At 48.5% G+C, this 288,358-nt stretch overlaps 3 protein-coding genes and 1 long non-coding RNA gene across 13 annotated transcripts; 1 reads left to right on the top strand and 3 right to left on the bottom strand.

Moving 5' to 3' along the window:
• Positions 1–38,000: 38,000 nt before the first annotated feature.
• On the bottom strand, positions 38,001–40,886 carry LOC120380245. Its single transcript, XR_005587665.1, has 2 exons — positions 40,724–40,886; positions 38,001–38,215 (listed from the first exon to the last, which is right to left on the bottom strand). It is a non-coding gene; the product is annotated as an uncharacterized LOC120380245 (long non-coding RNA).
• A 15,319-nt stretch (positions 40,887–56,205) lies between these two features.
• TLDC2 (TBC/LysM-associated domain containing 2) lies at positions 56,206–86,847 on the top strand. 4 transcript variants are annotated; one of them, XM_039497990.1, is made up of 7 exons: positions 56,206–56,275; positions 57,655–57,819; positions 60,000–60,152; positions 66,848–66,943; positions 73,296–73,369; positions 85,372–85,491; positions 86,219–86,847. In XM_039497990.1, exons 1-7 carry the CDS (start codon positions 56,243–56,245, stop codon positions 86,292–86,294), a joined length of 717 nt encoding a protein of 238 aa, XP_039353924.1. In that variant the 5' UTR covers positions 56,206–56,242; the 3' UTR covers positions 86,295–86,847. The 4 variants fall into 4 exon arrangements, with proteins under 4 accessions (XP_039353924.1, XP_039353922.1, XP_039353925.1 ...); XM_039497988.1 differs by lacking the exon at positions 56,206–56,275 and having other exon boundaries at positions 57,386–57,819; XM_039497991.1 differs by lacking the exons at positions 56,206–56,275; positions 85,372–85,491; positions 86,219–86,847 and adding an exon at positions 77,489–77,666 and having other exon boundaries at positions 57,386–57,819.
• Positions 78,485–152,725, bottom strand: SAMHD1 (SAM and HD domain containing deoxynucleoside triphosphate triphosphohydrolase 1). Of its 3 annotated transcripts, none has more exons than XM_039497985.1 (16): positions 152,458–152,725; positions 145,673–145,739; positions 137,965–138,037; positions 136,160–136,320; positions 134,804–134,919; positions 125,564–125,634; positions 124,488–124,643; positions 116,839–116,939; positions 116,600–116,708; positions 110,899–110,990; positions 109,788–109,903; positions 96,701–96,840; positions 92,977–93,072; positions 82,954–83,058; positions 82,451–82,588; positions 78,485–79,537 (listed from the first exon to the last, which is right to left on the bottom strand). In XM_039497985.1, the coding sequence occupies exons 1-16, from the start codon at positions 152,672–152,674 to the stop codon at positions 79,409–79,411; spliced, it is 1,887 nt and encodes a 628-aa protein (XP_039353919.1). In that variant the 5' UTR covers positions 152,675–152,725; the 3' UTR covers positions 78,485–79,408. The 3 variants fall into 3 exon arrangements, with proteins under 3 accessions (XP_039353919.1, XP_039353920.1, XP_039353921.1); XM_039497986.1 differs by lacking the exon at positions 152,458–152,725 and adding an exon at positions 151,152–151,355; XM_039497987.1 differs by lacking the exon at positions 152,458–152,725 and adding an exon at positions 146,514–146,625.
• Positions 152,726–185,497: 32,772 nt separating this feature from the next.
• RBL1 (RB transcriptional corepressor like 1) lies at positions 185,498–286,106 on the bottom strand. Of its 5 annotated transcripts, none has more exons than XM_039497960.1 (23): positions 285,671–286,106; positions 273,057–273,190; positions 271,747–271,947; positions 267,443–267,504; positions 267,224–267,352; positions 266,972–267,132; positions 264,920–264,969; positions 264,189–264,375; positions 252,967–253,133; positions 250,246–250,358; positions 248,315–248,418; positions 244,698–244,835; positions 242,732–242,965; positions 232,102–232,266; positions 231,746–231,881; positions 230,088–230,354; positions 215,570–215,787; positions 212,514–212,690; positions 209,628–209,699; positions 209,359–209,449; positions 188,564–188,730; positions 187,793–187,957; positions 185,498–187,497 (listed from the first exon to the last, which is right to left on the bottom strand). In XM_039497960.1, exons 1-23 carry the CDS (start codon positions 285,818–285,820, stop codon positions 187,327–187,329), a joined length of 3,459 nt encoding a protein of 1,152 aa, XP_039353894.1. In that variant the 5' UTR covers positions 285,821–286,106; the 3' UTR covers positions 185,498–187,326. The 5 variants fall into 5 exon arrangements, with proteins under 5 accessions (XP_039353894.1, XP_039353895.1, XP_039353898.1 ...); XM_039497961.1 differs by having other exon boundaries at positions 267,224–267,256; XM_039497964.1 differs by lacking the exon at positions 285,671–286,106 and adding an exon at positions 285,482–285,500.
• Positions 286,107–288,358: the final 2,252 nt, after the last annotated feature.

The raw sequence follows: 288,358 nt of genomic DNA, 5'->3' as shown, positions 1-288,358 counted from the left end.
GGGGTGTGGGAGGAGGGAAGCAACGGGTGGGGTTGTTGCAGGGGCATCCCCTAGAATGGCATGCAGCTCATCATTTCTGCGGGATATCTGGGGCTCTGACCCGGAGAGGCTGTGCTCTCTGGTTCTCTAGTAGACTTGCCCCATACTCTAGGCAGGACTGACTCTATTTTTAGACAAAACATAAAGAAGGGAATGACCTGGGAAGTCATTCCCATTTTTGTTCATGCGCCCCCCGCCAACCTCAGAGAGGCCAGCCAGGAGCACCCATGACAGCAGCAGACGGTACAATATGACTGGTAACCATCATCGCCAATTTCCAAAGCAGCAGACGGTGCAACAAGGCTAGTAACTGTCTCTGCTACCTTGCAAAGGCAAATGAATGCTGTTGTGTAGCACTGCAGTACCGCGTCTGTCAGCAGCATCCAGTATACATACGGTGACAGTGAAAAAAGGCTAAACGGGCTCCATGGTTACCATGCTATGGCGTCTGCCAGGGCAATCCAGAGAAAAAGGGCGCGAAATGATTGTCTGCCGTTGCTTTCACAGAGGAAGGATTGAGTGACGACATTTACCCAGAATCACCCATGACACTGTTTTTGCTCCATCATGCATTGTGATCTCAACCCAGAATTCCAATGGGCGGGGGAGACTGCGGGAACTATGGGATAGCTACAGGATAGCTACCCACAGTGCAACGCTCCGGAAATCGACGCTAGCCTCGGTACATGGACGCACACCGCCGAATTAATGTGCTTAGTGTGGCCGCATGCACTCGACTTTATACAATCTGTTTTACAAAACCGGTTTATGTAAAATCAGAATAATCCAGTAGTGTAGACATACCCTTACTCACTTTTACCACCATCTGGAGAATAGGGTGCATCATGTGAAGGGCAAAGATGAACTTGAATGAATTTAGTTCTTGGATAAGGACCCTGGCTTTTATTTTAGTGTCAGCAAGGCAAGTTGTTTCAATAATCTCTTGTAAAGCTTATAAAATGATGGAGTAGTTTTGTTTTACAGCAGCCACTGCTTCTGCTCTGCATGCCCATCTTGTGTTTGATAGTGACTTCAAAGTCTTCAACTGGAATCCTACTTCTTGTGAAATCTTCTCCATTACTGCATGTCACACAGGACTCCCCTCCATGAAGGCATAAAGAGTCTGAATAACACCAAAAAAATCAAAGACAGTTCTTTTTTGTTTACTTGAAGTGCATGCATCTACTAGGATGAGATTCAAACAATGCGCATAGCAGTGTACATAGAGTATTTCACTGTTTCTTTCTTTACATTTCATTTGAATTCCCGCAGAACATCTAAACATAGTAGATGTGTGCCATCAAAACAGACAGACATCACTGATGACCAGTCAATTTTAAGAATGCCAAGGATGTCATTTAACTAGTCAAAAATAGACCGAGCATGAACTGTTAATAGTCTCTGAACATACACAAAATGTTCAGCTGGACTGTATTGTGTGTATGGTATAGACAATCAGACTCCCGCACCATGCAGAGTCATGTCCCTGTAGCAAAGAGCAGCCCAGCAGTTCTTGCAGCTGGGGGAATGGCAGTGATGGAGGCACTTGGGGATGGAGTACCCACTATTTTCCCCTGTGTCACACACATAGCCAGCTGCTGGCCCCAGAGCTTCGCTCCCCCATGTGTGGAGCTGCTGGCCTGCGACATGCTAGGGCACTGCACCCTGGCAGGAGCCAAGTGGCAGGGCACTGCTGGATGAGGGGCATGGTGTGTGGGCCTAGGCCCTAGAGATCAGAGTGCCCTGTGACCTAGGATTCCTTTTGAACAGAAGGTGGTAGGATCAACATGTCACAGTTTTTAGTTTTTCACTAAGAAACAGGCCCATTTTCAGGGGAAACACCAACATTTTGCTGCACCTGTTTTCTGAGATTTCACCAATTTAGAGAAATCAAACCAAAACATTAACCTCTCCCAACTGCATAGGGACTGGCTCACACAGCCCTGAGACATTGACTGCCTTATTATCAGTTGCCTGGAAGGAACAGACATTGGGGGAGATCTGACATTACAGCAGCACAAGAGCATCGCAGCAGTTACACCACTGTTGCGCTTCAGTGTAGACACTACCTATGCTGGCAGCTCTCCCGTCATTGTCATTAATCCACCTCCCTGAGAGGTGGTAGCTAGGTTGCCAGAAGAATTCTTCCATTGGCCAAGTGCTGGCCACACCAGGAAGTAGGTTGGCTTAACTACGTCTCTCAGGGGCCTGGATTTACACCCCTCAGAGACACAGCTATGCTGATGTATGTTGCCAGCATAGACCAGCCCTGAGCGGCAGTAGCTAGGTGGATGGAAGAATTCTTCCATCAACCTTGTGGTGACTACACCAGGGCTTAGGTCAGCTTAACTACAACTCTCAGGGGAGTGAATTTTTCACACCCTCTGAGCAATGTCGTTAAATCGACCTAACTTTTGAGTTTAGATCCGCCCCAAGTTCCTCCCTGCAGATCCAGGTGGATAGATAAAAACATCAGCAGGCCCTTAACTCTACTGTCACAGCAATAACCCAAGGATAGCAAATAATGCAGACGTGGATTTAGTGCTGGGGACAACAATTCACCTTCCAGCTTGAGATATTGGCGGAGACAGGGGCTTCTGTAGCATATGCTGATAGCATAGAATCATAGAATCATAGAAGATCAGGGTTGGAAGGGACCTCAGGAGGTCATCTAGTCCAACCCCCTGCTCAAAGCAGAGCCAACACCAACTAAATCATCCCAGCCAGGGCTTTGTCAAGCCAGGCCTTAAAAACCTCTAAGGATGGAGATTCTACCACCTCCCTAGTTAACCTTTGGGGTTCAGCGGATCTGCAGGCTCTAGTGTCCATGGTCAGGGCTTCCCTCTAGGCCCCCTCTTTTTGGTAGCCCCAGCTTTATACCTGGTCCATACAGCCTCTGGGGTGGCAGGGTCTGCAACTGTCTCCTGTTTGCTGCTCTGTCCCTGCAGCCAGCTGTCTCCAAGGCATAGCGGCCCTTAGCCTGCTCCACTTTAGAGTGAGGTGTCCCGCTCCCCGGGCCATAGGAACCCCTTCCATAGGAGTTCAAATTCCTTGTAGCCAAGTGCAGGAAAGTTACTGTGCAGATACCCCGCCAGGTTTTGTTTGGGCTGCAGTTCACCCGTTAGTCACTGAATGCGCTAGGGCCCTTTGCAGGGGTTAGCGTTCAGGTCAGCAGCACACGAACAGAGACGAGTTTGGCATGACCCCAGCCTGCCTGGCAGAGACAAGGAGCCTTCCCTTTTGTTCACCTAGAGCTGCTGTCTCAGTCAGGTGCTGGCTGCAGGCTGCACACGCGCGCCAAGCCCAGCTGCTATCCTACTAAGTGGTTCAGTCCAGTCGAGACCCTAGTCACCAGTTGGCAAACCCAAGAGCTGCTCCTGGTTGCTGCTCCCCAGCAGGAAGCTGTTGGCAGCTTTTCAGCAGCCAGTCCATCATGCACAGGAACTTTCAGAAAATCAATTCTTCATGAAGGGGAGTGCTGATGAATTGCCATGGCCTGAGGACATTGTTAATAGAATTTCACAATCTTTTTCCACCCAGAGGATTTGCACCAGGCACTCCCCTGTGCTGCTCCAATATTTAGCACTTGTGGGATTTCAAATGATGGTGGGTTAAAACCCCTAGACCCTCACACACAAACCAGATTAGTGCTTTGGCATTTGGACATTAATTATCCTTGATCTGTTTTGTTCCTAGTGAAGACATCCCCCAGTGGTTTCCCTGGGATCCTGCAGGAAGGCACGAGGCGGGTTTTGATTAGCAAGGATTATCCCTGGTCTGAGCATCAGCCGTGGTGAGCACTTAAGAGACATTGCTGCTTCAGCTCACAATTGCCACATTCTGTATTTAAATTTTTAAGCACATTTCACGCCAGGCAGAGAGCCCTGGAAAATGAAAATCCGGTGCTCGTCCCCAGAGCAGGCACAGCACAGGCAGGGGATGGGCAGGCCAAAGGAGGAGGTTGGGAGGAAGCTGTACCAACAGGGATACCAGCCCCTTTGGAAGACAGACGGAGACTGCCAGCTCATTTCCCTGGACAGCCAGAGTGTAACAATTTTCAGTCACAACTGATGACTGATCTAGGTTGGATTTGACTAGGGGAAAACTCCATATCCCATTCCCAGTCCCCAGCATAAGTGATAAGTCCTATTTATCGTCCTCTGTTACAGAGTGTGGGGGAGCCGGGGCCATGCAACCCACACTTCCTGCGATTCACCATGACTCTCAGCCAGCCAGTAAAACAGAAGGTTTATTAGATGACAGGAACACAGTCCCAAACAGAGCTCGTAGGTACAGAGAACAGGACCCCTCAGGCAGGGGCATCTTGGGGAGTAGGGAGCCCAGACCACGGTTCTGGGCCTCCCTCCATTTCCCCAACCAGCTCCAAACTGAAACCCCCTAAAGCAGTCTCACCCAGCCACACACCCCGGCTCCTCCTTCAGCCTTTGTCCAGTTCCCAGGCAGAAGGTGTCACCTGGCCTCAACCCTCTCTTGGGCTCAGGTTCCATGCTCAAGTATCATCACTCAAGTGAAGTCACACCCTATTATCCCACCACAATCTAATATTGATTCAGACAATAAGCTAGTAAAACTCCCATGCAACATTACCAGGTTAATATTCCCAGTCCCTACTCTGTCACATCCTCTAATGCAGTGGTTCTCAACCAGGGGTTCGGGGCCCCCTGGTGGGCCAGAAGCAGGTTTCAGGGGGTCCACCAAACAGGGCCAGGGTTAGACTCCTCAGGGCCCAGGGCAGAAAGCCGAAGCCTCTCTGCATGGGCCTAGGGCTCGGGGCCATGAGCCCCTCCACCTGGGGCTGAAGATGAAGCCTGAGCAATGTAGCTTCCCCCAGCAATTGCCCTGCTTGCTATGTCCTGACTTTTATATGCAGAAAACCAATTGTTGTGGCACACAGAGTTTTTATAGTATCAGCAGGGGTGGGGTGGGGGGGAGCTCAGAAAGAAAAAGGTTGAGAACCCCTGCTCTAATGCACACATGGTCCTGGACAGATGATTGAATGAGCCTGATTTCCAGGCCGAATTTGCACACCTACCATGCATACATACTACCTCAAGTGCACACACACATTTGGGATTGCTACATGCACAGGGCTAGAAAGGAATCTGTCCAGCCAGGCATAACTGCTCGTGTGCGCGTGTTGAGGTGTGCATACAAAGCAGGTGCAGGTCTGAAAACGCTGCAAAGGCATGCACAGTTTGGGTCAAAAATCCCCCCTGACAGGTATCAGAGAGGTAGCCGTGTTAGTCTGGTTCTGTAAAAGCAGCAAAGAATCCTGTGTCACTTTATAGACTAACAGACGTTTTGCAGCATGAGCTTTCGTGGGTGAATACCCACTTCGTCGGATGCCACAGGATTCTTTCCCCCTGACAGGTCATTCCCCTCCCTGGTGTCCATCACTCTGTGATGAACGTGGCCATCTTCTGAAGCATGGGGCATTGGCCACTGCCAGAGGCAGAGCGCCAGGCTCGACGGGCCATTGCTTTGCTCTGTAGGGCAGTCGCTATGCTTCTTTTTGTTTGTGGAGCGTTCACCCTGCTCTCCTGGCTTAGCCCCCATCTAAAGTCTGACTGCTCTATGATACCCAGCTGGGCTCTGCTGCCAGGTGAGGGACCCAGGAGCTGAACGCCAGCAACAAAGTCCTAGTTTCCACATAAAGACTCACAGAGAAAAACTGAGGGAGCTGTCGCACCTGGGAAGCGGGCAAGACTCTAGCTGGCATGTTGCGGAACCCTGGGGGGACGCTCTCTTCACCAGCTAGTGTCACAGCTCTCTGCAGAGATGTTCAGCTAGCCTCATCTCTAGAACGGCTCCACTATAGCCATGGCAACCAGGCTGCTTCCCATTTCTCTACAGGTGAGCACGTTCACTTCTGCCCCATTTCCTGCCATGCAAGAGGCTCTTGGGAAGAGATGCTCCCCCACTGCCCAGGCTGCTCCCTGCCAGCCAGTCAGTTCCCGGTTCAGACCAGGAGGCTTTAGAAAGGAAAGGCAGAGATGACGGGCTTTGCATTTGGGCCGACGGCACATCAGAGCAGCCAGGACGGCTGGAGCCGCGGCATGCTGGCAGCTCTCCACAAACAGCCTGTTAGGATGGGGAGGAGGCCTCAAAGCAACACAGCGTCCTGTCGAGCTCCTGAGAGGCCAGATCTGTCCTTGGGGTGTAAGCCTCCTGCAAGGAGGGGAATGACAAACGCTTTCCCTGTGCTGGCCGTGGAATTGCTCTTCTGGCCAGAATGTAAAAACCAGACTAGGAGTCGGCAGTCGGGGCAGGGGAGCAGGGACCGTGGTGGGAGATAGAGTGGGGTTGTGTTGAGTGGTTTGAGCACAGGACAGGGGATTGAGCCAGGGAATTGCTGAGGGTGAGCTCTTACTCTTGAACCCTGTTTCCACTGCCCCAGCTGAGAATGTGATGATAACACAGGGAACATCCCATCATCTGAAAGTCTCTGATCGATGGATTTCAGCTCCCATCCAAATGCTGGATGGAGGGGAAAGAAATGAACCTGCACATCCCGTCCATGGGCAGGTCAGTTTGTTACCAGCAGAGCAGCACTGTGCAGGTCAGTTGTGCTCAGCGAGTGCTGAGTGCGGGTGTTCTCAGATGCTGGCGGGACAATGACAGTGACATCTGGGGTCAGAACTTGTTCCTTGAGCATTTGAAAGATACCGTCACAGGAAGACACTGGCTCTTTAAGAGAGACAAGGCCAGTGCCCCTGTGACTGGTCAGACGACCCCCGTCACTGGGTTTAAGGGAGGGCACCTGGGCTCTACAGAGTAGGAGATTGGAAGAATTGGGTATAGGAGGTATAGGTAAGGGCTGCAAGGAAGAACTGGCTGGAGTTGCTTGGGTGAAAGCTTCAGGAGACCTAGCAGGAAGAGCTGAGCTTGGAAGAGAGCTGGGACAGGTGTGGTGGTGAGCACTGACCAAAGCTGGGGACCCCAAGGAGTGGACGGGCCTAGGAAAAGCAGCAAGTCTAGCTTGGTCAGGGGAAGCTGAGCTAGAAACAAGAGGCTTGCGGTGGGAGGGATAGGACTCACTGGCAGGGCAGCCTGGGGGGGGGGCAGCATTGCAGGACGGGGAGTGCGTGGGGCGAAGGACTGCATGAAGGGCAGCAGGAGGACTAGTCAATGGGGCCCTGGACCAGGGGCCAAAGGAACCGAGAACAGAGTGTTGCTGTTGACTCTTGGCTGGGTGACTTTCTGGTGATGTCCTGTAAGAGGGGAGTGGAAAACTGCTGTACTTTTGGGGGAAGGGATAGCTCAGTGGTTTGAGCATTGGCCTGCTAAACCCAGGGTTGTGAGTTCAATTCTTGAGGGGGCCACTTAGGGATCTGGGGCAAAAATTGGTCCTGCTAGTGAAGGCAGGGGGCTGGACTCAATGACCTTTCAAGGTCCCTTCCAGTTCTAGGAGATTGGTATATCTCCAATTATTACCTTTAGATGTTTACAGTGGGAACCAGATAATAGTTTTACTGCAAACCTTCAGGGAACTACTACACTGGTGTACGTGAATAAATTATGCCCACAGGCAGGTTTTGTATTGATCCCAAGAGACCATGACCCTTTCATGTGTGGGAAAAAAGGGAAAGTGAGGCTGGGTGCACCTGTTGTGCCCTGGCCTGACACTGGAGGGTGCTGAAGGCCAGGTTGCCCTGCCACATACCTTGACATGAAGATGCATAAGAAGGAAGCCATGGCAGCCCGGATTGCTGAGACAATCTGTGCCATGTAGCAGTAGCATTCTGTGGCCTTGGAAATAATGCCTTAACAAGTGTCTAGATGAGTAAACCCAATATACCTGAGCTGAACTTCTCTTACCCGCTTCCTAAACTATTTTACACCACCAAGGCCACTGGGCTATCTTCCTATGGATAGCAGGTTACCACGGCTACACTCACTCCTCTCTCCCCTTGGCAACATCTGTGCATAGCAACAAGGATGCGCACTCCCTCGTGTGCAGGGACGAACTGCACCAAACCTCTAAGCCAATCCAGTGGTTCCCAATCACAGACTTCCGAAATAGAGACCACCAGTCTGATTATTTAGCTCCTCCAACTTCCAAGGCAGGATTTCCATGCATCGCAGTGTGTGATGTATTTGCGAAGCTCATTTGAAATATCCCAAGCGATGGGGCTCCTAGATCTCAGTGCTGGCATGCTGCGTATACCTTATGGATGGCCCCTTCCACATGACAGTGTTCAGACAGAAGCCAACACAAATTCCTTTTTCAAGTGAGATTTCATGGAACAGGGGAGCAAATCCAGGTGTACAGCATCCATTTTGCATCCCTTCATTTTAAAATTCTGTCGAAAAGAGCAATCGCTGTGTCTGGCTGCAAGATCTAATCTTTGCAAAGCCAGCGACACTTATTGCTTCAAGTTCCGTTACTCTCTTGGCATTTAGGGCCAATTCTGGTACCTGTACTCACAGCCTACTTCATAACTAGGATCACCGACTGGTGTGAGTATGGGGGATCAGACCCTGGCCCTTAGGATGTGCTCCATTATGTTACTTGGGTGAGCAGATGAAGGCACAATGTCTACCAGGACCAATCTTCTTTCCTGGTCTGAAAATTGGCACTGATTTGCTTTTCCCCAGCCCTTTGGTCCCTCCCAGCTGTTTTCTGCATATATGTAGAAATCCAGATGATCATAGCGCCCCGTGGCTGCTCCCCTTTCTCTGGACTCCAGGCAAGAAAACTGAATTAGTGTGAGGTTCTGTTTACACTCTGCAGTTATTTGCCGACTGCTGTCACTTCCCCACCCCCACTTAGCCCTGCTGCACACCAGTAGTCCTTCTGCTCTTAGCAGCATGGCTGGGTTGGATTCCCCCACAATCTGTCCCCCATCGCACTCCCCAGTTCAGCAGTGCTAGAAGTGAGGGCAGGGCAGCCCCGGCTCTCGCAGGTGCTGCTGGCATTTAAATGCCCTTGTTTAGCCCTGCTCAGAGCAGATGTTGCATGGTGGTTAAAACACTGGTGGCACCTAGCATCTTATCCACACTAGGGCGCCCCCTGAGGCAGCTGGTGAGGAATGTTCTCTACAAATCCCAGTGCCGCTAAGGCCTCCTGGAGTGGGTGAGGGGTGAGTGCCAGGGAGGGGGACGCCAGCCTTTCTGTAGCCAGAGCCTGGAATCATCTGCAGAGTCATCAAGTTACTGCAAACAGCTCAGAGACCATGAAAGCACAGACTGAGATACTGAGCAAAGCAGCTCTTCTCTGAAAGTCTGCCGTTCCTTTCTCTGCCCAAGCCTGGCTCGCTGGCTGCACCTCTCCTCACTCTGCTCCCTTCTGCCCTTTTCCCTCTGGCTCCCCACCCACATTTCTGCCCCTACCGTCCTCTCTCTTTCTCCTCAGGGTCCATTCCCTTGTCTCTGCCCCCTCCCCATGTGGCAGTACATTTTGGGGCCGCTCCGGTCACTTTCCCATTGAGAGCAGAGTCAGTGATGTGGTGTCAGGTATTTGCTTGGTGTCATAAAATATTCCTGTGTCGTGTGTCCTCGCACCTGCTGGTAACAAATAACCACAAGGCAACCCCCCCTTGCAGAGCCCCAGCCCAGGCACTGCTGCTCAGTGTGTGGCACCTCTGTCCCTCTCCAGGGCCTCAGCCCTGTCTTGCTTCTTCATAAACTCTGCACCCCCTTTCCTCCCTCAGCCCCTGCATTCGCTTGGCAAATGCTCAGTTCAAGGCTGCTCATGCAGTTGCCTGGCTTGGAAAGATGGCCTGGGTATCCGACTCCTTTTGTGCAGCTGCACTGATGGACAAAGCAACCTCAGAGCTTCACCTGCTAGAGAAAGAGGAGCATTTTAACTCACCCAGCCCCCTTTCCTGGCCGTGGCTACTCACTGGGGTCAGTAGCTGTGCCTGTTTGGTGTTTCACCCTGAGTGTTGGCCATCAATGACTCTGTGTTGCCAACTCTCAAAAGTCTCATGGTGTCTGGTGTTTTTCTTCAGGCCCTAGCTCCTGAAGTCCTGTGATTATGTGAGTCTTTCAGCTTCTGTTTAGAACAAACAGTAAATCTCTAGACTTCATGGGTGTGGAATAAACCTTGAAAACGTGACCCGAGGACAGAACTAACGGCTCAGAAAACAAAATGAACGCCACATTTATTATTTTTAACAAACCTTCATCATTTTCAAGGCCAGCTCATGATGGTCAGGGTCTGACTCATGATTTTTGATTGCCAGGTGTTGGCGATTTACTGATGACCCCTAATGTGCAAGCTACAAGCAAAGGTTGCAGTAGCATCCCTGTGTCCCCTGGATGGTTCTACCCATAGCACATTCTCGTTTCTGTCTCATTTGGCTACCCACACACACCTCTTCAATCCTCACCTCCAGGATCCAGCACCCTATGTTGTCTCCTCTTCCCTGCCCCAAGCACCAGCCCTTGCTCTTCTCTGCATTCCTCTGCCTCTGTTCTCCCCGGCCCACAGGCCCTGGTGCCTTTGTTCAGCCAGTAGTGTCACCTTGCCTGTTTCCCACAGCTGTGCTACGATCTCTCACTCCTCTTGCCCCACAGGCCCTTGCCCCTTACACCAGGGGTCACACAGCCCCTGACCACTTGTGCGCCTTCTCACCTGCCAGGCCTCCCCCACTGCCCTGGTCCAGGGACACCAGCCCCCCATACTCCTCCCACTGCAGAGGCCCTCTGTCCTTCCCTCAGTCCCTGTATCGCCTCCTCCCTGAGCCCTTTGCCCCCTTCCCCCCAGCTCTCATATCTAGGTCCCCCCCCCATGCCTCCTCTGCCTGGCTCTCTGTTCTCATGCTCCTCAGTACTGGGAATGAGGAGGATGGGGGTGGGGAGGAGGATGTGCTGTCTTGGCTTCCTCTTCCCTTGGATCTCTTCCATTGGTGCTGCCAGGACAAGTGATGATGGACCCTACAGGTGACAGGGGGGTGTTACACCTGGAGCAGGCAGACCTGCCTAAGTCGCTCCTCCCAGGCCCCATTATTATGGTTGCTGTTCTCCGAGCTCTCTCCAGTTTCTCAGTGGCTCTGGCACTGGGGCAAGTCTTTGAATGATTTTTCCATTTTGCACCACTTCAGACTCTCACCAGGTGCCTTGCCCAGAGCACTGATGAAGGAATGCGGGCACTAGATAACTGCTGCACGTTAGGGGTACTGGGAATAGGACCTTACGCCCAGCGGCATATTATCGCCTAGGCCAACAAGGCCTACGGCGGCAAATTTGCAGGGGCGGCAAATTTGCTCGCGACCCCTCCCCAACTCCACCCCTTCCCCAAATCCCCGCCCCACCTCCTCCCCCAGGCGTGCCGTGCTTCCCTCCTTCCACCTCCCTCTCAGGCTTGCCGAGGAAAAGCGCTGGGAGGGAGAAGCAAGTAGTGGCACGCTTGGAGGAGGCAGAGCAGAGGTGAGCTGGGGCCCGCGGGCGCAGGGAGTAACCCAGGGGGGCCGGGAACTGCTCCCCACCCCAGCTCACCTTCACTCCACCGCTGCCATCCCCCGAGCGCGCCACAACTCCCCTTTTCCCCCCTCCCTCCCAGGCTTGCCACACGAAAGCGCTGGGAGGGAGGGAGAAGCGAGTAGCGGCGCAATCAGAGGAGAAGGAGCAAAGGTGAGCTGGAGCTGGCGGGAGCAGGGAATGACTCTTGAGGGGGGCAGGGAACCACTCCCTGCCCCAGCTCACCTCCACTCCACCGCTGCCATCCCCCGAGCGTGCCACAACTCCCCTTCTCCCCCCTCCCTTCCAGGCTTACCGCGGGGGAGCAGAGGTGAGCTGGAGGGGGAGGGGGGCAGCAATTTTTTGAGGGCCTAGGAGCACCAAATTTGTTAATCTGCCACTGCTTACGCCTCTAAAAGCACAGCTTCTCCTTCCACTAAAGGGATGCTCCCACGGCTGGTAATCCTAGCAGGTCTCTCCCCACAGGCTCGCCTGCACAAAGCCAATGTACGGCACGTGCTGCAGAGCGCACAGGCCTGTCTGCCTTGCCTATGGAAGAGGCAGACAGCAGAGCAAACCAGCCTGCATGTGATTGCACTCCTACAACAGAAGGGAAAATGGTACTTAGATCAATGAGCAACCAGATCTGAGGCTCTGTCCATGAGTGAGGCATGCAGATTTAGCTTTCTGGAGACTCCATATCAAAACCAGGTGTGCCTCTTGCCTTAAATAAAGAAGTTGGGTTGAAAGTATTCTGCCCATGTCCAAAATCATGAGAGGTAAATTTACACAGGCATGGAAATGGAATAGGATGAAAGCAGCTGTCACTATACCTCACTAAACATCTGCACGCAGAACATTTTGGGGTGGGGGGCAGAAGTTACTGCTTTCTTGGGAGTGGTTTTCACCAACACAGACTGGCCTGCAGCCGTTCCTCCTCCAGCCACCCTATCAGCTCTCGCTTGCTAAGCAAGTTTGGGCTGGGTGACAATATGGATGAGAGATATCTGTCACAAACGTAGGATGGTCCAAGAAGTGGTGTCGGTGAGTGAGCAGGTGCCACTCTTCCTCTGAGTCAGTACTAAATTGATGGTGTTGAGAGGCATGATGCTGCCTTCCAATTAGATTTAAGTTCCCATGTGTTCTTCACAATGATAGAGGTGTTAGCTCCAGGGTCCTGGATAAACTGAACAGCAAGTCACCTGGCTCAGGTGGGGTGTATCCAAACATCTTATGAATGAAATGGCTGCAGTGCTCACAAAACTATCAGTCTTGCATGAAAATCTGCAGTTGCCCCACTCCAGTGGGTAGGCTGGAGGGTAGCAAATGTTCTGTCTATTTTTAGAAAAGGCTTCCTGGGGATCTGTAGAACCACAGACTGTGAGACTTATTCCTGTACCTGGTAAACTGGTGACCAATTAAAAAGAGAAACCTCTAGAAGGCCATGATATGACAGAGACTAGAGAGCCTGGCTTCTACAAAGGCAAGTCACAGCTCACTAATAGATTCCTAGCTGTTAGGATTGGAAGGGAGTACTATAATCCTGCAGCTTGATCTCCCATGTCACACAGGTGAGAGAAGCTCACCCAGTAAATTCCTGCATCAAGCCCAGGACTTCTGTTGAGCTAAAGCAGTGTGACATACCCAGGGTACAAGCTAGACTAGTGAGGAGCTGGATCACACCTGCACTCTAACCTAGGGTGCTCTTTACATCGCTTTGCTGTTGTTGCCCCCACTCCTGGACTGCTCACAAACAGCCTCCAGCATGGAATCACTCTCAGCTATGTCTGTGTGCACTTGCAGCCTGCCAGTCACATCCAAGCTTTTACTAGCCTAGATTATACTACAGGATGATCCCAGCACACTCCCAGTCCCAGACTTTCCCCGGAAATATATGTTTTGTACTGCCCTGCCCCCTCCTGGACCATACAAGCTCATATAAAGTCCATCATTTTATTAATAGAAATGATATGCACAAATCTTGTTGCCCCAAATGGAGTTTCCCAGACATTTCAATTCAAATACTCTGGATTAGATAAAACAATACAACAAGTTTATTAACTATAAGGAGACAGATTTGAAGTGAGTACAAGTAATGAGGCATAAATGCCAGAAGTGGTTACAAGAGCAATAAAGATAAAATGAAACTAGTGTGTTCAATTCAAAGCAAAGTTTTTCTCACCATGAGCTCTCAACAGGCTTACTGGCCAAACTTCTTAGGACCCTGTCTTCTGTGTGATGGCTACTTCCTTTGTTCCTTCTGGTGCAGTAAATCAATGGAGAGAGAGAGAGAGGAGGAGGAAGAGGTGGTATGACCCATTGGAGTGTCTGTCTCTTATTTTTATAGTCCTGTCCTCCCTTAGAGAAGCATTTCCAGCTTGGAGCCTGGTACCAGGCAGACTGTGTGGATGAGAACCACATGCCGCTTCTTTGCTAAGATGTAGATTTTCTGCCCATGCTCCTTTTCCTGCCAATGAATAGCCATTTAGCAGGTGATGGCCCATTGACCTTAACAACACCTGGTTGTGGCATCATCTTACACTTTGTCTCTGAGGAACTGGTTTGGCCACTCCCCAGACTTGGAACATGTATTAGTAACTCCACACAGTGGAATCTTATAACGCTACATAGAGTGTCGCCACATATATTTTACCAGGACAATAATGATCAGCACATTATGAGTTTTCTAATGATACCTCACAAGGTATACTTTGTACAAACACTCCAGAGTAACGGTCTGCAGTGGAACTGAATCAGCCCATTCAGCTGCATTGCCAGGTCAGGGAATATTCCACAGCAGGTGAGCGTGTCATCCAATCCCCTCACCTGGGCTGATCTGGGAGCCAGGAGTTCCAGCCTCACCTCTCCTGACTGCCATCTATTGATTTATTTCTATTTCAGTAGTAACCAAGGTGGCACCAATTTCAGCAGCAATAAAGTATCAGTTGAGCTGGAACTTGGCCACGCATGCGCCTACAGAGACTCATTTCTGCCCCTTATCATTACAGGAAGCACATCTCCATTCCCGCTGCCGACTGTGTGCTTGCAAATGTCACCACATGCTGGCTATTTCAGACTGGGGTGGGAGCAAGGTCCAGAGCCCGGGAGCCCCACAGAGAACACCCAGACAGCCACCTCTTTTTTCATTTATGTTAATATTGCTGTACACTTCACTAAGTCCTCAAACCCCACTCTAAAAGGCCACCAAGCATTAGCCCCCCACCTCCATTAGTTAGAGAGGTTAGGAAAGGACACTTCAGGCAGAGTTGAGAACAGAATCCAAGTTTCTAATCTAACAGTGGGGGTGGGGATGTGACATTATGGCTGTATGTACCAGAATTTGTCCAGGTTTTTAAATTATTATTACTAAATAGGTTTATTTCATTCACCCAGGGAGAGAACAGCCTTCAAATGAGGTTTAACAGTTAAAATCTGTTCTAATTTGCCAGTTATGGTGTGACACGCAGCAACGTTGAAGTGTGTCACATGGCAGCCATTTGTCACACATTTTGATTTCTGGTGTCACGTCGCACCAGGTCTGAGTGTTGAAGTCTGGTGGAAGAGATACAGTAAGGGAGGGGGGGCTCTCATTCAGAAAGGGCAGGGGAGAGCAGGGCAGAGGAAAGCTAGAGGAGACCAATTGCTTTGGCTCCTATCCCTCCCCTTTGAGTTCTTGGGGGCCGTGCCAATCCTTGTCCTCCAGGCTGTTGGGAAATCCTGTACCAGGTCAGCTTGTATTCAGCAGAGGGTAAATTCAGAGCTCTCATTCCCAACATTGATGATTAAAGATTGTTCCAGAATCCAGCCTCATAGTCCCCTAAGATATTAGCTCCATGAAACACTCCAAAGAGCAGGCCTCTCCCAGAGGATGATTGTGCTCAATAATTAAGCAGGGCAGTGCACATATCCTTCCCCTGGCCCAGAGCCTGCTGCTTGCACAGAGGACCCAGGCCAGAGATGCTAATCAGTCTCTAGGTACAAAGCTGCCTGCTTTCCCAACAGGCATGTGACAGTGCCTGAATGCAAGGGCTGAAGCGCCAATCCAGAAGGGCTGCGACATCCTTTTCCTTTTCCCTTTTAAAATCCGCCCATGATTGCAGATTCTGTGTTTGCTCATGGGGCCTCTCCTAACGGAGCAGCTGCTTCCCAGCTTGTCTGGGATGTTGAGCTTTCTCACTGCAGTGAAGGAGCCCCAGTAGAAATGTCCTAGGGTGGCTCAGCCATTGTCATGCTCCCCTGCACCCACCCCCAGTGGTGACAGCCCAGTGGGGCTGCTGGCTCTGGGATGGAGTTTGGGGATGTGGGGGTGCAGAGGGCAGGGGTGCAGGCTCTGGGAGGGAGTTTGGGGATGGAAGGGAGCGCAGAGGGAAGGGGTGCAGGCTCTGAGAGGGAGTTTGGGGGCTGAAGGGAGGGTACAGACTCGGGGGCGGGGTGTGGCACTTACCTGGGGCTCCTAGGCAGGGCAGGCCGGGAGTCTCCATGTGCTGCTACCCCCAGGCACTGCCCCCACAGCTTCCCATTGGCCGCAGGGGTGCTTGGGACGGGACACAGACCCACCCTGCCCAGGGGCTGCAGGGAGGGGCTGGCAGCCATGTGGAGTGAGTAGGCAGGAAGCCGCTCAGTGGGCGGGGCAGAAGGCGGGGCTGAGGGAGAGACCCAGCCTCAGACAGGGCTTGACCAAGGTGGGCCCAGGCACCACGGGCCCATAGAACTCACAGCCCATGGCTTCCACTAGCTGTATCAGTGGGAGAAGAGACTCCCTTGGTTATTGACTGGCCTTCAATATAGCTGAACAACCAGAACCAAGAAGAAGTACAAAAAGTGTCCACTCCCCTTGGTGATGCATCATAGGAGTCGTATTTGCAGCATGGGTTGGTCACATTCAGTCCAAGGATGTCTCCATCTGTTTGCTAGAAAGTCCAAGTCTAATTAGGACATTACTCTGAGGATATTAGTCTCTGTTTAGGGCTAGGGTTGCCAGGTGTCTGGTTTTTGACCGTTAAAAGTCTGGTTGGTGGTGCAGCAGGGGCCCCGGGCTAAGCCAGGTTCCCTGCCTACCCTAGCTCCATGCGGCTCCTGAAAGCAGCCACCAGGTCCCTGCAGCTCCTAGATGTATGGGCGGCCAGGGAGGCTCCGTGCGCTGCTCCAGCCCTGAGCGCCAGTGCGGCAGCTCCCATTGACCAGGAACCGCGACCAATTGGAGCTGCAGGGGTGGAGCCTGCAGACATGAGGGCAGTGCATGGAGCCTCCCTGGCCACCCATGTGCCTAGGAGCTGCAGCCTGAAGGGACCTACTGGCTGCTTCCTGGGAGCTGCAGTAAGTGCTGCTGGGACCCTCCCTCCCCCAACACCCTGCCCCAGCCAAGAGTCCCCTCCTTCACCCAAACTCCCTTGTGAAGCCCACACTCCCCCAACATTGCAACACCCTGTCCCAGCCCTGAGCCCCCTCCTGATCCCCAAACCCCTCATCCCTGGCCCCACCCCAGAGCCCACACCCCCAGCCTGAATCTGCACCCGCTCCTGCACTCTGAACCACTAGCCCAGAGCTTCCTCCTGCATCCCAAACCCCTCATTCGTGGCCTCACCCCAGAGCCTGCACCCCCTGCCAGAGTCCTCACCCCCCCTCCCGTACCCCAGCCCATTGCCGCAGCCTGGAACTCTCTCCCATACCCTGAGCCCCTCATTTCTGGCCCCACAAGGAGCCAGCATGTGGGAGGCGTTGCCTCCCCTAGCACAGCTGTCCCTGCCACCCCACACCTGGGCTGTGGTGCCCCCGCACCCCGCCTCTTCCCCTCCCTGCTGACCCTTTCCCAAGGCTCCCACAGCCTGCTGCTGCTGCCTGGAGAGTCTTCCTCCTCTCCTCTCCTCCATCCCACCCTCTTTGCCCCTCGGAAGTCCCCGTGGGGCATGGGGTATCCCGGGTATGTGTGTATGAGAATGCGAGCGAGCGGGGTGGGGGGAGTGAGGAGGCAAACTGAGCGGATCTCTGTAACTTTACACAGTGAAAAAACCTAGTAGCAGAGATCACTGAACCTGTTAAAGAGCCATTGAAGTGGTAATGAAGCGACTTAACAGACACTTGCCAATGCCTAGGAAGCCTTTGACCACATTCGCTGGCTTTTCTACTGTAGGAAAATGTGTTATTGGGGTTAAAAACAGTTTCCAATGATGACTCTTCAGTTAGTCTCTGTACCCGGAAGAAGTAACTGCTGACCTGGCTCAGGGAGGAGCTGACCAAGCCAGTGAGTTTATTTCTTGATCTAGTCTTTTATTCAAACCCACAGGGGTGAAAGTAACTTACAGGACTTACAGGTACTGCTGGAGTCCTGAGGGGGCGTGGCCTCAACCAGAAGAGGCGGTGCCTCTCAAGATTTAAAGGCCCTGGGGCACCGGCTGTGGCTGGGAGCCCCAGGGCCTTTAAATCAACCCGGGGCACCCAGCTGCAGAGGTGGCTGGGAGCCCCCGGGGCTCCTGCCACCGCAGGCGGGATTCAAAGGGCTCTGGGCTTCCCGCAGCCGGGGGAGCTCTGAACCCTTTAAATCCAGCCCCAGCCTGGCCGCCGGAGCCGCGGGCAGGATTTAAAGGACTCTGAGTTGACCGCAGCCGCGGCAGCCCAGAGCCCTTTAAATCGGCCCCAGCCAGGCTGCCGGAGCTGCAGGTGGGATTTAAGGGGCTCTGGGCTGCCTGCTGTGGCGGGGAGCCCAGAGCTCTTTAAATCCCCGCCATGGAAGCTGGTGCGGTCTGGCACGGCGTACTGGCTCTTGCCAGTATGCCGGACTGGACCGGCTTACTTTCACCTCTGCAAACCCAGTTTAAGCAAACGAGTCTGGCAAGGAACTCTGTAAGAACGGTGATTAAACTACTGGCTTAATGCAGGCTGCCAATGACAAGCACTTTTGTAAAAGGAGAGATCAGGCTTCAGGTACCCTGGCTTTCCGTCTCTCTCTATACAGCATACACAGAACTCCCTGCCACACAGAGGAAAATCTATCTAGCAATTCATCTACACCTGTTGCCTGTTCAGTTCCCTTGGAGAATGTTATTAGTGCTTTAAGGTGAAAAGGAGAGAGGGTGTCACCGGGGGTGGGGGCAGCAGCAGGGTGAGTGACTATAACAGGGTTCAAAAAAGAACTAGAGAAGTTCATGGAGGATAGGTCCATCAATGGCTATTAGCAGGATGGGCAGGGATGGTGTCCCTGGCCTGTTTGCCAGAAGCTGGGAATGGGCGACGGGGTGAATCACTTGATGATTACCTGTTCTGTTCATTCCCTCTGGGGCACCTGGCATTGGCCACTGTCGGAAGACACGATACTGGACTGGATGGACCTTCGATCTGACCCAGTATGAGGAGGCTAGGGGCGAGCCAAAAAAGCAAACAGGATGTTAGGAATCATTAAAAAGGGGATAGAGAATAAGTCTGAGAATATAGTATTGCCCTTATATAAATCCATGGTACGCCCACATCTCAAATACTGTGTACAGATGTGGTCTCCTCACCTCAAAAAAGATATACTAGCACTAGAAAATGTTCAGAAAAGGGCAACTAAAATGATTAGGGGTTTGGAGAGGGTCCCATACGAGGAAAGATTAAAGAGGCTAGGACTCTTCAGCTTGGAAAAGAGAAGACTAAGGGGGGATATGATAGAGGTATATAAAATCATGAGTGATGTTGAGAAAGTGGATAAGGAAAAGTTATTTACTTATTCCCATAATACAAGAACTAGGGGTCACCAAATGAAATTAATAGGCAGCAGGTTTAAAACAAATAAAAGGAAGTTCTTCTTCATGCAGCGCACAGTCAACTTGTGGAACTCCTTACCTGAGGATGTTGTGAAGGCTAGGACTATAACAATGTTTAAAAGGGGACTGGATAAATTCATGGTGGCTAAGTCGATAAATGGCTATTAGCTAGGATGGGTAAGAATGGTGTCCCTAGCCTCTGTTCGTCAGAGGATGGAGATGGATGGCAGGAGAGAGATCACTTGATCATTGCCTGTTAGGTTCACTCCCTCTGGGGCACCTGGCATTGGCCACTGTCGGTAGACAGATACTGGGCTAGATGGACCTTTGGTCTGACCCGGTACGGCCGTTCTTATGTTCACAGCAGGTGGGGGGGGGTAAGGGAACCAAAAACGTGCCACCGTGGCTAAACAACAAAGTAAAAGAAACAGTGAGAGACAAAAAGGCATCTTTAAAAAGTGGAAGTTAAATCCTAGTGAGGAAAATAGAAAGGAGCATAAACTCTGACAAATAAAGTGTAAAAATATAATTAGGAAGGCCAAAAAAGAATTTGAAAAACAGCTAGCCAAAGACTCAAAAAGTAATAGCAATTTTTTTTTAAAATACATCAGAAGCAGTAAGCCTGCTAAACAACCAGTGGGACCGCTGGACCATCAAGATGCTAAAGGACCACTCAAGGACGATAAGGCTATTGAGGAGAAACTAAATGAATTCTTTGCATCAGTCTTCACGGTTGAGGATGTGAGGGAGATTCCCAAACCTGAGCCATTCTTTTTGGATGACAAATCTGAGGAACTGTCCCAGATTGAGGTGTCATTAGAGGAGGATTTGGAACAAATTGATAAACTAAACAGTAATATGTCACCAGGACCAGATGGTATTCACCCAAGAGTTCTAAAGAAACTCAAATTTGAAATTGAAGAACTACTAACTACAGTTTGTAACCTATCACTTAAATCAGCTTCTGTACCAGATGACTGGAGGATAGCTAATGTGATGCCAATTTTTAAAAAGGTCTCCAAAGGTGATCCCGGAAGTTACAGGCCGATAAGCCTGACTTCAGTATCAGGCAAATTGGTTGAAACTATAGTAAAGAACAAAATTTTCAGACATATAGATGAACATAATTTGTTGGGGAAGAGTCAACATAGTTTTTGTAAAGGGAAATCATGCCTCACCAATCTACTAGGTTTTTTTGAGTGGGTCAACAAGCATAGGGACAAGGGGATCCAGTGGATATAGTATACTTAGATTTTCAACAAACCCTTTGACAAGGTGTCATAACAGATAGTTAAGGGTTAACAAGCTCAGTAACCTGATGAACACCTGACCAGAGGACCAATCAGGGGACAAGATAATTTCAAATCTCTGTGTTCCTTGTTGAGTCTTTGTTCTCTTTTTGGATCTGAGAGGCCAGACATATTCTTCAAGTACTCCAAGTTTCCTGAAGTATTTTCTTCTATTCAGTCTAGTGAGTATTAGAAAGGCAGACTAGTCTTATAATTTGATTTCTACATTTGCAATTGTGTGTTTGCTGAAGAAATATCTTTATTTCTGTTTGCTGTTACTTTGATTATTCTGAGAAAGGAGGGGGAGGGAGAGCCTCTCCAGGTTTATAAGTTAGACCCTGTATTTTTCCATCCTGGTATTACAGAGATGGTGTTCTTTCTTTCTTTCTTTCTTTCTTTCTTTCTTTCTTTCTTTCTTTTTAATAAAATCTTTTCTTTTTAGAACTTGATTGATTTCTTCCTTGTTTGGATTTTCAGGGGAAAGGGAGGGGGGAAAAGTGAATCCCTCTTTGTTTTGATTCAAGGAATTTGAATCCAGGTATCTCTCCTAAGCACTAGGAGAGGGGAGGTCGGAAATGGGTTGTTTCCCTTTGTGTTGAGATTCAAGTTTGAATCTGTGTTCCCCAGGGAGAGTTTTGGGGGAACAGGGAGTGTGTCAGACACTTAAAACTTGACTGGTGGCAGCAAGAACCAGATCTAAACTAGGATTTTAGTTTAGAGGAGTCCATGCAGGTCCCCATCTTGTGAACGCTAAAGTTCAAAGTGGGGAATAAACCTATGACACAAGGTCCCTCACCAAAGGCTCTTAAGCAAAGTAAGCTGTCATGGGATAAGAGGGAAGGTCCTCTCATGGATTAGTGACTAGTTAAAAGATAGGAAACAAAGGGTAGGAATAAATGGTCAGTTTTCAGAATGGAGAGAGGTAAATAGTAGTGTCCCCCAGGGGTCTCTATTGGGACTAGTCCTATTCAACATATTCATCAATGATCTGGGAAAAATGGGTAAACAGTGAGGTGGCAAAATTTGAAGATGATACAAAACTTTTCAAGATAGTTAAGTCCTAGGCAGACTGCAAAGAGCTACAAATGGATCTCTCAAAGCAGGTGACTGGGCAATAAAATGGCAGATGAAATACAATGTTGATAAATGCAAAGTAGTGCACATTGGAAAACATAATCTCTCCTGTACATATAAAATGATGAGATCTAAATTAGCTGTTACCACTCAAGAAAGAGATCTTGGAGTCTTTGCGGATAGTTCTCTGAAAACATCCACTCAATGTGTAGTGGCACTCAAAAAAGCGAACAGAATGTTGGGAATCATTAAGAAAGGGATAGATAATAAGACAGAAAAGATCATATTGCCCCTATATTAATCCATGGTATGCCCACATCTTGAATACTGCATGCAGATGTGGTCGCCCCATCTCAAAAAAGATATACTGAAATTGGAAAAGGTTCAGAAAAGAGCAACAAAAATTATTAGGGGTATGTAACGGCTTCCGTATGAGGGATATGGAGCGGCTTCCATATCAGGAGAGATTAATAAGACTGTGACGTTTCAGCTTGGAAAAGAGATGAATAAGGGGGATATGATTGAGGTCTATAAAATCATGAATAGTGTGGAAAAAGTAAATAAGGAAGTGTGATTTACTCCTCATAACACAAGAACTAGGGGTCACCAAATGAAATTAATATGCAGCAGGTTTAAAACAAGCAAAAAGAAACATTTTTTCACACAATGCACAGTCAGGGTATGGAATTCTCTGCCAGAGGATGTTGTGAAGGCCAAGACTATAACAGGGTTCAAAAAAGAACTAGATAACTTCATGGAGGATAGGTCCATCAATGGCTATTAGCCAGGATGGGCAGGGATGGTGTCCTTGGCCTCTGTTTGCCAGAAGCTGGGGATGGGTGACAGAGGATGGATCACTTGATGATTACCGGTTCTGTTCATTCCCTCTGGGGCACCTGGCATTGGCCACTGTCGGAAGACAGGATACAGGGCTGGATGGACCTTCAATCTGACCTAGTATGGCCATTCTTAGGTTCTTATGTGAGGAGGCTAGGGGTGAGCCAAAAAAGCAAACAGGATGTTAGGAATCATTAAAAAGAGGATAGAGAATAAGACTGAGAATATAGTATTGCCCTTATATAAATCCATGGTACGCCCACATCTTGAATACTGTGTACAGATGTGGATACTGGGCTAGATGGACCTTTGGGCTCACCCAGTATGGTCACTCTTATGTTCTTATGTTATGTTCTTATGTGAGGAGGCGAGCAGCAAGCCAGCTGCACAGCAGGTGGGGGGAAGCGGTCTCGTGGTGGGTGGGGAAAGGGTCTGGCGGGGGGGGATATTTGCCGTCACCCCCTCTTGTTCACTTCATATTAGGTGAGTCAGGTTTTCCACTATTCCCCAAGTAGGGAGAAGTATTTTCCCCTGGTTGTTTGTTTTCAGCATTCTGGCTGCACCAAGGGTTCTGTTGCAGCTGTGCAACACCAGAAGCCGAGTGGCATGCATTCTGTTATCTGCTGTCAAAGTTAGAATCAAGACTCACAATTTGTCAGACCACTCTGTTTTTATTAGCGCAGCGCTCCGCCAATAACATTCAGATAATGTGAGTGGCCATGCAAGACCCAAACAGTCTTATTTATACAGATAAAAGAGCGGGAATTAAACAAAGGGACAAAGAGAGAAAAACAGCAAAATTCACCTGGGGCATAGCATGCATATCCTACTTCCTTACTAACTCCTATCGATCTAAGGCTAATGCTTCACCAATTGCCCTTAAACGGTGCAATTGTTCTATGTTAATGTCTGTATTCCTGACACCTGGACTCCAACATTCCAGCGATTTTCCTTAAAGGTACAGACAGCATTTCTTTAATCCTATCTATTTTTGTAATATAATTCATTCTACTTTCACACTGCTGAATCTCTTCCCTAGTGCTAAGCTAATATCACTAAAGCAAATACAAAGCAAGCTGCCTCTCTGCCACCCCTCTGCAGAATAGAGCAGTGAATTACATAGATCTTCTGTAAAAGCAGCAAAGAATCCTGTGGCACCTTATAGACTAACAGAAGTTTTGCAGCATGAGCTTTTTTGGGTGAATACCCACTTCGTCGGATGCAAGCATGGAAATTTCCAGGGGCAGGTAAATATAAGCAAGCAAGAAGCAAGCTAGAGATAACGAGGTTAGTTCAATCAGGGAGGATGAGGCCCTGTTCTAGCAGTTGAGGTGTGAAAACCAAGGGAGGAGAAACTGGTTCTGTAGTTGGCAAGCCATTCACAGTCTTTGTTTAATCCTGAGCTGATGGTGTCAAATTTGCAGATGAACTGAAGCTCAGCAGTTTCTCTTTGAAGTCTGGTCCTAAAGTTTTTTTGCTGGAGGATGGCCACCTTAAGATCTGCTATTGTGTGGCCAGGGAGGTTGAAGCGTTCTCCTACAGGTTTTTGTATATTGCCATTCCTAATATCTGATTTGTGTCCATTTATCCTTTTCCTTAGAGACTGTCCAGTTTGGCCAATGTACATAGCAGAAGGGCATTGCTGGCATATGATGGCATATATTACATTGGTGGATGTGCAGGTGAATGAACCGGTGATGGTGTGGCTGATCTGGTTAGGTCCTGTGATGGTGTTGCTGGTGTAGATATGTGGGCAGAGTTGGCATCGAGGTTTGTTGCATGGATTGGTTCCTGAGCTAGAGTTACTATGGTGCGGTGTGCAGTTACTGGTGAGAATATGCTTCAGGTTGGCAGGTTGTCTGTGGGCGAGGACTGGCCTGCCACCCAAGGCCTGTGAAAGTGTGGGATCATTGTCCAGGATGGGTTGTAGATCCCTGATGATGCGTTGGAGGGGCTTTAGCTGAGGACTGTATGTGATGGTCAGTGGAGTCCTGTTGGTTTCTTTCTTGGGTTTGTCTTGCAGTAGGAGGCTTCTGGGTACACGTCTGGCTCTGTTGATCTGTTTCCTTATTTCCTTGTGCGGGTACTGTAGTTTTGAGAATGCTTGGTGGAGATTTTCTAGGTGTTGGTCTCTGTCTGCAGGGTTAGAGCAGATACGGTTGTACCTCAGTGCTTGGCTGTAGACAATGGATCTTGTGGTGTGTCCGGGATGGAAGCTGGAGGCATGAAGGAAGGCATAGCGGTCGGTAGGTTTTCGGTATAGGGTGGTGTTAATGTGACCATCACTTATAGATCTTCTGGTGCAAGAGGCCCCGCCCCCGATTCCCATGTAATTTTCTTGTACAAGACAAATGGAAGTGTCATGGCTTGTAACTGTATTGTCTGCCAGTCCTCCTGTGTTCTCTCACTTTGTGCATCAGTTGCCCATTTTTTCATAAAAGAGCATCTGTATGCAGGGCCTATTTCATACTAACCTGGAGATATATTTGAAATCAGCTTTCTGTTTCCTGTCATTGCCGCGTCTTAGAGCTCAGCTTTTGTGTGCTCCTTGGGAGTTAGGTTATGTCTAATCTGCAAATACTGGGGAAAGGCTGGCAGAGGATTGTTCAGTTTATTTTTAATCCCCATGTAACTCATTACCGCATGTTTTTTTGTCAAGAAGTTGGTAGAGTCTCTTAAGATCTATCTTCTCCCGTCGCTCAAAGCTATAGCTGAGTTTTGCATTTAAGTTAAAGTCTCAATTTCTCGCCCTGGGAGTCATAGGGAGCAGGAAAGAGCTAAACTGTCTGGGTGCCTAATCCTGTTATAATAAATAATAATTTATTGCAGATCAGTTATGGAAAACACACACACACACACACACGGTCCTAGCTCAGTTCTGAGGTGATGCCCCTGGAAATGGCAGCCCATAAGATCAGTGCCCTGGATTCATCCTGCAAATTAAAAATAAATAAAATCATTAATGCCAGCAGTGTGCATTAGATGTTCTCTGCACGCAGCAGTGTAAGCTGCTCAGCACACTCCCCTAGTGGTGATGCATTTGCACAAACAATCCCTGCAACAGGCAGATCACACAGCCAATGTCTTGTAAGACATGACATGATAATAGATAGTTGGTATCTGACAGATCAAAACACTGGATTTGTCCTGCCCTGTTGAGGATTCTGGGGAACTCTGTGAAAGATCTAGAGTAGAACAAGCCCCTGAGGTTGGAGTTTGGGCAAGCCTCGTAATTCAAAACCTCTGATTTTTGATGCCCAACTTGTCATACCATGAGCCTGATTTTTCAGAGGTGCCGAGAACCTGCAGATCCCAATGATTTCAGCTGGAGTTGTGGGTACATAACAGCTCTGAAAACCAGGCCTTGTATGCCCTAAATTGGGAACCCAAAAGCAGAGATCACTTGCCTTGCCCAAGGTCACATAGGAAGTCTATGGCAGAGGTGGGAAACAAGCCCAGATACTCTTGAGTTGCTGTCCAGTGTCTGCACCACAAACAGTATGATTTACCGTCCTATTGTTATTATTTATACTACCATAGTGCCTAGACATAGAATGAACCAGCTAGAGACCCAACAACCAGAATCCCTCCGAATATGACACTGTGGTGGAGCCTCTCAAAGCACTTTGAGGGGTTTAAACATATATCTGCCTTTGATGTTAAGGTGTATGAATCCCCTAGATTGCTTTGCAAACCTCAGCCTGTTTTTACCCTTCATGCACAGCCCTTGTCTGACCCTGTTCTTACTTTTCCCTTTGGCAAGATGGGTACTGCCTATGCTGTGCGCCAGCTGGAGTCTGCCACCATGAGTCACCAGCTGTGGCTGCCCTCTGGCTGTGAGCAGCCTATGCTGGGTAACTGAGGGTATGTCTACACTATGGGATTATACCGATTTTACAGAAACCAGTTTTTTTAAACAGATTGTATAAAGTCAAGTGCACGCGGCCACACTAAGCACATTAATTCGGTGGTGTGCGTCCATGTACCGAGGCTAGTGTCGATTTCCGGAGCATTGCACTGTGGGTAGCTATCCCATAGCTATCCCATAGTTCCCGCAGTCTCCCCCACCCCTTGGAATTCTGGGTTGAGATCCCAGTGCCTGATGGGGCAAAAAACATTGTCGCGGGTGGTTCTGGGTACAGCCTCACCCCTCCATCCGTGAAAGCAGCAGACAACCGTTTTGCGCCTTTTTTCCTGGGTGAACTGTGCAAACGCCATAGCACAGCAAGCATGGACCCTGCTCAGCTCAAGACAGCAATCATGGACGTTGTAAACACCTCGCGCAGTCTCATGCAGTCTATGCTGAACCTGGACCTGCAAAACCAGGCGAGGAGGAGGTGGCTACAGCAGCGCGGTGACGAGGGTGATGAGGACATGGACACAGAATTCTCTCAAACCGCGGGCCCCTGTGCTTTGGAGATCCTGATGGTAATGGGGCAGGTTCTAGCCATTGAACGCCGATTTTGGGCCCGGGAAACAAGCACAGACTGATGGGACCGCAGAGTTTTGCAGGTTTGGGATGATTCCCAGAGGCTGTGAAACTTTTGCATGCGTAAGGGCACTTTCATGGAACTTTGTGACTTGCTTTCCCCTGCCCTGAAATGCCAGAATACCAAGATGAGAGCAGCACTCACAGTTGAGAAGCGAGTGGCAATAGCCCTCTGGAAGCTTTCAACGCCAGACAGCTACCGGTCAGTTGGGAAAATCATTAAGCTGCTGCTACAAAAGGTAGTGACTCTGGGAAATGTGCAGGTCATAGTGGATGGCTTTGCTGCAATGGGATTCCCTAACTGTGGTGGGGCAATAGATGGAACCCATATCCCTATCTTGGCACCGGAGCACCAGGGCACCCAGTACATAAACCGCAAGGGGTAGTTTTCAATGGTGCTGCAAGCACTGGTGGATTACAAGGGACGTTTCACCAACATCCACGTGGGATGGCCAGGAAGGGTTCATGACGCTCGCGTCTTCAGGAACACTACTCTGTTTAAACGACTGCAGCAAGGGAATTACTTCCCAGACCAGAAAATAACAGTTGGGGATGTTGAAATGCCTGTCATTATCCTGGGGGACCCAGCCTACCCCTTGATGCCATGGCTCATGAAGCCATACACAGGCAGCCTGGACAGTAGTCAGGAGCTGTTCAACTACAGGCTGAGCAAGTGCAGAATGGTGGTAGAATGTGCATTTGGCCATTCAAAGGCGCGCTGGCGCACATTACTGACTCACTCAGACCTCAGCCAAACCAATGTCCCCTTTGTTATTGCTGCTTGCTGTGTGCTCCACAATCTCTGTGAGAGTAAGGAGGAGACCTTTATGGCGGGGTGGGAAGCTGAGGCAAATCACCTGGCCGCTGATTACGCGCAGCCAGACACCAGGGCAATTAGAAGAGCACACTATGAAGCGGTGCACATCAGAGAAGCTTTGAAAACGAGTTTCATCACGGGCCAGGGTATGGTGTGACTGCTGTGTTTGTTTCCCCTTGATGAACCCCCCCCCACATTGATTGACTCATTCCCTGTAAGCAACCCACCCTCCCCCTTCGATTACAGCTTGCTTAAGGAAATAAAGTCACTGTCGTTTAAAAATCATGTATTCTTTATTAATTCATTATAAAAAGAGGGAGAGAACTGACAAGGTGGCCTGGGTGTGGTTTGGGAGGAGGATAGGAGGGAAGGAAAAGGCCACTAAAAATAATTCAAAATAATGACAGCCTTTTGGTTGGGCTGTCCACGGGGGTGGAGTGGGCGGTTGCACAGAGCCTCCCCCACGTGTTCTTACACGTCTGGGTGAGGAGGATATGGAACATGGTGAGGGGTGAGGGTGGTTACACAGGGGCTGCAGCGGCACTCTGTGATCCTGCTGCTATTCCTGAAGCTCCACCGGATGCCAGAGCATGTCAGTTTGATCACGCAGCAGCCCCAGTGTTGCATCATGCCTCCTCTGATCTTCCTGCCGCCACCTCTCATCTCGAGCGTCCCTCCTGTCCTCACGTTCACTGGCATCTTTCCTGTAATTTGATACCACGTCCTTCCACTCATTCAGATGAGCTTGTTCATTGCGGGTCACTTCCATGATTTCCGAGAACATTTCATCTCGCGTCTTTTTTTTCCACCGCCTTATCTGAGATAGCCTTTGGGATGGAGTAGGGAGGCTTGAAAAATTTGCAGCTGCATGAGGGAGGGAAAAAAGAGAGAAGTATTTTAAAAGATACATTTTACAGAACAATGCTTATACTCTTTCACGGTGAACCACACTATTCACCTTACATAGCACATGTGATTTCACTACAAGGTTGTATTTTGCATCTTAATATTGAGTGCCTGCGGCTCTGGTGTTAGAGATCTCACAGATGCAGGTCCGGGCAGCAGATTTCAGCTTGCATGCGGCCATGGTAAGCCATTGTCTTTTGGCTTCTGCAGCCTTCATATACACAGTGCCCTCCTTTCCCAAATACCAAGCAAACCCGTTCGGTGCTGCTTCTTTCCTGTTAACATGCAGCAGCAGAAACCACGCCCCCATCCAATTCTCTGGGATGATTGCTTTACCCCTCCCCCCACCGCGTGGCTGGTATCATGGAAGATCACTGGTAAACACCCCCCTTCCGCCCCTCCCACTGCATGGCTGGTAGCAGGGAAGATCCCTGCTAGCAAAACGTGAAAAAGCTCAGTGCCAATCACCCCCCCACACACACTTCCCTCTGCTTGGCTACCTGCAAGGAAGGATTTCTTTTAAGCAACAGGCAAACAGCCCAGTAGGAATGGCCATCTCTGTCCCCTTAATTAAATTCCTGAATTTCAACCAGGTTACCATGAACGATATCACTCTCCTGAGGATAACACAGCGAGATTAAAGAATGGATGTTGCTTGAATGCCAGCAAACACCGGGACCATACGCAGCTAGGCTTTGTCATGCAATGATACCAGATTACTTGCTACATGCATGGCGTGGTCAAGTGTCCTACCATGGAGGACGGAATAAGGCTGCCCTGCCCAGAAACCTTCTGCAAAGGCTTTTGCAGTACCTCCAGGAGAGCTTCATGGAGATGTCCCTGGAGGATTTCCACTCCATCCCCAGACATGTTAACAGACTTTTCCAATAACTGTACTGGCCGCTAATGCATCCCAAGTCCTCAGGGCAAATTAATCATTAAAAAACGCTTGCTTTTAAACCATGTTTTATATTTACAAAGGTACACTCACCAGAGGTCACTTCCATGGCTTCATTGTGTGGGATGAGGGCTGGGAGGGTAATTCCGTCAGGGTGAGAAAAAGCTCCTGGCTGTTGGGGAGAACAGAGTGCTGTGTGCTCTCTGCAAGCTTGCCCTCCTCTTCCTCCTCCTCCTCATCTTCCCCGTCCGCAGAATCCTCAGCCATGGCTGAGATTACCACCCCCACCTCAGAATCCACGGACAGGGGTGGGGTACTGGTGGCGGACCCCCCTAGAATTGCATGCAGCTCAGCGTAGAAGCGGCATGTTTTCAGCCCTGCCCCGGACCTTCCATTTGCTTCTTTGGTTTTCTGGTAGGCTTGTCTGAGCTCCTTAACTTTCACACGGCACTGTACTGAGTCCCTGGTGTGGCCTCTCTGCATCATGGCCTTGGAAATTTTTTCAAATGTTTTTTCATTTCATTTTGGAACGGAGTTCTGTTAGCACGGAATCCTCTCCCCATACAGCGATCAGATCCAGTACCTCCCGTACGGTCCATGCTGGAGCTCTTTTTCGATTCTCAGGCGACTGCATTGTTACCTGTGCTGATGAGCTCTGCGTGGTCACCTGTGCTGGTGAGCTCTCCACGCTGGCCAAACAGGAAATGAAATTCAAAAGTTCGCGGGGCTTTTCCTGTCTACCTGGCCAGTGCATCCGAGTTCAGATGGCTTTCGAGAGCGGTCACAATGGTGCACTGTGGGATACCGCCCAGAGGCCAATACCGTCGAATTGCGGCCACACTAACCCTAATCCAACATGGCAATACCAATTTCAGCGCTACTCCCCTCGTTGGGGAGGAGTATAGAAATCGGTTTATAAAGGGCTTCGTTGTGTGGACGGGTGCCGGGTTAAATCGGTTTAACTCTGCTAAATTCTGTATAAACGCGTAGTGTAGAACAGGCTTGAGTGATTCCTCACACCTACTCCATTTGTGTGCTTTTGGATCAAAGCTTGATTTCTACTGTCTCTCTAATTTCCCTGCCTACCAACCATCCTCCCCTCTTTGTAGTTCTGCCATGATGAACAATTAGGAATCCGGTCACTTTTTACTGTCATTTATTTATATGAAAAACATTATTTTCAAAGTCGGGGCTTTTAGCCAAGAGCAGTAGCACACTTTCATTTTTTAAATCCAGCTGTGTATTTCAGCCAACACAGTACTTCAGTGACTCTCATTTCCATGTTGCTGTGCTACCTTAGCAGCCCTGCGCCCATCGCTGTGGAGAAGAGTCTGTCAGGGCTCCCCATGGGAACCGCAATTTTCAAGGACTACACATCATCAGCAATAAATATCCTCCCCTGAGTGAGGGCTGCACATTCAAGGCTGCCTCCTGACACAAGTGTCTTTGCTCACTAGTTTGATAAACTGATTTTTTGAGTTGCAAGCAGACAAAGAACATTGGAAGAATAGTTTTAAGCACCAGTAATCATGATAAATCCCAGGGCACTTTGTGCAAGAATTTGTTGAGATGTTAACCCTGCAGTCCTAGCCAAATTCCTATTCAAATAATTCAATTCTGATTGTCTGTGTTCCCTCCTCATTTCAGTGGTGGAGAAATGATTATACATTTCACACATATAGAGAAATTGCATGTGAGTTATGTAGCTTGAAGCTATTATACTTTGATTTCCTGTATCCTGAAACTCTTTATACACATCTAAGAATTCTGTCTCTGCACTGACAGCAGCCATTTTGTTCTCAGAATGGCTGCAGCCTCTTGCAGAGGAGACTTATACACTGTGTTCTCTCCTGCAGACTGGGTTCTTGTTTATTCTTTTTGCTGGTTTCCTGAATCTAAAACAAAAGTAGCTTTTGAATGATTAACAATTATTGTTCTTTGTGTATAGAAAACATAACACCTGGAGACTCCATGTGTATTTGCATCTAGATGCTCTTGAATGCCAGGGATTATTACTGAATTATTGAAACCTACATTTTAAATGTCAAAAATGAGCCAAAAAAAACCCCAAACCCCTTTTTAACAAACAAATAAATAAAAAACTGGTCCCTTCATTGGGCATTAGAAAGAAGCCACAAGAGCATAGACTCATTCTGAGGCTCAATGTCTCTTTCCCCTTGCAGATCACCATTAGGTCCCTCAGCACAGTCAGTGTGAATGCGATGCACTCCAAAAGTCTCAGTCTGAGCTGGCTGTTCATGCAGTTCATAAAAATGCCATTGTGCATTCCCTCCTGACCATCCTGGCTCCTGAAGGCTGTTAAACATCACAGAGAGGATGCACATTTATATGTTCTGGCCATGGCTCATGCTGTTAGGCTTCAGTTATTGAACAACAGTGTCCGGTGAAAGAGTTGGCCTGGATTTAAGCCTTAACTGAAGTTGTTTCATTTACGCCAAATCCATAACACATCTGTCTCTCTAGCCAGATATTTATATTGGGATCTCATCACTGCAGCACTGAGAGCACATATACATCTCTACCTCAATATAATGCTGTCCTTGGGAGCCAAAAAAATCTTACCGTGTTATAGGTGAAACCGTGTTATATTGAACTTGCTTTGATCCACCGGAGTGTGCAGCCCCGCTCCCCTGGAGCACTGCTTTACCACGTTATATCCAAATTTGTGTTATATTGGGTGGCATTATATCAAGGTAGTGGTGTATATGGTGATTGTGGTATAGAGGTTTTAGCATACCCCCATTACTGATCCACCATTCTAGGCCATCTCACCTGAATGCAGAAAGAATGGATCCATAGGGCACATGGCCACTATCACGTACTCTGCGGGCACTGCTTGTGTTACAGAGAAATGGTTTACAAAAGTTTTAGAAAAATGCCTTGGAACTATTCCTCACATCCCACTGCCTGTAAACAGCCAGGGAGCCCTGCACAACTTCTGAAACAATCCTAAAATTTTCTGCACATCAGATTTTCCAGTCTTGTTATCTCTGTCACTTCTGGGGCTGGGAGGGAGTGGTGGGAATTTGGGAAGCTACCCATTCCAATGAGATAAAATGCCTGTTTCTAGCTCTGTAGGTCCATGAGAGATCAGGACATGTTTCTGTACAGAAGAGCAAATCCTGCTCCAGGACTGACTCTTGACAGGCAGGAGAGATTTGGAGGCAGGAGAGTATTTTCCTAGATAGTTGTTTTGTTTTTTGTTTTTAGGCAGCTGTTGGAAGCTGCTTAGCGGGTCTGGTTAGATTAAGTCCCAAGTGGACAGTTAGTGGGTAGATGGCAGAAGAAATGGTCAAAGGTGAAGGATACAATTACTGATCACGCTGCTCTGCAATTTAACACACAAATAGCATCTCTGTGTATGTGCTGTTTCCCTTTTTGAGAGTAACCTTTTGGCTGGAGACATTCCTATGCTGTAAGAATGCAATGGTATAAAAGGACTAGCTACACCACCATCTAGTGACAGTTTAAGGTATTAGAGAGAGAAGATGGGTGAGGTAATGTATTTTACTGGAGCAACTTGTGCTGAGGAGAGAAACAAGCTTCCAAGCTTACACAGAGCTCTTTTTTCAGGTCTGGGAAAGGTGGCACAGCTAAATATAAGGTGGAACAGATGGTTTAGCATCAGTAGTTAACACATATTGTGATAGACCATTCAAGGTGAAGTGGCCAGTTAACACCCCTGCAGCAGTCATAGGACAAAAAAGGGAGGTTAGTGGGTTAAAGATTGTTGTAATGAGCCATAAATCCAGTGTCTTTATTAAGTCCATGATTTTTAGTGTCTAGCAGAGTTATGAATTTAAGCTCCCAGGCTTGTCTTCTGAAGGTGTTGTGCTGTTATCCTTTGAGGATGAGGATGGAGAGGTCAGATATGGAGTGATCATTTTGTGAAAAGTGTTCACCGATGTGTGATTTTGTCTTTTGTCACTTCTCTGTGTGAGTTCATTCAAGAGCATAGTGATTGTTGGGTTTAACCTACACAGTTGTTATTGGGCATTTACTGCACTGGATGAGATACACCACGTGTTGTAATAGGCATGTGTCGGACCATGGAACTTGAAAGATGTGTTGTGGGGGTGTTGATGATCATAGCAGTGGAGACATGTCTGCAGGTTTTGCATCTGATGTTATGATTGGGTCTGGTCTATGATAGTTGCTTTGAGTTGTGTCCTGTTCTGTGGGGATTTTGCTTCTGATGATGAGCTTGGAGAGGTTGAGGGGTTGTTCGAAGCCCAGAAGAGGGGGTTCAGGAAAGATTTCCTTCAGGATGTGGTCCCTATCAAATACAGGTTGTAATTGTTTGATACCCTGTATGGGTTCCAGTGTGGGGTGGTAGGTGACAACTAGGAGTTTGTGATACAGGGGTTTTTTTTTGGTGCATGTCCCTATTGAAGCAGATTCTCCACATGACATTCTCCACTGCTCTGATGATCGATACCCCCACAATTCACCTTTCAAGATCCATGGCCCTACACATGCCTACCACAACTTGAGGTGTACCCATCCAGTGCACTAAATGCCCCAGCAACAACTGTGTGGGTGAAACCAGACAATCGCAACACTCTCAAATGATCTCATGCAGGAAAATGATGAAAGACAAAAACACCCTATCACCCAGGGGCGAACACTTTTCACAAAACAATCACTCCATAGCAGATCTCTCAGTCCTCATCCTACCTGGCACCACCCCAGAGTTTCATGGATTTGCAGGATTGAGCCAGATCTGGGAACTTCACTGTACGATGCCTGGTGTGACACCATCAACGTGGTCACTCTGGTTGGTGCAACAGTCCTCAGTAGACAGCGTGTGTTTGATGCTGATTTCTTTGGGATTGATATGGGAGTGAGGAGTGATATCTGGCTCATGGGACACTGTCACCTGCTCAGGCCCCAAGATGTACCTACCTAAAAGGCAGGGAACTCCTATGTAGTGTCCCTGAAGAAGGTCTTACAGATTTCGATGTTAATAGTGGCTGTTTTTGTGCCTGGGCCCTCATGAACCTAGATCCAGTAGAGTTCACTTCCCCTACAGGCCCAGTATGTCCTGGGAAAATGATAATGTTAGAAAATGGGTTAATTCACATGTTCACATAACATGTTGAACATGACTTTGCATTTTATGTAGATAGGGCAGATTGTATTTAAAAAACATGGTAGCTCATGGGGACTAACTCTGGAGAGACTCATTTACCCACCTTTTTAAACATGACCAGTCCTTGTCTGCACTAAGTGCTAATCTGTGTTAATTAGACACATTAGTGAATTTATTTCCTAACATGATGCGTTTTCCCAGTGCAGACAGCCCCAGGTGTCAAGTCCGCAGGGACGGATACTGGCCGTGTCTCCCTTGTTCTGTTTTGCCAGCCACTCTGTGGGAAGCTGAGAAATCAATGCAGGTTTGTTTGCAAACACCTGCTTCAGAAGCAGCCTTCTCCATTTCGGAGCCAAAGGCCTGCCTGCTTGTGTGCCTGCGGTGCAACCAGCCGGCTTTGCTTGGCCTCATATCACAGCACACATGATGGCTCTGTCTAAATTCATCTCTCTCCCCACTTATCTGAGCCCGTGTACTGCAGGGACTGCCTGGTCCTGTTTCTTTGCTTTCAGCTTTTATCTCACCGGTGTGGGGAGCAATGTGGGGCCTTAAGCCCATCAGGGGTCCACGCTGTTCTGGGGCCCCTCGGATTGGACTTGAATCAAGTGGCTGAGAATATTTCTGTGAGTGGGGCCATGTTTGAGTCAAAGCTGTTTCCTAAAGCTCTTTCCAGTTCTGTGGCAGCCTCATTATTTCTGATGGTGATGGATTTCCAACTGCCCTGGGAGCCGCTGAATATTGCTGTAGAGCTGGGCTGTCAAGCAAACAGCCCCGCAGGCCAGAGCCAGACCAGCCCACAAGGTGTGTTCGTGTGGCCCACATGACATATCCTGGCTGTGCACAATCTCAGCTTACTATTTATTTATTTATGTATTTATTTATTTAAATAAAAATTTCTGACCCTCGTGACTGCAGACATCCTTCCAAAAGTGGAGTGAGTGTAACCCTAGAATTATAGACCCGTAGGGTTATACTGCAAAGGTCACCTCGTCTAACCCCTGCCACGGTGCAGGATTTGTTGTGTCTAAACCATCTGAGACAGATGGGTATCCAGCATAGGCACCGACTCTGTGGGTGCTCCTGGGCTGGAGCACCCATGGGAAAAAAATAGTGGGTGCTCAGCACCCACTAGCCACAGCTTTTGGGCCAGCCCCGCCGATCAGCTGTGCAGCTGGCCCTGCCAATGAGCTGTTCGGCGGGTGGAGAGAGGGGGAAGAGGGGTTGGAGCGAGGGCGGGAAGAGGTGGAATGAGGGCGGGGCCCTCGGGGAAGGGGCAGAGCGCGGTGGGAAGAGGCGGAGCAATGATGAGGCCGAGGGGGAAGGAGCAGAGTGGAGGTGGGGTCTCAGGGCGGAGTGCGGGGTGAAGCACCAACCTGGAAAAATGAGTCTGTGTTCTCCAGCCAGAGGCGGCTCTAGACATTTCGCCATCCCAAGCATGGCGGCATGCCACGGGGGTGCTCTGCCAGTCGCCTGTCCCGCGGCTCCGGTGGACCTCCCGCAGGCATGCCTGCGGACGGTCTGCTGGTCCCACGGCTCCACTGAAGCCACGGGACCAGCAGACCCTCCACAGGCATGCTGCCAAAGGCTGGCTGCCTGCCGCCCTCCCGGCGACCGGCAGAGCGCCCCCCACGGCATGCCGCCCCAAGCACATGCTTGGCGTACTGGGGCCTGGAGCCGCCCCTGTCTCCAGCCTCCTTTTTGAAAACCTCCAGTGAACGAGCTTCCACAACGTCCCTAGACAGTCTATTCCATTGTCCTACTGGTCTTACAGTTAGGAAGTTTTCCCTGAGATTTAATCTAAATCTGCTCTGCTGTAGTTTGAGCTCATTGTCTCTTGTTCTGCCCTCTGTGGCAAGAGAGAACAACTTTTCTCCCTCTTTTTTTTAAGGCAGCCTTTCAAGTACACCTCTATCCCGATATAACGCGACCCAATATAACACAAATTCAGATATAACACAGTAAAGTAGTGCTCCAGGGAGGTGGGGCTGCGCACTCTGGTGGATCAAAGCAAGTTTGATATAACGCGGTTTCACCTATAATGCGGTAAGATTTTATGGCTCCCGAGGACAGCATTATATTGGGGTAGAGGTGTATCTGAAGACTGCCGTCATGTCCCCCCTTAATCTCCTCTTTTCCAAACTAAACAGAACCAGTTCCATCAGCCTATGTTCACATGGCTGTATTACATCCCCTTGACCATCTTTGTCACTCGCCTCTGGATCCTTTCCAGTTTCGCTACATCCTTTCTGTACATTGGTGACCAAAAATGGACCCAGGACTCCAGCTGAAGCCTAACCAGCATCGAGTAAAGTGGTACTATCACCTCCCATAACTTGCATGCTATGCCTCTGTTACTGCAACATAACATTGCATTGTTTTGTTTTTTGCAACAGCATCACATTGCTGACTCATGTTGAGGTTGTGATCCACCACAACTCCCAGACCCTTCTCAGCAGTGCTGCTGCCAAGCCAGTTAGCCCCATTCTGTATTTGTATGTTTTGTTTTTGTTCCCTAAGTGTAGCACCTTACATTTGTCTTTGTTTAATTTCATTTTGTTTTCAGTAGCCCAGTTCTCCGATTTATCAAGATCCCTCTGAATTTTAGCTCTATCCTCCAAAGTGTTGGCAACCCCCCAGCTTTGTATCATCTGCAAACTTGATCAGTTTGCTCTCTATTCCTACACCCAGATAATAAACATGTTAAACCAGTGCAGGGTGGGCTGCCTCAGTCTGCAGCCAGCTTGGAACAGTGACTTGGGAGTCAGGGAAGTTCACCCCTCTGTTAGTCTGATTGGAATGTCAGCTCTGAAGCCCAGTGATGACATGTCAATGTCATCATTAACTGTTTCATTGCGGATCATCTTTAGCTGATGAAGGGGCAGGGGTTTGGGAAGATGAGAACTGGGAGTTGCTACAGCAAAGGAAATGCAGAGGGAAGACTAGAGAAGACTCACACAGACAGAGCAGTGGGAGGGAAACAGAGGAAGTGAGAGGGGAAGGCTTAGCGGTGGCCCACAGAGAGTGGCCCTCTGAGTGATGAATGTAACAGTGAGGCATTGAACAAACAATAAATGCCCAAGTGTTTACGTACTCCATAAATGCTGGATCCCCTTGATCTCTGAGCAAACTGCCATTGACATCCACTGGCAGAGCTGGTTGAGAAATGGAAAAAGCAAATTTCACAAAAAATGTACAAGTTTTCCAGTTCTTGTATTCAGTGCACACAAGGAGAATCCACACCTAAAACAAGACAACCCACTGACTTCAGTGGCACTTCCCACATGAATAAAAGGGACATGACTGACCCTTCAAGCAGTGGCGGTCGAGCACTGATATGCTCAGTCTGCATCATTATTAAGGACTTCAACATCTGTGTTTGCTCCTCCGTTACTTTAATCATCCACTTAACAAACGCCTGATTCTCTTTTCTGTCCTGCCATTTGGCTTCCCAGCACTCCTTTTGTTCCCTTTTTTCTGCATAAGAGCACTGCAGGACCTCCCGGAACACATCTTCTTTGCTGCCTCTTGGGTGGTTCTTATCTGGCGGAGATGATCAGCCGGGGTGTGTGGGGCATTCCTGAAGGCCACATCTGGTGAAGCACAGGGGACAATGCACAAAAGCGGGATTGTTAAATTCACACACAGCATTGAAACATTTCTGTTAAATACACCTTTTGCAACATTGCCATCACTTTCTCACTGACCCTAGCCAGGCATACATCTTTGCGAACACCCAAAGCTTTGTGAGTGTTGGCGGGGTGTATGTGCTCCACATGGGGAAAAGAGCACACACTCTTTGCAAGGGTCATGGTACAGCATTCTAGGGAACAAATTCTAAAATTCTTCTACACTTGTGGAAACAGACCAGGGTCATTCTTGCAGACATCTCACTGCTAAGGATAAGCAAAGAAATGAGGGTACATCTACCCCATGCTTGTGGCTTCCGCCCTGCTCTCTATGCTGCTTGCCTATGTGCCGCCTTGGTCCCTGCACAAGTAATTGCTGAATAGCATGGGAAAGTTTCCTACAATGGAACCTGCGGCAGAGGATTACCGAATACATCCAGGAAACTTTCCTGGAGATCTCTCTGCAGGATTCCCATGAGATCTCAGTGTGCATTAGCAGCCTGTTCTGCCATACTGATTAGCTACACAGGGAAATGTCCAGCTCACAGAAATACATTCAGCGTCCCACATTTCTATGCCCTGAACCCACCTCGGCACTACACAAGCCACAATTAACAGGAGTCTTATCTCCTGCTTCTTGCTCACCGGAGAGCAACTGCTGAGACTGGCTAGACACCTCTGGAGTGGAGAACAGTTCCTGGCTGCCTGCCCCACTGGGCAACCCCACCAGGAGCTGCACATCTTCATCTAACTCCACCTCTTCCTCAATAACTTCGTCGTCCGGGGTAGGTCCTTTTTCCGTGGGGGCTCTTGGCGATGGAGATGAGGTTGCCACCGAGGATAGCATCCAGCTCCTTATAGAACTGGCAGGTCTTAGGTGAAGCACCTGAGCAACGGTTTGCCTCCCTCGCCTTTTGGTACGCCTGGCTCAGCTCCTTTATCTTTGCTCGCACTGCAGTATATCCCAATCATAGCCCTTTTCGCATAAGCCTTGAGAAATCTGCCCATAGATATTCCAATTCCTACGGCTCAAGTGCAGCTGGGACTTGCACATCCTCCTCTCCCCATATACTGAGAAGATCCAACAGCTCTGCAGTGATCCAAGCTGGAGAGCGTTTGCTGTGATAACCCGCTATGGTCACCTGGGAAAATGCGATGAGACCTCTCCATGTGGAGCAAACAGGAAATGGAATTTCAAAAATTCCCAGGGCTTCTAAGGGGGAGGGGTGGCTGGTTGTTTACCTGGCTGCATGGCAGTGGAATTCAAACTGCTGACCAGAGCAGTCAGGATGGGCATTGTGGGACACCTCCTGGAGGCCAATTAAAGCAATGAAATGAAGTGTGGTGTCTACACTTGCACTTTGTCAACAACAATGTAGAGGAAAAAGACATAAATCTCTTGTGAGGGTGGATGTATTTTGTTGCCAAAAGTGGACATTTTCCCCGACAAAAGTCACCTCACAGCATGTATGCTCTCATGGTTTGGGTCGACAAATGGCAGTTTTGGCGACAAAACTTGGTAGTGTAGAGAAGGCCGAAGTGCTTGTGCTACTTTATGCTCTTTGAGCATCTTAGCAAAGGCCTCTAGCCCTTCCCTTTCTTCTCTTCTCCTTTTCTCAAAGCAGGGAAATTAAATGCAAAATCCCATGTTCATGCAGAAATAAGCATCTCTAAGAGGGGCCTAATCAGAGTTGGGGATCCTAGCAGGGCTCTCTGGTAGGCCTGCCTGACTAGCAGGTATGTACTGGGGCATGTTTAGACTAATATGAAAGCAAAAATGTCCTTAAAAGCTCCTGTCTCTCTTATGCAGCATGCCCTGTTGGGAGGGGATTTACATAGGGTTGCCAACTTGGTACTCACACAAAACCAAAAACCCTTGCCCTGACCCCTGACCTGCCCCTCCTCCAAGGCCCCACCCCTTCTCTGAGGCCCCATTTCCCACTCACTACATCCCTCGCTTCCTCTGTTGCTTGCTCTCCCCACATTCACTCACTCACTCATTTTCACTGGGCTGGCTCAGGGGGTTGGGGTGTGGTAGGGGGTGAGGGCTCTGGCTGGGGGTGTAGACTCCAGGGTAGGGCCAGAAATGAGGAGTTCAGGGTGCAGGACTGGGCTCTGGGCTGAGGCAGTGGGTTGGGGTGAAGGAGGGGGTGTGGGCTCTGGCTGGGGGTTCAGGCTCTGGGGTGGGGCCAGGGATGAGGGGTTTGGGGTGCAGGAGGGGGCTCCAGGCTGGAGCTGAGGAGTTCAGAGTATGGGATGGGGCTCCAGGCTGGAGCAGGAGGTTGGGGTGAAGGAGGGGGTGTGGGCTCTGGCTGGGGGTTCAGGCTCTGGGGTGGGGCCAGGGATGAGGGGTTTGGGGTGCAGGAGGGGGCTCCAGGCTGGAGCTGAGGAGTTCAGGGTATGGGATGGGGCTCCAGGCTGGAGCAGGAGGTTGGGGTGAAGGAGGGGGTGTGGGCTCTGGGCGGCGCTTACCTCAGGTGGCTCCCGGGAAGTGGCAACATGTACCTCGGCTCGTAGGCACAGGCACAGGCAGACAGCTCTGTGCATTGCCCCTGCCTGCTGGCACCTCCCCCCACAACTCATTGGCTGTAGTTCCTGGCCAATGGGAGCAGCAGAGCCAGTACAGAGCAGCAGAGTCAAGAACAGTCAGCATGGATTCACCAAGGGCAAGTCATGTCTGACTAACCTAATTGCCTTCTATGATGAAATAACTGACTCTGTGGATGAGGGGATGTGATGGAGTAGGGGCTGTCAGGTGAGAGACATGTATTCAGCCTGTAACATGAGCTAGGCCTGGGGGAGGGGAGGTCGACACCCCTGCCCGGGAAGCTAGACAAAGGAAAGGAGCTGAGTGGAGAGGTTTGGGTCAGTTTTCGGTTTGGGAGCTGGGTGGTGGGTTTACAGGGGAACCTATGCTGGAATCCAGACAGCCTGAACCCCCAGAAAGGCCAGATTGAGAGGTCCTAGCTCTGAACACGAGCTCTGCTGTATCCTGTGCTCCTGTTGTCCAATAAACCTTCTGTTTTACTGGCTGGCTGAGAGTCACTGTGAGTCTCAGGAACAGGGGTGCAGGGCCGGACTCCCCCACACTCCATGACAACTGGTGGCAATGGTGGGATCTACTGTACCCCGTGGACGGCGCTTCCTGCAGTAAGTGACTGGGGGGCAGTAAAACGAAGGGGCGATTGCAGGGGTGATTAACCCCTGGGAGAGTGTGACGAGAGAAGGACTTTGCAGTAACAGGGTCCCCCGGGGGATCGCAGCGAGCGGTCCCAGGGGCGGAGGAGTCTGCAGCTCGACCCTGGCAGAGAGGTGGTGACCTGAAGGACTGGCACACTAGGGGTCCCCCTGGAACCTTTGGGGAGCGGCGAGCACCCTGGCCTGCGAGTGGCCAGCAGGAAGATGTATGCCAAGCAGCGTAAGTGCGACCTGGTGGAGCTGTGCAAGCAGAGGGGGCTGCGCAGTGGGAAGCTCACCAAGGACCAGCTGATTGCCCAGCTGGAGGACGAAGATCGCGTGAATGAACCGATCCCTGTCTCTGAGGGAAGCAGCCTGGCAGATGCAGCACAGGCACCAGTGTCTGTCCCCACTGGGAGTGGTCAGCCGGCCGCTGAGGGCTTCCCGAGACATCCCATCCCTAGGCCTAGGGGGAGGGGGAGGAGGAGCCCAGCGACTACCGAGGGCACCGTGATCCCCCGGCCAGCAGGGGATCCTCCCGGCGAAGCTCACCCCCGAGCAGGGGATCGTCCCGGCGACGCTCGGCATCCATGGAGCGCATGTGGCTGGAATGGGAGAAGGAGCTAAAACTGAGAGAGCTGGAGGATCGTGAGAAACAGAGGGAACAAAAACAGAGAGAGCTGGAGGATCATGAGAAACAGAGGGAACATGAGGAGAGACAAAGCCAGCGTGAGCAGGAGGAGAAGGAGAAGCAGCGTAAACACGAGATGGACCTGGCCCAGCTGAAAAACAGTGAGGCCCCAGCTGCGGTGAGTGAGGGGGGACCCAAGCCTACAAAGAGCTTTGATAAGAGCTTCCTGGCCCGGCGTAAGGAGGGGGAGGACATAGATACCTTCCTGACGGCCTTTGAGAATGCCTGCGAGCTGCACAGGGTTGACCCTGCAGACAGGATCCCGTTTCTCACCCCCTTACTGGACTCCACCGCCGTGGAGGTGTACAGCCGAATGAAAGGGGCGGAGGCAGGGGACTACAACCTGTTCAAACAGGCCTTGCTCCGCGAGTTTGGGCTGACCCCTGAGATGTACCGGAAGAGGTTCCGGAGTCAACATAAAACCCGGGGGGTCACATACCTACAACTGGTCAATTGGGCACAGGGGTACACCCGCAAGTGGACAGCTGGAGCCCAAACTAGAGAGGACCTGCTTGACCTATTCATACTGGAGCACCTGTATGCGCAGTGCCCATCTGACCTGAGGCTGTGGTTAATGGACGAGAAGCCGGAGAACCCGCAGCATGCAGGCCAGCTGGCCGACCAATTTGTGGACAGTCAGGCAGGGTATGGCAGGGAGGAGTCTCTAAGGAGCAGGTCTGCCTCAACGCAGAGAGAAAGTCACCATGGGACCTCCCAGCGGGGGCCTATGGAGAACCCCCACCAAAGGGGAACATCCAGCATCAGGTCCATCCGACCCACTCAAGGGGACCCACGAGACATGGGCTGCTATCTCTGTGGCCAACGAGGCCACATACGGGCCCAGTGCCCCAAGCTCAGGGACAGACAGAGCAGACCCAACCCGCAGAGGGTTGACTGGGTAAAGACCCAATCGGATGAGGGGCAACATTCCCAGGAAAGGGGGGCTGGCAGTGTTCCACCTGGGAAGGAGGGAGGAGGGCCCCAGATCAGCTCCTCTGGGGGGCTGGATGCTCCGGACACAGGGTTTTTGGTCTACAGGGTGGGCACGGGGCTGCCCCTCCGGAAACAGTGCCTTGTTTCCCTGGAGGTGGATGGGAGGAAGGTCACTGGGTACTGGGACACAGGCGCAGAGGTGACGCTGGCCCGGCCCGAGGTGGTGGCCCCAGATCGGATGGTGCCTGATACCTACCTGACCCTGATGGGCGTGAGTGGGACCCCATTCAAGGTGCCTGTGGCGAGGGTGCACCTGAAGTGGGGGGTCAAGGAGGGCCCCAAGGATGTGGGGGTACACCCCCATTTGCCCACAGAGGTGTTAATGGGGGGGACCTCAAGGCCTGGCCAGGCAATGCCCGGGATGCCCTGGTCGTGACCCGTAGTCAGAGTCAGCGCAGGGCACTGCGCCCTGACAACGGGGAAGGTACTCTGCCTGAGGCGCAGGACCCTAACCTGGTGGGGAGGCAACGCCCAGAGACACGGCCCAGAGAGGCTGCGGCCTCAGACCTAGCTGGTGAGAGAGAGCAGGTCCCCATCCCTGTCCCAGCTGCTGAGTTCCAGGCCGAGTTGCAGAAAGACCCCTCCTTGCGGAAGCTCAGGGACTGGGCTAACCTCAGTGCACTACAGACCATGAGGAGAGGTTGCAAGGAGAGGTTCCTGTGGGAGAAGGGGTTCCTGTACCGAGAATGGGCTCCTCCTGGGGAAGTGGAGTCATGGGGGATCAGGAGGCAGCTGGTGGTTCCCCAAAAGTTTCGCCACAAGCTCCTGTACCTGGCCCATGACATCCCCCTCGCAGGGCACCAGGGAATCCGGCGCACCAGGCAGAGGCTGCTACAGAACTTTTACTGGCCTGGGGTCTTTACCCATGTTCGACAGTACTGCTGATCCTGTGACCCCTGCCAGAGGGTGGGGAAGGCCCGGGACAAGGGGAAAGCAGCTTTGAGGCCTTTGCCCATCATAGAAAAACCTTTCCAGAAAGTGGCCATGGACATAGTGGGACCTCTCAGCAAGGCGACCCGGTCAGGGAAGAAACACATCCTGGTGGTGGTAGATTTCGCCACTCAAGTACTTACCTCACCTGCTGTTTGCATACAGGGAGGTACCCCAGGAATCTACTGGGTTTTCGCCTTTCGAACTGTTATATGGAAGGCGGGTAAGGGGGCCCCTGGACCTGCTGAGAGACGAATGGGAGGGGAAGGCCGCTCCCGATGGAGAGTCGGTGGTGGTGTATGTCCTGACCTTCCGGGAAAGACTGGCCGAGCTCATGGACCTGGCCAGGGAGAATCTGGCCCGAGCCCAGAGGAAGCAGAAGGTCTGGTACGACCGCACGGCGCGGGCCCGCGCCTTCGCCACCGGGGATTAAGTGATGGTTCTCATCCCCGTGAGGAAAAACAAACTCCAGGCCGCCTGGGAAGGGCCCTTCAAGGTTATCAAGCAACTAAATGAGGTAAACTATGTGGTGGAGCTGTCGAACCGGGCGCACCACCGCCGGGTGTACCATGTGAATATGATGAAGCCATATTATGACCGGGGGAATATGGTGTTGGCCATGTGTGGACATTGGGAGGAGCCGGGGGATGACCCTTTAGTGGATCTATTCCCAAGGACAAAAGCTGGTTCCCCCCTGGAGGCGATTCCCCTCTCTGATCAGCTAACCCCGGCCCAGCACGCTGAGATCAGAGGGGTGCTGCATCTGTACCGACAGCTGTTTTCCAACCAGCCTGGGCGCACTAATTTGACTGTCCACCAAGTGTAGACCGGGTCACACCCCCCTATAAGATGCTCCCCTTTTTGGGTCACCGGGAAAACTGCCCAGGACCTAGAAAGAGAGGTCAGGGACATGCTGGCCTTGGGGGTGATCCAGCCATCCGCCAGCCCCTGGGCCTCCCCAGTGATGCTGGTCCCCAAGAAGGACAGGTCGATCCAGTTCTGTGTGGACTATCAAAAGCTCAATGCCATCACTGTATCAGATGCCTACCCCATGCCAAGGCCTGATGAGCTCCTGGACAAGCTGGGAGGCGCTCGGTACCTCACCACCATGGATCTTACCAAGGGCTACCGGCAAGTGCCGCTGGACGCAGATGCCAGGCTGAAATCAGCCTTTATCACCCCTTTGGGCTATATGAGTTTCTGACCCTGACCTTTGGCCTCAAGGGAGCGCCGGCCACCTTCCAGCACCTGGTGGATCAGCTACTGAGGGGGATGGAGAGTTTTGCCGTGGCATATATTGACGACATCTGCGTCTTCAGCCAGACCTGGGAGGACCACGTGTCCCAGGTTAGACAAGTGCTGGACCGACTCCGAGAGGCTGGGTTAACCATAAAGGCTGAGAAGTGCAAGGTGGGGATGGCGGAAGTATCTTACCTGGGCCATCGGCTGGGGAGCGGCTGCCTAAAGCCGGAACTAGCCAAGGTGGAGGTGATCAGAGACTGGCCCGCTCCCCAGACCAAAAAACAGGTCCAGGCCTTTATCAGGATGGCGGGGTACTATCGAAGGTTCGTGCCCCACTTTAGCACCATAGCCGCCCCCATCACTGAGCTGTGCAAGAAGGGGAAGCCAGACAAGATGGTCTGGACCGAGCAGTGCCAGCAGGCTCTCCAGGTGCTGAAGGAGGCTCTGCTCAGAGGCCCAGTTCTGGCAAACCCAGATTTTGACAAGCCCTTTATGGTGTTCACCGATGCCTCAGACATGGGACTGGGGGCGGTGTTGATGCAGGAGGATGAAAAGGGGGAGAGACACCCCATCGTGTACCTGAGCAAGAAGTTGCTACCCGAGGAGCAGAACTACGCGGCCATCGAGAAGGAATGTCTGGCCATGGTGTGGGCCCTTAAGAAACTGGAGCCATATCTCTTTGGGCGCCACTTCACCGTGTACACCGACCACTCTCCCCTGACCTGGCTGCACCAGATGAAAGGAGCCAATGCCAAGCTCCTGAGGTGGAGCCTGCTCCTGCAGGACTATGACATGGATGTGGTCCACGTGAAGGGAAGTGCCAACCTGATAGCAGACGCACTGTCCCGGAGAGGGGGCCCTGAACTTCCCTGGGTCACTGGGCAGAGTGACCCCACTCAGTTCAGTCTTGGAGGGGGGAGAGGTGTGGTGGAGTAGGGGCTGTCAGGTGAGAGACATGTATTCAGCCTGTAACATGAGCTAGGCCTGGGGGAGGGAAGGTCAACACCCCTGCCCGGGAAGCTAGACAAAGGAAAGGAGCTGAGTGGAGAGGGTTGGGTCAGTTTTCGGTTTGGGAGCTGGGTGGTGGGTTTACAGGGGAACCTATGCTGAATCCAGACACCCTGAACCCCCAGAAAGGCCAGATTGAGAGGTCCTGGCTCTGAACACGAGCTCTGCTGTATCCTGTGCTCCTGTTGTCCAACAAACCTTCTGTTTTACTGGCTGGCTGAGAGTCACTGTGAGTCCCAGGAAGAGGGGTGCAGGGCCGGACTCCCCCACACTCCGTGACAGGGGAAAGCAGTGGATGTGCTATTTCTGGACTTTAGCATAGCTTTTGATACAGTCTCCCACAGTATTCTTGCCAGCAAGTTAAAGAAGTCTGGGCTGGATGAATGGACGGTAAGGTGGATAGAAAACTGGCTAGATGGTCGGGCTCAACGGGTAGTGATCAATGGTTCCATGTCTAGTTGGCAGCCGATATCAAGTGGAGTGCCCCAAGGGTCGGTGCTGGGGCCGGTTTTGTTCAATATCTTCATTAACGATCTGGAGGATGGTGTGGACTGCACCCTTAGCAAGTTTGCAGATGACACTAAACTGGGAGGAGTGGTTGATACGCTGGAGGGTAGGGATAGGATACAGAGGGACCTAGACAAATTAGAGGATTGGGCCAAAAGAAATATGATGAGGTTCAACAAGGACAAGTGCAGAGTCCTGCACTTAAGACGGAAGAATCCCATGCACTGCTACAGACTAGGGACAGAATGGCTGGGCAGCAGTTCTGCAGAAAAGGACCTAGGGGTTACGGTGGACGAAAAGCTGAATATGAGTCAACAGTGTGCCCTTGTTGCCAAGAAGGCTAATGGCATTTTGGGTTGTATAAGTAGAGGCATTTCCAGCAGATCAAGGGATGTGATCATTCCCCTCTATTCAGCACTGGTGAGGCCTCATTTGGAGTCCTGTGTCCAGTTTTGGGCCCCACACTACAAGAAAGATGTGGATAAATTGGAGAGAGTCCAGTGGAGGGCAACAAAAATGATTAGGGGGCCAGCACATGACTTATGAGGAGAGGCTGAGGGAACTGGGATTGTTTAGCCTGCAGAAGAGAAGAATGAGGTGGGATTTGATAGCTGCTTTCAACTACCTGAAAGGGGGTTCCAAAGAGGATGGATCTAGACTGTTCTCAGTGGTGGTAGATGACAGAACAAGGCGTAATGGTCTCAAGTTGCAGAGGGGGAGGTTTAGGTTGGACATTAGGAAAAACTTTTTCACTAGGAGGGTGGTGAAGAACTGGAATGGGTTACCTAGGGAGGTAGTGGAATCTCCTTCCTTAGAGGTTTTTAAGGTCAGGCTTGACAAAGCCCTGGCTGGGATGATTTAGTTGGGTTTGGTCCTGCTTTGAGCAGGGGGTTGGACTAGATGACCTCCTGAGGTCCCTTCCAACCCTGAGATTCTATGATTCTATGAACAGCTTCCAGGTCCTGAGGTGGTCCTGGTAAAAGACTGGCAGTTCACAGAGGTCTCAGGGGCAGTCTTTCAGGTGGATATAAAAGAGCTGCCTGTCATATTGGACCCCTTGGAGATTACGGAGGAAGACCTGCGCCAGCATACTCCATGCCAGATTACCTGCACCTTAAAGGAGCCTCTGCAGGGCCTGAAGTTGGAGGTATGGACCTGGCTGTGGATACAAACCAAGCCCTATTTGTCCTCCCCAGTGGGGAGGCTAAGGACACCCACAGAGACCCAGTGCAGCCCTGACCAGAAAAACTCCAGATCTTCTTCTGGGGGCAGAACAGGGTTCCCGGGGGTAGGCTCAGGATGTTGAAGCAGTGCCAGAGTATGAACAGGACTAGTTGGTTGATCACCAGCACCCTGCCCCAAAGGGAAAGACACCAGAGCAGCCCCAGCCACCTCCACAGCCGATCAGACATCCTGGCCCTAGATTGATCCAGTTCTCCAGTGGGGAGGGATTAGTGGCAGAAAGGTACATGCCCAGCATTACATTGCAGTCCATATGCTTTATGAAAACATGCTTATAAATGTGAATATGATATAACTGGAATATGCTTTATGCAAAAAGTCTCTTGTAAGGTATCATTACAAAGCTTATGATCTATCGAGTGTGATCTATTTGTTTGCATGTATTATTTCTGTCTGGAGTTAGGAGAATACAATATAAACTTGTATTACTAATGTAAACATATTAAGTGGAAGCCATTAAGGGTGCTTCAGAATCAATGAACTGTAAATGGCTCTGTTTACTTACAAACCTTCCTGTGTACGTGTGGGCCAGTCCAGGAAGAATGGAGGCTGGGGTCTCACAGGACATGTGACCATGTCACATGATGCTGGAATCCATCTTAAATCTGGGACTTTTCCATTTCTGGTACTTTTCCATCCAGAGAGACAAAAGATTCCTGCCTTATGCCAAAGCTGTAAAAGGGGGTGGAGCAGGACAAAGGGGCTGCCAGTCATGAGAAAACCCCTGCTTACCAACTGAGATGTCTGTTGGAACTAACAAGGACTGTACCAGGGAAAGGATTGGGCCCAGACTAGGAAGGAGTCTAGTCTGTAAAGAAGCTTATTGGAACATCTCTGAAGGTGAGATATTACCTGTAATCAGTTTCTTAGTATATTAGGCTTAGACTTGCGTGCTTTTGCTTTATTTTGCTTGATGACCTACTTTGTTCTGTCTGTTATTACTTGAAACCATTTAAATCCTACTTTTTATACTTAATAAAATCACTTTTGTTTATTAATGAACCCAGAGTAAGTGATTAATACCTGGGGGAGTAAACAGCTGTGCATATCTCTGTCAGTGTAATAGAGGGCAGACAATTTATGAGTTTACCCTGTATGAGCTTTATACAGAGTAAAATGGATCTATTTGGGGTTTGGATCCTATTGGGATCTGGGTGCTGGAGAGGTAACCTGCTGAGCTGTTTTTGATTAAATTCTGCAGCTTTGGGAGCATGGACCTGGCCCTGGGTCTGTGTTGCAACAGGCTAGTGTGTCTGGCTCAACAAGACAGGGTTCTGGAGTCCCAAGCTAACAGGGAAAACAGGCTCAGAGGTAATTTCAGCACATCTGGTGACAGTCCCAAGGTGGTCTCTGTGACTGAACCCATCACACCCTGATAGAGTAGTGGACCCATGCCCTGCCAGATGAGAGGGTGTGGGTGGGAGGGAGCCCACCTGCCATTCATCCCTCACTACCAGACCTGAGATCTTGACCCAGATGACCCAGGTGGAGAAGGCTGCTGAATAGATGGCTTGGGAAGTCTCCACCCATGTCAGGTCTCCCGGGTCCTGGGCCAGGAGGAACTCCTCATCAGCAAATGCCAACAGGACCACCCGCCAGTCCAGCTCCCACAGCACAAACCCATCCTCCTCCTGACAAAGAGACAGATGGAGGGCTCAATAGCAACGGTATCGAGCTGGCTGGACAGTGGGCAGCCCTGAAGTACCCCTCAACTGCAGGGGACAGGTTTAGTGGAAGCCCAGTAGAGCAGACCACACACATTGAACAATAAGCATAAAACAAAATATTGACTAGCTATGCATTTGGTGAGCACTGTCCAACCTGTGCACTGAATGAGGCAGGGTCCTCTGTTGAAACGGAATATGTTAATATGATTAAAAACTGTATCATAATACATATGGACAAGGGGTGGGAATTAAAATTTCACAGGGAACCTTAATTCTGGCATTTCCTAACTATTGAGGGCTTGCCTTTACAACCTGGACAATAGTCCTCTAATTTCATTTGGGGTGTAACATATATTTATATAACTCTGGCTGCAAGGAGATGGGGAATGTTGCTGCAGGCTCCTTGACTAATCAGAAATGCCTCTTGGTATGTCACCATGTGTCACCCTAGGAATGTCTCACCGCTGGTTCTATGTGCGTGTGAGAGAATCATAGACCCATCGGGTCAGAAGGGACTGCAAGGGTCATCTAGTCTGATGCCCTGCCAAGATGCAGGATCTGTTGTGTCTAAACCATCCAAGGCAGATGGCTATCCAGCCTCCTTTTGAAAACCTCCAGCGAAGGAGCCGACAGGCCCCTGGGAAAGGAGTGACCCTCTGAGAGCAGCATATTGTTATGCATCTGGAGACAGGCACGCTGGCCCTGGGCTGAATAGGGAACAACGTAGACTAATAGCTCCACTAGGATGCAAAGGCAGAGGAGAGGGGATGGTGCAGCTCAGGGTCAGCTGAAAAGGGGCTGGGGCTTTTAATCTGTAATTTTAATATTTCTGTGCCATCGTTCCCCCCTCTCTGCAAAGGTACAGTTGGTCTGGCAGGTTTTAATCTTTACAGCTGCCTGCCCTGGCCCGGGGGTGCTTGTTGCTGTGATTCCATTGTAGGGAGGCTGCAGAGCTCTGCAGGAGACACAGCAAACAGGAGACACAGCAACTGGCTGCAGCCAACTCCTCACAGGCACCAGTGTTGGCTGGGGCTGCGGGAAAGTTTACAGCTAATACAAGCATTGCTACAGCAATGTTACAAACAGCAACACTTACACAGACCTTCCTGTTGATCCCAAAACAACAGCCTGCAGCAAGGCTGCACTACTGCACCCCTGGGCCACCCCACCCCAGCCAGCCTCCTCCAGCCCATCGCCCAAGGGGTACTCAGCATGGGCAGGCTGGGGCTGGATCCTCAGATGACGCTACACATGAATATCGGAGGGGTAGCCATGTTAGTCTGGATCTGTAAAAGCAGCAAAGAATCCTGTGGCACCTTATAGACTAACAGACGTTTTGGAGCATGAGCTTTCGTGGGTGAATACCCACTTCGTCGGATGCAAGCTACACATGAGCTCATCCTGTCTGGGCTCTGGAACCACCTAATGACCTTCCCCTCCTCAAGCCTAGGGACACTAGCTAATGGTGCTCTCCCAGTTCTGCTGCTCTGTATGGACCCACACTGGCCAGCTCTGAAGAAGAGGCCCCGGGGAAGCCTGGGTGAAGAAACGCTTCCCTGAGAAGGGGGCAGCTCAATTGATTCACCCCCAAGCTGCCAATAACAGGCAGAGTTTGGGCTCACACAGATCCCATAAACTCCTCCTGTTCCCCTCCCTGCACACACCCCAGAACCCCCTTCCGTTCTCCCCTCACACAGACCCAGTGGCCCCTTCCCGTTCCGTCCTCACACAGACCCAGCAGCCCCTTCCCATTCCCCTCTCGCACAGACCCCACGGCCCCTCCTGTTCTCCTCTCGCAGAGCCCCCACAGCCCCCTCCCATTCTCCCCCCCTGCACAGGCCCCACAGCCCCCTCCTGTTCCCTCCCCTGCACAGGCCCCACAGCCCCCTCTCATTCCCTCCTCACACAGATCCAGTGGCCCCTTCCTGTTCCCCCTCACACAGACCCTATGGCCCCTCTGGTTCCCCCTTCACACAGACCCCACGGCCCCTCCCATTCCCCCTCCCATAGACCTCATGGCTCCCGCCTGTTCCCCCCTCGCACAGGTTCCACGGTTCCCTCCCTTCCCCCCTCACACAGACCCCACGCCCCGTTCTCCCCTCACACAGATACTACGGCCTCCTGCTGTTCCCCACTCACACAGACCCCACCATAGACAACCCGCTGCAGTCACCTAGGACAGCCCTTGGTATCAGGGACACAGGGAGGACAGACAAGAGGGAAATGGCAGCTGGATCCTGATGTTTGAGACCCCATGGCGGGGAGGGTTAATGTGCTGTTGGGGTTGCTGTTTGCTGCTGAAGAGCTGATCCCTCCTGTCAGATCCTGCAGGGAGTCCTACCTATCCCCATGGAGCTGTGCACTTCCAGCTGCTCCGCCAGACCCGGCCTCCCCTTGCAGGACTTCGACTTTACTCTCTGGAGGGCAGGTCCTGCCAGCTGCATGCTCTCTGGTAAGTGCACTCCTGTGGACGCTATCACATTGTAATAACAACAACGCTCCCTCCCACACAGATCAGAGATGGCAGCAAATACTGGATTTGTGGAATTGGAATGTTGGATATTGAATATTGGCAGAAAATACTGGAATTGTGATCAGCGATGAGCTTACTCCTGCTAGAACCGAGCATCACATGAACATACCTTTAGCTCTGGCAGCCAAGTCCCCTAGACCCTAAAGGGCCTTGGTGAACTAGCATGAGCCCCACTCTGATGAGACGAGCTGGCTCCATGAACAGATTTAGTTGGCTCCCAAATCAGCAGCTCAGAGGCCTGAATAGCTCAGGGCACTAGTGACGGACTATAGAGCTCTCTGTTGCTGCAGAGCCCATAGCACTCCAGTCTAACGCAATGTAGTCAGAGGTTTGGAGGTGCTAAGCTCCCACTGACTCAGGGAGAGCTGGGGATGCTCAGCATCTCTAAAAATCAGACCCATAGTGACCAAAGCCAAAGGCATCTGATAGAGGTTCATCAGTCCCTATGTGAAATGAGTTGGGGGGTCTCCATCCAGTGACCAAACAACTGTCTGTATCACAGAACTAGCAGTTCAATAATTTGTCCCTTTGCTGGCTGCCTCATGAGGGCAGCTGGGCAGCTGCTGGGCAGTGGAGCTGGGGGCCCCTCCAGGTGATGTGTGAAGCACATTGGCAGGGTGGTGTCTGGGGAGCTGGCAGTGCTGCTGCCTGCGTTGTACCTGAGCTGAGGGCTCCAGGGAGCTCAGACAGACCAGCACGGAATTCACTCAGATGAAGCAGCAAATCCTGGAAGCTGAAGAACTGCAGGTTCCAAGAACTGCTTTCTGGGACGGGAGAGAGGAGCTGTCCCTTCAGGATCTCCCTTGTACACATGGGCAGGAGCAGTGCTCTAAGCTGAGCTCCCCACACCATAGCCTGCGGAGGTCCTGTTGGTGTTCGGAAGCAGGGCCGGCTCTAAGTTTTTTGCCGCCCGAAGCAAAAACATTTTCCCGCGGCCCCGCCCTTACCCGCCCCAACTCTGCCCCTTACCAATCCCTTCCCCAAATCCCCGGTCCCACCTCCTCCCCCAGGCACACCACATTTCCCATCCTACCCCTCCCTCCTAGGCTTGCCTGGGAGGGAGGAGAGAGAAGTGGAGCGGCGGCGCACTTGGGGGAGGCGGCAGAGGTGAGCTGGGGGGGAGCGGTTCCTCTGCCCCCCACCAGGGTTACTTCCTGTGGCCCTCCCTGCGCCCCCCCCACCGCCGCAGCTCTCCTCCGCTCTGCCTGCTCCCCTGAGCGCACCGCCATCGCCACGCCACTTCTTCTCCCTCCCTCCCTCCCTCCCAGGCTTGCCACAAAACAGCTGATTCGTGCGGCAAGCCTGGGAGGGATGGGGGAGAAGCGAAATGGCAGCGTGCTCGGGGGAGCAGGCGGCAGTGGAGCGGAGGTGAGCTGGGGGGAGCAGTTCCTCTGTTTCCCCCCCCACAGAGTTACTTCCTGCGGCCCTCCCTGCTCCCTCCATCGCCACAGCTCACCTCCGCTCAGGGCCAGCTCCCAGCTTTTTGCACCTCAAGCACAAAAAAAAAAAAAAAAAAGGAGCCGGAGTGCCACCCCTTGGAAAGTGCCCCCCAAGCACATGCTTGGAGTGCTGGTGCCTAGAGCCAGCCCTGGTCGGAAGAGCTGGAAGGTCTATGGTGCTGCCTCGCTTTCTTTCCAGCTCAAGCCACAAAAGAGACAGGGACTGTCAAAGCTAATTCTACACTCAGGCACTCCAAGTGCAGAAGGTGGGAGCCCGCAAGGATTCTAAAAATTAATACTGGACACCCTGGACTTGTATTAAACTCCCAAAGTTACAGCTTCTCTCTGACCTTGGATAGGTAGACGCTGCCACCACCCAAGTGCAGAACCCCTTTGAGAGCCCAGGAAGGTGCACTTGGGAATTCCTTCCTGTGGGATACCCTCAAGCCCTTTCACCCGTGCTCCAGGGAAGAGCTGAGAAAGGAAATCTGCTGTTGCCACCAGCTAATTAAACAACATGCACAAACCTCTTAAGACACACAAATCCAATTTTGTTCTTAAAAAAGGTAAATTTTATTAATAAAAAAATACATCTGGAAACTCAGGCTATCACTAGATTTTAAAGGAGCAACTACAAGGATTAAGCACCAAAAATAGCTTTCTTGAGGTCCAGCTTGAAGGTTACAAGCAAAACAAAAGCACCTGGGGTTAGCACGGAGGAATCCAGAAGCCATAACTAAATAAAAGGGATAAATCTAATTGCGTCTTCCTAGACATTATCCTGATCTACTTACATATCTGGGGTTTTAAATGAGTAGTTTCTAGGTATGATACTGATGATTTTTTCATACCTGGCCCAAGCTTCTTACAGCATAGCTGCTGCTCTGTCTGCCTCTCCCTGGGAGAACAACAGACCAACAAAAGGGGAGTCTTGTTTCAATTTTAAAAAGTTCTAGTCTTCCCATTGGCTCTTTTGGCCAGGTGCCCACTCACTTCCTTTTACCTATGCATAGCAGTGAGACTTTTTAACCCTTTACAAGTAGAGCAATTAGAGAACAGCTACTAAGAGCAGGGGCGGCTCTAGACATTTTGCCGCCCCAAGCACGGGAGGGTCCGCTGGCCCGAAGCCGCAGGACCAGAGGACCCTCCACAGGCATGCCGCCAAAGAGCAGGCGCGTGGAGCGCTGGTGCCTGGAGCTGCCCCTGACTAAGAGGGATTTTATAGCTACTGGCTGGGTGGGTGTCCATAAAAGGGAGCTACCTCCCACCCCCTCATTTATCACAGGGATGGGGAGGAGAAAGGAAGAGGAACAGGAGATAGAGGGCTTCTTCTAGTTTGCACTCACACAGCTCTAGTATTACTGTCCTGGAGGCTCCAGTGAGGCTGTTGCTATAGGGATGTTGTGTGATTAAGAATAGGAGGGGGGATGGGATGGGCAATGGGGAATAGGATGAGAAGTGGGGGCCAGGCAGGGGGAATGGGGCCATAGGGAAGTGTGCCAGTTGGTGGAGAATGTGAAATGAGGGGTGGGCTGGGCCATGCGGAAAGGGCGGGGGTCTGGTTGAGAGGGAATAGGAATGAAAGTGGGGGCCAGCTGCTGGGGAATGGCAGGGAGGACCAGGCCAGTGAGTGTGGAGTGGAAGAGAAGCCGTATGTGAGATCATCTCTCTACAAAGCAGCGGGGCACTATACAGACAAATCTGGGAAGCGCTGCAGTTTCCTGGGTCTCTTTGTGGGACTGACTGTATTCCAGGAGCACTGGTGTGTGTTTCTGTTGTCTCACATAGTCTCCGGGTTGAAGCTTTCTCGGAAGTTGTCAGCAGCTCTTGCTGATGCTTACAATATTTATACTGCTGTCAGAACAGCCCTCCAGGGGTGGGGACTTTGCTCCTAATCACCTTAGTCTGTTTGCCCAGGTTCACTTTCTAATTTCCATTTGCAGACTTGCTGTATTTCTTATGCCTTTAAAAAACAGAACTAAACCAAACCCCAGTGTTTCAGCCACTTCTTTCTCCTTAAAAAAATAAACCCACCTTCAGCATTCATAAGCAACCTGAGTAAGAAAGTACATGTAACCAGTCCTCCAGTACCAAAGCAGGGTGCTCAGCTCAGTACGCACATAAGACCCTACAATAACAAAGCCAGCTGTATGCAATAGAGGGAACAAGCATTGTGGTTAGGAACTCAATTTCGCTGCAGTCTTGTGAAGAGCTCTTTGAGACTGGCATCAGGAAGACATTCATGTACAGTTACAAAGAGTTCAAAGTCCTTTAAACTCCTTTTTCCAATTGGAGAGGAGGGGTTTGATCTGTCTGGTAAACCCTCTGCAGGCACATGCTATCCAATGGGGCCCTGAGCAGTGGAGGCTGCCCATGGTTGATGACCTGACTGCTGTACCAGGAGGTGGGAGAGCCCAGGTAGACGGAAGCAGTAAAATCTGTGTTGTTTAGATGGGAGTGTTCTCAAGAGGCCATTGGCAGGCACATGCTTTCCCCTCCCCTGGGCAGCTCTCAGCAGTGAGCACAGCTCCATACACCTGCTGCCGGACTCACCCACACACCATGAAAGCTCTCCGGGGCCGCTACACTCTCCTGGTACGTACCGCACCGCGTGTGCCCAGGGGAGACAGATGGGGGCTGAAACTCAGAACAAACCACAGGCAGCTGTGCTCCGTAACTTGCTTCTTTCCTTTCCGAAACAGGCTGATCAGGTCCAGCTGTAAGATGGTGCAATGACGCTAGCTCAGATTTACTGCTGCTGGGGCATCAGTTACTAGCTAGATCACATTGATTTTAACAAGGGGACCTTGTCCAGTGTGTATAGACTGTTACCCTTCAGATTGGTGTTACTCCTAGGTTAGTCCTGACCCAAAACCCTGGATCCAAGTGTCCCTAGATTTGGGGGAACCAGATCCAGTCATCTCAATCTAGCTCCAAGCACCCCTGGGCTACAGGAGCTGAGATCCAGAGCTTGAATTAGAGGGTTGGGACCATCTCTAAATCCAGGTGCTGGCTTTGAACTGTGCACCTGCAAACCTCCGTTACTGATATGACAGCAGCACTGGCAGCAGGCTCGGTGCTGCACAAACACGAGAGACACTCTCACTGTCTCGCAGAGAGTGCAGATGGAAAAGAACAGACAAAGGAAAGAAAGCAATACAACATACAGGCAGAGTGCCCTGGCTGACAGCCAACACATGGTGTAAATGTTTGGGTTGTTCTTCCTCTCCTTTAATATGGAAAGTGAAGGGTGCTTGTTAATTACAGAGATCTGTCCTGCTCTCACTGCATCTGGTGCAAGCCTCTGTGTAGATGCAGCTTCAATGAAAAGGGGGATGATAGTGCGAGAGACCCTGATAATTTACCAGCTTCACCCGCACTGGGCTGAACCCCACTTCACATCCATGTCATGTGTCTGTATTAGGGGTTTGCACTATCAGTATCACTTCAGCTGTGCAGTGTCTCTAATGCAGACATGGCCCAGCTCCCCTGGCCATGGGCCCAGCCTGCGGCAGCCACCTGCTCTTTTAGTCACAGCCGGCTGCCCAGTGTAATCTGATCCATTTTCTTTTTAAATTGTGATTCTTCGTGCCAGGCAAGGCCAATCAAAACAAACAGGGACAATGTGGCTCTGATAAGCTCCAGCTCTGTTTACCAAACATCAGCACTGGTTCTGACCTGCATGTGAATCAACAGGGTCCCAGAGCCAGGGGTGCTGGCACAGGGCCTGACTGCTCCAAGGCTCTGGACCCTTGAGAGGCACAGGCTGGATGCTGCCCAGTGGGCTTAAAATGCCCTCTTCTCCTGAAGGGCTCACCAGGCAGGGCATGGGTGGTGCCAGCCCATTCTCTGTGCACCAATGCTCTCTGGACGGGATGGCCAGGAGTGCCATGGCTGAGCCCAAGGGGGAAGTGCTGCTCTTTGTGCTGGGGTCCCTTATCTCTTCCCCAAACGGCGTGGGCATCTCCCCCCAGACTGGCTGCCCGGAGGAAGCCCAGCCCCTGCAGTGTGTCGAGACTGCTGAGCAGGAGGACCCAGGCCGGGCAGGTGCGGAAGTGACAGCATCACCCCCGGAGGAGCCCTACCAGCTGGTGCTGAATGGAGAGAGCAACGTCCTGCGTGCAGAGCAGGTCCAGCAGGTGAGCTCAGCACAGGCTGTGGGCTCACCCCACTGCAGGGCTAGGTAACCTCACTGGGTCAGGCTGTGGCCAGGTGCTTGGCAGTTCTACAGCCTCCTCTGGCCTGGAGCTGGCCCCTCCACCCTGTCCTCTGGACAGCTCCTCAGTGGGATTGAGCCAATCGAGTGGGCACCCCAGGGCATGGAACTCATTCCCCTGGCCAGCCCGGCCCTCCCAGTTTGGAAACAGGCTGGGCAGTGCTGCCGTGGGCTCTGGCTGTTGTTTCCCTGGTTTGTAGCCTTGGATCAGCTCACTGTACAGGGCCCGCGGGGGCACTTTGTGCACCAGCACTGGGCCAGCTCAGACCTTGGGGATCCCAGTGCGACGCTTCTAACGCCACTGGCTCCAGAACTCTGCCCTGTGGGACTCAGGGGACCATTCGCCCCAGAGACAGTGTGTCACTGGTGAGGGTGGGTGAGCAGGGACCAGTCCCGTCTGGCTCAGGGCCCAGGGGTTTGCTGGCCTGGCAGCTGGAGAGAACATCCTGGTACTTGTGAAAGGAGGCAAAGATCTGATACGGACACACTGAGAGACAGCAAATGTGGAGTCCACAGAGCCACGTATCCAGTCACCCCGCAGAGCTGAGCCCCATTGCCAAACAATAATAATAATGAGCAATAAACACATCTAATAAATCATTTGCTCGACCTGACCATTACCCCTCATTCCTCCCTTCAATGAATAGCCTTCCACCAGCTCCAGGGCAGGCCTGGACCACAGGGCGTGTTCACCGAGAGGGGTGACGTCCTGGGCAAACCTCGTTCTGGGGGTTCCCCCTTCTGGGATTGGGTCAGTGGGATTGTTCCACCCACACACACTGCGAACGCTCTGGTAAACGTTACTCCAAACATCTCTGCCGCCCTGGAGCTGTGTGGGTTCTTCACTCAAAAGCTAATGGGCATGGGGCCTTTTGGGCTGGGCTGTCTGTGCAGATCATCCTCCTCTGGAGAAGCCCTAGCTGGGGCAGGTGAGGGGGAGACGACCCCTGCAGATCCCTTTCACTGAGGCCCCTGGAAGTTGTCCCCTCGGGGGAGGGTCTGGTCTTCCTGGAGTGTGTGTGTGTGGGAAAGGCCTGGCTGGCAGGGCCGGCTCCAGACCCCAGCGCGCCAAGCGCGCGCTTGGGGTAGCGTCCCGCGGGAGGGCGGAAGGGCGAGCGCCTCCCGCAGCGTGCCGCCCTGCTTGGGGCGGCGGAAATCCTAGAGCCGCCCCTGCTGGCTGGGCCACCCCTAATCAGGGCCGGCTTCAGGCCCATTCCACCAATTCCCCCGAATTGGCCCCGCGCCTAAGACGGCCCCGTGCCCAGTGAAAATCCCTTCCCTGGCTAGAGGCGCCTTTTTAATTTTTACTCCCTTGGCGGCACTTCGAGTCTTCGGTGGCACTTCGGCGGCAGGTCCTTCGCTTGCTCTGGGTCTTAGGCGGCACTTTGGCAGCGGGTCCTTCAGTGCCGCCGAAGTCCTGGAGCTAGTGAAGGACCCGCCGCCGAAGTGCCGCTGAAGACTCGGAGCACCGCCCGGTGAGTACAAGCCCCACATGTTGTTTTACATGTGTGTGGGGTTTTTTGTTTGTTTTGTTTTTTAAGTCATCCCTGCTGGGGCCCTGTCGAAACTGTTCGAATTGGGCCCCGCACTTCCTAAAGCTGGCCCTGCCCCTAATGAGCCACAACGGGGGGAGCCCGCTCCTCTGCCCCCATGCTGCTCTGCCTGCAGGGCCGTGCTACCACTGGTGGGGCCCTCCAGGCTGGGAGGGGACCCAGCTGGGCTGGAAAGCTCTCAGGGGTACTAACAAGTCCTGGGATGGGAAGGTGGAAGTGTTCTGTAGGAGATGATGCCATGAGCCAGCCTGTGCCCTGCTTCTCCCCTCCTACCCCTCCAGCCCTAGCAGAGGCCCTTCCATGCAGAGCCCCCAAGGAACACAAGCGGGGGAGACAGAGCCCTGGAGCTGACACATGGGCACGGTGAGGTCTGTGAGGAGGGCTCTGTGCCTGCAGCCATCCAGCCCAAAGCCAGACACCCGGGAGAGGACAGCGTGGAGCGGTTGGGTGAGGGAGGGTGTGGAAGTAACCAATGGGAAATGCTCCTGCCAGAGGTCGGGGAGCAGAGAGGGACCTTGGTGGGAACTGACTCCTGTGGCTCTGTTCCCAGCTGGTGCCCCACCTCCCGCCAAGAGTGACCGGGTACCCTTGGAACCTGCTCTACTGCACCGCCAGGGATGGGTTTAGCCTGAAGAGCATGTACAGGAGTATGAACAAGCTGAGTTCTCCTGTGCTGCTGGTCATCCAAGATACCGACGGGCAGGTGAGGCCAGGGAAATGGAATTGTACATTGCGCTGGGCTGGGGTTCCCCTGCAAGAGAAACATCCAGCTGCTAAAGGCCAGCACAAATCTGGACCCTGCACACTAGGGCCATCCCGCAGGGTGTGGTCCAGGAGCCTGGCTCCTCTTCCTGGCTATAACGCCCCTTCTGGGCCCAGGCATACCCCCTGGCCCCACACACTCTGTGCTGGCTCCCATTCCATCCAGGGCATGTAAGAAACACAAGGCAGGGAAGCTACAGCCTGGTCCCTAGGTTGGGTGGAAAACCTGCAGCCTGGTTCTGCTCTGTGACCTGACAAGTTGGCTGGGTAGAGGGTTTGTGGCCTGGAGTTGGGGTCTGTGTGGTTTATCCTGAACAAGCTGCACTAAAGGGGATGGTGCAGAGAGAGCAGAAGCCAGGGGACAGGAGTCAGAGAAGGTGGGGTGGTCAGGAGCAGAGGGGGTGTCTGGCTCACTAGGCCCCAGAATGGACCTGGCTGAGGGGTCTGGTTCTCTGTACCTACAAGCTCTGTTTTAGACCGTGTTCCTGTCATCTAATAAACCTCTGTTTTATTGGCTGACTGCGAAGTGGGGGGTGCGTGCAGGACCCTCTGGCTTCCCCAGGACCCCGCCTGGGCAGATTCACTTTGGGAAGCGTACGTAGGGGCATATGTTGAATGCTCCAAGGTCAGACCCAGGAAGGTCAAGCCGTGTGAGCTTCTTGCCCTGAAGACAGTCTGCTCCAAGGGAGAGGAGGCTCCCCAAAGTCCTGACTGGCTTTGTGGGGAGCAGTTCCAAAGCATCACCCAGGGGACTCTGTGACAGTGGGTTGTGAAGATTTTTGACTTTGAATAAGGGGTCGCCAATCTGAAAAGCCTGAGAGACGCTGCTGTAGCCCACGGAGCCCCTCTGGATCTGAAACGGAAAGGAATGACTGTTAGGGTACGTCTACACTACGGGATTATTCCGAATTTGCATAAACCGGTTTTGTAAAACAGAATTTATAAAATCGGGTGGAGCGCGACCATACTAAGCACATTAAATCGGTGGTGTGCGTCCATGGTCCGTGGCTAGCGTCGATTTCTGGAGCGTTGCACTGTGGGTAGCTATTCCCTAGCTATCCCATAGTTCCCGCAGCCTCCCCCGCCCCTTGGAACTTCCGGGTTGAGATCCCAGTGCCTGATGGGGCAAAAATCATTGTCGCGGGTGGTTCTGGGTAAATGTCGTCAGTCACTCCTTCGTCTGGGAAAGCAACGGCAGACAAGCATTTCGCGCCTTTTTCCCCTGGATTGCCCTGGCAGATGCCATAGCATGGCAATCATGGAGCTTGTTTTGCCGTTTGTGACTCTCACCGTATGTGTACTAGATGCCGCTCACAGAGGCGATTCAGCAGCGCTACACAGAAGCATGCTTTTGCTTTTGCATGACAGCAGAGATGGTTACTAGCCATATTGCACCATCCAAACCCTTCCATAAATTGGAACTGAGGATGATCATGGCTACCAGTCCTTTTGTACCATTTGCTGCTAGTGCCCCTGGCCAATCAGCCAGGGGTGCAAAAGCCAAGATTGGTTACTAGCTATATTGCACTTTCAATCATTTTGTACCATTAGCTGCTGTCATAAGTGCCCCTGGCCGATCAGTCAGGGGTGCAAAAGCAAAAATTGGGAATGACTCCCTGAGTCAATCCCTCCTTTTTGGTATCTAAAAATAGAATCAGTGCTGCCTAATATAGGCAAGTGTGCTAGAGAACCACCGTATCATAGAACCAGAGAGCACAGCTGCTCTGTGTCAGAGCCTGCAGAAATTATTATCTGTATGCTATTCACAGGGGGTGCTCCTGTAACAACCCCACCTGTTGATTCCGTTCTTCCCCCAGCCTTTCTTGGCTACCGTAGCATTGTCCCCCCACTTGTGTGATGAATTAATAAAGAATGCAGGAATAAGACACACTGACTTGTTAGTGAGAAATGAGTGGAAGGCAGCCTCCAGCTGCTATGATAGTCCAGACAGGACATTAAGCAGTGTGTAGGAGAGAAGCCCAGCATCCCACTGCTAGTCCAGGGGCAACTGAATCTTTTCTTTACACATGAAGGGTGGGGGCTGATGGAGCTCAGCCCCCTGTTGCTATGATGAGGATGGTTACCAGCCATATTGCACCATCCATCCACCAGAAAAAATTAGGGCCAATAGGCTGATGACGAGGACGGTTACCAGTCCTTTTGTACCATCAGCTGAGGCTGATGATGAGGATGGATTTCCATCTTTTTGCACAATCAGCTGATGCTGAGGATGGATTTCCATCATATTGTACCATCAGCCGCCAATGGCGGTGGGGGGAGCAAGGATGTTGGTGTTGAGTGCTGCACTATCGCGTCTATCTGCAGCATTCAGTAAAGATAGGGTGACATGTAAAAGAGTGAGAGGATTGTTTTACCTTTCGCTTCTGGGGGTGGGTGGGGGGTGGGTGAGTAGATTGCCAAGCTATGCCCTGACCCGCGGACACTGTGTTTGACCCTAGAAGCATTTGGAGCTCAGCCAAGAATGCAAATAATTTTCGGAGGCTGCAGGAACTGTGGGATAGCTTCAGTCCTCCAATCCATGAGCATCCATTTGATTCTTTGGCTTTCCGTTACGCTTGTCACGCTGCAGTGCGCTGAGTCCCTGCTATGGCGTCTGTCTGGAGATTTTTAAAAAAGGATTCTGAATTTCATCTTCTGTAACGGAGCGCTGATAGAACGGATTTGCCTGCCCTTACAGCGATCACATCCGCATGGTCCATGCGGGAGCTCTTTTTTTATTTTGATTTCGGACTGCATCGCCACCCGTGCTGATCGGAGCTCCACGCTGGGCAAACAGGAAATATTCAAAAGTTCGCGGGGCTTTTCCTGTTTACCTGACCACTGCATCCGAGTTCAGATTCCGGTCCAGAGCGGTCACTGGTGCACTGTGGGATAGCTCCCGGAGGCCAATACCGTCGATCAGCGTCCACACTAACCCTAATCCGATATGTTAATACCGATACTAGCGTTACTCCTCTCGTTAGGGAGGAGTACAGAAACCGGTTTAAAGAGCCATTAAAATCGATATAAGGTGCCTCCTAGTGTGGACGGTTTTGGCGTTAAATCGGTTTTACGCTCCTAAAACCGATTTAAACGCCTAGTGTAGACCAGGCTTCTGTTACAGTTCCAGGCTGTCCCTTCTAAGCAGAGCAGCGGCAGGTCTGGAATGAGAAGGATTTGTTAAGGAATTCCAGTACCCAGACTAGAAATCTGAAATGCAGAGTATGCTCCGTGCAGCCTGGCACACAACCCCCAACCTTACAGTGGCGCTTGTCATTGTTTTGAACTGGCTGTGTGCTCTGTGCTGGCCTTGAAGAGTAACCCGGCATCTGCAGAATCACATGGGATTTGAATATGTCAGCCTGCTGCTGAGTAAACACCAGTGGGAGTACAGATGCTGCTGACTGTGGCAGGTAGAACTGTCCTGTTCACTGGGCCATCTGGAGAGCTTTTTGGTGTGTCTGCCACAACGAAGCACTGGCAACCCATCTGTACAACCCAGTACTGCACAGGAAGGATCCATGGGCCATGGCAAAGGCTGCAATGAAAGGCATGGTGCTGAGTCAGTGAGGGAGAGAGTTGGTACGAAACTCTCCATAAACAGGTAAAAGCTGAGAGCACTCCCTCAGGAGCAGAGATGAAAGCAGGAGGGGCTGGTTGGCAGGGCACCCTGGGTGGCACTCTCCTTGGTCTGGGGGAAGAAACCCAGCCACGCCAATACATTGGTAGGAACAGAGGGGCCTTGCAGTAGTGGGGTGGGGGGTGCTGGGATGCTGGAGGCAGGCCAGGGGCAGGCAGGACACTGCTGAGGAGAGGAGTGGTATAGCTGAGCTCTGCCAGGGTTTGTTGTGGCCTTTGCTCTCTGTAAGCTCCAGCCTTGGCCCGGGGTGCGAGGGAAACCACCTGAACTTCTGGGCCACTAACTTCATGCTCAAACCCCAGGCTCTCCCCACTCTGTATGGTCCGTGGCAGCCCCAGGGCTCCAGCCTGCCAGACTGAGGGGCTTGTGGGATGCATTCGGAGTCCTGGGGAGTGCTGGCCAACTGTGGGGAGCACATGGGCTGTTTGCAATCGGGCATTCCCAGCAGGGGTCTCCTGCCAGGCACTAGTGAGCACCCAGCAGCCCCCATCCTCTGGTCCATCTCGGATGGCACCACCTCATCTGGATTTTTATTAGAAGAAAAAGGACAAAGAAACCGACCAGCGAATGAGCAGCAATGTCCTGCTCTGGGCCTAGGCTAGCTGCCAGGCTGCACAGCAATGGGCACCAGTCCCACTCGGAGAGACGCTGCAGCAGGATCCTGCAGCCAGCTCCAGGCACTGGAGAGCTAGTGCCAGACTGGGAAGAGGCAGGAGGCAAGCAGTTCCCATAGTCACAGGGATCGCAGAGTGGGCCTCTTAGCTACCAACGATAGCATCCTGGTGCCTGTGCACCTCCTGCCGCCCCCACCCCCATCCCCAGAGCCATCCAGCACCCCATGTTCCACCTGCTAGTTCCCCCAGCATCTCTTCCCACATCCACTGTGACCTTAGAGTGCTTCCTTGCTAGTTTGGCCCAGCTCCACCCTCCTTGGTCTCCCCTCACCACCTGACCCTTCCTACGCCCCTCCCAGGCCCCCTAGGCACCAGGAAGCTATCGCTGGTAGCTAAGAGGCCCACCTCTCCTCCTGATCTTCTCCTAGGCTAGTCCCACACCTTGCTGCAGGAGCCCTGCCCTGTCCTGCCCCCAGGCATGTCCCCTGCCCCTGGATGCTCATTTCCCCCGGTCTGCCCAGTGCACAGTGAACTTAGCCAATCAGTGAAGGGGAAACATGCCCCCAGCTGGCTCAGGGCTCAGCCAGGCCTTCCAGCACTTCCTTGACTGGGCCAGACTAAAGAGAACCCCCAGATGTCAGCCTTTTCCGCACCTCCACTTCCTGTCCCAGCTGAACCAGGGAGGGCAGAGGTGACCGAAGAGTTAAACAAGTGGAGGAATTAACCCAGCATCTCCGGCGCACACAGGTGGCTGTTCTGGGGTGACCACACCCGGTACTCATCTAGCCCTGGATAGCCAAACCTGGCAGAAATCTTCCCTACGTCTCGGCACCTGCAAGCAGGGAGTGAGGGGGCCATGCAGTCCGGCCATGCAGAGCTGGAGCACATGCTGGTTAACATACCAACCCTCCACCGTGCTGTGCCATGGGCAGCTCTGTTCTCTGAACACCTAGCTCAGCGCCAACCTAGCAAGAAAACAGAGTTAACCCCCAAGAGCTCATCCCCTGTGCACCCCCACTCACCGTATCGCACCCACAGCTACAGCACACACGCACCTGCAGCTGTCCCCCCCTCCCTCCGCAGCATACCCCTTCTCCAGACTTCCCCCATGCCGGTAGTGGTGGGTTAGCACACCGCTGTGCTGGAGGCATGGGGGGTAGGAGGCCAGCAGGCCTAGGGGAAGTGCTGAGGCTGCAGGCCTGTGGGGTACAGGAGTGGGGAAGTGCTAAGGTAACGTCTGCTCTCAGTAGTTCACCTACAGCTAGTAACTCCTGCAGTGCAACTGGGCCAGGCTGCGCTGTTGGAGGGGATCAGATAATCCACTCGCAATTCCCGCGGCTTTTGCATCCTGTGTCTGGCCCCCAAAACGCTCCTTGGAAGGGGCTGGGTCTGTTCTGGACCCATCCCCAGGTCACCTGCCCACGGCGGGTATTGGGGTGTGATTGTGTCTCCCTGCAGTGCTGTCTCTGGTAACCCTACACCTGCTGCGCACAGCCGACGGAGTGACTCCGTCGCACACAGTCAGGGCCTGTGCTGCTGGTGATCAAGGTCCCACATGTCAGCTCTGCCAACAGCAATGGTCTGTGGGCGGAGCATGCATGTACATGTAGCCACAGCCCCACCTGACCCTAGCTGAGTAGCACGCAGACACCTGTCCTCAGGGAGCACCTGCCAGTGTCAGGGATTAGCCCAGCACTGGCTGGAGGGCGACTCCAAGGGGCGAGGCACCTTTCAGACTTGATAGTGATGGCTTTGTCCTGTCTGATCAGCCCCTTTCCATCTTGGCTGGAGCCCCGGTTACAGGCCACAGAACCTCCTCATTGAGTGATACAACCTGGAGCCACTGGTTTGCCCCATAGGGCCTCCAGCATGGGATGTGGCGCCCGTGGAGGGGGCAGCAGTGCCATGGATTGGCCTGGGTAGTAACTGTTCATAATGGTGCCTAAAAGCCTGGGTGCAGATTCCAGCAGCCTCGGGGTCCTAGATACCCTGCATTTGGGAGGGGAGCTGGGGCACACACAGCCTGCCATGAGAGCTTCAATGGCTGGGAGGGGTAAAGACAGTGAACAGGCCTGCCCCGGTCACTTGCTGCTGGTGGTAGCTGCAGAATTGACAGCCCCAGCAGTCACAGATCATGAGTGAGGCCTCCAGAAATCACTCACGCGATTGGTTTACAAATCAGGAGATTTTTTTTTAAAATAATAAATTTTGGGTTCTTTGCCTTCTGGCTTTGTTTTGTATCTAATGCAAGCTGAGATTCTCCTGGAATCCCAGGACTCTGGGAGCTGGGACTTGGAGGAAATCCCAATTACAGCAAAACTTGTGCTAAAACCCACAAGATCTGGCAGTGCTGTGACCTTCTCTCCTCTGCTTCCTTTCCAGACGTTTGGGGCCTTCTCCTCCACTGCCATCCGACTCAGCAGCTGCTTTTATGGCACAGGGGAGACTTTTCTCTTCTCCTTCTCCCCGGAGCTAAAGGTAACAGTAACGCTCACATTCTCGGTGCAGGGGCTTTGGAATTAGCCTGTGACTCTCTCTCCCAGGAGCAGAGACAGGGGCTTCTGCTGGCCAAGGCCCAAATGCAGCACAGGCCCAGGGACATGTGGGGGTGCAATCATGTGGGGGTGGGGGAGGACAAGTCCACAGCATTTTTGCTTCCCCTTCCCTGCCAGCAGTGTCCTTGTGGCTCTGCCCCCCCCCCCGCCCCCCAGCAGGCGCTCTGGGTCACTCAGCCGCTCTGTGTGCATGGGCGGGGAGGGTTTTGGACTTCCCCTCCACTTCCACCCTAAAGGCCCCATAGTGCTGGTCAGCCATGCTGGGAGCTGAGCCAGCGCTGGGGAGAGCATTCTGCACTCCTGGGAGCCCTGGGCCTGTGCTGGGCCCCGTGCCTCCTGGAGCGCCCGCCTGGCATCCAAATGAGTCCTTAGTACGTCTCTTGCTCAGTGCTGAGCAGTACGGGAGCATGGGGGCATCGCGAGGCTGCTGCTGTGAGGAAGGGAGCACGTCACTAAGCCCCCCTATAGCATGATGGGTATTACCCACCGTTAGCTGCATGTCTCCTCTGACATCCATACTCCACCCACCCCCTTCACACCCTGCACTCTTGCCTCATGCAGGGGCTTTGGCCGAGCCCCCTGCAAGGCACACAGCCACTTTGTGCAACCTGCTGCACACCACACAAACCTGCAGGCCCTAGACCGCCCTGCTATGCCCGTCAGTGCCCACCATTGCAACCAAGCAGGCTGCTCAACCAGGCTGCTCCTGGGAGCCTAGGTGAGAGGAGGCCTGGCAGGCCCAAAGTCCATGGTATGTGGCTGATCGAAGCAGCATGAGTCACACCTTGCACAGCATCTCGGAGGCAGCTTCCTTCCCAACCTGCAGGCACCACCTGAGCTCAGCAGGGCACAGCCATTCCTTCCTCACTGCCTCTAGACACGGCTGAGTAACCCCGTTCCCAAGCCAGTCCCAGCCTCAGGGCTCCTTCACCTAGTAGGAGCATGTAATTAGTAGGAATAATTACCAGGAAGTAATTGCTCTCCTTAGTCATTAAATAGTGAATTAATTGTAACGACAGAATTAAGTAACTGAATAATTCAGCGTCTGATTATGGAAAATCACTTGACTTTCCTGCCAGTGACTAACCCACGCTCTTGAGGGTGTTGCTTGCAAGGCACAACTCCTCTGGAAGCTGACTCTCCGAAGAACTGGGCGGAAACCTCCTCCTTGGGCCCCTACAAAGCCCTAGGGCTTGTGGCCTGGCTGGCTTCAGAGGTGTTTCCGCCTGACTTCTCGGAGGGCAGGGCCAGGACCTAGGAAATCCCAATAGTCCATAATGCTTTTCTCGGGGCCTGACAAATCCACCCGGGTAGCTGTCACCCAGACAGGCATGCGCCGCTCCCCCCACAACACTCGCTGCCCGGGCCCTCGGAGATACTGTAGCAGAGCCTCAACCTGGGATGCCAGTTTGGTGAAGCATTAAAACTCCTCTGTGCAGCCAGCTCCAGCCCTGGTGTAAGCTGCACCCACCAACATCAGAGCTGAGGTTTGCTCCTTGCTTGCCCGTAACCTGGGGTTTGGTGAATATTTCGCCTTTCCAGTCTTGGGATGGCTGGACACAGCAATAGCCAGCACGTGCTAAGGGGCAGGGGCAATGGGAATACTTGTTGTTATGTACATACTAAGAACTGGGAAAGCCACTCCCACAAATAAAACACCTTTGGTGCTTTAGAGCGAAGGTTGTCCAGGTGCATATCCTACTGCAGTACCGGCTAAAATACTAGGAACCCCTCAAGTACGTTCCTCCTCACCCTTTCCCACTGTACATGCGCCCTTCCCTGTCCCTAGCACCTCACCATCCAGCATACACACACTTAGCCTGCGCCATGCTGAGCATGCTGCTGGCATTGCCTGGCATGGGTGGTAGTGCTGGGGCAGGCAGACAGTAGTTTGGGCTGGATTGTTGTTGTCATACTGTGTTGGACCCTGGCTTTGTGGCGGACGATTAGGAGCAGGTTAAGTACCGACATGACACTGTGAAACCACTAGAAAGATTTTAGGAACTGTTTGGTGCATGAAAGTGATAGTTAGAGCTGCTTAGAAAATAGCCTTTTTCCCCCCACTGAAAATTTCAACTTTCTGGTGAAAAATGTTGGCTGAAAACTGAAAATTTCTACTCTGTCTGGAGCTGCAGTGCCTCATGGGCATTGCTGTTCAGTTGCCTAATGCTCCATTCTAGTCTATGGGCAGGGTTTTCTGGCTGGCCTACATCTCCCATGATGCACTACTTTCTCCCTGCTTGGTGATGGGAGGAGGTGCATAGAAGTCCCTGGCAGTGATGCATCATGGGTGATGCAGTCTAGCCAGAGAGCGCTATCCATGGAAGAGGGTGGCAGCGTAAGGCACCCAAACTATTACTCCCATGAGTCACAGTGGTGGTATTTTGAACCAGAATATTTTGGATTTTCGCCTCTTTTTGCTAACAAAATATTGAGATTTTCCAGAGGCAGACACTTCATTTGCTTGAAAATCCAATTGTCTATCAAAAACAGTTTTGATGGGACATTTTTGAGCAGCCCTAGTAAAAATATCTGTGACACAGGTTTTGTGTTGTGTTAGGCAATCGCGTTCCAGGGGGCTGCCATGTTGGATTGCTGGGCTTGGCCTCCAGGCTGCACATTTGTTAGTGTGGGGCATGGCGGCTGTATGCTACAGGGGCTGGAGAAATGGGTGAAGGAGGAGCAGTGTGTCCCAGGCAGGAGCAGAAAGAACATACCTGGGTATTTCCTAGTGTTCTAGTGAGTGTGTTGCAGGGATCTGTACTGGAGCAACCCTCATTCTCAAGTATCAGAGGGGTAGCCGTGTTAGTCTGGTTCTGTAGAAGCAGCAAAGAATCCCGTGGCACCTTATAGACTAACAGACGTTTTGCAGCATGAGCTTTCGTGGGTGAATACCCACTTTCCGAAGAAGTGGGTATTCACCCACGAAAGCTCATGCTGCAAAACGTCTGTTAGTCTATAAGGTGCCACAGGATTCTTTGCTGCCTCATTCTCAGCAAACCAAGTGTTTTGTTTGGGGGAATGTGCCCAAATACCTGGCTAAGTCAGATGTTGCTGGGGCAGGGGGAAACAGCGACTGGGAAGTCCTTGGTTTTCATAATGATCTGACAAGGCAGCGTAGGCAAAACGCAGTAGGATGGTGGGGAGTTGATCCAGAATTCAGGTATCTCCTGCTCCCCAACCTACTCAGGCCCTTGGCCCTCAGCCTGTCTCACTCGGAGACTTGCTGGGCTTGTGGGGGTAATAACACATGGGAACAACCAAGCCCAGTTGCTGCCTCACCCAGAAGCAGCTGGGAACAGGGCTGTCAAATCGAGTCTCGTCTCAACTGCAGCACAGACTGTTCTGTTGGTGAGCTTCCTGTTGCGTTACGGCAGCATTATGCCAGCAGAGCCAGTGTGAAGGTGCCATAAGCCACAGCAAGGCCCCTGTGGGAACACTCCAGCACGCAGCTCTGGCACAGGGGTGAATTCCCCTTGGAGTCCAGTCTTGCCTGCATGTGGGGGCCGGATCTTCCTCTGACTTCAAAATCAGCTCCTTTTGCTAAGGCCACACACTGGGAAACCCAAACACAGACGCAAAGAGAGTTTTCGTTTGTGATCCTGTACGGCAGCTACAGCTGTGTTGGGTCAGGGGTGGGGCTGCTGTATTGTGGGTTGAGTGCTGGGTGGTATGGCCATTGCAGGCCAAGTTTCAGGAGAAGACTCTCCTTGCACTAGGGCCTCTTTCCTCCTCCCAGTTCACTCTGGCTTTCTCCTTTTCTGGGGCTGGGGAACTCCATGCACATCACCTCCCAGAAGCCAGTTTGACCAGCAGCACTGAACTGAATTATCAGCCCCCAACACAGCTAATTCAAACCCTGCACCTTATCAGCCTCATGTCCTGCCCCCATTCCCTCCCTATGGAGTTCAGATCCACCCCAACATTTAGGGGAATTGTCCACACTAGGAAGAGCCCTGGGCAGTTACTCATTTAACCCCTTATAGGCCTGGCGCACCCTCTGCTAAGCAAGGCACAGGAAATGCTGGCTTCTGGCACGAAGTGCCACCAGGACTGGAACACGAGGTGGTTGTGTGAGAACCTGCTCTCTGGCCAGCACTGCTGACACCTGTGACTGGCCCAAGGCACAGTCCAATGGGGCTCGCCCCCTTCCTCACCAGCGGTAGCATTCATCATCCTGACACATCGCCAGCCCCAGGGACTGGTCTGAGTCAGACCCCCGGGAATCATGAGAGGCTGAAAAATAACAATGTCAGTTCTTATTCTGTTCCCCCTGGTTTCTGAGCCTGGGGGTGCATTCGGATCACAGTCACCAGCTTGCCCCAAGGGCCATAAGCTGACATGTTTTTAAGGAGAGCCGAGAGGCTGATGTGCTGCTGAAGTGACTCCAGGAGCTGGGGCTTGAAGAAATCAAACATCACAAGTGTCACTATAAAATTGTGCACACTGGCAGCATGGCTAATGCTGACTCACAGGCGGTGGGACTCATAGGGAACAAGGATATCAGCTGGCACAGCTTCCCCCAAAGCGCTGCCTGTATTTGCTGCTGTGGGTAGTGGCTTTGCACAGCCCCAGCGGTGACTGCAATGCCCCGGAGAGCACCCCTGCAGGCAGAATAAAGTAGCTTGAACAAGGGGGAGAAACTCTCACCACTCCAGCCAGGGAGGAGGGGCGCTGTGGGGTGCTGCTTGCCCCAGCCACACAGAGCGGAGGGGGAGCCACACTCCACTTACTATAGCCCGTGCCTACATTTTGCTAACCAGGACGCTGGAAGAGCTAGAAAAGATTCTGCCCCAAGTGTGACGTACTGCCCTGGGGTGCAACCTGGAACTGGGGTACCGCTGAGCCTTCTGTCTCACCAGCCTGGGCGCCCTCTCTCACTGTGATGCTGTGAGAAGCTGCAGACCGGTCCCGGGCCTGCCCTTACACAAACAGTCACAATCAGGGACACACCCATCTGAGTTACATGAATGCTTTCACCAACCACCCATGGACCAACAATAGAGAGGCTTCAGCCAGTTCTTCCCAGCTGCCCAGCCAAGGACCCCAGAGCTGTACCATCTTGCCCTCGTCAGAAGCCTGACCAGTGTATGTTATTAGCCAGTCCGCCCCTCACTCAATGTGGAGAGGACAATGCACCAGCCTCTGTTCCTGAGCAGATTTCCCTTTGCACTTCAAACAGCTCACAGTTTTTAGGTTGAAATATAAAAAAAGATATAACTACAGAAAGATTATAAGTAATAAGTCTACAGATCAATGCAGATTAGCTAAGAAATAAAACAAAATTGCAATCTAAGTGCTATAAACTAGACGGGATTTGAATCAAGCAGTGGTTCATCCTGATGGTACAAACAGGTCACCAATCTTTCATACACAGGCTGGGACTCCTCCTTTCCCACCTGGGGCCACCTCCCCAGTCTCTGTCCCTGAGGTGTTTCCTGGTGTTGAGTTTGGGGGTGGGGGGAAGGGGGTGTGAGGCTAAGTGATGATGCCACTTCCCCCTTTCATAGCTTCTCCCATGTGGCGGGAAATTCATTTTCCCAAACAAAGCCCCCAGCAGTTAGTGGCAAAGTACAGGCACAAGATGGAGTCCAGTGGCACATGTCCTTGCATGCTTTGATGAGTCAGCAGCAGCCATTTCCCTTATTCTGGCTAGAACTTCACAGGACAGTCCATCAGGTGGGGATAAGCTTCTTCCATGGCCCATTGTGTTCATTGATGAGCCATCAACTTGAATAGTTCAGTCACAATCTGCTGGCTAGACTGGATGTAAACTACCTTGTGGGAGTTACCCAGGAGCAAACACATTTGAAATACAGATACATGGTTAATATTCATAATTTCAGATACAAAAATGAAACATGCATGCAAATGGGATAATCATACTCAGCAAACCATAACTTTTCCATAGACCCCCCCCCTCATATGATATAGTTTGTACACAATACATCATAATTAAATCACCATGGTAAATGTGGGGGGTGCCAGGATGTTGCTTTGTGGTACAGAGCATCACACCAGGTTTTACAGTGAGCTGGTCAGAGTTGGGGAGTTAGTGACGATCTAGGCTGAGTCTGGGTCAGTACTTTGCACCAAGTAGCTCCTGGTGAGCAGGGTTGCACCAGTGACCCTAGCAGTCATGGCAAGCCACTGCTGACCAGCTTCCTCCACACTGCAACAGGCTTCCCTGTTCCTGTGCCAGGTACTGCCCAAGGGGTGTAATTAGCTGTCCCTACACCCCTGCTCTGATTGCTAATGGTTGCTTCTCCTTGCAGGTGTTTAAGTGGACAGGCACCAACACTTTCTTCATGAAAGGCGATGCAGATTTGCTAGTGATTGGCGGAGGCAGGTATGTAGCTGACTGGGCGGAGCTGCCTTGAGTTCTGGGGCCTGTTCTGCCTCGCTGCTCCTAGAGACCCTTCTGCCCTCACAGCGTCGAGGAAGGCAGGGGCTGCAGTACTTCAAGCCAAGCACCAGCACAGCCCATCCTGACGCAGCAGCCAGAGCAGGTGAGCGGAGTCCTGCATCCAGTCACAGGGGTCTACGTGGATGTATCTGCTCACACACATTGCCCTCCTGGAGGCTGGAGCCAGACCTGGCTGCTGTTCTGAGATCTGCTGTGCTGGGGAGCCTTGGGAAGTGTAAATGACTTTGCTCATCTAGCGCTCCTTCAGTCCAGCCCAGTATAAGGAAGGAGGCTCCAGGGGAGTCGAGTGCATGATTCCTATCAGTGAATGGATCTGGCTGATTTCCCTTCTGCAATGTCCATGCTCAGATGTGAGTGAAGGGTTGCAGAAGTGTTTGCACTGGTTGCTCTGTTCTCAGGGTACATCGATGCTTGGAGCAGGAGGTGTAATTTCCAGCTTGAGGAGACATCCCTGGGCTAGCTGTGATGGAGCTGATGCACTAACACTAGAAGTGTAGGGGAGACAAGGCCATTCCAGCAGCAGCAGAGACACTCAGTACTAACAGGAAGAGGGTCTTGAGGAGTCTGGACAGCCCCTCCCCCCTACTTAGGGTGACCAGATGTCCAGATTTTATAGGGACAGTCCTGATTTTTGGGTCTTTTTCTTATATAGGCTCCTATTACACCCCCCCTCCCCCCGTCCCGATTTTTCACATTTGCTGTCTGGTCACCCTACTCCCAGTCCAAGATGAGGAGACAGGTAGCACAGACCATGAAGCTGTGCGTCCCCTGACAGACTGACTGCAAACCACTCTGCCAGCACTGAACCCCTGTGTGGGGCACACGTGCCCAGCCTGGTCATGGCCACAGCACTTTGGGAAGCGCTGGGCCCTTCCCTTCTGCCACAACCCAGCGCGTTGTGAGTGACGCGTCCCCTACCTGCCGCCATCATCCAGCCACTAACAACACAGCGATGTACCTGACAGAACCAGTTTGCACCAGGGCTCCCCTGGAATTGACCTTGACCAGCTAAATCAAGGTAAAACCTGCATGTGCACCAGGAAGAGGACTGGGGCTAGCCAGCATGTGTTAGCTCATGCTGACACCCCACCCCACCCACCTTCCCTAGCCTAGAAAAGCCCAAAGAAGTGAACTCAAAGCAAAACTGCTGAGCAGCCCCATGCCCTGCTGACTCCAGTGTTCCCTGTGTGCATGGCACTGCCCCTCCTGCTCTGTGCCGTTAGCCCTGGTGTTCATCTTTCCTGGTCATGCCCAAGGAGCATAGCGATGGCTGCACGAAGCCTTGGCTAGAGCGTGGCTCTGGCTCCAGCTCCCTGCGGGTTACGCAGCCTTGCTGTGCTAGTCACCCAGCTGTGAAACAAGCTCATTAAAATGACACTGTGCCCTGAGAAGTGGCTGTAACAAGGGGTGTTGTGAGGCTCTGAATGATTCTGTATGTGAAGGAAGAAGCTATTTCTTCCACCAGCCCTGCATCCTGCCCCAGAGTCTGAGAGCCAGGCAGGGCTCTTCCCCCTTCTGCAGCCCCATGAGTGAGGAGTGCAGGGCCCCTGTGCAGCTCACTAGCCTCCCGCAGCTCCCTCAGTGCGTCTCCTTATGCTGCACGGGGCTGCACAATCGGGAGCACCTGGGCTGGGTGCTCAGAGCCTAGTGCAAAGCATGGTAGAAGGGAGCCCAATCCTGGGAGGTGCTGAGCACCCTGAAGTCACTCAGAGCAGGGGTGCCTTGTGCTTGGCAGGATCAGGCCCACTAGCTGTCCTTCCACATGGGGACAGACACAGGGAACCCTCGTTAGCTGATGGTCAGAGAGGCCCCTGCCCTGCCTGTCTTGGCCCCGGACTGGAGCCCGTCTGATACTCAGCTTGGTCTTCCCTTTATTTTTAGTGGCAAATTCGGCCTGTGGCTGGATGGGGACCTGTACCATGGGGGCAGCCACCGATGCGAGACATTTGACAACGAAATCCTGTCGCCCCAGGAGCAGTTCTTTATTCGGGACCTGGAGGTTTGGGCCTTGACCTGAGCCCACCACACCAGGGGCCGTGGGAACTGACTGCTTTCACATGGACCCTAGCTGGGCCTGGCAGCTGTTCCCAGCAGTGTCTGGAACCCTTCCAGAAGGTGGTGCTCAGCCCCTCTTCCCCTTACGCACAAGGCTTTGCCAGGCTGTGCTCCTTTCTCCTCCCCGGCCAGCACTCACGCTCCAGAGAGGGCAGCGGGGGCGTTCCCACCCATTTTCCTGTCAGGGTGCTCACCCTGCGGGGCATCAGAGCAGCCCCAGTGGGTGGCTCCACAAGCACTGGATTTCAATGCAAACGGAATCTCACAGGCAACTGGGCAATTTAAAAATTAAATTCCCACGTGAAGCGACTGAGTGTTAGCAGCAGGGGAGCTGCCTGCTGGGACATGCCCTGCCAGTCAGTGCTGTGAACTTGGGAAGTGAGCTCAGCTGTTGTTCACAGTGAGTGAGGACAACCTCCCCTCCCCCCTGGCAGAGACAGCAGGGGCAGCATGAGGGTATTGACATGGGCTTGCTCGGCCCTGCCAGCGTTTAGCGCTCCATGAGATGTGAGGGCCAGGGCACCTCCCCCATCCCTGCTCTCAGAGAAGCTTATTGAAGTTAGGCCAAGATCAGCTACATGAAAGGGGCACAAGGACCACACGTTTTTCTGTTGCTTGTAACGAGATGGGCCTGAATCAAAGCCCTGATCCCAGCACCCCAAGTTGCAGGACAGCTCAGGTCCAAACTCTGCCACTGTCTCCTGTCCCTGTAACAGGCCAAAACAAATCCCACAGCAAAATCCCTCCTGACTCCTCCTCCCATGAAGTCAGGGCCTGAGCAGAGCATGGCAGCTGGCACCAATGCCCAGAGACTACCACTGTGGACCCAGAGAGCCTGCAGCACTGATGAGCTGTTGGCTTGATATGGCATCAGACTTCTCACCACAGCCAGATGACTAGGAGCTAGCTGGAAACGGCAGCACTGCTTCCAGGCAGCTGTGAACTCTGTTCAGACTCCGGAGGCTTAAAGCACATGGGAGTCAGCATTTGGATCCCCTCACAGCAAGCTGAGCCCCAAGAGGTGAGGAGTTGGTGGCTGTCATGGATGTAGTCTATCAAGGACTGTATGGCTCCACCTATTCAGACACCAGAGTTGCTTCTAAAACTTGAATAGGCAGAAGAATCCAAATCAGATGCTCTGGGATCAGCAAGGGTAGCACAGAGGTTTACTGGCCAATGAAATGCAACACCTGGGGCAGGGGTAGGCAACCTATGGCATGTGTGCCAAAGGCAGCACGCGAGCTGATTTTCAGTGGCACTCACATTGCCCGGGTCCTGGCCACTGGTCTGGGGGCTCTGCATTTTAATTTAATTTTAAATGAAGCTTCTTAAACATTTTAAAAACCTTATTTACTTTACATACAACAATAGTTATATATTATAGACAGAGAAAGAGACCTTCTAAAAACGTTAAAATGTATTACTGGCACGCGAAACCTTAAATTAGAGTGACTAAATGAAGACTCGACACAGTACTTCTGAAAGGCTGCCGACCCCTGACCTAGGGACTGTGATGAGGCCCCATTACTAGATACATTCAGCACTCTCAAAAGGAGCTTTGGTACTTATGTAAAACCCCTTGGCACATTCCCAGTCCCTTTCTTATCTGCCTATTAGCATCCCTTCCCCTCCAGTCTTCAAATACAATCTTCATGTCTATAGGCCAAACATCACATTCTCTACCAGTAGCATATGATGGGAAAGTGTAGTGGTTATCTCCCCTGCATTTATATCTTTACTTATTTTTACTGCCTTACAATAGCTGAGAATTTGATGTCATTTTGAGCCATCATGACCATTGTGGCAGCATTTCAGTTACATCATGCTAGGCACGGGTCTGCCATCTGGCTTCTCTGGGAACCTGCCACATGTCTCAGCACATGACACTGCTTCCTTGGCCTTTCTGCTTAGCTTCAATCCTTATTACCCTTCATGGTGCCTTAAACCTGAATTTGACTCCAATCCAAAATTCCTGCTCCATTACAGGGACTGGGAATAGAACCAGTTGCCTCTCGTCCAGCATGAAGATCTTCCAAAGCTCAAGGGGGCCTCATAGAAAATTGATGGAAAAAGTCATTCAAAATTGGGCTCCCTTATCTAACAGACTTGCTTTAACTATGAACGTCTGTCCTTTTAAGAATGCATTTGGCAATTTTCATTTTAACTGTGCATTAATTGTAGTATTGATTTTAAAACAAACAATCCATGCTGCAATTCCATTAAAAAAGTTGTATTAAAATATTTGTATACATTCTTTTTCAGACAACTCAGGCTCAGTCAGTTAGAACTCTCTTAAAAAAAAAAAGAAAAAAAAAAGATCCAGTTCACAGATAAAGTTTCACCTTTCAAAAGCAAAGAGCACAGTACTCTCAAGCAAAAGTTTTTCTACAGAACACCTTTTAGAATAGTTTCAAATAAGCGAATACATTCAAGTGACAGCTGTGAAATGAATACATTATTCTGTATGTAATGTTTCAACTCGCCTTGAATCACAGGGTTTTAACACAATTGCGTCACTCTTTCTGTTTGATGAAGTCAAGTACAAAAGGCTCATTCCAGAACGGTTAGAGATATGCTTCCCAAGTCAGTGGAGATTTCTGACAACAGCCATTTCATACACCTGTAGATCTGAATCACTGGTAGTGCACTGAAAATGGGGTTTGTACAACACCCCCTCTGGTGAACACATGGGCTTGTGCATATTAAGAGAGCAGCAGACCAGAAGAATTATGGCATGATCAATTCCCTTGCCTTCATCTGGTGATTATCAGATGCCATCTCTAGAAGGGACAGTTTAATTAATCTCATGTAACAAACCTGGACTCTACATGAAGACTTCTTATGGCACTGATTTTGTATTCAGACCCACTAGTGACTAACATCTGACTTCTAAAGGCAAAGATTCAGAAAAAGAGGTCAAGTTTGTTTTCTTCAGGTGTCAGGTCTACTTTAAAAAAAGGACACAAGAAACTTAAAAATCCCCTTTCTGTACGAAGATTTTTTTTTTTTTTTTTTACTTAATTTGTTTGGAAGGGATCTCCAAGTGAAAGATTGGAAGAAAAATCTGCCTAGTTTGTTTGCTCTTTGTATTGGACAGCCATTTGTCAGTAGTCAAATCTGGTCCCCACCCCATTTGTGCTGTATGAAAAGAACCAGGGGAAAGAACATTTAAATGGCAGGAAAAAGTGATTGTTAAGCCACAAAAACACAATCTAAAAAACAGCATTTAAAAAAAAAAAAGGCCACACCTCACTGATGCCCTTTTCACTTCAGTAAGGCTTAAGAAACCTGAGCTATAGGCTTTGCTCTGTCAGAACATGTGACATCACGATTATCTTAAAAGAAAGGGATCTGAAATAGGGGACACAGTACAGATCTTTCCAATTTTTTTCTCTCTTTTATCTATGTCATTTGCCCCAGTAAAGGGAGCTGGGCACTTGCTGCTCACATTTCTCTGATTTTAGGGAAGTCAAAATTGTGCTGAAGTGCAATGCTAGCTACACTACAACAACGGTAAAATACTAATTTCCTTTTGGAATTTTATGGGAGTTTGGGGTATTTCAAAAGCCTTCATTTTTAAAGGAACTCTTGCTACACAGCACCCATACATTCAAGTCAAAAACTAGAACAGTGTTTGCTCTGCTGCAAGTAATCACTGATCACATATAAAATTCCCCTTTGAATGTCAATGCTCACAGGGCTTTTAAATCACTATGTTACATACAGGAAACATATAGGAACCTAAAAAAATGCACTTTTGTAAACTTGTTCTGTAAAGCTTTTCAAGCAGATTTTATACAATGTGCTGTTCTCTTTCAAGTATCTTTTAATGGGATAGAAGGGACAGCACAAAACTGTTACTGGAAAGGCTTTAAATATAGCAAATAAACTCCATTTACAAATCAGTTATTGAAAGAGTCTGGTTCTGGATTTTGAAGCTTCCCTGCGGTCATTTGGACTTTGCAGTTCATCCTCGTCAGGGTCATTCCAGCTTGCTTTCATTGGAGTTAGTTCAGGGGCGACCACATCACCGTCCTAGAAAGTCATTGAAAGGAAGTTAAGAAAAAGTTGCCGAGTTTTACAAGCACATTCTTACTTTATTTGTCTTACTGTAGGAACCAGGACCTCATTGTGCTAGGTGCTGTACAAACAGAACAAAACAAGCAGCTCAATTTTAGGCTTATGGAATAGAAAGGATGAGAACTGAGCCACAAAAGGGTCATGGTCAATGACTGAAAACTTTGTAGGTGAGAACTCTGTACAAATGTACCCAAGTCGTTCAGCTGGTTCCCAAAGCTCAGTCACCAATAAATCCAGGAAGTAGGTGAGCCAGAAAATACTTAGTGTATTATCACACAAAGTGAGCCCAAAGAGGCCAACACTTATAGCACCTTAGAGACTAACAAATTTATGCATGCATAAGCTTTCGTGGGCTAACACCCAAATAAATTTGTTAGTCTCTAAGGTGCCACAAGTTCTCCTTGTTCTTTTTGCTGATACAGACTAACATGGCTACCACTCTGAAGAGTGAGCCCAGTAACCATCCCACTGTCCATCTGAAATTCACCTGTCCAACACTGCCACGACAAAGTGCTGAGCACCCGTGGCAAACCTGTGCCATGGATTACCCACATTCAGTTTTGCAGACTTGGCCATGTTTCACCTGTTAAGACACATTACTATGGTGCAATGAACTGAGTGGTGGTTGTAAAGCTGGTTGCATGATGAAATTGATATTACAAATTGATATTAGAAACAGGGAAAGCTTTTTAACCAATCTCACGTGCAAAGCACACTGGAGAAATTAACTCTGTTTTGTTCTCAGAAACCAGAACTGTTACAAAAGGATGAAGTGATTCACATGCTCATGGCTACAGATCATGCCTGTGGAAACCATAGTCCAGTGGTGGAATTTCCGGAGGTACTGAGCGACCGCCGAGATTGGCTGTGGGTGCTCAGCACCCCCTGGAAAATAAGCCCTGGGGCCTAGCACACTAGTTTTAAAAATGCTCAATACAAGGTATTATGCTTTGTCACACTGAAGGGATTTAAAGCTCTACATTTTTTATTAAAAGACATTAAACTGATTTGTGATGTGAGCACGTTTCTCTCAGAGCTCCTCCAGACTACATTTCATGTAGGGAAAGGTATGTGAGAAAACATCTAGACCTGAAAGGGCAGATACAGAAAGAGGGGCAGCTTAATACTAAATACAGATGAATTATCAGCATTCAAAACCAACTGCTAAGAGAAAACCTTTAATTGCTGGGAAAAGACACCTTATCACACTGTCCGTACCCAACTTGATGGACAAGTCACACCTAATAAGGCTTACTGTCCTGAAAACTAGAGGTTCAATGCAACGATTTGCATATTTAATAAATGTGAAATACCTAATTTACATTCTAATTTTATTTATAATGGCAAAAATGTCATTTGTTTCCATCATATTAACTGCTCTGCTACAGTGATGGACATAAATAATTTTATCAACTGAAAGAAACAAGTTTAGTGGGAGAAATGATAGAGGAGGGGTAGGCCAGGGGCAGCACAGGGGAGCGGATGCTGTCTCAGCCATACCACAGAAATGCCAAGTTAGCTTTATTGATATTACAGGTGCCGCCCCTGGCAGGAGCCTGAGGTTCCTATTTCCTTTAGGATCAGGTTCCATCTCTCTCAGGCAGGGGCGGCTCTAGGCACCAGCGGGCCAAGCGCCTGCTTGGGGCGGCATCCTGGGGAGGGCGTCATTTGGCTCCGGTGGAGCTCCCGCCGGCATGCCTGCGGCAGGTCCACCGGAGCCCGGGACGAGCGGACCTGCCGCAGTCATGCCTGCGGCGGGTCCCGTCTTCCCGCGGCTCCGGTTGAGCTCCCGCAGGCATGACTGCGGCAGGTCCGCTCGTCCGGGCTCCGTGGACCTGCCGCAGGCATGCCGGGCGGAGCTCCACCGAGCCAAATGACGCCTCCCAGGATGCCGGAGCCGCGGGAAGAGGGGACCCGCCGCGGGACTGGGGAAGGGCGGCGCAGCGCTCCGCGCTGCTTGGGGCAGCCTACTTTGTAGAGCCGCCCCTGCTCTCAGGTAAAGTTTTTGATCAACTGGCTCAACACCACCAAGAGCTGGGACCACAGAGGTGGCTCTGACCCTGCCCCCATTGCAAAAGCCAAAACTGCATAAAGGGGCTACAGTGAGCTCCATCCCCATCATGCCCTGTGGTATCTATGCTCTGGTGTTTGACAGGCAGCAGGGGCAACAGGCTCTACCCGGACACAGCAGCAGGGACCTTCGAAATCAGGAATGTTTAGGGGGTCTCTACCCTCTTCCTGTTCAAGTCACCTTGTTTCCCCAGGAGATTAGGGCTCCCGACCAGGAGTCCATAAAAGATCATTTAAAAAAAAAACAAATTAAATTCTCCTGGGGAAACAGGAAGCTTTACAGGCCTGGGACAAGCAGGGGCAACTGGTCTGAGTGATTCCTTAAAGAGATGCCATTGAGCCCCACCATGGTGGTTTAGGGCTGGTCTACAAACAAAACTTGCCCCAGTTACCGAATCCGAGGCAAACCCTTGGGTGGATGCTCTTATTTCAGGATCAAAGTGTCTCACTTCAGTTCAATTTAAACCTGTTCCCAATCAGCTTATGAGAAAAGCTACTCTTAAACAGAAATAAGAGTGGCCACATGGGTTTGCATTGGTTTAAGTTCACTGCTTTGGTTAGAACATGCAGCATTCCTGTGTAGACAAGGCCTTACAGATAAAAATCCCTAACAATGCACAGATTTTGAAGGTCCCAAATCCATGTGCCAAGGTGAGAAGTTCCAGGAGTAGGAATTATTTTGGGAAAGTTCTCTGGCCTGCGTTGTACAGGAGGTCAGACTAGATTATCACAGTGGTCCCTTTTGGCCTGGGAATGGATGAATCTGCGTGTAGGGGTATTTATGAGGTAGTACGTTACCTGAGGTTTTGTAAAATCCATGTTCATACACCACTGAATAAAACACTTTGTTGCAGCATCTAAACTCTTCTCATCCTTTTTCTTGCAATAAACCCGGATCAGCTGCTCTGCAAATGTCTCTGGCAGAAGCCTGGAAACCTTTTGAATAGAGGAAAATAAATTGTACAGTGTTTCTTGGAATCTAGAGCCAACCGATCAATGAACTTCAAAATATTTCCATATATAGGTAGAAAAATGTAAGTTCTCATTATAAAGCATAATGTGTACCACAAAGTTAGGGAGTTTGACTGGAAAAATTAGTCAAACTGAAGATAGTGAGTAATGGATTTTGGATGGACTGTGTTAAATACTAAGATTCCAAATAGTGGTAAAACTGTATCCCCCACCCCCCCCACACACACACACCCCACCACATTGTTGCACAGAAGTGCTTCCACAACCTGTTACATGAATATTTCCTTGAGAAGCATGTTTGGTAAGGCCTTTGGCACAGCCTTAGCTACCTGTTCTTTCGAAATCTTGACTGCCTGGCTCGGGTCAGACTTGCAATAGAAGCGAACTTTATCGATAGGGTTCTGTTCTTTCATTCCATAGTCCATATTGATAACCTTGATGGAAACAATTCAGAAATGGATACAGATGAACAAACAAAAAAAAATGGTTACCCACCTTTTTTGTAACTTTTGTTCTTTGAGATGTTGCTCCATTCCATTCTAGGTGTGCGTGCACTCACATGCGCGGACAGAGATTTTTGCCATAGCAGTATCCGTAGCGCCAGCTGTGGTGCCCCCTTGAGTGCTGCGCTCAGGCGTCGGTATATCAGGAGCTGCCAGCCTTACGTCCTCTCAGTTCCTTCTTGCCGGCAACTCTGACAGAGGGGCAGGAGGGTGGGGAATGGAATGGACATGAGCAACACATCTCGAAAAACAACAGCTGAAGAAAAAATGGTTGCCCATCTCTTTTGTTTCGAGTGCTTGCTCATGTCGATTCCACTGTAGGCGACTCACAAGCAGTATCAATGGAAGTGGGCTCAGAGTTCACGGTCTTGCAGGTTACAGCACTTCTCTGCCAAAGCTAGCATTGTCTCAAGCTTGCTGGTAAGTGTATGAGACGCGAGTGTGTGGACAGACGACCAGGTAGCAGCTCTACACATCTCTTGGATTGGTACCTGCTTCAGGAAGGCCACTGATGACACTTGTGCCCTAGTCGAGTGTGGTGCCACAATCGCAGGCACTTGCGCCAGCTCATAACAGTAGCAGATAAAGGCCGTGATCCAGGACGAAATCCTCTAAGCAGACACTGAGCGACCCTTCATCCTGTCCACCACCGCAACGAACAACTGTGTAGACTTACGGAACAGCTTTGTTCTATCTCTGTAGAAGGCCAGCGCCCTCCTGATGTCCAGGGTGTGTAGCCTGCATTCCTCATCAGACATATAAGGCTTTGGAAAGAATACAGGTAAATATATGTCCTGGCCAGTATGAAACTAGGAAACGACCCTGGGCAGAAACACTGGGTGCAGTCACAGCTGGACCTTATCCTTGTAGAAGGCCGTATAGGGCGGCTCCAAAGTAAGTGCCCTGATTTCGCACACCCTGCGGGCTGACATTATCACGACCAGGAACAAGGAACTTGTGTGCGGCATGCCATTCATCTGGTAGCTGCACACCTGCCTGGAACCAGGAACGTCCTGGTGGATCACCTCATGGAGAAGCAGGAGAGAGCAGGAAGCCAGAGCCTGAAACAGAGACCCCGTGAGCCTCTACAGCATGAGATTTAGGTCTTAGGTGGGGGACCATGCTGTCATGTTGTGATCCTTGGAACAGAGGATGGAAAGCCAAGATAGCACCAGGTGGACCTTGATCAATGACAGCGACAAGCCTTGGAGTTTGAGGTGCAGCAGATAATCCAGTATCTCCTACAGCAGGGCCTGCTTGGCTCATATATGCCATTCCAAAGCCCAGCACATGAGTCTTTTCCATTTGGCCCAGATAAGTCGCTCTGGTGGAGGGTTTCCTGCTACCCAGCAAAACCTCTTGGACACAGCTCAAGCATGGCCATTCGTTCATGCTTAGCCATGCAGCAGCCAAGCAGTCAAGTGCAGTGCCGCCAGGTTCGTATGCAAAAGGCTGCTGTGGTTCTGTGACAGCAGATCCAGCCAGAGGGGCGGCTACCGAAAGGTTCAACAGTGTGCTGAACCAGTGCTGGAGAGGCCACGTGGGGGTTATTAGGATAATTCTCGCCCTTGCTTGATCTTCATAAGGACCCTGTGACTCAATGGCACTGGCAGGAAGGCATACATCAGCGCCCCCAACCATGGGATGAGAAAGGCATCCGACAGGGAGTCCCCAGATCAAACAGAACATGTGGCATTTTCTGTTCTGCCTGGACGTGAAAAGGTGCGCCTGGGGAGTCCTCCACCTCTGGAAGATTATGCTGACCACCTCCGGATAGAGCAACCACTTGTGGTGAGATGAGAAAGTCCTGCTGAGGTGATCCACCAGGACGTTCTTGGTTCCAGGCAGGTGTGCAGCTACCAGATGAAGGGCATGCCGCACACAAAAGTCCCAAGAGCAGAGAGCTTCTTGACAAAAGGGCCGAAGACCTGGCACTGCCCTGCCTGTTGATGTAATACATCGTGGCAGTATTGTCCATCAGGACCTGCATGCACCACCTTGCTCCTCAGGTGAGGCAAGAAAGCCTGGCAGGCCAGGCAAACCGCTCTGAGCTCCCTAATGTTGATATGGAGGGCCAGATTGTCCTGCAAATGGTTCTTTACATGGGAGATCAAGTCCGTCCGACATGGCGTGAAAACGCGCTCCTGGAAGGAAGGCTCTGGCTCGCATGGAGTTGAGAACCACCCAATGAACTCTACTCACTGGAGGCGCATTAAGATGGATTTTTTTCTCGTTTATTAACAGGCCCAGGTCACGGCAGGTGGAACGCACCAGATTAAGGCTCCTCTGCACTTGCTCACAAGATGGGCCCTTGATGAACCAGTGGTTGAGAGACAGGAAGACCTGGACCCCTCGACATCTCAGGTAAGCAGCCACTGGTGCCATACATTTTGTGAACACCCTTGGGGTTGATCAGAGGCCTAAGGAGAGTGCTGTGAATTGAAAATGGCGTCTGCCTACTATGAAACTGAGGAAGCGTCTGTGACCTGGGAATATGGAAATAAGCGTCCTTTAAATCGAGGGTAGCATACCAGTCTCCCAGATCTGGGAAGGGGATGATGGAGGCCAGGGAGACCATATGAAAAACTTCAGCTTTTTGAGAGACTTGTTGAGGCAACGCAGGTCCAAGATGGGTCTGAGGCCCCCTTTTGCCTTCGGGATTAATAAGTAGTGGGAGTAGACCCCTTTTTCTTTCATGTCCCGAGGGACTTCCTCCACTGCAACCAGGCACAGGAGGTTCTCAACCTCTTGAACGAGGAATTGTTCATGACAAGGGCCCCTGAAGAGGGATGGGGGAGGAGTGGGGGGTGGGATGGAGGGGCAGCCGAAAATTGCAGGGTATAGCCCTGAGATACTATGTCCAGCACCCAGCGATCCGAGGTGACTCACGACCAGGCCAAAACAGTAGGGACAAAGACGGCTGAGGAAAGAACAAGGTGGATCTGGAAAACTGACCAGGGCATCACTCTCAAGAGCACCTTCAAAACGAGTGCTTTTGGCCCCTTGGCTGCTTTGCCGGGCCGGGCTGTGCAGTAGAAGGAGGAAGGGCAGTGAGGACTAAAACTTCTGTCTCTATCCCTTCTCCTTGCAGACCCATCGAGGCTGCCAAAGCCTTGGTGGCAGGGGCAGCCGGAACTGCTTCTGTGAAGACTGCAGCATATGCATGACCAGCAAGCGAAGGATGGTCCGAGTGTCGTTTAACCCATGCAGCCTCACATCTGTCTGTTTGAAGAAGAGACCGTTCCCAGCAAACGGGAGGACCTACATCGTGGTCTGCATATTTAGAGAAAGACTGGCAGTTTGAAGCCAGGAGCTGCACCTCATAACCACCGCCGCTGCAACCACCCTAGCTGCTGAGTCTGCTGCATCCCACACCATTTGGAAGGAGCACGTAGCTGCTGCCATGCCCTCCTGTACCAGGGTGCTGATTCTTGAGCAAAACCCTGCAGGAGGGATTCCTTGAAGTTACAGAGGGAGTCCCATAAGTTAAAATTGTATTTGCCCAAGACGGCCTGATGGTTCACCACCCGGAATTGCAGTCTGGCAGTGGAATAAATTTTTCTCCCCAAAAGGTCCAGTCTTTTGGTCTCTATTTTTGGTAGTTGAACTGGTATGCCCCTGCTTATCTTTTTCGTTGGTCGCAGAGACAGTACAGTCAAACCTTGCAATAACGCACCCCGCGATAACGTTAATTCGATATAATGCGATCATAAAGTTGGCTCCCCTTTAAGTCCGTAATACTGTTCACGTTTTGCCAGAATACTTTTTTTACGACATTTATAAATAAATCGCATTCTTCCGGTCTTATAGGATAAAAGTGACTCCTGGCCATTGCAGGCCCATTGCATTTACTTCTCGGGTTGTACATGTGTATGGTGTTTGCCTATAAACTTGTTATTAATTTCCTATATATTAAAAAATATTTTACCGTTATGGACACGCCAGTTCGCAAACGCAAGTAGTTTTCTGCCCAAGAGAAATTGTACGTCCTGGATCAACTAAAGAAGGGCAAACAACAAACTCAGCTTGCTAGAGATCTAGGAATTAGTGTATAGCCCTGAGATACTATGTCTTTTTCCACTCTGCGAAGGTGGAAAAAAGAAGAAAAGCTCCGTAGCCTACCCTGCATTCTTGAAGCGGAAACTGGTTTACAGCATAAAAAGGTCAAGTTTGCTAATGATGAAAGCCTAAGATTCCAACTTGTACCAATGGTTTGTCCAGGCTCGCTCAGAAGGAGTTCCCATTTCTGGCCCTATTCTGAAAGCTCAAGCAGAGAAATTTGATCACCTTATCAATGGAAATGAATCCAAATTTAAGGCGAGTAATGGCTAGCTGGACAGACTCAAGAATAGGCACACTGTAAGCCAAGTTCTTGTGTCTGGGGAAATCCGCTTAGCTGATAAAGAGACTGCCGATTCCTACCCAATTGACCTTAAAAAGTTGCAGGAGGATGGTTGCTACACAGCTGACCAAGTTTACAGCTGCAACAAGACTGGTTTATGCTTTAAAATGTTACCCGATGGCACCCTCACAACCAGGACTGATAGTCACAAACGAAAAGGCTTTAAGCAGAGGAAGGACCGAGTCATTCTCTTGTTTTGCGCCAACAAGTCTGGCAGCCACAAAGTCAGACTTATGATGATTGGAAATGCGAGGTCTCCCAGGTGTTTTCATCATGTTAATATGAAGGCCCTTCCCTTTGAATACACCAACAGCAAGAATGCATGGATGAATAGCTCCATATTTAAAGACTGGTTCCATAAAAAACTTTCATGCCAGCCGTTCGGGCTCATTTGCGAAAACTCAAGCAGCAGGAAAAAGCTCTCCTCCTGCTGGATAATTGCCCTGCTCACCCCCCAGCGGAAAATCTTGTCAGTCATGATGGCAAGATTGAAGTCTGTTATCTCCCAAAGAACACTATGTCAGAAATCCAGCCACTAGACCAAGGCATCATATCAGTATTTAAGCAAAACTATTGTCATGAAATGATCAAGCAGATGGTAGCGCATAACAACTCCTCTGTTGACACATCACTGGCGTCACTCAACTTGAAAGAAGTCTGTCACCTCGGCAGAAAAGCCTGGGATGCTCTCTCTGCACGTTGCATTCAACAATGCTAGATAAAGGGTCTTGGTCCAGCTTTTCCATCATCTACACACGACGATGGTAACGACGACGAGCCTGAATTTACAAGATTCACTGAAGACAACGTACGTTTTGCCAAAGAAGCACTCAGAGAATATGAGCACAGTCATCAGGATAGCCTCAACTGGTTTTCAGCAGATGACATCTGCCCCATATACGAACACATCTCAGATGACAAAATTGTTGCAAATGTCAGTGGGAAGAATGAAGCTGCACCACCAGAGCCTGAAACTAATGACGATGACAACGATGATGACATCTCAACTCCCCCACCAAAAGTGTCCGAGGCAGTAAAGGACCTAGAAGCCAGTTTGAGGTGGCTGGAAACTCAAGACGTGGACAGTGTCAAAATCCTCCAACTCAGAAGCATTCTTGACTTTGCTAGAAGCCAACAGTCTGCGGCAAATAAGCAGACCACACTAAATAGCTTTTTTAAGAAGTGAGGAAATGTAAAATTATGGAGTCATGCAACCAGATTGCGCAGAGTGCAAAGTCAATGATTAGTATAGTTGATTTCACGTTTCTTTCATGTACATGTAATTAAATTACTACTTTTGTGTTTAACACATGCTGGGATAACAGGTTTTTTTTTTTTTTTTTTTTTAAACAAGACTTAAACTGACCAGCTTGAAATGGTAAATTTTCGTAACTCTGCTATAAAGCGACCCCGCATTTATCGCGATCGAATTTTTTGGACCGCAATTATCATTATAGCGGGATTTCACTGTACTCAAACCCTTTGGCTGGGACAAAGTACTTCTTTTTAACCCTTTTGGAGGTGGGAGAGATGGAGGACGGGGTTTGCCAGAGGCCTTGGCAATCTTGAGGACCCTGTCACATACTGGTCGGTGCTGCAAACTGTTGCTCCGAGGCAGCAGCAGATGAGCAGTGCGAAAGGGGCATCATCGTGACTGGCACGCCCCTGTTGTCAGATTCTACCGGTGTGGTGCTCTGCTCTGTTCAATGTTGATATCAATCGGCTGTGTGCGTGTGTTCCCTCTATGTGCTGCCCTAGCTCTGCGCAGATAGCTGACACAGCAGACCCCGAGAGAACCCCCAATGACCACAGACTCTAGTAAGGTACGAAGGCACGTCGGCCAGGTTTATCGTCAAAGAGAAACACAGTCTCCAGCTCCCTAGCAAACAAAGTCCAAGGTGCTGCTAAGGTGCAGCTAGCCAGTACATATGTGCTCCCTGGCAATGGACTCAGCTCAGTCAGTGGTGGGACTTTCCACTGCCCCCTAGGCTGCCCCAGGATGCATTTTAATACACAGGTACAAACAAGTTACACATCACTCCTGACGTATTGAGGTGCAACCCCTCTACGTAGCTAGCCTCTCACCTTGTACATGTTGGTTCGAACAAAACAACTCTATCCATCATATTACCCTTTTGGCCCTGTCATTGGGATGGGTCAGCTTGTTCCTTGTTATCTGTGTGGAGTGTACAAGTCTGCGAATGTTCTGATATCTGGTGTCCAGTACCTTTTAGGTATGTCTCTTTTTGCAGCATCAGCCCTTTCCTTGCCAGCTTCTGTGATCAGGGCCTGCCTCTGGCTCACAGCTTAACTTTGCTTTATGTCAACAAGTCTTGACCATTACTTTAGTTCAGGCCTTAGGCCTCATACCGGGCCTCTGATACTAAGGTTTATATCTCAGGGCCTCCTCTTACTACAGCCCCATTCACTCCAATAAGGCCACTGTGCTGGCCACTGGCTATGCTCCCAATGTGGTGCCGATGTCGACATGGCCTCTCGTGCCCAATCGCACTGGTGGAGTCTGGGCGAGGGGCTGAACTGCCCTTCTGTGCCAGAGGAATCCTCTTCCGGTGACCATGGTGGAGCCATTGACGCCTGCGTCTGCCTGCTGACCGTTGCTGCCGAAGACCGGTGCCTGGAGTGAGGGGATTGGTGCCAATATCGAGGGGACTGCAGTTGTGATAGGGAGCGCTCCCATGGGACAGGCGACTGAGATCGGCAGCAAGATGACAACTGGGGGAGGGCGAACGGTGCTGGTAGTAAGGGGACTTGAGCCTCCTCCCCTTAGGCAATCTGCATTGAGACGGTGGAGACCGCAATTGCAGTGACCGAGGGTGAGCCTCAGAGGAGCTTATCTGCAACTCCAGAGATCTGGGGCGAGAGGAGAGCACTGTCTTGTCTCGGGGGATTGGTGGTGCTCCACTTCCCCCTGAGGGGTCTTTGCGGCTGGCTTGCCTTCATAGGGAGCCTTCACTGTTTCCTGCGGCAAATGCGGTATCAGCGGCATGGGCAGAGGTCTCTGTTCTCTTGGCACCAGGGGAGCTTAGGAATGTATCGATGCTGTCAGGAGTTTGGATCCCCTATCGCTCCTGAGAGTTGGAGGTGGATCTTTTAAAGGGGCTAAGGGCCCCAACCAGGGAGGCACATACATGTGGCTCCAGAGTTGCCAGGTGGCCAGAAGTGGGTCATTTGCCCGATGTCGCATGGCCCTTCTTGCCCAGTGCCAGGGAGCCATTTTTCTTTTTTTCTTTTTGGGCACCAGTGCTGGGGGTGCGCTGCACAATGAGGCTGAGGTATTAGGTGAGTCTTGGCAGGAAGGCTCAGAAGCCAGGTGGAGAGCAGCCTCTATGAGAAGAGCCCGCAAATGAATATCCCACGCTGAGTCTTGGGTAGAAAATTTTTACAAATACGACACTTCACATGTGATTTGCCCAAGCACTTGAGGCAGCTGCTGTGGGGGTCACTTATAGGCATCGGCCTGTTACAGTCCACGCAGGGCTTAAGCTCCAGAGACTGGGGCACGCCCCGCCTGGGGTGAAGTCCCCGCTGGGACTCTAAATTCTAACTACACTTAACAACTACTTAACACTAACTACTATAAACAAACTATTTACAAGGCCCTACAGCTCGAAGTCAGAAGAGACGACACTGCTAGCCCTTGCTATGCAAGGAAAGGCACTCCAACTAACCATCATGGGCGGTCAGAAGGAACTGAGAGGGCGTAGGGCTGGCCGCTGACATACGGTCGCATGAACATGGCACTCAAGGGGGTGCCACAGCCGACCATACCGATACTGCTAAGGCAAAAATCTCCAACGACTATGCAGATGGGCACGTGCACACCTAGAATGGAATCGACACGACCAAGCACTCAAAGAAGAACACACATTTTTGGGTAGTTTTCTAGACTTGAGATTACCAAGATTCTAACAAAAGAGACACTATAATTATTAGTAGTTAGAAAATAGAAGGGATTGTTCTAAAATATTTGGAGTTAACTACAATAGTTAATCTTTATGAAAAAACTAAAATTTGTCTCAATTGTTTCATGAAATTAGTTTCACTGATGTGATGAGCTTCAAGAAATTTGTCAAGTATCACCTTAAAAGTAACCTGCAATCAGAGAGGCATCCAGCAAACAGAGTTGAGAGAAATCTAAAGTGATTTACAAATTACCTTTCAGACATCTATATGTAGTGGTAGCCCTTAAATTTTAATTTTGCCTTGATAACCTGACAGTGCTGCCACTAGAAAATTTTTGGCAGTTGAACCAAGACAATTTTAACACACCAGTGCTTCCTCCATCCAGTACATATAATTTTCCTATTTGCTTTCCAGAATATCTGAATTAAGAAAACAGAATTTTTAGGGTGGAGAGGAATAGGCACAGAAGGTGAGAGGAGAGACCAAATCAATTTCAGCAGTGAAATATTTGCAGAGAAGCATTTCCCTTTTTCCAATGACTCAGATGTAAATTAAGACAATTTGAGGACAATGGGATTACATCAGTGTGCCTGAGGGCAGCAACTGCCTTGCAGAACCTTTAGCACTGGTGGGAATGCATAGAGCAGGAAAACCTCTGGTTGCAGGACTGGCCGTTACATGACACATTTTACATGCAGATGCATTAAATAGGATATGGAAAAACAAATGTTAAACCCTAATGATTTTCTTTTTAAGCAAAGTTAACTTTTCCAAGTAGAGCTGTTCTGAAAGGGTCTTGGCCAAGGTCACATTGCCTGTCTGCAGGAATAATGACTTATAGGAAGACATATTCAAGTCACAAAGATGTGGCTGGACATTGCACAACTCAAGGGATAAGGAATGCTTCAGTCTCTTTCTACTTGCAGATGTAATACTTCAGTTACATTGTCTTTGTTCTAGTCTTCGGTAGCTATCCATTTTCAAGGTCTAAATATTCCAGGAGGAAACTACCGCCCTCCCCCCAAAAAGTGCAAGTCTACCACCATGGGAGCAGAGCCAGCAATGGAACAGCTAAAAAGGTAACTAAATGTTTTCCTAACATTACTTTTCCATTGCCACAGGGATGTTACATGACGACAAATTGGAGAGTGAAATAGTCCATGCAATCCCTGGGAAGAGAGGTGTCCACAAAATATTTTAACACATGATCCACATTATGAAAAAGTTTGAGAACCCTTGATCTATAGGCTTCAGCAGTAACACATACAGGGAGACTACTAGGCACCAGATACCAACTGCATACTCCACACACGAAAGGGAATGCATTGAGGGTTGCCTTATGCCTTATAATGTCCCTGAATTTTGCAATTAGAGCGTGAATGGGACAAATTGCCTTCTTATTTTGAATATAAAGTGTACTCAGCTTTACGTGTAAACTTTTACATGGTACATTTGGCCCTTTGTGATACAGAAATGAAGACAGTATGTTTTACACTAAGTTTGCTATGAAAGGACACACTTACGTCAACTATAAAGTCTTCAGCATTCAATTCAACATCCTGAGGTGCATTCTTTGGTCTGGAAGCAACAATGTCAGCTGGCAGCCTGTCATACTGATCCTGAGAAAGAGCGAACACTTTTAATTCTATTCAAGCACTGCCAGTTCCAGACCTGTGCAACTGAACCCATATATCTGGAGAGAATGCTGCCATACAACCAGGCTGGTTGAGATAAGGCTAGAATTACTTAAAATACCAGCATTTTTAAAGTAAACAACTCACCTTTCAAAAGAAAAGTTCAAGTGAAGATTTTCACCTGCATTAATCGGCCATGGCTACAGCTGAAGATTGGTTACATGACCAGGTGAAACTATACAGAAAGTGCCTGCACGAAAGACTATAACTTTGAGGTATGTATGTTTTCCATGATAATTGTGTGACTTTTAGCCAGAGATACAATCTACTATGTTGGTGGTTTTAGATGGGCCCTTAGAGTGTCACAAAAATCTTTAGTGCCTAGGGCATCTACTAGCCCTCAAATAGAAAGAAGTTGACCATGAAGGGGCTACAGTGCCCTGAACATGTGCCTTTAACCACATTATCCATGTTCCTATTAAACAGGTCAACTTCCTCAACTCCTCATTCTACACAGGAAAACAGACACATTCAATATTTCTTAACAAGTTTGTTTGCAATACTGACAACGGATACAAGTATGTATTCCATAATTGCTGGGAATCTGCCTGTTTCTGCTGCTATCAGGGCGTCATCACACAATGAAGGAAAGAGCTGTTGAAGAGAGAGCTCTTACTCCCCAAACAAACTTAATTTAATACAAGAACTGTTAGATGTAGTTACCTATAACACTTTTTAAACAAGCGTCTCTAGGATGAAAGCCATCCTTTAAAAGTAAAAGGCAATGGTTTGCAATTTGAATTTTTTTCCAACCAGATAAATTCTGACTTACGAACTATTATAGGTGGAGTTGATTGGAATGTATATGATTAAGATTGCCCAACTCATCCCATTATAAAACACTGTTTTCAGGAGTTTATAAAACTTTGCCAAACTAACCATTTGGGCTGAAATTCTCCCTGCAAGTGTCTCCCTCAGACTGAATTTGTTTGGAAGGTTTCAGCAAAAAGGGTTCAGCTGTTACTAAGAACGAGACTAGGGGAAAATGTCATTCCCTCTACACCCTCCCCTTGCCCAGTTAAAAACTGTATAGCCATTTTGTTGAGAAGATCTTGCACCTCCAGCATTTGAAGGAAGAGCATGAAATTGGGGAGGGTGTGTGGAGAGGGGACGGGATGGGGGTGGGGGAGGACTCTGGTGTCAAGGATAGGCCTTTTGCTGTTCCAGTGAAAAATTCACCACAATGTGACCAAGTTATAAACCTCTGAAAAATCTCTTTGCCTGTGCTTAGTAGAGACTGGTTAGAGTTTGGCACCTAAATTATATGAAGATTCTGTCTGTACTGAGCATGCTCCAGATCAGGGTTGCAGATGTGAAGCAAGACTTGTTTGCAGTTGCTACTGCCAGTTGCTGGGGACTGTTGTGGGGCCAGGCATCAGAACTAAGAGATGAGACGCTCTCCTGTGCTCTCAATACTTCCACTGCTGGCACCCAGGCAGTGAGGAGGTAGAAACTGCCTGACTGGAACGCAGAAAAGACAAAAGCACTGACCCTGGCCATGGCAATGGAAGGGGTATACTGGTACTGGGAGCTGGCAAAGTTGTAGGGGCAGACAAGGAGACTGGGACTGGCTAAGCAAGAAAATTGGGACAAGCAGCTGAGGGGTGGAAATTAGTAATTCTGTCTTCATGGCAAGGTTTGAATTGTGTGCAATAAATAAGGCCTGGAAACCACACACTGATGGTTGAGAAAACAAAATGTTAAATAATGTCTCATTTAGTGAGCATCGTCCATTCTATGCACTGAATGAGGGAGGGATCCCATGAAAAAAAAATAGTATTTGACCATGTAATAAAAGACTGTATCATAACACATACACACAAAGAGTAATTTCTAACATGACTTATAGCCACACATTTCATCAGCTTTGAACTTTTAGATCCACCACACAGACCTCTGCCACTTGAGCTAATGGAGTAACTGACAGCAGTAGTAGGTTGTCATTCTCTATGTTGACAAGCACTAGGGGGATGAGATATTTTGCCAGTGAGTTTCACAGATTTTGCTGACAGCAGACAAATGAAGAATCTCTGGAATTTTGGGTCCAAGTCCAGGTTCTGTAGACGTGTGCTTTAATGGTCACAAACTATTGTCCAATCTCTCCGGCTCTAAGCATGACCTCTTCTACTCTGTCCCCTCCAACCTATCCTTGTCCCCACCCTGTCTCCTAACCTCAGGCTCCTTTTCATTCTTCTGCCCAACACACTGTCTCCCTGTATTCCCCTCCTCTTCCCCCCCACCCCCAATATTTCAGTCAGTCTCTCCCCTCATCCTCACAGGCTCCTTATTCCAAACTACTTTCTTCTCTGTTCCCCAGGACTGGCTCTTGTCCCCCATCTGAATTTTGGTCAGACTGTTTCCTTCCCCATGCTGCTTGGGAGACAGAAAGAGGAGTACTTGGAGCACAGGACAGTCTCCCTGCTTTCAGTTCTGGTGCTCAGAGGCCCCTGGCAGCAGCCATTGCAGGCAAAGTCCTGCTCAGCCCCTGCAGTCATGGGCTGGAGTATGCTCAGAAGAGGCAGAACCTTTGGACAAATTTGTGCTCAAAGTAAGCATGTCTCTACTGAGCACGTGAGAATCGAGATTTTTTCAAAGGTTTTTAAATTGGCCAAATTTGGGCAGTTTTTCTCCAGGGAATCTCTCTTGCTAATTTTCAAATCCCTGCACCAAAGAATGCATGCAATAGAGCTTATCAATAAAGTAGCTAAAGGGTTTTTTGTTTTGTTTTTTAAATGGGCAAAACATTTTCATCTACTCTTATTCTCTGAAATAACCAAATCATTTTTGCCTAAATTTTCTAAACTAGTTCAGACAGTGGCAGACGCCCAGCATGCAAAATTTCAGCCCAAACACTTTAAGTCTGGCAAAGTTATAAACAAATGAAAATATTGTTTTATAATGGGACATACAGGGCAACTTTAAATAGCGGCAGCACTAGCAGCTCAGTCTAGAATATTTCAGTGTACTATATTAAATTGATACTGACTGTTTTTGAAATAACAGCTATGCTGAGCTTGAGAAGTAGATAGTGACTAAGGTTGAGAATTTACACCCCCAAAAGTCAAGAAATTCAGAAGTTCTCTCTCACATAAATATAAACTCATACATACCACTAAAGCCACTCTGACAACAACTTGGAGCCAAAATTGCACCACAGTCTCATTACTCTGCTGAACAGTTTTACTGTGTCCTTGTGTTCAAATGTTCTCATGTTTTTTTAGGCTGAAGTGATGCTTTTTGACATGCAATTCCCTATATTTTTGCAGAACACGTTATTTCAAATAAAAATATCCTGAAATAGTCCTCAGCTCAGCAGTTATCTTTTTTATCCAAATCTCTTATCCTTCCCCCGGCTTCCTCCATGTAATAGCCCTTCACACACTTACTTGCTGAGTTTTGAAGAAGACAGGCAATTTACCATTGGCCCAGGCAGTTTTAGGAATGATAGTAGAATAGAGACAAATCAGCAGAATAGTCAGAAGTGCATATTTAAAAGAGGCAGCAGAATTTGGAGCCCTCTATCAATAGAGATTGGATTGAGACCGCTGTTTACCTCTGTAATTTCTTTTCCTGGTTCAGTCCGAGTCTCTCCTAAATACTTATATAGATCACGAAGCTCTATTTTACGCAAAATTTCTCGTGCCTCAGCCAGCTCTTTATTACTAGAGTACAGAATCTCCAGAAAGATGTTATCTGTCAAAGTTAAATACATTTCATTTACATAGCCATATATCCAATTGTTACAGCAGAGAGAAGCTGTGCATCTATGCACATATATCTATATAGAAAGCCTAACACGTGCCAAGAAATGAAAACACCATTTTCAAAAGAGTTACCCAACACACTAACCTAACAATTTCAGTTACTTCCAGAATAGTGTGGGCTGCCACAGGCTTTTCACAATACTATTAGCATCAGATTGAAAAGAGGTTTCCTGACCTCCCAACCGCAGGACGGAAAGTTTAACAGCTCCAGCATTAACAACCCTCTTTCATTCCAGGTCATAGCACATCCCAATTCACCCATTCAGCATGCACCAGAAAATGCCAATCCCCAGCATTATGGAACTAACACAAGCCTATTTCCTAAAGTAAGGTACGAAAAGTGCTGCATGTGAGGGGGAACTGAAGTATGCCAACTAACTTAGATTAAGTACCGTACATACTCGTTCATAAGCCAAAAATTTTTAGTAAAAAAGGGAAGCACCAGAGAAGGGGATCGACTTATGAATGGGTATAGAGAGGGAAAGGTGGGACACAGCCCCTCCCCCCAACAGAGGGAGCAAGGAGAGACAGCACAGCCAGAAGGGAAGAGGCAGGGCCAGAGTCTCTCGTTGCCTCCGAAGCAGCTATAGCTCCAGGGCTGGCAGGCTGCAGCCGTGCCGCTCAGCCCCACTCCCCACAACAGGCTGTGGCTGCGCCACCCGGGCACCAGAGCATGCTGCGGCCGTGCCGCCCGGCCCAGCCCGCTGGAACATGCTGCAGCCGTGCCGTCTGGTCTGCAGAGTAGTTCCAGCCAGGCCAGACATCCTCCCCTGGCCCTCCGCAGATAAGGTGGGATGGGATGGGGAGAGTGTGGGAGTCCTGGGCTAGGGGTGGGGTCATGTGGGGGGTGGTCATAGGGGTTACTCCCCTGATCCCCAGCTTCTCTCCCCCCCAAAATTTCCCCACCAGTTGCTGTCCTGGCCCATCAGGGTAAGCAGCTGGCAGGACGGGATGGGACACTTTGTTTACTTAGATTTACTTCTGTACCTACGGATGCTCGAGGTAAACAAACCATCTCGGCCCACCAGCGGCTTATCCTCATGGCCCAGGAACCAAAGTTTGCTGACCCCTGAATTATAGGGTCGGCTTATGAATGGGTCATAAAAAAATTCCATTTTTACTTATCCATTTTGGGGAGGTTGGCTTATAAACTGAGGAGGGTAGGTTGTGGAATATATGGACAATACATCTCAGAAAACCACAACTGCTGTAAGGTAAGTAACCATTTCTTCTTCAAGTGCTTGTCCATACAGATACACTGTTTGATTCACAAGCAGTGACCCAGATCACAGGATGTGGATGCTAGGAGTCTATTTGTAATACAGCTGTAGCAAAGTGAGCATCAGATCTTGATGATTTTACTATGGAGTAACATTGCATAAGTGTATGTACAGAATTCCACTACCGGAACACTTCGCAAAGAAGCTGCAGAAGCTGCTTGAGCCCTGGTGGAGTGGACTGTAGTCCTCAATGGTGGGTCTAAATAAGCTATTTCATAGCATAATTTAATGCAAGTAAAAATCCAATTCAGTCATCTCTGGGTTATATAGCCTTATGTGCAAAAGCTACAATTAACCAAGGTGAAGCCACGAATGGCTTAGTCCTATCGAGATGTATTGTGGGTGGTATCCTACTTAAGGTATGAAGTTTAGCTTTTCCCTTGTTGGAATGTGGCTTGAGGAAAAAAACCACAGGCAGGTGTATTAGTTGATTCAGATGGCAGAGACAACCTTTGATAAAAATGTTGGGTGAGCCCTGAAGGTCCCCCTGTCCTTAAGAAATATTGTGTGTGGGGGGGGGCCCCCACGAGTGCTTGTAATCTCCCACGATTCTAGCTGATGTTACTACCACTAGGAAGACTAGTGACAAGTGGAAGAGGAAACACAGCCACGGGCTCAAAGGATGCATTAAACCCATCAGTCGGTTGAGATCCCAAGGAGGGGGAGACTCCCTGAATAGTGGAATATATGCACATAAGTGCCTAGCTACTGCAGGGTGTGAGAATGTTGAGTGACCTTGTATGGGAGGACGGAAAGCTAAAATGGCTGCTATGTGGATCTTAAGGGAACTTCTAAAGTAGGGGTGGGCAACCTTTCAGAAGCAGTGTGCCAAGTCTTCATTTATTCACTCTAATTTAAGGTTTCACATGCCAGTAATACATTTTAACATTTTTAGAAGGTCTCTTTCTCTAAGCCTATAATATATAACTAAACTATTGTTGTATGGAAAGTAAATAAGGTTTTTAAAATGTTTAAGAAGCTTCATTTAAAATTAAATTAAAATGCATAGCCCCCTGGACCCACGCAGTGTGAGTGCCACTGAAAATCAGCTCGCGTGCCGTGCCATAGGTTGCCTACCCCCGTTTTAGACAATCTTGAATTCCTCAAGGACAGGAGGTATTCCAGTATATCAGGTATCTGAGCTTGAGATGAAGGTAACTGATGTTGATGAGTCCAACGGTGAAGCCTGGCTTCTGTTGTCAGTTGGCCTGCGTGTGTGCGCTCTCCATATGCTTTACCAACCCTGCAGATAGCTGGCCCAGCAGACCTCGGCAGCATTTCTAAGACCACAGACTCAGTTCGGTGATCAAGGAGCTCAGGCAGGTTTATTGCCCTGAAGACAATACTTGCACCCAGCAGAGTCTACGGGGACACTAACACATGAATGGCAAGGACTCAGCTCCACTTGTCACTAGCAACGGGAGTTTCCGCTACCCCCAGGCCAGACAAAGACACCCCTCCTATGATTTCTCTTTTATACACTGATACAAATAAGTTACATATTACTCTTCTGATGTAGTTAGTTACCACCCTACACTTTGTACCTGTTGGTTCAAACAAAACATCTCCATTCATTATTCATGTTAAGTATTCTCACACCTCTTGTCAAATTGTCTGTAATGGACTACCTTGATTATCACTACGAAAGTTTTTTCTCTTAATTAGCCTCTTAGAGTTAGTAGGACAACTCTCACCTTTTCAGGTTCTCTCTGTGTGTCTCTGTCTCTGTCTGTGTGTCTCCTTACTATATGTTCTATTCTATGCATCCGATGAAGTGGGCTGTAGCCCACGAAAGCTTATGCTCAAATAAATTTGTTAGTCTCTACGGTGCCACAAGTACTCCTATTCATTACCCTGTCATCCTGACCTTATCTTTAGGAGGGGTCAGTGTGTACCATCTTCGGGGAGTGTGTTTATACCATAACTTTATATCGGAATGTGCTTGTATTATCCTTCTGGGATGTATTTACGTGAATACCTAGTGCCTAGTACTTCTTAGGAATGCCTGTGTTTTAGCCATGCCAGCCATATTCTTGCAAAGTTCACGTACTGGACAGCAAACTTTTAAGCAGGTATTTGCTTTGTAATAGGGCCTGACTCTTGCTGATTTTGGTTCAGGCCTCAGGTCTTGCACCAGGCCCCGTGTTCCAGGCTCTCTTTCTACTACAGCTTCCATTTGGCCGAGTAAGCATGCCTCGTTGAGTCTCTCTCTACTGTTATACTTCTGTTATAGGTTGTACTTCTGATGAGCAGCTACTCTCTACTGCTATTAGCCAACCAGCATCCATTCTGTGAGGTACAGGGAAGTTTGATCCAGATGGAGGATCTGTCCCTCCCTTTGCAATATCACTTATGGCTGAAGAGGTAACTGGACTGGAGGTCGAATGGAGAGATTCACCAAGTCTGAGAAACAGAACTGCTTCAGCCAGATGCCAGCATGGTCATCTTGGTGGAACCCTGTCTCAGCTTCCCAATGACTCTTGGGATTAGTGGAATTGAAGGGTATACGTACATTAGATCCAGAGCATCCTACAGAGATCCCTGATCCTGGCCTCCGCTGGAGCGGAACTTGTGACATGTTTTTGTTCTGTTGCATATAGATCTATAGCAAGTTGACTTCACCTGGTGAATGTGTCCTGAATGATTACATACTACAATGACCATTCATGGTTGCTTGAAAACTGTCTGCTGAGGTGATCTGGCAGAACATGCTGCCAGCCTGCTAAAAGCACTATGGGAGTGATTTCATGTCACAGGCATCAATTGCAAAGGTGATTTGCTTCTTGACAAAGGGGAGTGAATCCTGCTCCTCCTTGCCTACTGATATAAAACACTGCTGTAGTGTTGTCAGTCATGACCAGAAAGGTTAAACCTCTCAGAGCTGGTAGGAATGCTGTAAAAGCTCGATGGACAGCCCTTAGCACTAGGATGTTTATATGTAACTAGGATTCCTGAGACCATAAATCTGGTGTCAGAAGATTGCATAGGTGGCTCCCCATCCAGCATGGAGGCATCTGTTACACTCCCTTGCATACTTTTAGAGGATCCTTCCACCAGTTCAATGACAGAACTTCTGGAAGGACCTGTACCCTTCATCTTTAGGTGTCTGTCAATCACCCTTATATGCATCAAAGGTGAAGTTTGGCATGCTAAGTTATGTAGATGAAGGAAACCATGTGCCCCAGAAGTCTGAGACGTTCTTACAGACATCTGAGGTACTTGTAGGTGGTTGACCAGATTTATTATGGGTTAGAGTCTTCCCTAGGGCAGACAGACCATTGCTGTAATAGAGTTCAGAACTACACCTATAAATTCTATCTTTTGAGCAGAAATTAACACTGACTTCTTGCTGACACTGTGTCCTCACGAGGCAAAAAGACCAAGAGTCAGCTGTATGGAGTTGGTCACCTCTTGCATACACCTTCTCCAAGTAAGCCAGTTGTCTAGACAGGGGCAAACCTGGACTTCTCAATTCATCAGGTAAGCTAGCACTGTCACAAGGCGTTTGATAAATACCCTGGGCACTATGGGTAGACCACATAGCAGGGTTCTGTACTAGTAGCACGAATTGCCCACCTGGAACCTCAGGTATTTCCTGTGGTCAGGTGGATTGCTATATGAAAGTCAGTATTCAGGAGCTCCAGAGCTGTGTACAAGCCCTGTGGATCAAGAGGGAATTACAGAGGCCAGAGTAACCATCCTGAGTTTGAATCTGAATGAAGGTGTTCAGCATTCTCAAGTCCAGAATAGGGCACCATCCCCCTTTTTTTCTTAGATAAAGTAATGGGAATAAAAATTCTTCTTGGTGTACTCCTTCAGCTACTACTTCTACTGCTCGGAGATTTAGAAGCAATTGCACTTCTTGATGCAGCATATTCTCAGAGGTATCCCTGAAAAGAGATAAGGAAGGTGGGTGAGTGATGGGGAGAGTCTGGAATTAGATGGCAGATCTCATCTCTGTGATTTCTAGGACACAGCAGTCCATAATGATGGTGTTCCAGACCCCATGAAAACAAAGCGAATAGTTCCTTAACTGTAAGGACATAAAAGAAAGATCCAGAAGGGGTTCTATGCCACTCTTGACCAAGGAGACAAATTTGCTGCCTCGATAAAGTTGCTGCAGGATGGGAAGATGATGCAATCGAAACAGACGATTTCCTCCTTTGAAACAGCGGATGCAGATGGTTTGAGCTGTGCAAAGTAGGGCTGCCCGGAGTTTGGCTGAGGCCTGATTTGCTTCCTTTTTGAAGCAAGTATTCCAGAGACCTGAGGGTTACTCTAGAGTCTTTTAGAGGATGATCAGTCCTTGGGTTAAGAAGGTGCATCCACCACACAGCAGATTTTCTACTGTTTACACCTCTTTTGGGATGCCAGATTGGAACCAAGAGGACCCTTCTCATGGCAACTGAGGTGGCCATAGATCAGGTACTGTGTGAGATGCTTGAAGATCAGTGCACATCAGAAGCTGTGCCACCAAGATTTTAATTCCTCTGAGGGCAAGAGGGATCATGTCAGAAAATTGGGAGATGAGTCCCAATTTAATTAGCCATTTCATCAGTAAAGACTGATAACTGGCAATCTTCATCTGCAGGCTGGTTGAGGAGTAATTTTTGCAGCTGAATAAATCTAATGTTTTGGGATCCTTGTCTCAGGTCGTTGATTTCGGCAGACCTTGATGCTTGGTCCTCTTATGGACTTGCTGCTCCAATTAGTGAGCCAGACACCGAGTACAGAATTGCTCAAAGGCTGTTAGGAGCACCCAGTAACACCGATTTGTCTGTTTGGTGTCTGCACCAAGGAAGCAGGCATTTGCCAAAGCAGCTTGGCTGGCTCCAAAAAGCCCTCACTGATGGGTACTACAAGACGCCCTGGCATGGATGTATGTAAAATATCCAGGAGCTTGCAAGACTTGTCCTGGACAACTTCCACTAGAATCTCTACTATGTCCACCATCCTGAAAGGTCTTATTGATGAATACTGGATGTTGAAGGCAGCACAGCCTCATCAGGAGATGGAAATGATTGGTCCAATCATCAGTTTGGAAGTCCTCCCCAGAGCCCTGCTCCTACTATTAAGCAGGTGGAACTGGTGCTTGAAATGTTCCCCAGTGAATGGTGGAGAGGGAAACCTAGCCGTACACTGGGCTGTAGAAGCTAGCTTCCTGGCGTCCAGTATGGACAAAGTTGTTGGGTAAGGATACAGTCCAGGGGACCATGGCCGTTAATAACAAGTAGTAGTACCATCTAGAATTCTTAAGCCTTGGATAATGGCAGTGTGCTCAAGAACCCCTTTTTGATGGTTTCAGGGTCAAAGAACCTAAACCCCAGGGAATGAGATGACACCATCTCCCAGGAAGGAGATGGAAACACCTCCCTGCTGTTGTCTGAACTAAAGAGCAGCAATTCTAGTACGGGTTTTAAGCAAATCCTCAGCATGCTGTCTACTTAGTACCACAGGTGTGCTCAGTACCCAAGTAGCACCAATTGGTAACACAGATGAAAGTTTAACCACTGACAAAAGCAGTAATTCTGGTTCTACAGAAAGTGTTATCACTGTAAAGAATTCAATACCAAGACTGTCAGCACTTGCAGGAGTCTGTACCACAGTGGTCCTTCTGAAAATATTGGTACTGGGGCCTCCATGCTATCAATACGAGGCGATATATGGTGTTCTAAGCGAGCCAGTACTGGGGCATGGTAACCAGTGCCTGAGGAACCCCTTCCTGGGCCTTGAACTACCTACGTCAATGAAAGATTCTTCTGTCAACCTAACGCTAACTACACCAGGGGCTAGGTGATCTTATCCAAGTCTCTCTGGGGTGTGGATTTTTCATACCCAAGAGATGTAGCTATGCCCATGTAACTTTTCAGTACAGACCAGCCAATAAGCTTGTTACAAATGGACTAGCAAACAAATTGTAAAACAGGTGTGAATTATTGATTTAAGGATAGTTAATTGGTATATTTTGACATATGATGTTGATAATTTGTGTTTTAACAGTTTATAAAGCCTTAACTTTTTGAATCTCAATGTTAGTTTCAGTTGGTTTTCAGTTTGCATAGTCTGGTTGGGGCAGTGTCTTGTGAGAGAATCAGAGCTATTGATCACAGATGAATCTTGATGAGGGGCTTCCCTAATCAGCAGGCCTATAAAAGCTGCTAACCAACTAGCCAGAGGCACAGGAGTCAGCAAATCAGAACTGAAAACAGGGCAGTTTGGGAGAGGATGCCCATGTGTTTCTTTCCTCACCGATATTTCTTGATGGGAGCTTAGGAGGGGAGGCTAGGACATCTACAGAAGCAGCAGAGATAGTGACCTGAATAATGGGAGAGGCAACGAAGATAACTGAATGAGGAAGCTGCAGCATGTACATTATTCTGGAGCGGGTATCTGAAAGGTGCTCCATTTGTATGAAGTGCTGCCTGACAGATCTGAAGGAAGAGAAGATCCAAGGTTTGGAGCTGCAGCTAGAAACGATGACTGAATTTTGAAAGGGATTTGAACGAATGATGGAGGGAAGGAGAGAGGAGGCTGAAGGGAAACCTCAAGACTTGCAGATGCAAGCTGGACCAGAGAACTGTGAGGATAGACTGCTAGATGAGGAAAGTGGCCAGTGGAAGCATGTGACAACAAGAATAAGTCACAGGCAAAGATCGGCTAGCAAAAGAGAAATAGAACTGAGGAACAGGTTCATTAAGTTGGAAAGTGAATGGGAGAGGCAGGCAGTAACAGAAAATGGGACAGCAAGGAAGAAGAGTGGCTAGTCCTACAAGAAAAGGGGATGAGACAATGGACATAGCCAGAGTTTGGAGCCCCGGGAGGACATAGAGAATGACTCACAGAAGACTGCAAGTGAGAACAGAAGACAAGATCACCTGCAGCTAGAAAGAACAGAAGGGGGAAGGCCAGAGAATTGCACCAAAACCAGGAACAGGCAGATGACTGGGGATTCCCTGTTAAGAAAAACAGACAGGTCTGTCACCAGTGCTGAACTGGAGAACAGAAGGGCGTGCTGTCTGCCGAGAGCAAACACACAGGATGTGGACCTGAGGGTGTAATACAATCCTAATAGGAACAGGAAAGAATGCACTGATTGTCCTTCACATGGGAATAAATTATACTGCTGGATTCTCACTGGGGTGCATCAAGGAACACTGCCAGGCTGGTGAAGACACTTAAAGAAATGGAGGCTCCAGTGATCTTGAGTGGGATTATATCTGTCCCTAGAGGATAAGAGTGAAAGTGAGACAAGACTACGATAAACAGATGGCTCAGGCAATGGTGCTATAAGAAGGGCTTTGGGATGTTTGACCACTGGGAGGCATTTACGGACAGAGGACTGTTCTCATGGGATGGACTCCACATGAGAAGGAAGGGAAATAGCCTTCTGGATGGAGATTGGAACAACTGATTTTAAAAAAAGCTTTAAACCAGGAATTCAGGGGAGAAGGTTGGGAGAGACCCACGTAATCTCCATGCCTGATTCTGAGGAGGAGGAAATCCAGTAAAAAAACGATACTGCAATGGAGAAAGAAACAATAGAGGGTAGGAAAGCAGACAAGATGATGAAAGATAGTGTCAATATCAATTACATTAACAGTCAGATAGGTGATACTGGCAGTAGAATGACTGTATCTAATTGGGTGAGGAATCTGGGCGAAGCCAAGCAGAAACAACGAAGTCAGGATGCATGTATGCCAATGCAAGAAGCCTGCATAACAAAATGGAGGAACTAGAACTACTCATGTGAGAAGTAAAACTAGATATTATAGGGATAACAGAAACACAGTGGAATAGTAGTCATGACAGGAGTACAGGTATTGAAGGGTATGTGCTGTTCAGGAAAGGCAGAAATAAAGGTAAATGTGGTGGAGTGGCATTGTATATTAAAGATGAGGTAGACCATAAAGAAATTAGAAGTGATGGAATGGATAAAACTGAATCTGTTTGGGGTAAAAGTCACTTGGAGGGAAAAAAAGCTAACAGAGGCTCCTATGGGATAGTGCTTGGGCTTTGTTACAGGCCTTCAGGATCTGGTTTGGATAAAGATAGAGACCTCAAACATTTTTAATTAAATAAATACTATTGGAAACTATGTGATTATGGAAGACTAATTTCCCAGTTATCGATTGGAGGACAAGAGGTACTAATAACGGTTTAGAGTCCAAATATTCCTGGATGTGATAGCCAACAGATTTCTTCGCCAAATAGTCACTGAACCAATAAGAGGTGAGCCATTTTAGATTTAGCATTAGTAAGTAGTGAGGAATCACTTCAAGTCAAAGTTGCAGAAGCTATCTGGAGCCTACATCCCAAAGGGGAAAAAAATCATAGGGAAGGGCTGTAGACCAAACTGGATGAACAAGCATCTCAAACAGGTTAATAAGAGAAAGCAAAAACCCTACAAGGAATGGAAGAAGATAGATCAGCAAGGAGGCATGGGAGAGGCCCTGCTCAAGCAAAGACAGGACTGTGATGCTCTCCAAGCAAAGAGGCCTGAGAGAAAACCCTTAGAAATCAGGGCAGAGACTAAGGGTATGTCCAGACTACTCGCCATATCGGCAGGTAACGACTGATTTATCAGGGATCGATATATTGCGTCTCATCTAGACGCAATATATCGATTCCCGAATGTGCTCCCATCGACTCCAGAACTCCACCAGAGTGAGCGGTGGTAGCGGAGTCAATGGGGGAACCGTGGCTGTTGATCCCGCACCGTGAGGACGGGAGGTAAGTAAGTCGACTTCAGCTATGGTATTCCTGTAGCTGAAGTTGCGTATCTTACGTCGACACCCCTCCACCCACCCCTCCCCCAGTGTAGACCAGGCCTGAGAAACTGTCCAGGCAAGGAGAATTGGGAGAGACCCTGCTCAAACAGGGAACAGGCAGAGATCCCAGAAGGTGATGGGATCAAGTGGGATGCAACAAAGGGAATACAGCAGCAGCAACCATTAAAGGGAAGCAGTACTTAGCTGCAGTACAAAGTTGGGACCCGGAGTAGTGTCAGGCCAGGGACCACCCCCAAGGGCTGCTGAGGAAGTGGCCTAAGCCCCAAGAAGGGGATAAGACTCTGTACTAAAAATCCAAAAAAGGGCCTAGAATTTAAACAGTCCCTGAGACGGGGCTGAAGACCCCAGGGAAGGCCAACCATTTGTTGGACTTTGTTACCATAGAAGGGGTTCCTTCATGCATTTTGACTCTGTGTGACTTGGCCGGAGAGCTGAGCCACCAAAGACCTGCCTGACGAGATTAACAGCCAACAGGGGCAGCTGGGAGAAGAGAAAGGAAAGAGTGCAGGATAGCACCCAGCTGACACTCACAAGAAGCGAGTGCACTATGTCACAAGAGGGAAGTGTTATTACCTTTATACAAGGCACTGGTGAGATCTCATCTGGAATACTGTGTGCAACCATGTTTAAGAAAGATTAATTCAAACTGGGACAGGTGCAGAGAAGGGCTACTAGGATGAGAGGACTGGAGTACCTACCTTATGAGAACAGACTTTAAGGAGTTTGGCTTGTTTAGCCTAACAAAATGAAGGCTCAGAGGAGATACAATTGCACTCTATAAATTAGGGCTGTCAGACGATTAAAAATAAACACAATTAATTGCAAGATTACAAAAATAGTCACAGTCAATCACAATTTTAATCGCACTGTTAAACAATAATAGAATACCAATTTAAATTCAGCATGGAAGCATGTCCTCGGGAATTGTAGTCAAAGCATGAAGGGGCATATGAATGTTTAATACATCTGGCACCATAGCCAAGTCGACTTCCCCTCTGCCTAGTGGGTGCTCGACCCCTCCCCTGCCCCTGGCCCCGCCTCTTCCGACCCCTGCACCGCCCTCGCCCCACCCCCATTCCAACCCTTCCCCAAAGTCCCCGCCCCACTCTGCCTTTTCCCAGCCCCGCCCCCTTCCCCCAAGTCCCCGCCCCCTTCCCTGCCACTTCTCCGCTGCCTCCCCTGAGTGCACTGTGTCTCCACTCCTCCCCCTTCATCCTGGAAAGTCCTGAGTGCCGCCAAACAGCTAGCGGGGGTTGGAAGGAGTGGGGACATTGTGCCGGGGGGGGGGGAGGAGACGAGGAGGGGGGGAAGCTTGGCTGCTGGTGGGTGCAGAGCACCTGCTAATTTTTCCCCATGGGCGCTCCAGCCCCAGAGCGCCCATGGAGTCGGTGCCTATGTCAAGTGTAAATACCTTGCAACGCTGGCTTCAACAGTGCCATAAGAATGCCTGTTCTCACTTTCAGGTGACTTTGTAATTAAGAGGCGGATAGCATTATCTCTCATAAATGTAAACAAACTTGTCTGTCTTAGTGATTGGCTGAACAAGAAGTAGGACTTAATGGCCTTGCAGGCTCTAAAGTTTTACCTTTTTTATTATTATTAAACATAGCTCTCAGAAACAACACAAATTCTACATTTGTAAGTTACACTTTCATGATAGAGACTGCACTGCACTACTTAAATGAGGTGAAGTGAAAAATACTCTTGTTTATCTTTTTACAGTGCAAATAATTTATAATAAAAAAATAAAGTGAGCACTGTACAATTTGTATTCTGTGTTGTAACTGAAATAAATATATTTTAAAAAATGAACATCCAAAAATATTTACAATAAATTAAAATTGGTATTCTATTATTAACAGTGCAATTAAAACTGTGATTAGTTGTGACTTCTTTTTTAATCTAGTTACTTTGTTTTGTGTTAATCGCTTATGTTAACTGCAATTAATCGACAGCCCTACTATAAATAGGGAAGGAGAGGAGAGGAGCTATGGCCAATGCTGGCGTAAGAACAAATGGATATAAACTGACCATCAAACGTAAGCTTGGATTTAGATGAAGGTTTCTAACAACCAGAGGAGTGAAGTTCTAGAACAGCTTTCCAAGGGGAGAATTGGGGGCAAAAACCTAATTGGCTTCAAGGCTGAGCTTGATAAATTTATGGAGGGGGTGGGTATGATGAGGCTGCCTACAATGGCATATGCCCATCTGTGACTACTATCAAGTATCTCCAAAGACCAGAAATGGGACACTAGATGGAGAGGCCTCTGAGTTACTACAAAGAATTCTCCTTCAGGTGTCCAGTGGGTGGGTCTTGCCCACATGCTCCAGGCCTAAATGATCACCATATTTGGGGTCAGGAAGGAATTTTTCTTCAGGCCAGGCTGGAAGAAACCCTGCAGGTTTTTCACCTTCCTTTGCAACACGGGGCACAGGTCACTTGCTGGCCTGAATTAGAGTAAATGGGGGATTCTCTGTAACTTGAAGTATTTAAATCAAGATCTGAGGACTTCAGTAACTCACCCACAGGTTATAGGCCTATTTCACGAGTGGGCGGGTGAGGTTCTGCAGCCTACAATGTGCAGGAGATCAGACAGCTGATCATCACGATGGTCCCTACTGGACCTAAAGTCTACAAGTCTGTCATTAAATGTCTGATACACTCCACCCCCCCATAGTTGTGAACTGTGAAAATTTAAATAGATTTAAAAAAATCTGTCCAAATTAAAAAAAAATTCTGCCTACCCTATTTAAACAGATACCCCATGTAAGCTGGCATGAACATGTCACTATCAGTGAAAGCTTACCTGTTAGCTTAGTGTAAGCTTCCATATCCTCCATTGCTGTAGAAATCTTGTAGTGTTTTCCACCAGTGCCCTCTATTTTAATATAGGGATCTGCTTTTAGGAAGGCATCTGTAATCCTATTTTGAGACACAGGATATGGATTTAGTGTTTTTTAAAAGAGAAAATGAAAAGCCACAACGTTTACAAATAAAGGACCATTAGCTAATAAGCATTCCAAGCATGAAGCCAGAAGAAATCAGTTATACTGTAACATTTCATGGCTCCCATTGACTAAACCGGGCTCCTAACTGGGTGTGTCAATGCAGAAGCTGAAGCAACCAAACAGTACATAACTGACCTTTCGACTAGTTAATAGAGGGCTTTCACTTAAACTCCCATAATTCTGATGAACTAGAAAACTGCCGCTATGCAGTGCTTCCGACTGCATGATTGACATTACTGTTTGGTTGATTGTTGGAGTATGGAAGTCAGTGGCCGACGCTCAGACTGTTATAATGTAGAAGTACTGCACAGCAGAACACACTAGAATCAATCTAGAACCAAATAGGCAGAAGGCTATATAGCCAAATTGCCTTAGTGTGATGAATGACCAAGGGATGCTCACAGATTAGGGTACAGATAGGGTCCTGTAAAACTGCATATAGAAAACTTAATTTGTGCCTTTTACAGAGGCACAAACACGTGCTTGGTTTCACAGCAATCCTAACTCTGCAGGTTTTCATTCATCTCAGCAACTCACCATGAATAGCGCTAGGATTTTGTCTCAGACATTTTTAGTAAAAAAGTTATGGACTGGTCACGGGCAATAAAAAAAGTTCATGGAAGCCCTTGACCTGTCCCTGACTTTTACTAAAGATATCCATGACAAAAAGGGGAGCTGCGGGGGCCCCAGCTCAGAGCTCCACAGTCCCCCTGCCACCATCGGCGGCTCAGAGCTCATGAGCACCGCCCATGGTACCCCCAGCACCTGCAGTGGCTCAGAACTCCAAGGGGCCCCCTGGGGGTACCCAACAGCTCCCGGCCACTGCAAGGACCCTGCAGCTCCCAGCTGCCACAGGCTGAAAATTGTAGCCTTAACCATGAACAATCAAAATACACAATGGACACTCACATTGTTTCAATGATGTTGCCAACCTTGTGCTGGTAAGCTCTGCGGTGCAAACAATTCCGTGTATGGAACATGTCATACAGATTTCCAACCTCCTGCAACAAAAGATGAAGTTACCTTTTATTTGTATATTGACTCAAGTCAACTGGATACTGCACTGAGGATTCAAAGAAAGTAACTGTCACAGTTCAGTTTCCACAGCACAACGGAATGGGTGATTTCACCATTCTGAAGTCAGGAGCAGCTTCTACACCTGGATTTGTAATAATGTGGGTACAGTCCCATTTTTACTGTGCTTTTTCCCACTTTAGCTTCTATAGTTATGATGAAAGAGATTGTAAAGTGACTGATCAACAAAGAGGTTGCATAATGAAAATAATTTTGAAGGTATCAAACAATGCAACAGAAAAGACCATTGAAAGTTGTATTTGACAGATTTATGCCTGATGCTTTACAAAGTGATCAGCACCATAATCAATGGACAGTATGAACATGCAATAAGTGTGAAATCTCCCTGCTGGAAGTAGTTCATTGTGAGCAATGATGTCTAAGCCCTACAGTAACTCCTCGCTTAACGTTGTAGTTCTGTTCTTAAAAAATGCAGCTTTAAGTGAAACAATGTTAAACAAATCCAATTTTCCCATAAGATTTAATGTAAATGCGGGTGATTAGGTTCCAAGGAAAAAATTTTGGGGGCAGACAAAAGGTATATACTGTACTTTACTGTGGTGGGGAGGTGCCCCTGGCTTACCCCTGGGGCTCAGGGCTGGGGGTGCAGGGTTTGGGAGAGAGTTAGGGTGCGGGAGGGCGCTCAGGGTGGGAATGCGGGAGGAGGCTCAGGGCTGGGGCAGGCAGGAGGTGCAGAGCACTTACTTGTTTGGTGCAGGGGGTGTGCAGGTGGATCTGCGCAGTGTGGCACCGCCCCCATGGCTGCGATTCTGGGACCCGCGATTCTGGGAGCTCCCCCCTCCCCCAAGTAGGGCCACCTGGAATGCAGCGCCCTGGGCTAAGGGGGCCCCGGGGCCCTGGCCTGCAGCTCTAAAGCCCCTTTTGGAATGCGGCCCTGCAAGCATGGGCCGGAGGACTCAGGAGCAGCAGGGGCAGCCGCACAGCCAGGGGCCAGAGAGAAGCAGTGCTTTCCCCTTCAAAGCGCTGCTTCTCTCCATCCAGCTTTGAAGGGGAAAGCGCCGGAGAGCATCTGCCATGCTGTTTTGGCAGCCGGGTAAGTACGATGCTATCATGTGGATGTTGTGTTTGATGCACCATTGCCAGAGGCGCATGGCTTCCATGCATAGGGAATGTGATCATGCTCCCCCTTGTCTGTTTATGTAGAATATACTGGTGACATTGTCCGTGAGGATCTGTATCATTTTGTGTCAGATCAATGGCAGGAAGTATGAGCAGGCATTGCGACCCGCGCAAAGTTCCAGCAGATTGATATGAAGTTGAGACTCCGCTGTAGACCAACAGGCCTGTACAGAATGCGTCTGTAGGTGTGACCCCCCCCCCCCCCAAGCCTAGGAGGGACATGTCTGTAGTAATGGTAATGGCAGGCGGATTCTGTATGAAGGGCACTCCAGCGCAGATGTTGTCTGAGTTGGTCCACCATAACAGGGAATCCTTGACAGCACTGGGCATGGTGAGGAGTTTGTGCATGCTGTGCCTGTGAGGGACATACTGTGTCCGTAGCCAGGCTTGAAGATAGCGCACGTATAACCTTGCATGACGGACGACACAGGTCGTAGTGGCCATGTGGCCTAGAAGCTGTAGGCATGTCCTGGCAGAACCCTGCGGTCTGTTCTGTGCTGTTGAGACTAAGATGACTAGAGTCTGAAAGCATTTTATTGGAAGGGAAGAAGTTTCTTTGAGGGAGTGGAGGTCTGCCCCAATGAATTTGAGGTGCTGAAATGGTGTTAGGGTGGACTTTTGAAAGTTTATTTGAAGACCTAAGGAGGTAAAGAGATGGATCGTAAGTTGGGTGTGGTGTGTATGGCTGTCTGCAGTGTTAGTGCTTTCAGCAGGCAGTTGTCCAAGTACAGGAATATCATTATGCCCTCTCTGCATAGGTGGACTGCTGCTACGATGAGTGCTTTGGAAAATACCCTCGGCGCAGTGGAAAGGCCAAAGGGTAGGACTTTGTACTGAAAATAGTCCTGTGCTATTGTAAATCGCAGAAAATTCTGATGTGATGGGTGGATGGATGGATGGATGGATGGATATGTGAAAATACATGTCCTAGAGAAGCAGCCCCCCTTTCAAAATGGTCATGCTAAGCACCATAATCCCAGCATTAGAATGTTTGTATTTTTACAAATTTGTTGAGTCGCCGTAAGTCTAGAATAGGTGTCCAACCTCCTGTCTTTTTCTGCATGAGGCAGTAGTGGGAATAGAATCCTTTCCCTCTGTACTCGGCTGGTATGGGTTCTACAGCTCCCAGCGATATAAGATGGTTCACCTCTTCGCGCAGTAGGTGTTCACGAGAGGGGTCCCTGAAGAGGGATGGGGAAGGGGGTGGGTAGGGTGCTTGGAGGTAAGGGGGATGGAGTAACCAGTTTTGATGGATTTCCAATACCCGTCTGTCCTTGGTGATGGAATTCCAGATGGGGTAAAATGGGATTAAGCGATCTCCAAAGATTTTGCCATTGGGAGATGGTGCCAGCATTGAGAGCTATAGGGTTCTCAAGCCCTCAACTTCAAATATGCTGTATGGAGGTTAATAGCTGGGAAGCAGTAGTTGAGAAGGCAGATTGCCTTCTCCTGGGCGTTTTCTGTCTGCGGCTCTGCTGGTCATAGAACCTGTTGCGCTGAGTGTATGAAAGGGTTCAGAATCACTGCTGAGTTTGGTAATTGGTTGGTCATCTCTTCTTCCTAGGTGTGTGGATACCTAGGGATCGTAACGTGGCCCTGGAGTCTTACAGTGTGCATAATGACTCGACGGTCTTGTCTGCAAAGAGCTTGGCACCTTCAAACAGTAAGTCCTCTACAATGGACTGTACTAGCTTTGGAAAGCCAGACAAGTGAAGCCAGGAAGCTCTCCTCATAATGACCGCTATGGCTATGGCTCTTGCTGTGGAATCAGCAGAGTCAAGGGCAGCATGAAGCACTGTTCTAGTGATGAGGTGACCCTCCATAATGGCTTTGTACTATTCTCTTTTGTCTTCAGGAATAAAGTTTGTAAATTCAGAAAGGCTGGCGTAATTATTGTGATCTTATTTTGCCAATAGGGCCTCATAATTCTCAATTGTAATGTCGCAGCCAAGTATGCTTTGCAACCGAACAGATCAAGTCGTTTCCAGTCTTTAACGTATGGGGTATTCCTACAGTGTTGTTGCTTGCCCCTTTCATTTACTGCATCTATAACCAGTGAATTTGGTATTGGATGTGAGAAGAGAAATTCAGTGCCTTTGGCTAGTACATAATATTTCTTATCAGATCTTTTACAGGTAGGTGGAATCACTGCTGGGGGTTGCCAGAGTAATTTGACAGGATCCATAATCATCTCACTCACAGGGAAGGTGATTTTGGATGAAGTGGACGTATGTAGTATGTCCACTAACTTGTGGCGCGATTCCTGGACCTCTTCCAGAGAAATGTCAAGGGAACCCGCCACTCTCTTGTAGAGATCCTGAAACTGCCTGAAATCCTCCATTGTGGTAGGAGGCATAATTGTGTCACCCGGGGAAAAAAGAGGAAAAATGAGTGTCAGCTATGACATCTGGGTCCGAAAATTCCTCCTATTCTTTGGCCCCCCGTTTGGGGACACTAGGAAGTGCATGTGAAGGCAGCACAGGTGGTTGGTGTGCACCAGTTGCGGGCAGAGTGTTGGGTATTCACTGCTGCTGTTGGTGGTATGGTGCCCATGGTTGCCAGAATGGCCATTGTGGTTGGAATGGCATAAGGAGGCATCCAAGACTGGCTGAACCAGGGTTGGTTTGCAAAGTCTGCAGAGAAGCCAGTGGCTGGTGGTGCCTGTGTGGCAGGACTAAATTACAGGACATGAATGTTGAGGCGAGACTATCATATCCTCTTCTCCCTCGTCCTCCCCACTATAGCAGTGTGCTGACAACTGTGGAGAGCTGGGCTGGGAAAGAGCCCTGTGTATCAAGATGCCATCAGTACTGAGGGAGGAAGGACTGAGGTACCGATGAGACAGATAAGTCTCTGTGGTGCAGGAGTTGCTGTGATGAGGCCGGGTCGGTACCGGTGTGATGGGGAACACAGTACTGTATGCTGCATTGTACTCATGGTGTCTGGCTGAAAATGCATAATGCTGACAGTAGGTGGCAGCATGAGCTCTGAAATGCTCAGTACCAAGGGTTTACTGGCTGTTGTAGGTGCCGAGACATGGGGTTTAACTTTCCCCTTAGCACCTGCAGCAGAGCTTGAGTGTTTAGGAGCGCTATGCTTTTTGGCATCGTCGGTACCAGTGCCGGTGCTGTCGGTACTGGGAGTGCTTTGGGCACCCAGGAATGTGGGTGCTTGGTTTTGGCACTAGGGAACTGGCTGAGGCTTTTGACATTGGTAAGGAATTCATCATGTGGGCAAAGGTGGAGATGACTAAATTTGGAGAGGGAAGGGCTTGAACTACTAGTTCTCTTCTCAGCCATGAACAATCAAAAACTTGTTGAATCTAAGATTTCACTTTTAGCACAAGTAGATTTTACAAGTTACACAGCTCGAGCATGGTAGAATACATATGGTCCTGAGAATAACTAGTTGAAAGGAATTGCTGAGAGTGGTTGGAATCCTTGCTGGATACCTGAACCTAGAAAGTCAAGGAGAAATACCACCCCCTCGGACAAGGCATAATTTGGCAGGAAAGGGGATGTCTGTTTCCCAGCTACTCTTGTTCACAAAGCTGTGCTACTTCTAGCAATGCTGGGAAAGAGACAAGAAAAGTAGCAACTGGTGGGTGGCTTCCAACCTACCCTCTATCTTCAAGACTGGCTGGCTATGATTTTAATCCCATCCAAAAGCCAACTCACCAACTGCTTTCCCTGGTACTAGATATAAGGGTGACTGGCTGGCTGGCAGTGTGAGATGGGAAGACCACCCCAAGGGCTTCAGCTTCTCAGTCAGACCTCTTTAAAGTACTGCTACTTATCCAGCCCTTCCCCCCCATGAGAAGAGTTGCAGCAGGAGCAGTTCCCACCCCTCCCACCTTGTGTTACTTTTGACAGCATCTCCTGGGGCAGCGACTACTTCCTCCCAGTTCCCATTCCTCCTAAGCACCCTAAGACAGCAGTTTATCTATTTTTGGTCCATGACTCAATGCAGCCAAAAAATTCACACTGTGGCATCACTTTGTGTGTGTCTCCGGGGCTGGGGTGTGGGGGTGGAGGCACCTCCCCCGTCCCTGCATTGGGCTCAGCTCCAGGTCTGTGCACTCACTTTACTACAAAAAGTTCTGAAGGAAATGTTGGAAACAACAAGAGAAAGGGGAGGGAATGAGCTGCTTCTTCAATTCCTTGTCCAGCTTCCTCAGGCTCCAATCAACCCAGGGATTTTTGCTGCTCTTTTCTCCACAAGTATGCTAGCAAACCCATCAGGCTCCCACATGCAACCCACTTCAGGGTTGCATTCCATTAGCTGAGCAGCACTGACCTCATATTCATTTGATTACAGGTTATGCTTTTCAATCTGCTGCTACAAGAGTATAATACTTCACAAGTTAACATCCTCCATTCTCCCCCATGCAGTTTACCTTGTCACGGGTACAGATATGCTTCTTGTTTTTCACTTCACAGACCCGAGCGAATTTAAGGAAGCGCTTATAATCAAAGTTATTCTGGATTCCTAAGTGATGGCAATCCCTAAAAGTATTCCAGAGAGAATGAGTTAAAATCATTCAATAATGAAATTTTACTTACAGTAAAAGCAGCAGCATTGGGCAATTTTTTTTTGTTAGGATTATAATAAAACTGAAGTCCAGAAAATTTGTACCTGGCAAAGTAATCCCATTTGTCCACATCGATGCCATTTCTTTTGTTAGCCACTATCTCATAAAGGAAGCTTTTCTCTTCTGGTCGACCACGGTATGGCCACTAGAAAAGCAGAACAGCTTATTCAGAATAGGTTAACTCATGGTCAGCAGCAATTTCAGAATGCGTTTATAGATGTCAGAAATACATTTTGATTTTGCACATGACAGTATGGATAAATACATCAAAACTACTGATTTAATTAATAAAATCTGACAAAAAGAAATAAAACTAACTTTCAGAAACCAAGCTTGTGACATCAGTATCTAGAGCTGGTGTTTAAGCAGCAAACTCCCCTAACATGATTAAATGGGTACAAGAGTGCTTAATTTGCAAGTTATACCGGAATTAAGGAAAATCTGCAGCTTTAAGCCACTTGATAGAAGTTTACAGTGATGACAGTTTGTGTCCCCGCTGGCTCCTCCAAGCTCTGACACAAGCTGCCAATCATAAGAAGAAGAGGAGAGAGATTCTCTCTGTCCTGTTCGAATGCCAGGGATGACTATTTTGGAAAATTTGCACCCTTCAGTCTAGGGCCAGATGCACTTAAGAAGTCAGCCATTACCAAGCACTGGGGGGGGGGGGGGGGGGGGGGGAAAAACGGTTACCCACCTTTTAGTAACTGTTTTTCTTCGAGATGTGTTGTTCATGTCCATTCCAAGCAGGTGTGTGCGTGCCGCGTGCATGCCAGCCGGAAGATTTTCCCCTAGCAGCGTCCGTAGGGTTGAATTTGGCGCCCTATATAGGGGCCCGCCGACCCTCCACCCCCTCAGTTCCTTCTTGCCAGCATTCCGACAGAGGGGCAGGAGGATGGGTATTGGAATGGACATGAACAACATCTCGAAGAACAGTTACTAAAAGGTGGGTAACCGTTTTTTCTTCGAGTGGTTGTTCATGTCTATTCCAAGCAGGTGACTTACAAGCCTGAACCTAGGCGGTGGGGTCGGAGTTCACTGCTGATTGGAGTACTGCACGACCGAAAGCTGCGTCATCTCTAGCCTGGTGCGTAATGGCATAGTGCAATGTAAACGTGTGGATGGAGGACCACGTGGCGGCTCTACAAATTTACTGAGTCAGGATCTGGGCCAAGAACGCCGCGGAAGAGGCATGCGCCCTTGTGGAGTGGGCAGTGATCAGAGGAGTAGGGACCTTAGCTTGATGATAACATTCCCGGATGCAGGCCGCGATCCACGAAGAGATCCGCTGAGATGAAACCGGGAGCCCTTTCATCCTATCCGCCACCGCAATGAACAGCTGGGTCGATTTTCTAAACGGCTTGGTCCATTCAATATAAAAGGCTAGGGCCCTGCGGACATCCAGGGAATGCACGAGAGGTATAGCAGAGAGCATGATGCCAGGGGCTCGAAGGGAGGTCCTGTGAGGGCAGAGAGGACCAAATTGAGGTCCCAGGTCGGGGCTGGTTGACGAATGTGCAGAAACAGCTTGTCCATGCCCTTGAGGAAGCGACCAACCAGCGGGTTCGCGAAGACCAAGGTACCCTGCTCCCGCAGATGGAACGCCGAGATGGCCGCTAAGTGAACTCGAACTGACGAGAAGGAAAGGCCCAGCTGTCTCAGGTGGAGCAAATAGTCCAGGATAATGGGAATCGGGGCCCGCAATGGCTCCTGTCCCCGCTGAGCAGCCCAGATGGAGAAGCGTTTCCATTTGGCCAGGTAGGTGGCCCTGGTCGATGGTTTCCTGCTACCGAGCAGCACTTGCCTGACCTGTTAAGAGCACTGCATCTCCACCGGGTTCAGCCATGGAGCATCTAGGCTGTGAGGTGGAGTGATTCCAGGTTTGGGTGGCAGAGGCGGCCCTGGTCCTGCGTGATCAGGTCTGGGAGCAGGGGCAGCATTAGGGGCGCTTGAGTGGACATGTGCAGGAGCAACGTGTACCAGTGTTGGCGCGGCCCCGCCGGCGCTATCAGGATTACGCAGGCGCGTTCCCTGCGGATCTTGAGGATCACTCTGAATCATGGGGATCGGGGGAAGCGTACAGCAGGCTGTCCCCCCAGGATAGGAGGAAGGCGTCCGACAGACCCCGGACTGCAGCCCAGGAGGGAGCAGAAACGTTGACACTTCCTGTTCTCCCTTGAAGCGAACAGATCTATCTGGGGATAACCCCAGAGGCAGAAGATTGAGCGCACTACATCCCGGCGAAGGGACCACTCGTGACCCTGGAAAGAGAGGCTGAGGGCATCCGCCAGGCCGTTTTGTTCCCCCGGGAGGTAGGATGCTGTCAGGTGACTAGCGTTCTGCATGCAAAAATCCCACAACGCGAGGGCTTCCCTGCACAGGGGAGAGGAGCGTGCACCCCCGTTTGTTGATATAGAACATCGCTGATGTGTTGTCCGTGAGGACTGAGATACATCTGCCTGCCAGGTGGGGTTGGAAGGTAAGGCAAGCCAGGCGCACCGCTCTCAGCTCCCTGACGTTGATGTGCAACTCAAGGTCTTCCGATGACCACAAGCCTTGGGTCCTGAGGTCCCCCAGGTGCACCCCCCACCCCCGATCCGAGGCGTCCGTTACCAGGGAGAGGGAGGGCTGAGGGCTAACGAAGGGAACTCCCATGCACACGTCTTGCGGGTCGAGCCACCACCGAAGACAGCTCAGCACCAAACGGGGAAGTGTCACCATTGAATCCAGGGCGTCCAGGTATACGGTCGCCAACCAAGACTGGAGGGGACGCAGCCTGAGCCTGGCATGGCTTACCACATAGGTGCATGCCACCATGTGGCTCAACAGCTTGAGGCAGTTTCTTGCTGTGGTGGTCGGGGCACATTGAAGACCGAGAATGATTTTGGACATGGACCGGAACTTGGACTCCAGAAGGTACGCTCTGGCGTGGGTCGAGTCCAGGACCACCCCGATAAATTCTATCCTTTAAGTGGGGGACAGGGTGGACTTGGCCTCGTTCAAGAGGAGGCCGAGCTCGAGGAAGGTCTGCCTGATGAACAGCACCTGAGCCTCCACCTGTGCCCTGGTATGGCCCTTTATGAGCCAATCATCCAGGTAGGGAAATACCTGAATGCCCTGCTTGCACAGGAAGGCTGCCACATCTGCCATGCACTTCGTGAAAACCTTTGGAGCTGCTGACAGGCTGAACGGCAGCACTGTGAACTGCAGATGGGCATCGGCCACGACGAACCTGAGGTAACGCCAGTGCCAGGAGATTATGGCAATATGGAAATACGCGTCCTTTAAGTCGAGGGCGGCATACCAATCTCCTGGATCCAAAGAGGGAATGATCGAGGACAGGGAGACCATGCGGAACTTAAGCTTCTTTACAAACTTGTTCAGACGCCGCAAGTCCAGGATGGGTCTGAGGCCCCCTTTCGCTTTCGGTATTAGGAAATACCGGGAGTAGAAGCCCCTGCCCCTGAGGAACTTCCTCCACTGCCCCTGCTGCGAGGAGGGACTGCACTTCCTGAATTAGAAGTTGCTCGTGAGAGGGGTCCCTGAAGAGGGATGGGGAGGGGGCTGGTGGGGTGGGAGGGAGGAGAACTGGATAGAATATCCCCTCTCTACCGTGCGAAGCACCCAACTGTCCGATGTGATTCGGGACCAGGCATGATAGAAGGGGGACAGACGTGACCCAAAGATAGGGATAGAAGGATCCAGAGTCCTGATTGGTAGGTTGTCCTTGACCGTACCATCAAATAGGAGGCCTGGGCCCTGATGGCGGTCTCAGCCCTCTGGCCGGTCATCTGGCCAGGCGGCTGACATTGGTGCCGCCTCCTTCCGTTCCTGCCGCGCCTGCGCCCAACATCCGGGTGATTCGGAGGTTGGTAGGGGCGTGGGGCCGTCTGCAGCCTAAACTGCCTGTGCTGGGTTACTAGAGTATGCAGGCCCAGCAAGCGAAGAGTAGCCGTCGAGTCCTTTAGGCTATGCAGACGCTTGTCAGTTTTGTCCGAAAACAACATCTGCCCTTCAATGGGGAGGTCCTGGATGGTCTGTTGGACCTCATGGGGAAGGCCCGAGACCTGAAGCCAGGCTCCCCGTCTTATGACCAGGTCCGTTGCCAGCGCGCGCGAGGCCGAGTCTGCCGCATCCAGGGCTGCTTGGAGGGAAGCTCGGGATATCAATTTTCCCTCTTCCACCAGGGCCAAAAATTCCGTCCGCAAATCCTGGGGAAGGAGTTCAGCGAACTTGGACAGGGCCAAGCACGTATTCTGTCCGTACCGGCTTACAATGGCCTGTTGATTGGCTACATGTAATTGTAGGCCCCCTGTGGAATACACTTTTCTGCCAAAACAGGTCCAACTTTTTGGCCTCCCTGTTCTTTGGTGTCGACCCTTGAAACCCTTGACGCTCCCTCTGGTTGGCCGCATCCACCACCAGGGAGTCCGGGGAAGGGTGGGCATACAGGTGTTCATGGCCCTTGGAGGGTACAAAGTAACAACTCTCCATCTTTTTGGCGGTGGGGGCCAATGAAGCTGGCATCTGCCATAAAGTGCGGGACGTGTCCGCTATTGTCTTGATCAACAGTAGGACTACCCTGGATGGGCCCGCGGGGGCCAGGATAGCCACTACCAGATCCACGTCCACCTCAATTTCCTCCGCCTGGATCGCCAAGCTCTGAGCTGCTTGCCGGAGCAGCTGCTGGAGTATCCGATTGTCCTCCAGGGCCGGTGCCGTAGCCGTGCCCGAGACCGCCTCGTCTGGGGAGGAGAAGGAGGAGGAGATCACTTGTAGTGGACCCTCCTCCGGCCCACCCACCCCTTCAGGGACCTGCAGCACACAGTACTGTGGTTGCGGGGCCGGGGCCGGTTCCAGATGCGGCACCGTGGCCGGTACCGGGGTCGACAGAGCAGCTTGGCGTGTCGGGCGGTACCTGCGGAGCCCGGACCATGGTCACCGCCAGTGCCGATGCCTGGCTAGGGGGTGCTGAACTTCGATGCGGCACAACCCCTGCCAGGCGACGGTGCCGGTAGGAGGCGGCAACTGCGCTGGGGCACCGACGCCAAGGAGACCGAAGCAGACCTGGAGCAAGGGCCAATCGCCTGACCCACCGACTGGTGGTGGGTCCAGAACGGCCACTGAGAGGGCGGTTGCCACTGCAGTGGGTGTGGTTGGTGGCTCGCCTGCGAAGCTGACCTCCTGCTCCGTGATCTGCTGGAGCAGTAGGAGTCCGCCTCTGAGTAGGAAGACCTGGGGGGGAGCGGTACTCTGTCGCCGGGGAGTGGTGCCACAGGTACGGGGAAACTGTCCCTCTGCCCCAGTGCTGCCCGGGTGGCACGGGGCGGGGAGTGAGGTGACATCATGGCCGGCTTGCCCCGTGATTGTACTGGGGGACAGGCCACGGTCGGCGGCTCTCTGCCACGGTGCGGGGATGCCGGTACCGGGAGTCTCAGCAGGTCAGAGGCTGCCTCGAAGGCCTCCGGCATCGAAGGAAGATGCACGTCTCCGCTGAGGTCCGGGGATCTTGGCCGGTCCGGACTCGACCGCCCTCTCTCCGGTGCTGGAGTCAACAGAGCAGCAGGAGGCTGTGGCCCAGCCTGTCCACTTGTACTGGTGTACGATGGCGGCCTCTTGAGGTCCTGGCGGGGTGATCATTCCCTCACAGGGCTCTTCTTTTTTGCGGGCACCGGAGAGAGTGAGCGGTGACACACGGAGACTGACTTCCTATGACCCAACTCCCTCCGGTGCTGGGGTTTAGAGGCTTTGGGCTGGGCACCAAGTCCTGATGCCGGTGCCAGGGCGCTACGCACCGAAGATGATGTGCTGGGTGCTGGATCAGCTAGCTCTGAGTTGGAGGGGGACTGCAAGGCCGCCTCCATCAGGAGAACTCTAAGTCTCTGCTCTCTGTCCTTAAGAGTCCTGGGATGGAAGCCCCTGCAGATACTGCACCAGTCTCTTTGGTGGCTCTCTCCGAGACACCTCAAGCAAGCAGAGTGCGGGTCACTCTTTGGCATAAACTTCCCGCAGTCTTTGCGGAGTTTAAACCCCGGGGACCCGGGCATGCCCCAGCGGGGCGATGACTATGTTGGGGGGAGCCCCCCCCAACAACTAACAACTATGTACAACTGATCCAAACTAAGACTAAACTATACACACTGCTAAAATTGCTATCAGCGAGCAAGGTTCCAGCTAGCCGTCACCGGCAGTAAGAAGGAACTGAGGGGGTGGAGGGTCGGCGGGCCCCTATTTAGGGCGCTGCAGCAGCACCACTCCAGGGGGCGCCAAGGCCGACCCTACTGGCGCTGCTAGGGGAAAATCTTCCGGCTGGCGTGCACGTGGCATGCACACACCTGCTTGAAATGGACATGAACAACCACTCGAAGAAGAATGTCAGTTATTGTAAGATGCACTAATGTGTATTAGTATTTCTTGTGCGTTTAACCACATACTATCCTTCATGGCAACTTTAAAATTCCATAAAAAAGATACTGGAAAAAGGAAATGCAACCAACAAATGTTTTGCTTTTATGTTGTCTATTTTATCAGTCTGTTTTTTCTATTTAGAACATAAGCTCTGTGGGGCAGGCACCAGTGTCTGTATACTGCCTAGTACCAAGGGGATCCTGATCTTGATGGTGGCCGCTAAGAATTACTGTAATACAAATAATTATCTGTAAACGTCAATGTTTGTCACAACAAAGCTGAATCTTTGAATTCTATTTTGTATCAAGCTGTCAAGATAGAGGCTTTCCATTTATCCTATGTGTTTTTTCTGTAAGCCTTTGTAATTTGCTGCAGTGACTGGAATCTCCCCTACCAGAACAGTTTCCCTTTAGAGGAACAGTCTGGTCATCAGAGAAGCATGCTGGCAGGATGTCTACATTCTAGTTTCAGCTCTGCCAATGACTGAATGTATAACTTTCGGCAAGTCACCCAACATCTGTACTTCTGTTTCTTCATCTGCATAACAGGATAAGACGTGGCTGTTTCGCTGGGTTATGAAGATTAATAATTGTAAACTCTCCTTCCCAGCCTAATTTGATCACATCACTCCCCCTTCTTTGAATCCCTCCACTGGCTCCCCAATCACCATTTCATCAAGTTTCCTTTTGGTCATCACCTTCAAGGCTGTACATAATTCTGCCGCTTGCTCTGGTCAAGTATCATCTGCTTCAGTACTTCCAGCCTTGTTCACCTGTTTGTCAGCCTCTTGTTAAATCACCTCCTTGTGGCTCCCTATGCATGATAGAACTCATCAAGGTCCTTACCTTGTCCACATGTAAGTTCCCATTAAAGACCCAATTCAACAAAGTTGTTTACCATAAACAAGTTGACTTGTATACAAAAACTGCCTCATTTCCTTTCCCTGTAGCTGTCTACTTATCAATCTGGCCTTAGGTTTAGAGCTTCTTGGAGGAGGGACTGTACTTCTGGAAGGTTTGAGTGACTAGCATATCAGTGAATCCACCAACTGCTAACAATCCACAAACAGCAACGCACTCTACACTTTGAGATGCTTGGCTGGAACATGTTGAAAGTAAAGTTATGACAAACTTTTCACACTGACCTCCTAACTTCAGTGCCTGAAAGTGTCCCAGAAACTACACAGATAGAGCTTAAAACGAGAATAGCAGCAAAAATGATATTTTTATTTCACTTAAATTGAAGAGCATTTAAAAATAACTTCCACAGAAGCAGAGAACTGACTTACCAAACCCCGACATGGGGTTGTATCTAGGGGTCCTCCTATTTGTTCTTTGATGAAGTCCATATCTTCTTTCAGAACAAAACCATAATCTTCCATGACTTTTTCTAGCCCATTGGAAGTAATCAGGTGTTCAAACATCTGAACAGAAGCAGTTTCATGCTGCAGAAAGTACGTATAAATGTTACTTTATCAAAAACACACAAGCTGCTATCAGACTTAGCCAAAGTCAAATGTCTGAGCTAGGAATAGACTAACTTCAAGTACCTGTTCTAGCCACTGGACCAAGCTGTCTTTGGGAAATGCAAAAAGTTAGGGTTCTCATACTAATGTCAACTTGTCCACAGTGCATGTATGTCAAATTTTGACTATTGGGCTGTTAAGCGTGTATTTTCATATCCAGGAGGTTCAATCCTGGGAAAGTTACTATACTAAGAAAGGTAACTTTGATATTGACCATCTTCATTTTCTGTTAGGTTAATTTTCCATTTCTCATGGATTAGCACAATGAGGGTTGCAGAGAATATAGGGAAACATTTTTGTTACATTTAAAAAAAATTCCAAACAGTACTAGAAAACCTTTCAATTTTTTAAAATTGAAATCTAAATTTTGAACATACTTTTACCTTTTTATATTAGATTTCTGTTTTAATTACTCTGTCTACAGTTAATATTTTATGCCTATAAAATCTGAGTTGTGGGCAAAGCTACCCCGTATACATTAAGGGACTATGCCAACTTGGAACTACCCCCAATGTTCTTCTTGCCCCAGGCTCACATGAAGAACGAACGGCCAGGAATATGTGCAAAGAAAAGGAAAATTCCTTCTGCTCCTCCCCAGCTTGGCTATAATGAGACAGAATAAAAAGAACAAAGGGTATCACCATGATTGGAAGAGAGAAAGCTTTTTTGAAATTTAATCGTGGTAAATATGCTTGTCTCTCAGATTAGAACACCACTGTCTGCTCACAAAAGCAGGCACTATTGATTGCTCATATTTAAAGGTGAATTACCTTTTCCTTTCAAAAAATATTTAAGACCCATATTTCACTTGCATATTGTTCTCGGTGTAAAATACTTGCCTTCCATTTCAGACCTGGGCGAGCAAGTGGAATAAATCTTCCATCAAACATGTGCGAAAATGGTCCATGACCTGAAAAATAAGAGTGTACAGGCTTAATCTGAAATGTTTGTCAGCAAAAACATAAGTAGGAACTGTGTGAATTTGTATTCTCTCATTTCATTTTACTGCTTTTTCACAGAATGGGAGAATAAGATTCAAATGCAGTAAGTACACTAGACAAATGCAGACATTGGAGTAAGAATGGATACAGCAACTTTACAGGGACTGTTCTTCAGATAGGAGATTAAACTAAAGGTCCTTCTGTCCATCTTCATCCTCTCTCCCTTCTGTCCAAGTGGAAATCAAAGATCTTAGCACACTTTCTAAGAAGCGTCAGGAAAACTGCAGTGTTCTGGCTAATCACTGCTTCAACTCAGTAAACCCAGCTCTAACATCCAGTGTTGCATATGAGCTCCAGTACTGCTGAGCACACAGGAGGTGCTCTGTGTCAGCAGTGCAGTGGATGAGCAGCATAAAATTTAACGATGTATTAAACATCTGGAAAGCAATTAATAGTCTATTACTTTAACACTTCCACTTTGAAATGTTACTAGATAAGGCAGAAGAGATATAGAATGTTGTAGCTATGTTGATCCCAGAATATTAAGACAGACAAGGTGGGTGAGGTAATATCTTTTATTTGATCAACTTCTGTTTGATAAGTGAGACAAGCTTTTGAGCTTACACATAGCTCTTCTTCAGGTCACTTCAGAGCTATGTGTAAGCTCAAAAGCTTGTCTCACTTATCAAACAGAAGTTGATCAAATAAAAGATATTACCTAACCCACCATGTCTCTTGGAAGGGACAGACATTCACACCATCCAGGGAAGAATCACACATACCTGCCAGCCTCCTCTCCCTGGTCGCGTGGATGGCCTTTTTAGCCAGGGCGAGGAGGAGGTTGACCAGGAGGTCCCGCGACTTTGTGGGGCCACGGATAGGGAGTGCATGGATAAGGAGGTGAGGGGAAAAGTGCAGCCAGAAACTAACAGAATGTCGGTGAGGAGCCGGTATAGGGGCTGCAACCTGGCGCACTCTAGGTAAACATGCGCCAGGGTCTCCCTCACGCCGCAGAAGGGGCAGGTGTCCGGGACAGGGGTGAACCGCGCCAAGTACACGCCCGTGCTCACGGCCCCGTGAAGGAGCCGCCAGCTGATATCCCCGGCGGGCCTCGGGACCAGGGTGGAGTACAGGCTGGCCCACCGGGGCTCCTCACCCTCCACAGGTGGCAAGAGGTCCCGCCACTTGGTGTCGGGGCGGGACATGAGGGTGAGGAAGTGAACGGTATGGAGCATGAGCGCGTAGAGTTGTTTCCTTGGCGCGGTTTGGAAACGGACCGGCTGCAGATCGTGCAGCCGGCTGGCGGAGAAGGGGCGGGGGGGCCGGTCGGGTCCACGGGGCAGGGGCCCGATGAAGAGGTCCGGAGGGCTCGGGGTGGGGGGTGGGCGGGGCGTGCCCTCACGCAGGACCCGGTCGAGGTAAGCCCGAGCAGCGGGCGGCAAAGCGGCCTTCACCTCCTGTAGTACGCGCCGGGGAGTGCAAGGTCTGGAGAGCCCCATCCGCGGAGCGAGCGTCAGGGGATCCAGCCAGTCTCCCCGGTCGTAGTCCAGGAGGTCTCCGACCCTGGTGGCATCTGCCAGGACCAACCTCTGGCGCACCGCGGGGGACTCCGCCACCTGCACACGGAGCTGAGGGTTGTGTAGCAGGGGCTCCGCGAGGAGGTCTGCCCCCTCGGTGGCCGCCACGGACCTGGTCGCAGAGAACAGCTTCCAGGTCCGGAGGAGGTCCTGGTAGAAGACCGGCAGCCCGGAGAGGTCTCGCGGAAGGCCCCTCGGATCGAGATAAAGGAGCTGCCGGTCATATCGGAGCCCTCGGAAGCGGCGCAGGAAGGCGTGCGCCAGGGCTCTCCATGCCGGACTACCCGCACCATAAAGGAGCCTCTGCAGTGCCTGGAGGCGGAAGACGTGGACCTGAGTGCGGAGGCACTTCAGGCCCTGCCCTCCCTCCTCCAGGGGCAGGTGGAGTACCCCTGCAGGGACCCAGTGCAGTCCTGGCCAAAAGAACTCCAGCACCACCCTCCGGAGGTCGGTCAGGAACACCGGGGCCGGGACCAGGGTGTTGAGCCGGTACCAGAGCATGGACAGGACCAGTTGATTGAGCACCAGTGCCCTCCCTCGGAGGGAAAGGCACCGGAGGAGTCCTGTCCATTTCCGGAGCCGCTCCGCCACCCTGCCCTGCAAACCTTGCCAGTTCTCCGGCGGAGAGGGATGCGTGGCAGAAAGGTAAACGCCGAGATAGAGCAGCGGACCCGCGCTCCACCGGATGGCCTGAAGCGCGGGTGGGATGGAGCTCGCCTGCCACCCGTCCCCGACCACCAGGCCAGAGCTCTTGACCCAGTTGACCCGGGCGGAGGAGGCCGCCGAGTACATGGCTTGGCAGGCCTCCACCCGCGCCAAGTCGCCCAGGTCCTGGACCACAAGGAGCACATAGTCGGCGTCGCCCGACAGGACCAGCCGCAGCTCCGGCTCCCGAAGCACCAACCCGTCAACCTCCTGCGGAGGAGACAGAGGAAGGGCTCGATCGCCAGGGCGTACAGCTGGCCGAGAGGGCACCCCTGCCGCACTCCGCCCGAAGCTGACCGGCTCGGTCAGGGTCCAGTTGAGCCTGACCAGACACTCTGCGGAAGCGTACAGCACCTGGAAAACCCACAAACTGGGGTCGAAGCCTAACGCTTGCCGAGTGCCCAGGAGATACCCGTGGTCCACCCTGTCGAACGCCTTCTCCTGATCCAGGGACAGGAGGCGAGCGACAGACCATCCCTGCACCCAAGCTCCAAGAGATCCCGGACCAGATACAGGTTATCGAAGATGGTACGGCCCGGACGGTGTAGGTCTGGTCTGGGTGGATCACGTCCTCCAGCACGGACCCTAGCCGAATCGAAATGGCCTTCGCAACAATTTTATAGTCCGTACTGAGGAGCGAGATGGGGCGCCAATTCCGTAAATCGCGGAGGTCCCCCTCTTCGGCAATAAGCGAGCACGGCTCGCCTGCACGAGAGAGGAGGACCCGCTCGCAAGGACTCGGCCCAGACGGTGACTAGGTCTGGGCCGAGGACGCCCCAGAACACGCGGTAGAACTCCACGGTCAGCCCGTCCATGCCCGGGATTTATTGGTGGGCATGACGGAGGGCTTCCGAGAACTCGGCCAGAGTGAGAGGCAGCTCTAGCCGGTCCGGTCGCCCGCGCTGACCGCCGAGTCCGTCCCCAGAGCACTTTGCAAGCGGCAGGATCGGTCGGATCCGGGAGAAAAGGCGCGTAGAAGGTCCGGGCCCTCGCACATCTCCGCCGGATCCGTGAGGGGAGCCATCCTCCGCCAGGAGGCAGGGGCGTGCTTCTTGGCCCCCTCCGTTTCTCCAGGGCGTAGAAGCGGGAGCCGCGATCCATCTCCCGAAGGAGGCGGATGCGGGATCGAACAAAGGCGCCCCGGGCCCGATGGTCTTCGAGGACCCGGAGCTCCTCCCGCTTCTCCCGGCACGCTCCGCAAAGGGATGGATCCTCGGGGCTGGCGGCCAGACGCCTCTCCAGCTCTAAGACCTCCCGCTCCAACTGCCCTATCGCCGCATCCCTCCGTCGGCTGGCGCCCCGGGTGTAGTCACGGCAGAAGAGCCGGGCGCGCACCTTCCCCACGTCCCACCACCGCCGCGCCGAGGGAAAGGCGCGCCGCTGCCCTCGCCAGGCCAGCCAGAACTCCCGGAAGGACGCCACGAAGCCCCCATCCTCCAGCAAGCTGTTGTTGAAGTGCCAATAGGCGGCCCGGCCTCTCCGCGCAGAGAGGCCGCCACGGTGACGCAGGTGGTGGTCGAAAAAGGGCCGGCCGGATGCTGGAGGACTGGGCCCGTGAGAGATGGAACCGGGACAGATAGATGCGGTCCAACCGGGAGTGGCACGACCGATGGGCTTCCACCGGACATAGGTGTACGTGGGCGTCGTCCGGGTGGTGGTCGCGCCAGACGTCCACCAGGGAGTGATGGGCGACGATCTCCTGAGGACGCCCGCGGCGGCCGGGCTCTGCTCGGTCCCGAGCGGTCCCGCTCCTCGAGGACGGTGTTAAAGTCCCGCCCAGGACCAAGCACTCGCGAGGATCCAGGGAGCCGAGGAAGGCGGACGCCTGCCGATAGAACTGCAGCCGCTCGGGGCAAATGCCGGGCATAGATGTTGATGAGGTTGACAACAAGCCCCGCCATGCGGACCCGGAGGTGCAGCAGGCGGCCCGGCACTGCCTCGGCGACCCCCAGCACCTCTGGCCGTAGGTCGGGGGAGAACAGGGTAGCCACTCCAGCCTGATGGGTGGTGAGATGGCTGAAGTAGACCCCGTCCCCCCACTCCAGCCGCCAGTTAGCCGGCGGCCGGATCCGTGTGGGTCTCCTGCAGGAAAACCACGGAGTACCCCCTCCCGAAGGAAGGAGAGCACCTGGCTCCTGCGGAAACCCACCCTACAGCTCCTGGTGTTTAGTGTGGCGAAGGTGATGACTGCCATGAGGAGGGCTGGGGGGGATCCACGTCAGCAGGGGCGCTCACGGCCCCCGTTGGGCCACGCAGCAAACCGTGGCCCACCCCGAAGGCGAGCAGGGAGTCACGGAAGCCGCGCGCCCGGTGGTAAGCCGCGACATTCTGCTTCCCGGTCCCCTTGCCCTCCCCTATGAGGGCCCTCGTGGCCAGGAGGATCCGGTGGAAGTCCCCCCAGCGCTGGAGAGCAAGCACAACCTTGTTGCGGGAGCCCCGGATGTCCTCCAAGAACTCCCGCAATTCCTCTCGCAGCGTTTGGGGGGGCGGGGTCACTGGCCTCCGGGGGTCCACCGGTGGCACCTCTGGCGCAGCCCCGTGGCCCACCGGGACGGGCAAGCAAGGGGCGGGCTCTGGCTCAGTGGGGGGTGGCGGAGGGAAGAGTACAGCCCCGAGTGGGTCGGGACTATGAAATTCAAAGGCCGCTCCCTGGGAGTCATCCTCCGGGAAAGGGAAGGAGACAGCTCCAGGGGCGGCAATAACAGCATGGGAGGTGGAGGGGGCAGGGCTGGGGTCAGGAGCAGGGGTGGGGGGAGGGACAGAGATGGGACCCTGGGCCGCAAGAGCTGGACTCTCAGTGGGTGGCTCCTCGCGGCCAGGCACGGGGGTTTGAGGGGTAGGGAGGGGGTCCCCAGCGACACCGGGCTCGGGCTCAATGGCATGTAGAGCAGCCTCGGCGCGGGGAGATGCCGAACCCTCGGGGGGGCCCCCACCCGGGAAGGAACTCGATCGCCCCGCACCACCGAGGGACACCCCCAGTAGCGAGGAGTCCAGGGGACCCGCGGAGGCGGGAGCGGACGTAGCAGGAGGGATGGTGGAGCATGGGGAAGGGGGAGCTGGGGTGAGGTCGGCCAGGTCGAGGCCCGTCGGCAGAGGGTCGTCCTCCCCCGGGGTGACCGGGGTCAGACCCAGGGCCTCGATCTCTGCAAAGATGGAGGGGAGCTCACCACCCACCATCCCAGAGTCCTCCCCGCTTGCGCCCGAGGCAACGCTCACCTCGGGTATTGCGGGGGGCACAGGAGGCAAGGGAACAGGAGGGGCTCCATTGGGGGCCTCCGCAGGGAGGGACTGCGGAGGAGGGATGGTGGTACCCTCCGGTGCTGCCACGTCTTCCCTAGCCGTCATCGGCAGATGGGGTATCCCCGTGGGCATGGCGGAAGGCTCGGTGCCTGCAGCCCCCTTCCTGGTCTTACGGGGGGCTTCCACGGCAGATGGCACGAGTTGAGCCCGAGCCTTCCGCTTACCCCGCTTACCCTCCACCCGGGTCCAGCCCTCCATGGCATCGCCTGCGGGCTGGTCAACAAGGATTGGGTCAGGGGGCAAGGAAGACGGTTTGGGGGCTGGGAGAGGCACTGGTGGAACAACAGGAAGGAGGGATGAGTCCCCCTGGGGAGAGCCCTCTCCCACGCCCGGCAGTATCCCTGCCGCACCCTCCTCCACAGGCCCCGCCAGAGTGCAGGTAGCGGAGGCGGGGCTCTCCCGCTCATCAGGGCGCCCTGGAGGATGACCCCCTGAGGCCCGAGCGGGAGCAGTGATGGGCTGAGGAGGAGGGGCGGCTCTGGGTACCGGGCAGCCGGGGGCGCCGGCGATGACAAGGCCAGTGCTGTGCCGGGGCTCGGGGGTCCCGAGAGCTCCTCCGAGCCGGGCCAAAGGGCAGTCCCTCCGGACGTGCCCCGTCGCCCGGCAGAGGTAGCACCGGGCCTCCCCCGTGGAGTAGTGCACCCGGTACTGGGCCCCCTGAAAGGGGACCAGGAAGGACCCCTCGAGCGCCTCTCCGCCACGTGCCGCCGGCGGCAGCTGAAGCTGCACCTGCCGGCGGAACGAGAGGACGTGACGGAGGGCGGGGTCCTTGCAGCCCAAGGGGAGAGGGCTCACAATGGAAATGGGCTTCCCCAGGGTCGAGAGGGCGGGTAACAGGGCAGCATTGGGCAGGAAGGGAGGGACGGAGGTCAGGACCAGACGGACACCCACGTCCTCCAGCGGCTCCAGGGGGACGAATATGCCCCCCACCGCCAGGACCTTCTCCACCGCCTCCTGGGCGGCAGCCTCCAAGGCAAGGAAGAAGACCACCTTGTCGTACATCTTGGAGGCCGCCACGATGGCCGTGGGCCCCACCACCCTCGCCAACGCCCACACGTAGGTCTCCACGTGGGGTGAGGCGGGCACCAGGAGGCAACGGACGCCATGCTTCCTGGTCAAGGTGGGGAAGGGGCCTCGGCATCTGTAGATGGTAGCGGAGGCAGCGGTCGGGGGAGATGACGTAGCAGCAGGCGGGGGGGCCGCCGCCACCTGGGCGTACACCCTGGGGGCAAGGGGAGGGGCACCCGCAGAGCTGGTGGAGGGGACAGCGGGGAGGGACGCCGCGGCCGGAGGCGGGGCCGCAGCAGCGGTGGCAGGCCCCGCCATGGAGGGCTTAGCCTTTCTAGCGGGGCCCTTCCCCTTCTTTTTGCCCTGGCCCTTCCCGCCGGCTGGGGGGGCTCCCCCAGAGGCAGAAGGGGCGAGGGACGTGGCAGCAGCAGAGGGCACCCCGTCGGTCGCCGCTGCCGGCGCCTCGGCAGGAGCGGTGGCAGGTGGTCCGGCAGCGGCGGTTGAGGTTGAGACCGGGAGGCGTTTGGGGGGAGCAGGCGAGGGAGGGGGGACAGACGTCGTCCCGGGAATCCCACCCGCCACGCCTCCCGCCTTGCTGAATGGGGAGGGAGGGCAAACACCGGAGAAAGGGGGCGGAGGGGTAAGGGACAGGTCACCTACTCCTCCCTGCTAGGCTGTGGGCAGGGAGGAGGGTGCCAACAATGGGGAGGGTGGTGCAGATACGGGGACTATCAAGGACTTGGGGGGGGGGGGGGGTCAGGTACCGACACAGGAGCAAAATCCGGCTCCTCTAGCTGCACTAAGGGAGGGGGCGGGGGAAACAAGAGCAATGGGGGGTGCAGTGCAGGATGGGCAACTCAAACAGGGGAGAGGCACAAGCGCACTGATGGAGCTATGGGTGCACGAGGGGAGGGGCTAATCAGGGCAAGGGACCGCAGAGGGAGGGGAGCAACCGGGCTGGGAGTGGGGCAGAGGGACCAAGGGGCTGGCTTCAGGGCCGGGGCAGGACAAACAAAGCTGCAAAGGGAGACGGGTGGGGCTGGCAAACAAACTGAAGCCGGGCTGGGCGGGGCAGGGGGGGCCACAAGGGGCAAACGGAGCAGGCAACAAGGGGCAAAGCTAGGGGGCCTGTTGCAGAGGGGAAGGGGTCAGTCCAGGGGAAAGGGGGGGTGCGTGCACCCACAAGCACTTGTGCACAGTCAATGGCTAGCTGGCTGCCGCTGGAGGCCCAAACGGTGGCAATAGGGCGTGGCAGGCCAGGCGAGCAGCTGAGTCCCAGAGGCAGGAACTGAGGCAGATGGTAAGGGACTGCAGGGGTGGTGGAGGGGGCAGCGGTGGTGGTGGGGGTTGGGGGGGGACACAGATGGACCAGGGGGGAGGCTCCACGCCACACCCCCGTGTCCCCACAAACACAGTCTAAACCCCACCACTAGAGCACAGTCAAAAAGTTACTCAGTTTTTAAGGCCCCCTCCACAGTGGTCTTCAGATTCCTGTGCACTTCCCAGCAGCCGGTGGTCTTCTCAGTCCTCCTCCAGGCTCCAGCAGCTCCCCAGGATGAACACAGCTCCAGCAGCAGCAGCAGCAGCTCCTCCTCCAGCAGCCCTGGTGGCCAGGCAGGAAGGACCCCCCCCCAGGTGGTAGCTATAGTGGTGGTGGTGGGGTCCTGGCTCCTCCCTCCAGAGAGGGGGAGTGGGGGCTGGCCAGCAAGGCCCCCCCCACCCCTCACTCACTTGCTCAGCAGCAGCAGTAGCATTCCAGGAAGGAGTCCTCCAGCCAGCAGCAGCCCAGGAAGGGAGAAGGAGCTCCAGCCAGCAAGGCAGCCAGAGAAGGGGGAGCACTCCAGCCAGCAGGGCAGCCCAAGCAGACAGAGCGCTCCCTGGAGCAGGGTGGACCCTGCTCCTGCCCAGAGGGGCTTGAAATGCTGCCTGCCAGGGCTTGAGAGGCATAGCTCTGGAAGCTGGGCTGAGTAAGGAAGTGACCGCAGCTGGGGCCACGCCCCAAACTGAAGCCCTGGGGCTTATAAGAAGGCAGGGAAGCCAGAGCCCAGACACTCTCTCTGCCTTCAGAGAGGGATGGGCCTGGCTGCTTATGAGCAGAGCTAAAGTACCTGGGTGAAGCAGGGCTGGGAACAGGCTAGGGAGCTGGGGAGCTCGAGCCAGAAAAACCCCAGGCTGCAGCCTAGCGATAGGCCACAGGTACTGGGGGTTGCAAGGGGCAACCCAGGGGTAGGAAGAGCACCAGGTCCAAACCCCTTTGCCTGTGATGAGAAGGTGGATACTGCAGTCTGTCCCAGGAGCTGGGGCTAGAGCCCGACTGGGCAGTAGCCATTCTGAGGCGAAGCGGGGAAAACCAGGGTGGGGGTTCCCCGGGGAGGCGGAAACCCAGTTAAAGGGGCACCGGGCCGATAAGAAAACAGGCGGATCACCGGCCAGCAGAGGGCGCTCCGGGCTGGAAAAGAGCTAATTCCACGGAAAAACCATCGGGAGGCGCCGCGGCGGTGAGTAGCCCGTTTACACTACCAAACAATTGTTCTAGAGAGATGCTTACCTAAATCGTGACAAAGTCCAGCAATCTGAACACAGAGAATATCTCGCTGGTTTATTTCCAACTCTGGCTGTCTTTCGTGTAATGCCCGGACCAGACATCCTGCCAGATAGCCTACCCTGTTCCAGGCAGAAAATATGAGATAAAGTTAATAATTTGAAGTTTAGAAAACAAGAGAAATTGCCAATTCAACTCTGACTTGGCTGTTGTAAACCATAGCTCTAGTGCAGTAGAGAGAAGCAACAGATGCTCAAAACCTAAACTTCAGTCCAGTTATGGAAGCTAGTTATTTCCTTTTTTAAAACCTACACCATGGAAAAAAATATTTGAAGGAAACAAGCAACAGATTTCACATCCAAGGAGTCCTGACCTCAAGAATTCCATCTCAACCTCATAAGAATACCCTTTGATTACAGCTTTCTCCCCTCTTCCCACGTTAGTCAGTCAAAATTTCTGCTACCAAAGTCATCTTCCTCTTGTAACTCCAACTCAAACCCTTTCAATGGCTTCCTTCACCTACCACAAAGTCAAAATCTTTATCCTCATTTTCAAGTCCCTGCACAAGCTTGCTCCTGCTTGGATGGCTGCCCTTATTTCCTTCAACTCCTCCAACCTCCAGAGAGACACTGGAATTGTTGACACTAGTCCATCCAATCCAGTACCCTGACGATGGCCAGTAACCAGATGCCTCAGAGGATGCAAATAAATAAATAAATCACTGAACAACTAGGGAATAACCTGATTATGGAAGTTCCTTTCTAACGCAATCAGTTATTGATTGGCTTACACCCTGGAGCATGAGTTTATATCCCTTATTTTGAATCCTATTTTATGCAACTGTAGACATTCTCATTATCCACAGGAATACCTAACCATTTTTTTAATTCTTCTGACCTCTTGGCCCTAATTATATATTGTGGCAATGAGTTTCATAGGTTTATTATTCATTATAAAAGAATATTTCTTTTAATCAACTTTACATGTCTCATTCAATCTCATTGAATGACCCCTTATTCTTGTTATGAAAAAAGGGAAGGATTAATGCATGATCTACCTTCTCTACATATTATTACCTCTATCATATCCTCTCATCTCTAAACTGAGAAGTACCACCATCTTTTCACTCTGACAGAAGTTTCTCAAAGCCTAGTAATTTTTTTTTTGCTCACCTCTAGAAACAAACCTCAAGTAACAATTCAGATAGTGTATCCTCATTGTCTAAAATGCTAGTTTTAAGTTCCAACTAGACACAGTACACCAGACCAGCCTTACAGTCGCTCCAGATTGGTGGAAAGGAAGATAACCTTGGCAGAGAAATCAAAATGGAGAAGATTTATATGCACGAGAATATTGCCTTACCCCAAGGAGTGTTCAAAACGGTTGTGCGATGCTCCTGGGAAAACATAGTAAGTGCCTCCTAGCTGTTTTATATATCGCAGGCGTTGAAACTGAGGTGTGTCAATGATTCGAACGAGGAGAGGATGTATTTCAATATGGCCGTGAATAGGATCATTAAAAACCTAGAAAATTTCAAACACCATTGAAACTAAGATTTAAAAATATGACCTACAAAAAAGGGAATGGGCTTGCCTCTCTGTGATAAAGGAAGTCTGAAAAGTTGTCAACTTTTTTTTTAAAAACATTAAAATTCAGTTCTTCTCTATCCTGGAAAATGCCATAGTACTGGAAAATAGTGAAGTTATGACATTAAAAGAGTTATAGATAAATAACAGAGGGTAAGGGATTTCCATCCAGCCAATTTAAAACCTTGTCGACTCCTATTTAACTCAAATTCCTAACACATGGGAAAAAGGATGTATTATTGTAGAGTCAATTTACCTACTCTGTCAATTAAAGTAAGAGCCCACACTACATTTCTGAGACAAGAGTCCATCACCAATGCTAGGGAAGAGCAGACTTGGCATTGCTTGCTTTTAGAAATACAAACAGAGTTCACAGGGTTAGGAAGGACAGCAAGCAGAGAATAAATTATCAAGGCTTCCTTTCTACAACACAAAGCAGCAAAAAAAGGCAACTCCAACTTAAGTTTTTTGTAGGTCACCTTTAAGTAAAATTATACATTTTAGAAACATTTTGGTAATGAACTACCAAAGATACAAATTTAAATACTTTATAAATCTGCGCATTCATTCTGCCAAAGCACAAGGTAAAGACTTAATTATGAATATTTAAGTAAAGCAGACTGAGGCAACAAAAATTACTATTTAATTTCAGTATCTCTGTACAACTACCCTTTTAATATTAATGCTCTCTCTATATGTGCCTTCTATGATAATTATGATACAGCAGGGCCGGGGAGCAGTGGGAGAGTGGTAGAGGGGAAATATATAAACCCTAGGCTAATTAAGGCGGGGTTTCCCATAGACATGGGAGGGTTGCCACAGGTTAATTGGAGCACCTGTAGTCAATTAAGGTCCTGTTAGGAACCTAATAAACACCCCTGCTTCATGCAGTCAGGGTGTGCGAGGAAGAAGAGAGGACTGAAGTTTGGAGGTGTGTTGCTGACAATTGAAAGACCAGAGAACCAAGAGGAAGGGAGACCCTACCCCGGCAGGGCAGGCAGACTCCCTCCCCCAGCATCAAGGACTGAGGGTAGCCCTACCCAAGGGGGAACAGAGTAAGAAACCCGCAGGGGTTGAGAGAGGCTGGGGCTCAGAGTGAGGAGCAAACCCAGACCCCTCCTCCACCACCTTCCCAGGCCACTAGCAGGGCCTTCGGCGCCCCAAGAGCAGGGGCAAGAGGTGGCATCTTAGCCCCCCCCCGCCAAGAAAAGCGTAGACGCACCATACCAACATCGGCCATTTTGTCACAATACTAAATGGGGACCTGCAAGAAGCTGTTTCACCTATTAGAAAGGACTCAGCTGCACAACACCATTGCAAGTATAGAAACGTGCCCAGATATGTTAAGCAGAGCTTCTATTTTTATCTTCCTTTGCCTACTTTTATAATCACTTAAATATAATTATTCCAACAACACATTACCTTGAGATTCTTTTATGTAAATACAATTAAAACAGTTCCTCAAATGACACTGGGGGGAGGGGAGGGTGGGGAGAGAGAATCCAAGTCCCATCTTCAAATCAGGAATTTATTCCTACGAGTTTAGATCCTGGTTACAGATCAACATGACCTTACACTTACCTTCATTATATCAGCATGATTTTGTTCTAGTTTTTGCAGGCAAACAAGCAATTTCAGTCTCAATTCCAAGGGTCTGGAAATATCAAGAAGATTTGAAAATTACTATAAATTGAAAAGCAAAATAACTAACACTAATTTAACTATTTACAAAGCTGCTTGTATAAATTCATTATTTTTTACCTCATTTGCTATGGTAATACGAAACAGCAATATGCACTTCTACTATGGCTTTCAGGAAAGCATCTCAAATAGTTTTAAAAACATTCATTTATAAAAGCTAGCACCTCACTGAGGTTAAGATAGGCAAGGAAAATAAACCATGTGTATACCCATACAAAATGGTTTGCAAACAGTGATGGTTGCTAAATCCACTTGTTCTACAATTCAAAACCATGAACACAAGGAAAATGAAGGTTACTTACCTGTAAACAGAGTTCTTCGAGATGAGCCTCTTTACATTCATTTCTGGGATCATGGCACCAATGCCATGAGCTTCCAGAACCTTCTCAAAAGCAGTCACCATTGGGGCCCACTCACCCCCTCCTGCTCCTTTGCATACTGGAAGGTTCTGAGTGTACAAAAGGCTGAGTGGCCCCAACCACCAGTCAGTTCCTTCCACTAATTCGGGAATTCTGAAGTAGTACGGAAGGTGGGCAGGGACTGTTAACAGGCAGAGGCTCATCTGAAAGAACTCTGATTACAGGGTATGTTGTACGGGGAGCCTTTGGCAAACCAGTAAAGTGCCTGAAACCACTATGGCTTGTTGTTAAAGGTGTGGGGGGTGCCACAGAAAGGGCAGCTTGACCCTGTGTCCTTCCTAATAAGAATTGTGTTGAAGTTGCTGATTCCTGCTCTTTTAAAATGCATGTATGTCTACTGGGGTCTCAAGGCTGAAAATGTGGAAAAACCCTCACCTGGTTAATCAATAATCAGAAGGCGCCCCTTGCTTGCCCATTGGAACTGCTTGCTTAACAAGTTCTCTTTAAGGGACATGTCATTCTATTACTAATGTATAATTAAGGGGGAAAAGCTTGAGATAGTTGGACTCATTTGGGGACTCTTTTTGGACACTCTCTCTGGATACATCTTGCGGTCCCCACCAGCAGACAGAAGATTTGGCCACTGGAAGCCTGCCACTGTTTCACTCGAGAGCCACACTCAGCTTTGGTAATTATCAAGGGTTGGGGGTGTTTTACTAATCTGTTGTGGACCTGTGTAAGCTTTAAGTGAAAGCACTCGTGTTGTCCTGTTTGTGCCAGCCATCTAATTGGTCGGACGGCCACGTCTCCCCTGATTTATTTCCGGACACCACCTCGCACAGAGTAAAAGTTACCAAGAGCTTTGGGTTGAAAGAACCCTAGGTAACAATGTAACCTTCATTTCCTCAAGTGGCCTGTGTATATTCCCACTTGTGGAAATTTAACAAGTAGTACAACCCTCAGGAAGGTGGGCTGTGGAGTTTTAGGTAAAAAAAGCACAGCAGCACTGTCAAAGAAAAATCAGCTCTGGATGCCAGGTCAAGAGTGAATAGAAGCAACTGATCTTGCTCTCCCAAAAGAAGTCTTAATGAAGGAAAAAAATTCCCAACACACACATATCTGCAGTATCAGTCATACAATATGATGTGACTAAGACAACATGACAGCATGCCATAGATGCTGCCTTTGTCCTGGATGAGGACTGACAATTCCAGGAAGATAAAGCCCTGTCAGATCAAGTTAACTGTGATTGACATAGTGTGATAAATGGACAATCTTTGGACCTTGATGGATTGGCTCCTCAGTTAAGCTCCATTTCTCCAAGTGATGGGAGAAACTTGTAGATAAGCTCTGAACATGCAAATGTATGATTACGTTCAGGGAGACAGGTAAGGAGGCCCAGGAACACACAGACACTCCAGAGGCCTGAGAGAGATGGAAATCTCAGACATTTTAGACTATTGGGACAGAGATGTGAGCAGGACCACTTGTTCAGTAAAAATGCAACTTGAAGGAGATAGTTACTGAGATACATGCCTAATGGTTAAGCTGTTAGGAATGGCATCTTCATTTAAACAGTCTAAAACAACAACCAAGAACTTTATCAGGTCCACTGCCCAGATGAGAGATTGCTTTCAAGACGCAGCAGGTTTGACTGATCACAAACTCTTGTTTTTCTGTTAGACCTCAGCATAACAATCAAGAAACCAAGCAATCTAGAGTCAAGGTGTTGACCAAAGAAACTATGAACCTTGGTGAAGATTTCTGCCTTATCTCACAGGCAGTAGACCCAGCTGTTTGAAAAGCTGGACTTTATGGATATTAATAGCATACACCATGATACTGATGCCATTAGCTATGATTCGAGATGAGCAATTTTGTCATCAACTTGGTACCAATTGGACCAATATTCCAAAAAAACTCATAACAAGTTCCTGCTTTTGGTGTAGGAAGAGAGTGTAATACTGATGTTACGACTTGCTTGTCTTTGGATCAGAACCATACACAAGCAGAGTACCTCAAACCTTTTCCCAGGGATATTTACCCCACTTGTATATTTTGTTCTACAACAGATCCCTTGCACTTGTACTATTGAGTGAAAAACTCTTTTCAAATATGCTATCAATACATCATTTTTCCTTGGTTGATGAGATATTGGAGACATCCAATGACGACACTGAACTGTATGAATGGGAAATTTCCTGGATACAATTGATTAGAGCAGAGGTTCTCAAACTTCACTGCACCACGACCACCTTCTGAGAACAAAAATTACTACACAACCCCAGGAGGAGGGACCTAGACCTGAGCCTTCCTGTGCCCACCACCCCAGGCAGAGGGCCAAAGCCAAAGGGCTTCAGCTCCAGGTGGGGGGGCCTGTAACCTGAGCCCCGCCACTCAGGGCTGAAGCCCTTGGGCAGTGGGCTTCGGCCCCAGACCCCAGCAAGTCTAATGCCAGCCCTGGAGACCCCATTAAAACGGGGTTGCGACCCACTTTGGGGTCCCGGACCCAAAGTTTGAGAACAGCTGGACTAAAGGAAACCCTTCTTTGGTGGTCTGTGTAATACATTCCCATACTGTTGTCCATCAGAATTAAAACAGATTCAGATTTTATGAGGGGAGAAAAGCGATGCAAGTCAGAGAAATAGCTCTCAGCTCTGGTACCTTTATGTAGAGCCACATCTCCCACCGAGATAAAAAACCTTGGAGTGGATGAAAATCAAGGTGAATAATCCCTTATACCTTCTAGGGCTATTACTGTATGTGGCAGGAAAATTAGGGGAACTCCCAGGAGGACATGTTCTCCCCCCATCTTATGAAATAAAGCATCTGAAATGTACTGAGACATTGTGGCTCAGGTGTTCCTAATGTCAATAAAAACTGGTAAAGTAATAAAAAGCCATGCTGAGGCTTGGCGTGGCTTGCCACCGGGAGGGCGGCAGGCAGCTCTGGTGGACCTCCCGCAGGCATGCCTGTGGTCTGGTCGTCCGGCGGCCCTCCTGCAGGCATGCCTGCGGAGGGTCCGCTGGTCCCACGGCTCGGGTGGACCATCCGCAGGCATGTCTGCGGATGCTTCACCGGAGCCACAGGACCAGCGGACCTTCCACAGGCACGCCTGCAGGAGGTCCACCGGAGCCACGGGACTGGCGACCGCCAGAGCGCCCCCCACGGCATGCCGCCCTGCTTGGGGCGGCGCAATTGCTAGAGCCGCCCCTGATGGGGTGGCTAGTGGGCAGCATTAAACAAACAAATTAGAATTTAACACTAGATTAAATACAAAACTGACTTTAAAGTTATTTGTGCACCCACACACCTTGATATATTAATGCAAAGTACCATCAGTGTATAACACCTTTGTAAAGTGCTTTGAGATCCTGAAATTATAAACTGAGAATCTTTAGTTACATGATCACATATTTTTTCCCCCATAAGATCCCTGCTTATTCAGTGAACAGACAGGATCTGTTCTGGGGATCAATCAGGTTTGTACAGTAAAGGAGGCTGTTGTCTGTAAGACTCCTACTTCATTTCTTACTGAAGTTGGAAAGTGTGTAATGAATGAGGCTGAGGATTACAGCAATGAGATGGTCTCATAGTTAGTCAGTTTAATGCTTCCCTAAAGAATGGGATTCTATCTCTGCCTCTGCCACAGAGTTCCTGTGTGGTGCTGGGCAAGTGACTTATACCAAACTGTTCACAGGTGCTCACTGTGTGATCCTCATCTGGTGCCTGATTTGAGACTCTTGTGTCTGATTTGCAGAAGTGCTGAGCACTCAGACCTGAAACTGCAGTCACTGGGAGTTAGGTGCTGAACACACTAATTCCTACCTCTCTGAAAAATTAGGTCTTGGGTATCTCAGATTGGGCACCCAAAATTAGTGGACAGTTTTGACCTTAATCTCTCTGCCCCATCTATAAAATGAGGGATAATACCAACTCTTCACCTCTTCTGAGTGTTGTGAAAATCAATTACAGGCAAGTCTCATCTTACGCTGGGGTTACGTTCTGCTGTCAGTGTGTAAAGCAAAAACTGCGTATAATGAAAATTACATTGAGTACAATGGCGGGCGGAATCCCCCGCACTACAGGTACAGTATTTAAATTATTTCTTTTTGTTTTTGCTGACCGTGCAAAGCTGAGACTCGCCTGTAATATTTGTGCAGGACTCAGATACGATAGTGATAAGCACCAGAGAAAAGTCCACGAGGAAATTAATAATTCTGTCTTCAGAGTAAGATTTGAAGAGTGTGCAGTAAATAAAGCCTGGAGCCATGCACTGAACAACATGGAGAAAACCCAGGAAATGAGGAATGCCTTCAGAAAATGAATGCACAGAGTGGCCACCCATAAAAGTGGTCTTGATTAGCATCACATAGGAACTCTGTGGCAGAGGCAGGGATAGAATCCAGTTCTCCAGGGAGCATGTAACTGCCTTACCAGCGAACACTCTCCATTCTTTGCATGGAATGAGGTAGGAGTCCTGTGGAAAAAGTAGTATGTGATCATGTAATTATAATGGTACTGGAATTCAAGAAAGGTGAATTTGGTTGCATTAGCACCCTAATTCTGGCATTTCCTAACTTGAGTGCCTGACTTGCAAATTTAACACTGTTTTTCTCACAGGTTTTGTGTGTAAAAAAAATGTATGACAAAAACCTGGTTAAACTTTACTGTGTAGACAAGATCTTAATCCCATCTATGAAGGGGAATAGGCTGTACTAATATAAGCCAATTTATACCAGTATAACTTCCTCCACAGTATGGCTTGTATTGGTATAAGTAGTTCTGTGTAAAAAAATAAAATAAAATAAAATAAAATAAAAATCACGTTCTTAAACAAAATAGTTATACCTGTACAAAAGCTATGTGTAGACCAGGCCTCAGTGTAGTCGCATCATCACCTGTTCTAGCAGTAGAGGTGTGAAAACTTGCCAACTACAGAACCAGTTTCTCCTCCCTTGGTTTTCACACCTCTACTGCTAGAACAGGGCCTCATCCTCCCTGATTGAACTAACCTCGTTATCTCTAGCTTACTTCTTGCTTGCATATATATACCTGCCCCTGGAAATTTCCACTACTTGCATCCGAAGAAGTGGGTATTCACCCACGAAAGCTCATGCTGCAAAACGTCTGTTAGTCTATAAGGTGCAACAGGATTCTTTGCTGCTTTTGCAATATCTGAACCTGGTCTGTACTAGTCATAGCAACGTTACTACTGCCTCTCTGCAGAAACACACTAAATCTGAGAGCATAGATCAGTCTCATAGTGTTTGGGGCTAAACAGAAAAAAGCTTTCCTCCACCATTCAATACAGCTACCCCCAAAACAGTAAATGCAGCTGGACAGCATACACCTAATTACCAGTGTGTGTTGCCAACCAAGGGGGTGCAGAGTTACAGTTGCATGTATTTCTTGGTTTTCACAAGATTGATTCTTGCTGAATTTGACATTTTGGGAGAGCAAAAGCTATCACCAGCCAACCTTAACTACAGTAATGTAGGTTTATTTTTAACAATTATTATAAATAAGGTGATGATGCAGCTAATCGCCAAGGTGGAGAGTTCCTATGTGATGCTAATCAAGACCACTTTTATGGGTGGTCACTCTGTGCATTCATTTTCTGAAGGCATTCCTCATTTCCTGGGTTTTCTCCTTGTTGTCAGTGCATGGCTCCAGGCTTTATTTACTGCACACTCTTCAAATCTTACTCTGAAGACAGAATTATTAATTTCCTCATGGACTTTTCTCTGGTGCTTATCACTATCATATCTGAGTCCTGCACAAATATTACAGGCGAGTCTCAGCTTTGCACGGTCAGCAAAAACAAAAAGAAATAATTTAAATACTGTACCTGTAGTGCGGGCGATTCCGCCCGCCATTGTACTCAATGTAATTTTCATTATACGCAGTTTTTGCTTTACACACTGACAGCAGAACGTAACCCCAGCGTAAGATGAGACTTGCCTGTAATTGATTTTCACAACACTCAGAAGAGGTGAAGAGTTGGTATTTATTTACTGCACACTCTTCAAATCTTACTCTGAAGACAGAATTATTAATTTCCTCGTGGACTTTTCTCTGGTGCTTATCACTATAGTATCTGAGTCCTGCACAAATATTACAGGCTCTAGCAATTGCGCCGCCCCAAGCAGGGCGGCATGCCGCGGGGGGCGCTCTGGCGGTCGCCAGTCCCGTGGCTCCGGTGGACCTCCTGCAGGCGTGCCTGTGGAAGGTCCGCTGCTCCTGCGGCTCCGGTGAAGCATCCGCAGACATGCCTGCGGATGGTCCACCCGAGCCGTGGGACCAGCAGACCCTCCACAGGCATGCCTGCAGGAGGGCCGCCGGAGCCGCCTGCCGCCCTCCCGGCGGCGAGCCGCCCCAAGCGCGCGCGCTTGGCGCTCTGGGGTCTAGAGCCGGCCCTGCACCCCATTTAAACATGCCTCCTAAAGTTTGCACCTTCTCCACTGAGCCATGCACATGGAATATACCAGTATCCACAACACTTGATAATATACATAAAACTACAAACTAATAACCCACATTATGTTCCAGTTATCTCCTTGTGCATCTTTAACTTGTTCTTCTTGCAAATGTTTTTCATCTCTCTTTTATAATAGTTGTGATAGTTATACATTCTGCCACAGGGCACAATATTACCCCCAAATAACCCAATAGTAACAGAACAAAGCCAGCTGTACATAAAATGACACCCTCAATCAGTTTTTAGCTCTGTTTAACAATTGGCTTATGTATCTCTTTTCAAATAATTGCAACCCCTATTTTTATAAAGTACTTCTTGATCAAAGTGTACACACTTTTACACCTCACTCCAAGCATATCAAGGTGTTTCGTTTCTGTCAGCCTTGACATGAATACCTGAAATTACACAATAGCAAATAAGAGGTGATCTAACCAAGACAAGATACGGAAATATCACACCACAGGAATCGAAGGACAACATTTTCAATGAATCACCTGATGACTTTTCTTCCCCAAGATAGTATTAAATCTTCATTGGTTTCAGTGAAGATCAGCACCAACAGATCCTTTATACCACCACCATCGTAATTTTTGTTTAAGGCATAGACAAAACTTAGGACAGTTAAACAAAGCCAATGATGGAGAAATAAAGATCCCAGAGTTATTAAATGACCAAAATTTCTCAGACAGGAAACATTCTCAAAAATTAACTTAGCTCATGTTACTATATCAGTAAAAGTTATTCTTACCCAACTCCTAGGTCTTTAAGTTCAGATTTAGTGAGGTAAGGCAGCACTGCCCCGGTGATTTGATTTTCTGAAGAGTTAAAGGAACAACTGTTACTTCTAGGCTTTCACATAAGTATTTAAGCTTCTGGAATATTTTACAATGGAAGTATTTACACATTGCTGTCCAACATTTACTTTAAGTTAGCTAAATAATCCACTTTATAATAGGATCCTCCTAAAATATCCAGATCTCATTTATGAGCCACATGTAGGATGAGATTTCAGATCTTGACATCTGAAACTCAAGTGCCTCCACTTCAATTTTACTAAAGCTCTAAGTTCTTGAGGAAAAAAATCATTCATATGCTGTTAAGCGACAATGATAGTGTCCAGCCTTGGTCAAATCAAAACTCCAGATAAGGTCAAAATTGTAAGATTTGTAAGGTATTTTCTAATATAGTTATTACATTTTCTAGAAGTTCCCCATTTATAATGACACACAATATTCTTTTCACACGTTACTTTATTTTAAAAATTCACTTAGCAAAACATTTGGCCCTCAATGTTAGACAAAGCCTAAATTCATATACAAAGAATCAGCAACAAGGAGTATTTTGACCAACACCAACAATGAAAGTCATAGGAGCTTTAGTTTAACAGAAAAATCAAAAGAGCTAGAATCTGTATTGTTGAATTATTAAGTATTACACATTTCCATAATATTTACATTATGGTAGTGTCCAGAGGCTATTTGGATCAGGGCCTTGTTGGCCCTGAACACACAGAGGTAGATTCCAGTCCCCAAAATCTTAGTCTAAGTGGACAAGCAACATACAAAGGCAGACAAAAATTTTTTACATACATTTGGTTTTGCTTTGCATAAATATGTAATTAACTATCGACTTTCCTCAATTGCCCCTCAGACTAGCCATCGTATATTGGCTGTTTATTGCAATATATTTCTTGTAGCAAAAGTAGATCCTGAGAAGGGAGGGGAAAAGAAGAGAATGAATAGTAGCTCTACAGACTAGCCTAGCCTAGACTAGCATTCCAAGTAAAAGAGGTGTTGTCAAAGTAAGCACAGCAATGATTATGGAAGAACAAACAAGTAGATGGTCCAGGCTGGAAAAACTGGTAGAGTGGAGTTCAATACAATGAGAGGATTAATTACAAGATTAGATAGTGTTGAAGAGTTTATGTTTAATGATGACCCATATAAAACCCTAAACCAGAACAGTAAGAATAAAGCTATGAAGGGCCTTGAAAGTTAGGACAAGAAACTTGACTTTAACATAATGGAAGAGTACTGTGTTTGCATGTTGATGTAGCTGTGTTGGTTCCAGGCTGTCAAAGAGACAAGGTGGGCAAGATAATACATCGTATCCACTCATTATACTCCACACCCAAACATAGCCATTATATGAATTTCATACCCTCATATCTCAAGGTCTGTACTTTGACCTGTCAACTTTTACCCCCAAGCGGATATATTGCAGATTACGTATTCCTTACACCATCCGATCTTAAACCAAACTTCGCACCCCTTGATAATCTATATGTTAGTCCCTGATACCTAGAAACTTCTATGCTTAAACTCTGTACCATTCACTTTTTTTTAAAAAAAAAAACATAATACAAAATTTTAAATCTGTTTTTTATTGGACCAAATTCTGTTAGTGTAAGAGACAAGCTTTTGGTAAGGTATTCAAAGAGGTTGATGTGATCAGAGCAACAAGCAGTGAAAGTGAAATCAGCATAAACATCATGGGTTAGGCCTAGTCTGCACACTGAGTTTGTGCCAGTATGACATCAGTTAGGGGGTATGATTTTTTACTGATTAATACTGGTACAACCCTTAGGGCTTGTCTAGATACCATCACATGAAGAATAAATGAGAATAAAGAATGAGAGTGGTTGGGTCATTACAAAACCTAATTTCCTCAATACTAATTTCTCCCTACTGTTACTCACACCTTCTTGTCAACTGTCTGTAATGAGCCTGTAAGAGTCCGGTGTGGGGGCTCGGCCCTCTCAGGTGCGGCTGGGAGCCAGGCCGCCTCACTATGCGAGGCTAGTAAGCAGTTCAGTCTCCAGAGTCCAACACTACCAAGTTTTGTTGGCTAAACTTATGTCAACACCCAAGAGTCAACAAAACAAAAATCGCCCAAGGATGTTCACATTTGCTCCCTCTCTGGGGACACCATCATCGACAGGGTAAGCAATGCACCATGGGTATGTGTCCCACGGTGCAGCGTTGTGGGAAGGAAGAGCTGATCCCTGCGCACCTTGGGATTCTCTCCGAGTTCTCCCACAGCCCCCTCAGCTGCCAAGAGCAGCATCATGAGTAGCTCTGTGAGCTCTCCGCGCTGAGGAATGGCAAAGCAGCACAGCAGTCTGCCCCCCTCCCCCTGCAGCAGCAGTCTGCCTGCTGCTGTGTTCCTAGTGCAAGGCAGGACAGGACAGGAGCATTCCAATGATTTGCTCTTTCTTTGTTCCCCAAAAGGGAGCAGCACACAGATACTTCCCGGAGCTTTGAAAGGAGAGGGGTGCATGCCTGCAGGGCAGCAGAGATCAAAACACTGAGCAGAGCAATCAGGGCAGGCACTGTGGGATATTGGCACGAAACAATCAGCGGTGTCTACACTGGCTCTTTGTCAACAATGAAGGGAGAGGAAAAGTCTCTTGTGGGGGTGGAAGTTTTCTGTTGCCAAAACTGGGTGTTTTTTGCAACAAAAGTCCCATTGTAGTGTGTACGCTCTTGCTGTTTTGTCACCACTATATTGGGATAAGATACTTTACCATCCATATATCTGTACCAAGATGGGGGGGGGGTGGTACAACTTTAACTATAATCGTGACATTAACGTGGTACAACTTCCTAGTGTAGACATTGCCTCATGCCAGGAATTTAGATCACTCAGCTACATTGCTCAGGAGAGAGAAAAATCCACATCCAAGTGATGTAGTTAAAGTGATTTAAATCAGTAGTTCTCAAACTATTGTAGTGGTGACCCCTTTCACATAGCAAGCCGCTGAGCGTGACCCCCCACTCTCATTGCCCCCGGCCCCACCCCCACTCCACCCCTTCCATGAGGCCCCAACCCTGCCCCGCATCTTCCCACCCCCTTCCGCAAAGTCCCCACCCAAATGCTGCCCCTTCCCTGTCACCAGGGGGTGCAGGGTGTGGCAGGGGGCTCAGGGCAGGGAGTTGGTGTGTGGGGTGCAAGGGGGGTGAGGGATGCAGCAGGGGGCTCAGGGCAGGGAGGGCAGGAGGGGTGCGGGATGCAGCCGGATGCTCAGGGCAGGGAGTAGGAGTGCAGGAGGGGTGCGAGCTCCGACCCAGGGCCACTTACATAGAGTAGCTCCGGGGTGGCAGCAGCATGCATCTGGGCCAGGCACCACTCCGCTCCAGGGAGCAGCCAAACAACAGCCCCTGGAGGAGTGGGGGTGGACACAGGGCTCCGCTGCTGCTCCTCCAGGTACCTCCCATGAAGGTCCCTTTGGCCGCAGTTCCCTGTTCCCGGCCAATGGGAGCTGCAGGGGGCAGTACCTTGAAGCAAGGCAACGCAGGAGCCTTCTGCCTCCTCCCCTCTCCCCTCCGGCCCGAAGGGACATGCCGCCAGCCACTTGAGGGAGCAGCACAGGGTTCGCGGCGCCACGGGGGGCAATCCTGTGGGCCAGATTCGGCCCGTGGGCTGTAGTTTGCCCACCCCTGGCCTGGAGGTAGGCAGAGGGGCACAGGGAGCTTGGCAGGCCACACAGAAGAGCCCCACAGACTGCATGTTTGAGACCCCTGCACACTGAAGCAGTATGGTTTGATAGGATAACGTGATTTAGTCACTAGGTCAATAACGTGTGACCACTGGTAATTAGTACCGAGGGTCAATGTTGGGATATTGAAAGTCTTTTTCCTGAGTGTCTGGCTGGAGAGTCTTGCCCACATGCTCGGGGTTCAGCTGATCGCCATATTTGGGGTCGGGAAGTAATTTTCCTCCAGGGTAGATTGGCAGTGGCCCTGGAGGTTTTTCGCCTTCCTCCGCGGCAGGGGTCGCTTGCTGGAGGATTATCTGCTACTTGAAGTCTTTAAATCAGGATTTGGGGACTTCAACAGCTGAGTCAAGGGCGAGAATTATTTCAGGAGTGGGTGGGTCAGCTTTTGTGGCCTGCATCTTGCAGGAGGTCAGACTAGATGATCATAATGGTCCCTTCTGATCTTAAGTTCTATGATTCTATGATTAAAGTGGCACAGCTGCGCCTGTGTAGCGTTAAGTGTAAAAAAATCAAAGTTCGTTATTTAAATTTATATTAGGCTTAACACCCCCACAAAAAAACTGGAGGAGTTCACATTTCTCAAGGCTATTGCCTCAGGCTGCCTACAGACTCAGAAGGAAAACAATTCTTTAGCTGCATTTGGAAGATTTTACTAAGGCCTGATCTACACTACAGAGTTAAGCCAATATAAGGAAGTTTATACTGACCTAACGCTGTAAGCATCTACACTAAAATGTATCTCCCACCAATGTAACTCACCCACTTATGCTGCCTTAATAAACTTCAGCTCTGAAAGAGGCAGAGGGGCATTGCTCGCACATGATGACATACATTGGCCAAACCAGACAGTCTTTACGCAAAAGACTAAATGGACACAAATCTGATATCGGGAATCATAACATTCAAAAACCAGTAGGAGAACACTTCAATCTCTCTGGTCACTCAATAACCGACCTTAAAGTGAAAATTCTTCAATAAAAAAAACTTCAAAAACAGACTAACATGAAGTTGCAGAACTGAATACATTTGCAAACTAGATACCATCACATGAAGAATAAATGAGAATAAAGAATGAGAGTGGTTGGGTCATTACAAAACCTAATTTCCTCAATACTAATTTCTCCCTACTGTTACTCACACCTTCTTGTCAACTGTCTGTAATGAGCCTGTAAGAGTCCGGTGTGGGGGCTCGGCCCTCTCAGGTGTGGCTGGGAGCCAGGCCGCCTCACTATGCGAGGCTAGTAAGCAGTTCAGTCTCCAGAGTCCGAGCCCTAGGTCAGGGCGGGACAGTAAATAGTAGTACCCGGGCTCAGGCCCTGAGGCAGGGCTGAGCAAAACCAACAGTAGTTAAGGCCCAACCCTAGGTCAGGGCGGGGCAACAAACAGTAGTTCATAGGCTCAGACCCTCAGGCAGGGGTTGAGCAAACAAAGTCAGTACTTTAGGGCTCAGGTTCTCAAGCAGGAGCTGAGCAAACAACAGTAAGTGCAGGCTTCTATGCCTGATCGTGGGTGAAAGGGGGAAACTGCCACCCATGAGTGGGGTGGCAGGGGGGACACAGGCCCACCCACTCCACTGTGTCCCAGCCCGGGGCCCTAACAGCGGCAGTAAGTCTGCTGCTGTGTCGGTGGGGTCCTGACTACAACACACCAACATTGGCTCCAAGTCTGCTGTAGCCAGACTGGGGTCGGCTACCCCCGGGCTACTTCCAATCTCCCCCTCCATTGGTACCTGCTCATCTCTAGCATCCTCCGCCTGGTCCCACACCATGGGCTCCTCAGGGTGCTGAGCGCTGGATCGGTCAGGCTGCTCCTCAGGACATGGAGCGAGGGGATGCTCAGGGAAGGCTCGGCCAGCCCTCCTCAGGGTACCAGGCTCAGTCTAACAGGAGCTCAGTCAGTAGCATCTGTCCTCTCCAGCAGCCGGGCAGCAACTGAGCGCTGGGCCCGGGCCTTTATACTTCCTGTCCCGCTCCTTGACTTCAAGGGCAGGGACAGGTGGCGGTGGCTCCGCCCACTGAGGCGGCCGTTCTGGCTCGTCCCTCTCAGGTGCGGCTGGGAGCCAGGCCGCCTCACTACAGGGCCACTCTCTTACCACTTCAAAAGTTATTTCTCCTCCTTTGATATCCTGCTGTTAATTGATTTATCTTGTTAGACTGATTTAATACTTGGTAAAGCAACCCACATCCTTTCATGTATTTATACCTGCTCCTGTATCTTTTACTTCATACAGCTGATGAAGTGGGATCTAACCGATGAATGTTATGCCCAAATAAATTTGTTAGTCTCTAAGGTGCCACAAGGACTCCTTGGGGTTTTTTTGAGTCGCTCAGTGTCACTGTAACACTGCATTGCTGAGATCCACAGTTGCTGCCTTTCAGAACCCTTCCCACAATGCCCTACACTGTCCATTAAATTGGTGCAAGCACTCCTGGTGAGGGCACGCACTGGCGACACAAGCAGCACAGTGTGGGCATGCAAAAGTCATTTCATTACTGTGGTGGCTGGACATTGACATAACTTAGGTGGACTAATTTTGTACTATAGACTTGCCCTAGACAACTTGTAAACGTCAGTACAAATCACACAGAAACTAATGGAGCCCAGTATAGCTCCATCAGCGTGCCCAATCCTGGCTAACATCAAGCCCTATATAATAGCAATATGCAAAGAAAGCCTGGCGCTTGCTAAGATCTTGTATGGGTTGTTTTCTCTGCGGGGTTTCCCCTCAAGCTCCAGCACAGTAAGAAGTAACAAGTCAGACAGGGCCGGACACAGGCTTGGAGCCGAGCACTGAGCCAAACGTTGCCGGGTGGGAACGGAGCGCGGCTGGCGCTGTCTAGTTTCTAATCTAAGGGCTCAGGCGGAGAGACCACCCCACGGCGAGCTCCGCCCAGCGCCTCACTCTGCCCAGCTGGGCGGGCGGCTCCCCGCGCCCACTGCCCCCCTCCGCCCGCAACACCAGCCGAGCCTGGGCCGGGCAGCGCTCGCAGAGGGCCCCCCGACCTCCCGCAGGGTCCCGCCGCCCCGGGCAGTACCTCGGAAACAGCGCAGCAGGCCGGGCTCGCTAAAGCCATTGCGGCAGAGGAAGTCGCAGACCTGCTCAATGCCCCAGTGCCGCGGGTGGGGCCCTTCCGGGCCCATGGCCCACCAGGCGCAGACCCGCTTCTCGGGGGTGCAGAACCCATCAGGAGGGCTGGCGGACCGACCACGCCTGGCAACGCCTCCGGCCACTGCAGCCCCGATCCGGCTCATCACCGCAGCCGCCGACTCCAGCCCGACTACCCCCTGCGCAGGCGCGCTCGCTCGTGCTCACCAGGGCCGACAGGCGGGCCCAGCCTATTGTCGCGACCTCCGTCTGTCTCCGCCCGGGGGAGGGGCGAGGCGGCCAGTAGGCCGGCACCGTTCGGAACTGGGGGGGCGTCATGGCGCGGTGTGCTCGACTCCGCCTCGTTCCTCGTCGCAGCGATTGACACCTCCACGTCACCGACAGTCCCCACGTCAACGACAGCCATCCCCTCAGTCACCGACACCCCCGGTCATTCACACCCCCTTCACCTCTCAGTCACCGACACCCCCCTCCTGACACTCCCTGGCCACCCTGCCACACACTCCTCAGTCACTGACACCCCCCTCCTGACACTCACTGGCCACCCTGCCACACGCTCCTCAGTCACCGACACCCCCGGTCATTCATATCCCCTTCACCTCTCAGTCACCAACACCCTCCTCCTGACACTCCCTGGCCACCCTGCCACACACTCCTCGGTCACTGACAGCCCCTGGTCACTGACACCCCCGGCCACCCTGCCTCACACTCCTCAGTCACCGACCCCCCCCCCCCCCTCCTGACACTCCCTGGCCACCCTGCCACACACTCCTCAGTCACCGACACCCCCCTCCTGACACTCCCTGGCCACCCTGCTTCACACTCCTCAGTCACCCTGTGATGGAGTAGGGACTGTCTGTGTGGGGGATGGGAGAGCTGGGGAGGACTTTAGGTGATGGACAGGACCTGAGCCTGTAACCTGAGCTAGGCAGGGGGGAGGGGAGGTCAACACCTTTGCCCTGGAAGCTAGACAAAGGCAGGGAGCTGGCTGGAGAGGGTTTGGTCAGTTTCGGTTTGGGGCTAGGGGGTGCAGTGCAGGGAATCCCAAGCTGGGAACTAAGCTCCCTGCACCCCCAGAAGGACCAGATTGAGGGGTCCTGGCTCTGCTGTACCCTGCGTTCCTGTGTCCAATAAACCTTCTGTTTTACTGGCTGGCTGAGAGTCACTGTGAGTCCCAGGAAGAGGGGTGCAGGGCCGGACTCCCCCACACTCCGTGACAACAGGTGTCAGCGATGGGATCTACTGCACCCCGTGGACGGTGCTTCCTGCAGTAAGTGACTGGGGAGCAGTAAAACGAAAGGGCGATTTCAGGAGGCGATTAACCCCTGGGAGTGTGTGTCCAGTGAGAAGGACTTTGCAGTAACAGGGTCCCCCGGGGGATCGCAGGAGCAGTCCCAGGGGCGGAGGAGTCTGCAGCTTGACCATGGCAGAGAGGGGGTGACCTGAAGAAGGGCTGGTGCACAAGGGGTCTCCCTGGAACCGGTGGGAAGCTCAGAGCACAGGCCGGTGAGTGGCCAGCAGGAAGATGTATGCTAAGCACCTTAAGAAAGATCTGGTGGAGATGTGCAGGCAGAGGGGGCTGCGCATTGGGAGGTCCACCAAAGACCAGCTAATTGCTCAGCTGGAGGAGAAGGATCGCTGGGTGAACCGAGCTCGGTCCCTGAGGGAACCCGCCCAGCGGATGCAGCGTGGGCCCCGGGGCCTGACATGGCTGGGAGGGTCCAGACTGCTGCCAAGGACACCCTGAGACCCTGCCCACCTATACCTAGGGGAGGGGTTGGGGGAAGCCCAGTGAATACCGAGGGCACCCTGACCCCGGCGGCCAGCAGGGGATCGTCCCGGTGGAGCTCCCTGTCCCTGGAACGGATGCGGATGGAACATGACAGGGAGCTGAGACGGGAGGAGCTCGAGTTAAGGAGGCAAGAACTGAAGGAGCGGGAGAAGCAGCATAAACACGAGGAGAACCAGCGCCAGCATGAGCTGGAACTGGCCCGGCTGAGGAGCAGCGGGGCCCCGGCTGCGGTGAGTGAGGGGGGACCCAAGCCTACAAAGAGCTTTGATAAGTAATCCTGGCCCAGCGTAAGGAGGGGGAGGACATAGATACCTTCCTGACGGCCTTTGAGAATGCCTGCAAGCTGCACAAGGTTGACCCTGCAGACAGGATCCCGTTTCTCACCCCCTTACTGGACTCCACCGCCGTGGAGGTGTACAGCCGAATGAAAGGGGCGGAAGCAGGGGACTACGAACTGTTCAAACAGGCCCTGCTTCGCGAGTTTGGGCTGACTCCTGAGATGTACCGGAAGAGGTTCCGGAGTCAACATAAAACCTGTGAGGTCACATACCTACAACTGGTCAACCGGGCGAAGGGGTATGCCCGCAAGTGGATAGCTGGGGCCCAAACTAAAGAGGACCTGCTTGACCTATTCATACTGGAGCACCTGTATGCATAGTGCCCACCCAACCTGAGGCTGTGGTTGATGGACCAGAAGCCAGAGAACCTGCAGCACGCAGGCCAGCTGGCCGACCAATTTGTGGACAGTCGGGCAGGGGATAACAGGGAGGAGTCTCGAAGGAGCAGGCCTGCCTCAACGCAGAGAGAAAGTCACCATGGGACCTCCCAGCGGGGGCCTATGGAGAACCCCCACCAAAGGGGAACATCCAGCGTCAGGTCTATCCGACCCACTTGAGGGAACCCACAAGACATAGGCTGCTATCACTGTGGCCAATGAGGCCACATACGGGCCCAATGCCCCAAGCTTAGGGACAGACTGAGCAGACCCAACCCGCAGAGGGTTGACTGGGTAAAGACCCAGTCGGATGAGGGGCAACATTCCCAGGAAAGGGGGGCTGGCAGTGTACCACCTATGAAGGAGGGAAGAGGGCCCCAGGTCAGCTCCTCTGGGGGGCTGGATGCTCCAGACTCCGGGTTTTTGGTTTACAGGGTGGGCACTGGGCTGCCCCTCCGGAGACAGTGCCTTGTTCCCCTGGAGGTAGATGGGAGGAAGGTCACTGGGTACTGGGACACGGGCGCAGAGGTGACGCTGGCCCGGCCCAGGGTGATGGCCTCAGATCAGTTAGTGCCCGACACCTACCTGATCCTGCTGGGCGAGGGCGGGACCCCATTCAAGGTGCCTGTGGCGAGGGTGCACCTGAAGTGGGGGGCCAAGGAGGGCCCCAAGGACGTGGGGGTACACCCACATTTGCCCACGGAGGTGTTAATGGGGGGGGGACCTCGAGGACTGGCCAAGCAACGCCCGGGGTGCCCTGGTCGTGACCCATAGTCAGAGTCAGCGAAGGGCACTGCGCCCCAGCAATGGGGAAGGTACTCTGCCCGAGGCGCAGGACCCTAACCTGGTGGGGAGGGAACGCCCAGGGACACGGCTCAGAGAGGCTGCGGCCTCAGACCCAGCCGGTGAGAGAGAGCAGGTCCCCATCCCTATCCCAGCTGCTGAGTTCCAGGCCGAGTTGCAGAAAGACCCCTCCTTGCAGAAGCCCAGGGGCCGGGCTAACCTCAGTGCGGTACAGACCATGAGGAGAGGTTGCAAGGAGAGGTTCCTGTGGGAGAAGGGGTTCCTGTACCGAGAATGGGCTCCCCCTGGGGAAGTGGAGTCATGGGGGATCCGGAGGCAGCTGGTGGTTCCCCAGAAGTTTCGCCACAAGCTACTGTACCTGGCCCATGACATTCCCCTCGCAGGGCACTAGGGAATCCAGTGCACCAGGCAGAGGCTGCTACAGAACTTTTACTGGCCTGGGGTCTTTACCCATGTCCGACAGTACTGATCCTGTGACCCCTGCCAGAGGGTGGGGAAGGCCCGGGACAAAGGGAAAGCAGCTTTCAGGCCTTTACCCATCATAGAAGAACCTTTCCAGAAGGTGGCCATGGACATAGTGGGACCTCTCAGCAAGACGACTCGGTCAGGGAAGGAATACATTCTGGTGGTGGTAGATTTCGCCACTCGCTACCCCGAGGCGGTGGCCTTGTCCTCTATCGAAGCAGACACCGTGACAGATGCGCTGCTGACCATTTTTCAGCCGGATGGGGTTCCCCAAGGAAGTCTTAACGGACCCGTGGTCCAACTTCATGTCGGCCCTGCTCCGGTCCTTGTGGCAGAAATGTGGGGTCCGGCACAACTGGGCCTCAGCCTATCACCCCCAGTCCAACAGGCTGGTGGAAAGGTTCAACGGGACGCTAAAGATGATGCTAAAAACATTTATGAACCAGCACCCGCAGGACTGGGACAAGTACTTACCTCACCTGCTGTTTGCGTACAGGGAGGTACCCCAGGAATCTACCGGGTTTTCGCCTTTTGAACTGTTATATGGAAGGCGGGTAAGGGGGCCCCTGGACCTGATGAGAGATGAATGGGAGGGGAAGGCCGCTCCTGACCTTCTGGGAAAGACTTGCTGAGCTCATGGGCCTGGCCAGGGAGAATCTGGCCCGAGGCCAGAGGAAGCAGAAGGTCTGGTATGACCGCACATCGCGGGCTGTGCCTTCACCACCGGGGATCAGGTGATGGTTCTCATCCCCGTGAGAAAGAACAAACTCCAGGCCGCCTGGGAAGGGCCCTTCAAGGTTATCAAGCAACTAAATGAGGTAAACTATGTGGTGGAGCTGTCGAACCGGGCGCACCACCGCCGGGTGTACCATGTGAATATGATGAAGCCATACTATGACAGGGGGAATGTGGTGTTGGCCGTGTGTGGACATTGGGAGGAGCAGGGAGATGACCCTTTAGTGGATCTATTCCCAAGGACAAAAGCTGGTTCCCCCCTGGAGGCAATTCCCCTCTCTGATTGGCCCAGCACGCTGAGATCAGAGGGGAGCTGCATCTATACCGACAGCTGTTTTCCAGCCAGCCTGGATGCACTAATTTGACTGTCTACCGGATGGAGACCGGGTCACATCCTCCTATAAGATGCTCCCCTTTTCGGGTCACCGGGAAAACTGCCCAGGACCTAGAAAGAGAGGTCAGGGACATGCTGGCTTTGGGGGTGATCCAGCCCTTGGGCCTCGCCAGTGGTGCTGGTCCTCAAAAGGGATGGGTCGATCCGGTTCTGTGTGGACTATTGAAAGCTCAATGCCATCACCATATCTGATGCCTACCCCATGCCCAGGCCTGACGAGCTCCTAGACAAGCTGGGAGGTGCTAGGTACCTCACCACCATGGACCTTACCAAGGGCTACTGGCAAGTGCCGCTGGACGCAGATGCCAGGCTGAAATCAGCCTTTATCACCCCTCTTGGGCTCTACGAGTTTCTGACCCTGCCCTTCAGCCTCAAGGGAGCGCCGGCCACCTTCCAGCGCCTGGCGGATCAGCTACTGGGGGATGGAGAGTTTTGCCGTGGCGTATATTGACAACATCTGCGTCTTCAGCCAGACCTGGGAGGACCACGTGTCCCAGGTTAGACAAGTGCTGAACCGACTCTGGGAGGTTGGGTTAACCGTAAAGGCTGAGAAGTGCAAGGTGGGGATGGCTGAAGTATCTTACCTGGGCCATCGGGTGGGGAGCGGCTGCCTAAAGCCAGAACCAGCCAAGGTGGAGGTGATCAGAGACTGGCCCACTCCCCAAACCAAAAAGCAGGTCCAGGCCTTTACTGGGATGGCGGGGTACTATCGAAGGTTTGTGCCCCACTTTAGCGCCATAGCCGCCCCCATCACTGAGCTGTGCAAGAAGGGGAAGCCAGACAAGGTGGTCTGGACCGAGCAGTGCCAGCAGGCTCTCCGGGCACTGAAGGAGGCTCTGGTTAGTGGCCCAGTTCTGGCAAACCCAGATTTTGACAAGCCCTTTATGGTGTTCACCGACGCCTCAGACACGGGACTGGGGGCGGTGTTAATGCAGGAGGATGAAAAGGGGGAGAGACACCCCATCGTGTACCTGAGCAAGAAGTTGCTACCCCGGGAGCAGAACTACGCGGCCATCGAGAAGGATTGCCTGGCCATGGTATGGGCCCTTAAGAAACTGGAGCCATATCTCTTTGGGCACCACTTCACCGTGTACACCGACCACTCCCCCCTGACCTGGCTGCACCAGATGAAAGGAGCCAATGCCAAGCTCCTGAGGTGGAGCCTGCTCCTGCAGGACTATGACATGGACTTGGTCCATGTGAAGGGAAGCGCCAACCTGATAGCGGCCGTGCTGTCCCGGAGAGGGGACCCTGAACTTCCCCAGGTCACTGGGCAGAGTGACCCTGCTCAGTTCAGTCTCGAAGGGGGGAGAGATGTGATGGAGTAGGGACTGTCTGTGTGGGGGATGGGAGAGCTGGGGAGGAGTTTAGGTGATGGACAGGACCTGAGCTAGGCAGGGGGGAGGGGAGGTCAACACCTTTGCCCGGGAAGCTAGACAAAGGCAGGGAGCCGGCTGGAGAGGGTTGGGTCAGTTTCAGTTTGGGGCTGCGGGGTGCAGTGCAGGGAATCCCAAGCTGGGAACTAAGCTCCCTGCACCCCCAGAAGGACCAGATTGAGGGGTCCTGGCTGTACCTCCAAGCTCTGCTGTACCCTGCGTTCCTGTGTCCAATAAACCTTCTGTTTTACTGGCTGGCTGAGAGCCACTGTGAGTCCCAGGAAGAGGGGTGCAGGGCCGGACTCCCCCACACTCTGTGACACACCGACACCCCCTCCTGACACTCCCTGGCCACCCTGCCACACACTCCTCAGTCACCGATAGTCCATAGTCACCAACATCCCCCCCCAACACCTCTCAGTCACCAACACTTCCTAATCAACCACCCCGACCCCTCCAGGTTCCTCAGTGACCAACACTGAAACCCCCACTGGTTACCCACACCTTTCAGTCATTGACACACACACACACACACACACCCCTCCTCAGTCACCATCACCCAACAGTCACCGATAGCTCTTAGTCACTGACACCCCTTGACACCCGCAGTCACTGACACCCCCCACACCTCTCAGTCACTGCCATGCCCCAGTCGTGACATCCCCCACACCCCTCAGTCACCGACACTCCTTGGTCACTGTCAGCCCCCTTGTCACCCACTCCACACCCTTCCGTCACCAACACCCTGATCACTGACACTCCCCACACCTCTCAGTCACTAACTCCCTCTGTTCATCAATATCCCCCAAGGCTCCCGGTCACTGACTCCCCTTGGTCATTGTCACACACCCCTGTCACTGACGCCCATGGTCACTGATACCCCTGGTACCTCCCGTCACTGACATCTACCCAGTCACTGACACCCCAGGACACCCCTCAATAACCAGCATCCCCCAGTCAGCAATCGCCCCCAACAACATCACATAGTCACTGATATTCCCACCGACACACACAGCCCCAGCCCCACAAAATGCAAGGCGCCATACCAACACTGACACCCCAGTCCCCACAGGCACTGACACCCTAATGCTCCCACAAGGGTTGCCATTATTGTATTTCAAAAATATGGCACAAATATCACATGTTCTTAGTCTTGTATTAAGGCTCTGGGGGAAAGTCCTTTTTCCTCCCCTGTCCTTCCTAGGGGTTTTCTCTGTCCGGCTCTGAGTGCTGCAGGGAAACCAGGGCCTCAGGCTCTGGGCCAGGCAGCCGCTGCAACTACTGTTCAGGTGCTATGCAGGTGCTGGGATCAGAGTCAGAGGCTGCAGTTGCTGGTCTCTGCCTGCTGCAGCGCTGTGAGCCACCAGGGGTTGGGGTTGTTAGAAGGGGTGTGCCCTGGAGGAAGGCAGCAGCTGGAGGAGGCATCACTGCAACTAGCAAGGGGCACTATTTCAGATTTCAGTGGGCGGGGCAACTTTCAGCAGGGCATCAGGGCCATATTTGAGTAGCATTGTGACCCCAAGTGCCAGGTCAAGTTGTCAAAGTGCCAGAACACTGCTCCCTTTTGGATTTCAGAGGCAAGAGAGATGTTCCAGATCGCTCGAGCAGCAGCACCCTCATCCGTGGTTGAAATATAGGATAAAAAACATCCTATACGGATTTAGTATAGGACAGGCAATTTTTTATTTATGTAAAGAGTACCCTTTATAATCTGGACTGTTGGCAACCCTAGCCCCCTACCAACACTAACATGTCCACAGTGATACCTTTAGACACTGACACACCCATAGATAGTGAGACTCCTGACATCCTCACAGACACTGTCACTGCAAAATCAACACCCCTGATGCATGCCTTCAGGGGCTCCAAGCCCCCTGCAGACATTGATGCCCCCCAGGGACACTGACACCCCCCCAAAGACACTGAAACACACAGAGATATCAATGCCCCTGTCACTTGGAGCCCACAGAGACATCAATGACCCTCACAGACACCCCCACAATATCCATAACTCTCAATTTGCCAAGGCCCAAATGTGAGAGACATATGACAAAAGAACCTAAATGAGCGTGGCCCAGGAACTTATTGATGCCAACTGGCAGAGGGTACAGGGGATTCACAGAGTTTTACAGGAATCACCTGGGTCAGATATATGTATAATAGTTCACCAAAGGGTGTCAGGTAAGATCTCTATCAAGAGCCAGTAGCCCACTGATCATCATAATCATTTCTGAGGCTGGGTCTATACTAAATGTTAAGTTGTTCCAGCTGAGTGACACAGTTAAGCCGACCTAACCCCTGGTGTAAGCAGTGCTAAGTGGACTAAAGCATTCTTCCACTGATCTACCTACTGCCTGTCAGGGAGGTGGATTAACTACAATGATGGGAGAACCCTTCCTATTGCTGTAGTGAGTGTCTACACTATAGTGCGGGATGGGGCACCTATGGCCCGTGGGTTGGATCAGGCCCCCTGGGTCATTTTCATCTTGCCCGCGGGCCACACACATTCAACTCACCTGCCTGGGGGGTTGCAGAAGCTCAGGGCTTCCCACCTGTGGGGCTGGAGCCGCAAGCACCAGCTCGCCCCATCGTGGGGGGTAGCCCTGAGTCTTGCACCCTTCTCGGCAGGTGAGTTGAACGTGTATGGCCCACCATTGATTTTTTTTTTCATGGGTCAGTGGCCCCAACACAAAAAAGGTTCCCCACCCCACTGTAGTGGCTTAAGCCTAAATGACATAATAGACAGTCTAAATGTAAGTATGGAAAATATTTAAGGAGTTATGGATCTTCAGGGGGTAGCCATGTTAGTCTGTATCTACAAAAACCAACAAGGAGTCCGGTGGCACCTTAAAGACTAACAGATTTATTTGGGCATAAGCTTTCATGGGTAAAAAACCCACTTCTTCAGATGCATGGAGTGAAAGTTACAGATGCAGGCATTATATAAAGACACATGAAGAGAAGGGAGTTACCTCACAAGTGGAGAACCAGTGTTGACAGGGCCAATTCAATCAAGGTGACTGTACCCTCTTCATCTATTATTGGGAGTCAACTACATCCACCCTGATCAAATTGGCCCTGTCAACACTGGTTCTTCACTTGTAAGGTAACTCCCTTCTCTTCATGTGTCATTATATAATGCCTGCATCTGTAACTTTCACTCCATGCATCTGAATGTAAGCAGAGTCAGGATGAGCTCTACCGTGACATCTGGTGGTGAATTATGGCAAGTGTGGAAAAGAATTTCAGGGGCTGATCTTGTTTGCATAGGCACACCCACCCTGCCTAGCATAGCCCATGGCAGCCTAAAATAGTCACTTTGACAGCTGTGGGATCCCCAATTTCTCTGTTATTGGGGCAGGAGGAATAAAGTGTTGTTACCCTGATTATGTGAATGAGGGATTATGAACTGGTTTTATGACAGAGGGTCTCACCATCAACTAAGGAGCACTCGCTAGACAAGGGACATGGGTTCCAAAACCCAGTGAATTGAGAGAGGTTGGTGACTTGTATGTGTACTGAATGGTATTGGGGTCTTTTGAGGGCTTGGAATACTAATTGCACTTTTTCTTTTCTTGACTGTTGAATAGCAGAGTGAATTTTGATTTTATTAGAAATCTAGCTAGAAGCTGCTGAGCTGAATTCACTTTGGGTCAATGGTGCATCAGCATTAGGGCTCCCCTACTACAAGTTGAAATCACTAAAAGAACTAAACTTAGTAAGCTGAGTGCTGTGTTAACTAGTGGGGGAGTCTGAAAATATATTGCTAAGGAGCTGGCAGAGCAGACCAGTTTGTAGGATGGTTGGAACAGCCTGCAGAGCTGAGCAGTTTGCAGGATGGTTGCACTGGCCCATGGAACAGTGAGCAAGCAAGCAGAGCGGTTTGCAGGGACTGCTGGAGCGGCTCACAGGTCAGCTGGTGGAGCAGAGCTGTTGGTGGTGAAGGCATCAGCAGAACTCCACGGAGAGGTGGGGCAGTCGGCCTCAGACCATGTAAGGTGCCCATTAACACCCTGTGTGCTCCCCCCATTTCCACCCAGGCTGGGTGTGTGTGTGTAAAACTCTGCAGATAAACTTTTGAACTCTGGGGTGGCACTGACCAGGGACAGAGACTTTTGGGTTGTTGGACTTTGGGGTGATTAGACTTAAGACCCTAAGAGGAAAAGGTGGGTCTTTTGCTCATGGTTTGTGTTATGAATCCTGTTTCTGGTGTTTCCCCAATATGATGTCACATTGTTTCCCTCCTTTATTAAAAGGCTTTTGCTACACTCAGACTCTGTGCTTGCGAGGGGGAAGTATTGCCTCCTAGAGGCACCCGGGGGGAGCGGTATGTAGTTACATGAAGAAGTGAGGTTTTTTACCCACAAAAGCTTATGCCCAAATAAATCTGTTAGTCTTTAAAGGTGCCACCGGACTCGTTTTTACAGAAAATTATGTTCTCAAAACCTTGGCGTTAAGGCAGATAACCAAGAGGTAACTTATCTTAAACAGGTTTCTTTCAAGCAGGAGGTAGCAGACACTTATCCCCCTGTTTGGTCATTGTGTGTTGTAGCCTTACATTGTGAGACATACTTGCATACAGAGCCAGCTGCTGACTGAAAAACTGCAAAAAAATCAACAGAGGAAGGCTACAGGAAAAAACAAACGAACGAACAAAACCCACAATCAAGAATGGGTGTCCTGCTTATGAAAAAGAACAAAGGACTATCCTGATATATGGATACTAAGAGACACTCTGCATCTTTCAATTAGGAGGCAAGCTGACAACGTGCATTTCATGAAGGGAGGATGACAGCCAAGTCTGGCTATAAGACGCTAGAAGGTATTCAGCTGAGCATTGCTTCATAAGACAAAAAAGTATCTAGTTAAATAAATCTAGGTTCTAGAATGTGTGTTATGATCTATTTTACACATAACCCTCTTTCCAATACTTCTACTTACTGTCACTCAAATCTCTATTTTGTTAAATAAACTTTTACTTGTTATCACTATAAACGTATCTAATTACTCCGTGTTAAACTGAGTGGTGATCTGAGGTATAATTGGTAAGCTGTGGCATACTGCTCCTTTGGGAATAACAGATTTGTCAATTCTGTGAATGTCCAGTAGAACAGGAGCTGGACACTCCACAGGGCTGTTTGGAGTATTTGGAGATTGGCGTGTGCCTATTGCTTACCTGCAGAGGGACAGCAGAGTCTGAGTATGCTGAGAGGGGAGTGCTTGTGTTGCCTGTAGCTGGTGTAGTCAGGGAGCTGACCTCTGGCAGGCAAAGCCAAGTCTTTCTCACACTAAGGATAGATGGTAGTGAGGTGCTTCTCTGCCCTGGGTACCCTCAGAAAGTGTCACAACAATAGGCACACAAATATTGTTATTTCAGAAAATTTAAAATGCTGCAGGATTCCTTCCTTTAGTGCAAGGCTATATCTACACTGGAGCTGGAGGTGTAATTTCCAACTGAAAGACAGAGCTGCACTAGCTCTGATTCAGCATGCTAAAAATAGATGTGTAGCCAAGGCACTACAAGTGGCTGGAGGAGCTACATGCCCCAAGTATGTATTGACATCTCATTTGATGTATTGGGATCAAAGATGCTAGGCACCAGCCCAGCAGGGTACCTGTGAGGGAGACAGTGTTAGCCAAAAGGGCTCGTTTTCCCCCGGAGCTTACCTAATTACACCAAGGAGGCACGGACGACAGGAAGACGAGTACCACTCCCTTTATTGATCGGTCAGCTGAGCGGGTGCTCTCATTGGCTAGTGCCAGAAGAGAGACACACCTTACATGGCCAAATGGGACCCTTTTTATAACCAGTAACAGACAACTTAGCTTACGTCCGTTTACATTATTTGGCTGACCTATAGAACCTGTAACTGTATCTGTAAAGGATAATAGGGTACATTGGATACATATATCATTTGGGGGGGGCAAGATAAATCTGTTGTGGATACATTTATCATTCTGAAGGGGAAACAAGATACATCCGTTGACCCTTTGTACTATATGTTTTGGAAACATACATGGAAACGCAGCTGCATATACTTGGGGAGCCAACATATACTTGGGGAGCCAAACAAGATAAGCAAAATAGCTGACATAGGTAAATACACGTCCCTTGTTCTATTGAGTTTTTTAAGCTTTCCAACAGTTTTCCCCCCTTTGAGAATACTCAACAAACTTTTGGCTGAGTTTTCTCATACTTTGAGGACAAAAAGCAATTAAGCTCTAGGGAGCTGGGGTTATTAATGAGGGGGTATTTAGTTCCACATTTATCCTCCCCATGGATCCGGCAGGATTTGGTATGTGGGAGCCCACACCCACCCTAACCGGTCCATATGCTTGGAAGGAGCACTGTAAATGTACACACTTCCACCCAGAAAGTGTCCAAGTATGTCTTTATGACCACAGATCAGATGGTTCCTGATGTGTCTGTAAGGGCAGTGGGCCAAGTCTGGTGCTCAAGATCACTCCAAATGGCCATTAGCTGGTCATTCAGGAAATCCTGAATTTTCAAACATACTAGATTTTACTGCAATGCCTTCCCAGCCTCAGTGATATTCAATACCATCTCTGTCAGTAACTTCTGGGTTATAGAATTAAGGGTGGAAATGACATGTACCTCACCAACTCCAGCCTATACTTGGGTTAGCTGAACTTCAGAAATAAGGCTAGTGGCCTTTTCTAGTTGGCCCAATTTCTTATCATGTTTTTGGCTTTGAAAAATATTTCAAATGACTGCTGCACTATTGGCCCCAGCCCACAGGGATCTGGTCAATTCCCTCTTTTTCCAGAGGAAATAACCCAGGCTCTTTGTTGTGCTAACCTAATGGCAGCCCCTTGTGAACAATTTGGGTATGTAGAAGTGATCTGAAAACTGGATAAGGGCAATGTCATTTAAAATCCAATTAGGGAGGGCAATACATACTGAAGGATTTATCCAAAACACAGGGCGCAGCCCGTAGAATAAACCCCAAAATCCAATTAATACCACATTCCCAAGCAGGGGTTCCACAAATTTCTTCCTGCCAGTGTATAATTCTTTGATTTTTTACCAGGGTCAGTTCTCAATGTCCTTTTTGGTCAGGAATTCCTGGACTTTGGCAATGTTAGTGGAGTGAGTGTTTTTTCTAGAAAAGTTCAAAGGCACAGTAAATCTGTCAGTGGACAAGGGAGAGGTTAACCAGCACGTTACCTTGTCCTTTTTCCCTGCTGTCCAGAAGGCACAGTAAAACTAGAAAAAGGAATAGGCTAATCATCAGTAGGAGAATTCTCCTGAGGTGGAGGGGTCTTTTTGCAGTGAGAATCCTGGGTCCAAGCAGTCAGTCTTTGGCACTTCACAGCGGTGTCAGTAGTCAGCAGGACTCAATAAGGGCCTTTTCAGCATAGAGCCAAAGCAGTCTTTCATTGGTGGACCTTTACATTGATCCAGTCTCCAGGGTCCAAGGAGTGGCAGGGCTGCTAGGATCTTTGGGTAGTGCTTCTTTACCTGTGAGAAAAGAAACCTAACACATTTCATTAGTGCCTGTCAGTGATTTGCAGACGTTACAGCTGCATGGGCACATTCAAGCCCCCCTTTTCTGGGTTATCAGCCAAGTTTTAACTGTGAGCAGTGTCCTTGAACGAAGTCGGTGTTTCATTTTTGGACTGAGCTTGCTAATTAAAGTTTTTCTCAGTTAACTCGTTCTTTTTCCTTTTCCCTTCTTGGCTTTTTTTATTTTTTTTATTTTTTATTTTTTTATTTTTTAAACCTACAAAGGAAACGTTTACTTTTTACTTATACACCTTTTGTTAACAAAGAACACATACACATTACCGTTATACAGTACATTAATCTTATTAGTTAATGTATGCCACATATACCCTTTTACTAAAATAACCTTATTACAGAGCTTTGGAACAACAAGCCAGGACAAGCACACCCACTTTGATGAGTTTATTTAATGCAACCTTTAGTCCAATAGCTTCCCACCATCCCCAGCCCTCTGGCTAGAAGTTTGAGGTAGCCAGAAGGATTTCATGTACAATATGGGGAGTGGGTTAACTTTTTATGTTCTTGCTTCCGAAGACTGTTAGTGTGCAAATTTTAAAAACAATTTTCAATTAAAAGGTTTGGCCATTGACTTTTTTTTTTACTTAAGAAAATGTATTAGACTTTAATATACCACATTTTTTTGATGTATTTAAACACTTTGTATTTTAAGTTGAACAAAACAAGTATCTGCATTTCAATTCAACCCTTCCACTTGATTTTAAACCGGACCATCCCATAAAAATATTAAACACAACAATTTTGGCCACGAGACAAACACCACAAGACAGAACATAGAACACAAAACATAATTTTTAGTGTGCCAGTAAATTATGGTACGTTGAATGCTGTTTAGCTGGTATTAGTTTTCTTTGATTATTTGAAAGACAAAAACAGAGGTTTACCCCTTCTGGGCAGTTAATTATTGCTTAAAATATACAAATACCCTTGTTGATTTTAGGCAAAACAGGGGAATTACCCCATATTTTTATATATGTTTTATAGGCAGCCCAGGTTTTAGTGGCTTTTACCTTATTAGTTAGATAACTTGCATTAATACAGATGCTTTCTGGCTTGCTTTTTACTTTTAACTCCTTTCCGTGTGGGCTACTGACAGTCTGATCATCTCACTGGACGCAATCAGAGTAAGCGGCGCCATCTCCCAGAAACTAGCTGACGCTCTTTGCTGAAGGGAGGTGTAGGAGAGTCGTGGTCATCCTCGTTAGTCTCTCCTGTGTGAGTGCCCTGTAGGGAGAGATCCTTAGTTTATGAGCCGCTAGCACGGACAGGGCACCCTATCTGCGTGTGTAAGTAGAAAATGGGTAAGGGACAGTCTAAACATTCCACCTCACCCCCTAAGGGTACCCCAGCATATTATATGTACGTACATTATGGTCCTAAAACCTGCAGGTATTTAGAGAATTGGAATCTTCACACGCGTGAAGATCCATCTAAATAATGCCCATTAGAAGGTACCTTCAATCTAGATAAGATCATATATCTCAGAGGAGCTTTTAATCACCAAAGAAAAGCCTCTGACACAGTGTGAGCAATTTGTCTAGGAATGGGTTAATTTGAAATTCAGCTTGGCAGAGAGATAAAGAGAAAGTTGCTTTATGCTCAAGGTTAAGAATCAGCGCAGACTATGCTAAGTACAAAGAAAAACTGCTTTCAGCCCCAGCTGGCTGTGGAAAAATAGAGACAGGCAAACCAAAGGCAATACAAGTTACAGAATTGAAATTGCATTTGCAAAGCTTAACTGTTCAGTGAGATCCAACAGTCTTTGCAACCCCGGAGCTGGTGTGGCTTGGTGACACTGGAGAAGCACTCCACATTCAGAAGCTTCTGTGTTATATCCTTGGGGCAGCCGGTTTAGGAAGAAATCACTTGAGGCCAGAGAGCAGACAGCTAACCAAAACCTCCATTTTATTTACAGAGACAGAGAGCTCACTCAGCCGGTTGAAACCGGCTGAGCTATCCCTTAATAGTCTAACTCAGTTGCCATAGTAACAAAACCTATGACAACCAAATACACAACATATTCTCCCCCCCTAATAAGAACATCCCCTAAATAAAACACACACTAAACTAGAGAAGGAGGGTAGACTGCCTCCATTCCCGGCTAAACCCTGGGGATTATTTTGCCCCATAACCGTGGGTTCGCCCTAACTAAAGATCCAGCCGATGAGGAGGCCTTCTGTCTCTAGGTGGATTACTGCGAACTTCTGGTGTTGTTGAACCCAAAAGTACTAGGGGCTCAGGGTCCGCAGCACGAATAGGTGAGGAGGTGGTATCAGCTCGTGCTGGGCAAAGGGGTATCTCAGCTGCCAGCAGTAATGGAGGAGAACAGTCAGGAACAGGTGACTCATGATTCGGTGTCTCACCAGGAGGGGTGAAGTCAGACCCCTCAACTGCAGATGGATCCTGTAGACTGGCATGACCTGGCAACAGCTGATCTACATGTCGCCGCCAGGTAAGATTCTCTGCAGTCCGGACTGTATAGGAAACAGGTCCTGTTTGAGTGATGACTGTGGCCGGGACCCATTTAGCTCTGGAAGTATAATTCCGAGCCAAAACTGGCTGTCCTGGGCTAAAGGTTCGGTCTTTTGCTCTGGGTGCCCGTCTGATGACTTGATATTGCTGCTGATGTTGCACAGTTTGTCTGGGTTCAGAAGGTTTCAGCAGATCAAAGCAAGTGCGCAGCTGTCGTCCCATCATTAGAAAGGCTGGGGAAGCCTGGGTCGTAGCATGAGGTGTGTTTCTATAGGAAAGTAAGAAGGTATCCAGACGCTTTTGAATGGAGTGTTGTCCCTTTGCTGATTTCAAAGCGTTTTTCATTGTCTGCACAAATCTTTCAGCTAATCCGTTGGTGGACGGATGATATGGTGCTGACGTGATGTGGTGTATCCCATTTGCCTTCATAAAATTTTGAAACTCCTGAGAGATGAACTGCGGTCCGTTGTCGCTCACAAGTTGTTCTGGCAGACCAAAACGACTAAAGAGTCCTCGTAGTTTTTGGATAGTACTCTCTGCAGTAGTGGACTGCATTATAGAGACTTCTGGCCATTTAGAATGGGCATCTACTGCCACCAAGAACATGCTTCCTTCAAGGGGGCCAGCAAAGTCAACGTGAATACGTTGCCACGGGTTTTCAGGCCAGTCCCATGGGTGTAGGGGTGCCCACTGGGGTGCATTTCTTACACCCTGACATGACATACAAGCTTTTGCCTTCTCTTCAATAGCACTGTCCAATCTAGGCCACCAAAAATAGCTTCGTGCAATTTCCTTCATGCGCACTATTCCACAGTGACTGGAATGTAGCTGTTCTAACATCTGTGATCTCAGGGGTGGTGGAATAATGACACGCCTCCCCCACAACAAACAACCAGATTGGACCGATAACTCCGTCCGCCTGGACATGTAGGGAACAAAGTCGGGTGAGACCGAAGAGGTTTGTCGAGATTTTCCATGCATCACCAGGTCCATAACTTGGGATAATACTGGGTCAACGCGGGTTGCCTTCTTTATCTGAGTAGCAGTGATGGGTGTATTCTCTACCTATTCAAAGTAGAAGATTTCCTTTTGGGCACTATCTTGATGTTTGACCGGTAAAGGCAACCTTGAGAGGCCATCTGCATTGCCGTGCAGAGTGGATTTCCGATATTTGATTTCATATGTGTGTGCAGAAAGTATCAATGCCCAACGTTGCATACGACTAGCAGCTAATGGGGGAATGCCTGTGTAGGGTCCAAAAATTGATGTCAGAGGTCGATGGTCTGTAAGAAGAGTAAACTTTCACCCAAATAGGTACTGATGAAACTTCCTAATTCCAAAAACAATTCCTAATGCCTCACGTTCGATTTGGGCGTAGTTAGTTTCTGCTTTGCTTAGAGTGCGTGAAGCAAAAGCAATAGGTCTTTCTTCTCCCGAAGGCATAATGTGTGACATGACCGCTCCCACTCCATAAGGGGAAGCATCGCAGGCCAATTGCAGGGGTAAGGACGGATCAAAGTGCGTTAGAACTTCAGAATTTAACAATGCATCCTTAGCTTTGTTAAATGCAACATCACAGGCTTCAGTCCACTTCCAGGCCTTGTTCTGCCCAAGGAGCTCATGAAGTGGTTTTAGCAGTGTGGCTAACTGTGAGATGAACTTCCAATAATAGTTCAGTAGTCCTAGAAATGAGCGCAGCTGGCTTACATTTCGAGGTGGGGGAGCCTCCACAATAGCTTTAACTTTTGCAGGGGCCTTATGAAGACCTGCAGAATCGATGATGTGTCCCAAATATTCAACAGAGGGCTTGAAGAATTCACACTTGTCTTTGCGAACTCGTAGGCCATACTCTTCCAGTCTTTGTAGGGTAGCCTCTAAATTCTTTAAGTGATCCTCTTCATTTCTTCCAGTGACCAGGATATCATCCAGATAGCACTGAACTCCTGACAAGCCACACAAGATCTGGTCCATAGCCCTCTGGAACAGGGCGGGAGCCGATGTGATTCCGAAGGGTAGGCGACAGTATCGATAAAGCCCCTTATGAGTCACAATAGTCAACAGCTCTTGGGACTTTTCATCGACATGCATCTGTAAATATGCTTGACTCAGATCAATCTTACTGAACTTTTGTCCCCCAGCCAGGCCTGCGAAGAGGTCATCGATGCGGGGAAGCGGGTATTGCTCTGCACACAACACTGGGTTGACAGTGACTTTAAAATCACCGCAAATCCGGAGAGAGCCATCTTTCTTTACTATTGGAACAATAGGAGTGGCCCATGAGCTATGGGTAACTGGTATTAGGACTCCATTGGTGACCAGGCGCTCCAGGTCTGCTTCAACTTTTAGCCTGATGGCATATGGCACAGTTCGGGCTTTCAGATATTTTGGTGGACTGCCAGGTTTAATGTTCAATGTCACAGTGATTCCCTTCATACTTCCCAAATCATCTCCAAAAACAGCAGCATGTTTCCTTAGTATAGGGGTTAGACTGGTTTCTTCTTTAGTCATCCGGTGCACTTCTGGCCAGTTCAGCTGAATCTTCCCAAGCCAAGACCTACCCATTAAGGCTGGGTAGTCACCTCTCACCACAAACAGTGGCAATTTAGCCGCCTGTCCATTGAGCTCCACCTTAACATCAATAGTGCCCAACATGGGCACAGCTTCACCTGTATACGTCTTCAGAACAGTTTTTGTTGCCTTAAGCGGAAGATGCTGTAGCTTTTCCTTATACACAGTCTCAGGAACCAGCGAGACAGCTGCACCGGTGTCTAGTTCCATGCGTATAGGTTTGCCCTCCAATAAGGGGGTTACCCAGTATTCATGTGAGCCCGCTGCCAAAGACAAAGCATGCAGTGGCACTTCCTCTTGTGAGGAGGTGTCACCTTGATCATCCTGGGTCTGCTCTAGGGTATGCAAGGTTCCTCTTTTTGTCGGCCAGACCACAGGCCTCTTTTTCTTTTGTTTACAGGCATACTCGATGTGTCCCTTTTTGCCACAGTGTCGACACACCAGGTCCTTACACCAGCATTCTGATGCCTGGTGACCCAGCTTACCACAGTGGTAACATTCTTGACTCTGCACCGTTTTGTGGGTCAGTTCTTGTGACACTTTTTGCACCCTAGGGGATGCACCGATGTATTGTGCCTCCCTTGTAGCCAGTTCCATGGAGACAGCAATATCAACAGCCTTCTGTAATGTAAGCTGAGCCTCTGTCAGTAGGCGCTTCCGTATTGCTTCATTGCAGAGGCCACACACTAACCTGTCACGCAGGGCATCATTTAACATCTCTTTAAATTCACAGTGTTCTGTACCCTATTATCCTTTACAGTTACAGTTACAGGTTCTATAGGTCAGCCAAATAATGTAAACGGACTTAAGCTAAGTTGTTTGTTACTGGTTATAAAAACGGTTCCATTTGGCCGTGTAAGGTGTGTCTCTCTTCTGGCACTAGCCAATGAGAGCACCCGCTCAGCTGACCGATCAATAAAGGGAGTGGTACTCGTCTTCCTGTCACCCGTGCCTCCTTGGTGTAATTAGGTAAGCTCCGGGGGAAAACGAGCCCTTTTGGCTAACAATTGGCGACTCCACCGGGACTTCTCTCCCTGTAGGGGGCGCTGACCGGTGGCCGAGGACGGCTCAAAAAAGTGGCCACCTCGAGCTGTTGGTTTCTTCAAGCTCCGGGTCGCCGCAATTGACCGGGACAGCTGCGCCCCCTCTATAGAGAACTCCAAACAACATGGAGGCAAGACGGTACCAGAAGAGGGGAAAGTCCAACTGCCGGATGCGGCCACTCCGGGCGGTAAGTGCGTTTACCTCCTGGGTTTGAGGGATAACGCCCCTGAAGTGTGGGTTAGACCCCATTAGGTGATTTATGTAAGGGAAGGTATCGTAAGTGGGTGGATGTTGTGTGGTCATGGTAAATAAAGCAAGCAGCGGCTAATGAATAATTCCACTAACTCCACTAGCCCGTGGGCCGTGCTGAACAATTACTGGGACTTAGAACAGCCCCAGGGCCTGCTTTTATTCCTGGTAGGGGTATTTTTGTTTTTCATTATATTGGTATGCTGGAAGCCGAAACTGTGATAACCGGGTCTAGGAGTGTGTGAACCCATCTCCTCTCCTCCCCACCCCCATACACCACATCACGTCAGCACCATATCATCCGTCCACCAACGGATTAGCTGAAAGATTTGTGCAGACAATGAAAAACGCTTTGAAATCAGCAAAGGGACAACACTCCATTCAAAAGCGTCTGGATACCTTCTTACTTTCCTATAGAAACACACCTCATGCTACGACCCAGGCTTCCCCAGCCTTTCTAATGATGGGACGACAGCTGCGCACTTGCTTTGATCTGCTGAAACCTTCTGAACCCAGACAAACTGTGCAACATCAGCAGCAATATCAAGTCATCAGACGGGCACCCAGAGCAAAAGACCAAACCTTTAGCCCAGGACAGCCAGTTTTGGCTCGGAATTATACTTCCAGAGCTAAATGGGTCCCGGCCACAGTCATCACTCAAACAGGACCTGTTTCCTATACAGTCCGGACTGCAGAGAATCTTACCTGGCGGCGACATGTAGATCAGCTGTTGCCAGGTCATGCCAGTCTATAGGACCCATCTGCAGTTGAGGGGTCTGACTTCACCCCTCCTGGTGAGACACCGAATCATGAGTCACCTGTTCCTGACTGTTCTCCTCCATTACTGCCGGCAGCTGAGATACCCCTTTGCCCAGCACGAGCTGATACCACCTCCTCACCTATTCGTGCTGCGGACCCTGAGCCCCTAGTACTTTTGGGTTCAACAACACCAGAAGTTCGCAGTAATCCACCTAGAGACAGAAGGCCTCCTCATCGGCTGGATCTTTAGTTAGGGCGAACCCACGGTTATGGGGCAAAATAATCCCCAGGGTTTAGCCGGGAATGGAGGCAGTCTACCCTCCTTCTCTAGTTTAGTGTGTGTTTTATTTAGGGGATGTTCTTATTAGGGGGGGAGGAATATGTTGTGTATTTGGTTGTCATGGGTTTTGTTACTATGGCAACTGAGTTAGACTATTAAGGGATAGCTCAGCCGGTTTCAACCGGCTGAGTGAGCTCTCTGTCTCTGTAAATAAAATGGAGGTTTTGGTTAGCTGTCTGCTCTCTGGCCTCAAGTGATTTCTTCCTAAACCGGCTGCCCCAAGGATATAACACAGAAGCTTCTGAATGTGGAGTGCTAAATCTGCCTAGCAACAATGACCTAGACACAACACTCCTCTCTCCCACCAATGGGTCTCTTCAAGAGATATCTCCCTTGTAGGCATATAGGTTACACATAACCTTGGGCCAAGCCACTTATCTTCTCTGTCCCTCCAGCTATTAAACTGGGGATAATATCTCCCTCCAGAAAGATTAGGTAATGAGTATTTATACAGCACTTGTCAGGAATTAGGATTTGCAGCTGACCCTGGGACCAGCTAACTCTATATGTCCCTAGTGAAAAACAGACTCACAGCTGAATCACAGTTAGCTTGCAGCAGAATCACCTGATTGTTCAGACCGCATGATTGGTGGGAATATTTAGCAAACTGCTTCTTAAGCCTAGCAGCAGCTCAAAGCATTTGCACATAGCTGTGTTAGCTGCTTGAGAGCCATGGATGAACCACATAGTGTATGTGTTGTTATAGCCTGGTCTTCATGGGCCAGGCTGGATGTCCCTTCCTCAGGTGCACAGGGGAGTAGGGGAGGGTTCAAGAGGATTCCCATCTTGTGCATTCCATGTGAGGAGCAACCACTCAGAATTGTAGAATCATAGAAAGGTAGGGCTGAAAGGGACCTTGAGAGGTCATATAATTCTGCCTCCTGCACTGTGGCAGGACAAAGTCAACTAGACTATCCCTGACAGGTGTTTGTCTAAACCAGGGGTCTCAAACTCAAATGACACCGAGGGCCGCATGAGGACTAGTGCATTGGCCCGAGGGCCGCATCACTGACACGCCCCCTTGCTGCCCCTGGCCCCACCCCCAATCCACCCCTTCCATGAGGCCCCGCCCCTGCCCTGTCTCTTCTCCACCTCCTCCCCTAAGCGCGCGGCTCCCCGCTCCTCCCCCCTCCCTCCTGGAAAGTGCTAAGCGCCACCAACAGCTGTTTGGTGGCTTGGCGGCGGGGCACTTAGGCGGCGGGTCCCGGAACAGAAGGGGCCCCCCACCGCCGAAGACCGGGCTGCGCTTCGGCGGCGGCGGGTCCCTCTTTTCCCCACCCCGGCCGGTCCCGCTTCCCACCCCGGCCCCGGCCAGTCCCGCTTCCCTCCCCCACGGCCCGGCCCAGCCCCGGCGGGTCTCAATTCCAATCCCCCCCCCCGGCCGGGCCCGGCGGGTCTCGCTCCTTCCCCAACCTGGCCCGGCCCGGCAGGTCTCGCCTTCCCCACCCCGGCCCGGCCCCGGCGGGTCTCGCTTCCCTTCCCACCCCGGCCCGGCCCGGCGGTCTCGCTTCCCTTCCCCGGCGAGTCTCGCTTCCCTCCCCACCCCCCGGCCCGGCCCCGGCGGGTCTCGCTTCCCTTCCCCCCCCGCATGTTTGAGACCCCTGGTCTAAACTGTTCTTAAAAATCTCCAATGGCGGGGATTCTACAATCTCCCTTGGTTCCTATTCCAGTGCTTAACTACCCTTACAGTTAGGAAGTTTTTCCTAAGGTCTAATGTAAATCTCCCTTGCTGCAATTTAAGCCCATTACTTCTGGTCCTGTGATCAGTGGACAAATCTCCTTTGCTGCAGATTAAGCCTAGTAATTGTTGTCCTATGTGTCACAGCTCTGGGCAACTGCACCTGTCTTCCCCCTTGGTGGTCCAGCAAGGGCACCCATTCTAGGCTCCTCAGCTTTTGCTTCTCTTGGGAAGAGACCCATGTCTCTCTTCATCCTGACTGGAGTATTTCCAGGCTGAACAGTTCCCTGACTACACTGTGATATCCCCAGCAAAAGACAGGCTGCCTAAGCAGGCTTGCTTGGCGTTCTCTTCTGAGATGGTTAATAGTGTAATTACCGTAGATATTAGTTATGCAGCAATTTTATTCTTAAGGTAAAACCAATGCAGAGAAAACATCTTAAAAACTATAAAAGAACCTACACAGAAGGGTAATAAGCTTACCAGACATCACCCCAGATCCAACATGGGTTCTGGCAGGTGAGCAGTCCTTCACACCCCACAGAGATTCAAGTTCATAATGCCCTTTGCTCAGCACAAGAACCCTTACGAATCTGTGGGTGAGTCCTTTATTCAGTTTAAGTTCTTTGAAGAGATTATTCATAGGAATCGGACAGACAATAGGTCCCTTTCCAAAGGAAAAGCTTCAAACAGCTGAAGAGTTATATTAGCATACTCCCTCTTCCAAGAGAGATCCTGGGAAACCCACTTAATTTTAAAAGTTCAAATTCTTTCAAAAAGTCCTTTGAAGTTCCTAGCATTAACCAAGGTTTAAATTAGTCAGATCTCCTAGAGGCATAGACACCGGACTTACCAATTTCCTGGGGGGTGCTCAACCCCCTACTTCATCTTAGGCCCCACCCCCACTCCATTTCCCCAATGCCCCACCCCTGCTCCAGCTCCTCCCCCTAGGGTGTCCCATATTCAACTGGTGCCTCCCCCGTAGTGGGGGGGCACGAGCAAAAGAGCAGGTCACGTATGTGTCCCCCAGCGCCCAGTCCCAGGGCCACCACATTGTCCCCACCCCATGTTACCTGCAGGGGGGCAGTCTGTCTTCCCGCTGCACCTGCCCTCCCTAACGGTTGCTGCTCTGCAGCCCTGCCCGGCAGCTGCCTGAGAGAGCCTGGCTGGGGAGGAGGTGGCTTCCACTCCCTGCCTGGCTCGGCTGCCGGGAATCCCAATACCTGAGCCCGGGCAGGCAGCGGGAGTCACCTCCCTGTTGAGATGAGTTCCTGTCTGCATCCTGTAGAACTTGCCATACCAGTATTGCCCTGGCCTCTTCGTTTGTCATTCAGTGTTAAACACATTCTAAGACAATATGCATTTCCTCACCTTTTGGGGGCGAAGCCAGACTTTAAGGCACCTGCTCCCCTACATGGTGTTAACTTCGCTTGTGCCAATCAGAAACAAACACAAACAAGTTTTGGGCCCCGTCCCCTATGACACTTCTATGATGTCATTGAGGGTACTTTATGGCCTGCCTGCCATGTGCAGGCAGGGAGAGGAGAAAGAAAAACTAATCCTGTGCATACCCGTGTATCCTGTGTATGCCCGTAACCGAGCCTGATCACCTCGAAGCCTCTCTCTCAGCTCACGTGTTTCAAACAGAGCTTCTACGTTTGCCGGTCATTATGCGTTGGTTTGTATTTGTAAGTATCAGTTATTACTAAATGCTGCATCTTTGTTTATAAATATTGTTAGTAAATATTTTAGTCATTGTGTGTTTTAAGTTTCATTAACTCTATTAGCTAATCATACACTGCTCCCTTACCCCTTGTAATTATCCCCAATAAAACTTTTAAATTGATTAAGTTTAGTGTGTGTGTGTGTGTGTGTGTGTCTGCAGTTTGCATCGTGACCCACACTCTCCTTGCATCCCTTACCAATATAGTCTGTTGCCACGTGCAGCCTGGTAAATAACAGGCCTGCATTTTCTTTCGCCCCTGCGAGTCCGTGGCAATCCGCACTCCCCAGCCGGGGTCTCTCAGGCAACTGCCGCGTTAAATGGTTTTAAACTTGGTTCTGAATATTTGGCTGCTCTGTTTACTTGTGCCACCTTCTGAAATAAGAAGTTGTCCTCAGTACATTCCAAGAACTTAGCGGAGATTTTGTGTTTTGCCATATTATTTTTCCAACAGATGTCTGGATAGTTAAAGTCCCCCATTACTGTCAGGTCTTGTGTTTTGGATATTATTTCTTTTAGAAAAGCCTCATCCAGTTCCTCCGACTTATTTGATGGTGAATAGTAGATCCCTAAAATGATGTTCCCCCTATTTCCCTTCCCTTTTCTCTTCACCCTGAGACTTGCCATTAGTTTGTCTTTCATCTCTTTGTGGAGGACCTCACATCACATATATACAGTCTTGACGTGCAGTGCAACACTTCCTTTCTTTTTTCTCTACTTGTCCTTCCTGAACAAGTTATACCCCTCTAACACGAATCTCAGTGATGCCAATTAAGTTATAATTTAGTTTGTGTACTAAAACTTCCAGTTTATTCCCTGTGATGTGGTGCTTGCCCCATACAGGTGTAGAAAGGGTTAATCTCAGCAGGGAGCAGTAGAGGTGAGTCCTCTGAGTGGCCCAGAGAGGCTGTGTGAGGCCCAGCCAATCGGGGGGATTTGAAGGGAGCAACCAATCTGGGCCCAGCCGGCCCAGATAAGAGGAGGTGCAGGACAGAGCAGCAGGGGCAGTAGCTGCCTGGAGCTTGTGGAGTCAGTATTGCCAACTTAGAAATTTTGTCATTAGATTTAGCAATTTTTTGGTTTCCATAGTGAGGAAATAAGTGTCAAAGTAACCAGTGACAAATCTACTGACTTTCACTGACAATTTACAGTGACATTCAGAGAAAAGTTGCCAATTTGTAAATCACAAAATCATTCATAAGCAGCCTAATAATGTTAATAAAAACTATTCCATGCTCTTTACTATATTCTGTTGCACACCAAGTCAATGGTATTATGTCTCACTTGGGCATGTCCTCAGAAGAAAGTGCATTTATTCATGGGGGAATTCTGCACCAAAAAATTAAAAATTCTGCACACTATTTGAAAATGCTGCATATTTTATTTGTCAAAACAAGACAATATAAACATGCCAGTTTCAATTATTTGGGTAATTTATTTCAAAATCTTTGTCAGCAAGTATGTCTAACAATAGACCAAAAAAAAATCTGGTAATTTTTGTTTACAAATAGATTCCTTACTAGGCATATTAATACAGAACTTTGTGTAATTAATTTAAATTACAATACAGAACTGTATTTCCTGCACCTGTCAGAAGCAGCGCAAAGGTTTGTGGGAGTCCAGGGTAATGGAGGAGCTGAGGGGGAGGGAAGGAGCCTAGGCATGAACCTGGAGGGTACTGGGTGTGGGTGGGACAAGGTTTTATTGGGGTGGGAGGAGTTTGTTTGGGAGTTGGGAAGCCTCCCCCATGCAGATCCTGACTGACTCAAGCCTCTCCCATTTAGTCAGGCACATCTGCCCCTGTTCCTGCACCCCCCATTCCCATGGGTCTCTGTAATCCCTCTAACCCATCCCCAGGCTCAATGCTGTCACCCCACTAGCTCCTGAGCTCATGCTCCAGTCTGTCCCCCACACTAGTCATTCTGAACCTGTCTGTGACCCCCCCCCCCCCAGCAGCCCTATGTGCTAACCTGGCTGTGCAGGCAGGGTGCTGTGATGAACTCTATCCCTGGGGGAATTTTGCAGCACTGGGCATAGAATTTGTATTTTCCCGCGTAAAAAACATTTTGTCTAAGTGTTGCAGTTCTGCCTTTTGCCCACTAGAGGCTGCTGTGGCGTGAGAACAGCCGGCTGCATTCATGATGGCTGTTCTGGCGCCCCAGCAGCCTCTGGTGGGCAAAAGGTGGAACTGCAGCACTTAAGCAAAATATTTTTTATGCGGGAAAATACAAAATTATGCAAGATCAAGGAATTCTGTGCGCTCACAGATGCACAGAATTCCCCTAGGAGTATGCACTCCGGGGCTTCCTGGGCTGAGAGGCTGTGAATGAGAGGAAGGGTTTGACTCGAGCTCCTGGTGGCAGAATAAATGCTTAGTACATAACTAGGGCTCAACTTTGATTCCTTGGTGGCAGGGAGGGGGTGAAAATCCAGATGTAATGAGGAGGAGAGTCTGGAAGAGAGGAGGATACAACTGCTGCTAGGAAGAAAAGTTATGCTCTTCTGCTTAGTAAAAACTGTTAGTGACCAGGGTAGGTGCCACTCCCTGGGTGAGGGGGATGCAGGAAAAATAATTTGTCAACAGATCTTTGTGTCTTTGACCACTGAAATGTTGTTACCTGATCAAAATTCCCCTCCAAGGAGTGGGAATCTGGCTTGCCTCACTGGGCAATTCCTTGGGACTCTGCTGAACCTTCTCCCGTTACTTGCTTCTGTACTCACGCTGCCTGGGCAAGAGGACAGTGCCAGCTGCTGAACAGAAAGCAGCAGCAATGCTGGGTGCTCCCTCTACAGCACAGTACCCAGGTCCACAGCAGGGTAGGGTTGACAGGAGGGTTAACAACGGTGACTCCTCAGATGGGAGTATGACCCAATGATGAGTCTTCCCCTGGGGACTACAGAGGTGTAATTCCTATTGGTGCCGGTGCAGAGAAGCCTGTGTTGCGGCCAGCAAGGACCGTTTCCCTCTAAATGTTACCAAGGGTCCTGGAACCAGATAAAGCTCGCAACTCTATATTGCTGGCAACAGTGGTACTGGGAGCGCCAGCAGGTCTCTGGCCACAGCAAATTCCTCCAGCATGGACGGGCCCTGGTGCTGACGGCTCATCCAGGACCAGATTCAACAGTACCTGCAGATGGGCCGGAGTCAACTGTGCTGCCTGCGATGTCAAGGCAGAGATGTGGCCTGACTTAGGTCGCACTTCACTCTGCTCTTTATTCCTGGCTTCTTCAGAATAGGGGAATGCCCCCTCTCAGCCAGCTGCTGCATATGCTTCTTTCCCTACACAAGGGATGATGAATGGTGCTGGGACTCCTGTATGGCAGGATGAGTGCTCCGCACCAACACTGAGGTAACTCAGGGCAGAGGTCAAATGGCTTGGCTCGGAGGAAGAGCGAAGCACTGCGTTTGTCAAAAGGACCTTTAACCTGGCCTCCCGATCCTTCTTTGCATGAGGTTTAAACTCATGGCAGATCCGACCATGATCTGGGATATGAGCCTCACCTAAGCACTTTAAGAAACTAGAGTGCGTGTTGCTCAAAGGCATACCGTGTTGCAGGAGTGCAGTGACCCAGGCATACCTCCGCACCGGGAGTGGATGAAACTCTGCTGATGGAGAAGCGCCAACTAAACTATCAACTATTTACACTAACTATGCAAAATATTAAGAAAACAAAAATAAACAAAGACCATGGAGAACAGTTTGCTGTAGCAAGGACAGCAGGTCCAGCAACCGCCATGGACAGTAAGAAGTAGCTGAGGGTTACAGGGTTGACCAGGCCCTTATACCAACACCATGTGTGTGCAGCACCAGAGTCGACCCAACTCGTACCACAGAGGTAAAAGCTTCCAGCAACTGTGCTTGTGGCATGCACACTCCTACAATGGAATGGGCATGGGCTATCACTTGAAGAATTGCAAGCTCTTTAGAGCAAGGACCATATCTTGTGTATTTTCAGTGTCTAGTGCATCTGCCTCTCTGGTAAAGCAAACATGTAGAACATTTATGTTCTTCAGAAATTAAAATGCATATTTAATGGAGGAACAATGTTTTTTCCCTGTAAACCACGTGTTTCACATACTTATGTCAAACAAAATGGAAAGTGGCTAAAACTTAGTCTCCCTAAGTCTCTCTTATTGAAGCTGTTCCTCTGGCCGGGAGAGGTGACTTGAACTTGGCTCTCTCAAAAGGCATGAGTGCTATACCCCAGGGGCTGAAAGTTACAAGATGGGCAGCACTACTTCTACCCCCACCCCCTCATTTTGGGGGAGGTAGACATCTGCCTTGCTTATTCTTACAATAAATGTAAAGCCACCTGACTCCAGGAGAAGGGTTCTCACTCATGGGTTGCTAGAGATACACACCTCTCTGAAGTCTGGACCTATCTCAGAGAGGAGTGGAGCTTAGGCCACTGCCCTTTGGTCAGCCTCTCCCAGGGGCAAGGCCCTTCCATTTTAGGTTTTTACCAAAACATTCCCAGGTTTTACAATAGCTATTACTTAGTTTTTACCAATTTTCACTCACAATTTGGACCATTAAACTACATGAAAATACTGATTTATTGGATTTGCTTAACAATTACATTAGACAGGTGTTTGTTAATAATAAATTAGTCTGACTGTAAATGCAAGGCTACCTGTTTAAAGTAAGGCAATGTAGTGGCGCGCGTGCACACACACGCACACTCTCTCTCTAGAAAAAAGTAGCAGAACTCCCCAGACCCAGCTCCACACTCCAGGAGAGATGAGAGCTAAGTAATTTGGACAGACTCTCTGGAAGGAGATGGCAGCTTGGTAACCTGGGCTGCCAAGACACCATTTCATCTTCCAGAATGGAGAGCCAGATCAGAAGTACTCCCCTCACCCCCCAGTATCCTCCCATTCCACAGTATTAACCCTGGTATTTACCCTGAAAACTGTGAAGTTAACTTTTTGCACCAATTCTCACCCTTTTAAAAAATGTTGTAATGAATACTGATAAATTCCCAGACAATTTTAAACAAAATAAACTAAAACAAAGGGCCTTGACCATTGGCTACCTTGGTTTCTCCGCACCTAGCCTGCTGGCTTTTGTGAATCAATCTAAGATGTCTATCTCTCCCCATTCATGGTATAAGGAGCCTAGGAGTCTAACTCAGGCTTTATGAATTGCAATGTTGTTCCTGTGATTTTCTAAGTGCCTAAAAGTTAGGAATTGTGATGCCTACCATGGTAATGCCTAAGTCCCTTTGTGAATTTAGGCCTAAATACTCAAGGTATGATAGCCAAAATATTGTCATGGATCAGAAACTGGCTACAAGACAGAAAACAAGTAGGAAGAAATGGTCAATTTTCATCATCGCAGAAGGTTAACAGCAGCTGCTTCGAAGGTCTGTACTAGGCTATTCAATATATTTACTAACAATATGGAAGAGGATGGCCACATTTGCAGACGACAAAATTATTTGGGCTAGTCAAGACTGGAGAGGGCTGTGAAGAGCTTCACCAAGATCTAACTAAGCCAAGTGAATGGGCAGCATGATGGGAGATTAAATTCAATTCTGATGCCAAGTAATGCAAATTGTAGGGAATAATTGGAACCTCTTATACACCTTATAGGATGTTCTAAATTAACTATCAGCTCAGGTTAGGCCTGACTAACCTAATTGCCTTCTATGATGAGATAACCGCCTCTGTGGATGAGGGGAAAGCAGTGGATGTGCTATTTCTGGACTTTAGCAAAGCTTTTGATACAGTCTCCCACAGTATTCTTGTCAGCAAGTTAAAGAAGTCTGGGCTGGATGAATGGACGGTAAGGTGGATAGAAAACTGGCTAGATGGTCGGGCTCAACGGGTAGTGATCAATGGTTCCATGTCTAGTTGGCAGCCGGTATCAAGTGGAGTGCCCCAAGGGTCGGTGCTGGGGCCGGTTTTATTCAATATCTTCATTAACGATCTGGAGGATGGTGTGGACTGCACCCTTAGCAAGTTTGCAGATGACACTAAACTGGGAGGAGTGGTTGATACGCTGGAGGGTAGGGATAGGATACAGAGGGACCTAGACAAATTAGAGGATTGGGCCAAAAGAAATATGATGAGGTTCAACATGGACAAGTGCAGAGTCCTGCACTTAGGACGGAAGAATCCCATGCACTGTTACAGACTAGGGACCGAATGGCTGGGCAGCAGTTCTGCAGAAAAGGTGGACGAAAAGCTGAATATGAGTCAACAGTGTGCCCTTGTTGCCAAGAAGGCTAATGGCATTTTGGGTTGTATAAGTAGGGGCATTTCCAGCAGATCGAGGGATGTGATCATTCCCCTCTATTCAGCACTGGTGAGGCCTCATTTGGAGTCCTGTGTCCAGTTTTGGGCCCCACACTACAAGAAGGATGTGGATAAATTGGAGAGAGTCCAGCGGAGGGCAACAAAAATGATTAGGGGGCTGGAGCACATGACTTATGAGGAGAGGCTGAGGGAACTGGGATTGTTTAGTTTGCAGAAGAGAAGAATGAGGGGGGATTTGATAGCTGCTTTCAACTACCTGAAAGGGGGTTCCAAAGAGGATGGATCTAGACTGTTCTCAGTGGTAGAAGATGACAGAACAAGGAGTAATGGTCTCTCAAGTTGCAGAGGGGGAGGTTTAGGTTGGACATTAGGAAAAACTTTTTCACTAGTAGGGTGGTGAAGAACTGGAATGGGTTACCTAGGGAGGTAGTGGAATCTCCTTCCTTAGAGGTTTTTAAGGTCAGGCTTGACAAAGCCCTGGCTGGGATGATTTAGTTGGGTTTGGTCCTGCTTTGAGCAGGGGGTTGGACTAGATGACCTCCTGAGGTCCCTTCCAACCCTGAGATTCTATGATTCTATGAGTAAGAGACCTGGTCTGCTTAATGAAAACCTCTCTAAGCAACAGAAATCAACAGCAAACAAAATGTGAGGATGTATAAGGAATGAGACATTACTAGCATGGTACACCTCACCTGGAATGTGTTCAATTCAGTATTAAATGCTGTATCCGTATAGAAACGGAATTCTGATAGTTTTGTCATCTCTCCCATATTGTTGAGAATGACTCTTGAGGAAGCTTATGTGTAGTACATGTGACAATTCCACTGAGCAATATTTTAAGGATCAAGATAAATTCTTTTCACTCTAGTAACTTGATAGTTGTTGGAAAGGAAATTAAGCAAAATAATCTGCTTGGCTTTTGTCTGTTGGGGAAAAAAATCGGTCAGTAAAATGAATTTAAATAGTTCTCAGAACAAACACTGCAGCCTTTTCTCATTTCTTATTCCCTGCTGCCATCTATTTTGCATTATTTTACTCACTGGCCCTGTCTACACAAGGAAATTGATCTGTGGTTGACAGATGTCAATCATAGGACCCAGGGTTTTAGTTGCTGAAGTAGATAAAGCCAATTTAAGCATAACATTACTTATAGAACGCATGATTCAAAAGGTAATTTTCCTAGTATATGCAAGGCCACTGAAAACTATAGGAATTTTTTAAAAATTCTAACATTTCACCTTTTTACTATTGTCTTAAATTTAGTTCCTCTCTGCCACTCAGGCAGGAGCATTATATTTATTGACTGAAGTACAAGCAATCTGGAAAAATATGGAAAGAAAATCTGGGGAGATAACTGAATACAGAGGAATATGAACATTTACCTTTTTGTCACACAGATATAATTAAACTCTGAAAAGCAGGCATAAATTACTACAGACAAACAATGTCAGTCATCACACAGTTTTAAAGAACTTTTTATTGTAAAATACATATTTACAAATGAAGGCACTTTTAAACCGTAACAAAACTTTAAAACCTAACAGCTTGGCAAACTGTTCAAGTCCAAAATTTACTCTGCTCTATTAACATTAGCATCTATTCTAGGTAAAATTTATTATGAAAAGGAATTAAAATCCAATTGTAATACTTTGTTTTAATAAAATACACTAAACCTAATCATAACTAACAAATTTCAGCACCATTATTTTAATTCAAGATTAGAGAAACTGAAACAGTCTGCAGGGCATACCTCTTAAGAAATAAAGTAGGTTTACACATGATGAGAAATTAAAACCAAGTGACTAAATTGTTCCATCATCTAATACTGCTGAGTGTTCTTTACTGTCCGACAGTCCATCCTAGCCTAGTTTTCTTGAGGAATATAACCCCTCATGCAGTGAGTCAAGCACAATTGGCTCCGTTTATGTGAAGTCTAATTCAAGATCTCTTTCCACAACAAGGTAGGTTTTCCAGGGCTGTGCTCAGGCCATGATTACCCATGCACAAATGCATCTTGTCAGTAACTCAAAACTGGAAGTTGGTATTATGTTTTTTTTTTTCAACCATTAACATCACATACTTAAAAGGAGTTAACTGTAAGATTAGTATATCTTTTGTTATGCCACTTTATAACACTGCAGTCTTCATTCTCAAAACTTTCAAAAGGCAAAACATGTTTTTCAGAGCAGTCAAAACAATGGCAACCTTCAAAAAGTTAATGTTATCAAAACCTTAGGGGACTTGTGACCTCTCCTTTCATTGCTGATTACCAAGATGAATATGTAAACCAAAGCGCTCTCCTTTTATAATCAATTTAATCAAGTTCATCCACCAGATTTCCAGTTCGTTCCACTGAAAATTATGATGTATCAAATCCTGGTGTGCTCAATAATCAAGCTAATAAAAGCTAAGTAAAATAGTCAGAGCTCTAGAAAAGAGTTGTCCATTAAAAAGACAGTTCAAGTTTGTAAGTATAAGATGCTTATAGCAACTTTGAACAGAAAAGTACAACACAGAATTACCTTATGGCTCTAAGCTTTAAAAAAAAATCACTACTGTTAAAATTAGACTATTGCTTATAAACAGTATTATATAAACATTAAGTTTTCCTCATCTTGATAAAACAATCCTATCAAAATTCTAATATTTAAAACGTAGGAGTTTTGCTGGAATTTTACACATTGCCATTGGAACAAAGCTAAAGCTACATGTCTGTAATAGCTACAAAAAAAAAAAAGTACAAACATGCCTCATCTGTTTGGGCTTACATTCTGTGTAGATACTACACAACATAGGAGAGTACACTTGTCAGAAAAAAATATAAAAATCCTAAAGAAAAGAAATTTTAAGTTCATTAAATGAATCATCACACATTTGCTACTGTAGTAACCGATGGCCAAAGCCCAGAACTGTTTAACCATTATTGATACACGCTAGCCTTTTTCAGTTAAGATACAGTATCTATGAATATTTAGTGCTGCAGATGCGATGTGCAGAAGGAAGGAGTGCTTCAGATCTGTCTCCAGTGGCAGCATTCACTGCTCTGGAGGAAGCTGAATTCAGAAAAGGCTCCCAGAAACATCTCCGCAACACTCTAGAATAAGTGTGCTTTCAGTTTAGGCCTCTGCAGTTGTACTTGCTGATTTCTCTCCCAAACCATAAGAAACATTTAATCCATGTCATAACATTCACTTTAGTTGACATCCTCAAAGTAGGTGGAGAATAGCATTTTACCAGTTATACTCAGCTATAAAAGCCAAAAATTAACCCTGTTCAAATCACATTATCAAGTCTTTGATAAAAGGTGACTTTTTTCACGTAATATAGAATGCAGAATGAAGAACAGATGGGTTTATCTAACCCTTAATGTAGTAAAACAAACAAGTTGTCTCCTGATCTGTCCACATTAAAGTAATGCATAAGATTCTATAATTTTCATGTAAAAACAAAAAGGCACTTGAGGTGTTTCCCCAAACACTGAGTATAGTGATTGCCCCTGCTGCTTTCCTACATCCAGTCAATTCAATTTCAAAAACAGAACCACTGAAACTAGGAGCTGGCTCTCATGCTCAAAGCAGAACCGCTAAACTAGAAGATTAGAGGTGAATATCTGACATGGCTCAAAGAACCATTTCAACATGCGAATCAGCAGATAGATTCATAGCACGTCTGACAGCAATAATGTTAATGTGATCATAGCCTCTAATTCCCCACAGTTCAGTCCTTAACACTTCCTTTTTGCATTCCTACTGAAGTCAGGTGACAGTACAATTTTACACATTAATTAGTAAACTGCCTGCACACACCACAGCTGGAAAACTGGAAAAATTGTTTCCCAGGTGTGATGAACTCTGGAGCTTCAGTCCCTTGTAGATGTTAGTGATTTGCTCTTTCACTGACAACATCCTGAAGACGTTTTAGTAAGACATCATCATTTTCCTGGCAGAGTCGTTTTGCTGGAGACTCACTGTCACTGTCAATTGTAATTGCTCGCTTCTTACTCCTGTGTTCACCTTGTTTTATCATATTGTTGATGTCCTTCAAACTCTGTCAATAAGAGGAGATTTAAAATTAAAAACAAATATTCAAGCCACTATAATTACTCAATAAGACTCTGAGTTTTCAGCATGGTCTGAAAAAAGTATTCCTACTCTGGACAGATGTAGTGCTTCTCAGATGGAAGGTGCTAAGTGTTTTATCCTTTACTTCAGGAACTGCAAGACCAGTTTGAAGAAAGTCTTCACAGCACTCTTATGAAAAACCCCAAAGCCAGTCAGAAATTTGGAAGAGGGAGAAATCTTTAAGCTTTGCAATCACTAAAGGTCTTATGTGAATGTCTAACCTTAGAAGGGCTCCCATTAAACTTGTACAGTAGAGCAGTCTGAGGCGTCAGGCAGGCACCATTCTTGTGTGGTGAAACATAAACAGAGTGTTGCTGGGATATCCGCCGAGGAGACACTGGCTGCTGTTTAATGTAGGGGAATGGGGAAAGTGGAGGCGCTTCCATCTTAAAGAAAAAATGGCACACACACAGTTTGTCTGTAGGAATTTACCAGAAGGACATTAAAGAATTAACTTAATAAATAAATGAAATGCACATCCATTTTTATAAATGTGTTCTTTTGGGCCTTCTGTTCCAGGTTACAATTACATTCTAATATTTCAATTCAGTATTCAGCCTGGCAATCACAAAAGAAACTTATTTTTCAACTGTTTCACATAGATGAACTGAGGGGTACTTAAATGTCACTCGGTTTCCCATATTAATATGGCACCCACTCATCAGTTTCTGCTCCATTTCAATGTTAGCAGGGAAGACATGCAATCTTGCTGATGTAGTATGTTATAGCCCAGAACTATGATTATTTTATTTATGCAACCATGTAGAAACAAACACAATCAGATGATGAGGTGGATCCATTTCATGTTGAGTGTCAGAGGATGGGTTTAGAGGTGAGACATATACAAGCCTACACAGTTTATGATCTACAGGGCAATGACAGCAACAGTCTGAGTTTTTAAAAGCTGACATTTTATGTTTAAAGGGCAATAAAACTACTAAGCATCCATGCACACTATTAGACATATTCAAAATTAGAATTATTTTACTTACTACATGATCCTGGTTTGTGACATCGTACTTGAGTGCAAATGATTTTACTCTTCCTACATAGACTGCATTGTAAAATTTTATCAGATCTCCTCTCTCCTCCTTTCCTGATTCGCTTGAGTTCTCTGGTGTTGATCTTACAAGTGAAAGACACAATTTCCCAGGAGAGTCTATCACAGTAGGAAAAAAAATATCAGATTTAAAACCCTTAATGTCAGCAATCTAAATTAGATTTTTAAGATACAAACTAATACACTACCACTCACACTCTCTATAAAGATTCCACTTAATAGAATCATAGAACTTAAGATCAGAAGGGACCATTATGAAGAACTTATAAAGAGTTGTTAAAATGATTAAGAGAAAGTTACTCACCTGGTGTAGTAACTGAGGTTCTTCGAGATGGTTATCCTTGTGGATGCTCCACTTCAGGTGTCTATGCGCCCTAGCCTGTAATTGGAGATTTGTGGTAGCAGTGCCTGGCTGGGTCATGCATGTGCCGTTGCGTGCTGCTCCAGGCAGTTAAATAGCACTGCACAACCAACCAGCCCTTGGTTCCTTCTCTGCGGCAGAGAATCTATGTGAAACTCTGAGAGGGAAGGAGTAAGGGTAGTGGAGCACACACAGGGACAATCATCTCAAAGAACCTCAGTTACTGCACTGAGTAACCTCTTCTTCACGGAGTATCCCTGAGGGTGCTCCACTTTAGGTGACTGTTGAGCAGTGCCCTTCAGTGGGAGAGAGCGGCTTCGGAGTTGTGTTATTGATGGTGGATAACACAAGTCCAAAGCGAGCGTCCGATGCTGACTGTTGCTCTATAGCATAGTATTTTGTGAATGTGTGGATGTGACAGGTTCCCCTACTCCAGGGTGCCACCTGGGACTGGGGTACCACTGAGCCTGCCTGACCCACCAGCCTGGGCTTCCTTTCACCCTGTAATCCTGTGACAAGCTGCAGACACGCTTCCAGTCTCACACTTTCACCAGCACAGAAGTAGGGACACACCCAGCTGCAGAAACACACAGACACTGAAATTAGCTCTGCCTGTGAAGGCTCAGTTAAGGAATTGCCAAGTACTCAAGTGCACATCCCCTCTCTAGGGGATAAACCCAAAATTATACTGTCTTGCACTGTACAGTGTAAGCTCATGAAATTTGCCACCTCCCTCAACGTGGAGAGGAATATATGCAACTTTCTGCCCCAGGTAAAGATTTTTACACACACTGGTTTTAGATAAAACAAAAGTAAGTTTATTAACTACACAAGATAAATTAAGTGATTATAAGGGCTAGCATCAAAGCAGATTACCTGGCAAACAAAACCAACACTCAATCTAAGCTTATAAACAGAAAATTATCACCCTAAATGTTGTTCTAGGCAGACTGCAGAGATTCTTGAAGGCAAGCTGCCCATGCTGGCAGCTTAAAACTCCAGATATTCCTTTTACAGGCCAGACATCCTCTAGCCCGGGCTCAGCCCTCTCCCGCCCACAGCTTAGTCTCTTTCCTTCTCAGGTGTTTCCAGCAGCCTTCTTTCTTAGATGGGAGTTAGTGAAGAACTACCCACAATGGATGTCACTCTCCTACCTTAAATAGTTTTTGCATATGGTGGGAATCCTTTGTTTCCCACCGATCCCCACCTCCAGTCAGTGGAAAAATACTAGTATTTATCACGAGTCAACATCAGGTGACTTGGTCACATGACCCTTCAGCCATAATTCAGAGGCTGTTTGTAACGTCCCCAGGAAGGCTTCTCTGTGGGTGATTAGCATCTTCTAAGACCTCCTGTTCTCCCTAGTGGCCCTTCCCAGCAAGACACCTAGAAGGATTGCATTCTGCCTAATGGGCATTCCCCAGGTGTAAACATATTTGTAATAGCTGCATAGACAATATTCTTTACTTCAGATACAAAAATGATACATGCATACAAATAGGATAATATTTAGTAAATCATAACCTTAAAACATATCTTAGTTATGCCATAATCATATCATAAACATCTCTCTATGAAGAAAATGGAGTATAATGCCACAGTGGTCTGATGCCCAAGTTACTGCTCTGCAAATGTTGATAACGGGGACATTGCTGAGAAAAGCTACGGATGCTGAAAATGCTCTGGTATAGTGTATGTGGATGTCCATTGGGGCTTGTAAAGGAAGTTTTTTATAACAAAGGTGGATGCATCCTGATATCCACTTGGATAGTCTATGCTTTGAGATGGTTTTTCCCCTGAACATTGTATTATAGAGACAAATAGTTTTGGCAGACTTTCTAAATGTTTTTGCTCTATCAATGTAGAAAGCTGATGCTCTTCTAATGTCCAGTCTGTGGCGTGATGCCGCTCTCTTCTGCATGTGGTTTTGAAAAAAAAAACATAGGTAAGTAAATGATCGGATTCAGATGAAAGGGGGAGGCAACCTTGGGGTAGGAATTTGGGGTGTGGTCTTAAGGTAACTTTGTCTTTAAAGAAAGTTGTGTGTGTGTCATTAGGGCACCTAGTTCCTTCATCCATCTGACCGATGTGATGGCGATGAGGAAAGCCACCTTCTTAGATAGGTGGAGTAGTGAGGTGGCAAGCAGCTCAAATGGTTTTCCCATAAGTTTGTGTAAGATAAGGTTGAGCTACCACATAGAAGGTGGGTTCCTTATTTCTGGGTAAGTGTTCTCAATGCCCTTGAGGAAACATTTAGTTGTTGGGTGGACAAATATGGTGATCCCATCCACCTTTTCATGGAAAGCTGTGATCACCACCAAGTGTACCTTGATGGAAATTGTGGACAGACCATTTTTATATGTAATCCAGTACCCTTGGTAAAGAGGAGGATGTGATAAGATCTGTTTATCTTGGCACCAATTGCTGAACCGTTTCCACTTATGCATATATGCGTCTTCCTTGTGCTCATTCTATGGCCGTTCATTAGTATGTTTTTTACTTCCACCGAACAGGGTGTCTCAACTCTCTGACATGGAGAAAAGCCAGGCCTTGAGGTGGAGTATTGTGAGGTTGGGATGGTGGACATGCCCCACATCTTGTGAGAAGAGGTGAGGTATTCGGGGAAGGGTTTGAGGTGAGCATACTGCTATCTTTAACAGGTACGGAAATCATGTTTGTCTGGGCCATGTAGGTGCTATTAGAAGGACTCTGGATTTGTCCCTCGATCTTGGGTATGAGCCAGTTTAGGAGTGGGGTCAAGGGGAATGCATACGTTAACGATGCATCCCATTTGATGAGGAGAGCATTGCCTAAGGAATAGTGTCCCAGTTCTGCTTTGGAGCAATATTGTGGGCACGTGGTGTTCTGTGCTGTTGCAAAGAGATCTATGGTAGGGAATCTCCATAGTTTGAATATCGTATGACAGGTTTAGCTCCTTAAGGGACCATAAGTAGTCCAGGATAGTGGGGATGGACACCTGACTCGGAAGGAATCCCTGCTGAGCGCACCAACAGGAGAAGCGCTTCCACTTGGCGAGATAGCCTTCCACGCGAACGACATTTCTACTCCCCAATAGGACCTGTTGCACCGCATCCGAACAGCGCAACTCTGATTGGCTTAACCAGAGAGCAGCCATGCTGTCAGATGGAGGGACTGCAGGTGGTGAAGCCTGCCGAAGTCCTGGGATATGGAGGTCTGGATAGAGTGGTAAGGGGATCGGATCCGCCACTGAGAGGTCGAGCAACTGGGTGTACCAATGTTGCCTCGGCCACGCTGGAGCAATTAGTATTAGGCGAGCCTTGTCTCTGCGGAGCTTGAGGAGGACTCTGTGGACAAGCGGAAACGGAGGGAAGGCATAAAGGAGGTGGTCGTTCCACGGGATCAGGAACGCATCCGAGAGGGAGCCTGGAGAGCGACCCTACATGGAGCAGAACTGCTGGCACTTCCGGTTCTGCCGGGAGGTGAAAAGGTCTATGAGAGGAAACCCCCACTTTTGGAAGACAGAATAGAGAACGTCCGGATGGATGGACCACTCGTGAGTGAGGAAGGATCTGCTCAATTGGTCCGCCAAGGTGTTCCGGACTCCTGGGAGAAAGCATGCCACCAGGTCTATTGAGTGGGCTATGCAAAAGTCCCATAGTAGAACCGCCTCCCGACAAAGGGGGGAGGATCGTGTTCCCCCCTGCTTGTTTATATAATACATGGCCGTTGTGTTGTCTGTGAAGACCAAGACACAACGACCCTGCAACCGATTCTGGAATGCCTGACACGCCAGGCGGACCGCTCTCAACTCCCGGACATTTATGTGCAACGCCAACTCTTGAGGGGACCAAAGGGCTTGCGTGCGAAGGCGCCCCAGATGAGCGCCGCATCCCAGGGATGATGCGTCTGTTGTTAAGGACACGGAGGGTTGCGGTGGATGGAACAGGAGGCCCGCACACACCAGGGACTGCAACCTCCACCAGCTGAGGGAGGCTAGGACGGCTGATGGAATGGTAAGTATCATGTCTATGGCGGTATGCCGAGGCAAGCCAAGTTTGAAGGAGCCTCATGCACAGTCTGGCATGCTTTGTTACGAATGTGCACGCTGCCAAGTGGCCGAGGAGGCGGAGGCAAGTGCGAGCTGAGGTTGTCGGGAAGTGTTGGAGCGTTTGTATGAGGGAGACAAATTGCCTGAAATCAAGGCAAAGGCAAACTGGCTGTTGCGAGAGTGGAGTCTATCATTGCCCCGACGAACTCTATTCTTTGCGTAGGCAATAGAGTGGATTTCTCTAGATTGAGTAGCAGGCCTAGACGCAGGAACAGGTTCTTGATGATGTGCACATGCGTGGTGACTTGTGCCTCCGAAGTCCCTCGAATCAGCCAGTCGTCGAGGTATGGGAAAACATGGATTCGACGACGGCGGAGGGAGGCCGCGACTACAGCCATGCACTTTGTAAACACCTGCGGGGCTGTGGAGAGGCCATCTGTGCGGAGGGTAGATGGAAGTGTGGAAGTATGCGTCCTTCATGTCGAGAGTGGCGTACCAATCTCCGGGATCCAGGGAAGGGATGATGGTCCCCAGGGATACCATGTGGAACTCGAACTTTTTCATGAACTTGTTCAGTCCCTGCAGGTCCAGGACAGGTCGAAGGCCCCCCTTCGCCTTGGGGATAAGGAAATATCGGGAATAAAACCCCTTGCCCCTTGAGTGCTCTGGTACCTCCTCTATAGCTCCGATGGCACAGAGCTTGAGTACCTCTTGTAAGAGGAGTTGCTCGTGAGAGGGGTCCCTGAAGAGGGACGAGGAGGGGGGGGTGGGAGGGCGGGGTTTAAATAAACTGCAGGTGGTATCCCGACTCCACCGTGCGAAGGACCCAACGATCTGAGGTGAGTTGGGAACACGCAGGGAGGAAGGAGGAAAGGCGGTTGCAAAACAAAAAGGGAACCTGGGAGGTCATCGGTACGCTGCTCTCGGGCGCACCCTCAAAAGTTTGGTTTGGGTCCCGCAGATGGTTTAGCGGAACCAGAATTATTGTTGCCCCCCTTGAGGTCCAGACTGCTGTCTACGATTAGAGCGACCTCGACGCCTAGCAAAGTCCTGCTTTGGCCTTGGCCGGGGGTAAGGACGCTGAGGCTGAGGGCGGAAGGACCGTCTCTGAGTCTGAGGGGTATGCATTCCGAGTGAACGCATGATCACCCGGTTGTCCTTCAGACTCTGCAGCCTGGGATCTGTCTTTTGAGAAAATAGGCCCTGGCCATCGAATAGTAGGTCCTGGATAGTATACTGAAGCTCAGGTGGCAGACCCGACACCTGAAGCCACGAAATCCGTTGCATTGCTATGCCCGAGGCGACTGTATGAGCTGCTGAATCTGCAGCGTCCAGCAAGGCCTGGAGCGAGGTACGTGCTACCTTTTTGCCTTCCTCCAACAATGCTGAGAACTCTTGTCTGGAGTCCTGAGGCAGCAGCTCAGAAAACTTACCCACTGACTGCCAGGTGTTATAATTGTACCTGCTCAACAGGACCTGCTGGTTTGCTACCCTTAATTAGAGGCCGCCTGCGGAATAGACCTTTCGGCCTAATGGGTCCATGCGCCTGGCCTCCTTAGATTTAGGGGCAGGGGCTTGTTGGCCATGGCGCTCCCTCTCATTAACAGATTGCACAACTAACGAGGAGGGAGGGGGTGTATATACAAGTACTCGTAGCCCTTGGAGGGCACCATGTATTTTCGTTCAACCCCTCTGGCAGTCGGTTGAATGGAAGCCGGGGATTGCCAGATAGTATCTGCTCTGGCCTGGATTGAACGAATAAAAGGGAGGGCCACGCGGGTGGGTGCCTCCACTGACAAGATGTCTTTGAGCGGGTTTTCCACCTCCGGGACTTCCTCTACGGGCAAGTTGATGTTCTGTGCCACCCGCCGGAGGAGGTCCTGATGTGACTGAAGGTCAATGGGAGGTGGACCCGATGTGAATGTGCCCGCTACTGCCTCGTCTGGGGAAGAGGAGGAAGACAGCCCTAGAACGAGTGGGTCCGGAAGTGGCTCCTGGTCCTGGGCAACATCGGGGGCCGGAGAAGCTTGGACATCCGGTGCAGGCACTGAAGCATCCTCTGTACCGGCCGGTGGAGGCCTACTAATCGTTGCCTCTGACACGCGATGCTCTGCAGCAACAGGACGAGGCGTCACAACAGGCTCGCCTTGGACGCCTTGGGCATACCATCAGGCCCAAAAGGGCCACTGTTGCGGTGCATGGTCTGGGCCGTGAGGTCTCTGGCTGACTCTACTATTATTGTCCGAGTCCCCATAGGAGGCAGAGTCGGCATGGGATGAAGCCGAGGCGTGCCGAGATGGCCATGGTGGAGCTGTGCTGGAACGTGGCGGGTCTCTGTAGACCGACGACCCGTGTGCCCCATGCGGTACCGGAGACCGGTGCCGGGAGTCATACCGGTACCGGGACGGAGATCGGGACCTACTACCAGCACGGTGCCGGGAGGTCGACCGATGTCTCGAGTCCCTGCATCTCGACCTGCTACGGGAGGCGTGGTGCCGGGATCGGTGCCGGGACCAGGAGCGGCGCCGGGAGTACCGCGTCGGCGAGCGGGACCGCGATCGGTGCTGTGAGTACGACCGGTGCCTTGATGGATAGCGGTACCGGGACTGCGAACGGTGCCAGGATTGGGATCGATGACTGGATCTCGACCGTCTGTGGGATCTCGACCTGGAGAGGTGACGCTTGACGGTGCCCTGTGATGGAGGCCTCATCATGGCTGGCTTGCCTAATGATTGAGGAGCCTGCACCGGCGGTGCCGGGGGCTGAGGCGGCCCGAGGTCCATTAGGGCGATCAAGTCCCTCGCCGTTGAAAAGGTCTCCGGCATAGAGGGCACAATAAGCTCAACCATGGCGTGAGCCGGGGAGCTGACAGGCACCGGACTCGACGGCCCCTGCGAGGGTGGAATCGACGGTGCGGCAGGTGTCGGTGCCGCGGCAGTTGAAGGTGCCGGGCGGTCCGACCTCAGTGCGCACTCAGACTGCGTCACAGATGTGGGTGCCGCAGGAGCCTTGCGCTTCTTGCCACGCGGGGAGAGTGACCGGTGTCGGGTATGGGTAGGCTGCTGGCTAGGAGTTCTCGTGGTGCCGGTGCTCCCCGGTGCGCAGGAGGTACTTGTCCCCGGTGCCGTGGCTGGGGCCGATGCAGGAGGAGGGCTGCCTCCATTAGGAGCTGCTTGAGGCGAATGTCCCGCTCCTTCTTTGTCTGGGGTTTAAACGCCTTGCAAATGTGGCACTTGTCCGCGAGATGCGATTCGCCCAGGCACCTGAGACAGGAGCTATTAGGGTCTCCTGTGGGCATCGGCCTATGACAGGTCGAGCACGGTTTAAGGCCCGGTGCCGGGTGAGGGAAAAGGACTAACTACTACTAACAGCAATAAAAGTTAACTATAAATACGAAAAACTGAACTATATACACAATAAACAGGAAAAACGAGTGAAAAGCTAGGGAAGTGGAGAACAGCTAAGCCGCGCTCCACTGTTCCAACGACTGACATGGGCCGTAAGAAGGAACGGAGGAGCGGATGGGTCGGCAGGGGTATATATTCGGCACCATAGCGGTGCCACTCCAGGGGGCGCCTAGCCGACCCACCGAGTGTTGCTAGGGTAAAAGTCTTCCGATGAACGTGCACGCAGCGCGTGCACACACCTAATTGGAATCGATATGAGCAAGCACTCGAAGAAGAAGTCTGGTGTGACTGTCAACAAATGTCATTGCTGGCACATGTCCCAGTAGTTGTACACACTTTCTGGCAGATGTTTGTGGGCTGTCCATTATCATCGAAATTAAATTGACAAGTGTGATGAAGTGTTGCTGAGGTAGTGTTGCTGTTGAACAGTCTAAACAAGCGCCTATGAATTCCAATTTCTGGACATGAATCAATGTGGGCTTTTGTGCATTATTTGTAACCCTAACCTCATGAAAAAGGGTTATCGTACTCTGCGTGGCACTCATTGCTTCTTGTTATGTTGGTGCCCTTATGAAGCAATTGTCCAAATATGGAAATATCAAGACTGTGTCTGCAGACGTGTGCTGTCCACCACCACTAAAACTTTGGAGAAAACCGCTGGGGTGGTCAACCAGCCAAAGGGTAGTACTTTGTATTAGAAGTGTTGTTTCCCTAGGATGAACCTCAGGAATCGTCTGTGTGATGGATGAATGGTAATGTGGAAATACACGTCCTGCAGGTCGAGGGTCGAGAATCAGTCCCCCTTTTCTAACGCTGGAATTATGGTTTGTTAGTGTCACCACTTTGAAATGTTGGTTTTTACAAATTTGTTGAGTTTCCTTAGATCCAAGATGAGTCTCCATCTGCCTGTCTTTTTCTATGTGAGAAAATATTTTGAATAGAAACCTTTCCCTCTGTGCTGCGTTGGTTCAGGTTTCGCAGCGCCTAGATGAAGGAGATGGTTTACTTCCTGTTGTAGCAGTGACTTGTGAGAGGGGTCCCTGAAGAGGGACAGAGAGGGAAGGTGAGTAGGTGGGACGGAGATAAAGGGGATGGAGTAACCATCATAGAATCATAGAACTTAAGATCAGAAGGGACCATTATGATCATCTAGTCTGACCTCCCGCAAGATGCAGGCCACAAAAGCTGACCCACCCACTCCTGAAATAATTCTCTTCCTTGACTCAGCTGTTGAAGTCCCCAAATCCTGATTTAAAGACTTCAAGTAGCAGATAATCCTCCAGCGAGCGACCCCTGCCCCATGCTGCGGAGGAAGGCGAAAAACCTCCAGGGCCACTGCCAATCTACCCTGGAGGAAAATTCCTTCCCGACCCCAAATATGGCGATCAGCTGTACCCTGAGCATGCGGGCAAGACTCTCCAGCCAGACACTCAGGAAAAAGACTTTCAATATCCCAACATTGACACTCGGTACTAATTACCAGTGGTGGCACGTTATTGACCTATTGACTAAATCACGTTATCCTATCAAACCATTCCCTCCATAAACTTATCAAGCTTAATCTTAAAGCCAGAGAGGTCCTTCGCCCCCACTGTTTCCCTCGGTAGGCTGTTCCAGAATTTCACTCCCCTGATGGTTAGAAACCTTCATTTAAATTTCAAGCCTAAACTTCCCGACTGCCAATTTATATCCATTTGTTCTCGTGTCCACATTAGTACTGAGCTGAAATAATTCCTCTCCCTCCCTGGTATTTATCCCTCTGATATATTTAAAGAGAGCAATCATATCTCCTCTCAACCTTCTTTTGGTTAAGGAAAACAAACCGAGCTCCTCAAGTCTCCTTTCATACGACAGGCTTTCCATTCCTCGGATCATTCTAGTGGCCCTTCTTTGTACCCGTTCCAGTTTGAATTCATCCTTCTTAAACATGGGAGACCAAAACTGCACACACAGTACTCCAAATGAGGTCTCACCAACGCCTTGTATAATGGGACTAGCACCTCCTTATCTCTACTAGAAATACCTCGCCTAATGCATCCCAAGACCGCATTAGCTTTTTTAACGGCCACATCACATTGCCAACTCATAGTCATCCTGCGATCAACCAGGACTCCTTCTCCGAGGTCCTTCTCCTCTTCCGTTACTTCCAACTGGTGCGTCCCCAGCTTATAACTAAAATTCCTGTTAGTCATCCCTAAATGCATAACCTTACACTTCTCACTATGGAATTTCATCCTATTACTAATACTCCAGTTTACAAGGTCATCCAAATCTACCTGGAGGATAGCCCGATCCTTCTCCGAATTGGCAATACCTCCCAACTTTGTGTCATCCGCAAACTTTATCAGCCCACTCCTACTTTTGGTTCCGAGGTCAGTGATAAATGGATTGAATAAGATCAGACCCAAAACCGAACCTTGAGGAACTCCACTGGTAACCTCCCTCCAACCCGACAGATCACCTTTCAATACGACCCGCTGCAGTCTCCCCTTTAACCAGTTCCTTATCCACCTCTGGATTTTCATTTCGATCCCCATCTTTTCCAATTTAACCAGTAATTCTTCATGCGGTACCATATCAAACGCCTTACTGAAATCAAGATATATTAGATCCACCGCATTTCCCTTGTCTAAAAAAATCTGTTACTTTCTCAAAGAAGGAGATCAGGTTGGTTTGGCATGATCTACCTTTCGTAAAACCATGTTGTAATTTGTCCCAATTGCCATTGACCTCAAGGTCCGAAACTACTCTCTCCTTTAATATTTTTTCCATGACTTTGCATACTACAGATGTTAAACTAACAGGCCTGTAGTTACCCGGGTCACTTTTTTTCCCCTTCTTGAAAATAGGAACTATATTAGTTAATCTCCAGTCAAACGGTACAACCCCCGAGTTTAGAGATTCATTAAAAATTATCGCTAACGGGCTTGCAATTTCACTCGCCAATTCCTTTAATATTCTAGGATGAAGATTATCCGGGCCGCCTGATTTACTACCGTTAAGCTGTTCAAGTTTGGCTTCTACCTCGGATACTGTCATTTCCAACCCCGCACCTTCATTCCCATCAGTCACTCTGCCACTATTCCTAAGCCCTTCATTAGCCTCATTAAAGACCGAGGCAAAATATTCGTTTCGATATTGTGCCATGCCTAGCTTATCCTTAATCTCCAGTCCGTTTACAGTTTTAAGCGGTCCCACTTCTTCTTTCTTGGTTTTCTTCCTATTTATATGGCTAAAAAACCTTTTACTATTGGTTTTAATTCCCTTCGCAAGGTCCATCTCTACCCGGCTTTTGGCCTTTCTCACTGCATCCCTACACCCTCTGACCTCAATAAGGTAGGTTTCTTTGCTGATCCCTCCCATCTTCCACTCCTTGTACGCTTTCTGTTTTTTCTTAATCACCCCTCTGAGACGCTTGCTCATCCAGCTCGGTCTAAAACTGCTACCTACGAACCGTTTTCCCTTTCTCGGGATACAGGCCTCTGACAGCTCCTGCAACTTCAACCTGAAATAATCCCAGTTTGGATAATTTCCAAAAAACTCACCTGTCTGTAGTGATATTGAGCCAGACTCGGTGAAATGGTGACAAGTAATTTCTGAATGGTTGGGAAATAATCTGTTTCCAGTGTTAGAATGTGCAGTTGTTTTGTGCGCTTGACCACACCTTCAAAACTGCTATCTTGTGGTGGATGTTGGGACGTTGAAGGTTGGTTTTGATTTTGTTGATGTCTGGTTTACCTTTGCTTGCAGTGTTGGTCATACTGCCTGTGTGTTTGTGCATATGGCAGCGATCAGAATCTCTGGGTATATCTGCCCTGTTTCTTTTTATTTGCAAGTGTATAGATGCCCAGGGATTTTAATGTTGCTCTTGAGGGTGTGGAGGGACTCATCCATTTTGGCTGCAAATAATTTTGGAATTTTCAAGGGTAGGTCGTCGACTGTCGACTGGACCTCCCTGGGAAACCCAGAGAGATGAAGCCATAATGCACGGCACATGACCATAGATGTTGCAATGGATTGTGTGTCCGTGTCTGCGGACTCAAGTGAGGCCTGCGGGGCTGTGCTGGTGATGAGATGGCCTTCGGCAATATTAGCTTTAAAATTTTTATTTTTTTTTAAATCTTCAGGTAAACCATCAATAAATTCTGACATTTTCAAAAAGATGGTGTGTGTGTATTTAGACAGTAGAGCCTTGTAATTAGCTATGCAGAACTAAAGTGTTGCAGATGAATAAGCCCTGTGGCCAAAGAGGTCTAATCTTTTCCAATCTCTGTCACACAGGGCTGTTGTAGAGTGGTGTTGCTTTCCCCTCTCACTTACAGCCTTCACCACTAGTGAGTTTGATGTGGGGTGTGTAAATAAGAACTCAGCTCCTTTAGGTAGCACATAGTATTTTGTGTCTGATCTTTTGCATGATGGGGGTGCTGTTGCTGATCTTTCTCAGATTATTTTGGCAGGTTCCATAATGGCATCGTTGATTGGTAATGATATCTTCGCTGAGGGATATGACTGAAGTATGTCTAGTACTTTATGCTGTGATTCAGGTACCTGTTCTAGAGACATGTCCAAGGACTCTGCCACCCTTCTGAAGAGTTCCTGAAATGCCTTGAAGTCATCCCCTGTGGTGGGGGATGAGGGGTTTATATCAGAGGGGTAGCCGTGTTAGTCTGGATCTGTAAAAGCAACAAAGAATCCTGTGGCACCTTATAGACTAACAGACGTTCTTCAGCATGAGCTTTCGTGGGTGAATACCCACTTCTTCAGATGCAAGAGGGGTTTATAGTTTCATCTGATGACAAAGATGAGAGGTTCTCAGGTGGCAAGGCTTCCTGGTCAGATATATCCTGTTTCCTCAGGTGCTGAGAGAGGTGGTGATGGAGACTGTGGAGCTGTCAATCTTGGTGGGCTAGAGGGCCTGCAATGTTGAGCCCTGTACATTGCGCATGGATTCCAGTAGGGCCAGTTTGGTGAGAATGGCATGGAGGATGGTGCCCATACTAGACACATGCTTCTGCAGATGAGTGGTACTCTGGTAGGTGGGATGGTCCGGGTTTGGGTGAGGAGTGATGAGGCGTATATCTCACTCCATCATCACTAGATGGAGGAGGAGCTGACCTTGCTGGAGTAGTCAAGCGGCTTGGTATGGATCAAAATGGAGTGCCATCAGTACTAAGGAGCGACTATTCCGGTGTTGAGGAGACCAATAGGTCTTCATGTCTCAAGAATTGGTGCGGAACTGTGAGCATCGTGAGCGTTGCTGGTGGTACAGGAGTGAGAGTTGTGCTGTGCTGCGTAGGTACCATAAGTGGCGCCACTGTGCTACTCGTCTTTTCGGTTCCATGGGTACTGAGATGGAGGGTTTCACTTTGTTCTGTGAGCCTCTGTTCGAGCTTGCGCACATAGGGTCTTTCGCTCTCTGGGAACTCTTGGTACCAAAAGGTGCTGATGTCTCGCAATCCAACGTGCTTGGTACTGAGATCAACTTTGCAGTCGGGGATCACTTTTTCTTGGCCGATTTCTGGTGCAGTGAAGTCTGGGACTGCTTTTTGGTAGTCTTTTTGGATAAAGGTTCTTTCATAGGCGCTGCAGGGGTAGGACTCTGTCAGAGGCTGCCAATGGTGAACGTTGATCCTGAGATGTCCTGGACTCATGGTCCGAGGTCAGTCTGAGGGATTTCTCCATCATAAGGAGTTTAAGTTGGAGATCCCTAGCTTTTCTTGCTCTGGCCATGAGGTTATGGCAATGTGGACCAATGTTCCCTCTAATTTTTTCTATCCATTTGCGGAAGAAATTTTGTTACATGCACCAAATTATCGAAGTAATGTGCGGATGTGCATGAACAGTAGAAACAAAAAACTTAGATATAATATATATTTTAAAAAATTTACCATAGGGATAATTACTTCAGCCAGGACAGGTTAGGCATTTTAGAACTCCACTACTCAAAGAATTAAATTTAAGTGTTAAGAGAAAGAAAAATTATGAAATGCATAGACCAGTCCAAAAACTCAAACAACAACATTTTGAAAGAATAAAATTACAGAGAATATATGTGCACTGCAGGCAATATCAAGTAACAACAAGAAGTATGTGTTGAGAGGTGAGTGCGAAATACAAGAGACATGCATTGCCCCTTTAAGTACATTCACAGCTTGGCAGGACTCCCCGTGGACGGCAGCTGCCCTGGGGCATCCTTCAGGTAATCAATATTGCTAACTAATGCTATATGGTGCTTTTCCTTAAAGCCCCAGTGTGTATACACGGGCACAGGAAGATGATATTGAGGAAGAAGTGTGTATATAAGCATCCCCTTGAATTCTGAGAGAAGTGGAGCAGCTTCCTCCCATTCTGAGTTATAGTCAGGGGACTAAAACTTAAAGTATCTGTACGTCCAAGTATGGAGTCCTGGCTGACAGCTCTGACATGGAGCTGGGTGCGCCAGGGTGGATTTGATTTAAATCAAATTGATTTAAATCACTAATCAGGAAGACTCAATATAATCATGGATTTCAACATAAAAGTGCATTCTTGTTCGTTATTATAACCTTAATACATATTCCTCACAACTCAGAGATAGATGTAGCTTTCATTTTTAGAAGGTACACACTATACATTTTTAAACTTATTTATTTTGAAAACTTTTCAGATTAGTTTTACAGCTATATCAGCAAATGAATGATTGTTTGATTATATTTCATTTACCAAAGGTAAATGAAGCAGATATTTATGAAGTCATTGGGAGGTGAACTATCTCCAATTCAACAGGTTAATCATTAATATTTGGAGGATTTTCTTGCCATGCTGTATTAGGAGGAGATCACCAGACAGACATTTAAATTGTTCTATTTAACTAAAACAATGTTATGTATTCTGGATTTTTTTCTGCAACAGCAAACATATAATATTTTAACAAAACAAGCATATGAATTTTTGAATTTAAACATTAAAGTTTTTTAAAAATCAGGTTTGCTTTTGTTAAAATTGTTTTGAACTAAAATAGTTAAATGAAATATTTAAAAAAAAACAAAACAAAAAAAACCCACCCTCCATTTTTTGCTGTTAACAAGCATGTTATCTCTGGAGACAAATCCACAGTTTGAGAACTGCAAAACTAAGCATCTCTGATGGTATCTTCTAGAATGAGCATTGATTTCCATTGGGTAGATAGAAAGATTAACCTAAATAATCTATACAGAAGCCCCTGGAACCCTTTAAGATTGGGTCCCTAATCCATGAACTCATTTACAAAACTTTTCTTAAACATTACATGAACATATTGTCTCATACTATAGAATTAGAATTTATAATCCCTATTCCATGATGAGATATCTTTGAGCTACCCTGCTGCGCGCTGACAGAGAAGTCAGGCTATTGCTCCCAGACCGCATTCCTTACTGAAAGGGGTCCCCCCCCCTTTTTTTTCCCCCTTTTATTCTACAGAAGACCTAGCCCTCTCTCTCCACCAGAGACAGCTTTGTGGCGGTTACTGTCATTGTAGTGTTTACACATCAATTTACAGTGTTATGACTCTATATTCACAATGGAAAAAGATAGAAACTCAGGGATTGTTTTAATTAAAGTGCAGAATTTTAATTGATGGAAAAATACAGCCCAAATGGGGGAGCCTCACTAAAATCCTGAGCGCTACTGTTTCTTTTTAGCCCTATGATTTGCTGCTGTATGTTGCCCTTTTAAGTAGATCGGCACTTGTCATAAACAGTTAGTTAAGGGTTAAGGTTTTTTTCCTACCTGTAAAGGGTTAACAAGCAGTACCTGTGGACACCTGACCAGAGGACCAATGAGGGACAAGATATTTTCAAATCCCTGTGGAGGGAAGTTTTTTTTCCTGTTCTTTGTTTTTGGAGAGTCTCTCTTGGGAGTTGAGGGAGTCCAGACATCTTAATCAAGTCCTCCCAGGTTTCTGCAATAAATTCTTCTATTCAAGCTAGTGAGTATTAGCAAGGAACTAGTATTCTTATACTTTTATTTCTGTATTTGCAATTCTGTGTTTTGCTATAGAATTTCTATAATTCTGTACTGTTATTGCTTTTACTGAGAAAGAAAGGAGGGGGAATTCTCTCCAGAGATTGATAAGTTTAGACCCTGTGTATTGTTCCATCTTGGTTACAGAGACAGTTACTTTCTTTTTATTCTTTAATAAATCCTTTCTGTAAAGGACTTGGTTGATCTTTCCTTGGGTGGATTCTCAGGGAAAGGGGAGGAGGGAGGCATCCCTCTGTAGTTGGATTCTGGTATCTCTCCTAGGAAAAGGGGGGGGGGGAAGGAAGCAGGGGGGAATGGTTTATTTCTCCTAGGTGTAAGAACTCCATGGATTTGGGGCTCTTGGGATCCCCAAGGATTTTGGGGAAGGACTGTGTCCCAATACACATACATTATTGGGTGGTGGCAGCTTTTACCAGATCTAAACTAGGATTTTAGTTTAGGGGAACCAATGCAGGTCCCCATTTTGGAACCCAACAGCTCTAAGTGGGGGTGAGACCTATGACAGCACTCAAAGCAGACATAGCAGCAGCAGCCACCAGCAAACTCCCACTATCCCACTCCTGAGCCCTATCATGCCCCCCGGCCCCACAGAGATAAGATACAGGGGCGGGAGGAGGGGGAACATCCTGACATCAGCGCCCCTCTTCCCACTGCTCTGAATAGCCAGCAGAAGGCTCCTGGGAGCAGCTCCAAGGCAGATGGCAGAAGCAGCACAGCAGTGGGAAACCTGAAGTGTGCAGTACTTGATCACTTGCTGGGCAGCCGCCTGGTTGTGCAGCTTAGAGGGAACTTAGAAGTGGACACTTTTGAGGACTGTGTGTCTTGCTGAGACAGCGGACACACTGTGTGGCTCCATCAGAGACAGGGATTGACAGTCTAAGTCCGGCAGTATTTGAAGCCCAGTAATCTGGGCATGTCAGAGAGAGTCTGTTTCAAACAAGAAGGGAGTAGTAACTCTATGGGAGCCAAAACTTATTTGCCTACGGAGGGGAATAAGGGTAGAAAAGCAAAATATTATTTATATATTTTAAATAAAATAAATAAAGTAAGTATAAAGGGCAAACTAACTACTGACTATACAGTGAAGTCGCATCATAGACACATTTAACTTATGCGATTTTAACTATACGCGCTCAGCAAAACAAAAAACAAAAAAAAGAGAAAAATAATTTAAATACTGTACCTGTAGTGTGGGCGATTCCACCCACCATTCCACTCAATGAGCATTTGACTATATGCGATTTTCGCCTTACACGCTGACTTCAGAACCTAACCCCCGTGTAAGATGCGACTCCCTTGTACTACCAACTATAAACTATCTTACCTAAAGGCTAAACTTATCTAAAGGTAAGTGAGGATGCTGATGATTGCTCCGACTCAAACCAAAGGTGGTAGAGAAGGAATTGAGGGACAGTGCGAGCCAGCGACAGAGCATGCATGACCCAACCAGGCACCGCTACCACAAATCTCTGATTACAAGCGCAGGGTGCATAGACACCTAAAGTGGAGCACCCACAGTGACACTCCTTGGAGAAGAACAAATGTTACAAGTTTGTTATAGATATGAGTAGCATGAATTACAAATGGTAATAAGCACATTAGTAGAAGGTGTTGAACAACCTATTGACCTGTTGTACTTTGTAACAGGCTACAACAATAATTTTCTTTTCTTTTTTTTTAAAAACCACCATCCACCATTTATCAAATCCTTATCAACTATTTATAAATGGAACCTTAAAATATAAGGTGTGACCACACTGCCTTTCCCACAAACATGTTATTTCTTCTTTTAATAAAGAGTTACAATTCTTCTGAATGACAGGGGAAAGACCGGCTTGCTTAGATACACATTTATATTGCTGAAACTTCAGTCCAGAGACAGCAATAATAAAGCTACCATTGACCAAGACTACTCTTTTTATGGTGGTCAGAATCGCAAGGTTGTGATAAAGATCTGCTTTAACTACTGTAGCACACACCATGTTTTATGAAAACCCATGACAGACTATACAATTTGTGAAGCCTGATTTAACTGCCAACCTTTAGTTAAAAGGCACATTTATACTGGATTAATTGGCAGAGTAAGGCTCAATACTTGACTCATGCCTCCACTGTAAAAAAATGATTCTGGAATATTGTACATTATGTACGGAATGTGACAGTCAGTGGAAACTGTGGTAGTTACACAGCAAGTCTGGTTACTGCAACTGTTCTATCACTTGCTAACTCCAAAATTAACTTGGATCACAGCTGAGTACAGTATTCTAATAGAAGTCATTTTAATCTCTAAATTGTTCGCTAACAAAAACTCTTTTCATGGAAGTAATTGGATGCAAGCCAAGCACCTTAATAAAGCACAAACCTAGGGTCTGATACTAAGACACCTTATGCCGGAACAGGAGTACGAAAACTGGAGTCAGGACAAACAAGCTCCATTCCCCACTCTACTACTAACCTGCTTTGTGACACTTGGGAAGTCACGACTTCTTTTCCCATCAACAGGGGGTTAAGAGTTAACAAATGCTGATATTAGATAAAAGGCACTAAAGTGGTGATTTAAGTGAAAAATTAGTTCATGTGCACTTGGACAGAAATACTGTCACATGGTTTGAAAACTGGCTAAAAGAGCAAACAACTCTCCTGGCTTAGCACCTCTTGGTTGGCTGATGTTAGAAAAAGGGCATTGGAACTTACTGTTAGCAATTTAAGTTTGCTGGTCTGATATTGGAGGAAGACTGGGTGGATAAAAACATCAGTATTTAAAAAAAGAAACATTAAAAAAGACTATCAATTTTATAAAAATTTCAAATTGATTCTTTAAAAGAAAAATGTATTTTAAATCAAATTTGAAACTATGATAACCTATATTAAAGCCCAAATTTCCTATAATCTATTAAAATAATTCAAATAATAATATTCAAGCAGTAAGTTTGCTGCCAAGGTTTTAAAGAAAGCCAAACACCCTTATCTGATGAAAGTCACCAGCTAAGCTCCTGGAACCAGAGCATGCTGAAGTGTTAAACTAGCTTTGCACATCAGTAGCCTCCTTCTGTAGGTGCAGAGAAATTTTCTTAATTTCTGTTTATTCAAACTAATCCAGTTCAATGATTAGTTCATTCAGAGTTCAGAAACTGATTGGGTGTTGAAAAAAGGAAGGAAAGCTTGTTTTCCTCTTCCAATCTATAAATACAAATGAGGTGTAAGAGAATGAGATCTACTAGTTCTAAGTTCTTGAAGGACATAGTAACTAGAAGCAATCAGTTCAATTCTAACTATAGATAATACTTCCTCTGTTTAATAAACCAGTTAGCTTTAAATACAAAACATGTTTTGATAAATATTTTTCTTCTTATGTGTCCAACACTTTAAGGTAGGTTAGATATATTAAGAAAACATTTTTAAAATGGTGGTTTTGTGCACTTTAATTGAATTCCAGTTTCCATCCAAATGCAACTTGACACACATGACAAGTGAAAAACATCTAATCTAATAAAGAAATGCATCAGTCACCATTTTTTAAACAATAAAAAAGTAAACCTTATTAATCTAAATAAATGTATATTAAGCTAAATAACTGCTTAAGTGTGTATAAATATAGCGTACCCTCCTGGTGAGTAAAAAGTACCATAAAATATAGAGTATCAGAGGGGTAGCCGTGTTAGTCTGGTTCTGTAGAAGCAGCAAAGAATCCTGTGGCACCTTATAGACTAACAGAAGTTTTGCAGCATGAGCTTTCGTGGGTGAATACCCACTTCTTCGGATGCAAGCATAGAGTATAGGCTATATAAAATATAGAGTAAAGGCTATATTTAGTTGCAAATCAACGTTTTAACGGGAATCAACCTTTCTTTAGGAAAGTAATTATAAAGTACAAATACAAAACAAGACTCAAATCGATTATTTAAAATCAAGATTTCCTGCTTACTGATTTAAATCATTTTGATTTAAATTAATCCACCATAGGGGCAAGAGAACCAATGTCACTGACTCAGCATCTCTAACTTGCTGGGCTAATGTCAAGACACTGATCTCTTTGAAATTACTGGTCAACAGCTGTAGTATGCTGCTCTCGTTTAAAGACCCAGACTTCTATGAGGTCACTCTAGCTTGCTGAGCTGATGTTGAGGTTCAACATCTCTCACTGACAAGATAACAGAGACCCCAAGATGATTATATGGGGTATAGACCAACTAAGCATAACTTTTCTGGATAAATTAGACTGCTGTTGATCACTTTATGATTTGTAACTGTTAATGCCTTATTTTGATCAACTGTGTAGCAGCAGAAACAAATTTACATACCACCGTTTCGAAAAATCTATCTTGGATCTTGGGGAAAGAAAAATGTTTTAGGGAAAAAAAATTAGACATTTACCCACTCTTTGCAAAAATCAAAAACAACAGACATACTAAAGCCAAGAATCATCTACGTAAAGGCAATAAGTGTTTCAATGCAAGAGCTCCTCATTGAGCCTTCCAGAAGAATTGAATCAAACCAATCTACCTTCTGACATTTTAAAAATATGTTTCTAATCAGTCTTTAGAATATACCATCACTCACTCTCTTTCAATTTATTAAGTGTTGTCTCAAGAGAGCTGCAATTATATAGAATCATCATCAGCTGCTCATTTAAAAAAAAATTACTGTTCAACCAACCTAATTTAAAAATAGGGATTCTTAAAGCAGATGTGAAGTTCTATCCTATTTGTGCCAATTGTGAAATGCATTTCCCATGTCCTAGCTTACACAGCATCGGACTATCAGTGGCTGTCTCCTTATTTCAATACTGTTGCTTTTTAATCAGTTTATGATAAAATTAAATGTTTCCTCTTTGCTATTCTAATGTCTTTTATACTACACACATTAGTTCTTTTAAATCTATTTGAATATTATTTTAAAACAGCAGGCTAACTTTATGAACTTACCACCACCTGTCATCTCCACATCTTGGGTTAAATTTGTATTTTCTGATGTGACCTCTTTGGGACTATTTTTCAACAAAACACTCCTGTAAACCTGCAGTACGTGGGGAAAAATGCAGTTGTCAAGTAATACAAGAAACTCAAACTTAGATTAAATCACAGTTCTTGGGTTAAATGCATGTAACATTCATTCTCCAATATTAGTATGAGCCTACTTAAAAGAGAGCTTGTATCAAACATTTATCTATAGTAAGACAGTGTTATTTACTCACATTGCTGTTTGCTTGTGGCTGGTTTCTGTAGCTTTTCATTATGTCCTGAAAAGTTCTTTCCTCTTTGGTCACCTGGAAACGAAAAAACCCAAGAAGAACTATTTGAGACAAAACATAACAACTATGATTGTTATGTATCAGATGGGTAGCCGTGTTAGTCTGGATCTGTAAAATGTGACAGAGTGTCCTGTGGCACATTATAGACTAACAGACATATTGGAGCATAAGCTTTCGTGGGTGAATACGAAGTGGGTATTCACCCCGAAGTGGGTATTCACCCACGAAAGCTTATGCTCCAAAACGTCTGTTAGTCCATAAGGTGCCACAGGACTCTCTGTTGCTTTTTATGATTGCTGTATTACAGCACATAAGTACTTATGCTTGTTTAAAAAGGGAAATTTTCCAGAGTTTTCTTGATCTCATTTAGTCTGAAAAAAGTAACGAAGCTAAGAAAAGTAAATGATATATCAGAGTAGGAATAACTCACGTATTTTTTCTGTCCTACAAAAAGGTGATCTTCAGTTTAATGAACAGCCCGATCCACCTTTCCTTTCCATTACAGAGAAAAGAACATTCATATTCAACAACTCTTAGTATGTTGAAAGACTTTGGGGTTATGTAGGGCTTCACAGTAGTGGGGAAGGCAGCCCTCACTTTCCAGCCCACACACAATAGGACTTCTAAATAGGGAAGGATGGGAAAGCAGATCCTACAAGAAATTAGCCTTACTTCAGCAGAGGAGAAAAAGATGAACATGTTTGATTCCAACATGCTTTATTCTTATATAGCTCAATTTGTGCAGTTTTGCTGTGATGTTGTGTATTTCAAGAATATGCTTTGTACATTTGATTTCAAATCCATACTGTACATTTTTCATGTGCATTACATATAGCTTGAACTTGCACATTAAAAAATGTACTTCTGACATCTGAATATGACAACATGAGGAGAATAGTTTTTAGTTAACAATTCCTGCTGCTCATCTGCACTTCTAAAATTACTGCTCACTTAAGCTGAAGCTTAAAAATTACTTCTTCCCCTTTCCCTTCAGAAGCTACCCCTGAATTGGAAAAAAAGAGAACAATTAATAAGTAAAAATTTTTAGTGATATTTGAAAATTGGATTTCTTATCCTTTGTTACTGGTATCTTCCTTATTTTCTGGAACGAGATGCAAGGTTACAGGGACACACATGTTCAGCTCCGTTTCAACATGTATCACCAATTTTAATAGCAAATGATCAACACTTTTGCAGTGGAACTACAAGAAAAATGTATCAAGGTCCACTTGCTACAGTTGGGCTGTCAGGTCTCACTGCACTGGAGGCAACACTTCAGAGAAAGGCAGGAGGGATAGCTTAGTGGTTTGAACATTGGCCTACTAAACGCAGGGTTGTGAGTTCAATCCTTGAGGGGGCCATTTGGGGAACTGGGGTAAAAATCTGGGGATTGGTTGTGCTTTGAGCAGGGGGTTGGACTAGATGACCTCCTGAGGTCCCTTCCAACCCTATGATTCTAGGCAGCTGGCACACTTACTCAGTAAGACAAGGGAACACAGAGATCATTCAATGGTGGTATTTTTCTGCAAACCTTGTAGCAGCATCCAAACTAATCTAAGATTTAAGGATTGCTTACAATTACTAAAAGTAAAAGCAAGTAATTGTATTCCATGGCAGCTACATTCCACAGGTAATACCCCTTCTCAATTTGTCTTTCCTATTAAGGCTCACTGGGCAAGTCAATTTAATATTCTCATCCCATTCAGCACAATGGAGTCCTGATCCGCGACTACGGCTCCCAGGTGCTACAGTAATACAAATAATTACATTGGCACCTTGCCTAGTTTGAGTTCTGTTTTATTTTTTTCACCTGAGTTCGCATCAGTCAGAAGTAAGATTACAAAACTCCCATTTGTGTGATAAGTTGGGCTGTTTATAGCACCTCAAAACATAATGTGAAAAGCTTGCACATCCCTTTTTATTTCTTAGCAAAACATTTTATTGCTAAGATAGATTCTTAGCTAGGTTCCTCAACCTTAATATCCTGTGTATGCAACTGCTAGAAGAATTATTTTTCTGAAAAAAGTGAAGTGTGGCTATATAAAGTAAATTATTCCATGGAGGTGCAAGCCCCAGCAGCCTGCTTGTTAGTGCTCTGAATAACTACATAGATGCACTAGACCAGGGGTAGGCAATCTATGGCACGCGTGCCAAAGGCAGCATGCAAGCTGATTTTCAGTGGCACTCACACTGCCCGGGTCCTGGCCACCAGTCCGGTGGGGCGGGGGGCCTCTGCATTTTAATTTAATTTTAAATTAAGCTAAACATTTTAAAAACCTTATTTACTTAGTTTAGTTATATATTATAGACTTATAGAAAGAGACCTTCTAAAAACGTCAAAATGTATTACTGGCGCACGAAACCTTAAATTAGAGGGAATAAATGAAGACTCGGCACACCACTTCTGAAAGATTGCCGACCCCTGCACTAGACTATTTCTAGTCATAGTCTCTCACTTCATAGACCAGCAGAGGTGCAGGCAGAGCACCAGAGATAAGCAATGTGAGGCAATCCCTTCTGGAGACAGAATATAACTATGTCCTTTCTAGCTGATAATGGAACAGTGTGAATGGGCTCAAAAAAAAAAAAAAAAAAAAAAAAGGAGCGCCATCCAGGCCTGAGTCAAAAGGATTGTTGATATAGGACCTTGAGGGAGGATACGTAAAGGAAAGGAAAAGATGACTTCAGGGCTTCATCAACATCTTGGAAGCACCTCCCCTCCCCAGTAAGATATCAAGAGTAAAGCAATTGGATAGTAGATTTTCAGTTTATTTTATTAGTTGATGGAAATAGCTTAAGATACAATACTTCCTAAAACCTATACGTTACCTTTGCCATAATGTAAAAGGCACAAAGGAGGAGCTGATCCAAATGTCTGTCTTTCATTAGATCAGTGCAATGAACTAATGTGAACTCAAAACATGTCCATATCTTCCTGCGCAACTCAATGGAAACATCCAGTTTTAAGCACAAATCACGCAAGCGCACACTTGCCAAATGATACACCTGGGAGGGAAAACAGCACAACAGAGAGTGAAGCCAACTGAATCTTGAAATCTAGTTTTATCACAATTGTGAGTCTTAAAACAAAGAATGTCAGCAATTAAAAGGAAGAATTCCAGAAAGCAATTTTTTTTTAAACCTGTATATGTTTCTGCATCTCAGAAACAACAATTTGAGATGGATGGACTGTATGTACTCCAACTCCATGACTGTATAGCTAGATAAGTGCTGCTACCTGTCAGTTTAGCACCTTTTGGATCCCAATTCCAGCTCTTTGTTTTCTAGTTCCAGACAAATCCTCCACAGCATCAAACACAAACATTCAAAATGTTAAAGCAAGGAAAACAACAAATCAGAATCCTACTTAACAAAATACCATTTGCTTAACCAGAAGCAATTTGCCTTCATGACACAGAAGAGATGTCTAGCTCCCACTCCGCTAGTTTTCTTGTCTCTTAGCAACCAGAAATTAGAATAGAAAACTTCCATTCCTGTATTTGAAACTCAAATATCTACAGGTAAAACCCTACTTTCTGCATGTTCAAATTCATAAGTCCAGAATTGACAGGATCTATACAGCAATCCCCTCATACAGAGCACCAAAATCGAGAGTGGCTAAAAATGAGAATCCATCAACTAAAAGCTATTCTAATAAAAAGTGCTAAATGTGCCAAAGTTGCCATCCTACCAATCTCTGCAAAGGGTTCTGCATGGAAGAATGTACTCAAAAACTGAGTTTTCATCTCTGCCGTACAGGCTTAAGAAATACAAAGTTTGATCCAGCTGGCCAGTATAATTTAACAAACATTGTACCTGAACTACTCTACCTACCTGACCACATATCTTGGGACCCCTCCAGATGAGCAGGAAGTTTGAAGAGGTCATGTACTGTATTTACACCCAAGGAGAGTCTTGGATTCTTGGATTAACCTACACAGTATTTATCAGGTTTCTTTTTAAAAACACCTAATTCAGATGAAAACCTGAGATGACCTTGACAAGTGCAGCATGATTAACATTCTTTCATTAACTTTAGACGTTCTTTCCCCCACTATGAGAACTAAGAACACAAAGACATTTATGTCTGGAAGTAAAAAGAGTAGACTAAAAGTTCCACAAGACAGGCAGAAAAGAAGAATACCCTTTTGTGCACAAGAGTTTGAATTTGTATAACCTGTAACCAAATGGCCAAAACTCCCTTAAAGATGGGGTTTCATCAGAAGCTTGGATTTTAGCTTTCCTAACAACAGGGAAGAATAGTTTTGCTTATTATAGAATTTTCCAAGTGAAAGCAGATAAAGATGCATAAAACCACTGTATGATTGAAAATGAAGCTTGCACGTTGGTCGGACATTACTTTGGACCAACTTAATTCTCAGCCCTCTTCAGACACGAGGCAGGGATATCAGCTGTTTGATTGAAAGCAGAGAACCAAACTCCATTCTGCCTGTGAGATCCTAAGAGAAATCAGAATCTCTAAGAATACGTTTTATTTTCTTTCTCTGTGACAAAGTACTCCAATGAATGAATCTCTCACTGCTAGTGTTGCTGGCTGAAACTATGGCCACCAGGAATACAATTAAATAAAGAAGCTAGAAAACTCCAACAGGGAAGCATACAAATAGCACAGCTACTATGATTTAAGTTTTTGGAAGGCAGATTAAGACTGATCTAATCAGGTATACTCAGTGGGTTTGCTCATGTTTATGTATAAAGAAATCTCCCCTCATCTTGTCTCTCTCTAAAATAGAAATGCAAGAGGAAGGCAGCAAAACTCCTATAAGTTATTCATGCTTATTCATCCCTCATATTCTTTCCTTCCTCTGGTAAGCAAGCCTCTTCCTGAATACTGTCCCAGAGGGCTTAATTATCCAGCATAGCTTTGTGAAGCCCCACAGAAGCAGCCAATTCTGGATGGGCTGGTGGGTCCAGGAAACAGATGTTACTTCCAATAAAAGAGATGACAGAACAGAATTTTCAGAGACAGGAGAAGCTGAAATAAAAGTGTGTATCTGAACACTGATCAGTTACAGGAGGACAGTCTTCCCTTCAGCATGTCCAAGCCACACATCTGAGAGAGGGATGATGAAAGTTTCCCCAACTCCTAGTTCAAAACCCATTAGAAGAGAAAGAGCTCAGAGAGATTTAGCAGCGAAAACACCCTCAAAGCAGCGATCGATCCAGAGGGGGTCGATTTATCCCATCTAGTCTATACACGATAAAGCGACCACCAAGCACTCTCCCGTCAACTCTTGTACTCCAGCTGTCAACTTACCGCAGTGAAGACACCACAGTAAGTAGAGCTAAGTATGTCAACTTGAACTACATTGTTCACATAGCTGAAGTTGCGTAACTTAGACTGACACCCCTCCCAGTGTAGACCAGGCCTCATTTGAGGCCTTACTCCAGCCTACAGGGTCTATGTGCATTATCTCCCCTCTCTGAGAATTTTTGGCAAAGCACTAAGGAGTTGGCGCTAGTACAGCTATCTGCACTCTCAGCAGAGCTGGGGAGGCAACAAGAGCAGGAATAAGGAACCAAAAAGCACCAACAATTTGTGGCTAGCTATTGTGGCTAGCCTGTCAACCAAGGAGATCAGAGAACAACCCATCTGGCCCTAATTAGTGGATCTGAAAAGCAATTTTTCAGTAATAGGATTTTAAAGCATTTTCCAGCACAGGTGCCTTTATTAGCGCCAAAGGAAAAGTTGCTGAACAACACAGGAGTCTAATGGAACAGTTTGCCGAGAGACAGACAAGTTTAAATATAAGCAAGCATTAACAAAACAGAGCACTTGGTCAATAAAAGATTACCTCACCCACCTTGTCTCTAAAATAGAGAAAGACATTTAATACAAAGCAACTCTTAGCCAAGATATTTACCTTTCTGTAAAACAGTGCCAGGGAGCCAATTTTCTTTGGTTTGCTTCCTGCTGACGGATGTGCTTCCTGTGCTTGATTCATACAGGAATGGTTTGGAGATGCACCAATTAAAGCTTCAGCAGTGAGAGGTACTTGTCCATGACTCTCCACTTTAGACTGCTGAGATAAATTCACTGAAATGGGAATCAAGGTGATCCCTCCAGTGTCGTTTGCAATACCTGAAGATATATAGAAACACATTATTTTGCAGCCAAGCTGCATAGTTTAATTGCAAATATAAAAGACGGTTACTCACCGTAGTAACTGTTGTTCTTCGAGATGTGTTGCTCATATCCATTCCATGTAGGTGTGCGCGCCGTGCGTGCACGGCTCTTCGGAACATTTTTACCCTAGCAACTCCGGCGGGCCGGCTGGGCGCCCCCTGGAGTGGTGCCGCCATGGCGCTGAATATATACCCCAGCCGGCCCGTCCGCTCCTCAGTTCCTTCTTGCCGGCTACTCCGACAGTGGGGAAGGAGGGCGGGTCTGGAATGGATAGGAGCAACACATCTCGACGAACAACAGTTACTACGGTGAGTAACCGTCTTTTCTTCTTCGAGTGATTGCTCCTATGCATTCCATGTAGGTGATTCCCAAGCCTTACCTAGGCGGTGGGGTCGGAGTCCAGGCCTTTAAGGAAGCGGGAAACCATCTGGTTGGAGAAAATGGACCGACCTCCCATGGATGGACGGAAGGCGGACATGGCTGCCAGGTGCACCTTCAAGGAGGAGACCGCGAGCCCTTGTTCTTTAAGGTACCAGAGGTAGTCCAGGATTGTAGAGATAGGGACTAGGAAGGGATTAAGGCCACGCTGATCGCACCAGAGCGCGAAACGCTTCCATTTCGCGAGGTAGGTGGAGCGAGTGGAAGGCTTCCTGCTTTCAAGTAGGACTTGCTGTACTGCCGCCGAACAGTCCCTCTCTGCGTGGGTCAACCATGCAGGTACCAAGCTGTAAGATGGAGGGACTGTAGGTTCGGGTGGCAGAGTCTGCCGAAGTCCTGTGTGATGAGGTCCGGCCATAACGGAAGAGGAATGGGATCCCGAATGGAGAGCTCGAGCAGCAGGGTGTACCAGTGCTGCCTCGGCCAGGCCGGAGCGACGAGTATTACGTGGGCCCTGTCCCTCCGAAGCTTCAGTAGCACCCGGTGTACGAGCGGGAACGGAGGGAAGGCGTAGAGGAGGTGATCCGTCCAGGAGCAGAGGAATGCGTCCGACAGGGAGCCTGGGGAGCGACCCTGGTACGAACAAAACAGGTGGCACTTCCTGTTCTCCTTGGAGGCAAATAGGTCTATCTGGGGAAACCCCCACCTCCGGAAAATTGTGTGCACCACATCCGGACGAAGAGACCACTCGTGGGAGAGGAACGATCTGCTGAGATGGTCGGCCAGCGTGTTCTGCACTCCTGGAAGAAAGGACGCTTCCAGGCGAATCGAGTGGGTCACGCAGAAGTCCCACAGGAGCATCGCTTCCTTGCAGAGCAGGGAGGAGCGGGCTCCGCCCTGCTTGTTCACATAGAACATCGCCGTCGTGTTGTCCGTGAACACCGCCACGCAGCGGCCTTGCAGACGGGCGCGGAAGGCGAGACACCCCAAGCGGATCGCTCGCAGCTCCCGGACGTTGATGTGGAGGGAGAGCTCTTGGGGAGACCAGAGACCCTGTGTGTGAAGGTCGCCCAGGTGAGCCCCCCATCCCAACGCCGAGGCATCCGTGGTCAGGGTGACGGATGGGCGAGGAGGGCGGAACGGGACTCCTGCACACACGACCTCTGGGTCCAGCCACCAGCTGAGCGAATCGAGGGTAGGCTTCGTGACCGTGACCACCATGTCTATGGGGTCGCGATGCGGGCGGTACACCGACGCCAGCCAAGATTGAAATGGGCGAAGGCGCAGCCTGGCGTGCGTGGTCACGAATGTGCAGGATGCCATGTGGCCCAGGAGGCGTAGGCAGGACCGAACCGTCGTGGTGGGAAAGGTGTGTAGGTCCCGGATGATGGAGACCATTGTCTAGTGCCGAGATCGAGGGAGGCAGGCCCTGGCTAAATTGGAGTCGAGGACCGCTCCAATGAACTCCACTCGTTGCGATGGAGTTAAAGTGGACTTCTCGGCATTGATGAGAAGGCCCAGGAGCCGAAATAGGGATAGTATTTCTGTCATCTGGTCCATTACCAGCTGTCAGGATGCCCCGCGAACCAGCCAGTCGTCGAGATACGGGTAGACGTGTATGCGACGACGGCGGAGGGCTGCGGCAACCACTGCCATGCACTTGGTAAAGACCCTTGGCGCGGTGGACAGGCCGAAGGGTAGCACCGCAAACTGGTAGTGCGCACTGTTGACCACGAAGCGCAGGTAGCGTCGATGGGGAGGGTAAATCGCGACATGGAAGTACGCGCCCTTCATATCGAGGGCGGCAAACCAGTCTCCCGGATCCAGGGAGGGAATGATGGTCCCCAGGGTGACCATGCGAAACTTGAGCTTGAGCAGGTACCTGTTGAGCTCCCGGAGGTCTAGTATGGGTCGGAGACCTCCTTTCGCCTTGGGGATGAGAAAAATATCGGGAATAAAATCCCCTGCCCCGCATGTCGTGCGGCACCTCCTCTATGGCCCCCAAGCTCAGAGTCTCGACCTCTTGTAGGAAGAATTGCTCGTGAGAGGGGTCCCTGAAGAGGGACGGGGAAGGTGGGTGGGAAGGAGGGGGCGAAACAAACTGAAGGCGGTAACCATACTGGATAGTATGAAGGACCCAGTTGTCCGATGTTATTTGGGACCACGCCGGAAGGAAGTGGGAAAGGCGGTTGTAAAATAATGGGGTAGGATCCGGGAAAGAGACTGATGGGCCGTCCTCGGGCGTCCCATCAAAAGGCCTGTTTGGGCCCTTGAGGGGCCTTGGAAGGGGCCTGGGCCTGGTTGCGTCTGTTGCCCGATGGTCTACGGCGGTTTAAGTTAGCACGCCGACTATTATACGGCCTTGACCTGGCCTGGGTAAAGGGCCGGTAGGGCTGCTGCCGGAATGACCTCCTCTGGGTAGCTGGTGTGTGCATACCCAAGGTGCGAATGGCAATTCGACCATCTTTGAGGGTCTGAATTCTGGAGTCCGTTTTCTCCGAGAAGAGACCCTGAGTGTCGAACGGGAGGTCTTGAAAGGTGTACTGCACCTCAGGCGGCAAGGTGGAGGACTGCAGCCAGGAGATACGCCTCATGGTCACACCGGAGGCCAGGGTTCTGGCTCCTGAGTCCGCCGAGTCCAGAGCGGCCTGGATGGAGGACCGGGAGGCTTTTCTGCCTTCTTCCAAGAGGGCCGAGAACTCTTGACGTGAGGCTGTTGGGATCAGCTCCGAAAATTTCGCCAGGGACACCAAGATGTTAAAGGTGTAACGAGCGAGAAGAGCCATCTGGTTGGCAATCCGGAGCTGGAGGCCACCCGCTGAATAGACCTTCCGGCCCAACAGGTCCATGCGCCGTGCGTCTTTGGATTTTGGCGCCGGAGTGGGCTGCCCATGCCTCTCCCGGTCATTTACAGACTGTACCACGAGGGAGTCCGGAGTCGGGTGCGTATAGAGGTACTCGTATCCGGTGGGCGGGACCGAGTACTTGCGCTCCACGCCACGTGCGGTGGGAGGGACGGACGCCGGTGACTGCCAGATGGTAGTGGCATTCCGCTGTATGGTGCAGATGAAGCGCAGGGCCACCCGCAGCGGGGCCTCAGCTCCAATGACGTTGGTCACCGGGTCGTCATCCTCTGGGACATCCGCCACGGGGAGGTCGATAGCCTTTGCCACCCGGCGAAGAAGGTCTTGGTGGGCCCGCAAGTCAATAGGAGGGGGGTCTGCTGTAGAAGCCCCTGCCTCATCCGGCGAGGATGAGGAGGACAGACCTTGGACCACCACTTCTGGAGCTGGTTCTTCCAGGGGGTGTGAAGCCGCCTCGGACCCTGTATGTTGGGCGGGACCAGGTGGCGACAGGGCCTCACCCGGTGGTGATGGAGGAGGTCTGCTCACCGTGGCTTCGGGCACCCTATGTTCGGCGCCCATGTGCCGCGGGGGAAAGGGGAGTCCTTGAGGCTCGTGGTAGGCCCAGGGGACCCAAAAACCCCACTGCTGCGGTCCGTGGTACTGGCCTTGGGGGTCGGCCCGGAGATCTCTCCCGCTGCCCGCCTGAGAGGCGACTGAGGGCTGACGAGAAGGCCAAGGCGGGGCAGAGGCGCTGAAAGATTGCGCCTTGGAAGCCGGCAGTAGGTCCCTGGACGGTGCTGAGGATCGGTGCCGGTCATCGCGGTGCCGGGATGGAGAGCGGGACCAGCGACTGTTGCGGTGCCGGGAGCTCGACCGGTGCCGCACCCGACTCCGGACTCCCTCGTGGTACAGTCCGTACCAGTCCGGCGTCAGGAGCGGCTTCGGGAGTCGCGGTGCCGGGAACGGTACTGGGATCCGGACCTCCCTCGGTACCGACGGTCGGGTGACCGGGACAGGGAGCGTCTCCGGGAGTGCGACCGGTACCGCGATGTTGAGCGGTACCGGGACTGCGACCGGTGCCGAGACGGGGAGCGATACCGCGATGGTGAACGGTGCCAAGATCTGGATCGGCGTGGCGGTGACCGTCTGTGGGACCGGGAGCGGGACCGGGACTGACGTCTATCTTGTCTGTCAGGGGGAGGCGGCCGCATCATCGCCGGCTTGCCCGCTGACTGAACGGCCCGCACCGGCGGTGCCGGGGGCCGGAGGCTCGGTGCTTCTGTGAGCTCGATGAGCTCTCTTGCCGTCGAGAATGTCTCGGGCGTGGACGGGAGCTGCAGCTCAACCGCGGTTGGCACTGGGGAGCAGGGTGGTACCGGACTCAACGGCTCTTGCGGCGCCGGAGTCGACGGTACCGTGCACGTTTTGTGCACCGCCGCAGCCGGTACCTGAGGTGCCGGTGGTGGCTGGGCAAGCGGTCCCGTAGCATGCGGCTTAGAGGCCATCTGCGCCGTCTTCCGTTTCCTCGCTGGAGAGAGGGAACGGTGCCGGGCCGCCGGTGCCAGCTGCGGAGCTCGAGCAGTCTCGGTAGCGGAGCGGCTCGGGGCCGCCGGTGCGCTGCACGCCGATGACGATTTCGGTGCCGCTGGGGTCGGCGCGGGAGGTTGAAGTGTCGCCTCCATAAGGAGCTGCTTTAGGCGAGTGTCCCGCTCCTTTCTAGTTCTCGGCTTAAACGCCGTGCAGATGGGACACTTATCTGGACGATGGGTCTCCCCGAGGCAGCGCAGGCAGGAGTCGTGCGGGTCCCCGACAGGCATGTGCCGCTGGCAAGCCGCACAGGGCTTAAACCCCGGTGCCTTGGGCATGAGCCCGCACAGGTTGTGGAAGAAGAGGGGCTAAACCCCCCTAATTCCCTTACTATACTATATCTAACTAAACTTATTCAATTAATCTAACAACTAAACTAACTTAACCAACTATGTACACGTAGGAAATAGAGAAACGCTAGGGCTGTGGAGGTAAAGGAGCACTCCACTGTTCCAACTGGCCGTCACGGGCGGTAAGAAGGAACTGAGGAGCGGACGGGCCGGCTGGGGTATATATTCAGCGCCATGGCGGCACCACTCCAGGGGGCGCCCAGCCGGCCCGCCGGAGTTGCTAGGGTAAAAATGTTCCGAAGAGCCGTGCACGTGCGGCGCGCACACCTACATGGAATGCATAGGAGCAATCACTCGAAGAAGAATCATAATTCACAGAAATAGTTAATGTTAAGATTGTTCTGCAGTATTTGATGTCAAAGGAATCCTCCTTTCCCTGGCAGTGCATTCATAAAGGAACAACTTTATCATACTCTTGAAAATACTTAAAGGGAGGGACACTGCAAATGTGAAAGATCACACTTCCGTTTTAAAGGTATTGTTGGTACAAAATTTACTAGAAACATTAAATATTCCTATAACTGAAAGCTAGCAACATCTTTTTTTTTTCCAGTTTACTTTGTGTATAGTCAGTTTCACTGTTTCCCCCGTTATCAGTTTCTCTCTCAAGCGTCAAAGGGGAGAGAAAGAACAAATGTTTTTTAATCAATTTAAGAAAAAAACCCAAGATCTACTGTTTAGTTAGAAAGTGTAATCTATCAGAAACAAATATTCTGAAATTGACACATTTACAATAACCTAGAGCTGACTGTCCCTTTAACAAAAGTTACTTACTGTAACTATGGTCCTTCGAAATGTGATGCAGATATGTATCCTAGTTAGGTGTGTGCACTCCCTGCGCACTGGAGCCTGCGACTTTTGCTAGCAGTACCTGTAGAGGGGCAGTGCTTGTCTCTTGTGGCCCCTCCCCTGGCTATATGAGGTGGTGTCACCCCCACCCCACTCAGTTCCTTCATAACGAAATCCCATGAGAGGAGACTCCGATGCAGAGTGGACAGAGGGTGGGTCATGGAATGCATGTTCGCATCATACCTTGAAGAACCACAGTTACAGTAAGTAAGGCCTGGTCTACACTGGGGTGGTGGGGGGAGTCGATCTAAGGTACGCAACTTCAGCTACCGTGAATAGCGTAGCTGAAGTCAAAGTACCTTAGCTCGAATTACTTACCCGTCCTCACGGCACGGGATCGACATCCACGGCTCCCCCGTCGACTCCGCTACCGCCACTTGCTCCGGTGGAGTTCCGGAGTCGATGGGAGCGCGTTCGGGGTTCGATATATCGCGTCTAGATGAGACGCGATATATCGAACTCCGAGAAATCGATTGCTACCTGCTGATCCGGCGGGTAGTGAAGACGTACCCTAACTGTTTCTTCTTCAAGTAGATGCAGAGGTGTATTCCACTTAGGTGACTCATAAGCACTACCACGATCTATAGGCAGGGCTCAGAGTTTACTGGAATAGGGATCACAGGACTGTCCTTCTGAGGCCTGCATCTGCTCAGGAAGATGCGATAATAGCATAATGGTCCATAATCGTACACATGGACGACCACACGGCTGCTCTCCAAAAGTCCAGTAAGGAAACGTCACTGAGGAATGCTATCGATGTCACTTGCACCCTTGCTGAGTGAGCCTGTATCCGCTGAGGAGGCATAGCCAAAGTTATCTGACATAGTCTTGATATAGGATGTTATCCATCTAGAGATGGTCTGTGCAGAGACTGCTTGCCCCTTCATGCAGTCTGCATATGACATTAAACAGGCAAGACAAAGCACAAAATGGCTTAGTCCTGTCCAAATAAAAGGCTATATCTGGCCTGACATCCAGGGTATGGAGTCACTGTTTCTCCAGGGAAGCGTGTGGCTTAGGGAAAAACATGGGTAACTGCTTGGAAGCAGTAGGTCAGCAGGAACACTCTTTACCTCGTGAAATCTAATGGGTCTAATGAATTCAATTTTTATTTAATTTTTTGAGTGGGAACCATGATTATCTTTGTGGTGTTTAAAGTGAGTCACAGACCGTCAAGCAAATGTAATGTGGTGTCGACGAAGTATGGGAGGATGTGGATTTCTCTTCCTCCTGATATATGCCATGACACACCATGCATTTGGTGAAGACTCAGGAGGCAGAAGGGAGGCCAAATGGGACAATAGTATAATGAAAGCGGCATTCTCCTACCACACAAGGCAGAAATTTCCTCTGGATCAGTAGAATCATCACATGCATGTAAGTTCCAGAGCAGCAAATCAGCCATTCTGAGACCATGCGAGGAGGTTAGCCGAGAGTGACCCTGCGAAATCTCATGTATCTGATTAATTGGTTGAGGCTGTGAAAGTTGAGAATAGGTCTCATCCATCCTTGGATTTCGGTATCAGGAAGTACTGGGAGTAAAAGCTGTGGCCTTGGCGGTCCGGTGGAACTTCCTCCACCACTCCTAATGTCAACAGAAAGCTGACCTGCTTGTGTGTCTTGTGAGAGGGGTCCCTGAAGTTGGATTTGGGGGTGAGGTGTGTAGCCCGATCTGACAGGGTCTAGGACCCAGCTGTTGGAGACAACTGAGTCCCAAGCATTGCAAAAGTGGGCCAGCCTGTCCCTAAAGAGACAGAGATGGTGGAGTATTGACTGAATCAGTGCTCTGGACTAAGGAGTCAAAATGAGTGTTTAGCCAGCACTGAGGGAGGGCGTGTGGACTGTCCAAAGCCAGAGATTGACTGACTTCTCTTGTGGGATCTATCCCTCTTTCTGTGGTAATCCTGCTGTTTCACAGGGAAAGGCTGTGTGAAGAAATGCTGCGGGGGATACTGTTACTGCTGCTGTGCCCCATAGTAGCATCGTTGTGCGGATGGTGTGCACACTCCCAAGGACCTCAAGGTAGCCCCAGAATCCTTAAAGGAGTGCAAAGTATCATCAGTCTTGTCCAAGAACCAGAGCTGGTACTAAGAATAAGCAGTATAAGCTATTGCTTAGGGCCTGAACCAGCTCAAGGGGGCCCTCTATTAATTATTGGTATGTGTTGTGTGCCATCAAGCAGCATTCTGCAACAAATGCCTGAAACTCTTCATGCAAGGCCTTGGGCAACTGGTTCTTGAATTTAGACATGGCTGACCAATTGAGGAAATCATACTTGGACAGCAAAGCTTGATTTGCTGTCACTGGCACTAGGTGCATATCATTGATCAGGAGGGCCACTCTCCCAGGGATGGCAGGCTATAAAATGTCCACCAGTTTGTATATGTTCTCTTGGAGAAACTCCGCCTAGGCACCCAGGGATGCAGCTATGTGGTATAAAAGTTCCTGATACATCTTAAAGACCTCCAGTATAGAAGGGGAAGACGAACCAGGCAGCATGGCATCGTCTGGCAATGAGGACAATGGTCTTGGCTAACACACAACTGTCTCTTACTCCCGGGAAGACATACCCAGGAGGGAGGACTGCAGCAGCTCCACAGGGAGGAAAACCACTGATGCCTGGGCTTGTGGCTGATCTGCAGTCACCACTGTTGGGTGATTTCAGCTTTCAAACGGGATGAGGAGCATCCCACTGAGTCCAAAGAGGCCACTGATAACGGTAGGTGCATTGGTGACCAGTAGGAAGCTCACCAGGGACCAGCATCCCTACCATGGGGCACAGAAGCCATACTGGTCCACAGGTAGGCCTCAGAGCTTGTCAGGTGATGTGGAGCAGAAAGGTGACTATCCAGAATCAGAAGAGCACTTAGCTCTCAGGAATATGGGCAGAGCGACACCCCATGGAGCCAACAGGTGGTCCGATTCATCCGTCGCCCAGAACAAGGCAGGAATCCGTGTCCCTGATGAAGGCGGTATCGTTGATGCCAAACATGCTGGTGCCACAGGCAGTGTCAGTCCTGGTGCAAACAGTGGTACTGGAGTGCCCAAGTGCATCAATACTAAGGGTGATAAAAGTCTCCATTGGAACATCTGCAGCATTGAAAGCAGAGGGGCCATAGAGGGTCCTCGTGCCAAGGTCCCTTGTACCAACCCCAATACACGCTCCATCCCCACCAACGGAAGAGGTGCATCTGAATGCAATGCCGATGGATACGAGAGTTCAGCAACTCACTCCATTGGAGGGGCTATAGGTGGTGCATCTCTGGGAAAGTCCTGGATCAACGATAAGGGTTGGGACTGAAAGGGTAGAGGAGGTCTGCGGCTGCCTGATATGTCGATGACATGGACAAAGTATCGGCATTTCCCTCATTGGTATCGGACTCAATGGACACTTGGAGACCAGAACCAGAGTTGACAGTTTCTGCCCTTCCTACTCAGTACTGGGGAAGGGTTAGGAGGTACCCATGCCATCGCGCGTGGTGGAATCGGTGCTGGGACAATCCGTGCTTATCCTGAGGGAGGCAGGAGTTGCCCTGTGACCTGGAATGGTCCTGATTGGTCTTAGAAGACCCCTTCCTCGGCACTGACAGAATGGCTACTACACATCTTCAGAGAGGCGCCTGCCCTGGAATGAGAAGCAGCAGCACTTTCCAAGACTGAGGGTGATCTTTGGCACGAGGGCCTTGGTATCTGATCAGGTCACGTGGCCTGTTCAAGCAGAAGCTGCTTGAGACAAAGGTCCTGTGCCACCCGAGTCTGCTTCTTGAACGATCTACAGATCAAATAAGGTTCTTTAAGGTGGGCCTTGCCAACACAAAGCAAGCATCGTGTGTGGGTGTCACTGTTGGGAATGCTTCTCCACAAGAAGGGCAAATCTCGGTTGACACTATCTACTGCCTACTAACACTAATGATAAACAATAAACTAGGCTAAGAGTAAACACGTCGTTGTAAGACAACAACCACATGGCTCTGACTTCAGCCACAGAGGGTGAGAAGGAACTGATGGGGGTCAGTGTAGCACTGCCTCATATAGCCAGGGAAGGGGCCACAGCTATGTGTCACCCCTCTGTAGGTTCTGCTAGGCAACAGTCTCCAGCTCTCGCGTTCTGGGCATACACACACCTAACCGCAATACACATCTGTATCTACTCGAAAAAGAACCCTGGCTTATATGTGCTTTTCATTCATCAATCAAAGAGAACTGTATAAAACAGGGTAATCATCACTCCCTCACATTTTACAAATAAGAAATTAAGACAGGGTTACTCATCCAATATCACAGTGAGTCAGTGCCAGAGTCAAGAATTAAACTTGTTTCCTGATTTCCAGTCCTGTGCCTTATCCACTGGCCATGCTGCCTTTCATACCACCCCCCTCAACCTCGCATTTATCCAAGAACCAAAAATTTTTTTTTTCCTTTTTGATCACAGCTGCAAGACCCATGCTTAGAGAAATTTTCCCACTTTCTGCCAGAGTGTTTCTAGCCCTGGAAGGATGTAGGGCCAGGTCTACCCCTAAATATTAGGTGGACATAGCTACATGGCTCCCAGGCATGAAAAATTCACACCCGAAACATGCAGTTAAGCCAGCCTAAACCCTGGTATAGACACCACTAGATAAACAGAAGAATTCTTCCATCAACGTAGCTAACATCTCTCAAGGGGGTGGATTAACTATAGCAAAAGAGAAATCCCTTCTGTGGCCTTAGCAAATGTCTATGCTACGGCACTACAGCAGCTTCACTATAGAGCTGTAGCTCTGTCAATGTAGTGTAGACAAGATCTAAGTTATAGGCACCTAAAATCACAACCTGATCAACACATCTGGTCTCTCCTCCATTTAATTCCTAAGTGGTTTTAGAAGCAGGTATCCCACAAACTACTAAAGTTAAAAAGGATGGCTTTATGCCAAAAGCTTGAATTCCTAGATTTCAAGTGGTTATAAGGCATTTGTTTCTAGCCCTATGGAACTCTAAAAGTGAACTGCAAAAGCAATTAATTCAGACTAGGTGGTCACACTTGCGAATCCCAAAATAAAGTGCATTTGGGCATCTGATTGTGCACAGGTCACACCATTTACTCACGAAAATTCCTATTCAAGGCTAACGGTTTGCCAGGCCAGACTGCAATTGCCAAGATTACCGTCAGTATCTTCAGCATGTATGGTAATGATGCATCTTGTATACGGGATTATAGTTAACTCACACCTCTGGTTTTATTTTATGAATGGGACTGAAAGCAGGGTTTGTTTAAAATATATCTTTGTCAGTCTTATCATTTCCTTCTCAGAGAGCTTTTCCATGCTTCTGTCAGGTGGAGAAGTTTCTATGGTTCGCCCTTGGAAAATCATGGACCCTTTGTATTTGCAAAACACAGATTTCCAGCTCAGCCATTGGACCACCTTGACAGTCTAGTGCAACTTGGCTGCACTACTGTCCATGACCATCTGACAGACAATGGCGCCTTGATGCCTATTCCCCACGCATTGTCCTCACACGTTACCACGGTGTACGGAGCTAGAAAAACATGAAGCAGCAAGAGAGAAGCCTGGAGGACTAAAAGAAGATTCACCCCCAAATCCAATTGCTCGTGTCAAGAATTATGGCATTTTTATGCTCTTATTATGACTGAGGTGATGAAAGTTGTCTTCTCAGCCTTAACTTCTGCAAAATCCAAACCAGAGGAAGCAGTCTGAATTGTGGGCAGTCTGATTAACCCAGATTGTCTCAGCAATGTAAAATCAAAGTGTTTCTCACATGAATAGTAGTCAATGTACATATCAGATAATATAAACTGGAATTCAGGCAGAGCTGATCACTTCAATAGGAACAGTACAAGAGTGGGAGATAAAATATGCCACCTGTACTGGGTGGCTCTCAGATGGTTTCTCTTGCTGAGGTTTTGGTTGTAACCCCAAGCACATCACATCATGTATGGAAATGGCCCTATGTCGTTCATGGCTGATGAAAGCAATGGAAAAGACAACAGGCCCATTATTGTCAAAGATTCCTAATGCCTCCTTAGGGACAGGAGCATACCAATGACATTTAAATAAAACAGTGCTTAGGACCTTGCTCAAGAAACCATATTTGATTGTTAACACACAGTTTGTCTTGCCTTGAATCTCCCCTTTTAAGAGACGGTAATTGAAAAGATAGCGATGAGCCGGCTCCAGTACTGATTATACAGATTTTGATGCCTAACTTCTGGCTTCAGGCTTGTTTATGGAAACAGCACTATTGATATGGATGATCTTGTGATGATGCAAAAGGTAAAGTTCCCAAGCTGATTTTAACAAGATTTACCAGCAGCTCTGGATAACATTGTAACTGTATGGTCTGACTGACTTGTCTGCAAGATATTGCAGGAGTAGACTGAGGAATCTTTTAGTTTTACTTCTTCTCAGAAGCATCCAAAAAGGGTAGTGCTGGGCAATCTCTTCTTCCCTTGGCCCCGCAAATGCAGGGTTCCATAGCATACCATTTGTAATCCCTTCTGTCTGACATTCCTATTAAGCCATTTGGAAAGATCAAGAGTTTGGACTACTGGGTCATCAGTATAACAATACTTAGCTCTTTGCCACCATCTCAAATAATATGGCATCTATAGTGTCTTTACTCTTCCAGTATACAATACAGAGAGCTGGATGAAGATTCAAGCTGGGAAAACCTGCAGTTTTGTTTCCTGGTAAGGGGAAGGAGATGGGGGATTAAGCCAATGGTGTGTCTTCATCAGCTAACAAGTGTGTAATATCTGACCTCAAGGTCTCATTGGATTTATTGCTGCTCTTTGACTCAAACTGCATTGGTGACCCATAGTGTGGGTGAGTTTGTCATTGATCATGGACCATTCTTCTTCAATCTGGATCTCACACAGTCATCCACACCTTTGTTGCCACCAATTGGGACAAAATGTGTCCTAGAACTAATTCCTCCAGCTACTGCAGAACCCTTCTGCCTTCCTCCCAACTGCTGCAGGATGCCCCAAACACAGGACCTAAGATCAAGTTTTTACATAGGCTTCCTGTTTGCTTCTGGCTGTAATTCAAGATGTTGGTAATCATATTCAAAGCCTAAATGGTGTGGAGCCAAGGTATCGAGAGACTGCCTCTCACCCTATACACCAGTATAGCAATTAATATCTATTAAGATCAGCTGGGAGACTGCTAAAATTCAACACTCAGGGCATGATACCTTGCAATGCAGTTGTAGGGTGCTGCAAGTACAAGCACAGGTAATAAAGTAGTACAGGGAGTGCAGTGGAACGTATTCCTGTATTAGTGAGATAGACATTATGACTGCCAAGTCACTTCTGTCTAGGAGTCTTCAGAAAAGAAGGCAAAGCTAAGTGTCTCAGTTGTATTCCACAGATTGTTGTGCACTGCACGATAACTTTCAAGCACGTGGTTTCCCATGTTTGGCAGCATGGCTCTCAGTCAAAAGAATTTGCTTCTCTTGGCATCACAACCATATAATGGTTTCTGAATTTAATTTAATTTAGAGAGCACTTTATTATCTTAATTTCTGTGAATGGCATATCTAATTTTATTTTGCTCCTTTAAAGGTCACCATGACAATAGACCTTACAGAATATTAAACTTTAATAGGCTTCTTTTTATATTAGAAATATCAGAAATTAGAGAGAGCTCCATTAAATCATTTAGTCCATTCCTCATGGGCCAGAGCAGGATTTGGGGAGTTGCCATACAGCCAACTTCAATCTGTCAGAGTCAAGTACTCTGAATCTTTCATGTATCAATTTGTTTTTAAAATCTAAATCCCCTTATCCTTAAGTAAAATCATGATATACTGAGTAAACAGACAGGAAAACAGATAAGGATACAGCTATACCTGAGGACCTAAGCATATTAAATCCCCAAGAATTACTTGTATCATACATCTTCATAAGGCTTCATCTGTGATGAAGCAAAATTTGCAAAGCAACAACTTCACAAACCCTGCCCCAGCCTGCAGTGGATGCATTACCAGGATAATTTGTAAGCAACAAGTCTTTGTCCAGATACTAGTCCATGCAATAATAAGCACTAGGGATGGCAAAGTATACTTTCTCTTAATTTTTCTTTTCAAAACAATTGTCTTTAGATGTTACTTGTTTAAAATGCAAAGCCCTCCAAACTGAATCTACATTGTGTTTGATAGTACAACCAAACCCCAGAAAAAGGACATAGTAAAGCATTCAGCATCATTATAAACTGCAATGAAGTAAAATGAATGGATCTCTTACCATGCAGTGGGATTGTAACTTTCTGTCCCATTGTCCCTGTTACAGTAGCTGTTGCCATGGTCAAAATTGTCTGTCCCGGTGAGAGAGAGACATTTTCAGCAGCAACGCTTGAAGCTGGGGCAATTTTCAACTTTGTTCCTTCAGAGAGAACCTTTTCTACCTGCACGTCTTTCGGGCTGTCGTCGCCAAAGAGCCTTCTCTTAGCGCTTCCAGCTGTAGGAGAGCTGTAGCGCTCATGAACAGAGATCGGAGACAATGGCTGCATGTCTAATATGCAAGAGAGGAAAAATCATCACTACAATATGCAACAGTTTAATAGAAATACAATTTCCAAAATGAGAGAACTGCTAGTCTCCAAGGTAAAAAGATAAGTCAGAATCACAAGAAACCTTCCACTGACAGAACAGTAGCACCATAATACACAGATCAAAGTCCTCTAGCCCTTCAATTGCTTCACCTTATTCTCCACTATTCCCAAACCATTTCATTTGATTGACAATATGTTTGGATTCTTAGCCACTGGAAAGCAATGGAGACCTCTTCCTCCTCCAGTCACATTTTTCCTGTGCTCTAGCTGCTTGGACATCTTGTTTCTCTGTCTCTTCCTCTTTAATCCCCTCACTACTACCCAGCTTGAATCTTCTCTCCCTTAGCTCATCCCCATATCTCTACTTCTGCTCACAAACTCTGCTCACTTTTGCTGCTGCCCAATAGCATGAGTGGAAGCAGTTGAACTGATCAATACAATATCAGTTTCACTCTTCTGCTTCATGGAACCTTTTGGAAGCACATGATAACCTCCTGCAGCTCAAGATACTACATGGTGTGTGTCCGTCTCCATCCCACAAAGCAGGAGAGTTTCTGGGTAAACAGAAAAGTGAAACTGGCTAAAAACTTGGAAGTTTCACTCTGCTACTAGCTTTCACCCACTCCCAGAAGACATTTCCTTGTCAGCAGAGGTAGGTGCATTTTTTCAAGCTCTGCTCTTCTCCCCCTTCAGTATGCTTCTTTACTTTCTGTAAATTTCTTTGAATGGTAATGACAGGTCATACAATCCAGTGTAAAGAATTGTTTGCCTTTTTGTGAAAAAACAGCAAGTCCAAGTTGTTGGTTGTGGGGTTTTTTTGGGGTTAAAAATAAGTGTCCATTTAAGAACTAATGAGAGAGAGGATAGTTTTTTTTTTTTTTTTTAATTTTTTTTTTTAAAGAAAACTGACCTATCAAATCTGAGAATGGAGGCATAAAGATAGAAAATACAGGACAGAACCAAACTGCGTAGTGAACTACTGAACAGATTAGAACAGCGGGAGAAGCAGAGCTACCAGCTGTCAAGGATTACAGCTACGCCATCTGAATCAGTATAGACAACCCTAGAAAAGGCACAAAGGCAAATATTACTGATTCAGGGTAGGCAATGTGGACATAAACACTGGTGCGTCACTCACTACAATACAACTGACAGAAGCACAAGCAATTGAGTGTTATTGAGACAAAGCCAGAGAGTTAGGGAGAAGATTTCCATACAAAAAGTTTGAAAAGCCAAATGACTAAGATTCTAAGCAAACACAATTCAAAGACACCCAGGATTTCTCTATGTATTACTATGAATGGTTTGAAATACTATATACTACAAACATCAGAACTCATCTCAAACTTACCCCGTCGTAAACTTCCACCAAGATCCGTGCGAACCTCTTTCACTCGGGGATGCACAATAGGCGATATTGGCATCATAGGGAGGTGCCCTAGTCCACTTCCTCCATTACTGGCTTCAAAGTTACTTGGGTATATTACCTGGGATATAAGAGATGCCAGTTTAAGAATAAATAATCTTCGCCTCTTCATACCATCTACTATTATTAAAAAAGGACGTCAGAGAACACGGTCTTGGTTTTCATAATTATTTCACTACTGGATAAAATTGTTGCATTTGATTAATATCCTATGCAAAATATCAGTTCTGGAAAACAAGTACACTTGCATTTTCTGGCAATTTATTTTCCCTTCAACATACTTCTTCACAGGTTGGGACCTTGTTTTCTGAGGCTTGTAGAGCTTTCCATAGGGCAGAGTCACTGGTCCAGGCTAGACTCTCCAGAATCTGTTCTTCAATGTTGTTGAGGTGCTTCACCATGTCTCTGGAGAGTCCTTCCTCAGACCGAATCAATACTTCAATCACCTAAAGGGAAGCAAGGCAGTTTAATCAGCCATGCTAAACCAAAGCCACCTCACCCATCCTTAACTCCACTCTGACCAAATGCTAGCTGTAGCACCTGGTCACTTCAGTGTTCAATTGCTGCAGCTCAGAAAAGGTTGCCAGCACAACTGGGAACAATTAGCTATTTTCTGTTGGGGGATTATGAGTACCTGGGTGGTAATTACTATACTATTGATACAACTGGTAGTAATTTGGGAGAATGTAAGTGGAAGGAACAAGAAGCAGGAGGGGGAGCTCAGAAATTGAGCTGTACAAAAGGAGAGAAGCAGTGTGGAAAGCTCCTGCTGCAATATGTCTGTGTCGTGTTCTGTTTAAAAAAGAACCATGGAATAAAAAGATACATGTGATGAAAGGAAAATGGCCTGGGTGTGTTTATGACTGAGACTATGGGAACAGGCTAGAAAGCATGGTGCACTCATCAACTGACCATTCATTTCAGGTCCAGTTCAACCCTCCCTCCTTGTTTTTAAAAGCTCCAGCTTCTATTACATACCTTGCATGTTTCTGCTCCTCTTCCTGATACCTCTCCTCATCCCACACACTCCCCTCACCCCAAAAACACACCATCTTGCCATAGCTAGTGCAAAAGCATTCTATGCTGGAATCCTGTGGTCTGGAATAGTTTCCCTACATCAATTTTCCATCTGATTCCAAGTCTCAGAGGACCTCTGTTAAACAGGAGTTCAGACTTGACGATCATAATGGTCCCTTCTGACCTTAGAATCTATGAAGACATTTCCTGCTTTGTCATATATAAGACGGTTACTCCCCGTTGTTCTTCGAGATGTGTTGCTCATATCCATTCCAGTTAGGTATGCGCGCGCCGCGTGCACGTTCGTCGGAAGACTTTTACCCTAGCAACACTCAGTGGGTCGGCTGGGCGCCCCCTGGAGTGGTGCCAACATGGCCCTGGATATATACCCCAGCCGACCCTCCCACTCCTCAGTTCCTTCTTGCCGGCTACTCCGACAGTGGGGAAGGAGGGTGGGTGTGGAATGGATATGAGCAACACATCTCGAAGAACAACAGTTACAATGGTGAGTAACCGTCTTTTCTTCTTCGAGTGATTGCTCATATCCATTCCAGTTAGGTGATCCCCAAGCCTTACCTAGGCGGTGGAGTCGGAGAGAGATGTGGTGGAATGCAAAACCGCCGAGCCGAAGGCCGCGTCGTCTCTAGATTGCTGGACTAGAGCATAGTGCGAAGCAAACGTGTGGACCGAAGACCAGGTCATCGCATGGCATATCTCCTGGATCGGTACGCGTGCCAGGAACGCGGCAGAGGAAGCCTGAGCCCTGGTAGAATGGGCAGTGAGGTGGCCCGCTGGGACATGGGCCAAGTCATAGCATATGCGTATGCACGCTGTTAGCCAAGAGGAGATCCTCTGTGCTGAGACGGGGAGGCCTTTCATACGGTCTGCCACTGGCACGAAAGCTGGGGGGGATTTACGGAAGGGCCTTGTGCGGTCAATATAAAATGCGAGCGCCCTGCGGGCATTTAAGGAGTGTAACCGCTGCTCCCGTGGGGAGGAATGAGGTTTAGGGAAGAAAACTGGGCGGAAGATGTCCTGATTAGTATGGAAGGCCGAAACCACCTTAGGGAGAAAGGCGGGATGTGGCCACAACTGAACCTTGTCCTTATGAAAGACAGTGTAAGGGGGGTCTACAGTGAGTGCTCCAAGTTTGGAGACCCGCCTGGCCGAAGTGATGGCCACCAGAAAAACTGTCTTCCATGATAGGTACAGTAGAGAGCAGGTTGCCAGCGGCTCGAAGGGGGTACCCATAAGCTTGTTTAATACCAGGTTGAGGTCCCAGGTGGGGGCAGGACGATGAACTTGAGGGTAGAGGCGTTCCAGTCCCTTCCTAAACCTAGCGACCACAGGGTGAGAGAACACAGCGTGACCAGCCTCTCCAGGATGGAAAGCAGATATGGCCGCTAAGTGAACTTTTAGGGAGGATATGGCAAGGCCCTGCTGCTTAAGCTGCCAGATGTAGTCCAGAATGACTGGAGTGGGGATCCCGGAAGGAGTAAGGGCCTGTGACGCACACCAGGCTGAGAAACACTTCAATTTGGCCGAATATGTAGACTGAGTGGAAGGTTCCCTACTACTGAGCAGAACGTGCTGCACAAGGGCAGAACAGCGCAACTCCGAGGTGTCTAGCCACGCAGGAGCCACGCCGTGAGGTGGAGGGCTGGAAGGTCCGGGTGACGGAGAGTGCCGTGCTCCTGGGTTATAAGGTCCTGGCAGAGGGGGAGGGTGATTGGTGTGGCTACGGAGAGGCTGAGGAGCGTGGTGTACCAGGGCTGCCTGGGCCACGCTGGGGCAATCAGTACTAGATGTGCCCTGTCCTGCCGGAGTTTTAACAGGACCCTGTGCAGCAGCGGGAACGGAGGGAATGCATAAAGCAGCTGGTGCTTCCACGGAATGAAGAATGCGTCCGAGATCGAGCCTGGTGAGTGACCCTGGAACGAGCAGAACACTTGGCACTTCCTGTTCGCGCGAGAGGCGAATAGGTCCACCTGGGGAAAGCCCCACTTGCGGAAGATTGCATAGATAATGTCCGATCTTATGGACCACTCGTGACACAGGAAGGATCTGCTCAGCCGATCCGCGAGAGTGTTCCGAACTCCCGGGAGAAAGGATGCCACCAGGTGTATCGCATGAGCTATGCAAAATTCCCATAGATTGATGGCTTCGAGGCAAAGAGGGGAAGAGCGGGTCCCTCCCTGCTTGTTTATGTAATACATGGCCGTTGTGTTGTCTGTAAACACGGAGACACAACGGCCATACAGAAGCTTGCGGAATGCTTGGCATGCCAGGCGAACCGCTCTGAGCTCTCGGACATTTATGTGGAGGGAGAGCTCCTCTGATAACCACAGGCCTTGGGTGTGCAGGCAACCGAGGTGGGCTCCCCAGCCGAGGGATGACGCATCTGTCATCAGAGACAGGGTGGGCTGCGGTGGGTGGAACGGTAACCCCGCACACACCATGGAGGGGTTCAGCCACCAGTCGAGGGAGCGCAGTGTACTCGGCGGGATGGTGACTAACATGTCCATCACGTCCCTGCCCGGACGGTACACCGAATGGAGCCATGTTTGAAGCAGACGGAGGCAGAGCCTGGCGAATTTGGTGACTTATGTACATGCCGCCATGTGGCCTAGGAGACCGAGGTCGTGGGAAAGGCATGCAGACTGCGGATGATCGCGGACGTAGCCAGGAATCTTGGCTGAGGCAGACAGGCTTTGGCCAGAGTGGAATCCAAGGTAGCTCCTATAAAGTCCAGCCTTTGAGTGGGGACCAGGGTGGATTTGGCCATGTTGAGCATTAGGCTGAGACATGCAAACAGGTCCTTTGCCACTCGTATATGTACCCTCACTTGCTCCTGGGGGGCTCCCTTGATGAGCCAGTCGTCCAGGTATGGGTACACGTGGAGCCCTTGACGACGGAGGTGGGTGGCGACCACCGCCATGCATTTCGTGAACACTCGAGGTGCTGTGGAGAGGCTGAAGGGAAGGACCGTAAATTGGAAATGCCGATAGTCCGCTACAAAGCGGAGGTATCTCCTGTGCGGAGGAAAAATGGCTATGTGAAAGTAAGCGTCCTTCATGTCGAGGGCAGCATACCAGTCTCCGGGATCCAAGGACGGGATAATGGTCCCCAGGGAGACCATCCGGAATTTTAACTTTATCAGGAATTTGTTGAGGCCCCGTAGGTCTAGGATAGGCCTGAGACCCCCTTTTGACTTGGGGATCAGAAAGTAACGGGAGTAAAACCCTTTGCCCCATTCCTCCTTTGGCACCTCCTCTGTCGTTCCGATGGTGAGGAGCGTCTGGACCTCTTGCAAGAGGAATTGCTCGTGAGAGGGGTCCCTGAAGAGGGACTGGGAGCGGGGGTGGTAAGGTGGGGTTGAAGCAAATTGGAGGTGGTATCCTTGCTTCACGGTGCACAGGACCCAGATGTCCGAAGTCAGGTGGGACCATGCAGGGAAAAAATAAGAGGCAGTTGGAGAAGGGAGGGAAAGGATCCCGAACGGGGAGTAGTATGCTGTCCTCGGGCGCATCTTCAAAAGGACGACTTCGGACCCGCCTGTGGCTTGGAGGGGCCGCGGCTTTGACCCGTTTGAGCACCAGAATATCGTCTGCGGCCACTGCGCCCTCGGCGCCTGCCAGAATCCTGCCTCTGCCTAGGCACAGAGTACGGACGGAAGGTCTGGGGGCAGAAAGTGCAACACTGGGTCACGGGGGTATGCATGCTCAGGTTCCGCATAGTGACCCTGTTGTCCTTTAAGCTCTGGAGTCTAGGGTCAGTTTTCCCCGAAAATAGGCCCTTACCCTCAAAGGGTAAGTCCTGGATGGTATATTGGAGTTCAGGCGGAAGAGTGGAGGCCTGCAGCCAGGAAATACGCCTCATGGTGATACCGGACGCTAAGGTTCTGGCTGCAGAGTCCGCTGCATCCAGGGAGGCCTGCAGGGAGGTCCTGGAGGAAGGGAAAAAGGTGGCCAGAAAGGCCTTGAATTCCTGGCAGGAGTCTTGAGGAAGCAACTCCCAGAACTTGCTCATCTCCGCCCAGGTGTTATAGTCGTAGCGACTCAGCAGGGCTTGCTGATTCGCTACTCGGAGTTGCAAGGCACCCGCCGAATACACCTTCCGGCCTAGAAGGTCCATCCTTCTGGCTTCTTTGGATTTTGGGGCCGTGACGCTGTACATGACGCTCCCTTTCATTTTGGGGCCATGACGCTGTACATGACGCTCCCTTTCATTGACAGACTGGACCACCAGGGAGGAAGGAGGAGGATGTATATACAGGTACTCGTACCCCCGGGATGGTACCATATACTTACGCTTGACCCCCTTCGCCGTTGGCGGAATGGAGGCCAGCGACTGCCACAAGGTGTCTGCCTTGGCTTGTATAGTCTTAATAAAGGGCAGAGCCACCCTAGTGGGCGCGTCAGCTGTAAGGATGCTGACGACAGGATCCTCAACCTCTGGGACCTCCTCCACCTGCAGATTTATATTGACGGCAACTCTCCTGAGGAGGTCCTGGTGCGCCGTGAGGTCTATTGGAGGCGGGCTCGAGGCCGATGTGCCTGCCACTGCCTCGTCCGGTGAGGAGGAGGACGAGATGCCGGGGACAAGGGGGTCCTGTACCTCCCCTTGGTCCTGTGGTGGTTCCTGCTCAAGCTGTGCGGCGAGGTGGACGCTTGAGCCAACTGGTCGTCTGTGCGAGCTGGTGGGGGACGACTAACCATGGCCTCTGGGGCCCGGTGCTCCGATGAGGCATCACGTGAGGGAACCAGAGGAGCACCTTGGGCCTGATGGTACGCCCATGGTGTCCAAAAGGGCCACTGCTGAGCACCCTGCGCTTGAGAATGGGCTTCTTGAGACAGGCCCTCAGGCACATGTGCATCGCGGTCTTGTGAGTAGTAACTGCCCGCTTGGGACGGTACCGACGGATGCCTGGATGGCCATGGAGGAGCAGAGAAGCCTTGGGCGGATATCCCCACAGACCTGGTGTTCTTACGGTGCCGTGAAGAATCTCAGTGCTGAGATCGAGACCGGGACCTGCGACCGGCCTGGTGCCGGGAGGTCTACCGGGACCTGGAATAGCGGCGCCGTGAGCGGCTCCTAGGTGAGCGGTGCCTAGACCGTGATTGGTGCCGTGAGTAGGACAGCGACCGGGACGTAGAACGGTGCCGCGAGTCGGACCGGCGCCGCATGGTGGAGCGGTGCTGGGACTGCGAGCGGCGCGACGATTGAGAGCGGTGCTGGGATCTGGATCGCCTGCGGGACCGCGATCGAGAGTGGTGCCGGTCAGGTGCGCTGACAGAAGCTGGACGAATGAGGGCCGGCTTCCCAATAGATTGAATTACCCGCACCGGCGGTGCCGGGGGTGGTGGTGGTGGCGGGTCCGTCAGCGCGATCAGGTCCTTAGCCACTTCACATACCTCCGGTGTGGATGGTATGACAAGCTCAACCACGGCGGGTGCTGGGTGCTGGACTCGACGGCCCTTGCCGGACCGGAGTGGACGGCGCCGGCTTAGCAGGTGCCGCCGCGGGAGCGGGCACCGGGCGGTGCAGCTGAGCCGTGCCCTCATGCCGCGCATCGGGCGGTGCCGGAGCGGCAGGGGTCTTAGTCTTTTTTGCTCTCGGTGAGAGCGAGCGCCTCAGGCCTGGTTTTGGTGCCGGCGATGTCCGGTGCCGAGAGGGCTTAGGCGTACCGGTGCGACCCGGTGCCGATGAGGCGCTCCTCGAGTCCGATGGAGCCGCGCTCGGTGCCGAGGACGGAGGGGTGAGAGCCGCCTCCATAAGGAGCTGTTTAAGCCTAATGTCCCGCTCCTTTTTAGTGCGTGGCTTAAAGGACTTGCAAATTGGGCACTTAGCTGTTAAGTGCGACTCGCCGAGGCACTTCAGACAGGAGTCGTGTGGATCCCCTGTGGGCATCGGCCTGTGGCAAGCCAAGCACGGCTTAAACCCCGGGGAGCCGGGCATGTGCTCCGGTCCTGGTGCGGGGAGGGGCTAAGCCCCGAACCCGACTAAACCTACTAATTACTAACTTAACAATTAACAAATAACTACACTTATCTAAATTTCAACTATATCTACAACTATATACACAAAGAGAACGAGAACTACGAGAATGCTAGGGAGGTGGCGGTCAGCTAAGCCGCACTCCACTGTTCCAACGATCGACACGGGCGGTAAGAAGGAACTGAGGAGTGGGAGGGTCGGCTGGGGTATATATCCGGGGCCATGGTGGCGCCACTCCAGGGGACGCCCAGCCGACCCACTGAGTGTTGCTAGGGTAAAAGTCTTCCGACGAACGTGCACGCGGCGCGCACACACCTAACTGGAATGGATATGAGCAATCACTCGAAGAAGAACTGTTTCTTTCTCCCTCTCCTCCTCCATCTTCACTGAGTGAAAATATAGTTCAGAATTTTAAGATCCAGTATAAAAGGCTTCATATGAAATGGTGATTATATATACACGTACACCATCATTTACAGTTTACAATTAGATTTAAATTGGTTTTTAATAGATGCTCTACCACTTTATAACTAGGTAATGTTCACAAATACCATTACCCATCAATTTAAAACTTCATTTGAAAAAAGGTTAAAGCCCTTACGGTTGTGAAGCCAGCCTTACAAAGAACAACCTGACATGACAGATATTAGTCACGTCACTTAATGCTCTGAGACAATACAGTGATGAGTGTGGTTTAAGAGCCTATATCAAATAGGAAGTGTGATTCAAGTGTAAACCAATGCTGTGGAAGAGAAAGTTAGTCACCTTGTGCAGTAACATAGGTTCTTCGAGATGTGTGTCCCTGTGGTTGCTCGACTTTAGGTGTTCGTGCGCCCCTGTGCTCGTAATCAGAGATTTTTGGTAGCAGTGCCCGGTTGGGTTGCATATGTGCGGTCCTCATCTCACACTGCTTGAAGCGGTCAGTTGCTGCTGGCTCTATTCCTTCTTTACTGTGGAGACCAAGTAATAAACCCCAAAGTAGAAGGGAAGAGGAAGGATAGTGGAGCACCCACTGGGGGACACATCTCGAAGAACTTCCATTACTGCACAAGGTGAGTAACTTTATTTTCTTCAAGTGCTGTCCCTGTGGGTGCTCCACTTTAGGTGACTTCAGAGCAGTGCCCTCCAATGGAAGGAGAGTCTTCGGAGTTGAAATTGTGAGAGCAGATAGTATAGTGAGTCCAAAAGAGACATTGGACGTTGCCAGTTGTCTTAACGCGTAATGCTTCGTAAAGGTATGGACCGAGGCCCAGGTTGCAGCCCTACAGATGTCCATGATGGGCACGTTGTTAAGGAAAGCAACAGAGGTCAATAGGGCTCTGGTGGAATGCATGCAAATCCCCATAGGAGGTTGTCGGTCACATTGGTGGTATGTAAGAACGGACATACTGGGTCAGACCAAAGGTCCATCTAGCCCAGTATCCTGTCTTCCAACAGTGGCTAATGCCAGGTGCCCCAGAGGGAAGGAACAGAAAATCATCAAGTGAGCCATTTAGGGATAGTGATCCATCAAGTGATAGCATAGATTTATGCTATCAGAGATCCTCTTGGAGAGCCTCTGTTTGGATACGGCACTCGCTTTGGAGCGTTCAGTGATGGAGACAAACAGTCTGGCTGATTTATGAAATGATCCTGCTCTGTCTATTGTGGCAAATTGCCAGCACTATTAAGATGGGTCCCGCACTTTCTCCTCTTGTGTGTGTGTGTTGGGGGGGGGGAGGGGTTCAGGGCACTGTTTCTCACCCCTGAACTGGGGTATCAACTGTCCCACTAGTGTCCCAGAAAAGGGGAGTGGAGAGGGAGGGACTCAGGCCCACTCTCTACTCTGGGTCCCAGCCCAGGGGCCCTAGGAATAGCGGTGAACCACTTGAACTAGCGATTCCTTCCCTCTCCTGCCCTTTCTCCGCTTGGGCCAAGTTTCTCCCAACCCCTTGTGTCTGTAGAGTCCCTCTGCTTCTCCAACTGTCTGACTGAAGCAGCATTTTGTTTTGTTTTTTAATCAGGTGACTGGCTTCAGGTGCTCTAATTGGCTTAATTGGTTTCAGGTGCTCTAATTAATCTGTAGCAGCCTCTCTTCCCTCTACAGGGAATAAGGCTCTCATAATCCTGGGGCTTACATATCTCCCATCTATCACTCTCCTGCTGCCCTCTGGCCATGCTATATCACACTATATAAAAGGCCAATGCCCTCCGTGTGTCGGGAGTATGAAGTGTGGACTACCTTCTATCCTCGTGCGGTCTGGGGTAGAACGTCAGTAGGTAAATGGATTGATTAAGGTAGAAAGCTGAGATGACTTTAGGTTAAAAACTTGAGGTGCAGTATCAGGGATACTTTATCTTTTTTTTAAAAAAGCGTGTATGGGGGGGCTGCCATGAGACCACCCAACTCTCCTACATGTCTGGTAGATGTAACGGCCACTGGAAATGCAATCTTCATGGAAAGGTATAGTAGTGAGCATGTAGCCATGGGTTCCAACGGGGAAACAGTGACGGTCCAAAGGACTAGGCTGAGGTCCTATGATGTGGTAGGATCACGTAGTTCTGGGTAGACATTGGTGAGGCCTTTGAGGAAACATTTGGTGGGCAAGTGAACAAACACAGAACGCTGATCCACTTTGTGGTGAAAAGCTGTGACAGCAGAGAGGAGTACTCGTATTAAACTCATGGAGAGGCCAGACCTTTTAAGTTCTAAGAGGTAATCTAATATTGAGTGTAAATAACTAAGTTCCCTGTAAGCTGCGCAGCCATGCAGCAGCCTATTTAGTGCCATGCTGGTGCTCAGGGAACCCACCTGGGGACCTGCCAGGGGAGGGACGGCTTGAACCCAGCCCGCACCTGCCACAGCTGGGGGCACCCCTTCCCTGGCTTTGGGCATTCCCATCAGGGGAGGCTTTTGCCCCCCAGAGAGGCTGATTAAAGGGTAAACTAAAATCTAACTTCTAATGAGGAGAATCATCATAATAAAATTTATTTTAGAAGAGGTGATGAGGACAAAGAAAAAAACCAAAATCAACTAACTAAATAATGGTAGTAAATAGGCTAAAAGAACTAAGTAGCAAGGCTCTGCTAAGTGCTCTGACCTGTATCCAAGGGTGGTACAGAAGGAACTGAGGGGGGGTGGAGGGGATTGGTCGCACAGCACTAGTTAACCGTCTGAAGAGGCGCGAGACAGGGACTGCGCATGTATGATCCAACTGGGAACTGCTACCAAAAATCAGATTACGAGCACAGGGGTGCACCAACACCTAAAGTGGAGCACCCACAGGGACAGCACTCGAAGAAGAATGTAAGTCTGCAGACTGCCAGAGCTCAATTGCCTCTGCTGTGGCTCAGAGCTTCCACACACACAGCACAAAGCTGAAAAATCTTTTTTTGTTTTCATTGCTGTTTTTCAAATCCCTGTAAGCAACAGTGAAACTGAAAAACAATTTAAAAATTTAATTCTGCTGAGGCTTGGGGAAAAATGGTTACCTACCTTTCCTAATCATTGTTCTTCAAAATGTGTTGCACATGTACATCCCAATTTATGTGTGCGAGCACCCCAACAACAGCTGTTGGGAGATTTTTCCCCTAGTGGTATCCACAGACTCAGCACTAGCGCTCCCTGGTGTCGCACATTCATAACGCCGGTATAAGGGGCTCCGGCCGAGCCTGCACTCCTCGGTTTCTTCTTACTGACCTCTCTGAGAGAGGGGTTGCACATGGGTCTTGGAATGAACATGTGCAAAACATCTCAAAGAACAGTTACAAAAGGCAGGTAACTGTTTTTTCTTCGAGTGATTGCACTTGTCCATTCTGATTTAAGTGACTAGCGAGCAGTAGATCTGGAGGTGGGCTCGGAGGTTAAGTACAAGCTGCCTATAGGACTGCTCATCCAAAGAAAGCATCTTCTCTCACCTGCTGCGTGATAGGATAGTGTATTGTAAAGGTATGCACCGAGGACCATGTCGCCGCTCTGCATAAGTCCTGGATTGGAACCTGCACTAAGAAGGCTGCCGAAGAATCTTGGGACCTCGTGGACTGAGCTGTTAAGTTCGACGGAGGGTGGACACCTGGAGATCGTAGCATGTTCTTATACAGGATGCAATCCACGATGAGATCCTCTGGGAGGAGACCAGAAGCCCTTTTATTCTGTCAGCAATAGCAACAAAAGAGGTGGGGCGACCTATGAAACGGTTTGGTTCTTTCAATATAAAATGCCAGAGCATGTCTGACATACAGGGAGTGCAGTCATTGATCTTCCCTATTCACATGAGGCTTAGGGTAGAAGATTGGTAGAAAGATAGGCTGATTGTAGTGGAATTAGGACACAACCTTTGTGAGGAATTTTGGGTGCGGCCGCAGCTGTACCTTATCTTTAAGAAAACTGTATATGGTGGCTCTGCTGCGAGGGCTCGGCTCTCCGAAACCCTCCTTGCCAAAGTAATTGCTCTTATATTGGCGCTATCAGCATGCAACAGAAGGGGGTGCCGGCATCAAGGCTACGGATACCACTAGTGGAAAAACCTTTGACAGCTGTGCTCAGGGCACTCGCACACCTAAATCGGAATGGACATGTGCAATCACTCGAAGAAGAACTGCAACCAACATCAGAGGCACACACATTGGGGCTATTGCCTGAGGAAAGGGACTCAAATGAAGGCTAGGGGAACGTTTCCACTACTCTACTCTTGTAGCTACTCAAAAGCTGAGGAAGTGGTAGAGTAGCAGACACACTCCAACCTCCCAATGTCAACAGCCAGGAGGCTACGGAAGGTTGGAAACAGAAGCTTTGAGATGGGAAAAGGAGAGCAGGCAGGGAGATATACCTAATATACCATACTGACAAGGCAGGCTGGAGTCCCCAGCGAGGGTCCAGGAACAACACTGTGGCTAGAGTCTCAACACCCTCTTGGTTTCTCAAAGGCTGGCTTCTATCTTGGGCAGGCCTCCCACATCTTAACTGGCTGGTTAGACCTCTGACTATTAGGCAGGGCTTTGGAGCAGAGCAGCTCCAGAGCAGTGGAGCTGCAGGTTTTTGCCTGGAGCGGAGCCGGAGCACAGTTCCAAAGCCCTGCTATTAGGGCCTGGAAATTTTCACTAGATGCCTAGGTATTGGTATGTCTGTGAGAGAGGCCATAAGACAGAGAGACTGTGGTAAGGTAAGTTAGTAAAGAAGAAAGGTACAGAATTTGTGGGGAACGGAAAGAATAAGGTGACAAAAAGGTGGAAGTGGGGAACAAGAAGAGAAGACAGTGCTCTGTTGCAGGAAAGAAAGTTAAGTAAAGACAGGAAGGGAAAAAGATTTAACAAAACAGGGATGTAACAAGGAGGACTGATCAAACAGTACTCACTCAACAAATATATTATTTTGAAGTATTTTATCAGTATTAGTTGAAGAATTTCCCTCAGATTTGTGTGGTATGTGACCAGTGCTATAACTGGTGAAATATTAAGTAAATTTGAATACTGGTAGAAATACTGGTCAAATATAGTCTAAGAATATTTTATTCCACTATTCAACCAAAGACAGTAGTAAGTCAGGTTTACAAATCATTTGTTAAATTGAAAATTGACTGACAGCATGTTACAATTAAATAAAGTATACAAACTATGCACAAGTTCTTTATTCCTTTACATTACAGGGGAAATGATGTCACAAGTATTACATATGTTGGATAATAGATGTCAATTCTTGGTAGCATATTCAAGGGCAGCCTTAGGCTAAAATAGCACATATGCTACAGGTCAGCACTAGCCCCTCTTCTATACCTAATCTAGGAATAGAGGGCTTCTAGGACTGTCAATTTAATACTAAATAGAGGTACTTTAAAAGTTTATAATAATTCAGATCCAAGTATTTGAACATGACTTTTATGCTTACCTTATAAAAATAGAATGGTCGGAGATCAAGAACCTCAATAATCCAAGGGAAAGTTCGAAGTGAGCTATATGCGAATAGCACAATCTCCAAACAACATGCCATCAGGGAACGATGGAAAATATCTTGCTCCAAGAGAGCCTAGATAGGACATAGAAATGGTTTTCAGCCACATCATTAAGGAATTACTCAAATATGTTTTCTTAAATGATACCAGAGAGACCAAATTACTGAGAAAGAACAGCAGTCTCCTTGTGTCTCTCTCTCTCTCTCTCACACACACACACACTATCCACACTAGATGAAGTATGATGATTTGATCTGCTAAGGCCTGCATTAAAAAAAATATAGAATAAGAATTTAAGTTTTGTTTTAAATCATTCCCTGAATTTACTATCCATTAATTAAAACTTAATTTAATTAAAATTTGGGATATGGAAAATGTTACAGAAGAGGGAGCACTGAAAAAGAAGTCAAGAGACAAAGGACATAGATTCCAAGGCCAGAAGGCCTTGTGATCATCTAGACGGATCTCTTGTATAACAAAAGCCAGAGAACTTTGCCAAAAAAAATTCCTAGAGCAGAGCTTTTAGAAAAAACATCCCCTCTTAATTTAAAAATTGTCAGGAATGGAGAATTCACTGTGATGCTTGGTAAACTGTTCCAATGGTGAATTACACTCAGTTAAAAATGTACCCCTTATTTCCAGTCTGAATTTGTCTAGCTTCAACTTCGAGACATTGGATCATGCTATACTTGTGTCTGTTAGACTGAAGATCCCATTATTTGTTCCCCAATGCAGATACTTCTGGACTAATCAAGTCACCCTTTAACCTTCTTGTTAAAATAAATAGATTGAGCTCCTTGAGTCTATCACTATAAAGGCACTAAAATGATGAAAGGTCTAGAAAACATGACCTATGAGGGAAGATTTAAAAAAATGGGTTTGTTTAGTCTGAAAAAGAGAAGACAGGGGACATGATAACAGTTTTCAAGTACATAACAAGTTGTTAACAAGGAGGAGGGAGAAAAATTGTTTTTCTTAATTTCTGAGGATAGGACAAGAAACAATGGGCTTAAATGCAGCAAAGGAGGTGTAGGTTGGACATTAGGAAAACCACCCTGACAGTTAGGAAGTTTAAGCCCTGGAATAAATTGCCTAGGGAGGTTGTGGAATCTCCATCATTGGAGATTTTTAAGAGCAGGTTAGACAAAAACCTGTCAGGGACTGTCTAGAGAATACTTAGTCCTGCCATGAGTGCAGGGGACTGGACTAGATGACCTCTCGAGGTCCCTTCCAGTCCTATGATTCTACGTTTGGTAATCCATTAATCATTCTTGTGGCTCTTCTGTGAATTCTGTCCAATTTATCAATTCATTTAGCATGTCTGTTCCACTCTTTACAGCCAGATTTGCTGATTTATAAGCAGTACAGGTGCTGACACACTGGAGAAAAAAATAGCAGATAAATCAACTGTATTACAACTAGCACATTGTTAGATGATGACAGTTTAAGCTACAAAAAAGAAACCTCCAATGGCATACTTAAGTATCATACTACGTTCAACTACTTTATATATTTTTTCCCTGAAAGATCAATTACTGTTTCTTTTGCCCTTTCCATTACCTTCCGCTTTTCGGAAAGTTTCAAATGATAAAGGCTGGTTTTATACTTGTTTATCTAATAATAATGCAACTCGAAGGGGAAGCAGACCTACAGTGCCAATGATGGTAAAGCTGCTTTGATACTATGGGTAAAAGGATAAAAGCCTGCTCACCAGGAGTTAAAACAGAATGCAAGGTGCGCTAGCTGCAGTTACTGCAAAGCAATACAGGAATTTTGTTGAAGAATAAAGAAGAGAACAAAAATGCCTTGCCCAGCATCTATGTTCTAAAAGACAATACAGGCAAAGAATTAGCAGTTGCAGGCACCTTCATATATAGTTATTATTGTCAAACGCTAGTCTAGTCAGGTATCGTGACGAAGTGGGGTTTTATTCATTTTGTTATGTTGCATCTCGTTATGCGAGTCTTACTATCCCATACTAATACTGTGTGTACTGCACCAATACTTAGGTGGTAGAAATTGGGTGTGTGATTTTGCTGAGGCCCCTGGGACAGGTGAGACTGCCCTACTATTTGCACCTGTGTAATCTGAGACCCAGGAGGATGGTGCGACCAGGTGCCTTTGGCACAGAAAAAGGGACAAAGGCCAGAGGAGGGTCTGGAGAGTTTCAGTTTAAAGCTGGCTGGGGAACGGAGGGAGTCCCAGAAATGGGGTCTGAGCTCCCTACTCCCAAGATGAACCTAACTGAGGGGTCCTATTCACTGTACCTACAATCTGTTTTAGACCGTGTTCCTGTCGTCTAATAAACCTTCTGTTTTACTGGCTGGCTGAGAGTCACGTCTGACTGCGGAGTTGAGGTGAAGGGCCCTCTGGCTTCCCCAGGAGCCCCACCTGTGCAGACTCACTGTAGGAAGTGCACGGTGTGAAAAGGGGATGCTGAATGCTCCAAGGTCAGACCCAGGAAGGTCGAAGCTGTGTAAGCTTCTTGCGCTGGAGACAGTATGCTCAAGAGGAGGCATGCTCCCCCAGAGTCCTGACTGGCTTCGTATGGAGTAGTTCCAGAGCATCGCCCAGTTACTCCGTAACAGGTATATATCACATATCAGACACATATGAGTTAGGAAAAAAAGGAGTTATCAGTATTAAATGCAGATGAAAGGAATCATTTGAGATGCAGGAGAGAATCATAACATACAGAAGAAAAACAATCTTGGAGAGAAATATTTGCAAGACACTTTTCTTTATCAGTTCAAATTACTTGACAATCCAGTTTTTGATTTAAAATCAGGTAAGATTTCACCTTTGTTGTAATTAGGGATGTAAAATAGTAAACAATTAACTGATAAGCATTAGTCTTACCCAATTACTCACCCTAACCGTTAGCCCCCAATCCCGAGCTGAACCAGCCGGCCAGAGCAACCCCAGCCCCTCTCCCTTTAATTAGTTAACCAGTTAAATGATATACACCGCTACCTTGATATACCACCACTCAATACAACATGAATTTGGATATAACGCGGTAAAGCAGTGCTCCAAGGGCGGGAGAGGGGTGCTGCACACTCCAGTGGATCAAAGCAAGTTCAATATAACACGGTTTTCACTTAAGATTTTTTGGCTCCCAAGGGCAGGGTTATATTGAGGTAGAGGTGTAATTTTAATCATTTAAATGGTTAACATTTAAAACGATATTTATATCCCTAGTTGTAATACAGCAGTGTGTGTAGGATTTAGTACACAGCCATAAGAAAATATAAGGAAGGAACTATGTTAGTTGAAAGACTAGCAGTACTGAACAAATATTGAGCCCTCAGGAAATTACAGCTGGGTCAAATATGTTGAAATAATCTCATTTAAGGAATGAAATTAATATTAAACTGGAAAATTGAGCCCATCAATCTGCTATTAGCTAGTGAATAGACAAGGAACCAATTCTACCTTCAGATTGATTTAAATGGGAGCTGTGCGGACTGACCCAAATACATAATTTTTCTGAAAGTATTCACAAGGGTGAACTTAAGGAAGAGGCGGCTTTTCTGTTCCATACTCTACTTACTGTCATGTCCTTCCCATGCAATCTTCGTGTTTCTTGTACCACTATCGTCTCCAAAATTTTGTAATACAAAATCTCTGCCAGTTTTAGTCTGTTAATAGCAAAATCTGCAATTGAAACCAAACATTGCTGAACGCTTGTATTCCAAGTCAGCAGTTGGGGGGAGGGATGGGGGGGGGGGAGGAGGAGGAGGAGGAGATGAATAAACAGTCTTAAGTTAACCAGTATTTTACTTTCCATAACAGAAACACACGTGTGTTGTAAGCCAAGAGGAAATACTACTCTGAATGTCTTTCGTAATGCTATGTGAAACAAATCTTACATGCAATTAACATATTTCATACACTTTAGATGTTCAAACTTTAGGAATGCTTATGTGTAAGGTCTCCACTCCAGTTTTGTAAAAGTCTTCTGAATTTCAAATATGTAATGAGTTGCATTAACACCCATACAAGAAAGTTCATTTAATTAAGAAACGCTTTCCCACTTATGTAGTTTTTGTGTATACAATTTCCTTTTAATTTTCTCTCTTAAAAATAATGTTAGATTAATGCAAATTTATAGTCTCTTAAGAGTTTCAATACAATTTATTTCAAGTCCTATTTTGAACTACAGTAACTCCTTGCTTAACATTGTAGTTATGTTCCTGAAAAATGCTACATTAAACGAAACGATGTTAAGTGAATCCAATTTCCCTATAAGAATTAATGTAAATGGGGGGAATTTTTTTTTCCACCAGACAAAAGACTATGTATATTTAGCTATACATACACATAGAGTATAAGTTTTAAACAACTTAATACTGTACACAGCAATGATTGTGAAGCTTGGTTGAGGTGGTGGAGTCAGAGGGTGGAGTATTTCCCAGGGAATGTCTTGCTGCTAAATGATGAACTAGCACTCAACTGAGCCCTCAAGGATTAACATATTGTTGTTAATGTAGCTTCTCACTCTACAAGGCAGTACGAATGGAGGGAGGAGAGACAGAAACGTGGCAGTGGCTGCAAACATTCCCTGTGGAAACTGAACATGATGATGAACCCACGCTATCCCAATGGAGCTCACCACTCCCTCCACTTTCCAAAGTGCTGAGGGGGGTGGCATATGTGAGAGAGACACGGCAGTGGGTGGAGGGACACCTCAACTGTCCAGCAATTGATAGTCTGCTGGGCGGCTGCCGCACAGGGAACTTAGAGGAGCTGTCAGAGGGGCGCTGCCAGCCCACCCTGGTTCCAAGCCCCCACCAGCTAGCTCCAACGGCAGCAGGCGGCTGCCAAACAGCATTATAAGGGAGCATTGCGCAACTTTAAACGAACATGTTCTCTAATAGATCAGCGATGTAACAACAAAACAATGTTAACCGGGACGACGTTAAGTGAGGAGTTACTGTATAACCTTGCATGGTTTCATTCAACTCTGTACAATGTCCTGTTTGGTATTATTGACCTGTTGCAATGAAAAGATGCAACAAGTTTTGAACCAATGAGTAGTGGTTCAATATTTTTAAAGTTATTATTGCCTTTACTAAAGCATCCCTTATTTATTAAAGTAAACTTTTCAATGCAATATTCTTACTATCTTATAAATATCTCAATAGGAGTTGTACTGAAGGCACCTTCACCTCCATGGAGTTGGGATTGATGTATGGATGAAATGTCCCAGAAACACACACTATAAGGACATTTCTCTCTTCAAAATTTTGATCAGCCTGGCCCAATCAATCAATGAGGAGCTGGAGTAATATTAGTACATTTCTATGCAGCGAGTTGCCCCTCCATTGAAAAGTCAGTTTTCATCTACACCAATCGTTCATTTTACTAAGTACATGAAGAATCAGCCCAAGCATTTTTTCTTCCCATAAATGTGTCCCCTTTGATACACAAGTGATGCACTTCAATATGCTGAAACATTCTATGCATTTCACATATTCCTACCTATGTGAGATCCTGGCTGGTCATCTGTTGACTGAGTATAACTCCGACAGAAAGCCTCACCTATGTCTTTAACTCGATTCATGATGCTTTCCATAGGGTTGCGTACACAAGACCTATAGCAGGACCCAGAGAGAAACCTCATTTGTGTATTACAGAAACATAAAAGAGCCCCCCCGATAGGATTAATTTCACCAAGCTTTCCTCTTGGCAACCAATGTCCTATCCTGTGATGTATTTTACACTCTGGACAGCACACGTTCAAAAAGGTTTACAAGCTAACCAGAAAGAGAGATAGTTTGTTGGTTTTAATACTTTTACTTGCAAGTCCGATTCCGAACTGTAACCTTGCCTTATTTCATTCTGTTACGTACAACATTCTGTTTAATGGTTACTGACCTGTGGTACACAAAGAAAAGATGCCACGTGTTCCAGAACAAAGAGTAGCAGTACATTAATTTTTAAAAGGCCATATAGGATTTGGTAGTTTGAGAAGATGGAGAGCTTGTCTACACAGTGGAGTAATGCACACTATGAAGGTGTGATTTCTAAAGGGCACTAATCATTGTGGATTAACTGCTCTGAGTAGACCCTGCTGGTGCACACTAAAGACTTCCTAGTGCACTTTAATGTAGTAAGTACTAGTGCTTACTATGTTAAAAGTGTACTAAGAACTTTTAGTGTGCATCAGCAGGCACAGACCAATTAATCCGCAACACATTAAGGTACTTTAGGAATCTCACCCCCATAGTGTGCATTACTCCCTATGTAGACTAGCCCTGACTAACCCCATCATCATTTTTGGACATGAGGAGTGCTTGATAAAGAATGTGCTTATATAAACTGAATTCTGTTCTCCAGAGCAGTGCACTAGCTCCCCTCTTTAGAAATAATAATGGACTTTTGTTTCTTTTTAACCTTACATTACTTCTACTTTTATATTATCTTAACAGTATTAAAGTACTATGTAATAACGCTGAGCATCCAAACAGGGAGATTGTGGGAGGATTTTAGAAATTATTTTAAATTATGCAAATTGCTACCACACAATTAAGAGAGAAGGAGGAAGAGAGACAGAAGAAACCTATTGATACAAATTAAACAAGAGGAAATGGAGTGTGCCCTTGAGACCCAGAGCAGTGACTCTGAAAGGGGGGGGGGGGGAAGAGGGGGAGTGTCACAGTGGATAATCAGCCAACCAACTCCCAGTGCGACACTATGACCAAAAGGGCTACTAAAATTATTGGATGTATAAATGGGAATATCAAGTAGAAGTAGAGAGGTTATATAATCTTTTAGTTGGTACGGGTGCAACTGCTACTGGAATACTATGTCCATTTCTGGTGCCCCCAACATGAAGAATGTTGAATATAGGAGAGAGTTCAGAGAAGAGCAATGAGAAAGGATTAGAAAAAACATGCTTTACGGCCGGGGTCGGCAACCTTTCAGAAGTGGTGAGCCGAGTTTTCATGTATTCACTCTAATTTAAGGTTTGGCGTGCCAGTAATACATTTTAATGTTTTTAGAAGGTCTCTTTCTATAAGTCTAATATATATAACTAAATTATTATTGTATGTAAAGTAAATAAGGTTTTTAAAATGTTTAAGCAGCTTCATTTAAAATTAAAGTAAAGTGCAGAGCCCCCCAGACTGGTGGCCAGGACCCAGGCAGTATGAGTGCCACTGAAAACCAGCTCGTGTGCTGCCTTTGGCACATGTGCTATAGGTTGCCTACCCCTGCCTTACAGTGACAGACTCAGAGAGCTCAATCTGTTTAGATGATCAAAGAGAAGATCTGATGTGATCTGAACACTATATATGAAGTACCTACATGGGGAACAGAAATTTCATAATAGAAGGCTCTTCTTTCTAGCAGACAAAGGTATAACAAGATCCAATGGCTGCAAATGGAAGCTATTCAAACACAAAATAAGGGGCAAATCTTGAAACAATTTACAAGGGTTGTGGTGGATTCTCCATCACTGGAAATTTTTAAGTCAAGAATGGATGTTTTTCCTGAAGGATATGCCCTAGTCAAACAGGAATTAACTCAGAGAAGTCCCATGGGCTGTGTTATAAAGGGGGTCAGACTAGATGATCGTAATGGTCCCTTCTAACTTTATAATCCATGAATCTAGAAGATTAAAGTTCATTGGAGGAGCTGAATGCTAAAGACTAATGGCAGGCTCTAGGCTGTGTTCTATTCACTTTCACAACTTGCACTTAAAAGAAGACTGTAACTGCCTCTTTAGTCGGTAGACAGGACTGTCATACACTACTCTCTTCCTTGGTAGATGACTTCTATCAGACTAGGATTTAATTTGTCCAAATTTGCTTTTGTTAAGAAATGGATTTTTTTTTCTGTCAAACTTGTTATACCAACAGTGTCAATAAAAAACAGATTCACAAATTATGATTAGCTGATGAGTAAAAAAATTTGGCCCTATTAATCTAAGAGTAAGTAATGAGTTTTTTTGTTTTTTTTTAAAAAGCCATACTTTTCCAGAAGCACAGATTCATTAAGAAATAAAAGGTTTAGTTCCTCACAATAAGGCCTTTCAAATGGAAACACTAAGACGGCAGGTCGGTCTTTTCCCCCAGCAACCCTCATAAAACCTTTTAAAGAGACTTCAGTATGGAGTAAAAATGTAGTAGCCTAACAAAACCAAGTCTGAAGAGAGGGGTCACCTTTTGTAATGAAAGTAGGGGTAAGTGACATGCTTACTCGAAGATAGCTATAAGCTGTTCACTTGGTGCATTTTTCAACCCAGCCACAATGCTCTGTAACCGGCTCACACTTTGTGTTGCTGAAGCAACAGGAGTGATTACTGCTTCCTTCTCTCTCAGGTATCTCCTTCCTGTCAGTGGTGTAGAAGGTGCAAATGATCTTTTCTGCGAAGTAAGAGAGAAAATAAGTTAAATCATCAAAAATTATGTTTCTACAGATATTTTGAGACATGAACTGCAAAGTCATTCATAGAACTCACAGGTACACCACAAGCCACAGGGAAAATGAGTATGCCACCACTACAGTCACTACCACAAAATAGGCTGAGATTTAAAGTAAAGTGTTTTTAAGGGCAAGTTCTATAACAAATTACAAACCTAATGAAATCCCCAACTAAAAGTCAGAAGTTTAAGCAAAGAGAGAAATCAATAAAATACAAGACTTAAACGTCTTAAAAACATAAAGAGGTTTAAGATCACTGAAACACTGACAAATGGTAAAGGCAAGACCACTCCAATTCGTAGCCACAACTACCTGATGACACAGAACTACTGTATAATCAACCTCCCCTTTTAATCTAATATATTTATCATACATGCTGCAATTGCAATTCAGTTCCAAAGCTCTTCTCTGCATGCACCACATTTGGGTTTAAATTATACATATATTTTACAAAATTTACTAATATTTCAAGTGAAGCAATGACATTCAAAGAAAGCTGAAGCAGTATTTGTAAACACTGAAAGACTATATATAAAACAACCAATCTTTCTCGCACTGCCCACTGAAAGCCACTTCCCCTATTCTATCCTTGCCTCATTCAATTATCTACAGACCCCAGTTCACTCCTTAGTACAAAAGTTTCCCATTCAGAAAACTGAGCTTCCTTTAGAAGTGAATTAATGTAATTTTAAGAAACAAGCTATTTGATATTAGAAATATTTTGGGGCAGTTTCCCAGCTGCAATCAAGGACGATTTGACACAGATGGGGGGGGATTCTCCATCCACTTCCAAAGGTGCCCAATTCACTACCAGTCACAGGACTGCGCTGTGCAAGTCTCCCAGTCCAAGTTAAACCAGCCTGAAGGCTGCTCTAGCCTGCATCCCATGCCTGCAACCTCATTATTGAATGAGCCCCACCTGCCACTGAAATGGCACTAAAGCTGCTATACCACCTGAGGATAGCAGCTTTAGTGGGAAGAGATCCTCTGGGGGATAGAGCCATCTATTTGAAAGCTGCCAATGGAGTGGTGCAAAGTGGCTGGAACACAGCCCTGGACTGTATTGATTATATTTTCCATTTCCAAAATTCAAGATATGAATCACCTGGATCAATCAGTCTTCAGCTGTTGTTAAGACTGTGCCGATCACAACACATCCGCCATTCTTCTTGCATTCTTGCCTTTCTTCTCCATGTTCGTCCGAAACATTTAACAACGTTTTCTTCCCATCTTCTTGGAGACTGACCAGGTGGTCTTTTCTGTTCTCGCGAGTATCACTCAGTAATGATTGCGGTCCCCCTATTGTCCGTGAACTGTGCTATGTGGCCCGCCCATTGTATCTTCTTATATCTGCTTTCTATGACAATATCTTTCACACCACTGCATTCTCTAATCATTTCATTTGGGATACGATCCAGAAGGGAAATTCCCAACACAGCTTGTTCCATTGCCCTTTCAGCTACTGACAGCCACTGTTCTTCTCTCTTCATCAGTGCCCAGGTTTCACTGCCATACAGCATGGCTGGCAGCACTGTTGAATTGAAGATATTTGTACGTGTGGTCTTGTCGATGTTTCCTTTGAGGACGTCCTTGATGGAATTAAACACACACCATCCTGCCCAAATCCTTAACGAGAATTCTCCGTTCATGTCTTGGCATATATTAACTTCTTGGCCCAAATATACGTACTGTTCCACTTTTTCAATTTCTTCTCCTGTTATCGTTATTTGGGCTTTTCTTAAGACGTCTGATCGCATGTATTTAGTTTTGCAACAGTTCATTTTCAGACCGACCTGACTGCTTTTCCTGTCGAGTCTTCATAGCATGCTCTGCAGTTGGCTGGTGTTTTTGGCAATTAGTACGATGTCATCCGTGAATCTGAGATGAGATAATCAGACTCCATTTATATTAACACCACTCCTCCAATTGATCTTGTTCATAACCATTTCAAGGCAGGCAGTAAATAGTTTTGGTGAAATCGTATCTCCTTGCTTTACACCTTTCTCAACTGGGATGCGGAGGGGAGTTTCAAGGAGAGTAATGTCTGTTGTACATCCAGTATTCGCTTCCTTCAACAAACTGATGTATTGCGTATTAATGCCCTGCTCTGTGAGCACCTTTAATATTGCGTTAAACTCTACACTATCGAAGGCCTTTTCATAGTCGACGAAAGCAATGCACAGTGGTAGTCTGTATTCCCTCGCTCTTTCTAGAAGCTGGCTAAGGGTAAATGTATGGTCAATCGTGCTGAAGTTTCTTCAAAATCCTGCCTGCTCTCTTAGCTGTTGTTCATCCAGACTCTGTGAGAGTCAGTTCGTTATCACCTTTGTAAAGCTTTTATAGATATGAGAAGGCAAGCATAAAGGGTGATAGTTCTTAAGATTTTCTTGATTCCCCTTCTTGTACAGCAAGATGGTATTCAACTCCTTCCAGCTTGATGGTATTTTTTCTTCTTCGAGATATTGACGGAAACTTAAAGCGAGGCCCTTCCAAAGTTTTTCGCCTCCTGCGGAAATCATTTCTGACATTATTCCAGCTTTGCCTGGAGCTTTTCCCCATCTTCATCTGGTGTAGTGCACTTCGGACTTCGCTGACTATTATTGGGGGGGGATGCGTTCTTCTGACTTTTGGAGCGTTGGGAGAGAGACATTGATTCTTGATTTGAACAGTTCTGTATAGAAGTTCTTGCAGACCTCCTCCATCCCCGCTCTATCAATTACTGTCTCTCCATCCTTGTTCTTCAACGTTGTTATGCTCAATCTATACTGCGCCAATTCCCACTTGCATGTCCTGAGGCACTTGTGATTCAGCTGTTTTAAGGAGCTTTTCTTTCCAGAAGCTCTCAAAAAGTCATCCTTCAGTTTTTGCCGTATAAGTTTGCACAGAATGGAGTACTCGAGGTTGTTATCCGAGCTCCTTTTCATATTTCTCCACTTCTCTAACAAACTTTTCATTTATTAGAGATTCTTCCCTTTGCCTTCATCTTTTCAATTTCAGCTGCTTTTATGCAACGGCTCAGCTCGTCAGCAAAGATATTATAGTCCTCATCACACTTTTCCATCTGGCTCCAGTCAAACCCAGAAATCGCTTTCTTCATAGAATCATAGATTATTAGGGTTGGAAGGGACCTCAGGAGATCATCTAGTCCAACCCCCTGCTCAAAGCAGGACCAATCCCCAAATCCCTAAATGGCCCCCTCAAGGATTGAACTCACAACCCTGGGTTTAGCAGGCCAATGCTCAAACCACTGAGCTATCCCTCCCCCCATTTGCTTCATCAAATGTCTTTGGGCGCTGTTTCCTGTTTGCCATCTGTAAAGCTCTCTTTTCCACTACTTGGTCGAAAATCAACTTTGCTCTAAGCAGGCGATGGTCACTGCTGGTGCTGAAGGGCTGCACCACAGAGACATCTTGAAGCATGCGCCTTTGATTGACTAAAATATAGTCTATTTCATTCTTACTCTTTGCGTTTGGCATGATCCATGTCCATCTTTTTGCAATCTTCTTTTTGTACTAGGTGTTTGCCACGTACAGTTCTTTAGTTTCTGACATCATTACTAGCCTCTCCCCTCTTTCATTTCTTTCACTGCTGCCGTATCTCCCTATGAACTTTTCGCCAGCTTTCCCTCGCCCGACCTTAGCGTTGAAATCTCCCCTCGTGACAGTGTAAGTGGACTTTTGCGCGAGGGCTCTTTCGAGCTCTTGGTAGAATTCTTCCACTTCTTCATTCTGACTTGCATTTGTGGGAGTGTAGGCCTGGATGACCTTGAGGATGGCTTTTCACTCCATCTGAAGATGCAGCACACCAATATGTAATATTAGCTGGCATGATATGGCTTTCAAAACCCAATCCTTACTAACGATAAATCCGACTCCTCCAACATTTCTAGTGCCATCTCCCTTTCCGAGCCTCACAGCACCCCCACCCTTCCAGTTGACTTCCAACTCTTTCTTGTGTCAGGCTTTGCAGATACTGAGGATATAGTATCTTTTCTTCTCCTCCATCAGATGGTTTAACGCAGGGGTTGGCGACCTTTCAGAAGTGGTGTGCCGAGTCTGCGTTTATTCACTCTAATTTAAGGTTCGGCGTGCCAGTAATACATTTTAATGTTTTTAGAAGGTCTCTTTTTATAAGTTTAGAATATATAACTAAACTATTGTTGTATGTAAAGTAAATAAGGTTTTTAAAATGTTGAAGAAGTTTAATTTAAAATTAAATTAAAATGCAGAGTCCCCCAGACTGGTGGCCAGGACCCGGGCAGCGTGAGTGCCACTGAAAATCAGCTCTTTGAAACACGTGCCATAGGTTGCCTACCCCTGGTTTAACGTTTCCTCCCTTGCCAGCAACCTACAATTGTAAGTACACACAGCGAGGGTTGTCCTTTTCCATGTTGGCCTTAGCAACCTCTCGTCGCTCAATTTCCACTCCACCACCGAAGAACAGTTTGATGACACGCAGGGATCTAAGATCCATTTACTCATGTTGTTTTAGCTGTTAACTTTAAGCCATCCCACTGGCTAGGTGGGCAGGCATATGTACCTCCTCAAGCTTAGCTGGCCTCCAACCTCTAAAGAGAAGGAAAAACGCTTTTTCCTCAGAGAGCGATCCCCCTCCTTGGATTGGATTGTCCAACACCTTTGTAGCATGGTTAGACGTACCAGGGCATATGCCCCGCTACCATAGTTGTCAGACGGTCAGGGTCACCGCTGCACCACGATGAGGAGCTGAGGTAGGATTTTGCAGCGGAGATATGAATAATGTAAGAAAATATTACTTTTTGTAATATTAAGATGGCCACTTTTGAGAAAGGTTGGAAGGAGCAAGGCTAGCCAGAGCTTTCAAAGTCACAATTTATAAGTAAGCAGAAAGCATAAGAAAGGATCTGCTGTGCTATGAAAATTTAAAAGTTCAGAATGGGTAAAATGGAGTTGAAATCACTGCACACTCACTCACTAAATGTCAAATATAAAGCCCAATAGCTTCGCATTGGATTGAAGAATGATTTTACAAAACTGATCTGTACCAGTGCTTGCTTCTATGAACACTTCTTTTTCACCTGTATCCAACTTATTTTTTAAACTGTCTAAGCAGCATGAAACTAACAACACTTGTCAGCTGTAATTGACACACCATCCTTCAGAGAGACAAAATGGGGGAGGTAATATCTTTTATTCTACCAACTTTTGTCAGTGATAGAGAGCAGCTTTTGAACAATATACAGTTCCTTCTTCAGGTCTGAGCGTCACAGCTAAATGCAAGGTGGAACAGATTTATCATAAGTAGTTAGCATATATTAAAGCAAAGGTTCTCAAACTGGTGGGTGTACCCCGACCCCGGGGGATGCAGAATGTATTCTAGAGGGGATGGGTATGAGAAGCTTTAGCGGGAAAAAAAAACAAAAACAAAACAAACCCTTACTGTACACATTTTACCCACAGCAATGAATAACTAGCAACGATGATTCCTCCAGACATATCAAGTCCTCAGATTACGCTGTGCAGTTTGACGGATTTCTGTTAAGCTTGCATAGCATATATAAAAGTTGTTACCATCTGTACATTAATCCATTTGCTACAACGTGGTAGGCTCATTTAATTGTAAGCATCAACCACAAATTGCAGTTTTTCTTTTGCTATTACAATGGATCATTGGCTCATTTGTGCTACAGGAAAAAAAACAAAATACCCCGACTCAAGTGGAAAAACAAAGAGGCCAAAACTTTTCTGAACTACTTTACTGTACATTAAAAACTAACAATGATCTCATCTTCAGGTACAAGATCTCCAGATAGCTGTCTCAAGCATCCAACCCAACATGGAATTGTTCTGCTCCAAAAAACAGGCGCACCCATCACACTAGTAACAGCATGATGCCAGTAAGCAGTATTTCACTAAAAATTTACATTACTATATACTTAAATGACTGTTTGAATAAATGCCTGTTTTTAATATTTAGTAAGAGTTGCATGTTGATTTTGTTTTTTAAAATCAGTATATGTACTGTGTGGCAGCGGGGAGGAGGAACAAACGACTACAGAGCCAAAGAAGGGGAGAGTGGTCAAATAAGTTTGAGAACCACTGTATTAAGGGACCATTCAAAGCAGAGTGCCCCTCTGCAGTCACAGGACAAAAAGAGGGAATCACTGGTTAGATTGTTGTAATAAGTAGGGCCCTACCAAATTCACAGTCCATTTTCATCAATTTCACAGTCAAAGGACTTTAAAAATTATAAATTTCATGTTTTCAGCTATTTAAATCTGAAATTTCACAGTGTTGTAATTGTAGGGATCCTAACCCAGAAAGGAATTTGGGGGAGAAGGGGTGTCGCAAGGTGGTGGTACTATTTCTGCTTTTCTTCTGCGCAATTGCTGGTGGCAGCACTGCCTGAGAGCTGGGCAGATGGAGAGCAGTGGCTGCTGGCCGGAAGCCCAGCTCTGAAGGCAGAGGCACTGCCAGCAGCAGCGCAGAAGTAAGGATGGCCTGGTATGGTGTTGCCACCCTTACTTCTGTGCTGCTGCCTGCAGAGCTGGGCCCTCAGTCAGCAGCTGCCACTCTCTGGCCGCCCAGCTCTAAAGGCAGCAGCGCAGATATGGTATTGCCACCTTTACTTCTGCACTGCTGCTGGTGGGGCACCATTGTCAGAGCTGGGAACCCGGCCAACAGCCACTGCTCTCTGGCCACCCAGCTCTGAAGGCAGTGCAGAAGTAAGGGTGGCAATACCGTGACCCTCCCTGTAACTCCCTTTAGGGTCAGAGCCCCCAATTTGAGAAATGCCTGTCTCCCCCATGAAATCTGTATAGTGCAGAGTAAAAGCACACATAAGACCAGGTTTCACAGGGGGAGGTCAGATTTCATGGCCCATGATGTGTTTTTCATGGCTGTGAATTTGGTAGGGCCCTAGTAATAAGCCATAAATCCAATGTCTCTGTTCAGTCCATGATTTTTAGTGTCTAGCAGTTATGAATTTAAGATCTCAAGCTTGTCTTTTGAAAGTAACGTGCAGGTTTCTTTAAGGATGAGGACTGATAGGTCAGAGTGATCGGTTTGGGAAAGTGTTCACCCACAGGAGATAGGAAAATGATAAAAGACAAAATACCCTGTATGAGATCATTTGAGAGCATAGTGATGGTCTGGCTTCACCCACATAGCTGTTATTGGGGCATTTTGAGCACTGGATGAGCTATACCACAAGTTGTGATAAGCACGTGTAAGATCCATGGATCTTGAAAGGTGTGTGGGGTGTTGATCATTGTAGCAGTGGAGATGTGTCTGCAGGTTATACATCTGTTGTTCTGTCAAGATCTGGTGCTGCTTTGAGTTGGTGTGTCCTGATCTGTGGCAAGCCTGCTTATGATGAGCATAGCAAGGTTGGGGGTTGTTTGAATGCCAGAATTGGGGGTTCAGGAAAGATTTCTTTGCAGGATGGGGTCCCCTTCAAGTATGGGTTGTAACTATTTGATGACACCCCATATAGGTTCCAGTGGGATGGTAGGCAACAACTAGGGGTGTGCGGTTGGAGGGGTTTTTATTTCTGCATTGAAGCAGGTTCTCCGAGTATTTAGGTGGCCCGTTCCACGATGTGATCTACTTCTCTGGCGGAGTGTCCTTGTTTGATGAAGACAGTTAAGTGTGTTAAGGTGTATACTCCAGACTTTCTCCTTGGAGCATATTCTTTGGCATCTGGCTGTAGATAACAGATTCTTTGATGCGATCTGTGTGGTTACTAAATCTATAAAAGGTAGATGTGGTGGGTTTCTTGTATATATATTTCTCTATACAGTTTCACTGCTGAAGCCGATTGCGGTTCCCAGGAAGTGGATGCTAATGTGGAAGTGTCCCAGAGAGAGTTTAATGGATGGTGGTGGTGGCTGAAGTTATGGGGGGGAAAAAAAAAAATCTATGGAAAGACAGCTTAAACTCCCTCAGAGGATGGAAATATCATTGATGTATCTCAGGTGTATCATTGGTTTCATGGTGCATTTTTCCAGAAATAATTCTTCATGAAGAGGATGGCATATTGGGGAGCCATCCTAATACCCATGGCTGCTCCCATGGTTTGGGCAAAATGGTTGTTGTTGAATGTAAATATTATGGGTATGGATGAAAAGGATGAGAGGGTTGTCTATTGTCTTGTAAATATCTGAAGCAGGCAGCTATGCTGTCATTGTGATAGATGTTGATGTATAGAGAAGTGACATCCATGGTGTTCTGAGGGAGACTGTTAATGTTGCAGTGTTTGTGGAGTAAGTCATTGGTATCCTGAAGGAAGCTGGCTCTGTGTGGGGGTAGTTTGAGGATCATTTTGGAGAGTACCGATATTCCTTCAGTTAGAGTGCCTTGGCCAGATATGATGGGTCTGCCTGGGATCCCTTGTTTGTCTATCTTGGTAAGCATGTAGAAGGTCCCTGGGGTGGGTTCATGCAGATGAGTTTGTAGATTTTTCTCTTGACTTTTTTTTTTTTTTGGTGGGGGGGTGCGGGGGGAGGATTTTGATGATATCCTTAAGTTCCTGGATAAACTGTGGTGTGGGGTCATCTTTGAGTTCCTTATAGTAAGTGGTGTTGGAGAGTTGTTGGTTGGCCTCGTTAACGAAGTCATCATGTTTGAGGATTACAATGGCACCCTCTTGTCTGCTGGTTTGATCATTATCTTGTGGTTAGATTTCAGTGACTGTATGGCTGTTCTCTCGGCAGTGGAGAGATTATGGGTGGATGTGTTTGTTAAGGATTTTATAGTCAATTTTTTTCCTAAAGCAATCAATGTAATGATCAAGAGCGTGGGTTCATGGTTCATCTGCTCTGATGTCTAGTCAGAGGATTTTTTTCTTATGATTGTCAGTGGGAACGTGGTAACTGACTGGTGTCGTCACTGTTGTGGAAGAATTATTTGATGTAGAAATGGCGGAACAACTCTTTTAGTTCTCCATGTTAGGATGGTATCAGGTACTGCGGTGGGGCAGAAGTTCAGTCCCTTAGAGAGTACAGATAATTCAGCTCCAGTGAGGGGTAGTCTTTACAAATTGATGATGTTTGGGTGTCGTATGTGTGATGGGCACTGGTGCCATGGTTTCTCCCAGTGATGTTCTGTGGGTTGAATGGTCCCTTAGAATATGTACTTACTACTTATGCTAAACAAACAATCTGTTCCATCTTCCATTTAGCTGTAACTCTCAGAATACCTTTCCCAGACCTGAAGAAGAGCTCTGTGTGGCTTGAAAGCTTCTCTCTCTCTCTCTCTCTCTCTCTCTAACAGAAATTGGTCCAATAAAAGATATTACCTCACCCACCTTGTCTCGCTAATATCCTGGCTACAGCTACCCATTATACCCAATCTTTCTGACATCTAATTCTTATTTTCCCCCTTAGTTTTTCTTTTAAAGTGACCACTGAAAATATTTTTCCCATTCTCATCTCAAACATCAGTTGACGATAAAGAGAAATAAGTAGATTTATGCAGCTGGCTTAATTTTTGCAGTTCATCCAGCATGGACAATGAAACTAGACAGATGACGGGCACTTTGTTTCTAGTGTATTTTGACTTCTATTTTTCACAAAATAGTAAAATGTGTTGGGGTTAACTGCCTCGGAGAAGGATTACTTTTTTATTTTTTTAAATCAACACATTTTAAGATTTCTTAATACTCTTATTTGGTTGTACAAGCTAAAAAACCCAGATACAAAGCCTATATTTTCAGACTCAGCTTCTTAAAATGCCAAAGTATACGATGTCACATGACAAAGCATCCTGTGAAGAGTGAGTTCCTAGTTCCAGATATTTGAAGTATTATCTACTGAAGCACCGAGGAAGAGAGATACACCTCTACCCCGACATAATCCGACCTGATATAATGCGGGTTCGCATACAAGGCGGTAAAGCTCTGACACGCTGCTCTGAGCAGCGTGTTAAGGGTGCCGGGCCAGGCCAGGGGTTCAATAAGGGGCAGAGGGTCTCAGGAGCGGTCAGGGGCTCCCCCCACCCCGGGTCTGGGGGCAAGAGCTGTGGGAGGGCACTTTTGGGGGCCCCGCAGTCCCAGAGTGGCCCAGGGGATTAGCAGGGGACTGGGAGCAGCCTGTTCTGCTTCCCTCGTCCTGGCCCCAGCTGTGTCACTTGGGGGAGGGGCTTGGGGGAAGGGATCCCCCCGCACTCACCAGCAGTGGCAAAAGCGGAGCAGCCTGGCCCCAGCCCGCTCCATTCTGCCAGCTCCCAGCCGCAGTGCTCCACTTCCCACCGCAGGTGAACATGGGGGGCATCCTTTCCCTGACCTCCCCGCACCTCACCTGTGGCGGGAAGCAGAGCGCCGCGGTGCTCTGCTTCCCGCTGCAGATGAGTGCAGAGGGCATCCTTTCCCCAACCTCCTTGCACTCACCAGTGGCGGGAAGCAGAGCAGCCCAGCCCCACCCAGCTCCCAGCTGTGATGCTCTACTTCCCACCGCAGGTGAGTGCAGGGCCTTTCCCCAGCTGCCCCCCATCAACACGGCTGGGGCCAGGGCAAGGAAAGCGGAGCGGGCTGGGGCCGCGTCGCTCCACTTCCTGCCGCAGGTGAGTGCGGGGGGGCATCCTTTCCCCAACCTCCCCACACTCACCAGCAGTGGGAAGCAGAGTGCTGCGGCTGGGAGGTGGCAGAGTGGAGCGAGCTAGGGCTGGGCTACTCCGCTTCCCGCCGCTGCCGGTGACTGCCTGTGAGGGGGCGGAGTGGGGTGGGGTGGATAGGGGTCGGAGCAGTCAGGGAACAGGGGGGTTGGGTAGGATCCTGGGAGTAATTAGGGACGGGGGGGTCTCTGGAGGGGGCAGTCAAAGCAAGTTTGATACAACGTGGTCTCACCTATAACGCGGTGAGATTTTTTGTCTCCTGAGGACCATGTTATATCGGGGTAGAGGTGTATAATGAACAATATTCCTGGGTTACATGTAAAATGTATTTTTCCCATTTCTGACAAACAGTGGGCATTGAAACCTGCATACATAAATAATAATAGTGAAATAGACAGGTTACATTACCTTTTCAAAATGCTGCTGAAGATGACACTCCACGTGAGCTCTTGTTGTTGTTTTCCCCACTGGCATGTCAGCAGCAAACTTTCGGGGAGTTCCAATTTCTTCTTCTGCATCTGCTCCTAAGAAAACCCTCTCATCAAAGTCACCCACTGATAAAACATACTCTTCATACTCCTTATTCAATGCTTTGCTGGAAAAGAAGCCATACTGCATTTATTAAGAGTTAGGCTGTTAAAGAAGCCAGAAAAAACTAGCCAATGGAATTAGTCTGTACAGTTGAAAGCAATGAACAGTCAAAACATTTATTAATTTTAGTAATAGCACTCCGTGATTGGAACCTAACCAATATCAGTAATCATGCACATGCTAACGAATGCCTTGACTCCCTTTTTCTAACACCATATCCACACAATATATATACTACCTGTATGGCCCTGAGGATATCACATGGGCTGCAGCTGTGTGCTGACTGGGCCATAAACAGACATGGGGCCATGGGTTGAGAACCACTGCCCTATCCTGATTCCCTTGGGCTCACTGCAGGGCCTGGTCTCCCAGGCCTCTCTTGCTGCTGGTGACCCTGCAAGACTTGATTTCCAGTAAGTATTGGAGCAAGTGAGTTAAGCTCTGCTCCCACTGGAAAATGAAACAGCTGTGGAGCAGAGTTGAGATGTTTCTTGCATGTATAAATGGCTTAAGTTTATCATTGCTTAAGAACATCATCCAGTACTTACTTGTTATCTGCAAAGCTGCAAAAATCCAAGAGGCAGTCTCCTTTTAAAATCTGGAAATGAGAGTTGAAAAATAAGATTACATGTAATACAATTTTTTAAAAAGTAGTAAACCCAAAACCTGTTCAATTCCAGAAGAGTGGAAGCATGATAGTTTAATTATAATGCAGATGATTAGGATCAAAATCATTCTCTGGATTTTTGCTGCACAAGACCTGTGAGGATGAATTTCTTGTACAGACGACATCTCGGCAGTATAAGGCTCAGCACTGATAATGTTTTGCTAGATCCTAGCCATAGAACTATGCTACCAGCTATCCCCATAGGTAGCCTATAAAATTGTTTTATAACATAGTTCTCACATTATTCTCAGTCAGAAAGCTCCTGTCCACAATGATCACAATGCTAGAATCCTGCTGGTATATATAAACACTGCTGTCACTAGCACTGTTCTGCTCCCAGTATAGACAGGGCCTTAGCCAGTCCACATAATGGAGTTTCAGAATCAAGAGGAGAAGGCAAGAGTTCTCTGCTAGTGTATAACTGGGGAAACAAAACAACAAAAACCCACCACCCTGACTAATCTCTCTCCTTCACAAAAGAATGTTTAAACGAAAATACCCACTTTTGCCAAAATGCTCGATTACTAAAACCTGTGCCAATCACTGTGTCCATTTACCTCTGTTATATTCCCACTTGCACTCCTTTCTTTATGTGTAAGGATCATTTCTTTATATGGATGCTACCATTATAAGAACATAATAATGGCCATGCTGGGTCAGACCGAAGATCCATCCAGCCCAGTATCCTGTCTTCCGACAGTGGCCAATGCCAGGTGCCCCAGAGGGAATGAACAGAACAGGTGATCCATCCCGTCGCCCATTCCCAGCTTCTGGCAAATAGAGGCTCGGGACACCATCCCTGCCCATCCTGGCTAATAGCCATTGATAGATAAATTCATGGAGGATAGGTCCAGTTCTTTTTTGAACCCTTTTCAAGAGTAGCAGCCGTGTTAGTCTGTATCCGCAAAAAGAACAGGAGTACTTGTGGCACCTTAGAGACTACCAAATTTATTTCAGCATGAGCTTTCGTGAGCTACAGCTCACTTCGTCGGATGCATCCAAAGAAGTGAGCTGTAGCTCACAAAAGCTCATGCGGAAATAAATTTGGTAGTCTCTAAGGTGCCACAAGTACTCCTGTTCTTTTTGAACTCTGTTGTAGTCTTGGCCTTCACAACATCCTCTGGCAAAGAGTTCTACAGGTTGACTGTGTTGTGTGAAGAAATATTTCCTTTTGTTTGTTTTAAACCTGCTCCCTATTAATTTCATTTGGTGACCTCTAGTTCTTGTGTTATGAGGAGGAGTAAATAACACTTCCTTATTTACTTTCTCCACACCAGTCATGATTTTATAGACCTCTGTCAGATCCCTCTTAGTCATATATTTCCCAGGCTGAAAAGTTCAGTCTTATTAATCTCTCCTTCTATGGAAGCTGTTCCATACCCCTAATCATTTTTGTTGCCTTTCTGAATCTTTTCTAATTCCAATACATTTTTTTGTGATGAGCCGACCACATCTGCACACAGTATTCAAGATGTGGGCGTACCATGGAGTTAGAGGCAATCCGATATTTTCTATATTTCTTAATGATTCCCAACATGGTTAGCTTTTTTGGCTGCTGCTGCATCTTGAGTGGATGTTTTCAGAGAACTATCCACAATGACTCCAATATCTTTGAGTGGCAACAGCTAATTTAGACTCCACCATTTTATATGTACAATTGGGATTATGTTTTCCAATGTACATTACTTTGCATTTAACACCACTGAATTTCATCTGCCATTTTGTTGCCCTATCACCCAGTTTTATGCTACCATTTTGGTTTGAGCATTGGCCTGCTAAACCCAGGGTTGTGAGTTCAATCCTTGAGGGGGCCATTTGGGGATTGGTCCTGCTTTGAGCAGGGGATTGGACTAGATGATCTCTTGAGGTCCCTTCCAACCTTAATAATCTATGATTCTATGATTTTATAAATTCTTAAGTTATCAGTATGTACCTTCCTATCAAAGAGCTTTGAAATGTAGGGTTTAAAGTAGTGTTCCTTTATTCCTTTGGCTTCTACCATAAGTCCATCATGAAGTTCACAAAGTGTGGCAATGATGCAAGGAGGCTCTTCAGAGGCCTTGACTTCATCAGTGTGAAAGTCTGCTGGTAAACCTGAAAAAACCAAAAAGGTCAGCTATGATCAATTATATTTAAAAAAGAACTAACAAGAAAAAATGTCTTTCGAATGCAAACACTAACATACCTTTGAATGATGGATTTAACAACTCTCTCCTATCTGGGTACAAAAGGGCATTTGCAAAAATCAGGTCCAAGCAGCACAGAAGCAAATGATAGGAATTTACTAAATCATCTCCAATCATACAGAAATTCCCTTTAAAAGACAGCATATCACGTCAAATAAAACCACAAAGTTAATCACTCAAAATGTGTACAATGCAGGCAGCTAATGAAAACAGCTTACCCTTGGTGTAAACAAAGAGTGTCCAGCAGAAGTTGAACAGTTCTTTAACACTGCACTTCCTTCTACCAGGAAAAAAAACCAGGAGAAAAGGTAAGACTTCAATCCCATAATACAGGGCATTACTTGTTTGTTTTATGGATAGAAGTCCATTATTTCCTAACGTAAAAAAAATATCGTCAGAACCTAAATTCCCTCTAAGCTGCAAGGCCACACAGCAGCTTATTAAGCATCACACAGGACCTGCTGCAGCCAGGGGAGAGGCGCCCCTCCGCAGCCCCAACCCAGCCTGGACCTGCCACGGCCAGGGGAGAAGCACCCAACCCCTGGCCCCAACCCTGCCATGGCCTAGATCTGCCGCAGCTGGGGGAGAGGTGCCTATCCCAGAGCTGCACAGCGGGGAGAGACACCTCTCTACCCCAGCTTAGGTGCTGCTATAGGGGGAGAGATGGGGGGTGGGGGTGGGAGTGCTCTCTCCCCCCACCGTAGCCCCAGGGCAGCCTACACCCCATAGCCCCTTGCGTCCCTGGCGTCACCCCAGAGCCTGCACCCCTCCTCACCACAACTTCTGTCCCAGTCCTGAGCCCCTCCCACACTCCAAACCTTTTGGTCTCATCCCCGCCACATGAATTTTGTTATGTGCACCAATATGGAGGTGATGTGATATACATCACCTCCATATTGGTGCACATAAAATTCATTCTGCACATGCGTGGGAAAAAAATAGAGGGAACACTGGTCAGAACTACTTCTTGACAATTTTGTTTGAAGTTGAAATACAATTAATTAGGCCTGTCAATTAATCGCAGTTAACACACAATTAACTGAAAAAATTATGATTAAAAAAATTAATCATGATTAATCGCACTATTAAACAGAATACTATTTAAATATTTTTGGATGTTTACTACATTTTATTCTGTGTTGTAATATATTTGAAAAAGTGTACAGTGTTTACTTTATATTTATTTTTTATTACAAACATTTGCACTGTAAAAAAGAAATAGTATTTTCAATTCACCTAATATAAGTACTGTAGTGCAATCTATCATGAAAGCTGAACTTACAAATGTCAAGTTACATATAAAAACTAACTGCATTCAAAAATAAAACAAAGTCCACTCAGTCTTACTTCAGCCAATCTCTCAGACAAGCAAGTTTGGTTACATTTGCAGGAGATAATGCTGCTAGCTTGTTTACAAGGTCACCTGAAAGTGAGAACAGGCATCCACATAGCACTGTTGTAACCATAACAATGTGGCCTCTGGCAGGACACAACTGACAGTATCAATACAGGACAAATTGCTTAGAGCAGGGCACTTACAGCTGAAGGCTGGGTTTCCCACAAACCATCCAAACAGAGAAGACTTCCGTTTTACCCCACTGGCTAACCAGAAGTCATACAAGCAATTCCCTTAGATACTCCAGTTCCCTTGTATCACCACTAGCACCGCTTCTCATAGGGATGAATGGTTATGAAAACCAACACCCCAGTAAAAGAAAAGAGGTTCTCCCCATCCCAAAGGGCCAAGCCCCAGACCCAGGTCAGTATACAAGTCAGATCTTACCCATAAATCATGCTGTTGCCAATCTGTTAGAATCTAAAATCTAAAGGTGTATTCATAAAAAGAAAGAAATATAGATGAGAGTTAGAATTGGTTAAATGGAATAAAATACATACAACAATTGCAAAGTTCTTAGTTCAGGCTTGATGGGATTACTGCTGATTTAAACCAATCAAATCTCTGGAGTACAAACATCCCAGCTTGGATGAGTCGTTTAGTCCTTTGTTTAGAGCAAGGGTCAGCAACCTATGGCACGCGTGCCAAAGACTGCACGTGAGCCGATTTTTAAATGGCAAGCTGCTGCCTGCTGGAGTCCTGGCAGGCAGCAGCGTGCCATTAAAAATCCTGCCCAGCCCAGCCCGGCCCGCTCTTCACTGCCCTCTGCAAACCCTGCCTGGGCAGAAGCTTGGTCCTGCCAGCTTCCCTGCCTCTTCCCGTTAGGGGCGGCTCTACATATTCCGCCGCCCCAAGCAGTCATGCGCGAGAGGCGCCCCGGAGCCCCGGGAGCAGCGGACCTCCCGCGGGCTTGACTGGTGAGGGTCCGCTAGTCGCGCGGCTCAGCTAGACCTCCCGCAGCTGCGGGCGGTTCGCTGGTCCGGCGGCTGCGGTTGAGCTGCCGCAGGCATGCCTGCGGGAGGTCCAGACGACCCGCGCGACCAGCGAACCGTCCGCAGTGAGGAGCGCCCCCTCTGCAGTCATGCCTGCGGCAGGTCCGGTCGTCCCGGGGCTCCATGTTAGTTTGACATGTTAGTTTGAACGTTCCCAGGAAAGCTCAGATGTGGATTGGCGTCTCCCAAAGTCCATTGTCATTTAAGTAAAAAGAACAGGAGTACTTGTGGCACCTTAGAGACTAACAAATTTATTTCAGCATGAGCTTTCGTGAGCTACAGTTCACTTCTTCAGATGCACAGAATGGAACACACAGACGGAGATATTTATACATACAGAGAAGGTGGAAGTATGCATACCAACAGGAAGAGTCTAATCAATTGAGATGAGCTATCATCAGCAGGAGAAAAAAAAAAAAATCTTTTGAAGTGATAATTAAGATGACCCATAGAAGGTGTGAGGAGGAGAACTTAACATAGGGAGATAGATTCAATTAGTGTAATGACCCAACTATTCCCAGTCTCTGTTTAAGCCTGAGTTAATTGTATCTAATTTGCATATTAATTTGAATTCAGCAGTCTCTCTTTGGAGTCTGTTTTTGAAGTATTTTTGTTGCAAAATTGCCACCTTCAAGTCTGTCACTGAGTGGTTAGAGAGGCTGAAGTGTTCTCCCACTGGTTTTTGAATGTTATCATGAATACAGACGGATACAGACTAACACGGCTGCTACTCTGAAACCTGTCATTCAAGTGTTTCTCGACTGGGCACTTACTGAGAATAGTCCTTTCCTCAAGAAGCTGACCAAATATTTCACTGAGGTTACTTAGAATCAAAACACACTGAGATACAAGTATTATAGCCAATATTCATAACTTCAAATACAAAAATGATACACATATAGACAGTATAATCATAATCAGCAAACTACAACCTTTCACAGAAGCCCCCCTTGACCTCCTCTTTATAATATTTGCTGCAAATATATAACAGTGGTCTATACAGTCACAGTTCATGTCAATAACGTCATACCAGCATCGCAAGATATTTATGTGCCAGATGCACTAACCACCATTCCAGAGGATATGCATGCATGCTGATGATGGGTTGTGCTTGATAACAATCCAAAGCAGAGCCGACTGATGCACGTTCATTTTCATCAGAGTCAGATGCCACCAGCAGAAGGTTGATTTTCTTGTTTGGTGGTTCGGGTTCTGCAGTTTCCGCCTCAGAGTGTTGCTCTTTTAAGACTTCTGAAAGCATGCTCCACACCTCGTCCCTCTCAGATTCTGGACGCTACTTCAGATTCTTAAACCTTCGGTCAAGTGCTGTAGCTATCTTTAGAAATCTCACACTGGTACCTTCTTTGCATTTTTTCAGGTCTGCAGTGACAGTGTTTGTAAATCAAACAACATGTGCTGGGTCATCATCTGAGACTGCTATAACATGAAATATATGGCAAAAAGAGGGTAAAACAGAGCAGGGGACATACAGTTCTCCCCCAAGGGGTTCAGTCATAAATTTAATTAACACAGTATTTAACAAACATCATCAGCATGGAAGCACGTCTTCTGGAATTGTGGCTGATGCATGAAGGGGCATACGAATGTTTAGCATATCTGGCACGTAAATACCTTGCAATGCCAGCTATAAAAGTGCCATGTGAATGCCTGTTCTCACTTTCAGATGATATTGTAAATAAGCAGCAGGCAGCACTGTCTCCCGTAAACAAACTTGTTTGTCTTAGAGAATGACTGAACAAGAAGTAGGACTGAGTGGACCTGTAGGCTCTGAAGTTTTACATTGTTACATTACAAAAACAAAACAAAGTTACAGTGTTATTGTTAATGTAACAAAGAAACCCTACATTTGTAAGTTACATTTTCATGATAGAGATTGCACTGCAGTACTTGTATGAGGTGAACTGAAAAATATTTTTAAAATCATTTTTACAGTGCAAATATTTGTAATATAAAGTAAGCACTGTACACTTTGTATTCTGTGTTGTAATAGAAATCAAAATATCTGAAAATGTAGAAAAAACGCAGTCAATTTTTTTGAGTTAATCACATGAGTTAACTGCAATTAATCAACAGCCTTACTTTTCAGTAAAATCATTTACATCTCTCAATATACCTCTGTTTTCTGCTCCTTTGTGGTTTAGGTGTTTCTTCATAAGGGTTTTGAAATACATCCAAAAATATTGGTTCAAACTTTCTGAAAATCACAGTCGATACTTCAAAGTTTCTCTCCAGCCTCTCCATTCGCTCCCGAAATTCCTGCGGCAGGTGTGACATGTCCATCCACTTTTTCATTTTACTAAAAAACTGAATTAAACTTAAAAAAAGTAACATTTAATTATAATTTAATCTCCAGCCATGAAACAGATCAAATAGTTTAGACTAAGATTCTCCCCTCCTCCCCCGCCAATTCTTGATCTTTTCTTAAAAAGATGGACTTTGGGTGAAAACTAAATCTGATTAATTTATTTCTGTAATTAAAGCAGTTACTAAGCAAAGGATAAACACACTTTGCTAGACTCCAGTGCTGAGTATATTCCACACCGTTAACGCTTACTTGTGGATTTCCTTTGGTTTCCACACCCTTGCATAGATTAATTCAGATCAGAGAAGGTGGCTCTTTGGTGGGGTCAGAAAAAAAAAAAAAAGAAGAGTTGAGGGGCAGGCAAAATATAATTTTCACAACTGGGTGCTTAATTCTTCAATACAGGTGTCCTGGTTAAGTACTGAATTAACACTGCAGTGCATAAATACTTATGTAATTATATATCTCTAAGCACCCAAGCATTCATCCAAGTTTCATTGTGAAATAGTCAGCACTTTCAATTTTGAATCCACAATCTGACTTCAAAAATTAATAAAAAATTGCCATGTATTTAGTTTAATGAAGGAAGATGACTTGATTCATGGTGTGTAATTATCTATTGAGGGGAAAAATAATAAATACTAGTGGGCTATTCATAGAATCATAGATTATTAGGGTTGGAAGGGACCTCAGGAGATCATCTAATCCAACCAATCATTTAGAAAGTTAACCATTTAAAAATATTTCATTTAAATGGTTAACTGATTAAAGGGCTGGCTGGGGCCCAGCCAGCACCGCGCCAGACAGGGGTTATTGGTTAAGGTAGGTTGAGTGGGGCCAGCTGGCACAGAGCCAGACTGGGGATTAATGGTTAACGCTTAACCATTAACACTACTGCTTACCGTTAATTGGTTAACATCCCTACTCTGGCCTATGTTTATAGTTGTGCAATATCAATGATGCCCTACTTCCACCACTATGCGGAAAATACCATTCTTCTTTCAGTTAGAATGCAAGTGAAACAGCAGTCAAAAGGGAAGCAGATCTAGAATAAGGGAAAAGAAGCTGCAACTACACACAGATGTTTAGGTCTCTAGAAAAAAGTGAAAAACAAAAAGTACCTTAGTTTGGCTGACCGTAGTATCCTAGTCAGTGAAACGCAGTTTCCTTCCATAAGGCCACTTCCAACCGTGGGAAGTATGCTTTTACGACAAGCAACATACAGAGCACAAGCCAACCAATGCACCACTTCTCCCTGTCAAACCAGAAGTAAACAATCAATGGACAAACTTTTCCAGGGCAACAATGCTCAATTTGCAGTCTCAGCTTTTCATCTACTTCAAGTATCTCTAAAATCATTTGGGACAGTAACAAGAACCAACATTTACTCATGGTTGGATGATTTTTTTATTTTTTTTTTTAAATCTGGCTGGAACAAGGGAACCAAAACTACTTCCTAGGAGTGGAGGACTATCCTTAATTTGCATGGAACAGAGCACACTGCAGCTAGGTAATAATTGGAGATATACCAATCTCCTAGAACTGGAAGGGACCTTGAAAGGTCATCGAGTCCAGCCCCCTGCCTTCACTAGCAGGACCAATTTTTGCCCCAGATCCCTAAGTGGCCCCCTCAAGGATTGAACTCACAACCATGGGTTTAGCAGGCCAATGCTCAAACCACTGAGCTATCCCTCCCCCCGATTGTTCCTTTAAAAACAGACACTACGTCTGCAGTATGATTTGGCCACTTAGCTCACAATAAACCATTGCAGATTGCAGAGCCCTGAGGTCTCTGCTGACTGCACCTCTGTATTAAAGATAACTATATTGTAGTACTCCACGAGGCCACAATCTGGCCACTGATCAGCTAGAATCCCATTATCTTTTCTGCAACATCAGTGAAGCCAGCCCTGTCTATTTTATGCCTCTATTATCACCTTCACATGGAAGTTCTTCCATGCTTTCTTACAGTTGGAATGCCCTCTCTAAACTATTGTTAAAGCCCATGGGCACCAGTTTGCATTATTTTTGGTGGTGCCCAGAACGGGTCCAAGCCGAGCCGGGGCAACCCCCTGGGCCCCACACTTCAGGGGGACACAGGGTCCAGGGCAGCCTGTGGGGCTAGCGGGAGGCCTGTCGCCGGCAGCAAGCAATCAACCTGGCCACAGCTTGCCCTGCTGGCTCCCAGCATCACTCAGGGGAGGCGGCGGAAGCTGGAAAGAGGGCTTGGGGGAAGAGGTGGAATGGGAGCAGGGAAGGGGCGGGGCAGAGCAGGGGCCAGGAGAGGCGGGGTGGCGGCATATTCAAAAGAACTGTGTTATCATGTATAGATAGGAACAACGTACTTAAACACAGTATGTCATACTTAAGTAGTACTAATAAAGTTGATATTCTTAGTTAAATAAATTTCTTATGATAGTGATATTGTGCAATATAGAGAAACTGTTAAATGCTTAGTGTTTCCAGTCCATTTTTACATTATTTGTAAAAAATATATATCGTCTTACAAGGCAGGTATGGGGGGCAGGACAATCCCTCCCTCCACCCCAGGCCATGCCCACACACCACCCGTTCCCCCAAGCCCCCACCCCTTTCCGGCTTCTACCTCCTCCTCCGAGCGATGCTGGGAGCAAGCAGGGTGTGGTTGAGCGGGCTGGGACCAGGTCACTTGCTGCTGCTGGCAACAGGCCCCCCCCACTAACCCTTCAGGCCACCCTGGACCCCACGTTCCCCTGAAGCATGGGGCCCAGAGCAGTTGCCCTATGGACAGGATAAGACTGAAAATATAAACCCAAACTTTGGTGGAGCTGGGCTCACATTCTTGAATATTGGCAAAGCATGAGCATCATAGACCCAGATAATTCGCCACCTATGTTAAAGCCACTTTGTTCTCCTTTAGATCTCCCAAGACCCTCTTCTACTGAGATGCCTGTGGTCCATTGCCAGCTTCTACACTGATTTACCAGAAGAGCTTCAGTACATACAACCCTTTAGAAATTGCCTTTTTAAGTTATTTCTGAATTGCATAAGCAAATATTTTTGAAATAGGAGAATCACGATACTAAAATCTAAACATTGCCTCCATCTTATTGCCCAGAGGCAAAGATTAATCAGGTCAAAATATATTTATTTTAAAAGTTCTCTTTAAACTGCATCTTGACAAGCTCCTCAAACTCAGTAGCTCCAAGCTTCCCATAGCTTAAATCAGGACAAGTATCAAACAATCCCTCTAGTCTGTCCCACAAGTAGTATGTGGTGTCAGTAAGCCAGCATACCTGTCTAAAGCAGACATTATCTTACTGTGGTGGTATCTGGATTCCTAAAGGTTTTTGCTGGCAGGCAAAGGAGAAATCTCAGAAGCTAGGAGGTATGAGTTGAAGTAGAGGAAGAAATCATCCTAAGGGTCTTCCCTCCTCCCATTTCAGGGTGTAGGTGTTTTGTTTGTATAGTAAACCTCATCTACATGGGAAAGTTAAATTCATACTTTAGGTTAAACCAGTGTAAGTTAGTATTGCTTTGGACCCCAGAAAAAGTATGTTAGAAACTTAGAAAGCTAGCAGTGTTCGCGCAAACTAAAGGCCGGGTCTACACTACAAAGTAAGGTCAATGCAAGGCAGCTTACATCGACCTACTTTTGCATGTATCTACATTTAAATTAGTCTCCCACTCACGTAAACACACCATTACACCAACATAGGAACACCACCTCCCTAAGCAGCATAAAGCCATGGCTGATGTACTTTGGTTGACGCAGTGCGAATGTAGACACTGTGTTAGAGAATGTCTACACTGGAAACTTCAAAGCGCTGCCATGAGAAGCGAGTGTGGATTAGCACCGAGCACTGGGAGCGTGGCTCCCAACACTCGGAGCCTGCTTACACTAGCACTTTAAAGCGCTCAGACTTGCTGCGCTCAGGGGAGTGATTTTTCTCTCTCACACACAAGCCAGCAAGTTAGAGCACTATAAAATGTAAGTGTAGACAAGTTATGTTGACCCCAACTATCCCCCAGCAACCATCCCACAATGCCCCACAAATTGCTCTGGTCATCATAGTGAACTCCACTGCCCAGGGGTCACAAAGACTGGAAGCCACCCTCTCCCTTTTAAAGCCCTGCGAATGTTGGAGATTCCTTTTTTCTGATTGCCCGGCTTGGTGAGCAGACCTAGCAGCTCTCCATTGTTGATTGCAACTGCCTAGCTAACTATGCCATCCACACACTCCAGATGTGCTCCTGCTTGGAGTAGACAGGAGATAGTCACTCCTGGGCTTGAGGGAGAAGAGACTGTTAAGGCACAGCTCTGATCCAGCTGTAGAAACATTGCCTTCTACGAGCAGATTGTTCAGGGGATGTAGGAGAAAGGACAGTTATCTGTTCCGTAACTGGCGTTCGAGATGTGTTGTTCAGCTGTATGCCACAGTAGGTGTGCGTGCTCGCCACATGCACCAGTGTCAGAAGTTTTTCCCCTTAGCAGTACCCGTATGGGGGGAGCACCGCTGTGACCTCTGGAGTGGCGCCTCTATATTGCACTATAAGGGGAGCCGCGCGCTCCCCCCACACCTCAGTTCCTTCTTGCCGCCGGTGAAGGTAGTCGGAACATCTTGCTCCAGCCTTGCTGCAGCTTCTCTAGTTGACCTTAGTGGTACAGTTACTTTTAGTAGTTTTTCAAGTAGTTAGAGTGGCTCGGGGCATGTCCTGTGCCCCAGGCTTCAAGTCGTGTGACTTTTGTTGCCGTTCTAGGCCCAGAAGTGATCCGCACACTGAGTCTCCGCTGCTTGGGCGAAATACATGTGAGTGTGCGCTGCAACATCTGCAGGTCATTCAAGCCGCGGACTCAGAAGGAGAGGGACATCAGGCTTCACACCCTCCTGATGGAATTGGTGCTGGCCCCTATCCTGGCACATTGAGCGGACTCGGCACCGCATCTTCAGTGCGTAGCGAAGTCACCTCCACTAGCCGGCATCGCTCCCCTTCCAAGGGACAAGGGAAGATTTCCGTCTCACAGTGGTGCTGAGAAAAGAAGAGGGGTGAGGCTGGTCCTGAGTCAGGCAGCCCTCAATCTCCCCCGGGCCCTAGGCCTCCGACTCCTGTTGAACGGCACAGCCCAATTCTGTCCACACGTGCCTCCCTTGCAGAGAGGATCCCATCAATGCCGGAGGCTGCACAGGCCGCGCAAGACATCTTGAGCTTATTGATACCTGGGGCACCACCAGTGTCGGGCCCTCGGTCCCGAGGCAAGCTGCTGCTGGGCACTCATCAGACCCCCCGGGCACAGCGCAGCTCCCGCTCTGAGGACCGCTCCTTACCTCGTTCCACGCTGTCTTCTCGCAGCTCACACCAGCCCTCTACACCAGTCAGGTTGACTGGCTCGCTGCTCGAACAGGAGGAGTCTCAAGGCCCCTCTATCAGCGCGGCGACGGTCGCAGGCACTGTGACAGGCGCCATAAACACTCTTCATGTCCAGCTACTGCAGCAGGTCCTGACGCCATCAACGCTCCCACTCGAATTCTCGCTCTGCCAGGCATCGCACTCGGGACTCCTCTCGCAATTCACCGGCACAGGAACATCATAGCTCCTGGCACCGGGGCGAGTACCAGAGAAGCACTTCCGATGGGTACTGGTCCTCAGTGTCGAGGTCCCGCAGAATGCACAGTCGTAGGCACCGCCGCTCTTGCCGCTCCTATGAGACCGTGTGCTCGACAGTGACCTCAGCATCAGCACCTAGCCACCCATCACCAGGTCGTGAGGCTCAGCTGGAACAGACGGCACCACCGGGCCCCCAAATTGGTCAGTGGCAAGGAAAGTGGTGTCAATGGGCACCGTGGCCGCAGATGCCCACCCAGACGGGAACCCGCTCAGTGGCTGGAGCGTCCAAGGCACCTTCAGCCTCCTCTCCTTGGCAGAGGGATAAGTCAATACGTCCTGAGTCGGCAGTCCCACGCCCAGACTCCGACCTGGGGACTGAACCCCCGGTATCACCTGAGACTCTCTGCTCTGCGCCGGCCCCCTCTCCGGCACTGGGGATGTTCAGGGGATGTAGGAGAAGTGGTATGACAGGGACCAGCAGCAATGCCACGTGAAAGCCAAGAAGCTGCAGCAGCATACCAGGCCAGGGAGGCCAACAACCAATTTGGTGCCAAGTCACAGACCTGCTGCTTTTACAAAGAGCTGCATGCCATCCTCAGCGGAGATTGCACCACCACCCTCAACAGCACCATGAATACCTCGAAGGAACCTAAGTCACAAGCCCCTGCCATGAACAGCAAAGAGGAGGAGATGTTGGACGAAGAGGAGGATGGGGGATAGGTGACCAAGGGATCCAGCTGTGCAGTGAGCCAGGACCTATTTTTACTCCACCGCAGTCCAGCACGAGTGAGCCCAATGCAGGGGAAGGAACCGCGGGTAACAGTGTAAATAAATTTTCAATTACAGAGTTGTTCCTCCTCCCCCCCAAAGCAGGACACAATCTTTTCACTTTTCATTAATTTACTCATGCTAGAAGACATAATGGTACAATCAAGAGAGGTAGAGCTGCTATCTGATTTTCATTCCCCTCTAGAATGAGGGACCATGCATAGCAGTTTATGTACACAGGGATGTTCCTTGAATCCTCCTGAGAGATCTCGATGAAACTTTCATGGAAGTACTCTGCAATCCTCTGATGGTTTCTAGGGAGGGTTGCCTTGTTTCTTCCTCCAAGGTTGGACACTTTCCCATGCCACTCAGTGATAACTTCAGCAGGCACCATTGCAGTACACTGGGTAGCAGCACATGGGCCCAGGTGGCTTTGGGATGCCTGCTGCAGCTGTGTGGGAACTTTTGTTACCCTCGAGAGATATCAGCTAAAAATCACCATCTACTGTGGAAAAGGGTGCCAGTATTTATTGTCATTGTCCAATATCCACTATTAGAATCGTGCAACCAAGCAATTCTCTCATTTCCCTTATCCCCCAGTAGGCCATACTCACCATGGCTGGTGCAGTGATTGGTGCCATGCACAAGAAATCCCAAGCAGAAGTGAGAATGTAGTGCTTAAAACTTTTGGGGAGCAAGTTCAACATCTTAAGTTTCACTTTCTGTAGTGAATGCACCAGCAATAGTACCTCTGTGTGTTTTATCTTCAGCTGTTGCCACCGTGGCCTTCAGAGTCTCCCTCTCCACACCTGCGGAGCCACATAAGGTGGAGGAAGATGACGACGACTCAGGATAACATGTTCCAGGACATCCTGCAAGCCAGTGCTGTATCAGACCATAAGCACAGGGCCTGGAAGATGAACACTGCAGACAGTCTGGAAAAGGAAAGATTGGAGAGGAGAAAGGCCCAGGAGTCCCAGCAGGAAAAGGAGAGGAAGATGCACTAGGGCACAGTGGAGCTTCTCAGGCAGCACAAACAGATGCAGCAAACTCTGGTGGCTTCCAGAGGTGTTGCAGTACCCTTAATGTCCATCGGAGTAGAGTGATAAAGACAATCACAGCTCCACATACACAGACCTGTGAAAGCCAGAGTTAGTATCTGTGTAGCTGAAATGGACATGAAAATTCTTTCACCATTCATAACTAAATTTGTTAAGTTTATAATGTATTTGTTGTGAAATTACAATTATTGCACTGATTTTGTTCCAATCTTTATTAGTTCACAAGATATGATGCCAACTACTCAGCAGTTCTGAAAGCAACAATTTACCTGTTACTTCACATCACAGCCCACATGACCATTCACAAAACAAATAAGTGAATTAATGTTATATTCCTACATGTACAGCAACCACCACACAACTCCTACCAGGCCACAAAAGAGCAGGGTCAGATAGAGCACACTACACCACCACACATTACTCTGACTCACTATTAAAATGGTCATTCAAAACCTTCCTGAGCCATATAGCTCTGCCTTGAGCCCTTGTATCTGGATGTTCAAATTCAGCAGACAGCCACACCACCTCTGCCATCCACCTCGGCAGAAACTTTTCCCCTTCTGCCGTACATACATTATGCAGGCCAGAGCAGACAGCTATAACCATTGGGATATTTTTCCTCACTGAGTCCTATCTTATGAGTTAACAAAAAGCACATTCAACTGTCATTCCACACTGGCTGAGCCAGTGGTTAAATTGTTCCTTGGTGCAGTTGGGGTGGCCGGTGTATGGCCAGGAGAAAGAGGGGTAGGCTGGGTTCCCCAGAATCACTATTGGCATTTCAACATCCCACTAGTAATCCACCAGTTGGGAAAGAAAGTCCCTTCTTGCAGCTCTATGAACAACAAGTCCTCTGTTCTTAAAGATGCGAGCGTCATGCACGTTCCCTGAACAGCCCACACTGATGTCAGTGAAGTGTTCCTGGTGATCCACCAATGCTTGCATAACCACAGAAAAGTAGCACTTTCTGTAGATGTACTCAGTAGCAAGGTGGCCTGGTGCCAAAAAAGGGATGTGTGTGTCATCCATTGTTCCACTGCAGTTTGGGAATCCCATTGCTGCAAATCCACTCACTATGTCTTGCACACTGCGAGAGCAAGAGGCAATTAATGGCCCCACACATTTCCATGACAACGGCCCCCTTGGTAGATTTCCCAACTCTGAACTGATTCCCGACTGACAAGTAGCAACCGGGTTGCAAGTTTCCACAGTGTGATTGCCACTCACTTCTCCACTATCAGTAAACCTCTCATTTTGGTGTCCCAGTACTGGAGGGCAGGTGCAACCTCAGCAGACGAATCCAGGAATGTGGACTTGCACAAAGTAGGGATGGAAATATTGGATTAAAAAAGTTAACCGGTAAAACGATTAAAATTATTTTGTTTAACCAACGTAGCTGAGGGGGTCTGGCACAAAGGGGCCTGGGGCCAATCCAGCTGGGGTCCGGCGCAGCCAGGGTTGAGGTCCCTCCCACCAGCCCAATGCAGGGCTGCCGGGGTTAATGGTTAACTTCGGTCAACTGGTAAGCCTAATGCTTGCTGGTTAACCTTTTACACCTCTCACCAAAAGATCTGCAACCACTGCTTATCATTCCAAACCTGCATTAGAATGAGATCTCACCAGTTAGCGCTTGTTTCTTGAGGCCAGAAGAGCACTCCAACATCTGCAGCTATTCTGTGAACGCCACCAACAACCTTGAATTGGTTCTCATGATGTAGCACAGCAATGTGCCCAAAAAAAATCATGTTCCCCACTGATTTGGTTTTTCAAGCACCTCTGCAAATACTCCAAGATCGCGCACCCTGTGCTTTCAATGTTTATGATAATAGTGCAAAGCTATGCAGTCTCCAGGCTTCTGTCAGATGACAGACAGCGAGGAGGGTCACGTGGGTTTGTGGAGTTTTGAAATAGAGGCACAAAAATTATGGGATACAGATAACATTATGAGACGTAGAGAGCTGCAACCTGGGAAGTGGTCCCAATGCTCCCAGTCACTCCTGCGTGACTTGTTTTGGCCCTATCATGCACTGCCAAAACTTCCATTATGCAACTTACCCCTGCCTAGTGCACTGTCTTGGGGATACCTACTCATGGTGCACTGCACTCTGCATTGATACAAGCACTCTTGAAGAGTATGAGCACCACCGGCATAAGCAGCCAAGTATGCACACACATAAGCAAAGTACTAACAGTGACAGCTGTATGCCAATGTAACTTGAGTCAACATAAATTTGTAGTGTAGCCATGGCTAAAGTACCTCCTGCTCCATTCAACTATCAATCACAGATTCTCTGCCCCAAAGCAGGCTAGATCAAACTTGGGGGCTACTCTAACTTGTGCAAGGGAACTAGGGATCATATGCCAGATGGATCTAGCTCAGGGGCAGGCAAACTATGGCCTGTGGGACCGTCCTGCTTGGCCCCTGAGCTCCTGGCCTGGGAGGCTAGCCCCCGGCTCCTCCCCTGCTGTCCCCCCTGCCCCGCAGCCTCAGCTCGCTCCACTGCCGGCGCAATGCTCTGGGCAGCAGGGGTGTGAGCTCCTGGAGCAGCGCAGCTGCAGAGCCCAGCCTGACCCCGTGCTCTGTGCTGGCGGCAACATGACCCGGCTCCGGCCGGGCAGCGCTGCTGTAGCGCTGCCAGCCACCTGTGCTCCAGGCAGCGCAGTAAGGGGGCGAGGGGGGGAAGGGTTGGATAGAGGGCAGGGGAGTTTGGGGTGGTGGTCGGGGGGAAACAGGGTTGAATGGGGGCAGTCAGGGGACAAGGAGAAGGGGTGGATGGATGGGGCAGGGGTCGGGGGACTGTCAGGAATGAGAGGAGGGGTTGGATGCGGCGGCAGGGGTCTGGATGCAGTCAGGGGACAGGAAGTGTGTGTGTGGGGATGGGGCAGGGGTCCCAGAGGGGCCATCAGTGAACGGGGGGTGGGGGTGTTGGATGGGGCAGGAGTCCCCGGGGGGAGGCAGATAGGGGAGGGGATCGTGGCCCGGCCCCCACCTCCTAACCGGCCCTCCATACAATTTACGAAACCCGATGCAGCCCTCAGGCCAAAAAGTTTGCCCGCCCCTGTCTTATACCCACCCTGGGGAACCCGCATGCAAACCCCTGCCTCAGATAGTTACTGTTTAAATACAAACCCCTGGTTCTAGGAGCCTCAGTCTCTCCCCAGACACAGATCTGCCTGGTCCTGCCCACTGGGGAGTTTCTCCATTAACAATCACCATGACATTGTCACTGCTCTTCTCTCTTTTCCTACTTGCTGCCCCATCAGGGGAGTATTTCATGGGCCCCTGAGAAACACCGAGGTGTGGAAATGCACCGATTACAGGCGAGAGTCAGCTCTGTTCTCCTTTCCCCAGGTGTCCTCTCTCAGGTACAGCTGATACAGTTTGGCCCGGGAGTGGTGAAGCCTGGAGAGACCCTCACACTGACCTGCGCTGTCTCAGGTTACTCTATCACCAGTGGTTATTGGATCTGGCAGCCTCCCAGAAAAGGGCTGAAGTGGCTGGGACGGGTATATTACAGCGGTTCCACGTGGAACACGAACTATGGCTCATCTTTCCAGAGCCGAATCACCATCTCGACTGACTCCTCCAAGAACCAGTTCTCCCTGCAGCTGCAGACACCTCCACCTATTACTGTGCCAGAGACACAAAGCAAAGCAGGACCTGTATAAAAAGGGAAAGCGGAGCCTATACAGACTTTCACGCCTCTATCATGCTGTAGTTTATCTTTCTTGAAAAGCAGGAGACCTTTCCGCTAGATGGCAGTAAAGGGACAGTCCCTGTTTTCACTTGCATGTGGTGAAAATTTATGAAGACAGAAATTGAAGCCAGTGAAGAGTGATAGCTCCATGAAAACGTGTCTGCGCACAGATCCTGAACCGATTTAAATTCTGACAGTTTAATTCAGGCCAAGTTCTCCCTGCTGACTTTCTCATCCCATCTTTCCGCTAAAAGTAAACAGGGTGTCTGTGTGTAACACACACATACCATGATCTTGTATCCTTGTAGGGAAAAGTTTGGCCTTCCACAATCAAAGCGCAGGAGGATTTAGTAATCCTATAAAATTTTTTAAAGCTCTCTGCATGGTCTCCCCGTCACCAGCCACATTCATCCTCACATCAAACTCTGTGTCCTTCCATCCAGCACAGCTAATAAGGATACATGAGCCCGGATACCCCCTTCCCAAGACAAGGCTCATTCACTCCAGAAACACACACACACACACACACACACACACACACACACACACCCCTTCCCTGGTCTAGGGAGTGTCTATTACCTTTCCAACTAGGAATATTTATTAATTTTCCAGCCATTGTTTCTTTTCTTCTCTACTGATCTCTCTTAAGGGCACCCACTACCATGTTATCCTAGTGCCTTACAATCTGTACTGATCCTCACAGCACTTCTAGGAGGCTGGTAAATCCATATCAGGAGCTGAGGCAGGGACACACTGTGATCATGTATTTTTCTATCTTAGGTAATTTTACGGCTCCCATCACCACAGTATCTAAGCCTCACACTCTTATCAATGTATTTCTCCTCACCCCTGATCTAACTGGTACACAGCATGCTCCAGCCACTCCTACTTCCTACCCTCTGCACAAGGGGCTGCAGTAAGCTATATTTGCATGTGGTTTCTATGCTCCCTGCAAATAAGTGGCAAAAAGGGTGAAGGACAGAGCAAAACTCTGCCCCAAAATACTGACTGTGGCCTCCTGATTTCTTTGAGCCGTTAAGCTGAAAAATTTGGATATCACTGCTCTGACCGTTAAGATCAAGATCATTCTAGCACCCTTTGAAAGCAAGACATGTATCCACTTATGTTTCCCCCCCAAAAGACTAAACAAGAGCCAGTTCAAATATTGTATCTGAATCTTCCTCCTATTTCTTAAACAGTTCAATTATAAATTCAAATCTCTTTTTGTCATTGGGAAAGAAGTGCTGACTAACCATTCCAGGAGACAAGTGAACACATGTGGGATTAATTGCTCCCCAAAGTACCCAATGACCAAAGAGCTTGGGAGGGGCTGCACTCCCTTCCCAACAAGGTACCACAGAAGGCTAATAGGAAAATGTGCTGGAATAGAATGATCCCTCAGACCTTAAATGCACAGTGACCAATTAACACTTAGGCTTCTTTACATTTCAAAGTTAATTCAGATTAATGTAAAATGTGAATTTAAGGTGCAACAGCTACTTTTGAACAACCCCTAGTGTGAACATTCTTGTTCCAGAACAAGTATTGGGGGTAGCCGTGTTAGTCTGTATCCACAAAAACAACAAGGAGTCTGGTGGCACCTTAAAGACTAACAGATATATGTGGACATAAGCTTTTGTGGAGCGCTCCATGCATCTGACTAAGTGAGGTGTTTTTTTACCCACAAAAGCTTATGCCCAAATATATGTTAGTCTTTAAGGTGCCACCAGATTCCTCCTTTTTGGTCCAGAACAAGGCACTCTTATTCCAGAATAAGAGTGTCACACATGGACTCCACCCCTGAATAATTTGGCCTAGTCTTAATGCTTATACTGGCATAACTATATCTACCAAGAGTGTGAATAAATGACACCCTCCCCGCCACCAACCAAGCAACATAGCTATGCTGACTAAACCTCCAGGGTGGATACAGTTGTGAAGCCAGAAGAGGGCTTCCAAGGGCACAGCTAATATTGTTTGGGGAGGTGGTGTTCTGGCACCAGAAGTCTTCCTGTCGGTGTACACTACATCTGCACCGGGGGCCATACATGGCAATCTCCGAGGGAGAGACAGCCTCCATGCGTAGACAGGCCCTTATGCCTTTTCTCTAACAAGTCACCCTTTACCTGACAGGGTTTGGCTAACCCCCATTGGCAGAGCATTCATCTCCCGCCCAGCGGAGGCCCGGCCAAGCGAGTCGGACCCCGGGGCTGGAGTCTGATCCGCGCAGCCAGACAGGAGCCCTTTGAACACATGCGCACACCCGAGCTGGTGTCCGCGCCAGACCTCCGGCGGGCGCAGCCCCTCCGGCAGCTCCCCGCCGCGGGGCTCGCACGGAGCCCAGTCTGCCAGCATCAGCGCTCGCTCACGCCTCCGCCCCAGAGCCAGCGGGCACCCCGGGCCCTGCATGGCCGCGGGCGGCCCAGGAGCTACCTCAGCAGCCCGGCCCTAGGCGCCCCGGCCGGCACGCAGCCCGCTTGCTCGGACACCGGGGCCGAGCGGCGTCTGCCGGCAACCTGGTGCCTCCTGGGGGTGGATCCCGGGGCAGCGCTAGCTGGGCCCGGCGCCTGCCCCCTGACCCGTCGGGCTCCGGGCGGAGCCGGCCACGGCCCTGCCGCTCACCTCCAGGCTGTACGTGCCACGCAGCGCCGTGAAGTCTCGCAGCGCCTCAGCGGCGCTGGCCGCGTCCAGGTTGAGGTCCTGGCAGAGGCGGTCGATGGCGGCATGGGCCGAGCCCTCGGCCTCCCCGGCTGGGGGCTCCTCCTGGGACATGGCGGCTCTGCTGCAGCCCCTAGCGGCTCCGTGGGCCGAGCCCACAAGCCCCTGCGTCCGGCGCGCCAAAACCCTTTCACCCGGACGGCCCCCATATCCCTCCGCCTGGCCGGCCCCCGCTGCTGCTCTTCCCTCGGAAGTGGCCCTGCAGGAGGAGAAGATCGTCCCCCTCCTCCCCGGACCCCGCGAGCGACGCTGACGGGGTCGGTAGCGGAGGAATATGGGGGAGCGGGCGCGTGACACGGCCGGCGAGCTGGGTTTGTTGTGCCACGTGTGGCCTGAACTGTCCCAGGAACAGGGAGAGCAAGTTGTAACGGGTAGCAGTGACTGATAGGTAAGGGGGAGAGGGATTCTTATTTGCTGCCTTGTCCTAATTTGCTAAATCTTGACAGTGGTGTGGGATTGAAGCATGAAGTCTTCAGCTGCCAAAGGCTCCTGCCCAGTGTGTATATGTCTCACTTACCTCTTAATGGAGTGAGGTCATTTAAACATCATTTGTTTTGCAGCTTCATTTACTGCGCTAACAATGTAGCATCCTGATATTGATCCTTCTGCCCAAGTGATCACTTCCTCCTCAGGAGAAGTCCATGAGCTATTAACCATAATCAGTTTTGAGACAGGGCTAGAAAAATTAGACTAGAAGTCACGTGATCCAACAGAATAAACTTGTGCTCTAAAAATAAAAAAGTTAGAATTAAAAATTCCAAATTAGAAATCACAATACTAGAAACAGAGATGCCATTGCTAAAACTACTAGCAAGTACTATGCTGCTTGGGCTTTGCTGGCCAGGTAGGGAGCCAGTTGCAGGTCCAGGTTGTCCTATCTCATCTTGCTCCCATAGCTACCTGCTCAAAAGTGCCTAGGAAGGCATCAGGGTCATCTGCAGGGCCCATCTTACAGAGTTCCAAGCCCAGTGCCCAAATGTCATCCCCCACCGTGGCACTCACCATCTTCTGGAGGAGCTGCTACTGGATGCTGACTCTTCTGCTGCTCTGCTTGCCAGCTAAGCAAGGCCTGCCTCTCCAGCTGGTGGGACTTCTGAAAGGTTTGCATTGCTTTTTGCACTTCTTCCTGCTGCTTTACCAGCCCCTGCAGGGTCTCCTCCATTTCTGGGCTGTGAAAGTCTTCCTCTGGCACAAAATGCTGACAAAGTCACTTGGAGATCCTGGGACTTGGTAACTCCTGGTGCTTTTTATTTACAGGTTGTGCTCCCACCACCTTTTCACCATACACAGCTTGCTTCTAGTGTCTGCTCCCAGGAGGGAAGAGCCATCACTCTGCCCCCTTCCCTGCAGCCTTTATACAGCCCCAGGCTAATTGGGCAGGCAGCTTTTCTCTAGCCAGCTCCCATTTGCTTCCCATAATGGGTGCTGGCTTGACAGAGGGCCAAGTCAGCAGTTCTTGCCCAGCAACCTGTCACACATATATAAATAAAATGGGGTTCAGATGTGAAAGACTCAAGTTCAAGTCCCTGTTCTAAATCAGTTAGAGAAGGATTTGAAAACAGGTCTCCTACATCCTACACAAGCTCCAGAACTGCTGGGCTATTGACTACAGTGGGATAGGAGGTGGTCTTTATTTCTGTCCGTGTGTGTGTGTGTGTGTGAGAGAGAGAGGACTGACTTGGTTTAGGCACCTAATTCCAGGACAGAATCCTTGGCTGTGAATCCCAACCGGAGATTCATAGATTCTAAGGCCAGAAAGGATTGCTCCAGTATGGCACAAGCCATAGAACTTCCACACCAGAATTCCTAGAACAGATATTTAAGAAAACAATCACATCTTAATTTAAAAAGTTGTCAGTGATGGTGAATCTACCACAGCCCTTGGTAAATTGTTCAAATGGTTAATTACTCTCAATTATTGAAAAGTTATGCCTTTTTTCCAGTCTGAATTTGTCTAGCTTCAACTTCTAGCCATTGGATCATGTTAGACTTTTCTCTGCTAGATTTAAGAGCCCATTCTTAAATATTAATAGTTGGGGTTGGTCCTGCTTTGAGCACGGGGTTGGGCTAGATGGCCTCCTGAGGTCTCTTCCAACCCTAACCTTCTATGATTCGTTCCCCATGTAGGTACTTCTACACTGTAATCAAGTGATCCCCTTAACCTCCTTCTCTTTATTAAGATAAATAGACTGAACTCCTTGAGTCACATACAGACCAGTGAGAGGTTGTGTCATCACCTGCCCTGTAATCCTGGGTGCCTTAAAATGCTCTGCTGCTGTAGCTCCCTTGCCTGGACACTCCCACCCAGCATACAATCATGCACTGAGTGTCTGTGTGATATTCAGCCATGGACCAGCAGCTCTGCTTGTTACACCACAGCCACACCCTGCGTCCACCAGCCATGGTTACACCAGGCAAAATGACTTCAATACCACTCAGGCTTGAATCTTCCCAAAACCATGGGCTCTGAAATGTCTAGATCTTTTCTGGACCATTCAGGGGAATAAGGTTTGTTTGCTTCTCTAAAGAGACAACCTGACCATGGCACGGTTTATCACCATAAATGGAGTTAGCGATGATTTCAATTCAAGC

This window comes from Mauremys reevesii, linkage group 13, assembly GCF_016161935.1.
Source record: "Mauremys reevesii isolate NIE-2019 linkage group 13, ASM1616193v1, whole genome shotgun sequence".
Classification (NCBI taxonomy): domain Eukaryota; kingdom Metazoa; phylum Chordata; order Testudines; family Geoemydidae; genus Mauremys; species Mauremys reevesii.
This window is presented reverse-complemented; position numbering and strand designations above follow the sequence as displayed.

What these genes read in the sequence shown, in the direction of transcription:
- SAMHD1 (XM_039497985.1), bottom strand. Translation starts at nt 152,674, where the DNA reads ATGAGCCGGATCGGGGCTGCAGTGGCCGGAGGCGTTGCCAGGCGTGGT. An exon ending in CAGGAAAAGAAATTACAGAG is followed by an intron (nt 93,073 to 96,700) that starts GTAAACAGCGGT and finishes GCTCTTTCTCAG; the next exon opens with GATCAGTATGACAGGCTGCC. An exon ending in CTGAAGACTTTATAGTTGAC is followed by an intron (nt 83,059 to 92,976) that starts GTAAGTGTGTCC and finishes GTTTCCATCAAG; the next exon opens with GTTATCAATATGGACTATGG.
- TLDC2 (XM_039497988.1), top strand. Translation starts at nt 57,451, where the DNA reads ATGCTGCCCAGTGGGCTTAAAATGCCCTCTTCTCCTGAAGGGCTCACC. An exon ending in TCCAAGATACCGACGGGCAG is followed by an intron (nt 60,153 to 66,847) that starts GTGAGGCCAGGG and finishes CTTCCTTTCCAG; the next exon opens with ACGTTTGGGGCCTTCTCCTC. An exon ending in TGGACCCCTCGACATCTCAG is followed by an intron (nt 85,492 to 86,218) that starts GTAAGCAGCCAC and finishes TTCTCCTTGCAG; the next exon opens with ACCCATCGAGGCTGCCAAAG.
- RBL1 (XM_039497960.1), bottom strand. Translation starts at nt 285,820, where the DNA reads ATGTCCCAGGAGGAGCCCCCAGCCGGGGAGGCCGAGGGCTCGGCCCAT. An exon ending in ACTCTTTGTTTACACCAAGG is followed by an intron (nt 267,353 to 267,442) that starts GTAAGCTGTTTT and finishes TGTCTTTTAAAG; the next exon opens with GGAATTTCTGTATGATTGGA. An exon ending in TGTGGAGATGACAGGTGGTG is followed by an intron (nt 188,731 to 209,358) that starts GTAAGTTCATAA and finishes CTACTGTGATAG; the next exon opens with ACTCTCCTGGGAAATTGTGT.